The sequence below is a fragment of the Schistocerca gregaria genome, chromosome 10 (assembly GCF_023897955.1).
Source record: "Schistocerca gregaria isolate iqSchGreg1 chromosome 10, iqSchGreg1.2, whole genome shotgun sequence".
NCBI lineage: Eukaryota > Metazoa > Arthropoda > Insecta > Orthoptera > Acrididae > Schistocerca > Schistocerca gregaria.
The window spans coordinates 87,064,329-87,352,686 of NC_064929.1; the positions used below are offsets into that span (position 1 = coordinate 87,064,329).

Below are 288,358 nucleotides of genomic sequence, written 5' to 3' on the forward strand. Positions count from 1 at the left end.
ATAAATTCATAAAACTTTGTCAGCATGACAAGGAATGATTCAGAATTCACACTCATAGCAGTGGAAATTCGAAAAAATGCAAAAATATTTTTTTTTTTACATGTGAAATTTCATCATATTTTCAATTACTATTGACCGTATTCATTGCTATACGTACACTTTTCTTCTTAAGTAAGAGAGATTCTTCAATGAATTTTGCACAGCATACAAACCATACCTACAGTTGTATGAAACTCTAGAATTTTCCAAATCTATTAAACACAGTGGTAAAAATTGAGAAAATTAACTATACAATTTGAGTTTTTTCTAAAGATGAAGTTTAAAATGTAACAGCTCATTCATTTTTTCATAAATTAAATAAATTCTAGAGTTTCATAGACCTTTAAGTACGGTTTGTATGCTGAGCAGAATTCATCGAAGAATCTCTCGTATGTATGAAGAAAAGTGTACCTATAGCAACAAAAGCAGCCAATAGTAAGTGAAAAAGTGATGAAATTTCACTGCAAAAAAATTATTTTGTTATGTTTTTGAACTTCCGCTGCTACGAGTGTGAATCCTAAATCCTTCCTGGTCATGTTGACACTGTTTTACGAATTTACTTGTAAAAGTATAGACACTGGAAATTAAAATGTCCTGTGGTGCCTCTCCTGCTCCAAGTCTGCCTGTTTGACGCCTTACCCCCCTTAAAACAGAAGTTAATATTTCATAGTGTAATAACATTTACACAATGAACCTCTGAAGTAACTTTTAATCGTTTCATATGATTTCAACAAACAGTAACTCAGATGATAGGATTACACTATAGCTATTATCCCTCAAAGTTATGTATCTGTATCTATTTTATTGATATACAACATTTTTACATCCTTTTTTTTTTTGTTTATGCATACTGTTTGTCAGAACACCGTATTCTCCACATTTACACAGGAAATGAATGCAGCATCAGTACCTCATATTTCTTCATACTTGTCGATTTATTTTCTGAACTGCTTAGTACTTTGCTAGTCACTTTATTTAAATGTTGATCGCAACTGCTATTAAAAAACTGAGCCAGTTTAAAACTGGACAACCGTCTGTGTTAGCGGACATCCCAATTGAAAAGAGAAACAAAAGATGCTTCTGTTAAGATGGCACAAATAATTGTTTAAATAATATTTAGCGATAATCTGTTAATGTGAATGCACTTACACAAGGATACTGGCATATTTACATACAGACAAACCTTTATAACATTTCTTTCTTTAAGTATTGCTGTAATATACTAGTTTGGTCTGGGAAATGGTCAAGCAAGTCACAAGTCACGTCTGTAGAGCTCGAGAACAATATATTTTTGGTGGGGACGGCCTTCAGCCGACGAGTCGGACAGTGGTGGAATTCTGCCAGAGACAATTCGAGACTGGGAATTCTGGAGCGAAGAGCTCAAAGGATTTATTCTGGACATTTGGTACGGAGTGCTGGAAGAAGGTGGACTATCTATTGTAATGTGCATGATTCAGCGGTTTCGGTGATTTGAGTCTGGGTAGTGAACGGCTTTTACAATGTAACTTTGGAGGGACTAAATCACGAGAGATCCGAATGTATTCCACTTTCGTTACAACTGAGGACAGATACAGAATGGGTTACTACTCTTTGTATTTCTTAGGTTAATTTGTGAATTATCATGTTGAACTCTGAACTGTTTTGAGCTGACAATTGTTTCATAAATTGTGATCACAAAATGGTCACAGTTTCCACGAGTGTTTCATTTGGGGATTTTTCTACCATTCTCTTAATGCTCTTGACAACATTACTGCATTTGATAAGGGTATTTTCTGTCCGTATTTTAACTGAATATTGTAGGACCACATCCTGTTTATTTGAGATTTCCTTCCTCGAATAAACATTATTTGACATAATTCTCTGTCATCTACATCAATTATAGACTTTAGAACAGAACCTTTGTTATTAAATTATTTATTTAACCTTTACTTTATATTTTTGTGTATTTTATTAACTCATAATTCTATCCAATGCATAGGCTATTTGACTGCAGGATCACAGCTGCAGGTTATCAGTTGCAGGTTATCAGTTGCATGTAATTAGTTGTGGGACATGAAATCAGATGTGCACAGCTCGACCCTATAACTGCATTGAGCTATTCTTTTTAAACAGAGCCACGTGTAGCCCCAGTTCCTAAAGTACGAGTAACAGCAGGTAAAGACACACTGGTTTGCGTATGGGATACTGTTTGGAAGAGCAACTACTCGAGTAGTAACTATTTGGTACCGTTGCAGCCTTCCTCCTCCTTACGACTCTTATTTTCACCTTCATCACTAATCGATTTCTCCCACACATTAAATGAATACATAGTAACATAATTGAATGGAATAACATACAAATAAAGAACTGCGAGAAGGGGGGTGGGGTGTTTAGAGGGTGAGTGAAGGAGAGAAAGAGAAGGGACAGTTTTTGTTTTGATAAAAGAAAAACTAGTGGTAAAACTGGAACCACTAACCAAAACACACGGTATATATTTAACCAGGATACAAATAAACAGTAGTAGTGCTACATTATGTTGTGTTTAACATAAAAAAGCATGATCCTGCAAAGCAGTGTGGGATCAGGCCAGAACCAACAGTGCCACACAAAGAACTAACTCAGAAATGTGCAGGCAAGGCATTTCCTGAAGCATGTGGAAAAACCCGACATGTAACACAATAAGTCAAAATCAAAATCTTTTGTAACAAACGTTTTCAATCTGGAAATTGGGTGAAATTGTAAATATCTTTCATTACAGACCACTGATGATGTATTTCAATAACATGAAACACATTTGGTGACAAAAACACACATTTCTCTTTTAGTTGGAAATATCCTCAATAATCGTTCTCGCATGCTTGCTGCATAAAGAGTAACTAAATGCTTACCTCACACCTGAATTTCAACACTTATCTGCTCAAGTTCTTACAGATTGTTGTCTTAATATTCACACTTCTGTTAGAATAGCAAGTGCCAGTTCTTAATGTTGAAGTGCTTTATCTGTCTCTTACAAGAAAAAGACATGCGGTGGAAATTACCTCCGTATCTGTACTGGAAAATTATCACAATTTCATTTGTAACAGTAGTGTGAAAAATGAATCAGACAATAACTGCTTCACTAAATGCATAGCAAAAACTTGACTTTAGGTGAGACTAGAGACTCGGCCCACTTTCGCATACATAGCAGTGTTTATCCACAGTTTCACAATCTGTCTAGTGCAGCAGATTATATACAAAAGCCTTCCTCAAGAACTCTCAGTACTGACGAAAAACATATCAAAAAATCTCTATGGCTGACAGAAAAACGAGGCACAGGCCTATAGTAATATGTATAGATTACGTCCACAAAGGATGAAATTTGTGGACTGAACAGTTGAGCAAATCAGTCACTCAGTCGTCACATTCTGCAAATCCCATCACGATGGGGAGCCTTTGGACATGTGGAACGAGAAGTTACACGAGCAGCCACTGCAGGCTATTTCTGTTCTGTATACAGACAAATAATTACAGCTAATACTAATCTACTCACATTGTCACCTGCAGGAATTACCTCTAGGTTTCTTTATAATTTAACTGTATAGATAAAAAAAAAAATCTACTCACCAAGTGGTGGCAGGAGAAAACATGTTAAGGTTCAACAAGTGTGCAAGCTTTCAGAGACTGTGGCCCTTTCTTGTGATAGAAGGGTTGAAGAGGAAGTAAGAGGAAAAGGACTGGCAAGGTTTAGGAAATTGGGAGAGTTCGGGAAAATCACTTGGAACTCCAGGTTACGGGAGACTTAACGAGCATGATGAGAAGGAAAGACGGACTGTTGGGGACTGTATCCAACAAGATTTCAAATACTGAGAGCTCAAAGCTGGAAGATAGAGTAATGACCGTACAGAGATTGCTGACCAAACATCGTGAATGAGTTGATAAGAGTGGAAAGCTATGTCCATTGTACGTGATAGATACGGGGAGGGGGGGGGGGGGGATCGAGGCTGCTAAAAGCAGACATGTCATATAATAAAAGATTTAGAAAACTAAGAGGGAGTGAAGAAAGGAATAGTTATGTTAAGAAATGCTGAGACTGAGGAAATTAACGTAAATTAAGACCAGGTGGGTGGCGAGAACCGAGGACACGTAATGCCAGTTCCCGCCTGTGGAGTTCTGAGAATCTCGAGTCTGAGGGAAGAATCCTGCTTAGTTCGTGACTGTCACGTCGTAGAGAATGCTCTGTGACAGGATATTGTGTGTTGCCAGCGTACACTTACTGTGTATGCACAATCATCCTAAGCGATAACTTGGTGGTACTCGTATCAATGTGAAAGGCCCAACAGCATTTACAAAACAGCTGGTATACAACATGTCATTTCACAGGTGGCTCTTCCTTCGACAGTTTATGGTTTTCCAGTTACAGAGATAATGCGGTATATGTGATGCTAGAGGGTGCATAGGGCAAGTTTTACAGTGGCGTCGGTTTCAGGGATAGGAGCCACAGGATAGGGAAATGGTTGCAGAAGCACCACAGGATCCGATAAGGATATTGCGGAGATTGGGAGGGTGACGAAAAGCTACTCTAGGTGTGGTGGACCAAATGTTGGACAGAATGTTCCTCATTTCAGGGCACGATTTAAGGAAGTCACAGCCTTGCCATACTCTAGTACCTGATTAATACATTTAAGTCCAGAATAATACTACGTAATAGATGTACTTCTTAGCTGCCTTTCATAGGAATCAGATGAGACGGTGCAGCAAATCTGCTTTTGAACTAGACTAATTGTGTAACTACATCCAGTGAATGCTGAGTGGTAATGGTGGTGTACTGATGTAAAGAGAGTTTGTCTGAACAAATACATTTGCCTCAAATGCCAAGGTCGTACGGGAGAGAATGTTTGACACACAAATGATTGCAGCTATCACAGTGTAAGTACTGTTGTTAGTACATTTAACGTGAACAGAAGTTTGTATCTTACCCGTGGTGAGGGTGAGGTGGACATCAAGGAGAGTGGCATCACATTTGAAATAGGGCCGTAAGAATTTATATACATAACCAGATGGCAGTTATAAGAGTCGAGTGACATGAAAGGGAAGCAGTGGTTGGGAAGGGAGTGAGACAGGGTTGTAGCCTCTCCCCAATGTTATTCAATCTGTATATTGAGCAACCAGTGAAGGAAACAAAAGAAAAATTCAGAGTAGGTATTAAAATCCATGGAGAAGAAATAAAAACTTTGAGGTTTGCCAATGACATTGTAATTCTGTCAGAGACAGCAAAGGACTTGGAAGAGCAGTTGAACAGAATTGACAGTATCTTGAAATGAGGATATAAGATGAACATCAACAAAATCAAAACAAGGATAATGGAATGTAGTCGAATTAAGTCAGGTGATGCTGAGGGAATTAGATTAGGAAATGACACGCTTGAAGTAGTAAAGGAGTTTTGCTATTTGGGGAGCAAAATAACTGATGATGGTCAAGTAGAGAGGATATGTCTGTCTACCGGCGCTTTCCCTCTTGGTAAGTCTTGGAATCTTTGTTTTTAATATATTTTTCCCATGTGGAAGTTTCTTTCTATTTTATTTACATCATTAATTTGAACCCAACAATTACGTTTGTTATTGTCTCTGTTGCTTTTCGAAATCTTTTCTATCATCTTACTTTCTCTTTTTGTTTGTACAAGTAGTTTCACTTTGTATTCATCTTCCCTTTTTCCGTAATCTACCATACATTTTATCCTGCCTCATTATAATAATACGTAATTTACTTCCAAACCATAACCTAAAAACTTTAACGCTTTCAACATTACCGCTGCTATAAAATCCACTGTTCCAAGTTTACAAACATTTCGTGTAAACTCGTGAATACTATGTCACAGCTCAGTTCCTTTCACCCATTAAACAACCATCTCAGCTATTTCCAACAACTTTCGTTTTATTTCCATTCCCGTTTTTTCCCACATAACTGATCATTTTTTAGCAGCTTCCCACAGGTTTAAACGTTATTATTTCTTCGTCAAACAATTGTTAGCCTCATTTTCATAACCTGCCAGTACATAACCAGGCCTTTGAATACATTTACACGCATTTTTTTTTCAAAATTTTCCGTAATTTCCCCACCCTTTAACGTGTTTTGGAGACAACACCACTAGCTAACCTTTGCACCAATTGTTGTTCACCAACCTAAGTTCAGCACAGGATCAACATAGCTTATCTCAAACCAACACTTTTCCGACTTTTTTCACACCTTTGTCTCTCCCTATATATATATATATATATATATATATATATATATATATATATATATATATATATATATATATATATATATAAAACAGAATATATTAAAAACAAAGATTCCAAGACTTACCAAGCGGGAAAGCGCCGGCAGACAGGCACATGAACAAAACACACAAACACACACACAGAATTACGAGCTTTCGCAACTGGCAGTTGCTTCGTCAGGAAAGAGGGAAGGAGAGGGAAAAATGAAAGGATCCTTTCATTTTTCCCTCTCCTTCCCTCTTTCCTGACGAAGCAACTGCCAGTTGCGAAAGCTAGTAATTCTGTGTGTGTGTTTTGTTCATGTGCCTGTCTGCCGGCGCTTTCCCGCTTGGTAAGTCTTGGAATCTTTGTTTTTAATATATATATATATATATATATATATATATATATTCACTTTAACCTCATGTTACCCTTTCCACCTTCTAATACCATGTCAACCTCACAACATCCCCCCCCATTAAATTTTATTTACATTCCCTCCGCAAACATGCCTTCACCCTAGCCAGATTACACTCCCATATTTTATTTACTCAGGCTTATCTGACATTTGGCATTACCCCCAAAGGCCTCACACTTAAAAGTTCCCATCTCTGGCTGCAATCCTGCAATCCTCCTTTCCATCAGTCCTTATACCAGTTCCATACTGCACAATCCATAGCCCTCACCCGCCTAATCCTTCACCTATACATCGACTCGGCCAATGAACACACCCGTCAACTCCTATCCCAAATCAAAGTCCTCAATCTTTCCTCTCCTACATCCACACCGGCTGTTCATAGCATCCTCCCATAGGCCAACCGCAAATTAGAACAGCATGCCACCCTCCACCTCAAAAAACTATCCAATCTCCTGGTTTCCCACCTCCAGAAAGGCAACTCACTCACCCTCCACAACCTTTCCAACAAACCTCAACCTCCTCTCATTGCACACAGACCCAGTCTCTCCCATTTACTCAATCTCCCACTTCCAGCTCCACTCCCCCCAACACCTCAAAATTCTAGTCAACACAATCTGGAACCACAACACCCTAATTCAGTAGTTAACCTATCCTCCAAACCCCTCTCCCAATCCGAAACCTCTGTCCTATCCAAAGGCCTCACCTTCAGCCCCACTCCCAGGTTCAACCAAACTGCCCTTGTCAAAGATTTACTGTCCTACACTCGTAGTCTCTGCTGGAAATATCACTTTGCCACGAAGAAAAATAATCCTGATCCCACTCCTAATGATCCAACTCCCCAAGACACTATCCAAATTGAACCCTGCCTGGAACAGTTCCGTCCTCCATCACAGCGGGACCCACCTCCTCTTCCTCAAAATCACCCTCTCCAAACCTTCCAGGAATTTCTCACTTCCAGCCTTGCCTCTCAATCTTTCTTGAAAAACCTTAATCCTCACCTTCAGCCCCACTCCCAGGTTCAACCAAACTGCCCTTGTCAAAGATTTACTGTCCTACACTCGTAGTCTCTGCTGGAAATATCACTTTGCCACGAAGAAAAATAATCCTGATCCCACTCCTAATGATCCAACTCCCCAAGACACTATCCAAATTGAACCATGCCTGGAACAGTTCCGTCCTCCATCACAGCGGGACCCACCTCCTCTTCCTCAAAATCACCCTCTCCAAACCTTCCAGGAATTTCTCACTTCCAGCCTTGCCTCTCAATCTTTCTTGAAAAACCTTAATCCTACTCCCAACATCACCACAGTCGAAGCCCAGGCTATCCGTGATCTGAAAGCTGACCGATCCATCATCATTCTTCCGGTTGACAAGGGTTCCACGACCATGGTACTTGACCATCGGGAGTATGTGGCTGAGGGACTGCGTCAGCTTTCAGACAACTCTACATACAAAGTTTGCCAAGGTAATCCGATTCCTGATGTCCAGGCGGAGCTTCAAGAAATCCTCAGAACCTTAGGCCCCCTACAAAACCTTTCACCTGACTCCATCAAACTCCTGACCCCACCGACACCTCGCACTCCTACCATCTACCTACTTCCTAAAATTCACAAACCCAAACATCCTGGCCGCCCCATTGTAACTGGTTACCAAGCCCCCACAGAACGTATCTCTGCCTATGTAGCTGCAATGGAGCACTTCCTTTCACGCCAATCATCTGCCACCCTACCTAAAACCTCTTTCCTCATCACCTTAGCCAGCTTCATCCTAACCCACAACTTCTTCACTTTTGAAGGCCAGACATACCAACAATTAAAGGGAACAGCCATGGGTACCAAGATGGCCCCCTCGTATGCCAACATATTTATGGGTCGCTTAGAGGAAGCCTTCTTGGTTACCCAAGCCTGCCAACCCAAAGTTTGGTACAGATTTATTGACGACATCTTCATGATCTGGACTCACAGTGAAGAATAACTCCTGAATTTCCTCTCCAACCTCAACTCCTTTGGTTCCATCAGATTCACCTGGTCCTACTCCAAATCCCATGCCACTTTCCTTGACGTTGACCTCCATCTGTCCAATGGCCAGCTTCACACATCCGTCCACATCAAACCCACCAACAAGCAACAGTACCTCCATTATGACAGCTGCCACCCATTCCATATCAAACGGTCCCTTCCCTACAGCCTAGGCCTTCGTGGCAAACAAATCTGCTCCAGTACTGAATCCCTGGACCATTACACCAACAACCTGAAAACAGCTTTCGCATTCCCGCAACTACCCTCCCGACCTGGTACAGAAGCAAATAACCAGAGCCACTTCCTCATCCCCTCAAACCCAGAACCTCTCACAGAAGAACCCTAAAAGTGCCCCACTTGTGACAGGATACTTCCCGGGACTGGATCAGACTCTGAATGTGGCTCTCCAGCAGGGATACGACTTCCTAAAATCCTGTCCCGAAATGAGATCCATCCTGTCCATTCGCATGAACAGACACAGACAGACAGTGTTTGTTGGTAATGAGGATCACCCTGTGGCTAAACATGCCTTGGTGCACGGCCAGCACATCTTGGCACAATGTTACACCGTCTGGGTTATCTGGATACTTCCCACCAACACCAACCTATCCGAACTCCGGAGATGGGAACTTGCCCTTCAATATATCCTCTCTTCTCATTATCCACCAGGCCTCAATCTCCGCTAATTTCAAGTTGCCGCCACTCATACCTCACCTGTCATTCATCATCTCCTTTGCCTCCGCACTTCCGCCTCGACTGACATCTCTGCCCAAACTCTTTGCCTTTAAATATGTCTGCTTGTGTCTGTATATGTATGGATGGATGTGTGTGCCTTTAAATATGTCTGCTTGTGTGTGTGTGTGTGTGCGTGTGTGTGTGCGTGTGTGTGTGCGTGTGTGTGTGCGTGTGTGTGTGTGTGTGTGTGTGTGTGTGTGCGCGCGCGCGCGCGCGCTCGCGAGTATATACCTATCCTTTTTTCCCCCTAAGGTAAGTCTTTCTGCTCCCGGGATTGTAATGACTCCTTACCCTCTCTCTTAAAACCCACATCCTTTTGTCTTTATCTCTCCTTCCCTCTTTCCTGAAGAAGCAACCGTCGGTTGCGAAAGCTAGAAATTCTGTGTGTGTGTTTGTGTGATTTATTTATTGTACCTATCTACCGGCGCTTTCCCGCTTGGTAAGTCTTGGAATCTTTATTTTTAATATCCCATGTGGAAGTTTCTTTCTAAGCAACCCATCAGAAGGTTGGCATAGGAAGGAGCCATCCAGGTTCTCATAGTCAGACCCATCATCTGTTTGTATGTCTGCCCCTCAAAAGATAAAGCAGTTGGTGGCAAGTACAAAGTTGATTAAGGTGAGCAGGAAAGACTCCATAAGTTTGGAATCGTGGGGCTGATTGTATAGAGGGAGTTGGCATCAATGCTGACAAAGTTGTATTTTTTTTCTACACTGGTTTGATGTAGCTCTCCACCCTACAGTAGAGCTGCATGCTATCTGTATTACTGAGGCACATAAGCCACTCCACCACAAGGCCCTTGTCCTTTGTCCTCATGCTGGTGAACTGCTGTTTTTATTCAGTATTTCAACCTATGCATGCAAGGGACATATACAGGCTACTGGTACGTTTAAGTCTGTTTAAAGTGAACATTACTCTTAACTGGAATTTACATTCCACAGTCCAGATATTCTAGGAGTGTACTGTTTTACTTTGCTTTTGAATATCTGGAAACTTCTAATTTACTATATGAAGCAGGCCGGCAACCTATTAAAGTCTTCCATGCGAAAACATCAATCTGCATTCTGAGCCCTCAAAACGCAACTTAAATGGAATTTATTTTTACATGTAATATTTACTTCTAAATTTCTCAGTTCGTCCAAAATTCACTCTTGTTATTAATCACAAATACCATTAGAAAGTAAACATATAGGCACAAATGAACTCCAAGGCTTCTGCAGAATGTTCAGTTATTAGCTTTAGACAGTACTCTTTAACAGCACACTCCTGTACAATAAATATTTTATTGACAATAAATATTTTATTGGCAAGATGATAATGCCATAAGACAGAAATAATTGCTGGGTCCAATTTCTTTGATTGTTTATATTTATATTTTCTGTTAATTTTTTCTCTAAATTTAGTTGTTTTTTCCATCCTTGATGGGACAGCTCTGAAACAAACTTCACAAAAAGTCAAAGACACAGAATAAAAGTAAAAGATGGATACGAGAAACCAAAACACTAGTACTATGCAGCACCAAACAATTACGAGCTAATAACCGAGATCGTGGTTACGGTGATATTCACAGATAAATACCAGGTGTTTCAAAATCAATATAGGGGTTATAAGGCATTGTAGCCTTTATTACTTTCGACTTACAATTATAAATAACACATCAAATAAAAGAGCAGCTGAACTAGAAAATAGGTTTAATAGTTATATCCTCTTGTCCATTGATGCAGTGAGACATTTTGTTTGAAATGCCTAGGGATACAAATTTTGGGACTTTTAAATGAACAGTGAAATTAATAGATATATAGTGCCACAGAGCCCCAAGACAAGTACTGATGATGACAACAGGGTAACTTATCAAAAGTTCGAGTTTACGTACAAATCTAACGTGACTAATCAAATGAAAGAATTACTCAAACAGTTTTGTTTGTTTTTATGCATGTGCATGTTCTGTTTCCCTTGTCTTCTGGTAGAAACTGGTTGTAGAAAAGGAGGGAAGGAGAGGGAAAGGATCCTTTCCAGGTAATTAACAGTTTTGTCAGGTCAAAAGTATTGTTTGTGTAACTATATATGTTAATTTCACGATTTAAACAAATAATTCGGACTAACTCTGGGAGTAGAATAAACTTTTAAAAATAACATATTTTTTGACGTATTTAGTTAATCGAACGAGTTAAGTTTTAATTGTAGTTTCTGTAAATTAAACTTCGAACAGTGTGCGGTTTCAGCACCCGTTACTGGGACGATATATAAGGGCCCAGTTTTTGGTCCCGAGACAGTCAGTCCACGGCCGAGTTTCAGGCGGGGGACCCGTGTCGGTTAGAACAACAGTGCATCAACTTAACAGTGTAGTAAGTGTTACACAATTAGGCCGTGTGTTAAAACAGTGACAGTGTCTGCTCCATATGTACCTTTCTATTCTTCAAGAATTGTGAACTGTATAGTAAGGCTTTTACTGCTCGTAGATGTTCAACAGTAAACTATTGTAGCAGTATGTGGTTTTTTAGCTGTTAACTATTAATGAGGCTTACAGGAAATAGAACAATAGTGCACTGGCTGCATATAACTGTATTATTGGCAGGTTGTGAAAAGTGAAAGTAAAAGAGAGTGAAACGCAACTGCGCATCTGTCGGCTATATCATTTACAGCAAACAGTACTGTACATACACCGCCTACTTTTTAAAGTCATTATGTCGACACCGAGAACGACAGACAAAGAAAGAAAGTAGGTGAACTGCGCTACGTGCCATGCTCTTCGAGGTGTAAGCGGAGTACGGATGTAGATGTAGATGCAGGTGTAGTATATCCTACGAAAGTCCCCTCATCTCTGCATAACTACTGCAGCCTACACAGCCATTTCAAAAAGCTTACCGCATTCGAGCCTCCATCTTCCTCTTACCGAACTGCCAATTCCTCGACGTGGCCCACAAACTGACCTCCGGTTTTAGTCAGCTCGTGCCGTAAATTTCTTCTTTCCCTAATCTCATCAGCCCTTCAAACTGCCCATCTATTTTTCTGCATCCTTATCTAATTCCTCATTTTGATAGCTATTCTCTTCTCGTCCGAACTGTTTACCGTCCACATTTCAGTTCCGTACAATTCTACCCTCCAGGCAAATACCTCCAGAAAAGACTTCGACATTTAAATTTATTTTACACATAAACATATTTCCCCTTCTGAGAAATGTTCTCGCCATTGCCAGTCTCGCAATTTATTTCGACTACTATCAGCAATCTCGTTACCTGAATAACGAAACTCTTCTACTACTTTAAGTCTCTCATTTGCTAATCTAATTATCTGCTCCTGATATAATATAGCTACATTCCACTATCCCATTTTACTTTTGCTACTGTTCATCTTACAAGCTCTCTAGATACTATCCATTCTGTTCAACTGCGGTTTCAAATCCGTAGACACCTATTGTGTAATGGGTAACGAGAGGTTTTGAACATGAAGCTGCTATTGCTATTAAATGTATTTACATTCATTAATGTCTTATGACGAGCTCATCATTAACAAAGTATGCACAGATTGGCCCCCTCAAGGTTACCACTTTCTAACTGTAATTTGCAACACACTTATTTACAAACGAATGCTGAGAACAGCAGTCAATCATTAATAAATTTCTTTAAAAAATAGCATTCTGTCTGCTTGACAACTACTACAATTCCATATATTTCATAACAGCTGATGACACACTTCTTTTTCCATTTTCCTCTCTGCATTGTTCATCCAAGAATTAAGTTGATTAAGTATCATTTGTGTAGTCTGTTAGACAAGCAACAAACTATATTGTACTTTGTCTTTGAAGTTTCTTCAGTTAACTGGTTTCTTGCTTTTATACTTTTTAATGATGAACTTACTAAAGAGTCGTTGACAAACAGGGAATTGTCTCTGTCACTGTTGTCCTAACAACAATTAACAAAACATTAAGGAAAGTTATACATTATTTAAAAAATAAATGACAATCAATCTCTCTGTTTATTATGGAAATATTAAGATTTATACACAAAATAAAAGATGTAACAATGAAAGTAAATAGTCACTGTGGGGGGGAAAAATAATCCCATGAGTTCTCTAAGGATAAAACACTGAGATCTGTTGTAATGCCCACTTTGCTCTTTGTATGCACAAGCTATTCGTATCAATCTTTCATTCTTTTATCTATGTAAATCGTATCTGTGCACTGTTACAAGGCTTTGGTTCAGTTGTGATGTCATTGAAACTGCCCCCCTCCACCCTTACAGACAAAATAATCTCAAGCACAAAACCAACATGTTCAGGTGACACACACCATCAAACTAACATGAGTAAAATAATAACTGCCATGTTTCACTGTCTTATAAATTTAGAATGTGTTCAGCTTTTTTCCCCCTTCGCAGCAATGAGGGCATTGCATCTTCTCTCTCTCTCTCTCTCTCTCTCTCTCTCTCTCTCTCTCTCTCTCTCTCTCTCTCTCTCTCCCCCCCCCCCCTCTTTCTTTCTCTCCCTCTCTCTCTCTCTCTCTCTCTCTCTCTCTCTCTCTCTCTCTCTCTGTCACACACACACACACACACACACACACACACACACACTCACTCACTCACTCACTACAGTGTAATGACTTTTTCACCTCATACACAAAAGTTTGAAAATGAGGTGTGCTGAACACAGAAATAGGCAGTAAGGCAACTTTCACAATAAAACATATCAGACTTTATGGACACATTATTAAGATGTTGCAACACATTTCCTGTGCCAGAGAAAACAACACACACATAGGCATGAAATTGAAAGACATAAAAGGAGGGAGGACATACCAGATCCCCACCAACAAATAAAAATAAGTACAATTTAACACATGGAAAAGTATAACATGACAAACATTGAATTAAGTGTATTACTGTTTCACAGCTTCAAACAATTTACAATGAAACACTTGCTTCTTAAAACCACACAAAACTTTTACCTTCATAAATTTGAAAACTTGTTTCACTTTATGATACATCTGGTATTAAGATAAGCAATATTTGTTGAAACCTTTTCAGAAATAAATTTAGCACCATTGCAAACAGGTCTGTGACTTCAGTATCTGTCTATCTGTCTATCCCAGACCTCACACACAGTCTACCGAATACACCGCTTTGAGGCCCACATCACGTAGGGTTTCTACTCTCGAAAGTTCACCACAACTAGTATAAGTCACATTACGTACGCAATGCCTCGACACAGAGTTGCGCCCTCCTCCGGAAAGGAGAGACAAGTGTTCCTAAATGATAGAACACACGGTGGACTGAAAAAGAGGCAAACAGTTTTTTAATTAATTAACTTGTAAATCAAAATTTATCAAAATAAAAAATGTACACCTGACTGTAATTCTAATAAAAATTTCACAGTGTCATTCAAAGCTTTACCAACACAATAACCGCTCGAACGGTTCCCGCAAGTGTTACGTCAGATGCCGCCCCGTCATACGCCGTATCTTCACGTGCGATGGGGAGGGGGGATGAAGTGGCGATCCAATTTGTGTACTAGATCATTAGCAAGGCACTGTTGCAGGTGAAGCAGACTTCTGGTGACACAGCTGGAGAAACTGAGTACGGAGCCAGAGGTCCAGGGCACACAAGACTACCTGTGAGCCACAGTTCTCCGAGGTCTCGCTCACAGTCGTACCCGCCCGTCCCAGCTGTAATATTAGTGAGGCTCTGTCACCACATTCTTGCCAGATTCATTTCTCTGCGAGTGACAACGTCTTACTGTGGGAAGTGCTCTGGGGTGGTACTGACTTTCTGGGGTCCTGGGCATCACACCTATCAGCCATTCACCCTGGTGAGCTCTCGTTTGTGAGTCATTGTCGAAGAAGAGTTTCTGTGATTGAAAATAACAAGAAAGGTTAACATATTTAGCTGGTATGTTCGAGTCCTGACTGCTGCCATATTTTAGATATGTATCGAAATGGTTGTGCAATTGCTAAATGCAAATACGAAATAGAAAACCATTCAGGTGCTTACTGGATTACATACACACCTGTGCTTAGTGATACGATTGTGTGTGTGTGTGTGTGTGTGTGTGTGTGTGTGTGTGTGTGTGTGTGTGGTACGGATCAAACTTCTGTAATGAAAAGGCAATATTTTGTAATGTTAAAGAAGTGGTCAAAGAAGAAATGTGAGTGCAGTAAAGTAGCATTTATATTTTGTCCACTGTGCAAGAAGAAATTTAAGTTTTACATGTTAGAATGACCAATTTCATCTAAAAATGTACAACGTGTAATGAAAAATAAATGTTTTTAACCTATAACAATGAGTATAAACAGAATATCAGGAAACAAAAATGAGACCAAATAAAAATGTTAATATGACACTTAATGACATATTGAAGGTTGAGAAACGAAAAAGTACATTTAAACCAATTAACTGAATAAATGTTGTTGTCTTCAGTCCTGAGACTGGTTTGATGCAGCTCTCCATGCTACTCCATCACGTCAAGCTGCCCTCATCTCCCAGTACTTACTGCAACCTACCTTCTGAATCTGCTTAGTGTATTCATCTCTTAGTCTCCCTCTACGATTTTTACCCTTCATGCTGCCTTCCAATACTAAATTTGTGATCCCTTGTTGCCTCAGAACATGCCCTACCAACTGGTCCCTTCTTCTTGTCAAGTTGTGCCACAAACTCCTCTTCTCCCCAATTCTATTCACTGCCTCCTCATGAGTTATGTGATCCAATTTTCAGCATTCTTCTGTAGAACCACATTTTCAAAGCTTCTAGTCTCTTCTTGTCCAAACTATGTATTGTCCATGTTTCGCTTCCATACATGGCTACACTCCATACAAATACTTTCAGAAACGACTTCCTCACACTTAAATCTATACTCGATGATAACAAATTTCTCTTCTTCAGAAATGCTTTCCTTGCCATTGCCAGTCTACATTTTATATCCCCTCTAATTCAACCATCATCAGTTATTTTGCTCCCCAAATAGCAAAACTCCTTTACTACTGTAAGTGTCTCATTTCCTAATCTAATTCCCTCAGCATCACCCGACTTAATTCGACTACATTCCATTATCCACGTTTTGCTTTTGTTGATGTTCATCTTATATCCTCCTTTCAAGACCCTATCCATTCCATTCAACTGCTCTTCCCAGTCCTTTGCTGTCTCTGACAGAATTACAATGTCATCAGAGAACCTCAAAGTTTTTTATTTCTTCTCCATGGATTTTAATACCTACTCTGAATTTTTCTTTTGTTTCCTTTACTGCTTGCTCAATATACAGATTGAATAACATTGGGGACAGGCTACAACCCTGTCTCACTCCCTTTCCAACCACTGCTTCCCTTTCATGCCCCTGATTCTTATAACGGCCATGTGGTTTCTGTATTTTACCCCTGCCACCTTTAGAATTTGAAAGAGAGTATTCCAGACAACATTGTCGAAAGCTTTCTCTAAGTCTACATATGCTAAAAACGTAGATTTCCCTTTTCTTAATCTTTCTTCTAAGATAAGGTGTAAGGTCAGTATTGCCTCATGTGTTCCAGCATTTCTATGGAATCCAAACTCATCATCCCCAAGGTCGACTTCTGCCGGTTTTTCCATTTGTCTGTAGAGAATTCGCGTTAGTATTTTGCACATGTGACTTATTAGATTGATAGTTCGGTAATTTTCACATCTGTCAACACCTGCTTTCTTTGGGGTTGGAATTAATATATTCTTCTCGAAGTCTGAGAGTATTTCGCCTGTTTCATACATCTTGCTCACCAGATGGTAGAGTTTTGTCAGGACTGCCTCTCCCAAGGCCGTCAGTAGTTCCAATGGAATGTTGTCTACTCCTGGGGCCTTGTTTCCACTCAGATCTTTCAGTGCTCTGTCAAACTCTTCATGGAGTATCGTATCTCCCATTTCATCTTCATCTACATCCTCTTCCATTTCCATAATATTGTCCTCAAGTACATCACCCTTGTATAAACCCTCTATATACTGCTTCCACCTTTCTGCTTTCCCTTCTTTGCTTAGAACTGGGTTTCCATCTGAGCTCTTGATATTCATACAAGTGATTCTCTTTTCTCCAAAGGTGTCTTTAATTTCCCTGTAGGCAGTATCTATCTTACCCCCAGTGAGATAAGCCTCTACATCCTTACATTTGCCCTTTAGCCATCCCTGCTTAGCCATTTTGCACTTCCTGTCGATCTCATTTTTGAGACGATTGTATTCCTTTTTGCCCGCTTCATTTACTGCATTTTTATATTTTCTCCTTTCATCAATTAAATTCAATATTTCTTCTATTACCCAAGGATTTCTACTAGCCCTCGTCTTTTTACCTACTTGATTGTCTGCTGCCTTCACTACTTCATCCCTCAGAGCTACCCATTCTTCTTCTAATGTAATTCTTTCCCCCATTCCTGTCAATTGTTCCCTTATGCTCTCCCTGAAACTCTGAATAACCTCTGGTTTAGTCAATTTATCCAGTCCCATCTCCTTAAATTCCCACGTGTTTGCAGTTTCTTCAGTTTTAATCTACAGTTCATAACCAATAGATTGTGGTCAGAGTCCACATCTGCCCTGGAAATGTCTTACAATTTAAAACCTGGTTCCTAAATCTCTGTCTTACCATTATATAATCTCTCTGATACCTTCTAGCATTGAATAAATAATAATATATTAAAAACAAAGATTCCAAGACTTACCAAGCAGGAATGCGCCAGTAGACAGGCACAATAAAATAACACACAAACACACACACACACAAAATTTGAGCTTTCGCAACCGGCGGCTGGTTCGTCAGGAAATATGGAAGGAAAAGGAAAGATGAAGGATGTGGGTTTTAATGGAGAGGGTAAGGAGTCATTCTAATCCCGGGAGCGGAAAGACTTACCTTAGGGGGAAAAAAGGAAGGGATATATTCTCGCGCACACACACACACACACACACACACACACACACACACACACATATCCATCCATACACAGACACAAGCATGTCTGCTTTTGTCTGTAGGAGAAAGGAAAAAGAACTGGTTGGGACATTCATTGCTAGTAGATGCTTTGGAAGGACTGGTTTGTGGGAGAAGACTGAGAGGAAGAAGGAGATACAAGATGATAGACGACATAAAGGGAAGAGGAAATTATGCAGACCTGAAGAGGATGGCAGAAGACTGGACAGCCTGGAGAACTACCATGTGAAAACCTGCCTTTAGAACACTAATGATGATGATGATGATGATGATGATGACCTTTGAAACCAGTCATGTGACGTACAAGCTAAGCTGCAACCAATGTGCTGCATTCTCCAATGAACAGGCTGTCCGCGAATTGCCATCAACAAACTGTGGCCAATAAACAACTGGACCACCCCGTTATCCGACACGAAATTCCTCATTTCGATACCTGCTTCACAGCCTGTGCCATCCAGATCCTTCCCACCGACAACAGCTTTTCCAAACTGCGCAGGTGGAAACTCTCCCTGCAATATAAGCAACGTTCCCACCTCAACCTTTGTTAGTAGCAGTCCTTACCCGTCTGGCACCTTCCCTGCTCCCATTCCAGCAGTACACAGCCCTCTATTCCACCACCACACCCGCAGTCTTTTCACTAATATCTTTTTCCACTACCTAACCTCTCAACTGCCCCTCTTCACCTCATCCCTGTATGCTCACACAAGCAGCACTTTACCACCCTCTACCACCTACCCTGCTATCTCTCCCCTTTCCTACTGCAGCAGCCTCTTTACGCCCACCATCCCGTTGCCTCTCGTGCGTGTGCGCGAACGCGCGCATGTAGCTCGTCGGCCAAAAGCTCACTTTCTGGGAGTCTTTTTGCCGTGTCTATCTGTGACTCAGCTTCCCTACTAGTAGCAACTATTCTTTTCGTAACACTGTTACATTACATCCTGAATTTTCCATTGCTAAATGAATAAATAATCATTTTGACAAAGATAAAAAATATGAGACACACTTGGATTCAAACCCACCATCCCCAGCATACCAGCTTAATGGCTTAACAGCCATTTCGAAAACTGTCATAATTTTAAATGGTCCTGTGTATCATGAGAAATTTCTTTTTGCCCACTGCTCAGAAATAAGGGCTTGGCTGTAGGGTGTGATATCTGGGACCCTAACCTACACCACTGTAGAGGCAGTTTCAAAAAGCCAGTCCAATAACACAGTCTGGGGACCTACCACCATTAGCACTCTCCACAGGTTCCCACACACCGCAGGGCTAAAATCCCTCGTCTTTGTCAACTGAGACATTGTCTGTGCACATTTCTTTAATGACAGATTTCCAGGAGGTCGAGTCAAGAAGAGAATTATTTCCCCTCCAAACTTTGTGTTCCTTATCCAGGCACTGTAGCCGACTGCTGTGCCCGAGCAGTTCTAGGCGCTCCAGTCCCGAACCGCGCTGCCGCTACGGTCGCAGGTTCGAATCCTGTCTCGGGCACGGATGTGTGTGATGTCCTTAGGTTAGTTAGGTTTAAGTCTAGGGGACTGATGACCTCAGAAGCTAAGTCCCATAGTGCTCAGAGCCATTTGAACCAGATACTGTACGGTTTCTACAACAATATCCAGCATTACGACCGAGAACCGTTCGAGCAGAAATATCTGGCACTTTATACCGTCAGTGTATATGAAGTGTGATAAAAAAGTAATAGATTTTATTTTAAATTTTGCAAGCTTTATACATCCCATTTTCAAACTCTTATCTTGTTCATACACATGTTCCTGATGTATATTTGCATTTTCAACTGTTTTGAATATTTAGTTTATTGTTGACAGTCAAAGAGGTTTTGTGTGTTTTAGCATTCTCAGTGAATTTTTACTCTCAAAAATAATGGCTCAAAACAAACTGCATTTAATTTTGCTTGAAAAATGTAATAAAGTGCAGCATCACATTTGAAATATCGACTGTGGATTTAGGCAAGTCTACTACAAGTAAGACGAGGGTTCACAACTGATATAAACACTTCAAAAAGGGTCGAGAAGACATTGAAGGTGACGACTGTCCAGATGCCCCAGCACGTCAATTACTGATGACAATGTAGAAGATGTGAAGAAAATTGTTCTGGATAATCACTGTATTATCATCACAGAGGTTGCTGATGATGGCAAATCTTTTGGCTACGCCAAGCAATTTTTTCAGATGTTTTGGGCACGAAACATGGAGCACCAATGTTTGTTCCAAAATTGTTCAATTTCACCCAAAAATGACACTGCACAGCAATTGCTGAATGATTCTGACATCGATCCAGAAATTCTAAAGAAGACTATAACAGACGAAGAAACATGGGTATAATGGTATGATATCGAAAGCGAGGCCCAATCTTCCCAATGCAAACTGCCTCAAGTCTGTCTAGAAAAAAGTTTAACAAGTTTCATCACGTGTGAAGGTTCTCACTGTTTCTTCAGTTACAATGGGACAGTACATCACGACTTCCTGCCTTACAGTCGTACAGTTAATAAGGAATACTACGCGGAAGTTATGTGCCACTTGCATTAATCGGGCCAGAATTGTAACAAAACCACTCGTAAAAACTGCTCACAATAATGCTCCCCCTCACAGCTCAGTGACTGTTCATGATATTTTTGCAAACAACAAAACTGTTAAGTTGTCCGAGACACCGTATTTGTCGGGCACGGTCCCCTGCAGCTTCTTTGAATTCCAGAGGCTTAACAAAACAAATGAAAGAATGTCATTTTGCCACCATTGGTGAGATAAAAACAGAATTCCTCGAAGAGCTTAACACTGAAATGAAAAGTGAGTTCCAGAAGTGCTTCCAATATTGGTAAATGCACTAGCACAAGTTTATTGTATCTGAGGAGGATTACTTTGAAGGGTTCAAAGTAGTAGTTGATGAATAAAAAAGATGCTTCAACCCTTTCACGGGTGCATTTTTTGTAGCAACTCAGTGAAGATAACTTTTTTTCTTTTTGCTATTCTATTAGAAATGTGAACAACTGGCTGTATTTATTTTTTGATAATTTTGTGATTTAGGACCTAAAACTATGGTGATACATATATCACCACAGCACTTTTGTGAAGTATTAAAACTGGTGGTAAACGTATTTCTCACTTCCCTTTTGTGTGCCGTTCTGTGTTGCCATTACACACACACACACACACACACACACACACACACACACACACACACAAAAACAAAAAAAAACCACGGTGTTTTCTGCTTTTATTTTATGTTTTATTTTATTTTTTACCGATGTTAAAGATTACTTACCATAATGTGAAAACAATCCTTGAAACTTTATCATGCAGAAAAGGTATGAGCTGACACAGGTCACAGTAATGTATATTGCAGAAGTGAAGGAATGTGTTGAGACAACAGTAGTGATCCCACGATAAACAGAAACTGATTGTTGTAGCACTTTTCGTACACCTTGTGCTGTGTACTGTCAGAAGATGTCAGGCATAGACAGAGGCGGTAAAACATATTCCCATAAGCTTTGGGATACCCCTAAGTTGGTGGTAAGTATGCTTCCCAAGGACCACAAATGACAGATTAATTTTGTGGTAAGTACACTACCCAAGCTCCTTCCAGAAACTACAGTGCTGGTAACCGTACTTCCCAAAAACCATCAAAACATATACTTCCCACAGTTCAGAAGACTATATTTCACAACAAACAAACTGCAGCTCGTGTAGCGGACTGCCACTAGATGCCGGGAGTGTAAAGAAGTGGGACAGATATTCCCTTAAACCCTGTAAGGAAATACGTTTAGTGGAAAGTAAATCCCCCTTGGCCTGCCAATGGGTTAAGGAAAATAAAAATGGCCATTACTTTTTGATCACACTTTGTATAACAAAAACATGGTACAGAGAGATGAGAATACACAAAATGCTGTCTCAGCCTGGTGCTGTAGCGAGTTATCTACAGAATGCAACTTTTGTATCACATACTACATCATTATATCTAAAAACAAAGATGATGGGACTTACCAAACAAAAGTGCTGGCAGGTCAATAGACACACTAACAAACACATGTGTTTGTTAGTGTGTCTATCGACCTGTCAGCGCTTGGCCACAAACATGATGGGACTTACCAAACAAAAGTGCTGGCAGGTCAATAGACACACTAACAACACATGTGTTTGTTAGTGTGTCTATCGACCTGCCAGCGCTTTTGTTTGGTAAGTCCCATCATCTTTGTTTTTAGATATATTTTTCCCACGTGGAATGTTTCCCTCTATTATACTACATCATTAGTAATAAACAAGAATGTGTTCAAAAGTAGGTACACATTTTAAAGACCTCTCTGACTCTTGGCCACATTAGCTGTAAGTATACTCAATCACAGTATCAAAAAATTAATACAACATGCATTTGTAAAGTTCTGTGGACACCTATCGAACTGTGTGTTAAAAATTATAAACTCATAAATGCTTAAAGCATCCCATCATCATGAGGATAAGCTGTTGTTCAAGTAAAAACTTTCAACTACCAGTCTCGATCAAACACCTAGTTACGATCTGCATGACAAATTAGTAGGCAGTCAAAGGTATTTATTCAAACAGCAGTTTATTGAGGTGTTCTTTATACGTATAAAAAATACTCCCGTACCCACACACGGAGAAACGCAAAGAAGTGCCGTGTAGCCTAGCTGAAGCAGATTTGTCTGCTTCGAAATGTCGAGCGTTTTAAGGTTTATGTCACAATGCAATGGCACGAAAAACAAGCATTGAGGTTTATTACAAATTGCAATAAATGGGGAATACTTGCAGTGTTGCTCCAATTGTACAGAACAGAAACTGTGAACAGAGAATGCCCGACCGCTACACATATTTTTGCAACAAAAGAAACTGTCAGCAGTGTATCAAAGTCGCAGCCTCAGTTGGTTAGTTTAATGACAGGCAACCGTGAGAAACTGCAACAAATATTGGCACAAATTAGTCAGTTACTTATGTGAGAGATGTTAGGAAAACTAGGGATTAGTAAGGACAATTTTGAAAATGTCATTCACGACAACAATCCACAACTTCCAATGACGGTTATAACACGTGACAAAACACAGATATACAGCTATGACGCTGAAACTGAGGCCCAGTCGTCCCGGTGGAAACTGCCCAAAGAGCCGAGGTCGAAAAAAATTCAACAAATAAATCTCTGCTTCAAGGAAAAGCATAAACACCTCTTGGAGGTAAGTACTGACTTTCCATGCCACCCCCTTGTGTTTCAACAGTTTTCCCTACCCGTGGACAGTCTGTGCTGCACAAACTGAGGAGCAGAAGAAACCAGCCCCAGATGACAACGGCAGTGGATGTCACTCACAGACCTCACTGTGCTTCTCTTTTCTGCACAGCGAAACATTTGGAGGAGGTGGACTCACCTAGTTCTGTTCAGTACATCGACACCCTCAAAAAACCTAAAGCTTCTCACCAGATCTGACCATTAACTAATGCTCTGCAATCCAATGACGCGTGTAGACAACTGCCGGGATTGCTAAATCTGAATTGAAAGCCCTGTATCGGCCACCATACGGCGCAGACACGGTAGTGTTATCAGGCCGCTGGAGGAAGTGCACCGTGTTAGTGACTACTGCACTAGAAGACACTAACAAAAACTGCTGAAAAGAATGGATATTACAAACAATCACTAATGATGGCTGTGACTATACACAGTATAAATCTCTCTCCAAATTTTTATGTATTGAAAGATATAAATTACGAGGATTTACTTTTGACAGTCCAAACACATTCAAACTTTGTAAAAATGACATAGTTCAGACAAAATTAAGATCTGTTCAGAAAAGGATGAGAAAAGGTTGTTAGAAGCTATGACAGTCTAATCTGTGATATAGCACAGTTAATGGAATAGTACATGGCTGAGCTGTCACACTACGGTGGTGAAAGTTTGTGGTCAAGCGATTTGAGAGCACATGAAGGAATCTCCAAGACTGCCATTAACGAGACACTGCAGGATCCTCGAGGAGGAGGAATAACTCGACGATTTCCCGTGATGCGAGGAACGAGTCTTTTTTTGTTGTAGATGGTGTGGTTGCCAGTGTAGCACATTGTTATGTTCACAGACAACATTAAAAAGTCTCCTTAGGAGACGATCAGCCCACACTCCGCTGTAGAGTGAAAATTTCATTCTAGAAACTTTAAAAAATATCAAACACGGTGCTAAGATATAACCGAGAGTGAATAAGGGAAGAAGTAAGTTGTCTCACGATAAAATGTCATCCTCGAATTCAATACCTGTTCCACACGTGATATTTATTTGCAGCCTTCAGGTTTTTTAAGAGGATTTGCTATGGCATCAACATTCCCCAGGATAGTTTCACTTAGGGAAGAGAATTTATCTCGCTATCCAAATCATCACGAATCTCTTAACATGCTGAAATGTGCTCTCCTCTTCCTCCACTCGATAAGAAAATCAATGTACTGTCTGTGCAAGAACTATTCCTTGGGAGTACAGGTAGCAGTTTAAGCTGCCCATCACTAGCAGCAGTTTTCGCTGTCTGAAACGCAGTTGTTAGGTTCACGAAATGAATGGTAGCAGGCGACAGTTGCCTGTATAAATATGCAACCTTAAATGGCTGCACACTTGGTTCATTGCTAGATCATATGTTCAAAATTAACATATGGCAAAAACAGTAAACACAGTCTCGGTGGTAATCAGAAACAAATGAGTTTTATAGCTTTCCACTGAATAAAGCTGTATCTGCGCATTTACTGAGTTAATATACAGCTTGCCTCGAATAACGTTGTATTCAAAATCATAAATGCTTAGTTGGGGGAAAGGGACCACAAACATGAACAGAACAGTTTTTGTTATATGGTTTTAAAGACAAAATAAAATAAGTAATACACAAACACAGTGCATTCCACAATATTCTAATGAAATCACAACATTTTAACTTTACACCAACCACAGACAAGACTATAGCCCAAACATGTAGAGTAATTCCTAGCATAAAATATGGAGGTGTCAGTGCTTGTTTGGGTGTGTATAACAAGCTGGAGTGCAATTGGAAACCTACTTTCCACTGAAGGAATAATGGACTACTTGTCGTACTGATATAATGAAGGGAAATTTAGATTGGAAACTCTAGTAAATGACATACTTCCCAACACATATGGCAGCTGGCAGATTAAAAATCTAGGCAAGAACAATTTTATCTTCCAACAGGACAGATCTCCTAGGTGTGTACACTGTCACAAAATACTATAACATAGTTCCTGTAAAACACTTCAAAAGAGCTAGAGATAATCTCCTGCTTTAGACATGTTTGAAATTTGTGTAATGCTTTACTTAACTTGCACTAAAAGCACTCATACTGCAAAAAACTACAAATGAACTTTCAGAAACCTTAGACAAAATATCAGCAATGTAGACATTGATACCAATGCAATCAAATAATAAATGGTTCCAAAGAGTATTTAGAAAGAGGAAACAACATATATTTATGAAAGTGTCAATGTGTCTTTTAAATTTTCTGTGCCTTAGTTTCCAGATAAGAGTCACAATTTTGAACTTTCAGCCTTCTCTGTTTGTCAACACTGTCACAGTAATTCACCACCTCACGACCTTCGATGTCAAACTGTCACTGAGTCAGATTACTTTATTCATTTTTCCAGAAATGTTCATTCAATGTTACTGCAAGAATTTGACCGTAAGAACTAATAAAAGAAAAAGAGAAAACCCTAAGTGTTCCAGAACTTTTTGAGCGTGTAAAGTGGATTACTGATTAAAGTTTCATTTTTTATTTTGCATATTCTATACGTAAAGTAAACACTACAGCATCTACAGTCTGCAGAATACACAGCGATTTGTCACCTAAACAAAATCCAAAGCTGTAATATCTAGGAATTGAAACACAGTCTACAATTAATTCATGTGAAGATAGAGCACAGATAGGTCAGTACCGAAGTCATCAGATGAGACTAGAACAACAATAAAAACCCATTTTTCTCCCTGATGTACATATAGAATAAGCCCAAAAATGAGTGAGATATCATAATTATCACACCTGCAATACTAACCTACAACATTCATTGTAAAACGTGCTTTACAATCTAACATATTTGAAGAAATTTGCATTACCACCATTAACCTGCTTTCAGTGTCAACAAGTTTCAAAAGGAAGAACCATTTTCAAGTTGACATAAAAATACATCAGAATAAAAACATTTTGGTAGGACAGGCCCATACATAAAACATGGCATACAACTTAACGATTGTCTTGCTCAACAAAATTTATATCAAAACCTCAGTAGTGCTGTCATACATTCTTCTTATTAGATAACAAAACAGGTCTGCCACAGTTATACGATGTAGGTCTCACATTTGTAAATGACGATTCACACATGAAATTTTACATGTAACCCGTCCTACAAAGACATTTTTGTCATCATGTAGACCTAAAAATTAAACTTCCTACCACAACTAGTCATCATCAATCAAGCATGCTCATTACAGACAACTTATGGCAGTAATATGAATTTTTTCTACTACGAGGAAGAGCCACTAGTTGATAACTAACTGCCTCGAAATATGGGGACATTCAATATTAAAGCAGGTTGGTTTTATTCAGGATTCCAATACACCATATTATTCCCAACTCTCTCGGCTACGAAACAATTTTTCAACATAATCTCCGTTCCATGTGACAGCCTCGAACCACCAGACTGGGAGAACCTGCACATCGACACAGAATCACTCTGCCGGTCGACATGGAAGCCGACATCTTGCTGCATCGATAACCTCCCCATCGTCCGAGTACCATTTCCCAAACAGTGCATCCTTCATTGACCCAAACAGACGGAAGCCAGAAGGCACAGTGTGATCGAGGAAGATCAGTCCAGCGATTTGTGCAAGTCCGTGCGTTGTCACGGACAAGGAGAAGTTCGTTTATATTTTTGTGGCGACAAACGTGCAGAAGTCATTTCGTCAGTTTCCTGACGGTAACACAATGCACTACCGAGTTGTTCATTGCACCGTGAAGGAGAACATTAAACAGAATAAAACCAAACAAGGGAAAATCCAGGATGGAATGTAATAACATTATGAAAAGGAAAGTTGCCACTCAGCATATAGAGGGGATGCCGAGTCGCAAGTAGGCACAACAAAAAAAGCTTTCCGCCCGTAAAGCCTTTGGCAAAAATAGACAACAAGCACATGCACACGTTTGAAATGGTGAACACACATTTCATCATCCGTGACAATGTTCGACAAAAAAATGTCACAGTCTCGTAATGCACAAGAATTGCGCACAGACAGTCATTTGTTGCTATTTACGGTCTCCTGTTAGGAAGCGAGGAACTGAGTGTGCACACACCTTTGAGTGCCTCAACCAGTGGACCGGTGGGTCAGCACTGCTAACAGAGACATCCAGTTGTGCAGTGAGGTGTCCAACTGTGATCAGTGAATCATCTCGAATGAAAGTGTCTGCACGTTGCAACGCTGTCTGAGTCACAGGTCTGTGTGGCCGGATGGCACGCGGGAGCTCAGACAGGTTTGCGCGAGCTCGTCGCGACGGTGACAGATGCCTCACCCTACAACTGACCGTGCTTTTGTCCGATGCCAGGTCTCCGTAGACATTGAGCAAGCGCGTACGAATATCTGCCAGAAGAAACTCAGTGACATGTCTCTACTCAAAATGCACCTCTGTTACAGACGCCATATTGAAATCTGTGCATAGCCTGCCACCTACTGGATTTCATGAAACTACAGGGGCTGATGTGCACAATGAATTCTGCATTTTTTCAACTGAAACTGACTGAGGAAAAGATCTGTTGTATTACTTATTGAACACCCTTCATATTTTACCATTCTTCAAATGGCAAATAGTTAAGTTTACCTCAGCTCAGTACAGTCAAACGGAACAGAAAATTTACATTCATAGCTTTCGGACCAGCTCAGTACAGTCAAACGGAACAGAAAATTTACATTCATAGCTTTCGGACCTTTGTTCCTTCATCAGGGAGGAGAGAGGGGAAAAAAGGGGAAGAAGGGAAAGTGGATTCAGTTACTCACAACCCAGGTTATGAAGCAACAGGGAAAGGAAAACAGGGAGGGTAGCAAAGGTGGAGGCATGGTTGTCAGAGGGAAGCCAAAGACATTCTACTGTAAGTACTGTGCCAGCTTCAAACCAAAGAGGATGCATACAGAAGTAAAGAGGTCTATAGTATAAAGATAAACACAACTATGTAGGATGAAAAGATGCGTGAATGGCTAAAGAGGAAAGGAAAAGAGGAGAAGATGAGAGTGAGGTGGTTTAACGTAGGTTCAGTCCAGGGGGATGGCAGGATGAAAGGATGTGTCGGAGTGCAAGTTCCCATCTCCGCAGTTCCGAGGGACTGGTGTTAGGTGGGAGAAGCCAAATGGCAAGTATGTTGTAGCAGGTTCCTAGGTCCCTAGAATTATGCTGGAGGGCATGCTCCACTACTGGGTATCGGACATCTCCTAGGCGGACAGTTCGTCTGTGCCCGTTCGTGCGCTCAGCCAGTTTAGTTGTCGTCATACCGATGCTAAAGGCTGTGCAGTGCAGGCATGTCAGCTGATAAATGACATGTGTTGCTTCACACATGGACATGCCTTGAATTGTGTATGTTTTACCAGTAGCGGGGCTGGAGTAGGTGGTTGTCGGGGGATGCACGAGGCAGGTTTTGCAGCGGGGTCGGTTACAGGGGTAGGAACCACTGGGTAGAGTATGCGGTCTGGGAATATTGCAGGGTTTGACAAGGATGTTACGGAGGTTAGGGGGACGACGAAAGGCAACTCTGGGTGGTGTGGGGAGAATTTTGTCAAGGGATTGACTGGAGAAAGTCATATCCCTGACGGAGTAATTTGTTGATGTATTCGAGGCCAAACATTCAATGTTCAACATTATTATGAAGAGGGTAGATTGCTCCTCACTGTAAAGATGATACAGTGAGTTTCAGACAGGCACAGTGGACTTTTAAACATCAGCTTTTAGCCAAAGGCTTCTTCAGAAAACAAAAACATACACACATTTAAAAATGCAAGCAGACCTCACAGACACGACTGCTATCTCCAGCTTTTCTGACCCGAATGAAGCTTAAAAGTGTCAAACAGTTGCTCCCACTCGACGTGTCGCATTCCAGTCAGAACAGTCGGAGATAGTGGTCGTGTGTCTGTGAGGTGTGCTTGCTTGTGTTAATGTGTGTGCATTTTTATTTTCTGAAGAATGTTTCGGCCATGTTTTGGCCAAAAGCTCATGTGTAACAATCTTTTCACTGTGCCCATCTGAAACTCAATGTGTAACATTTACGGTGAGTAGTAATGTATCCTTTTCCTAATATTTTTGATGTTACAGCCTGGACTTTCCTTTGTTTGAAACATTTTTTTTAACTTCTGTAACCAAATAATGTATAGCAAACACCTCCCATTTTTATGTTCCTTTACTTTTAATTGCAGATCTGAAGATGGCATTTGCCAAACAGTGTTTTATGTAACGAAATATATTAAGCGCCCTATCGGCCCATTCTGCGAGACCCCGAGCCTGGCAGTGCCCTCGTACTGTCGAGAGTGCTGTGCTATCGAATGATGTCAGAAGTACGTTTACATTCCCGTTAGTGCCACATCCCACGCTTTATGAGAAGTAGGTCGAGAAGTTCTCGAGTGTCTCCAGACTTGCCATTCATTCTGGTTTTCCAGAAAATTACCTGATGAGCTTGTGAGCAAATGTGTGTCTCAGCTCAGTCTACCTTACCAACCAAAAATTTGGTTCTGGAAATGTGTGTTAGGATTTAACAAATCCATTCTCCACCACAAAATTTCTCCAGACACTGCCGTCCTGTAATGTAGGGATGCACACCTCTGTGGAATTTGACAAACAGGAATGTTTCGCTGGGCGGATGGAACTTTGCAGGAGTATCGACTGTTCAGTTACGCAGAACACCCATCCTGAGAGGCGAGAGGCTGGCCCAGAGACCTGTCGAGCCCCCAGAGTGTGACAGCTACGTTTACCAAGTTAGTTTTCTTTTCCTGTCTTTCAATAAAATGATTTTCATATTTTGAACTTAAAACATTCTTAATGGCATATTTACTAAATACAAGTCATAAATTTATAACACTTACATAGTTACTACACTTCAAACATCCGAGGCCCAGATTTCTCTGTTCCTGACGAACAATTCAAGGACATTATCGTGTTTAGATCAGTATGTCAGTTGCATAAGCACAATGCACTAATTATGTAGCATTCCTGTTAAAACAGTTACAACGCCACACAAAACTTTTGTTAAACATATCTGCTGCCACACACACAGATACTACTAGATACTACAGAATCTTTCATTTTCTTTGTCTTTATAAGATTTGAAGATCCATGCCTGGACATCAATCTCCTAAAGCAGTACAATGCACTTCCCAAAAAACACTCAAAAAATCTATTTTCAAGATCTTGTAGCTCTGCTAAGTACAAAATAAATAAAATATGAGCTAATGTTCTCCACATAGCATTTTAGTCTCTTAATTGTTTTGTCAGTTGAGTTATATCTAGATGCAACTTTTAATTACCCATTACACAAAATGTGTGATCATAATGAATTAAATTTGCTATAAAAATGAGAAGTTCCTTATCGGTAAATCTTGTTTTATAATATAACAATAATTGGAAAGGACAGGCAAGAGCACTCACTCAAAGCATACTGATAAGTGGCAAATAGAAATACCCAACAGCAATCAGTATCTACACTAGCTTTCAAGCTCTTGCTCTTTCTCTAGCAAAAGTACATACACATTCAAACACACGGACACCAAATGCTCACACTCACCGCAACAGTGAGCATTTGAGTGTCCGTATATGTATGTACTTTAGCTAGAGAAAGATGTTGGTTGGTAAATTAAAGGGACTAAATTGCAAGGTCGTCAGCTCCTTAGAGAACTTTAGCTCAAAAGCTAGTGTAAATGCTAGTTCTATGGGCCACGTATCAGTCAGCTACAAGTGAGTGGTTGTCTTTCCTTTATTTTATGTACTACTTATGTCCGTTATCTCAAGAAAGAACAAAGTATTTGATCCAGAATGAAATTTTTCACTCTCCAGCGTAGTGTGCACCGATACGAAACTTCCCGGCAAATTAAAACGGGATCGAGGTTTAGAATTTTGGCACAAATTTTAATTTGCTACAAGCACAATCATTTTCTCACTGTTCATAGCTAAAAATAAAAGAAGTTATTTTTATTAGTAAAACTACAGTTCAATATCTGTTAGTTAAAATTTTAATTTGGGAACAAATATAAAATTCAAAAAGTAAATAAATAAAACTCACATCTAGCGAGAGTTAAACCGACAATCTCAGGATTACGACTAGAACACTAGACACCTCTTTTGAGGAGCTCAACATATTTTATACTAAACGGCACTCAGATCGTTAAATGTTTTAAGCTAATTTTTGAGACTGTTTCCGAGATGAGTACCGTCTGCTTTATACACCACGATGTGCAGGACTTGACCTTAGGTGCCGAGCAGCCCACACTATCTGCTCGTAACGTTTGCAGAACTGTATCATCGAAATACACACTCCTTCCCTCAATTTAGATAGGATGTCACTAGTTTTATACGTGTCTACTGCCAGTACCAGACATTTCGCTTCCCGGAGGTACAATACTGGCAAGCAATACTGGCTCGTTAAGGATGGAGTGTACTTTTGTTGTATCACGTTCGTCTCTGGCAGAGAATGGAGCAGTGTGCAGCAATCAAATTTTGCTTCAAATATGAGAAAACTGGAATGGAAATATTATTACTATCATAACTACTGTTCACAGCATTTTATACAATGTCCCCATATTTCCTTAAGCAGAGGCAGAAAGATAGTGTCGTATCGGCCGCCGCACAGCAGCCGTCAACTCAGTGGGGCGTCCTACATCACGCACGGCACACAGCGAGTACCGCTGGCACCGCACACGATGTCTGAAGAGGGCCCAATCTGCAGATCATTACTTACTTTCAAAAACCGGTGACCGACCAATTATATTTAAATAATTGCTTTTGAAAAAGTTCTGGTGTGAGGGAGAATAATAAGATAGAAAGCTGAATAAAAGCATAAATACACCGACATCCAATTTTACCTGTCAGTCGTAGTAACTTTCTGGGCTGACTATGTACTGTGTCTTCGAGTGGCCACTTTCGTGTAGACACATCTAGAGCAGTGTCACTAGATGTCACAATTTCAGGTGTCTCGTGACCCGTCCAGTACAAGCCTTTTGCAGGAAGCCTTTCGGGCACAGCTGTAACTGAGTGCCCTCGGAGCTGACGCTCCACCCGATAGCGTCATTCTGCCACGTGCACAGGGCAGTATGTGGAACATTTGACACAAAGTGTCCTCTGTCTCCACCTGGGCAGAGATTATCGGGCTGCCGCCCTCTTACGGCCAATTTCAGTGTGAATACGCATTATACTTCAAACTGTGCAGCTGCGACTTCTCTCAGTACTGTATTTCCATCCTGTGACAGTGACCACCCTTTGCACCTGCCACTTGTTTGTTTTGTGCTTTTATTTGTAGTAGGAAACGAGACACAGAAGGCAGGTGGCTTTTACGTGTGTGTGTGTGTGTGTGTGTGTGTGTGTGTGTGTGTGTGTGTGTGTGTGTGTGTGTGTGTGTGCGCACACTGCCAGTTGACATTCTCAATTCATTCAGGCAGCAGGAACACAACTGGTAAGCAATTTATAGCATACGCCTCTATTTCGAAACCCAAAAAATTCAAACCGTTTGGATCAAGCTACATTCTAATAAAGTATAATAAGTAGCTAAGCTAACAAGCCTGAACAGTTGCCTGTCTTACATTTCAAAGTTTCATTAGTATCCTTAAGGAACACAAGCCGTACAATTCTGTACTGTGCACAAGTTTCTTTGTATTTAACTCTTCAATGCAAAGTGTTTTTGTATTGAGTATATTTTGTAGAAAACCTCGTGTGTTGTTGATGTCAGGAAGGATAAGGAAAAATCCAGTAATCTTTTACGGAAAATATTGCAATCCTCATTTATATTCACATGTGCATTACACGGAATGAATTCCCTACTCTGTTAAAAACTGAAAAATTGGAAAATAAGTGGCACATATCTTACAATTCTTATCATTTTTCCCATTTATTACGTATCCACAAATTTGGAAATAGGCACAAATTCCACTAACTACACTGTGTAGCTATTACTAATCTACAACGAGAAAAGGACTGGAGCTGAGGGCACTGAGCTGCACACGTATTTCGACTGCATCTGTAAATAGTTAAAAGAGACGTGCAAGATTTGCAACCACCTAGCTGTAATACACATAATTATCATGGACCAAAAAGCTTGAGAATCATTGGAGGCTCAAGATAGTTTTACGACATTTTTTGAAGTTATTATAACATCTCAAAATAGAAACATTAACGAGAACCTATACTTTGCCTGTAAGTGCAGCTGTACCAATCTACAAACTTTGTCACAATCTCTTATAGGGATATACTGATCTACTGATTGGAAATTTGGGTTTCTTATTCTCTCTCTTTTTTCACATTCCAAAGTTTACGTCCTCGTCTCATTATTACGTAACTCTCATTATTATGTAACTCTTAAACAGTTGGCAGCATCGGTATGTGGAAGGTATTGGCTTCTTCTGTAGCCTCTTCTATACAGCTCCAGCCTTAGCACTGAACAGCTGTGTTGTTACAGTGTAAAGTATGGAACCCTGTGCAGACGGTCGGCCAATGCGATTCAAGCAATGTGCAGTCATCGAGTTCTCGACAGCAGATGGTGTCACCCCAAAGGAGATTCATCACAGAATGAGAGCAGTTTACGGTGATTCTGTGCAGACGAGTACTGTGTGTCGTTGGGCGAGTACGTTTAAAGACATTGAGGTGGGAACACCTGACCTGCATGACAAACAAAGAGTTGGACATCCTGTGCCAGCAACCACCAAGTTCACAGCAAAATGTTGACAGATTGATTCAGGATGATCGTCGTATCATTCAGAGAGAAATTGCAAGCACAATCGCCAATTCACAAGAACGTGTGCATCACATTATTGCTTTGTTTGGCTATCGGAAGATCTGTGCACAATGGGTACCCCGGATCCCGGAAGCTGACTACTGAAATGAAAGTGCACAGACTTGAAATTTGCCAGGAACTCCTCTTGCATTATGATAATGAAGGTGACGCCTTTCTTCATTCAATTGTGACAGAAGATGAAATCTGGGTACACCATTATGGCCCAGGGATGGAATGTCAAGACTATTGAAAATTGAGACACACTCACCCCAGAAAAAAAATTCAAGACACAGCCCTCAGCTGGAAAAATCACGGCCACGGTGTTCTGAGACACAGATAGTGTTTTCCGTGTTGATTTTCTTGATCGTGGAACAACAATAAATTCAGAGCGAACTCTGAAATGACAGCTAACAAGGGTCAGAAAGGAAAACGGAAATGTTTTCCTGCAGCATGACTGCCAAACCACACACTTCACGTGCCACCACATCAGAACTTTGAATCTCACCACTATAAGGCATCCTCCATACAGTCCATATTTAGCACCGTCTGACTTCCATCTGTTCCCGATAATGAAAGACGATCTGCGGGGACGTCATTACGTTTCTGATGAAGACGTCCAGAGAACTGTGAGACTGTGGTTGCAGAAACAGAGTGTCGACTTCTTCAATGATGGCTTCGGAAAACTTGTTCATCGTTGGCAGAAATGATCCAACTGGCTGGTGATTATTTGGAAAACTGAATATTGGTAATTAAAGATCACATTCTAAGGATTATTTCTGCATTTGATTTATTAAAATATTCCCATCCAAAATCCTATTAACAAAGTTGGAGGCATTACTTTTCATTCAACCCTTGTATTTAAACCGCCAGTCCTGCAGTACCATTTGTCTGAAAATTGGTTTGAACAATACCACAATACCAGTCTAGAGCATAGTGCTTGGTTTAAAATTTTTTAAACTAGGAGGAGAGGGGTATTGTGTTAATAGTCTGCCATTTTTTTCCATCTGACAGACAATCAAATACCTTTATTCCACGTGACAATGGTGCAGTTCAACAAGTTCATGACGGTACCCCTCCAATCCCACTCCAGACAATTTCTGACCATTTTTCCCATCAAAAAAGCTCCAGCTGGCTACTTCCGAGTCAAGCACTAGGGTCCTGAATCCCGAACAATAGTTACTTCATTCACTGAAGCTACTTAACGAGATTTTTCAGAGGAGGCAGGAAGTTATTAGGTAGGAGCATAAGTTAGTAGTTGTTCTGTTTTGCTTGCTGGTATTCCAGTTGCTATGGGTTTATTTCTTAATTGGACGTTTGTGTTTGTAGTTCACTGTTGCTGTTTATAGTGTGTGAAGCTGTGGAGACTGGAAAATGGAGTGCCAAGTGGAGAGACGTCAACATTTCTGACATACTCTTCTGTCCGAGGTCAACAGAGGGGTGGTAGCAATGGAGGCAGCCATAAACATTTGCGCCACGTACGGGGATAATGCCACTGGACAGAACACGGCAAGAAAACTGTCTTTTCATTTTAAGGAAAATCAATAAAATTGTAATGACTCTCCATGTTCATAAGGACCTTTAGGGTTTGATGAAGATCGTTTAAACACATTAATCCACAATGATCATTGTCCGTGTACTTGCAAATGTGATTGTTCCACAATTGTGCAACATTTGAATCCGACGGGGAAGGTTACAAAATTGGGCGTACGGACACAGCACGCTCTATACCAAAATCACAAAAATCGGCGGGTGTCCGTATATGGATCTCTGCTGACTCCTCATCAGTTGGCTATGAACAAACCGACCATTCCTATCCTGTATTGTTATTAGTGACGACTGAGAAATGGTGTCTTTATGGTAACAGGAGGAAAAGAAAGTAATAGTTAATCCCAAACAAAGCAGCAACTCCCCATACAAAAGACCTGCGTGCATCCAAAAAATAATGTTATGCATCTAGAGTAATGACGGCGTGTGCTTCCCTGAGGTGTTAACTGTCACTGCTGACATTTATTGTCAACAACTGACACACCTTGAAGACGCAATCGGAGAAAAACAACCTGGAAGACTGTACAAAGTGATGCTGTGCCACGATAACGCCTGCCCGATTCTGCTAGACTGACAAAAAACCGCAACATACGAGTCGAGTTGGGAAGTGATTCCACACCCATCTTGTTTACCAGATATTGAGTCCTCAGATTTTCGCCTTTTCTGCTCTCTATTGAATAACCTTCAAGAAACCTCCTCTCCGGATGAAAATGCGAGTTCTTTGCCTCAATACCACGTGATTCTTACAGCCGCAGAATCAAAAAGTTACCCCAGCCTCGGCAGACTGTTTTAAATTGTGAAAGAGGATATATTATTGACGACTACGGTCTCTTTGTATCTCTGTTGAATTTATTAAACTTGGGGAAAAATGCTTCGAACTGTTACACTGGCCCAATACACTTCAGTATAAACAGGTATTCTATTACTCACACAGTAGAAATTTAATACTGATAATTTAAGACCACCATAATAATTTCATCTTTACCACCACATATCTTACAGAAGGTACAGTATTAATTACACTCTCCACACTGCTACAGCGTATACACACATGCAAAAGCTGAAGTGGCCACTCCGGCCGACAGTGGGCTAGAGGAGCACGTAGTTGGAAGTCACCTCTCCGTCTTCATCATTTTCTGGGAAGTGGTCCATAACGTGCTCTTGGAACTCCTCAAACGAATATTCCGGCCCGTACACCTTCGAGCAGAGGGGGCACAGTTTCTCGCACAGCTCCGACTCTCCTTCGGGTAACTCGTGTCGTATCGGCTGCACCGCAAAATCCTCTCGTGGGCACTGCGTGTACCTCGAAACGGTGGACGTGCCGGCCGATACTATGTCGCCAGTCGCTCCTGTAGTGGCAGAATCTGGAGGCGGTCGTACTTCAGATACGTTGTGCGATTCGGTCATCTGAAACAAGTTCAACAAAAATTATTTGTGAGACTATACAAATGCAAAGCTTAATGCAATGTAAGAATTGTCAGTGGTGTGCCTACGAATTCGTAAAAGGTATGTGTAGGGATACATAACAATACAACCAAATAGCTTCAGTTGCAGGTAACGAAAAATGGCAGGTTTTAACTTTCAGAAGAATTCTGGTGGCCTACAATTTCTCTTATGTTGTTGTTATTTTCCTCTGCTTCTTCTTCGTCTTCAGTCTGAAGATAATTTGATGCAGCTGTCCACACTAGTCTATCCTGCACAAATCTACACATATCTGGATAATTACTACAATGTCTCCCTCTACAATTCTAACGTTTTCTTAGAGAGCACACCACATGTAAAGATGGAACCCGATTATGGCAGTGTGCAAATATTGATCAACTTTTATTTTACTCATCACCACAGTAATAATGCTGCTTCAGGCAGCTGTAAATAATTTTATGACAACTTGAAGATAATCAGATGATTGAAATCCGTAGTTAATTAAGAATCACTTTAAGAGCAGCTCTTTTTCTCCAAGTTATATTTCAATGTAAACTCAAAATAGCACATGTCATTTCCTCGTTGCAACCTGATGTACCTTCAAAAAAGTGGAACAAACCAACGCACTGAAGCCTGTGTAATTCAAAACTTTCCGAGCTTAGAGATTGTTTCATTAATTTTCGAGTGAACTGCCAATGTCAGTAAATCACTGTCACGATTTTTCGGCACAGAGCCTTCTGTCCACATTCAGATGCATACTGATAAAACTCTATTGAGCTCCCCAGTTTAACAAAGCAATCACGTTTGGTGTACTCAGCCGTCACTGTGCACAAATCACCAGAGTGCACTTGCTTTTGCTGGAAGTATGCATGTTGCTCCGAGAGAGTGCCCCCTCGATGTCAGATCGATTACCTGCACATGGTAAATCTGTAGAATACACAGTGTGAAGTTTTTCTGTACAGGATTCTGTGCAGCATCTAACTGAAAATTGCTATCCTGATCGACAAGAGCTTCAATGAAATTACAAATGGACAAATCACACACTTCGTAAAGTGAACTGTAAGTGCAACCACAGCAGAGGAGTATCTGTTGAGAAGCCAGACAAACGTGTGGTTCCTGAAGAAGGGCAGCAGTCTTTTCAATAGCTTGCAGCGGCAACAGTCCGGACGACTGATTGATCTGGCCTCATAACATCAGCCAAAATGGCGTAGCTGCGCAATTTTTCCCTAGCACATGCAGCTCAACTGTGTGGTTAAATGATGATGGCTCTTCTCTTGGATAAAATATTCTATTGATAAAACGTCTCCCATTCTGATCTCCGGGTGGGGACTACTCGTGAGGATGTTGTAATCAGAAGAAACAAAACTGGTGTTCTACTGAGTGAAATGTAGAATGTTTGGTCCCTTAAACAGGCAGGTAGGTTAGAAGATATAAATAGGAAAATGGATATGCTGAAGTTAGATATAGTGGGAATTAGTGAAGTTCAGAGGCAGGAGGAAAAGGACTTCTGGTCAGATGAATATGGTCTTATAAACACAAAGTCAAATAAGGGTATTGCAGGAGTGGGTTTGATAATGAATAAGGAAATAGGAATGTGGGTAAGCTACTATGAACAGCATAGTGAACGCATTATTTTAGCCAAGAAAGACATGAAGCCCACATCTACCACAGTAGCACAAATTTATATGCCAACTAGCTCCACAGATGATGAAGAGATTGAAGAAATTATCCAGATGTTTAATGAAGATAAAAATTTAATCATAATGGGAGACTGGAATTCGATAGCAGAAAAAGGAAAAGAAGGAAAAATAGTAGTCGAATATGGTAGAGGGGGGTGGGTGGGAGGAGGAACCCGCCTGGTAGAATTTTGCACACAGCATACTTTGATCATCATTAACACTTGGTTTAAGAATCATGTAACAAGATTCTATACATGGAAGAGACCTGGAGACACTGGAAGGTTTCAGACTGATTATACAATGGTAATACAAATTTCAGAACCAGATTTCATATTCAGGATGTATATGCAGGGAAGTAACAAAAATTCCCAGATTTTCCAGTTAAAAATACACTTTTTCAGTGTTAAGTGACTGTATACTTTCCCTCAGAACTATAAAACTCATTAATACTTTGAAAATCTGTTTGGCAAGTGCAGATGTAGCAGACACCTTTAGCTGGATAGCATTACGGTCCCAGATGACATGGGTAAGCACATCTGACACAAGTGCTCGAATGCTCACCAAAACGCATGCTGTGTCCCCATTAGCTTTCGCGTCCTGAATGAAAATATTTTACTGAAAAGTAAAGGCCTCTAGTGGTGGATTTGACTTTGTTTCAAAAAGTGGTGTAGGTTAAGCTCCAAGAAATCACACCCGCAGCCATTCACCTCGATGGAACCTAATTCGTGAGTAACTGACTAAAAAAAAAAAAAAATAATTCAGAATTTCATGTGATGTTCTATAACTTCAGAAAAATTGTAGCAGGTCACAGACCAATTGCATAGTGTAATGGTGAAGGTACTGACCTCACACACAGAAGGTTATAGGTTCAAGTCTTGAGAGGCACTTTAAATTTTTTAAACCTTTATCAAAATTATGCTAATCATTATTTTTATTCAATTAATTGATTAAAAACTATTTTGTTTCTATTCCTCTGTCACGTCATATTAGCTGTCATATGAAATCATCATTTGCTCCTTTTTTTCTTCCCAGTCTTTTTCCACTTGGAATCCTTGCTCATGTGATTTTGATTATTGCTTTGATGTAATTGCTTTCATTTTATTGTCTTACTTTTGTCCACGTTATTGTATTTATTATTTATATTTTTCATTTTGCTTAAATCTCATTTTATTTATAATTCCTGCTTTTGTTAAATCATCAGCATCATCCACATTATTTTGTCCACAGTGGAATACAAATTTATAATTTAAATGTTTGTATGATGATGTTGTTGTTGTTGTTGTTGTTGTTGTGGTCTTCAGTCCTGAGACTGGTTTGATGCAGCTCTCCACGCTACTCTATCCTGTGCAAGTTCCTTCATCGCCCAGTACCTACTGCAGCCTACATCCTTCTGAGTCTGTTTAGTGTATTCATCTCTTGGTCTCCCTATACGATTTTTACCCTCCACGCTGCCCTCCAATACTAAATTGGTGATCCCTTGATACCTCAGAACATGACCTACCAACCAATTCCTTCTTCTAGTCAACTTGTGCCACAAACTTCTCTTCTCCCCAATCCTATTCAGTACTTCCTCATTAGTAATGTGGTCTACCCATCTAATCTTCAGTATTCTTCTGTAGCACCACATTTCGAAAGCTTCCATTCTCTTCTTGTCCAAACTATTTATCGTCCATGTTTCACTTCCATACATGGCTACACTCCATACAAATACTTTCAGAAACGACTTCCTGACACTTAAATCTCTACTCGATGTTAACAAATTTCTCTTCTTCAGAAACACTTTCCTTGCCATTGCCAGTCAACATTTTATATCCTCTCTACTTCGACTATCATCAGTTATTTTCCTCCCCAAATAGCAAAACTCATTTACTATTTTAAGTGTCTCATTTTCTAATCTAATTCCCTCAGCATCACCCGACCTAATTCAACTACATTCCATTATCCTTGTTTTGCTTTTGTTGGTGTTCATCTTATATCCCCCTTTCAAGACACTGTCCATTCCGTTCAACTGCTCTTCCAAGTCCTTTGCTGTCTCTGATAGAGTTACAATCTCATCGGCAAACCTCAAAGTTTTTATTTCTTCTCCATGGATTTTAATACCTACTCCGAACTTTTATTTTGATTCCTTTACTGCTTGGTCAATATAGAGATTGGTTAACATCGGGGAGAGGCTACAACCCTGTCTCACTCCCTTCCCAACCACTGCTTCCCTTTGATGCCCCTCGACTCTTATAACTGCCATCTGGTTTCTGTTCAAATTGTAAATAGCCTTTCGCTCCCTGTATTTTACCTCTGCCACCTTTATAATTAGAAAGACAGTATTCCAGTAAACATTGTCAAAAGCTTTCTCTAAGTCTACAAATGCTAGAACGTAGGTTTGCCTTTTCTTAATCTAGCTTCTAAAATAAGTCGCAGGGTCATTATTGCCTCACGTATTCCCATATTTCTACAGAATGCAAACTGATCTTCCTCGATGTCGGCTTCTACCAGTTTTTCCATTCGTCTGTAAAGAATTCGCGATAAGTGTTTTTCAGCACAGACTTATTAAACTGATAGTTCGATAATTTTCACATTTGTCAACGCCTGCGTTCTTTTGGATTAGAATTATTATATTCTTCTTGAAGTCTGAGGGTATTTCGCCTGTCTCGTACATTTTGCTCACCAGATGGTAGAGTTTTGTCAGGACTGGCTCTCCCGAGGCGGTCAGTAGTTCTGATGGAATGTTGTCTACTGCCAGGGCCTTGTTTCAACTTAGGTCTTTCAGTGCTCTATCAAAGTCTTCACGCAGTATCATATCTCCCTTTTCATCTTCATCTACATCCACTTCCATTTCTATAACATTGCCCTCAAGTACATCACCCTTGTATAGACCCTCTATATACTCCTTCCACCTTTCTGCTTTCCCTTCTTTGCTTAGAACTGGGTTCCCATTTGAGCTCTTGATATTCATACACGTGGTTCTCTTTTCTCCAAAGGTCTGTTTAATTTTCCTGTAGGCAGTATCTATCTTACCTGTAGGAGATAAGCCTCTACATCCTTACTTACATTTGTCCTCTATCCATGCCTGCTTAGCCATTTTGCACTCCCTGTCGATCTCATTTTTGAGAGGTTTGTATTCCTTTTTGCCTGCTTCATTTACTGCATTTTTATTTTTTCTCCTTTCGTCAATTAAATTCAATATTTCTTCTGTCACCCAAGGATTTCTACTAGCCCTTGTCTTTTTACCTACTTGATCCTCTGCTGCCTTCACTACTTCATTCCTCAAAGCTACCCATGATGATAGCCATCCAAAAAGATGTACATCTTGAAAGGAAAAAACATATTCCTGACACAATTGCACCACCAATGTAAGAATATTATTTCATCCTTTGTTTTTTTAACTGACTGATCAACACTTTCAAATGTTTAGATATTATGGTAGATAAATAAAAATAATTAAATTCTCATGTAAAGTTTACTCGTGGAAAAATAACGAACAATTGAGGAAGTTAAAATGTTCATTAAAATGACATGACAAAGGAATACAAATAAAGGAAACTGCATGGAAACGAATTAATTGAATAAAAATAGCGACTGGAGTCATTTCGATAAAGATTTAAAACCAAAAATTTTCAGTGCACTTGATGAGAATCAAACCAACAACCTTTTGGATGTAATATCACTATGTTAACCATTATGCTATTTAAGTGGTCTCTAAATTGTTACTTTTTTTTTAAACCTATCATGCAAAATTCCAAATTTATTTATTTTTATTGATTACTCACAAATGAGCGACCACCAGGGTGAATGGCTGCAGAATGTGATTGCCCAAACTTTGAACTACATCGCCATATAGATATTTTCTGGAAAGTTGATCCCACTGCTGGGGACCTCTCCCTGTGAATATTACAAAGCCTGGACACAGGAGTACATGTATTGCTCTTACTTTTATTTCATCGCACAATATAAGTGGTGTCCTGGAATGGCTGACCTGCTGCGAGTGGACATCTGTGCCGTCAGCGGAGGACGCGCGTTCATCTCCGCTGCCCCAGAGTTTCAAGCTATCCAGCTGGCTTTGTTCTTGTCGCCGCTCCTCACATTCCTTGCACCACGCTACAACAGGTCAGACAATGAATGGCTCAGTTTGATCATCAAGGTATAATATTTCCAACCTAACACAAATATCATATTTCAGTAAAACTACCACGTCCTCTGTGCAATACCAAATCGACGCGAGATGTGAAATTTAATGTGTGCTTCACATTCGACAGATGAAATGGCATATACAGAATGCAAATTTAAATTTATCTAAAGTAGTGTAATCAGATTAAAATTATTTAAGTTTAGAATGAAGTCCATAGCACAAAGGAGAGCAACTGGCACCTTTATGTAATTGTTCACTTGAGCACGATTCAAATGTTTTAATGAGATACGGAACAGGAAAAGCAGAAGATCCGATAAATACTCTAAGCTACAAATGTGCACAAAATCGAGCAACTGGCATTAATAGGAAATTCTCTTTATTTCCAAATTAAAACCCTAATGGAGCCTTTAGGTGCACACTATACCACGTTACCAGTTACCTGACTGACTGAATTTTTTGCACAACTTACGAAATCACAGAAGCGTGTCAAAATTAAACACATCTGTGATAAGACAGCAGTGTATTTATCGCAAATAACCGAAACAGAGCCTATTTTGTGTTCGTCAAAGGTAATGGGAATAAAAAGATAAAAAATTCTACTTGACATCTTATTTGTATTTTATTTTATTTCTAATATTCTTTTAGCAACAATTTTATTAGATTCATGTTGACTCCTCTGCAAATGTGGAATTAAAAAGTGTTCTAAATATGTACCATTTTGTGTCAACAGCATTTGTTTTCCTCAACTGCGATGAAAAAATTTACGTAGTTACAACATAAAGTCTCATTAACTGCCAATTAAATAATTTCTTAATTCTAAGGTAATTTTGAGGGTATGTACGTACTTTATTAATTTTGCTAATGTTCACTACTAAAAAAACTGTATTGTAATGATGAAGAACTACTGTAAAACTTTGTGGTAGAGACACTGACAAATTCAGGAATGGCAATAATATTGCAAGATGCAAGTGCCTGCAAGACAGAGAGGTGGAATAGTTGCAAGTTATCCACAGTGAAGTATGGACGCACAGTGTCAATACTCGGGTACTTAATGAAGTGCGTACTGTCGATATGGTGTTTCGAGTACACTAAGGGATCATAAATGGATGAGCGATCACACGTCTGGTCACAGTACAAAACGTGCAATAAAAATTGGCAATTGAAGTACTGGAAGAAGAATACTGTGTGGCCAAAGGTATAAAAAGTTGTTAATTGAAAAGAAGAGCCTGTAGCCAATAAAATATTGCCACCGAAGGCATTACTATGTCGCACCATCTGCAATTCGGCACAAAGTAAGGTCGAGCCCTGTAACTGATTATGCTACTTCACTAACCTTTGGAATGATCCTATCTTTTCAAACTGAGAGAAATTAAATTGTACTTGCCAGTTCAGTTGGCTTAAAATCAATCAGTTCATAAAACTAGGTGCAGTAATAATTAACTAAAGCTCATTGTGCACTGTGGTGTTCGTACTGGAATTTTTCAGCAACGGAGTAAAGCTGTGCAAACTGAAAGTATCTTCAAAAAAACTGAAAGTATCTTCAAGCTGATACTAAAGAAAATTTTTACTAAAGTGACTACTATCATTTTGTTGCATGTTTGCAAATATTAAAGCTATTTTAGTAATATTGATGTTGCCAAAGTTATTGCTGTTACTTAATAAAGTCATTATAATATTATTTATTACAAAAAAGTGCTTAGTTGAGGCTATTTGCTTCACAAAACCTGACAACAAATAGCATTACAATGAGTAGTGTTGCTAAGTCCATTCATATCTTATGCAGTCATTGATGAGCTCTATTAATTATAAGGAATTTCCATACTTTAGTAACTGACTTTAATGTACTTTTTCATAAGTACTGCCTACCTTAACATTTGAGATTATTTACAAAATTTCAGTTTCAATTTCATAATTAACAATTTTAAGTGTTTCCTCGCTTTTGGGCTGGGAGCCAGAATTTATTATTCTCTAATCAAAATTACATTCAACATCAGCTATCTATTCAAAATTAAAACTAACTATAGAGTCACGTATTTCCTTACAAAATTCCTTTCTGATCATTGACAAACATGACAAGTATCTGTGCAACAGCAATCAAGTTTTAATCTCGGTTTTATTCTTTTGGTTAGCATTATTTTTCAGAATCGATGCTTTTTCTCTAAAATATGGAACACGAGCGGAGGTGCTTAGTCGCAATAGGCACAATAAAAAGATCAAAACAATTACAGCTTCCGGCCATTAAGGCCTTTGTCAGGAACACACACACACACACACACACACACACACACACACACACACACACACACACACTGTAGTAACCAAAACCAACTGCAGGAGCGCCTTCGGCTGCAGATTGGAGCCGCCAGGTGGGGAAGCCGACGGCGGTGGAGTACGCACCACCGGGTAAACACAAGGATGAGTCGGACGACAGACCAACGACAACCGACAACAACCGACTATGACCGACACAACAAGGAAGAGATAAACAACAGAGGCTTGTAGAAACCACAACACCAAACACCAACAGCAAATCCACTCGGAACCAGAGCCAGGAAATCCACTCGGAACCAGAGCCAGGTAAATGTCAGCAACGACCAGAACGCAGTACCGCCGAGATAGACACAAAATCCAGAGCGAGTACCAGACTGACTGGACTAAGGCAGAGCGGGTTCCTATATATGAAACCGGAAGGAGCGGCTATTGGCCACAGTCTGCTCATGGTGTTGCGGTGGCGCCCTCGCTGCGCGAGAGCCGCTGCGAGGAAGAACCACCACGGATGTCGAGCCCTCTATGGGCTGGCCACGTCCATTTGTTCTGGCGCGTGTTAGACTTCCGCGGCGGGATATACTAGACACACACACACACACACACACACACACACACACACACACACACACACACACACACACACACACGACCATGGTCTCTGACTGCTGAAGTCAGACTACGAGCAGCAGCGCATGATGGGAGAGGTGGTGGGGGTAAGGAGGAGGCAGGGGTCAGGAGGGGAGGAATAGCAGGGTATAGGGTGGGGAATGTTCAAGTGGTGCTATATGGTGAGTAGCAACTATCCTTTTCATTATTTAAATAAAATATGGCATTTCAGTCTTCGATCGCTATTCTTTATTATCAATCGATTACCAGTTTCGGGCTAGCTGCCCATCTTCAGATCATATGTTGTCGTTACAGAGTAACTTGTCCGTACAGAATACACGGTTAACTGTCATAAGAAAAGTCATTATTAACAATAATTCTGGCACAGTACAAAACACTCCTTTGTCACAGATATTCTTCAACTCCAACAACGACGGTACTCTGAGGATATACACAGAACGTGAGAAACATTTGAAACTATTCTCGTTAGGGTTTTGTGCCTCATCTGTAAAAACAGAACCCTCATAGGTTCGCTTTGGTATCTGTCTATCTGAATGTCAAGAACTGTTTTTCTCAGGAATGGGTAGATGTATCAAGTTCAAATATACAGAGTGGCGCACATAAAACCGGCCCAAACCGGAATGCGAACGCCCGTGAGTAGCATTACTAAATTGTCAGTTTCTTTGGCACTTTCAAGAAGCAGTAGCGTGTGAGTAGTTGACAAGGAGAGTAGTTATTTTAAACCACGTACTTCATTGGCGTGTGGACGAGGGTAAGCGTACACATTACTGTAACTGGTTGCTGTAAAATATCGCAGGGGGATATCTTGATCCGTTTCTCCCTTTTTCGACTGGTGAAGCTCGATTTCCTCTCTCGTGTTACGTTAATTCACAAAATGCAAGACACTGGGCTACAGAGAATCCCAATGGCATACTGCAAAAGCGATTACACAATTTAAAAATTGGTGTATAGTGTGCCATGTCTGGTAACAGAATTATCGGGCCACTGTTCTTCAACGAAACTGTCAACATACATGTTTAATTGCAACTCTACAATGAATTTTCGGCTCTGTTAACTCCAAACGAAAAATGTTGTGCATATTTACAGCAAGGTGGGGCAACTTGTCATACGTCGGATTTGCCCTTGTTGTTGTTGTTGTTGTTGTTGTTGTTGTTGTTGTTGTGATATTCAGTCCTGAGACTGGTTTGATGCAGCTCTCCATGCTATTATATCCTGAGCATGCTTCTTCATCTCCCAGTACCTATTGCAACCTACATCCTCCTGAATCTGCCTAGTGTATTCTTCTCTCGGTCTCTCTCTATGAATTTTACCCTCCTCACTGCCCTCCAATACTAAAATGGTTTTCCCTTGATGCCTCAGAACATGTCCTACCAACCAATCCCTTCTTCTAGTCGAGTTGTGCCACAAGCTCCGTTTCTCCCCAATTCTATTCAATACCTCCTCATTAGTTATGTGATCCACCTACCTAATCTTCAGCACTCCTCTGTGGCACCACATTTCGAAAGCTTCTATTCTCTTCTTGTCTAAACTAGTTATCAACCACGTTTCACTTCCATACATGGCTACACTCCGTACAAATACTTTCAGAAACGACTTCCTGACACTTAAATCTATATTCGACTACATTCCATTATCCTCATTTTGCTTTTGTTGATGTTCATCTTATATCCTCCTTTCAAGACACTATCCATTCCGTTCAGAAGCTCTTCCAAGGGGAACCTCAATGTTTTTATTTTACCCCTGCCACCTTCAGAATTTGAAAGAGAGTATTCCAGTCAACACTGTCAAAAGCTTTCTCTAAGTCTACAAACGGTAGAAATGTAGGTTTCCCTTTCCATAATCTATCTTCTAAGATAAGTCGTAGGGTCAGTACTGCCTCATGTGTTCCAATATTTCTACAGGATCCAAATTGATCTTCCCCGAGGTCTTACTCACCAGATGGTAGAGTTTTGTCAGGACTCGCTCTCCCAAGGCTGTCAGTAAATCTAATGGAATGTTGTCTACTCCCGGGGCCTTGTTTCGACTTAGGCCACCCCGCTCTCCCGACTTGTCACAATGTGACTTTTACGTCTGGGGATTTCTAAAGGCTAGAATCTACAGCAACGATCTCAGAACACTTGACAAATTAAAAAACAACATATGTGAAGAAATTTCGAACCTTCCAGAAAAAGTACTGAAAAGTGTTTTCCTTAACATGCTTCAACGTGCACAACTTTGCTTCGATGTTGGTGGAGATCACGTTGAACACAGATTTTAAATTCCTATCTAAAATATGCTTATTAAACTAATGAAAGTAAATCTGTTACTTAAACCATTAATTACATACTTAATAATGAAACTGTGCAATAAAAATTTAAGAAAGCAATGATGTTCGTTGATTTTCTTCATACATATTCCTTTCAGCACAGGGGCCGGTTTTACATGCGCCACTCTGTGTATCATATTTTAAGGTCTGTGCTCCCTTGGAGGAGTAAAAATTTTAAGCTTTTAAGATGATACAATTAAAAGATACAGCTATTTATGTATCATACTCGAAAACTCACTCACAAACAATAGGGTGCTTCCCATTAACCTTGATTCATGAAATTTGTCAAGAAGCAAGGTTTCACAGTATGCGTAAAGGGAAAAAATCAAAAAATTGTTAATTTGAAACTGTACCACGAGAAAAGAAATTTTTGTTCATTTGTTATCCACCCATCTGCCTGTCTGTCTTGTAAGACCCCTTTTTCTCTTATACAAGTTGGCTTGTCAAATTCAAATTTACGTCACAACTTAAGTCTATGCTCCAACGGCCATGTACAGACTTTACGCTTGTAAGTCAGCAGAATCAAGCAAATCGGTCATTTATGTCACAAATCTTGAGACTCGCAAACTCAATCACTCTTCCCATTGACCTGGAAACATGACATTTGGCAAGAAGCAAGGTTTCACATTACAAGCAAAGTAAAAAGATCTAGTTGAATTTTAATTATACCAGAGATGGAAAGTTGCTACTCACCATATAGCGGAGATGCTGAGTCACGATAGACACAATAAAAAACTTCACACAATTAAAGCTTTCGGCCATTAAGGCCTTTGTCAGCAGTAGACACACACACACACACACACACACACACACACACACACACACACACAGACAGACATAAACGCAACTTGCACACACATCTGCAGTCTCAGAGCTGAGACCACACATCAAACAGCAGCACCAGTGCATGTTGGGGGTGGTGACTGGGTGTGGGTAAGGAGGAGGCTGTGGCAGGGGCAGGGAGGGGGAGGGGAAGGGGAGGGGGAGGGGTAGCATGGTGGGAGTGGCGGACAGTGAAGTGTTGCAGTTTAGACGGAGGGCAGGAGAGAAGGTGAGGAGGGGGGCAGGGGTAAGTAGCAGAAAGGAGGGAAATAAAACAAAATTACAAGACTGGGTGTGGTGGTGAAATGATGGCTGTGTAGTGCTGGAATGGGAACAGGGAGGGGGCTGGATGTGTGAGGACAGTGACTAATGAAGGTTGAGGCCAGGAGGGTTACGGGAACGTAAGACGTATTGCAGGGAAAGTCCCCACCAGCGCAATTCGGAAAAGCTGGTGTCGGTGGGAAGGATCCGTATGGCACAGGCTGTGAATCAGTCACTGAGATGAGGGATATCATGTTTGGCAGCGTGTTCAGCAACAGTGTGATCCACTTGTTTTTTGGCCACACTTTGTCGGTGGCCATTCCTGCAGACATACAACTTGCTGGTTGCACAGTGATTGCAGCTTAGCTTGTAGATCACATAGCCCTGCCCTTGATGGTATAGGTGATGATGGTGACCGGAATGGAGTAGGTGGTGGTAGGAGGGTGTATGGGACAGGTCTCGCATCTAGGTCTATTACAGGGGTATGAGCCTTGAGGTAAGGAATTGGGGGTTGTGTAAGGACGGACGAGTATATTGTGTAGGTTTGGTGGACGGCGGAATACCATGGCAGGAGGGGTGGGAACAATAGTGGGCAGGACATTTCTCATTTCATGGCACAACGAGAGGTAATCGAAACCCTGGCAGAGAATGCAATTCAGTTGCTCCAGTCCCGGTTGGTACTGAGTTACAAGCGGAATGCTCCTCTGTGGTTGGACTGTGGGACTTTGCTGAAGTTTTCAAAAAAAATGTATGAGATGTGAGAACCAAAACCACTTACAAATCAATACAAACCCAAGAGGATGGCATTTTAACAGCAATTTTTTGAAAGTGAACAATCCTGTGACTCTACTGTGACTGTTGCCTAAATTTGGGTGACACACATCATCTCCGAGATGAAAAGACAATCAGTGCAGTGATAGCATCCCCCCCCCCCCCCCCCCCCAACTGCTGCTAGGAAAAAAGAATCATGGCTTCTGTCTCTACGAATTGTAAAGGAATTCTTATTGAATTTTTACCCCAGAGGATGTGGTATTATGAAAATTACGGAGGATGATACAGAACAAAACTGTGGCAATATAACAAATGGAGTGAGCTAACTGCACGTTCCCACATAGCCGTGCAACTAACTGACACACCGATTTATTTTGTTGGGACCCTCCCAACATCCTTGATCTGGCACCTTCCCATTTTAATCTTTTCATCCCTCTGAAGTTGTTTGTGGGCAGGAAAAGGCTTTTTTTACCAGTGACGAGGTACAGAATGCTGTCGAGCAGTGAGCCAAAGAGGCAGCGGGAGACTTTTTTTGATGATTGTATCAGAGAGCTTGATCCTTAACTCACAGAGTTCATCGAGAACAGAGGTGACTACGTCAAAAAGCAGTGTGATGTATATCTGTGAAAAATCTAAATTTTTAAAATATACTACCTTTTTTCCTTTTTTAAATAATGGAAACTACAGGTGAGAGTATCAAAAATGTAGGAAAAGGCAGACGGCTACTTACCACAAAGGAGACGTGTTAGGTTGCAGACAATTAAAAGACACTTACATAGAGCTTGCAGTCACAGACTTCGTCAGCAAAAGAGAAAAACATACCGTGCATACACAAAAGCGAGCACATACGATCACCGACTCCTGCAGCTTGGGCCGGAATGTTGGCAGTCACATGCTGAAAGCTTTATGCAAGTGTCTTAATTGGCGCGTCTCCAACTTAATGTGTCTTCTTTACGGTAAGAAGCAATACATCTTTTCCTACATTGTTTACATTACCTTTTTGATTTTTAAGTAATTGGGTGTTAATTTCTGTAGATGCTTTTTATACCAATATGCAAATGGTCAGTATCCAGCTACATCTAATGCTGAGTAGCCAATCTATAAATTTTGTATTCCATCTCACTGACACAATGCATGTATATCATCTGCTATTTGTACAGACATGTTGAAACAGGGTGTATATGCGGCCAAGAAAAAAAATCCCTGATTTTTCTAAGTTGTTGTTGTTGTTGTTGTTGTTGTTGTTCTCAGTCCTGAGACTGGTTTGATGCAGCTCTCCATGCTACACCATCCTATGCAAGCTTCTCCATCTCCCAGTACTTAACTGCAACCTACATCCTTCTGAATCTGCTTAGTGTATTCATCTCTTGATCTCCCTCTAGGATTTTTACCCTCCACGCTGCCCTCCAATGTTAACTTTGTGATCCCTTGATGCCTCAGAACATGTCCAGCCAACCGGCCCCTCCTTCTTGTCAAGTTGTGCCACAAACTCCTCTTCTCCCCAATTCTATTTAATACCTCATCATAAGTTATATGACCTACCCATTCTTCTGTAGCACCACATTTCGAAAGCTTCTATTCTCTTCTTGTCCAAACTATTTATCGTACATGTTTCACTTCCATACATGGCTACACTCCATACAAATACATTCAGAAACGACTTCCTGACACTTAAATCTGTAATCGATGTTAACAAATGTCACTTCTTCAGAAACTCTTTCCTTGCCATTGCCATTCTACATTTTATAACCTCTCTACTTTGACCATCATCAGTTATTTTGCTCCCCAAATAGCAAAACTCCTTTACTACTTTAAGCGTGTCATTTCCTAATCTAATTCCCTCAGCATCACCTGACTTAATTATCCTTGTTTTGATTTTGTTGATGTTCATCTTATATCCTCCTTTCAAGATACTGTCAATTCCGTTCAACTGCTCTTCCAAGTCTTTTGCTGTCTCTGACAGAATTACAATGTCATCAGCGAACCTCAACATTTTTATTTCTTCTCCATGTATTTTAATACCTACTCCGAACTTTTCTTTTGTTTCCTTTACTGCTTGCTCAATACACAGATTGAATAGCATCGGGGAGAGGCTACAATCCTGTCTCACTCCCTTCCCAACCACTGCTTCTCTTTCATGCCTCTCAACTCTTATAACTGCCATCTGGTTTCTGTACAAACTGCAAATAGCCTTTCGCCCTGTATTTTACCCCTGCCACCTTTAGAATTTGAAAGAGAGTATTCCAGTCAACATTGTCAAAAGCTTTCTCTAAGTCCACAAATGCTAGAAATGTAGGTTTGCCTTTCCTTAATCTATTTTCTAAGATAAGTCGTAGGGTCAGTATTGCCTGACGTGTTCCAACATTTCTGCGGAATCCAAACTGATCTTCGCTGAGGTTGGCTACCACCAGTTTCTCCATTCGTCTGTAAAGAATTCGCGATAAGTGTTTTGCAGCCGTGACTTATTAAACTGATAGTTCGGTAATTCGCACATCTGTCAACACCTGCTTTCTTTGGTATTGGAATTATTATATTCTTCTTGAAGTCTGAGGTTATTTATCCTGTCTCATACATCTTGCTCACCAGATGGTAGAGTTTTGTCAGGACTGCCTCTCCCAAGGCCGTCAGTAGTTCCAATGGAATGTTGTCTACTCCTGGGGCCTTGTTTCGACTCAGGTCTTTCAGTGCTCAGATCTCCCAGTTAAAAATGCACTTTATCTCCCCCCCCCCCCCCCCCCCCCCCCATGAAAATACACTTCTTCCAAGGTGAAAATACACTTTTTCCACAATAAGCGACAGTGTGCTTTCCCTCGGAGCTATAAAAACATCAATCCTTTGAATGGTAAAGGCATTATACACCAGCGAGAACTTCCCTGCTATTTAGAAAACACGACAAGGGGAAAGAAAAAGAAACGCATTTTGGCAAGATCTTTGAGGTAAAACATTTACGGTACATACTGTCATATTAGGAATTTGAATTCTGTCAAACACAGCATGTTAGTTTCTGAAGTGTTGAAACAGAAATTGCAGTGCGCTGTTGTAAGCCAATCGTAGATCATGTTACATGATGTCTTCAGCCAATTACAGCAGATAATCAGAGCACAGGACACATGATGTAGTAAGCAAATGGCAACATCACTGTTAAGTAGTGTGAACACGCAAATGGTAAAAGTTAATGGTTTAAATTAAACACAGTATTGCTACAAGAAAAGCTACACTTTCACGTGTAACACTGATCTTGAAGAATAATAAGCCGCAGGAAAATGTAAGCTATCACATATAACATTGGTCATTTTCGCAGGTGTTACACACAAATGTGCCAGTACAATTTTAAACAATGACATTAATGTCTAGTCTTCTGGGCTCAAAATTATTCTAAGTGGCTCGTCCTGAAAGTTTTAAGTTTTAAATGAGAGTCAAACACTCTGTATTTAAGAAATTCATTGCAGATTCTCACACGTAACACAGTTCACCTTGTGTAAAAGAAAATTTCCATCAAAAACAACGTTTTTCGAAGAACTATTCACAGTATTTTTCCACGATCTCTTAAGACGTGGGTTCGTTTTAGCAGCTGCCAGAGAGAACCAGGAAACAGGTGTTACCGCGCACGGGCAGTTACGATGACACAGGAAGTCCGTATATTCGTACACATAATAGCATTAAGAAATCTTACATGACGTCATAAAAAAAATAGGACATCAGAGGTTACTCCAAAAGCATCGGAATAGAATAAACCGTATTAAAATGCATAATTCGGCTTAAAGCACTAATACATATCTCCAGATTCACAATGAAGTAAACCCCCAACCTGATATTCTCAGTGTGCTTTTCAGGATTCAAATTTCTTGGAGTACCAGTACAGTATTGTCTCATGTCTGATTCATTTTTTTGGCATGACAACTTGTGTGCCTGAAGAAGAAAATGTGCACTTGAAATTCAGTGAACAATTGAAACTAGCAGATACTGTGGAATGAAACACTTTGTTTCTTATAAACTGACTGCATCTCCACAAAATATTAATAAAAGCCACATTTATTTATAGTCAAGGGGAATGAAAGGGAAGCAGCGGTTGGGAAGGGAGTGAGACAGGGTTGTAGCCTGTCCCCGATATTATTCAATCTGTATATTGAGCAAGTAGTAAAGGGAAAAAAAGAAAAATTCTGAGTAGGTATTAGAGTCCATGGAGAAGAAATAAAAACGTTGAGATTCGCCAATGACATAGTAATTCTGTCAGAGACAGCAAAGGACTTGGAAGAGCAGTTGAATGGAATGGACAGTGTCTTGAAAGGAGGATATAAAATGCTCATCAACAAAAGCAAAACGAGGTTAATGGAATGTAGTCGAATTAAGTCGGGTGATGTTGAGGGAATTAGATTAGAAAATGAGACACTTAAAGTAGTAAAGGAGTTTTGCTATTTGGGGAGCAAAATAACTGATGATGGTGGAAGTAGAGAGGATATAAAATGTAGTCTGGCAATGGCAAGGAAAGTGTTTCTGAAGAAGACAAATTTGTTAACATCAAGTATAGATTTAAATGTCAGGAAGCCGTTTGTGAAAGTATTTGTATGGACTTCAGCTATGTATGGAAGTGAAACATGGACGATAAATAGTTTGGACAAGAAGAGAATAGAAGCTTTTGAAATGTGGTGCTACAGAAGAATGCTGAAGATTAGATGGGTAGACCACATAACTAATGAAGAGGTATTGGGTAGAATGGTGGAGAAGAGAAGTTTGTGGCACAACTTGACTAGAAGAAGGGATCGGTTGGTAGGACATGTTCTGAGGCATCAAGGGATCACAAATTTAGCATTGGAGGGCAGCGTGGAGGGTAAAAATCATAGAGGGATACACTAAGCAGATTCAGAAGGATGTAGGCTGCAGTAGGTACTGGGAGATGAAGAAACTTGCACAGGATACAGTAGCATGGAGAGCTGCATCAAACCAGTCTCAGGATTGAAGATGACGACGACGACAACAACAACAAAAACAACATCACATTTGTTCAACAAACCGACAAAGAAAACTTTCATTGCTGTGCCAGGCGATTAATGCTTAACTGCCAAAAATGTGGAAATAAAATAAAATCAGCAAACTGAAACTAATAACAGCCTTCCGTATCTATGCGCACATATTTTAATTGACTCGAAAGCTCCACGCCACAGAAATCCGTTTGGTTTTCATTTGATGTGTGGACTGTAAATGAAGAGGAAATAGGACATCAGGAAACAGCAAAATGACTAAACGAAAACACGGGTCACTATCCCCTTCCCCACTAAAACAAAGACCGGTCTGCGCACGCACGAATCTGGCACCTTGGGCTCACCACAAAAATGTTTCTGTGTAGCACAACTGCTTCTGCCACACTTCAAGTAGCAACAAGCGGGAGAGGGCACTGCTCGTATGCAACTCAACTGCACACGCACCCGCTGGCAACTGCTCAAAATGAACTTGATGTAAACAGTTGTGACACCACGCTCATTGGAAGCAGTTTGCTGTTACAAAGTATTCCATAGTCTTTGTCCTAAAGCCCTTGACACATTTTGCTGTTTATCAGTTCTTACCAGTCAAAATTGCAAAAAATTAACTGAAGACTAAAACAATAAAAAATACCCAGATTTCTAGAAAGTTCCTGGGTTTTTCCTGGATTTTCCGGTTGACCTCAAGTGTATACACTCTGCATAACTTGTGGGATATGTTTTGGTGTAAATCACATGTACAGCTGAGAACTAGCTCCAAAACACAACCACGTTTCTGCTTTTTAGTAGGCATATGTTGCATCAGCTTTTGCTAGAGATGCACTCACTGACTGTGACCACCATAACAATTACATCAAAATGGTAGCAGCACTTCCATATGCTTCATATATCTGAACCACACTTTTACTTGTTTCAATCAGTACCAAAGCAACAATTATTGAAATACGAATAATTATATGGAGTATCAAAACAATTTCGTGAGTGTACGGAAGATTTCTCAGTCGGAGGACACAGTACATCGTATCGAGACGGAAAGTCTTCGACAGATGTAGAAGCAGCTTCAGGTGTGACCCAGGGTAGTGTCTTCGAGGCCTTGTCGGTAATGTCATGTATTGATGACTTGGGGGGGGGGGGGGGGGGGGGGGGAATAGTACACTTAGAATTATTGTAGATGATGCTGTTATGTATGCCAAAGTATTACTAGAAGGGAAAAAAAAAATTAAAAAACAATAAATTAAAAAACAGCCACTCGAAATTAGAACACGCTATCATTTCAAAGTGGCACATAGATAGACTCCTCCTTTTTAGTGTTCAGAAATGTAGAATTGTGCACAACATAAAAAGTAGTATCATATGACTATGTCAATAAGTCACAGTTGGAATGAGTCAACTCTTTCAAATACCTGTGTCAAACAATTTGCAAAGATATGAAATACAGTGTCATTATAACTAAAGTTTCACTACTTGAGCCACTATAAATGAAAAACTATTTTCTGTACGCCTATCTAACTTTACAGGAATGATGTTCAGACTGTGTGCTGCCAGATCTGTCGGCAGGAGCGTCAGTGTCACAACTTGCTGCTAGGTGCCACTGCCGGTACGGTGACCTGGGGCCGAAACACGAGTGTGCATTACAGTTGCATTCTTGTTTAAGGTCCTTACTCTGTCCATTCTTGTTTTCCCCTTAACTGCTCTGAGAAATTTAGCTTCCCTTGCTTGCTGTCAGCTACAGTCCCTGTCTGTCATTATCCAAGTTCCTCCTCCATAGGTGACAACAGGGAAGTAATAATTCTTATACATAAGCAGTTTTGCTTTTTCTGAAACTTTCTTATTCCAAAGCAAGGTGTTTCATTGTTTGGTAGAAATTGCCTCCCTTCTGTAACCTCCTATCAATTTCATTGGTTATTCTTCCATCACTAGATATTTCACTCACTAAATAAGTGAAACTGTTTGCCACTTTCAGGACTTCTCCATTCAAAGTAATATTTCTGTTGATCCCTTTGTCTCTTCCAAATACCATTACTTCACTCTTATCTTTATTAATTTTTAATCCATACCTTTTCATTATTTCCTTCCACACATCAAGTTGTTACAGTACATCTACCTCTTTACGTTCCATATTACTATATCATCTGCAAAAATCATCTTTTTGTCTTTTTCTTTTACTATATCTCTAACTGCCCTATTCATTCCTAAGTCCTCGTCTTATTTCGAAGTATTCAGAGTTCCACAACGGTGTTCTAATTCTACAATGGTGTCCTCTGTACATTGTCTTTATAACAATAATGTATCCATCTTCTATATCTACCTTCTTCATTTCTTCCCAGAGTCTTTCCGTGTCAACTGAGTCATATGCCTTTTCTATGTTTATAAAAACCATTATCACCCTTTTGTTATACTCCCAACTTTTTTCCATCAATTGGCGGATAGAAAATATCAGGTCGACCATGCTTCTTCCTTTCCTAAACCCATGCTGTTCTTCCCTCAGTTCCTCTTCTATCTTTTCACTTATTCGATTTAGTAAAATCCTTTCAAAAATCTTGCCTGTATGACTCATAAGGGTTATTCCTCTGTAGTTTTTACAAAGTCGTTTATTGCCTTTTTTGAAGATGGGAACAAAGTCTCTTCTTCTCCAATCGTCAAGTATTGTATTATTTCTCCACACACTTGATAGTACTCTATACAGCCACTGCATTCCCACTGGACCCGCTGCTCTTATCATGTCCACCGATACTTCTTCAGGTCCTGGGGCTTTAACCCCCTTTCATCTTCTCCACAGCTATTTCCATTTCTTCCCATGTAATTTGTCTTAATTCTGCTTCCCAACTTCTCTCAATTTCTCCATTATTTTTTGTTTCCTCATGAACCTGCTCCTCAGTGTTTAACAGCTTCTTAAAATGTTCTTTCCAGAGATCTTTTATATTCCCTGGATCTTCAATCACAGTATCATCCTCTGTTTCCATCTTTACTGGTACTTCAGAAGCCTTCCTTTTATTTTTCATCATTTTATAGAACATTTTCTTATTGCTCTTCACATCTTCAAGTTTTTTTTGTAAACTCTTCCCATGCCTTTTTCTTTGCTGTTTCCACTATTTCTTTGCACTTCTTCTTTTACTCTATATACCTTTTATGGTCCTCATCATTTTTAGTCTTCCACCACTTTCTCCATGCTCCATTTTTTATTCTAACTGCTTGGATTGTGGTATCATCCCACCAACTTGTCTGTCTTACTTTCTCCTTTCCAGATGTTCTACCACATACTTTTTGTGCTGTTTCGACTAAAGTGTCTTTAAATGAACTCCGTTGTTTTTCTACATTGCAGACAACTACTTTTGGAAATTCTTGTGTGATTAATCCTCTATACTTCTCAGCACTTTCACTCTCCTTCAGTTTCCAATCCCATATCCTCATCACTTACTTCTTTTTCTATTTTTCAAGCACGGATTCATTTTCCGCTGTCCCACCAGTAATCTATGGTCTCCACCTGCACTCACAATTGGGATTACCTTCACATTTGTTACTTTCTCTCCCCATTCTCTATCTATTAGGATATAATCAATTACACTTTTGGTTCTTCCATCCCAACTCTATCTGGTGATAACATGACTTTCTCTCCCCCATGAACCATGGACCTTGCCGTTGGTGGGGAGGCTTGCGTGCCTCAGTGCTACAGATGGCTGTACTGTAGGTGCAACCACAATGGAGGTGTATTTGTTGAGAAGCCAGACAAATGTGTGGTTTCTGAAGAGGGGCAGCAGCCTTTTAAGTAGTTGCAGGGGCAACAGTCTGGATGATTGACTGATCTGGCCTTGTAACGCTAAACAAAATGGCCTTGCTGTGCTGGTACTGCGAATGGCTGAAAGCAAGGGGAAACTACAGCCGTAATTTTAAACCGAGGGCATGAAGCTTTAAATGATGATGGCGTCCTCTTGGCTAAAATATTCCAGAGGTAAAATAGTGCCCCATTCGGATCTCCGGGTGGAGAGTACTCAGAAGGACGTCATTATCAGGAGAAAGAAAACTGGCGTCCTATGGATCGGAGTGTGGAATGTCAGATCCCTTAAATCTGTCTCGGTGTGTGAAAATTTAAAAAGGGGAAACGGATAGATTAAAGTTAGATATAGTGGGAATTAGTGAAGTTCGGTGGCAGGAGGAACAAGACTTCTGGTCAGGTGACTACAGCGTTATAAACACAAAATCAAATAGGGGTAATGCAGGAGTAGGTTTAATAATGAACAAAAAAATAGGAGTGCGAGTAAGGTACTACAGACAGCATGGTGAACACAGTTCTGTGGCCAAGATAGACATGAAGCCCATGCCTACTACAGTTATACAAGTTTATATGCCAACTATCTCTGCAGATGAAGAAGAAATTGATGAAATGCCTGATGAGATAATAGAAATTATTCAGGTAGCGAAGGGAGACGAAAATTTAATAGTAATGGGTGACTGGAATTCGAGAGTAGGAAAAGGGAGAGAAGGAAACATAGTAGGTGAATATGGATTGGGGGTAAGAAATCAAAGAGGAAGCCGTCTTGGAGAATATTGCGCAGAGCATTACTTAATCATAGCTAACACTTGGTTTAAGAATCATAAAAGAAGGCTGTATACATGGAAGAATCCTGCAGATACTAGAAGGTATCAGATAGATAATATAATGGTAAGATGGTTTTTAAATTGTAAGACATTTCCAGGGGCAGATGTGGACTTTGACGACAATCTATTGGTTATGAACTGTAGATTAAAACTGAAGAAACTGCAAAAAGGTGGAAATTTGAGGAGATGAGACCTGGATAAACTGACTGAACCAGAGGTTGTACAGAGTTTCAGGGAGAGCATAAGGGAACAACTGACAGGAATGGGGGAAAGAAATACAGTAGAAGAAGAATGGGTAGCTTTGAGGGATGAAGTAGTGAAGGCAGCAGAGGATCAAGTAGGTAAAAAGACGAGGGCTAGTAGAAATCCTTGGGAAACAGAAGAAATATTGAATTTAATTGATGAAAGGAGAAAATATAAAAATGCAGTAAATGAAGCAGGCCATAAAGGAATACAAACGTCTCAAAAATGAAATCGACAGGAAGTGCAAAATGGCTAAGCTGGGATGGCTAGAGGACAAATGTAAGGATGTAGAGGCTTATCTCACTAGGGGTAAGATAGATACTGCCTACAGAAAAATTAAAGAGACCTTTGGAGAAAAGATAACAACTTGTATGAATATCAAGAGCTCAGATGGAATCCCAGTTCTAAGCAAAGAAGGGAAAGCAGAAAGGTGGAAGGAGTATATAGAGGGTCTATAAAAGGGCGATGTACTTGAGGACAATATTATGGAATTGGAAGAGGATGTAGATGAAGATGAAATGGGAGATACGATACTCCATGAAGAGTTTGACAGAGCACTGAAAGATCTGAGTGGAAACAAGGCCCCAGGAGTAGACAACATTCCATTGGAACTACTGACGGCCTCGGGAGAGCCAGTCCTGACAAAACTCTACCATCTGCTGAGCAATATGTATGAGACAGGCAAAATACCCTAATACTTCAAGAAGAATATAATAATTCCATTCCCATAAAAAGCAGGTGTTGACAGCTGTCAAAAATAACCTAACTATGAGTTTAATAAGTCACAGCTGCAAAATACTACCGCAAATTCTTTACAGACGAATGGAAAAATTGGTTGAAGCAGACCTCGGGGAAGATCAGTTTGGATTCCATATAAATATTGGAACATGTGAGGCAATACTGACCTTATGACTTATCTTAGAAGAAAGATTAAGGAAAGGCAAACCTACATTTCTAGCATTTGTAGACTTAGATAAAGCTTTTGACAATGTTGACTGGAATACTCTCTTTCAAATTCTAAAGGTGGCAGGGGTAAAATACAGGGAGCGAAAGGCTATTTACAAACTGTACAGAAACCAGATGGCAGTTGTAAGAGTTGAGGGGCATGAATGGAAAGCAGTGGTTGGGAAGGAAGTGAGACGGGGTTGTAGACTCTCCCCGATGTTATTCAATCTGTATATTGAGCAAGCAGTGAAGGAAACAAAAGAAAAGTTTGGAGTAGGTATTAAAATCCATGGAGAAGAAATAAAAACTTCGAGGTTCACCGATGACATTGTAACTCTGTCAGAGACAGCAAAGGACTTGGAAGACCAGTTGAACTGAATGGAGAGTGTCTTGAAAGGAGGATATGAGATGAACATCAACAAAAGCAAAACGAGGATTATGGAATGTAGTCGAATTAAGTCGGGTGATGCTGAGGGAATTAGATTAGGAAATGAGATGCTTAAAGTAGTAAAGGAGTTTTGCTATTTGGGGAGCAAAAAAACTGATGATGATAGAAATAGAGAGGATGTAAAATGTAGACTGGCAATGCCAAGGAAAGCATTTCTGAAGAAGAGAAATTTGTTAACATCGAGTAGAGATTTAAGTGTCTGGAAGTCATTTCTGAAAGTATTTGTATGGAGTGTAGCCATGGAAGTGAAACATGGACGATAAATAGTTTGGACAAGAAGAGAATAGAAACGTTCGAAATGTGGTGCTACAGAATAATGCTGAAGATTAGATGGGTAGACCACATAACTAATGAAGAGGTATTGGATAGAATTGTGGAGAAGAGAAGCTTGTGGCACAACTTGACTAGAAGAAGGGACCGGTTGGTGGGACTTGTTCTGAGGCATCAAGGGATCACAAATTTAGCATTGTAGGGCAGCATGGAGGGTAAAAATTGTAGAGGGAGACCAAGATATGAATACACTAAGCAGATTCAGAAGGATGTAGGTTGCAGTAGGTACTGGGAGATGAAGAAGCTTGCACAATATAGAGTAGCATGGAGAGCTGCATCAAACCATTCTCAGGACTGAAGATAGCAACAACAACAACAACAACAACAACAACAACAACATCTCCTCATTAGTTATGTTGTCTACCCATATAATCTTTTTCTTTCTTTTGTAGCACCACATTTCAAAAGCTTCTATTCTTTTATTACTTAAACTGCTTATTGTCCATGTTTAACTTCCACACATGACAATACCCCACACAAATACTATCAGAAAAGAATTCCTGACACTTAAATCTATACATGATGTTAACAAATTTCTTTTCTTCAGGATCACTTTTCTTGCCATTGCCCTCTACATTTTATATCCTCTCTACTTTGACCAGCATCCGTTATTTTGCTCCCCAAATAGCAAAACTCCTGTACTACTTTAAGTGTCTCATTTCCTAATCTAATTCCCTTAGCATCACCCAACTTAATTCGACTACATTCCATTACCCTTGTTTTGCTTTTGTTGATGTTCATTTTATATCCTCCTTTCAAGACACTATCCATTCCATTCAACTGCTCTTCCAAGTCCTCTGCTGTCTCTGACAGAATTTCAATGTCATAGGCAAACCTCAAAGTTTTTATTTCTTCTCCATGGATTTTAATACCTACTCCAAACTTTTCTTTTGTTTCCTTTACTGTTTGCTCAATATACAGATTGAATAACATCGGGGATAGGCTACAACCCTGTCTCACTCCCTTCCTGACCACTGCTTCCCTTTCATGCCCCTGACTCTTATAACTGCCATCTGGTTTCTGTACAAATTGTATATAGCCTTTCGCTCCCTGTATTTTACCCCTGGCACCTTCAGAATTTGAAAGAGAGTATTCCAGTCAACATTGTCAAAAGCTTTCTCTAAGTCTACAAATGCTAGAAACGTAGGTTTGCCCTTCCTTAATCTAGCTTCTAATATAAGTCGTAGGGTCAGTATTGCCTCACGTGTTCCAAGATTTCTACGGAATCCAAACTGATCTTCCCCGAGGTCGGCTTCAACTAGTTTTTCCATTCGTCTGTAAAGAATTCGTGTTAGTATTTTGCAGCTGTGACTTATTAAACTGATAGTTCGGTAATTTTCACATCTGTCAACACCTGCTTACTTTGGGATTGGAATTATATTCTTCTTGAAATCTGAGGGTATTTCGCCTGTCTCATACATCTTGCTCACCAGATGGTAGAGTTTTGTGATGACTGGCTCTCCCAAGGCCATCAGTAGTTCTAATGGAATGTTGTCTACTCCCGGGGCCTTGTTTTGACTCAGGTCTCTCAGTGCTCTGTCAAACTCTACACGCAGTATCGTATCTCCCTTTTGATCTTCATCTACATCCTCTTCCAATTCCATAATATTGTCCTCAAGTACATCGCCCTTGTATAGACCCTCTATATACTCCTTCCACCTTTCTGCTTTCTCTTCTTTGCTTTGATTAGACAAGAATTAACTGGTGAAACTGTAAATGATGTTTTTCAGAAAATCATTAAGTGGTTCTCTGCAAATAGGTTCTCATTAAACTTTGACAAAACACAGTATATACAGGTCCACACAGCAAATGGAATGACCCCATTAATAGATATAGACTTCGATCAGAAATCGGTAGCTAAGATAGAATATTGTAAATTTCTAGGTTTATGCATTGATGAGGGGTTGAACTGGAAAAAACACATTGAGGATCTACTGAAACGTTTGAGTTCAGCTACTTATGCTGTTAGGGTCATTGCAAACTTTGGCGATATACATCTGAGTAAATTAGCTTACCACGCCTATTTTCATTCTCTGCTTTCGTATGCCATCATATTGCGGGGTAACTCATCATTGAGTAAAAGAGTGTTCATTGCACAAAGGCGTGTAATCAGAATAATTGCTGGAGCTCATCCAAGATCATCCTGTAGACACTTATTTAAAGAGCTAGGGATCTTCACTGTAGCCTCACAATACATATATTCACTTATGAAATTTGTTATTAACAATCCGAACGAATTCAAAAGTAATAGCAGTGTACATGGCTACAACACTAGGCGAAAGGATGATCTCCACTACTCAAAGTTAAATCTAACGTTGGCTCAGAAGGGGGTAAATTATGCTGCCACAGAAATCTTTGGTCACTTACCTAATATCATCAAAAGTCTGACAGATAGCCATATAGCATTTGAAAGGATATTAAAAGAATTTCTTAATGGCAAGTCCTCCTACTCATTAGATTAATTCTTGGATATAGTAAGTGGGTGTTGTTGTTGTTGTTGTTGTTGTCTTCAGTCCTGGGACTGGTTTGATGCAGCTCTCCATGCTACTCTATCCTGTGCAAGCTGCTTCATCTCCCAGTACCTACTGCAACCTACATCCTTTTGAATCTGCTTAGTGTACTCATCTCTCGGTCTCCCTCTACGATTTTTACCCTCCACGCTGCCCTCCAACGCTAAATTTGTGATCCCTTGATGCCTCAAAACATGTCCTACCAACCGATCCCTTCTTCTAGTCAAGTTGTGCCACAAACTTCTCTTCTCCCCAATCCTATTCAATACCTCCTCATTAGTTACGTGATCTATCCATCTTATCTTCAGTATTCTTCTGTAGCACCACATTTCGAAAGCTTCTATTCTCTTCTTGTCCAAACTAGTAATCGTCCATGTTTCACTTCCATACATGGCTACACTCCAAACAAATACTTTCAGAAACGACTTCCTGATACATAAATCTATATTCGATGTTAACAAATTTCTCTTCTTGAGAAACGCTTTCCTTGCCATTGCCAGTCTACATTTTATATCCTCTCTACTTCGACCGTCATCAGTTATTTTACTTCCTAAATAGCAAAACTCCTTTACTACTTTAAGTGTCTCATTTCCTAATCTAATTCCCTCAGCATCACCCGATTTAATTTGACTACATTCCATTACCCTTGTTTTGCTTTTGTTGATGTTCATCTCATATCCTCCTTTCAAGACACTGTCCATTCCGTTCAACTGCTCTTCCAAGTCCTTTGCCGTCTCTGACAGAATTACAATGTCATCGGCGAACCTCAAAGTTTTTACTTCGTCTCCATGAATTTTAATACCTACTCCAAATTTTTCTTTTGTTTCCTTTACTGCTTGCTCAATATACAGATTGAATAACATCGGGGAGAGTCTACAACCCCGTCTCACTTCCTTCCCAACCACTGCTTTCCATTCATGCCCCTCAACTCTTACAACTGCCATCTGGTTTCTGTACAGTTTGTAAATAGCCTTTCGCTCCCTGTATTTTACCCCTGCCACCTTTAGAATTTGAAAAAGAGTATTCCAGTCAACATTGTCAAAAGCTTTCTCTAAGTCTACAAATGCTAGAAACGTAGGTTTGCCTTTTCTTAATCTTTCTTCTAAGATAAGTCGTAAGGTCAGTATTGCCTCACATGTTCCAACATTTCGACGGAATCCAAACTGATCCTCCCCGAGGTCCGCATCTACCAGTTTTTCCATTCGTCTGTAAAGAATACGCGTTAGTATTTTGCAGCTGTGACTTATTAAACTGATAGTTCGGCAATTTTCACATCTGTCAGCACCTGCTTTCTTTGGGATTGGAATTATTATATTCTTCTTGAAGTCTGAGGGTATTTCGCCTGTCTCATACATCTTGCTCACCAGCTGGTAGAGTTTTGTCATGACTGGCTCTCGCAAGGCCGTCAGTAGTTCTAATGGAATGTTGTCTACTCCGGGGGCCTTGTTTCGACTCAGGTCTTTCAGTGCTCTGTCAAACTCTTCACGCAGTATCGTATCTCCCATTTCGTCTTCATCTACATCCTCTTCCATTTCCATAATATTGTCCTCAAGTACATCACCCTTGTATAAACCTTCTATATACTCCTTCCACCTTTCTGCCTTCCCTTCTTTGCTTAGAACTGGGTTGCCATCTGAGCTCTTGATATTCATACACGTGGTTCTCTTCTCTCCAAAGGTCTCTTTGGTTTTCCTGTAGGCAGTATCTATCTTACCCCTAGTGAGATAAGCTTCTACATCCTTACATTTGTCCTCTAGCCATCCCTGTTTAGCCATTTTGCACTTCCTGTCGATCTCATTTTTGAGACGTCTGTATTCCTTTTTGCCTGCTTCATTTACTGCATTTTTATATTTTCTCCTTTCATCAATTAAATTCAATATTTCTTCTGTTACCCAAGGATTTCTAGCAGCCCTCGTCTTTTTACCTACTTTATCCTCTGCTGCCTTCACTACTTCATCCCTCACAGCTACCCATTCTTCTTCTACTGTATTTCTTTCCCCTATTCCTGTCAATTGTCCCCTTATGCTCTCCCTGAAACTCTGTACAACCTCTGGTTCTTTCAGTTTATCCAGGTCCCATCTCCTTAATTTCCCACATTTTTGCAGTTTCTTCAGTTTTAATCTACAGGTCATAACCAATAGATTGTGGTCCGAGTCCACATCTGCCCCTGGAAATGTCTTACAACTTAAAACCTGGTTCCTAAATCTCTGTCTTACCATTATATAATCTATTTGATACCTTTTAGTATCTCCAGGGTTCTTCCACGTATACAACCTTCTTTCATGATTCTGAAACCAAGTGTTAGCTATGATTAAGTTGTGCTCTGTGCAAAATTCTACTAGGCGGCTTCCTCTTTCATTTCTTAGCCCCAATCCATATTCACCTACTATGTTTCCTTCTCTCCCTTTTCCTACACTCGAATTCCAGTCACCCATTACTATTAAATTTTCGTCTCCCTTCACTATCTGAACAATTTCTTTTATTTCATCGTACTTTTCTTCAATTTCTTCATCATCTGCAGAGCTAGTTGGCATATAAACTTGTACTACTGTAGTAGGTGTGGGCTTCGTATCTATCTTGGCCACAATAATGCGTTCACTATGCTGTTTGTAGTAGCTTACCCGCATTCCTATTTTCCTATTCATTATTAAACCTACTCCTGCATTACCCCTATTTGATTTCGTGTTTATAACCCTGTAGTCACCTGACCAGAAGTCTTGTTCCTCCTGCCACCGAACTTCACTAATTCCCACTATATCTAACTTTAACCTATCCATTTCCCTTTTTAAATTTTCTAACCTACCTGCCCGATTAAGGGATCTGACATTCCACGCTCCGATCCGTAGAACGCCAGTTTTCTTTCTCCTGATAACGACATCCTCCTGAGTAGTCCCCGCCCGGAGATCCGAATGGGGGACTATTTTACCTCCGGAATATTTTACCCAAGAGGATGCCATCATCATTTAATCATACAGTAAAGCTGCATGTCCTCGGGAAAAATTACGGCTGTAGTTTCCCCTTGCTTTCAGCCGTTCGCAGTACCAGCACAGCAAGGCCGTTTTGGTTAATGTTGCAAGGCCAGATCAGTCAATCATCCAGACTGTTGCCCCTGCAACTACTGAAAAGGCTGCTGCCCCTCTTCAGGAACCACACGTTTGTCTGGCCTCTCAACAGATACCCCTCCGTTGTGGTTGCACCTACGGTACGGCCATCTGTATCGCTGAGGCACGCAAGCCTCCCCACCAACGGCAAGGTCTATGGTTCATGGGGGGCGGGGAGTAACTGGGTATATTAAAAAAAAAAAAAAAAAAACTGAGTGTCATGTAATATTTTGTCTAATGTAATATCTTGTATAGACACCTTTTATTAACCGGACACGTTCCACATCATTATGAAGTGTCGTATTCATGATCTATGGAACAAGTACTAATCTAATCTAACCTGGCTCAATGAAGAACCTCCTACGGTGCCACCGAATCACTCTACTAAGGTCATACAATGTGGGGAGTGACGACTAAACTGTGAGGGAGACTGCAAATGCTCACTCACCACTGAGAACATCAGAAAGGACACCTTACCTTTTCGCGAATTGAAAGCGGCGAAGAGGGCGCATATTTGGACCTGCTGGCGGCGCAGCGCGTCCCGCGCCGTCGCCAGCTTCTCCGACAGCACCCGGACCTCCTCCTCCGCTTCCTCCAACGCGTCTTCGCCGGCCGCCTCGTGCGCCCGGTACGAGAAGCCGAGGTTGCGGACCGCAGCCTGAGAAGCGGCCCCGTCGCACGCCGGACCCTCGTCGCTGTGGTCGCTCTGCAGCTCCACCATCTGGAGGGAACACGGCACACTTCTCTTGTCACCAGATCGAGCAGGTTACCGAGCGAGCTATGTATTCCATAAAATTGAATGGCCCACAAACCTATTGTCTGGCACAAAACTGTACTGAATCCAGACAACAGACATTGTTATAACTTTTGTGAATATAAAACAGGTGGCAAAGCTAGAACTGTAACAGTCTAAACTAAATACTGGAATTTACAACTATAGTTTTTATCAGAGGCTCGTCTGTGTTTTGAAAGCAATATATGAAAACTGGAAAACTAAAAATGACGAAGACCATAAAAGGTATATAGAGTAAAAGAAGAAGTGCAAAGAAATAGTGGAAACAGCAAAGAAAAAGGCATGGGAAGAGTTTACAAAAAAAACTTGAAGATGTGAAGAGCAATAAGAAAATGTTCTATAAAATGATGAAAAATAAAAGGAAGGCTTCTGAAGTACCAGTAAAGATGGAAACAGAGGATGATACTGTGATTGAAGATCCAGGGAATATAAAAGATCTCTGGAAAGAACATTTTAAGAAGCTGTTAAACACTGAGGAGCAGGTTCATGAGGAAACAAAAAATAATGGAGAAATTGAGAGAAGTTGGGAAGCAGAATTAAGACAAATTACATGGGAAGAAATGGAAATAGCTGTGGAGAAGATGAAAGGGGGTTAAAGCCCCAGGACCTGAAGAAGTATCGGTGGACATGATAAGAGCAGCGGGTCCAGTGGGAATGCAGTGGCTGTATAGAGTACTATCAAGTGTGTGGAGAAATAATACAATACTTGACGATTGGAGAAGAAGAGACTTTGTTCCCATCTTCAAAAAAGGCAATAAACGACTTTGTAAAAACTACAGAGGAATAACCCTTATGAGTCATACAGGCAAGATTTTTGAAAGGATTTTACTAAATCGAATAAGTGAAAAGATAGAAGAGGAACTGAGGGAAGAACAGCATGGGTTTAGGAAAGGAAGAAGCATGGTCGACCTGATATTTTCTATCCGCCAATTGATGGAAAAAAGTTGGGAGTATAACAAAAGGGTGATAATGGTTTTTATAAACATAGAAAAGGCATATGACTCAGTTGACACGGAAAGACTCTGGGAAGAAATGAAGAAGGTAGATATAGAAGATGGATACATTATTGTTATAAAGACAATGTACAGAGGACACCATTGTAGAATTAGAACACCGTTGTGGAACTCTGAATACTTCGAAATAAGACGAGGACTTAGGAATGAATAGGGCAGTTAGAGATATAGTAAAAGAAAAAGACAAAAAGATGATTTTTGCAGATGATATAGTAATATGGAACGTAAAGAGGTAGATGTACTGTAACAACTTGATGTGTGGAAGGAAATAATGAAAAGGTATGGATTAAAAATTAATAAAGATAAGAGTGAAGTAATGGTATTTGGAAGAGACAAAGGGATCAACAGAAATATTACTTTGAATGGAGAAGTCCTGAAAGTGGCAAACAGTTTCACTTATTTAGTGAGTGAAATATCTAGTGATGGAAGAATAACCAATGAAATTGATAGGAGGTTACAGAAGGGAGGCAATTTCTACCAAACAATGAAACACCTTGCTTTGGAATAAGAAAGTTTCAGAAAAAGCAAAACTGCTTATGTATAAGAATTATTACTTCCCTGTTGTCACCTATGGAGGAGGAACTTGGATAATGACAGACAGGGACTGTAGCTGACAGCAAGCAAGGGAAGCTAAATTTCTCAGAGCAGTTAAGGGGAAAACAAGAATGGACAGAGTAAGGACCTTACCAAGAATGTATGAGAGAAGAAATTGAAAAAAAGAGATTAAGATGGTATGGGCATGTTAAGAGGATCCCCAAAATTATGGAAGAACTAAAGATGGATGGAAAAAGACCTAGAGGGCACCCAAGAACACAGTGGAAAATGAGAGTGAGAATATCTGTAGAAAGGAGAGGTGTGACCTGGCAGCAAGTGGAGGAAGAAAAGTGGTGGGAGAACCGAGCCAAGTGGAGAGGACTCGTCAGCACCCAGACCCGGCAGTAGCTGGAGTGGGATTCAGAGAGAGATAGATAGTTTTTATAAGAATACGGCATTTTTAACTGCGGTGACAGTTTACTGTATTTATGATAAATATAATTAGACATAATTGGGCATACAAATTTTCCTTTGCTTCGTTAGACATTAAAAGGTATCGTGACAATGCGACATAGTCTTTTTCTCTGGTGGCACATCTTTCGAGTACGGACACAATCTTTCGACCCAGAGCTCGCAACCGCGAGGAAATGGCAGCTATTTTATACATCGACAACTTAGCTGAACACCTAGTGGTACACCATTAGTCAATCATACTGAGAAAACCTCAGAGGTACAATATCAGACAGACAGTCATGCTTTCCTATGCTCTTTATCGTGCAAATGAAATACAACATGTTTATTATAAATGAACTCTGTAAATGTTTCGATAATGAAGCTTTCATTCTACCGCGGAGTGTGCGCTGATATGAAATTTCCTGACAGATTAAAACTGTGTGCCGGACCGAGACTCGAACTCGGGACCTTTGCCTTTCGCGGGCAAGGTTCGAAGGAGAGCGTCTGTAAAGTTTGGAAGGTAGGAGACGAGGTACTGGAAGAAGTAAAGCTGTGAGGACGGGGCGCGAGTCGTGTTTGGGTAGCTCAGTCGGTAGAGCACTTACCTGTGAAAGGAAAAGGTCCCGAGTTTGCGTCACGGTCCGGCACACAGTTTTAATGTGCCAGGAAGTTTCTGTAAATGTTAATACTTACAACTTCCTGGCATATTTAAACTGTGCGCCAGATGGAGACTCAAACTCGGGACCTTTGCCTTTCACAGGCAAGTGCTCTACCAACTGAGCTATCCAAGCACAACTTGCCACCGTGGTCCGTCAAACCACTCCGTCACACTCCTGGCCTCCCGACATGGTGCGTTACCTCGTCAAAGATGCACCGGCATCAGGTGCGCATTTCAGTCCCAGTTGCCGAGGTGGCGGTGTTAACATTGGTGATTGCACGGGTTGTCGGCTGGGGAGGCCCGACGTTAGGTGTGTTTGGACACGTTTGCACTCTGCCACACATTAAGAAGACTTCTACACTAATAACTGTCAAAAAATTGATTTTTTAATTTTTGTCTTAAAAAAGTTCTCTGTAGTTTTCTGCATGAGAAAAAGTTTGCTTCCAGGAAAATGGACCACAAAAAACACCAAAATAAGAGGAATTTAAAAATAGCTGCACGCACCATGACATCCTCGAGACACCAACTCAGCTCTGTTTAAAAATGAAGTTTTCCTCTCTTTTGTTTCATTTTTATGACTTTTTTGTTCCGTAAGTTGGCTAACCTGCAAAAACTTTCCAGTTGCTTATCTCTCTCTCTCTCTCTCTCTCTCTCTCTCTCTCTCTCTCTCACACACACACACACACACACACACACACACACACACACAACACAACACAACACAACACAACACAACACACACACACACACACACACACACACACACACACACACACACACACACATGGTATAAACATCATAAATAGAGGTTAGCAATGAACATATACTTCGTTAGGTTGGCAACAAATATGTAAACATACCAAAGATGATGAAACACGTAATGGAGTCGCAATATTTACACTGTGAAAAGAAGTGTATGACGAAATAGTTGTATCGAGTGACAGAAGAACGATAATCCACCACAAAAAATAGTAAGAAACATGGTGAACAGCGTGTGGATGGCAAAAACACAGAGATGTCAAAATAGAACAGTGATAAAAGTGCTAGTGCAACCTCCGGACCAGATGTGAAAAAACGCAGATCGGCAAATCTTAAGTAACTTCATTTTTACAAAAAATCGCGAAGTGAACTGTTTAATAATCTATAACTAACAAAACTTTATCGTTATAGATCCCACTGATGATTGCTTAAAACAGGACAAGGCGTAACGCAAATGGGATAAATAAAATAACTAGCAGCAGAAAAAGGCAGTTTGATTTGCAAAACAAGGATACAACAGCTTTATGAAAACGTTCCCGATCGAATCAGTGAATGCCTGTGGGGCTTTCGAATGAGACAAGCTGTACATTAACGTACAGAGTCAAACTCCGCCAGCTGCCTTTAAAGCGTACTGGTTGCAGATTACGACTAGTGCTAATTTACTTGAACTGGTTGATATGGTAAGTATTTAAAGATTATGACTGATTATTGGGTTCACAGTGCCACAATCTTTGTAAATTTCCTCCGGTAATGCAATCCACAAAACGACACGGAGTACCCAGTCGACCTGTGACGTTTCCTCCTCTCTTTGTAGGTGTTTCACTTTTTTTGTCAGGCAACGAATTTTAAACTAATTCTGTTGCTTTCATGATGTTCATTTTCAATTTTGTCATACGATAACATGCTCCTTTCTGAAACTTCCTGGCAGATTAAACTGTGTGCCGGACTGAGACTCGAACTCGGGACCTTCGGTAGAGCACTTGCTCATGAAAAGCAAAGGTCCCAAGTTCGAGTCTCGGTCCGGCACACAGTTTTAATCTGCCAGGAAGTTTCAAAATCGGCACACACTCTGCTGCAGAGTGAAAATTTCATTATGCACCTCTTTAGTCAAATTTATCGCAATAAGCGAAAGTAAAATAATTCGAATTACAGCACCAGTACTCAATATATCTTCTTTCCCGGCACAAATGAAAATGAAAGAAACAGTGGGATTTTCAGGAACCGTATAATGATGTAATTCATTTTCACAAATATTTTCAACAGTTCAGACCACATAACAATTATTTCTAGGGAAGAAAAAGTACAATGAAATACTCACTTGTTCGTACTGGCTCTGTAGATCAGCTTTCGCCTGCAAAATACTTTGGATCAATTTTGAAGAAATTTCTTCAAGGCTTTCTTCTTTAGCACCTGTAAAAAACAAACAAGGATCTTTAATTCCACCAGAAATACAGGTAACAGTCACAGGAGACATCTGCGAGATTTTTTGTTCACTGCTACAATGGTAGGGATCACTTTCGGCTGGCTCTCTTCTGACACGTGAAACAGTTGCACAAATGCGAGACCTCATTAATTGTATTGTATAATATTGTAGATTAGATCACACAGAACTGAGAAGTATATCTTAACCATTCAGAAGTTAAAACTGTGAGACGCACAATTTATATCAAATGAGGCTCTTCAACAGTACATCAATAAATAATTTTTATTTGTGAACATACAAAAAGCAGTACCAGAGAACATTTGTCCCAACAGTATTCTCAAAATTTACTACACTGCAGAAGCCCAGTTCTGTCGGTCATCAGAATGCCGGAAGTGCTGCTACGACCAACCTCCAGAATCCGTCTATTTTAGCTCGAAGTTAATTACTATCAAAATCTTGTCTAAAACTTTTGTGTGGCTACGTGGGTATTGACTAATCACTCATTTTGAATAGGTCACAGAAGAAGCCTCGCACCTACTGTGACGCTCGCTATATATTGTGGCAGTCTTAGACTGAGATTCAGTCTGTGAGCTACTGAAAATAAGTCAAAATTGACATAGCTGTACCGAGTAAAACACTTCAATGAAAAAGATGTACCCACTGCTGCTCTCTGGTAGTAATTAATTCATTAATTAATTCAAACACTGTGCTTCATAAATCCCACTGAGGGCAGCCTTTAGCACTTTTAAACAAGTAACATGATGAAGCAAACTCTGCCAGCTCCCTAAGAATACTAACAGGTTACAACTAGCACTAATTTACTCAAACCGATTATTATGAGAATTACTACTACAGTATTTTAAATATGTATCGCACAATGTCAAACTTTTCTGTGCAAGGGGGTAAGTAGCGGAAAGGAGAGAAATGAAACAAAATTAAAACACTGGGTGTGGTGGTGAAATGATGGTTGTGTAGTGCTGGAATGGAAACAGGGAGGGGGCCAGATGTGTGAGGACAGTGACTAACGGAGGTTGGGGCCAGGAGGGTTACGGGAACGTAGGACGTATTGCAGGGAAAGTCCACCCCCCCCTCCCCCCTGCACAATTCAAAAAAGCTGGTGTTGGTGGAAGTATCCATATGGCACAGGCTGTGAAGCAGTCACTGAGATGAGGGATATCATGTTTGGCAGCATGTTCAGCAACAGGGTGGTCCACTTGTTTTTTGGCCACACTTTGTCAGTGGTCGTTCATACGGACAGACAGCTTGTTGGTTGTCATGCTTACATAGACTGCAGAACAGTGGTTGCAGCTTAGCTTGTAAATCACATGACTGGTTTCACAGGAGGCCCTGCCTTTGATAGGATATGTGATGTTAATGACCGGACTGGAGTAGGTGGTGGTAGGAGGATGTGTGGGACAGGTCTTGCATCTACGTCTACTATAGGGGTATGAGCCATGAGGTAAGGGATTGTGGGTTGTGTAAGGATGGACGAGTATATTGTGTAAGTTCGGTGGCTAACCACCAGCAACACCTCCAGTTCGACAGCTGCCACACATTCCATACCAAGAAGTCCCTTCCGTACAGCCTAGCCACCCGTGGTTGTCACCTCAGCAGTGACGAGCAGTCTCTCTCAAATTATACCGAAGGTCTCACTGAAGCCTTCACTGACCGTAATTATCCTCCCTTCCTTGCATCAAAACAAATCTCCCATGCCTTATTTTTCCAGTCTCCCACGACCTCCCACAGTCCGGCCACAGAGGAGCATTCTCCTTGTAACTCAGTACCATTCGGGACTGGAGCAACCGAATTGCATTCTCCGCAAGGGTTTTGATTACCTCTCGTTGTGCCCTGATATGATAAATGTCCTACCCACTACCCCTTCCCACCCCTCCTACTGTGGTATTCCGCCGTCCACCGAATCTACACAATATACGCGTCCATCCTTACACAACACCTGCTCCCCAATCCCTTACAGCATGGCTCATACCCCTGTAATAGATCTAGATGCAAGACCTGTCCCATACATCCTCCTACCACCACCTACTCCAGTCCAGTCATTAACATCACATATCCTATCAAAGGCAGCGCCTCCTGTAAAACCAGTCATGTGATTTACAAGCTAAGTTGCAACCACTGTGATGCATTCTATGTAGGCAGGACAACCGACAAGCTGTCTTTCCGCACGAATGACCACCGACAAGCTGTGCCGAGAAATGAATGGACCACCCTGTTGCTGAACGCGCTGCCAAACATGATACCCCTCATCTCAGTGACTGCTTCACAGCCTGTACCGTATGGATCCTTCCCACCGACACCAGCTTTTCCGAATTGCGCAGGTGGGGACTTTCCCTGCAATATGTCCTATGTTCCCATAACCCCCCTGGCCTCAACCTCCGTTAGTCACTGTCCTCACACATCCAGCCCCATCCCTGTTCCCATTCCAGCACTACACAGCCATCATTTCACCGCAACACCCAGTCTTTTAATTTATTTTTATTTTTACTTCTCTCCTTTCCGCTACTTACCCCGACCCCCTCTGCAGCTTCTCTCCTGCCCTCCGTCTAAACTGCAACACTTGACTGTCCGCCACTCCCATCACACTACCCCTCCCCCTCCCCTTCCCTGCCACAGCCTCCTCATTACCCCCACCCAGTCGCCATCCCCGTCATGCACCGGTGCTGCTGCTCGTAGTGTGGTTTCAGTTCTCTGAGACTGCAGACGTGTGTGCAAGTTGTGTTTCCACGAGTGTGTTTGTGCGTGTGTGGATGTATGTCTACTGCTGACAAAGGCCTTTATGGCCGAAAGCTAAAATTGAGTGAATCTTTTGTTGTGCCTATCGCGACTCGGCATCTCCACTATATGGTGAATAGCAACTTTCCTTCTCTGGTTTTGTTACATTTCATCCCAGATTTTCCATGGTTTGGTTTATTTCGTTTGTTGGGGTCACCAAGGTAGAACAGAGGAAACAAGTGTGGTACACTTCCTCTGTTACGGTTCTGATTTGTGCCACCTCAAAGCCAGCCCACAGGACAAGATGCCGCTCAAATTGTCTGTGTTGCTGATAATTACTGTACATTAGTCAAGGAACAGTAAATGTAGTGATTGGTTGGAATGTTTTGAGATACTGCCAAACTGTAAAGTTAAAAGTAATAGATTTTATTATGTCAAAAAGTTTATGTTCATTGTGTGTGATTAGTTGTGAAGAATGTAAGAATATAACTGGATAGATAAAAAATCTAGTAGCCAAGCGGCGGCATAACACACGTGTAAAAGACGGTTGTAATTGGTAAGCTTCTGGAGACAGTGGCTTCTCCATCAGGCAGAAGCATTGAAGCGGAAGGAACAGGGGTGAAGGAAAAGGACTGGAGAGTCCCCTTCAACCCTTCTGCCTGAAGACGGAGCCACTGCCTCCAGAAGCTTGCCAATTACAACCGTCTTTTACGTGTGTGTTCTGCCGACGCTTGGTGAGTAGATTTTTTTTCTATCCAGTTATATTATTTTGTCAATAATTGATTGTTTTTGAAGAATATAATAAATTTGATTCACAAGATGTGTTTGAAAGTTTAAGAATTTATCAAAAAAAAAAAAGGACTGGAAGATAATTAATGAACATATCTGCAGAAATGATTTTACATCAACTCATGTAACTAGTGAAATAATTTTGCAGTCATTAAATGTTAACTAAATATAGAAACTGAATTATCTGAGTAATAGATTTTTACCTATTTAATTTTATGAAGCTAGAGGTAGACCCATAATCAATTAATAAAATTTAAGATCTTGTTGTTCTGGTGGTGGTGGTTGTTGTGCACACCAGTGCTAATTAACTCAAGAATGATCACTCTGCTGAATTTTTTCCTTAAGAATTATTTCTCAGCACAACCTACCCTGCAACACCCTTATGAGGTTTCCAGGGTATTTCTGATAACCACTTTTGTTGTTGTTGTTGTTGATGTAGTCTTCAGTCCAGAGACTAGTTTGATGCAACTGGCCATGCTACTCTATCCTGTGCAAGTTTCTTCATCTCCCAGTACCTACAGCATCCTACATCCTTCTGAATCTGTTAAGTGTATTCATCACTTGGTCTCCCTCTACGATTATTACACTCCGCACTGCCCGCCAATAATAAATTGGTGATCCCTTGATGCCTCAGAACATATCCTACCAAGCGATCCTTCCCCTATAAAAGTTGTGCCAATCTACCCATCTAATCTTCAGCATTCTTCTGTAGCACCACATTTCGAAAGCTTCTATTCTCTTCTTATCTAAACTATTTATCGTCCACGTTTCACTTCCCTACATGGCCACACTCCATACAAATACTTTCAGAAACGACTTCCTCACACTTAAATCTATACTTGATGTTAACAAATTTCTCTTCTTCAGAAACGCTTTCCTTGCCATTGCCAGTCTACATTTTATATCCTATCTACTTCGACCATCATCAGTTATTTTGCTCCCCAAATATCAAAACTCCTTTACTACTTTAAGTGTCTCATTTCCTAATCTAATTCCCACAGCATCACCCGATTTAATTCAACTACATTCTATTATCCTCGATTTGCTTTTCTTGACATTCATCTTATATCCTCCTTTCAAGACACTGCCCATTCCGTTCAGCTGCTCTTCCAGGTCCTTTGCTGTCTCTGACAGAATTTCAATGACACTGGTGAACCTCAAAGTTTTTATTTCTTCTCCATTGATTTTAATACCTTTTAACACCATAGCTCTAATACTCCAATGATTTATTTTGGCTTTTGTTTCATTTAATAGTACATCGTTGAGCTCCTGTAAATATGTTTGATTGAATAGATGTCACAAAATTGTATACTCTTTTCTTTGTTTAATTTGATGTCATGATTTGATTATATGTCATGTAGTGTATCTGTCATTTAAATTCTTTGTCCCATTTGGAGGGAACAAAACTTACTGGTTATAATTGTAATTTTGTGTGAATAATTTTTGGTAGAAATGTCAATTTGTGCAAATATTCTGTTTTATTGATTGTATTTGTTTGCTGTTATGTAAACTGCTGATCCTCACTTAAGGTTCTTAGTTAGTTTGTATGTAAAAGGAGTAGTGGTTCCCCTCAGGAACGGAACTGTGTAGCACGCGCAAATTGTGGTTGGCCTAGGTAGAAAAGGTGGGACTAAGAGTCAGTCGGGGACGAGCCACCAGTCGGGGACGAGCTACCAAATTGTGCACTATCATGTAATAGTTGAATATTGTGCTGGTTCCGAGAGAGGTTTTTTTCTGCCACTTTCCAATGCCTCGGATGGATGGATAAATAGCTGGAACTATTCCGGAATTTGTATCTATCATCGCCACCAAGAAATGACTGAGTCCAGCAATTCTACCTGTAATTCCACCTACTGACATGCAATCGCCACCACATTGCGCAATCACTGTAATGGAGCACTATAGCAATGTACAGTGAAGGATCAGCTAAATGGATGTGTTAGTGTGCTCAAATATAAGGTAATTTATAACTGAGTTTATGTACCTACCTTGATTTTTCTCCTTATCATAACACCTCTCAGGTTCCTCTCCGTTTGAACTAAAGTGATTTCCGAGTGTCCCTACTGAAAGAACATTAAAGACCAGTGTTTTTGCTAATTAATGCCTCTTGAACAAAAAAAAAAAAAAAAAAAAAGAAAGTTAATGAAAGTAATTTTCCTAATAAAACTGCTTATTAATGTATTGTTGCAACTTCAAATTAAGAGTTCGTAAGACTGAGGCTTATAAAGTTTTGTTTCGTAAATGATCTCATTACTGCCTGTTGTAAATCACAGAAAGTGAGTCAGTATCTTACATATATGTTAATTTTGTCTCTCAATGTAGTAAGAGTGGAAAACTGCAGTATAAAATGTTATATACTCATGTTTGCTAAGTGTTTGTCTCTCTTGTGTATTAGAAATGCATATGAATAGTATACCAGGACCACAGTTTGTTTATTGTGTTAATGCTCGGTAACAAGTAACGGAAAGACCATTAATTATGAAAACCATAATTTCTTTATTGAAATGACAGTGAGAAGCAACCTGTTGTTGGATTCCAATTAACTTTCAATTTAAATAGTAAAGTATTTAACTGAGAGAGACTTAACCTATATCCAATTAATGATTCTGCAGTGAATAGTAATAAAAACGTTATAAAGACCATTCAGTTGGTGTAAAGTAATAGTGTGTTCCGGTATCTGTTACAATTTTGCAAATAGTTTGTGCTGCTCCAGTTGTTAGTTTCAATCTTAAAACATACGTATGTGTCAAGAGTTCACTGCACTCACATGTGACAAAGCATAGGTTGTGTTTATCCATTAAAGTTACTAATAACTATTTTCTTGAACGAGAATGTTAATCATTCTCTTGCCTAGTTAGGCTGGCGACCGTTTTCTTTAGCCGTTAAACAGTACAGATAGGCAAAATTTTGTTTGTTACTGTTCAAATATTTCCGTAATTCTGACTTTCACTTCCGATAAGCCACCTCCGTTAGGTACAACACGGTCAACACTACAAAATTCTTCTCAGAGAGTAACACTGGTCAGTTGCGTTTTACCATAATTGCTTTAATAAGATTGTTTTATTTCACAACCTGCTTTAAGGTTATGGTACAGCAGTGACAGACGGTAATGTTATAACCTACTCTGAATCTTTCTTTTGTTTCATTTACTGCTTGCTCAATATACAGATTGAATAACATCGGGGAGAGTCTACAACCATGACTCACTCCCTTCCCAACCACTGCTTTCCTTTCATGCTCCTCGAATCTTACAACTGTCATCTGGTTTCTGTACAAATTGTAAATAGCTTTTCGCTCCCTGTATTTTACCCCTGTCACCTTCAGAATTTGAAAGAGAGTATTCCAGTCAACATTGTCAAAAGCTTTCTCCAAGTCTACAAATGCTAGAAACGTAGGTTTGCCTTTCCTTAATCTAGCTTCTAAGATAAGTCGTAGTGTCCATACTACCTCACGTGTTCCAATATTTCTACTGAATCCAAACTGATATTCCCGAGGTCGGCTTCTACCAGGTTTTCCAATCGTCTGTAAAGAATTCGTGATAAAGTGTTTTGCAGCCGTGGCTTATTAAACTGATAGTTTGGTGTTTTTCACGTCTGTCAACACCTGCTTTCTTTGGGATTGGAATTATTTTATTCTTCTTGAAGTCTTAGGGTATTTTGCCTGTCTCATACATATTGCTCAGCAGATGGTAGAGTTTTGTCAGGACTGGCTCTCCCAAGGCCATCAGTAGTTCTAATGGAATGTTGTCTACTCCCAGGGCCTTGTTTCGACTTGGGTCTTTCAGTGCTCTGTCAAACTCTTCACACAGAGTCGTATTTCCCATTTCATCTTGATCTACATCCTCTTCCATTACCATAATATTGTCCTCAAGAACATTGCCCTTGTACAGACCCTCTAAATACTCCTTCCACCTTTCTGCTTTCCCTTCTTTGCTTAGAACTGGGTTTCCATCTGAGCTCTTGATATTCATGCAAGTGGTTCTCTTTTCTCCAAAGGTCTCTTTAATGTTCCTGTAGGAAGTGTCTACCCCACGCCCAGTGATATATGCCTCTACATCCTTACATTTGTCCTCTAGCCATCCCTGCTTAGCCATTTTGCACTTTCTGACAATCTCATTTGTGAGTCGTTTGTATTACTTTCTGCCTGCTTCATTTACAGCCTTTTTTTAATTTTCTCCTTTCATTAATTAAATTCAATATCTCTTCCATTACCCAAGGATTTCTACTAGCCCTCGTCTTTTTACCTATTTGATCCTCTGCTGCCTACACTACTTCATCCCTCTCAGAGCTACCCATTCCTCCTCTTCTCTATTTCTTTCACCCATACCTGTCAATTGTTCCCTTATGCTCTCCCTGAAACACTGTACAACCTCTGGTGTAGTCAGTTTATCCAGCTCCCATCTCCTTAAATTCCCACCTTTTTGCAGTTTCTTCCATTTTAATCTACAGTTCATAACCAATAGATTGTGGTCAGAGTCCACATCTGCCCCTGGAAATGTCTTACAATTTGAAACCTCGTTACTAAATCTCTGTCTTACCATTATATAATCTATCTGAAACCTTCCAGTATCTCCAGGCTTCTTCCATGCACACAACCTTCTTTTATGATTCTTAAAACAAGTGTTAGCTAAGATTAAGTTATTCTCTGGGCTAAATTCTACCAGATGGCTTCCTGTTTCATTTCTTACCCCCAATCCATATTCACCTACTATATTTGCTTCTCTCCGTTTTCCTACTCTCGAATTCCAGTCACCCATGACTATTAAATTTGTGTCTCCCTTCACTACCTGAATAATTTCTATTATCTCATCATACATTTCGTCAATTTCTTCATCATCTGCAGAGCTAGTTGGCATATAAACTTGTACTACTGTAGTAGGCATGGGCTTCGTGTCTATCTTGGCCACAGAAATGCGTTCACCATGCTGTTTGTGGTAGCTTACCCGCACTCCTATTTTTTTATTCATTATTAAACCTACTCCTGCATTACCTCTATCTGATTTTGTACTTATAACCCTGTATTCATATGACCAGAAGTCTTGTTCCTCCTGCCACTGAACTTCACTAATTCCCACTATATCTAGCTTTAACCTATCCATTTCCCCTTATTATATTTTCTAACCTACCCGCCTGATTAAGGGATCTGACATTCCATGCTCCGATCCATAGAACGGCAGTTTTCTTTCTCCTGGTAACGGCATCCTCTCGAGTAGTCCCCGCCCGGAGATCCGAATGGGGGACTATTTTACCTCCGGAATGTTTTACCCAGAGGACGCCATCATCACTTAACCATACAGTAAAGCTGCATGCCCTCGGGAAAAATTACGGCTGTAGCTTCCCCTTGCTTTCAGCAATTTGCAGTACCAGCACAGCAAGGCCGTTTTGGTTAATGTTGCAAGGCCAGATCAGTCAATCATCCAGACTGTTACCACAATGCTGCAGTACCAATGAGGCCAAGGTCACCACTGACATGTTTTGTTGAGTTTTGCTATTTGGGAAGAAGAAAACTGATGGTAGGGAAAGTAGGGAGGATATGAAACAAAGATTGGAAATCGCAATAAAAGCTTTTTTCCAGGCATATGTCTCAAGTGTAACCTTGTGTAAAACTGAAACACAGGATGAACAGTTTAGACAAAAAAGAATAGAAGCTTTTGAAATATGGTGCTACAGAAGAATGCTGAAGCTTGGTGGCTGGATCACGTAACTAATGAGGAGGTACTGAATACGATTGGTGAGAAATGAAATTTGTGGCACAATCTGACTGGAAGAAGGGATTGGTTGGTAGGACACATTCTGAGACATCCAGGGATTGTCAGTGTAGTACTAGAGTGATGTGGGTTGGGGGAGGGGGGGGGGGGGGGGAGGACGCAAAAATCATAGAGGGAGAACAAGAGATAAATACAGTAAGAAGATTCAGAAAGATGTGGCCTGCATAGCTATTTGGATATGAAGATGCCTGCACAGGATAGAGAAGTGTGGAGAGCTGCATCAAACCAGTCTTCAGACTGAAGACCACCACCTCTACAACAACAACAACAACAACAACAACAACAACAACAATGAAATAGCTTATTAATGATATCAACAAAAACTATACTAGTAGTCACTGCATGATCCACAGGCAAGAACTTACTGGGAAAAAACCAGTGATGTCATAAAAATCATTAACTTCATAAAAATGGTCATTAAATAACCATTTTTCAAAATACTGTGTAAGGTCATCTCTTCTTTTACGTACCGAGGTCAGACAGTTATCTCAAGGAAAGTATAACCTTTATTTTTAGATCAGAGATGAGGTATATGCTTTCTTTTTAGAACAAAATTTCTATTATTTTAGGCAATGAGCACCTGAAATGACAACGGTGATTGGTTTGTGGGGCGCTCAACTGCACGGTACCACCACCCGTACAAATTCCCAAACATTACTCAGTCCAATCTCGCCACTTTAACAAATGATTACGAAATGATGAGGACGACACAGGCATTCAGTCCCCGCATGGAGAAAATCCCTATCCCAACCGGGAATCGAACTCGGGACCCCGTGATCCAGAGGCAGCAACCCAAGCCCCTCAACCACGAGCTGTGGACGTGAGCGCCAGAAATCCAACACTGCAGGAAGAGTAAAAATCTAGGGCCAAACCACACAGTGCTTTACCAATAATACATGGGGGGGTTCAATAAGGAATACAATTTTTTTTTTCCTGAAAGCAGATCGGTTTTGTTCAAGATTCTGACACACCTTGTTATTCCCCAATCTTTCAGCTACAAAACCCTATTTTTCATCATAATCACCATTCGATGCAACGGCCTTATGCCACAATATTGGGAGGGTCCGTATGCTGACACTGTACCACACTACTGGTCAACATCAAAGCAAATGTCTTGCCGCATCAATCATCTTCCCATCGTCCAGTACTGCTCCCCACAGAATGCGTCCTACATCGGGCGATACAGGTGGAAGTCAGAAGCCACTACATACGGGCCATACAGTGGACGAAGAAGAACATCCAATGAAGTTTTGTGAGCACCTCTCAGGTGCGTGGTCTTACGTGAGGCCTCGCACAGTCACAGAGAAGGAAAAGTTAGTTCACATTTTTGTGCAGACGGGTATGCCGAAATTGTTTTGTCAATTTCCTGAAGGTAGCACAAGAGACTTCAGAGCCGATCATTGCACCATGAGGAAGGACATCTAACACCATTACCCCTTCAGAGTCCCACAAGACGGTCACTGTGACGTTAACAGCCGAGGGTGCGACTTTGAACTTTTCCTTGTGGAAGCAAGGTGGTGTGGCAAAACTCTGGGGCACAACTCACAAGGAAACCTCCCCATCACAACCCCCTCAGATTTAATTATAAGTTGGCACAGTGGCTAGGCCTTGAAAAACTGAACACAGATCAATCGAGAAAACAGGAAAAAGTTGTGTGCAACTATGAAAAACATTAGTAAAATATTCAAACTGAGTAGTCCATGTGAACATAGGCAACATCAAGGACAGTGTGAGTTAAGGAGTGCCGTGGTCCCGTGGTTAGCGAGAGCAGCTACGAAATGAGAGGTCCTAGGTTCAAGTCTTCCCTCGAGTGAAAAGTTTAATTTTTTATTTTCAGTTTATGTGACAAACTCTTTATGTTTTCATCACTTTTTTGGGAGTGATTATCACATCCACAAGAAAACCTAAATCGGGCAAGGTAGAAGAATCTTTTTACCCATTCGCCAACTGTACAAGTTAAGTGGGTCGACAACATATTCCTGTCATGTGACGCACATGCCGTCACCAGTGTTTTCCTGTGGAGGAATCGGTTGACCTATGACCTTGTGATCAAATGTTTTCGGTTCCAATTGGAGAGGCACGTCCTTTCGTCTACTAATTGCACGGTTTTGCGGTGTGGTCGCAAAACACAAACAAACACATACATCCAAAGGCTTTTCTTAGTTTAAAATCAACAAAACATGAAGTTTATTTTGCGTATACAGAGGGGTCCAAAAAAATGTATACACTGTTTTAAAGTCCATAACTTGCAAACTAATTGATGGAGTTGTCTCATTTTTGGTGAAAGTGAACTCCAACTTAAAGATATCGCTGTAGGTGTTCGAAATGGTCACCACTAACATCCACACACAAACGATGCCACCAAACTGCAGCACTATTTACTGCAACTAGTCAAGTTGGATATTTGCACATGAATCTACGACGGATTCTCGAAGGTCATCCAATGTGCGTGGCTTTTGTCGATAAATGACATCCTTTAGTGTTCCCCAAGGTAAAAGTCCAGAGGAGTTAGGTCTGGGGAACATGGCGGATACTCCAAAGCACCTCTACGGCCTATCCATCTTCCTGGTACATTTCCATCGAGATACGACCCGACACGATTTTGGTAGTGGACTAGGGCACCATCTTGTTGAAAGTAAACTCTTCCGTCTCCATACAAGTCTCGGATGGCAGGTAAAATGGATGTCTGAAGCTTCTGAAAGTACACCTCACCGGTAACTGTGCCGTCGAAGAAGAATGGCCCAATAAAGTAAGAATGGCCCCCTAGTAAGACAACCCACACCACACATTTAATCCTGGAAAATTCATGGGTTTGTCTACATGGACGCTCGAATTTTCGGTGGGCCAGTAGATGCAATTGTGGCGATTTACTGTACCATTCAGTTTGAACTGTGCTTCACCATACCACACAATCATCTCTGCAAACTCTTTATTGTTGCGCACCATGTTCGTAAACCACTCGCAGTGCTCCATTCTACAATCTGGGTCGTCCTTGTTCATTGCGTGTAGCAATCGTGAGATGTAGCATTTCCACTTTGCTGTCTTCAAAATTCGCCAAACACTTGTACGACTCACTCTAGTTTCAAGAGCACACTGTCTCACAGGCTTCTGTGGTGAAAGAGTGAATCGTTGTAACACACAACACGAGTTAGCTGGACTTGTTACGGTCACAGGTCGTCCAGATTGTTGTTTGTGTACATCTTTAATGCAGCCTTTGGCTTCAAATTTGTCTCGAATGTGATGAATCGTTAAACGTGGTGGTGGCTCTGTTTGATACTCATTTCGCCATTGCCGTTGAACCTCATCAATGTTTTCGTACTTAAAATAGCACTTCAAAACTGACTTCCTTCATCGAATGTAAGCCTTGCGCCAGCCATGTTTACTCGAGTAAATAGGTGCAACTAAGAACAAAACACTGACTATCTGGCGACTGTCACCTGGCAAAACAAAACTATGCAATGCAACGCTAGTGTGGTGATTGCCAAACTACAAAGTATTACACTACCAAAGATGTGACAACTCTGTCAATTAGTTTGCCAGTTATGGACTTTTAAACAGTGGCTACATTTTTTTGGACCTCTCTGTATAATAATTTTCAATTCATATTGCAAGCTAACCATCATGTATTTTTTATCTGAGATCCTCACAAATAATGTTGATCCTGAGGTATTTTTACCTTCATTTTCAGACAGCTGTAATTTTTTAATATAATTCTTTTTTTTGGGATGGTGAAAAGGCAATATTTTTAGCAACTTGTATGATTTTTAACTGCGTGCTTTTTTGTTTTAGCTTGACACATTTTTTTAGTGTTATAGATGCGGAGTCAAAACCTCATCAAATCCGTATTCATCAGTGGATATCCCTTGTCCGTGGTAGAACATACACTCTGGATAATTTTTTTTTTTTTTTTTCAAAAGAATCAGACCTAGCTTCCAGTTACCTCCAAGAAGATATCTACTATCCTCTACCTACTTAGATGCACAGTACACAGGAATGAAAGGTCATATAAATAAGCAAAAATCTTCGTCTGCAGTGTGATGGCTCAAGCAATCTCAAAAATTAATCTATTACTAATTTCATAGTTTCAAAGCCTGAATCACTTTTTTCTTTTGAGTTTGTACTGACTAAAAGCACCAGCCACAATGTTGAGCACCTTGCTCAGCTCATCATAAATGTTTTGGAGAAGTATGGACCAGAAAAGTTTCTGGTGGTGATAGGTGACAATGCTACAAAAATGCAAGCTGTACTAGACATGGTAAAGAATAAATTCCATCACATTGTTAAAGTTGGGTGCCTAGCTCATCTATTCATCTTGTTGCGCTCAGGTATTTTAGGCTGTCAAACAATCAAAACTTCATAGTAAATGCAGTAAAGGTTGTCAAAACAGTAAAACACACCTACATTTGATGAGCAGTGTTCAAATGAAATATCAGCCGGGAAAAAAAAATTCAAAGATAGGAGTTCACTGAAATTTTCAAGAAAGACAAGATGGGGGTGTGCTGGCATACGCCTTCAACAGCACACCAGTCGGCACTCGCAAATATTGCGCCACTGCAGACCGACCTTTCTCACTCTCTCAATCTCGCTATCTTCCGTCAATCTCGCTATCTTCCGTACCACAGCACGTCGCATCGGGACTCGGTTTGCATCGCACATCGATACGTCACACTGTGCTCTAGTCTACCACAGTGACAGTCGTCACCTCGCACCTTAGCTAACTGTGAGGAAATGTTATGTCACCGTATACAGTTGTGATACAGACACTGACAAGATTCGAGACTTAGTACATGTTAATCGATTTCTGTTAACCACAGAACTTTGGACTGGGCATTGTCAAAGTTAAGTACTCAATTGATTTCTGTAATAAAGTGTATTTTAACCGTGTGTGTGCATTTTGTGTTGTAGTGAGAGGAAACCAGCCTCCCACCTATTATACCAGCCGCCCCTCACCCAGCCAGGTACCGTAAAATATCACACGAGGACACAGTCACAAAAAGTGTTTGTGAGTCTGAGACAAGTTTTGTTCGCTTTTCACGTGTTCAAGATTGCCGCAGAGGAGCTGTCGTTAGAGTGATTCTCTTTGCTCATTTGTTCTTTTTGTTGCATGTATTACAGGAGGGGAGCTGCAGAAATAAACGATTTCTCTTTTCAGAGGCTTGGCTAATTGCTTCTCTATTTGTCTTTTCATATTTTGCTGTAATTTGTTATTGTTAGAATAGCTACGCCCGTGGTTTGCTCAATTCAAAAACTCTTCCCTACGTCGTCTCCCGACACACTCTCCTGCGACGAAGCAGCAGGTACATTAAGTCAGTATTACAAACAGCAGATTCAGATCGTAGCAGCCAGATTTCAGTTCTTTCGCATTAAAACACAGCTGGAACAGACATACCATCAGTAGTATACCGACTTATATGGTATCACTGGGAAATGTAAATTCGAGTGTAGTCTTGCCAACTTTTATAGTGATACGATACGTGATGCGATCACTTACAATGTCCCTGATAGCAGAATTAGAAGTACTCAGATCCTTTGCTCCACCAAGTGTTCCAAATATTAGAATAATTCGATTCTGGCGCCACAGCCGCAAATAAATTTGATCAGGTCCCGGATCAAGTCGCCTCCCGCCCATGTCTGCCCCACTCTGCAGCCACAGTGAGCATGCACACAGATGCACAGACAGCCTAGTAAACAAGTAGCCAGGCCTGTAAATCTAGTGAAGTGTTGCCCTCGCTGTTTTGCTCGCAATAAGTGGCAAGAATGCCCACTGTGCAACACGTCGCGTTAATCGTGTGGAGAGTCGAGCCGTGTCCAGGCAGTTTGCTCGCAATGACAGAAGAGTGCCAATTCTGCTCGCTCTCGCAACAACAGCTCTTGTGCACATTACGTGACTGCAGTGTTTTCAAAACCGGCTACAAGTTCTAGCAGTAATGCAGCTAAGGTTGTGCCCTCATCTATTTATTTATTTATTTAATTTATTCATCCGTTGACAATAAATATTGTATGGATGTTGTCAGGGGTACATGTAAGCCATTTCAAAGAAATGGGACACAAACAATATATATGTAAAAAAGTACAAAACAAAATAATACAATGAAGTTAATATAGCCTACATACACCCTGCTTGTTATTTTAAATGAATAGTCTATTTTTCATAAGGCTTTAGTTTTGTCCTCCCTAAACGGCAAGTCCTTAGATACACAACACTGCTTAAGTATATATTTACATCACACAACAGCTGTCCTATAAGTATGTAAATGTATTGAATGATTAGGCACAGATAGAGTATTTTCCATTTTGCCTTTATAAATATCATTAGAAAAAATTTATTGACCTACATAGTCATTTACAGAATAAAAACAGTGTTCTACTAGAAATGTTTTAAATTCCATTTTAAATTTGTCATCATCTTCTAACTGCCTGATGTTGACTGGCAGTGCGTTGTACAGTTTTGCACCGATATGGCTCACACGCCTTTGTGTATTCATTCTTTTTGTTTGCTGAGTATGGAGTGCTGCACTATTATAGGTATTGTAGTTATGAAAGTTGGCATTTGTCTGAAAATCTGCAACGTGGGTCCTGACGTACAATACACATTTGTATATGTATAATGATGGTACAGTAAGTATTCTAAGTGTTTTGAATATGGGTTTGCAGTGTGTCTGTGGATGACTGAGTTATTATTCGGATGGCCCTCATCTGCAACAAAAAAATTTTGTTTTAGGCACCCTGTTGTGGAACCCCAAAATATTATTCCGTATGTGGCAAGAGATTGAAAATAGTCGAAATATGCCATTCTGGCACCCTCTGAGGTACAAACATTTGCAATAATTCTGAGGGCATAACAGGCTGTATTAAGTTTCTGTGCAAGTTTTATTACGTGGTCATTAAAATGTAAGTTTTCATCTACGTGAATCCCCAGCAATTTTGTGGATGTCACTCTGTCTAAGGCTTAGTCACCCCACACCAGATCGAGATTTACATTTTGACATCTTTTCCCAAACTGCATATAATTTGTTTTATTCACATTCAATGTCAACCTGTTTGCATCGGCACGTAAAGCACCTATTACTTCATTGTAGGAGAGTATGTCGGGAGACAAAGTAGGGAAGGGTTTTTTAACTGAGCCAAACACTGGGGTTCCCACGATGGGCGGGGAATAATGAGATTTCACATTATCTCGAATTTGATGAACTTGACAGTAGGCCTGGAACTGGGTGAGATACCTGAGCCATTCCTCCTCTTTTTCGTCGAAGTGCCAAAAGGGTGGAATGTTGTCTGGTGGTACTTGTCAGATTGGTTGGTCGGTTAATGCAGCTTGCGTGGCAAGCAATTGCCATACAGTAGACAGCAATATGTGACATCGTATCGACAAACTATTTGTAGCACTGCAAATTGTTGGCTGTTGTGTTGACTTTCAATTGGACACACGTGCTTTTGTAAGCTCGTTTAATCATGCCACGTACGAGCAGTTAGGCTCACCACACCTGTCAAAGTCTAGCATGTACCTCACTGCACATTACAGACAGGAAAGACCAGTACTTTGACAGTGTAGTTTGCCTGCCACTTACAAATCCCACACTTGGGCAGTTAAATTTACTGTGTTGCAATCAAAAGACAGTGGAAATATTTTTGGCTTACATTCGTTTGACTTGTGCGGCCTCAGCATCCGAGACAATGTACTTTTAGTGACTGCTTTTAGTTCAAAAGACAGTGGAGTTAGGTTGCTTAACAGTTGTGTGCATGACCTATATTTTTTGCACATTTACATACCCTGGGTCCAATGAATCTATTACGTCTAATTCGAGAATTTAAATTAAAAAAAAGAATTTTTGTGGATATTAACACGCACAAATATTTTGTTTTAAGGTTTATCACAATATGAGACAGCTGTGATTATTTTTAGCACTTTTATTAAATTAAAATGAGTACATTTTTAATCCTGAATAATTTTCATTAAATATATTATAAAAACTGAAACAGAAGCCACCAGTATTATCACAAACTGTTCTCAGATTTGGGGTTATGTATTCACAATGAACAAAACATTAAGCAAACATGCATGACATTAATGTTTACAATGGTTACACACCACACTGCTATGGTGCTGACACACATTTTGTGCACTTACAGCACACTGTCCGCTTTTCTGTCCTTTGAAGCAAGACATGACTCACTGTGCTGTTGTTGTTACCACTGCTGTTTTGTGTTTTAGGAATAGTAATGAACTTTTCTATATCCAAGTATATGGATTTCTGTAAAAAGGGAATAGACGATTTTCTGATCATAAACAGTTGCATCATCTCTACTGAAAGGTTCTTGACGAAAAGTCTCCTCCCGTGCAAAACCCCCTCATAATATGTGAAAGGTTGTGTTTTGTAAAGAATAAAGACATTTAGGGTGCACACATACATTATGTTGCAGAAGAGAGCCATTCGCCACTGATTAGTTTGTCTCTTTGCACGCATAATTAAGCGCTAGTTGATCCTAACATCCACACGACCCTTCATTTGGTTATAAAATTTCACAATCTCAAGCTTCCATTTGAATGTTGTTCAGCTATAGATGTATCATGATGTATGGTACTTAGGATGATTGCACACTTGTTTTTCCTTGGGTGAAAAACTAATCATCACCATTTCTTTTGTAAATGCAAATAGACTTGAATTTACTGCTCTGCTCCTATTTGGATTCATCTCTTTTGGAATTTCTCTTTTATTCATCCTCATTGTTCCAACAACAGTTAGGTTTTTGCTCAACAGCTGTTCTGCCAATGGTGCACTTGTAAAATAACTATCTACAGTAAGATTTCTGGTTGTACCAGCAATATAGCCTACAAGGGTCTTTATTGTGGTAAGGGCCAAATTTTTCTCAGGTGGCTCACCTGGTTTTCTTCCCGTATATACAATGCCGTCAGTGGCATAACCAGTTTCAGCTTCGCACATCCAGAATATTTTCATTCCATACTTTCCAGGCTTGTTTGGCATACACTGCAAAAACCCACAATGGACTATAAATGGAAATAGCAGTTCATCCACTGCTTTTAGGTATCATCATTTTCTTACACAGCCCTATAAATATTTTCCATACATAGGATATACAGGGTGTTACAAAATGGTACAGCCAAACTTTCAGGAAACATTCCTCACACACAAATAAAGCAAAGATGTTATGTGGACATATGTCCGGAAATGCTTAATTTCCAAGTTAGAGCTCATTTTAGTTTCGTTAGTATGTACTGTGCTTCCTCGATTCTCCGCCAGTTGGCCCAATTAAAGGAAGGTAATGTTGACTTTGGTGCTTGTGTTGACATGCGACTCATTGCTCTACAGTACTAGCATCAAGCACATCAGTACGTAGCATCAACAGGTTAGTGTTCATCACGAACGTGGTTTTGCAGTCAGTGCAATGTTTACAAATGCGGAGTTGGCAGATGCCCATTTGATGTACGGATTAGCACAGGGCAATAGCCGTGGCGCGGTACGTTTGTATTGAGACAGATTTCCAGAACGAAGGTGTCCCGACAGAAAGACGTTCGAAGCACTTGATCGGCGTCTTAGGGAGCACGAAACATTCCAGCGTATGACTCGCGACTGGGGAAGACCTAGAACGACGAGGACACCTGCAATGGACGAGGCAATTCTTCGTGCAGTTGACGATAACCCTAATGTCAGTGTCAGAGAAGTTGCTGCTGTACAAGGTAACGTTGACCACGTCACTGTATAAAGAGTGCTACAATGAACCAGTTGTTTACATACTGTCTACAGACACTATCAGCAGCTAATTGGCCTCCACGGGTATACTTCTGCGAATGATTCATCCGACAATATGTCAATCCTCATTTCAGTGCAAATGTTATGTTTACGGACGAGGCTTCATTCCAACGTGATCAAATAGTAAGTTGTCATAATCAACATGTGTGGGCTGACGAGAATCCGCATGCAATTGTGCAATCACGTCATCGACACATATTTTCTGTGAACATTTGTGCAGGCATTGTTGGTGATGTCTCGATTGGGCCCCACGTTCTTCCACCTACGCTCGATGGAGCACGTTAACACGATTTCATACGGGATACTCTACCTGTGCTGCTAGAACATGTGCCTTTACAAGTACGACACAACATTTGGTTCGTGCACGATGGAGCTCCTGCACATTTCAGTCGAAGTGTTCAAACACTTCTCAACAACAGATTCGGTGACCGATGGGTTGGTAGACGCGGACCAATACCGTGGCCTCCACGCTCTCCTGACCTCAACCCTCTTGACTTTCATTTATGGGGCATTTGAAAGCTCTCGTCTATGCTACCCCGGTACGAAATGTAGAGACTCTTCGTGCTCGTATTGTGGACAGCTGTGATACAATACGCCATTCTCCAGGGCTGCATCAGCGCATCAGGGATCAGGGATTCCGTGCGACGGAGGGTGGATGCATGTATCCTCGCTAACGGAGGACATTTTGAACATTTCCTGTAACAAAGTGTTTGAAGTCACGCTGCTACGTTCTGTTGCTGTGTTTCCATTCCATGATTAATGTGATTTGAAGAGAAGTAATGAAATGAGCTCTAACATGGAAATTAAGCGTTTCCGGACACATGTCCACATAACATATTTTCTTTCTTTGTGTGTGAGGAATGTTTCCTGAAAGTTTGGCCGTTTCTTTTTGTAACACCCTGTAGTAGCAAGGTTATCAGTTTGTCATCAAATCTAATTAATCTTCTTATTGCCTCAGACATTGTAGCTCTACGTAATGGATTGGAAAACTTTCCCACAAAATGTTCCCTGACTGGAACATCCCAACCCTTATCCGCTCCAATATGAAGTAAAATTCCCCAGAAGGGAAACATTTTGTCTCTAGCTACATCATTCCAGGTTATTTTTCTTGGTACACCAACTCTACTTGCTTTTAGTTTTTTGCATCTCACAATTTCATCCACAATGGCTTGATGATTAAATAAATCCCAAGCCTCTTTGGGGAATTAAGAGATTATGCCCCCTTGCTGTTACTGGAATAAATTTCACCAAATTGTGTGCAGGCATTTTGTTTTGCACTGGGAGGCACCTACTGGAGCAATATATATGGTGCCATTTCCACTGATTATTTGTCCAGAGGCATTATTACCCGCGACTGTGGCACTGTCATCACCATCACCATTCAATTCACTACCCCATTCTTCACTCAAAGCAATGCATGCCGCTGCCTGAGGAACTACTACAAGGTTTTCATCTGAAGCAGTATTTATAGCTGGAAGGAAATCGTCATCTTCAGCTACCCATTGACTAACAACTGCTTCAAAATTTGGGCTGCATATTTGTATGCCATCTTCTTTCCTGCTCTTTTTTTTTTTTAGATGTAGATTCTGACATTCTATCTGAAAAAAATAATGTAAAGAAATAATCTCGTTCCTCTCTTCTTCTGTTGACTATAGGAATGTAACTGCCCCTCATTTTATTGTTTAGTGTTACAAATGACACTTACCTTTCCTCAGAGTTCGTATCGAATATCAAACAACACTGCTGTGCAGCAAACTCCTACAACATTACTATATTGCGTTACACACTCGTAATAATCCAATACAATATTTCGCGCTGTTACACAATCTACGAGTATGCTATCTGACTGTTGAATAGAGTTGTGAGTTGTAAAAATACATTTTCTTCAATGACAACAATGTTTAGGTTTACCAATCATGCAGTCTGTGAATTCCAACAAAATGTAATCAATTACAACCCAATCTAATTTGATAACATTACAACATTAAGTGCAGGGGCCATTGGCCCCAGATTATGTAAATGTGTGGTATAAAGAGAAAAATCAAAGTGACACTTAAAACTAATGCCACACATTTCTAATGGTACCTTTAATGCATTGCTGAATACTATAAGAGAGCATGCCTGATGAATTGGGCCACAAGTTTAAGTCTTTCATACAGCAATTAAAAGTTAAATGTCTCTGCGGGTTTATTGGACCCAGGGTATGCATACTAGGGTTAAGGAATTTCCTGAATTCTTTTCTGATGGACTTGGAGAAGCTAATAACTTTGTAGCACACATTACCCTGAAAGACAATGCATAGCCTAAGTTTTTTCGGGTCCGCCCTGTTCCAATTGCTTTACGAGACAAAATAGCCAGCGAATTGCAAGAGCTGTAATTGCTCTCATTTGAGATAGTCAGTGGGTACATCCGTTCATATTGTCTTCTGGTTGCATTTATGTTGACTTGAGAGTCTGTTGTTGTTGTGGTCTTCAGTCCTGAGACTGGTTTAATGCAGCTCTCCATGCTACTCTATCCTGTGCAAGCCTCTTCATCTCCCAGTACCTACTGCAGCCTACATCCTTCTGAATCTGCTTAGTGTATTCATCTCTTGGTCTCCCTCTACAACTTTTACCCTCCACGCTGCCCTCCAGAACTAAAATTGTGATCCCTTGATGCCTCAGAACATGCCCTACCAACCGGACCCCTCTTCTTGTCAAGTTGTGCCACAAACTCCTCTTCTCCCCAATTCTATTCAATGCCTCCTCATGACTTATGTGATCTAATTTTCAGCATTCTTCTGTAGCACCACATTTTGAAAGCTTCTATTCTGTTCTTGTCCAAACTATTTATCGTCCATGTTTCACTTCCATACATGGCTACACTACATACAAATACTTTCAGAAACGACTTCCTGACACTTAAAACTATACTCAATGTTAACAAATTTCTCTTCTTCAGAAACGCTTTCCTTGCCATTGCCAGTCTACATTTTACATCCTCTCTACTTCGACCATCATCAGTTATTTTGATCTCCAAATAGCAAAACTCATTTACTACTTTCAGTGTCTCATTTCCTAATCTCATTCCCTCAGCATCACCCGACTTAATTCGACTACATTCCATTATCCTCGTTTTGCTTTTGATGATGTTCATCTTATATCCTCCTTTCAAGACACTGTCCATTCCGTTCAACTGCTCTTCCAAGTCCTTTGCTGTCTCTGACAGAATTACAATGTTATCGGCGAACCTCAAAGTTTTTATTTCTTCTCCATGGGTTTTTATACCTACTCCGAATTTTTCTTTTGTTTCCTTCACTGCTTTCTCAATATACAGATTGAATAATGTCCGTGTAACTCCCTTCCCCATCACTGCTTCCCTTTCATGTCCCTCGTCTCTTATAAGTGCCTTCTGGTTTCTGTACAAATTGTAAATAGCCTTTCGCTCCCTGTATTTTACTAAAAACGTAGGTTTGCATTTCCTTAATCTTTCTTCTACGATAAGTCGTAGTGTCAGTATTACCTCACGTGTATTCTACGGAATCCAAACAGATCTTCGCCGAGGTCGGTTTCTACTAGTTTTTCCATTTGTCTGTAAAGAATTCGTGTTAGTATTTTGCAGCTGTGACTTATTAAACTGATAGTTCGGTAATTTTCACATCTGTCCCCACCTGCTTTCTTTGGGATTGGAATTATTATATTCTTCTTGAAGTCTGAGGGTAGTTTGCCTGTTTCATACATCTTGCTCACCAGATGGTAGAGTTTTGTCAGGACTGGCTCTCCCAAGGCCGTCAGTAGTTCCAATGGAATGTTGTCTACTCCGGGGGCCTGGTTTCGACTTAGGTCTTTCAGTGCTCTGTCAAACTCTTCACGCAGTATCGTATCTCCCATTTCATCCTCATCTACATCCTCTTCCAATTCCATAATATTGTCCTTAATTACATCGCCGTGTATAGACCCTCTATATACTCCTTCCACCTTTCTGCTTTCCCTTCTTTGCTTAGAACTGGGTTTCCATCTGAGCTCTTGATATTCATACAAGTGGTTCTCTTTTCTCCAAAGGTCTCTTTAATTTTCCTGTAGGCAGTATCTTTCTTACCCCTCGTGAGATAAGCCCCTACATCCTTACATTTGTCCTCTAACCATCCCTGCTTAGCAATTTTGCACTCCCTGTCGATCTCATTTTTGAGACGTTTGTATTCCTTTTTGCCTGCTTCATTTACTGCATTTTTATATTTTCTCCTTTCATCTATTAAATTCAATATTTCTTCTGTTACCCAAGGATTTCTACTAGCCTCCGTCCTTTTACCTACTTGATCCTCTGCTGCCTTCACTATTTCATCCCTCAGAGCTACCCATCCTCCTTCTACTGCATTTCTTTCCCCCATTCCTGTCAATTGTTCCCTTGTGCTCTCCCTGAAACTCTGTACAACCTCTGGTTCTTTCAGTTTATCCAGGTCCCATCTCCTTCAATTCCCACCTTTTTGCAGTTCCTTCAGTTTTAATCTACACTTCAAGTCTATAGTCAACCAACAGCCAGTAGCTGACACTTACCCCTTACCTTGCCCTGAGGAACTCGTGAACGGGCTCGGAGCAGGACGTTACTTTTCTAAGATAGATTTCCGTAAGGCCTACTAGCAAATTCCACTCGATGAAGGATCACAGAAAGTGTTTCTTGTAAACACACACTTAGGACTGTTCAAGTATTTGAGTTTGCCCTTCAGTAGCGCTTCCACACCCACCATTTTCCAATGTACTTGGAACAGATGACTGCAAAAGTGCCATTTGTGTTCAAACTACCTTGACAATATTGTCGTCACAGGTAATACACCACAGGAACACACCGCCAATTTGTGTACTCTTTTTTTGAATGTTATAGGAAGCAGGACTCGAGTGTCGTGTCAAATAGTGTGTCAAGTTTTTCAAACAGTCAGTGTGTATAGGGTGTTAGAAAAAGCTATGGCCAAACTTTCAGGAAACATTCCTCACACACAAATAAAGAAAAGATGTTATGTGGACATGTGTCCGGAAACGATTAATTTCCATGTTAGAGCTCATTTTAGTTGCGTCAGTATGTACTGTACTTCCTCAATTCACCGCCAGTTGACCCAATTGAAGGAAGGTCATGTTGACTTTGGTGCTTGTGTTGACATGCGACTCATTGCTCTACAGTACTAGCATCAAGCACATCAGTACGTAGCATCAACAGGTTAGTGTTCATCACGAACGTGGTTTTGCAGTCAGTGCAATGTTTACAAATGCGGAGTTGGCAGATGCCCATTTGATGTACGGATTAGCACAGGGCAATAGCCGTGGCGCGGTACGTTTGTATTGAGACAGATTTCCAGAACGAAGGTGTCCCGACAGAAAGACGTTCGAAGCACTTGATCGGCGTCGTAGGGAGCACGGAACATTCCAGCGTACGACTCGCGACTGGGGAAGACCTAGAACGACGAGGACACCTGCAATGGACGAGGCAATTCTTCCTGCACTTGACGGTAACCCTAATGTCAGCGACAGAGAAGTTGCTGCTGTACAAGGTAACGTTGACCACGTCGCTGTATGGAGAGTGCTACGGGAGAACCAGTTGTTTCCGTACCATGTACATCGTGTGCAGGCACTATCAGCAGCTGATTGGCCTCCACGGGTACACTACTGCGAACGGTTCATCCGACAACGTGTCAATCCTCATTGCAGTGCAAATGTTCTCTTTACAGATGAGGCTTCATTTTGACATGATCAAATCGTAAATTTTCACAATCAAATATGTGTGGGCTGACGAGAATCCGCACGCAATTGTGCAATCACATCATCGACACATATTTTCTGTGAACATTTGTGCAGGCATTGTTGGTGATGTCTCGATTGGGACCCATGTTCTTCCACCTACGCTCAATGGAGCACGTTTCATGATTTCATACGGGATACTCTACCTGTGCTGCTAGAACATGTGCCTTTACAAGTACGACACAATACGTGGTTCGTGCACGATGGAGCTCCTGCAAATTTCAGTCCAAATGTACGTACGCTTCTCAACAACAGATTCGGTGACCGATGGATTGGTAGAGGCGGACCAATTCCGTGGCCTCCACGCTCTCCTGACCTCAACCCTCTTGGCTTTCATTTATGGGGCACTTAAAGCTCTCGTCTATGCAACCCCGGTACCAAATGTAGAGACTCTTCGTGCTCATATTGTGGAAGGCTGTGATACAATACACCATTCTCCAGGGCTGCATCAGCGCATCAGGGATCAGGGATTCCGTGCGACGGAGGGTGGATGCGTGTATCCTCTCTAACGGAGGACATTTTGAACATTTCCTGCAACAAAGTGTTTGAAGTCACGCTGGTACGTTCTGTTACTGTGTGTTTCCATTCCATGATTAATGTGATTTGAAGAGAAGTAATAAAATGAGCTGTAACATGGAAAGTAAGCATTTTTGAACACATGTCCACATAACATATTTTCTTTCTTTGTGTGTGAGGAATGTTTTCCTGAAAGTTTGGCCGTACCTTTTTGTAACACCCTGTACACCCCCTCCAATCTTATTTGCTTGCAGTCTGTGACCTGCCTGTGCCTGTGTTCTTTGTAATGTATTGAACTGCAGTTAGTGCTAAGCATGTCGACATACTGCATTCATTTCATTCCGAACACTTCACAGATTGTAGATCCATTGCAACACTTGCAATGGAAAAATATGCCTTTCATTTGGGCCAAAGAGTGTCACGAGGCATTTCAGAAACTCAAAAATCCTTGCTCAGTGACAGATGTTTAGTACATTTTGATCCTGTCAAACCAGTGCTTTTGCAAGTAGATGCTTCTTCTTACGGAATCGGCACTTGGCTTTTGCACACAATCGGCACACAAGACAGACCTAATGCTTTTGCCTTGAAGTTGTTAACTAAAACACGGTGCAATTATTTACAAATTGACAATGAAGCTCTCAATTAGTGCGTATGGTGTGACAAAATCCCATCACTACCTGTTTAGTCACAAGTTCTATTCAGTGACAGATCACAAGCATCAATAGTCCTTGTTTCATTTGTCAAAGCTGGTTCCTACACGTACTGCTCAAAAATAGCAATGTTTGGTTTTACTTATATCCCTGTATCAGTACAAAATTGTGTACAGACCTGTGGCAAAGCACAGCAATGCTGACATCTGATCGGCCCCGACTCTTATTTTGATTCCTCTGACACATCTTGTTTCCGGGTTGGAGTGCTCGACTATTAATCGATGCAATTTTTCATTTAATTACAGAAAAATTGCACAGGCCACAGCAGCAGACCCCGGTTAGAAGATTTTCTCGCATACTTTCACACATCTCGACCTCGCTCACCGAACAGTATTCAGAACTCGGTAGCGTGTGGATACTTTGCTTGGCACCGTAACCTTTCGGTACGGCAAGGTGTGATCTTAGAACAATCTGACAGTGGACAATCGCTTTTACTCATTCCCACTATGTTGCAAAAGGATGTGTCGCAACTGCTTCACGAAGGAGACTGAGGAATTGTTTGCAGTAAACAGTTAGCACGCTGGCACTGTACTCGGCAGGGCACAGACGCCCACATCGAACAGTGTCGCGCCTGCACGGGAAACCAATCTGCTCCACCACAGATGCTCTCAGCTCAGCCTAAGACTCAATCCTCACATTGACTTTGCAGGACCATTTTGGAATGCTCGTTGGGTCAATGTGGTAGACTCTTTTAGCAAGTTCCCATTTGCAGGAATCTACAAACTCTACCACGTCACGTAGCATCGTTCAAGTGTTGTCCTCAATTTTTTGTGTCGAAGTCATTGTTACGGACAATGGAAATAAGTTCACGTCACATGACTTTGAACAATTATGTGAACAAAATGGCATTTGTCATCTAACAAGTATTTCGTTTCACCTGCACTCCAACAGAGAAGCGGAATGCTTTGTTCACACCTTAAGACAACAAATACCGTATTTACTCAAATCTAAGCTGCAGTTTTTTTCTGGTTTTTGTAATCCAAAAAACTGCCTGCGGCTTAGAATTGAGTGCAAAGTAACCGGAAGTTGTGTAAAATGTTGGTAGGGGACGCCACAATTAACTTCTGCCGTCGAATATATGTAGCGCTGCACTGACATGCTTTGCTGGGACACAGGTAAATACTGGCGCTAAAACCTCTGTGTCAGTAAATAAATAAAAAAAAATAAATAAATAAAAAAGTGGCAGACGAGCTTTTTTCCTCTGTCCCGAGTTTCGACCACCGCATTTTAATTTTCATACATTATCCAACGAAGTAAATACAAATTCCGTATTGTTCATCTTCGAATGTAGCAGAATTTCAATGTACTACGAAAATCCGACTGGCAAGACTGTTTGGGATGTGTATCAATATGGCCAATTCTACGTTCTGAATTTTTTCCTACCTGTGAGAAGAGATGGTTACTAACAGAAACTAGATGAATTGTGAATCACATGCCGTATTCTCTTCACAATAAGAATAATACAAATATGAACATTTTGCCATGTATTCTTTCATGTTTGCTGCTATCTCATTTAAATCCTGTTTGCCTAATAAACTACGAAACTAGAGTGAGACAACAGCAAATGCGAACAATATACATATCATGTCATGTTTATATACATATTATTCTTATGCCTAATAGTGATACAGTCAGAAATGAGGCACAGCAATAGACTAGATTTTTAAATCTAAGATGACTATAATTTCTGTGCAGAACATAATGTACAAAAGAGGAGTATGCAAAGATTTTCAAACGGAGAAAAATTTCAGCTAAACTCTCGTTCAGAACATCTTCTATCATTCGCAGTCTATTATCTGGTTCTTGTTGATCATTATCAAAGAAAGCAGTAGTGTAAGTAACAACAAATAGCAGTCTCTTGCCATTGTTTCACTAATGAGACAAAGTTTTTTTTTTAAGCGGCAGTAGCACGCACAAAAGCAAGCCATGCCGCGAGCAGTGACAGGTCATAAACATGCACTATCAGAATGCGACAAACAATGCATGACACAGTACATTAATGCATTTTCAGCTTACAGTGACAAAAACACCTATAACAAAGAGAACGGCAAATATCAGATCAAAGAAAAATAAGCAATTCATTCAAACCAGACAAAGCACGTCAAAAAGGAATGGTGGTGGTTGTTGTTGCGGTCTTCAGTCCTGAGACTGGTTTGATGCAGCTCTCCATGCTACTCTATCCTGTACAAGCTTCTTTATCTCCCAGTACCTACTGCAGCCTACATCCTTGTGAATCTGCTTAGTGTATTCATCTCTTGATCTCCCTCTACGATTCTTACCCTCCACGCTGCCCTCCAATGCTAAATTTGTGATCCCTTGATGCCTGAGATCATGCCCTACCAACCGGTCCCTTCTTCTAGTCAAGTTGTGCCACAAACTCCTCTTCTCTCCCCCCAATTCTATTCAATACCTCCTCATTAGTTATGTGATCTACCCATTTAATCTTCACCATTCTTCTGTAGCACCACATTTCAAAAGCTTCTATTCTCTTCCTGTCCCAACTACTTATCGTCCATGTTTCACTTCCATACATGGCTACACTCCATACAAATACTTTCAGAAACGACTTCCTGACATTTAAATCTATACTCGATGTTAACAAATTTCTCTTCTTCAGAAACGCTTTCCTTGCCATTGCCAGTCTACATTTTATATCCTCTCTACTTCGACCATCATCAGTTATTTTGCTCCCCAAATAGCAAAACTCCTTTACTACTTTCAGTGTCTCATTTCCTAATCTAATTCCCACAGCATCACCAGACCTAATTCGACTACATTCCATGATCCTCATTTTGCTTTTGTTGATTTTCATCTTATATCCTCCTTTCAAGACACTATCCATTCCGTTCAACTGCTCTTCCAAGTCCTTTGCAGTCTCTGACAGAATTACAATGTCATCGGCAAACCTCAAAATTTTTGTGATTCTTGAGTTTCTCCCGGTGTATTTGATAATCAAAATATCCACAGGTGTACTGCCGGTCTATAGTGTCAAACGGGCACAATATTTCGGCGATCAAACATGTCGCCATCATCAGGTGAACTGACGGACTGAGCTCCTGTGAACGCGCCGGCACGGAGATCCGTACGCTATGGCTGCTCAGGATTTTAATACGTACTCCGAATTTTTCTTTTGTTTCTTTTACTGGAAGCCTAATTGGAAATCGGCAGCAATGGGAGCGAAACTCAAAAAGTGGGGAACTAAAAAACAGAATTAAAGCTTAGGTAGTAAACCACTATTGAACCGGAGAGGAGAGTTCCCCAAAAAGAGCTTCAAATGACCGACGTCATATCACTGACACTAATAAAACTCAAGGACGTGATCGGCTGAGCACGTGTCATCTGCTAAAATGGAAGATATATCATGCGACAGCTGTGGACAGGCGCGTAGTGGAGTAAAATAGGGGCACTCAAGTAAAAGGTGTCTCACCGTCCACACTTGAGAGCAGCGAGGACAAAGCGAAGAGGATCGCCACTTAAAAGAGTCGATGGCTAAAAAGACAGTGCCCCATCCGGAGTCTAGTTAAAATTACCTTCTCCCGATGATGAGTTCAGGAGGAAGAGGTCCGAGCACAGGGAAGAGCTCTCACGTCCCGCAATTTATTATTGGGAAGTGTAGACCAATGTGAGTGCCATAAAAGAGCAACACGACAATATAAGTCACTCTGTAGTCAGTGAAGGGAACCAAGCGAATAGCGGGCTGATGAGAGACTGTAGCCTTGGCCGCTATATTGGCCGCCTCATTTCCACGGATAGCAACATGTCCTGGGATCCAGAGGAATGCCACGGAGACGCCCCCCGAGTGGAGCAAGTGGAGGCAGTCCTGAATCCGGTGGACCAGAGGGTGGACAGGGTACAGAGCTTGGAGACTGAGCGAATCTGAGCATATAATATACTCTATCTGCTGATGGCGACTGATGTATTGGACAGCCTGGAGAACAGCGTAAAGCTCCGCAGTAAAAACCGAACACTGGTCAGGAAGCCGAAATCGATTAGGGGTGTCGCCAACAATACAGGCACTCCCAACACCAAATTATGTTTTTGAGCCATCAGTGTAAATAAATGTGGCATCCTTCATTTGTGCGAATAGAGCAGCAAATGCCCGACAATAAACGAGAGAAGGGGTATCATCCTTGGGAAGCTGACAAAGGTCATGGAGCAGGCAGGTCCAGGGGCGGAGCTGTACCCCTAGTTGCCAAGAAAGTGTTAGGAAGGTGGAAGGAAAGAGAATGTAGCAGTTGACGGAAGTGGACTCCCAGTGGTAGTAGAGAGGAAGGGCCGCCTGCATACCCTAAATCCAAGGAGGTGTCGAAAGAGAGGTCATGGGCTGGATAAGCAGGCATGGAAGACAGATAGCTAGCACAACGACTCAGGATTACAGCTCACCGATTGGACAGCAGAGGGTCAGCAGTCTCAGGATAAAGGCTTTTCCCAGGGCTGGTGTAAAAAACTCCAGCTGCTAGACACAATCCACGGTGGTGGACAGAGTCAAGACACTGAAGAACAGACGGCCGAGCAGAGGAGTAAACTATGCTTCCATAGTCCAATTTCGAGCGCACTAAGGCGCGATCGAGCCGGAGAAGGACCACTCGGTCCGCTCCCCATGAGGTGCCGTTCAGGACACGGAGGTTGTTGAGGGATCACAGACAGCGAGCCAAAAGATATGAAATGTAGGAAGACCAGCACAGTTTTCTGTCAAACACAAGACCCAAGAATTTAGCGACGTCCATGAACAGAAGGTTGACAGGGCCTAGATGTAGGGAAGGTGGAAGAAACTCTGTATGACACCAAAAATTGACACAAATGGTCTTACTGGGAGAAAAGCGGAAGCCGGTTTCGATGCTCCAAGAGTGGAGGCGATCGAGACATTCTTGAAGATGTCATTCAAGAAGGTTGGTCCGTTGAGAGCTGTAGTAGATCGCAAAATCGTCCCCAAAGGGGGAGCCCGAGACATCGGGAAGGAGACAATCCATAATTGGATTTATGGTGATGGCAAGCAGTACAACACTTAGCACAGGGCCCTGGGGTACCTCATTTCCTTGGGAAAAAGTACGGGAGAGAGTATTGTTCACCCACACTTTAAATGTGTGCTCTGCGATAAATTCACGGAGAAAAAGGGGCAGCCGACCACGAAAGCCGCAAGAGAACAGTGTGCGGAGGATGCCTGTCCTCCAACAGGTATCGTATGTTCTCTCCAGATCAAAAAATATTGCTACCGTTTGGAGTTTCCTGAAAAAATTGTTCATAGAGAGAGCAACAAGATGGTCAACTGCAGAAGGATGCTTTCAGAAACCGAATTGGGCAGGTGTTAAAAAGCTTTGGGACTCCAGCCACCAGGCTAAATGGCAGTTCACCGTACGCTCCAAAACCTTATATACACTACTGGTGAGAGAAATGGAGCGATAGCTAGAGAGGAGATGTTTGTCCTTTCCAGGTTTCAGAACAGGGACGACGAAAACTTCCTGCCACCTTCTGGCAAAAGTACTGTCAGTCAAAATTCGATTATAAAGGTGAAGGAGGTAACACAGACTATGGTATGATAAATGCAGCAACATTTGGATGTGGATACTATCTGGTCCTGGGGTGGAAGAGCGAGAAGAAGAGAGCGTGTCGGAGTTCGCGTATGGAGAAAACAGTATTATAGCTTTCGCTATTTTGAGAGGAGAACGCAAGAGTTCACACTTCTACTGCAAGTTTCTTAGGAGAAAGGCTGGCGGGTAATTTGAAGAACTTGAAATCTCAGAAAAGTGTTGATCCAATGAGTTACAAACTGCGACAGGGTCCACTAAGTTATCATACACTACAGTGAGCCCAGAGATCTGGGAGAAACTAGGCACGTCAGATAACCGTCAAATTCGACTCCAAACTTCTCAGGAGGGAGTGAAGGTGCTGAAAGAGCTAGTACAGAAGTCCCAGCTTGCCTTCTTGGTATTGCGGATGAGGCAGTGGCATCGCGCACGTAACTGCTTATAGTGGATACAGTTGGCCAAAGTAGGATGGTGGCGGAAAACGCGAAGAGCATGTCGCCATTCACGTATTGAGTCACGGCACGCCTCGTTCCACCCAGGAACTTGGAGGAGCCGGGACAAATTGAGGTGCAGGGTATTAAACGTTCCGCAGCTGTAAGAATAACTTCTGTAACACGAGTGACCTGATCGTCGACACTAGGAAAGTTATGGTCATCGAATGTCACTAGAGACGAAGAAAGTGTCCAATCGGCTCGGGCAAACTTCCAGCGTCTCGGATACATAGACGGCAGTAGTGGCTCCAATTGAAGGACATATGGAAAATTGGCACTCAAGTGTCTGTCAACAAGAGCAAACCATTCAAAGTGCCGAACTACCTGAATGGACTGAAAGGTCCAAATGAGAGAAATTTGTATTGAAAGCAGACAAAAATGTAGGTTCCCCAGTGTTGAGGCAAACAAGATCTGCTCGGTGGAAGACGACAATCAATCGGGAGCCTCGCGGACAAGGACGCGGAGATCCCCAAAGTGGGTGGAGTGCATTAAAGTCCACAACCGTCCCCAACCGGCAAATAGGGGGGCGGAAGCTGACCAAGGAGATGAAGGAGATCAGCTCTCGCCATAGGTGTGGACAATGGAATGTATATGATACAAAGAGAGAAGGTGTATCCAGAAAGGGAAAGACGGACAGCAATGGCTTGGAAGGCACTGTTTAAGGTGATAGGTGATAATGGACAGTATCATGGAGAAGAATCATTAAGTCCCCTGTGTGCTAGAGTGCCATTAACAGAGGGGAGATCAAACTGGACTGACTGAAAATGAGGGAAAGGAAAACAAAGCAATTGTGGGGACACAGATTTGTTTCCTGAAGACAGAAGATGACCAGTGAGTAGGATCGTAAGAGGATCGACAATTCATTCTGATTGGCTCTAATGCTGCGGATATTGCAATGGATAATTGACAAAAGGTGGACAGAAAAGGGAAGAATCATACCGTGGTTGCTCTCAACTCAACAACTGCCGAGAGTCGGCAACAGACAGTTCCACAACGACATTCAGCCAAAGGCAGAAGATCCCGATCCATAGGTTGATCGGGGGTAGCTCTTGCCACCAGCGATCAGCCAGTCAACCAGCCACCGGCAGTGCGCCTCGGCGACACAGAAGACGGCCGAGGGCAGCTACCGCCAGGTGGTGCTGTAGATGACACACGCCGTAGCGAAGAAGGAGAGGAACTGGGTTTCCCATTAGCCTTCTTGGAAACACGACTTTGAGATGAGGGAGGAATCGACGGTTATGAAGTCGGGGTACATAAAAAATCTTTGTGAGTAGGCTCTTTCTTGTAAGTCCAGGTGTCTGATTTTGGGGCTCACGATTTAGCAGAAGCCGATGAAGGGTGAGCCATAGAGTGAGTAGGCGAAAGTGGGGAGGTTGAACGGACGATCTTTGTGCTGGCCGATCTGACGACCGTGGCACTGAAGGTGAGATCGCAAGTCTGCGAGGCTACCTCCTTAGTAGGTCGAGGAGATGCAAGGACAGTGCGATATTTACCTGCTAGATGCACAGTGGGCATTCGACTGGCGAATAACTTATGAGCAGCAAATGTAGATACCTTTTCCTTCACTCTGATTTCCTGAATAAGCCCTTCATCTTTGAAAATGGGGCAATCTCTAGAGGAAGCAGCGTGGTCATCCATACAGTTGATGCAACGAGGGGATGGAGGTCGACAAGCATCCTCGTGTGCATCCTTGCCACACGTAATGCATCTGGCCAGATTGACTGGTATGATTAAACCACTGACACCTATAGCAACACATAGGGTTGGGGATGTAAGGGCGAACTGAAATTCTCTCATAGACCACTTTAATGTTTGATGGAAGTCGAAAGACGATAGTACGGGTTGGAACCAAATCCTCGTCAACCAATTTCGTGACTATGTACAGCCATAACGCCCTGGTCAGACAGGTAGTTCTGAATTTCCTCGTCGGACAATCCATCGAGTGAGCGTGTATAAACCACCCCGCGTGACAAATTTAAAGCGCGGTACGCTTCCGCCCGGACAGGGAAGGTGTGTAAAAGTGAAATTTTGGAGCAATTTTTGTGCCTAGAGGGCACTGTTTCTAACAACAAGGTGCCATTTCGTAACCGGGAAACAGACTTTACAGGACCTGCAATTGCGTCGACACCTTTCTGAATAATGAAAGGGTTGACTGTGGAAAAGTCTTGACCTTCGTCCGACCGAGAAACAACAAGGAGCTGTGGCACTGATGGAAGAATTGTCCGTGACTGAGACTCATTTAACTTTTGCTTGTGAGCAGAAATTGTAGACGTAGAGGAAACCATTGCAGAAGTATCCCCACGATTACCGGCGTCTCCGTTGGCACGCTCCTCCCTTGTGGGGGGCCTCTCTGAGGACATTTCCACCTTAGGTGATTGTTCACACCTGCTGAGAAACGAACAGAGGAACGAATCTGCACATTCGGAAGGTACCAGCTCGGGTAACCACCCCTCCCTGGGCTTGGCCATTGCCAGGGGGTACATACACGTCCTAACTGTCTACCCGGGGTGGGGTATTACGCGTTACCCCATCACCGGCTACGCGTGGGAATGCGTGGGTCAGCCTTCAGACACGCACAGGGAGGAAAGAAAGAGAAAGGGAGGAACAAAGAAAAGGAAAAAAGAGAGGTCTCAAATGCTGCGGCAGAGAAGAGGGGTAAAGACAGAGAAGAGGGGAAAAGACAGAGAAGAGGGGAAAAGACAGAGAAGAGGGGAAAAGACAGAGAAGAGGGGAAAAGACAGAGAAGAGGGGAAAAGACAGAGAAGAGGGGAAAAGACAGAGAAGAGGGGAAAAGACAGAGAAGAGGGGAAAAGACAGAGAAGAGGGGAAAAGACAGAGAAGAGGGGAAAAGACAGAGAAGAGGGGAAAAGACAGAGAAGAGGGGAAAAGACAGAGAAGAGGGGAAAAGACAGAGAAGAGGGGAAAAGACAGAGAAGAGGGGAAAAGACAGAGAAGAGGGGAAAAGACAGAGAAGAGGGGAAAAGACAGAGAAGAGGGGAAAAGACAGAGAAGAGGGGAAAAGACAGAGAAGAGGGGAAAAGACAGAGAAGAGGGGAAAAGACAGAGAAGAGGGGAAAAGACAGAGAAGAGGGGAAAAGACAGAGAAGAGGGGAAAAGACAGAGAAGAGGGGAAAAGACAGAGAAGAGGGGAAAAGACAGAGAAGAGGGGAAAAGACAGAGAAGAGGGGAAAAGACAGAGAAGAGGGGAAAAGACAGAGAAGAGGGGAAAAGACAGAGAAGAGGGGAAAAGACAGAGAAGAGGGGAAAAGACAGAGAAGAGGGGAAAAGACAGAGAAGAGGGGAAAAGACAGAGAAGAGGGGAAAAGACAGAGAAGAGGGGAAAAGACAGAGAAGAGGGGAAAAGACAGAGAAGAGGGGAAAAGACAGAGAAGAGGGGAAAAGACAGAGAAGAGGGGAAAAGACAGAGAAGAGGGGAAAAGACAGAGAAGAGGGGAAAAGACAGAGAAGAGGGGAAAAGACAGAGAAGAGGGGAAAAGACAGAGAAGAGGGGAAAAGACAGAGAAGAGGGGAAAAGACAGAGAAGAGGGGAAAAGACAGAGAAGAGGGGAAAAGACAGAGAAGAGGGGAAAAGACAGAGAAGAGGGGAAAAGACAGAGAAGAGGGGAAAAGACAGAGAAGAGGGGAAAAGACAGAGAAGAGGGGAAAAGACAGAGAAGAGGGGAAAAGACAGAGAAGAGGGGAAAAGACAGAGAAGAGGGGAAAAGACAGAGAAGAGGGGAAAAGACAGAGAAGAGGGGAAAAGACAGAGAAGAGGGGAAAAGACAGAGAAGAGGGGAAAAGACAGAGAAGAGGGGAAAAGACAGAGAAGAGGGGAAAAGACAGAGAAGAGGGGAAAAGACAGAGAAGAGGGGAAAAGACAGAGAAGAGGGGAAAAGACAGAGAAGAGGGGAAAAGACAGAGAAGAGGGGAAAAGACAGAGAAGAGGGGAAAAGACAGAGAAGAGGGGAAAAGACAGAGAAGAGGGGAAAAGACAGAGAAGAGGGGAAAAGACAGAGAAGAGGGGAAAAGACAGAGAAGAGGGGAAAAGACAGAGAAGAGGGGAAAAGACAGAGAAGAGGGGAAAAGACAGAGAAGAGGGGAAAAGACAGAGAAGAGGGGAAAAGACAGAGAAGAGGGGAAAAGACAGAGAAGAGGGGAAAAGACAGAGAAGAGGGGAAAAGACAGAGAAGAGGGGAAAAGACAGAGAAGAGGGGAAAAGACAGAGAAGAGGGGAAAAGACAGAGAAGAGGGGAAAAGACAGAGAAGAGGGGAAAAGACAGAGAAGAGGGGAAAAGACAGAGAAGAGGGGAAAAGACAGAGAAGAGGGGAAAAGACAGAGAAGAGGGGTAAAGACAGAGAAGAGGGGTAAAGACAGAGAAGAGGGGTAAAGACAGAGAAGAGGGGTAAAGACAGAGAAGAGGGGTAAAGACAGAGAAGAGGGGTAAAGACAGAGAAGAGGGGTAAAGACAGAGAAGAGGGGTAAAGACAGAGAAGAGGGGTAAAGACAGAGAAGAGGGGTAAAGACAGAGAAGAGGGGTAAAGACAGAGAAGAGGGGTAAAGACAGAGAAGAGGGGTAAAGACAGAGAAGAGGGGTAAAGACAGAGAAGAGGGGTAAAGACAGAGAAGAGGGGTAAAGACAGAGAAGAGGGGTAAAGACAGAGAAGAGGGGTAAAGACAGAGAAGAGGGGTAAAGACAGAGAAGAGGGGTAAAGACAGAGAAGAGGGGTAAAGACAGAGAAGAGGGGTAAAGACAGAGAAGAGGGGTAAAGACAGAGAAGAGGGGTAAAGACAGAGAAGAGGGGTAAAGACAGAGAAGAGGGGTAAAGACAGAGAAGAGGCAAGGAAAAGAGAAGGACAAAGGGAGGTCCGAGACTTTCCAGCATTGAAAGCAAAGAAGAGAGACTGTCTTACAGTTAACAAGCATCCGTCTCCGGACATAGGCACGACACATACTCCCATAGGGGGAGAAGGGGAAGGGAAAAGGTGGAGGTGGGGGGTCGGGGAGGATTGGGGATGGGAAGGATGTGGAAAAGGAAAGTATGCAGCACAGAAAGGAAAGATAGCGGCACTAGCTTGGGTACCGTGCTCGCCACACACGTGTCCACAAGAGAGTTGTGGACCCTCTGGGGGGGGGGGGGGGGGGGGGGTTTTGGAGGATGTCGATCATCCTGTGAGAAAAGCTAGATTTCTGATCAGGTAGCTGCACACCTGGAACCATTTGCTTAAGGTGCATTTATTAAAGAATACCTTGTAATAGCAGCAGAAGAGCTGCGCCCACAACTGCTTCCGCAGCTACAGCCCGTGTCGCTTTCTCGAGCCACCGTAATGTGCTGAACTGAAGAATTGGCAGAAGATTTTGAGGCTCAGCTGACACTGATTATTAAAGACAGTGTCGCTGTTTGTTTGTCTTTAGATGACTCTCTCGACTTTGCAGGCACAGCACAGCTGCTAATTTCCATCAGAACAATAAACAAAATGCTGGAAGTTTGTGAGGAAATGTTAGAGCTCATCCCACTGGAGGACAAAACGAGACACGTTCGACGCATTCGGAGCAGTTACGGAGAAGTTCAGTCTGTCGTAGGAATTACTAACTTCCGCAGCAGCAGACAGTTCTCCAGCTGTGACTGGTGAAATCTGTTCCTTAGTAGAACATGTCCAGAAAAAAATTAAAGATCACAATCTTCTGGTTATCGCCATACATCGTCTGATTCACATCGCCATTTGCATTCTGAAAGCGTGAAATTGAGTAAAATAATGAGCTCGGTTGTGAAAATCACCGATTCTATTCGAGCAAAAGGATTCGATCGTTGCATGTTCAAAGCATTTCTGGACAATGTCTGTTGTATTACCTTAACCTTGTGAGGTTTGCTGGCTCAATTGTGCTAAAGTTATGGAGCACTTCATGGACCTGCTACAAGAAATATCGTTATTCACGTAACTGATGGGAGAAAGTGTTCCTGAACTGCTGGACAACAGATTTGTGATTCAGCTTTAACAGATGCGAGAGGGCATCTTCGAGACTTGTGTGTATTACTTTGAGGGAAGGCAGTTTCATCACTCATTTCTGCAACAAAATGAAGGCATTTGAGATGAAACTGTTGCTCTGGAAAGGGCAGCTGGAGGCTAGAAACATCTCTTAATTTGCAAAACTGTCAGCATTCGCAAACATTGCCATTGGTGCAGATTTTGGACAGTATACAGATCTTTCAAGAAAATTGCCTACTGAATTTTAAACAAGATTCACTGATATTTCAAACTTGGAAACAGATTTAGTAGTTTCTGCTACCCCATACTCTACGGATATTGATTCTGTAAGCCACCCCTCCAAACAGAAATTGTATATCTTCAGTGTGATTCAGAATTTGAAGATAGCCATCAGAGTAGAAAGATGTCAAGTGAGTTTTACAAACATCTGTCACAGAAGCATTACCCGAAACTTCATAGACATGCGGCGCAGTTGCTCAGTCTGTTTCGATCAGTCTGCTTCGATCAGTCTGCTGTAAAAAGCTCTTATGTAAAGAAAAGTAAAACAATGTAGAAAGCAGTAACAGAAAATTGAGATGGATTAATTTCATATATCTTCTTTTTTATAAAAATTTCCTGGTTTTGCCTTCCAGTTTGCCACCGTCTATTAATTTCCACATTTGATGTGTATTTACATTCATTTTGTTCTCCTTTATTTACTGGCAATGTTTCCTTGAATTCGAAAATTGTTTGACATTAAGACTATTGTAATAAGTGTCTTCATTAAATGTTAAACACATTTAATTGAACTGTAGTTCCTCTTTATGGTTCCTATAGTATGCATATCCCAAACTACTTACCACAGTATTAATTTACTTGTGACTAAACAGTACACTGTCTTCTATTTACAACACCATAGTCTTCCATAAAAGGAGAATAAGCCAGCATTGCACAGCATCACTCGGCAAACAGTCGCGTGGTTTGTGCTCCGGCTCACACAGCTCCAACAGAGCCGGAGCAAAGAGCAGTATCGTGCTACTCTGTAGAGCAGCATGGACGGTCCTGTCCTAAACTCTCATTCTGAGGCTCTGACTAATAAAGATTTGCACGTAAGGTAATCTGTTATGGCAACTGAATTGACAATGGCACCATCAGATTCTTCAGAGGTACACAATCCAGAGGATATTTAGGTTGTAGATGGTTTTAGCGTATTACTGTGTGTTTTGGCATTATATTTTTCAGTGTATCAGTTCTGCATTAAAATGCAGTTCAGAAAGGTGACAATGGTAATTCTTGGTGGAAGTATTAAGAAATTCTGTTGTTTCATACTTAATATATGAGGAAGTGAGAATCTGACCCCATTATACATGTAAAATTACTCTCGATTTATGTGAATTTAGTACACTTGGCAATTCCACGGAACATAATTATTGTGTGTAACGAGATTCACCTGTAGTTGTAAAGTGTTCACTTTAAAACAGTAGCTGCTTCCAAAATCAGTTCCAATTTTGCTGCAAAAGCCACATCTTATCACTTCCTTTCACTAATACTGTAACTGAGCTGTTAATTGTTATGAGTAAGTGACAAGTTTTAGTAGTTTGTGTAATTAGAGTCCCGGTAATGCCAGAAGTAGCCACAGTCATCTGCTTTGCGAATATCACGTTACGTCACCAACAATGCAAGTGTGTCTCCGATCGAATTCGAAGAAACTGTCTTGCAACAAGAATCTGTATCCCATTCATCATCTCTATAGCAAACGAGATGGGATAACGGAAATAGTGAGCTAGCTTGTTAGTATGCATTGCCTACGAAAGAGCTGCAGGGTGAAAAATGCAAGAAAGTGCCCAACTCCACATCTGCCTACGTCTTCTGGTTAGCTTCTGGTTCAACAGGCATACATCCAATTTTTTCCTGTGAATCCACAATCTGATTTACTACTCTGCAGTATCAATGTATTAGTCTATTATCCATAATATCTCCACATTTTGTTGGCATTCCTGATATTCTAGTTGTGTGTGACACTAGAGTGGATAGAGATAGAGTCTGTCTGAGGTCAAAGTTTACTTACTGTTTATTAATTTTTGGACAATTTCATTTCGCACACATTTTCTATTTTATTAAAATAAGCTTTCACCACAAGCCGAACAGGGCAAGTGTGCAACTAATTTGTATTTTTCTATAGTGTAATCTGCTGTCGGTTCGAAGCTGTCCCTCAGGTGGACATCTGATAGTGCAGCTCCACTGAGGGCTGGCTGGAGCAGGCTGGGGACAGCAGTGAGGACACAGTGAGCTGTTTGTGAAGTTCTCCATATTGCTAGCACAGCTGAGGCTCGGTAAAATTGCTGACGATGTTTAGCACCTCGTGCTCGTTCACTCATTTATGAGATCAGTACCGAGTGGTCCTGCAAACTTATCGCAATAGTCTCTTATCCGACTGAGTGAGTAATCCGACGAGTCATCGCTTTACACGACATTGAGATCGTAAATTTAGATTTTCCACTCTACGAAGAAGATCCTGCGTTTAATTTTAAACTGGTTTTGTTTTTCGTGTTCCAAATGTCTGCATAAACCACCACCAGGCTAGACGAAACACTGTCAAGTTGGTTCCATGGCACCGTGGTCGTCTTGTAAGCTAGGGTAAGGACAATTGCTGCTTCAGGTTTCTGACCACCACTATGTATCATTTCAGGTTTCTTTTTTCTTTTTTTTTCCCCCAGCAAATCGGCAGAATGGAATTCAGCAACAAAAGTTAACAAAAACTTTGCATTATGCCAACTGAAAGGTCAGCCTACTTTCAGTTATTTACAATCCTCAACCTCCTCCTCTGATCTACATCTACGTCTACATACATACTCCGCACTCCCCCATACAGTGCATGGCGGAGGGTACCTCGTACCACAACTAGCATCTTCTCTCCCTGTTTCACTCCCAAACAGAACGAGGGAAAAACAACTGCCTATATGCCTCTGTACGAGCCCTAATCTCTCTTATCTTGTCTCTGTGGTCTTTCCACGAAATGTAAGTTGGTGGCAGTAAAATTGTACTGCAGTCAGCCTCAAATGCTGGTTCTCTAAATTTCCTCAGTAGCGATTCATGAAAGGAACGCCTCCTTTCTAGAGACACCCACCCGAGTTCCTGAAGCATTTCCGTAACACACGCGTAATGATCAAACCTACCAGCAGCAAATCTAGCAGCCCGCCTCTGAATTGCTTCTACGTCGTCCCTCAATCCGACCTGATAGGGATCCCAAACGTTCGAGCAGTACTCAAGAATAGGTCGTATTACTGTTTTATAGGCGGTCTCCTTCACAGATGAACCACATCTTCCCAAAATTCTATCAATGAACAGAAGATGACTATCCGCCTTCCCCACAACTGCCCTTACATGCTTGTCCCACTTCATATCACTTTGCAATGTTATGCACAAATATTTAATCGACGTGACTGTGTCAAGCGCTACACTACTAATGGAGTATTCAAAAATTACAGGATTGTTTTTCCTATTCATCTGCATTAATCTACATGTATGTGTATTTAGAGTTAGCTGCCATTCTTTACACCAAACGCAAATCCTGTCCAGTCACTCAACGACGACACCTTCCCGTACACCACAGCATCATCAGCAAACAGCCGCACATTGCTATTCACCCTATCCAAGAGATCATTTATGTAGATAGAAAACAACAGCGGACCTACCACATTTCCCTGGGGCACTCCAGATGATACCATCACCTCCGATGAACACTCACCACTGAGGACAATGTACTGGGTTCTATAAAATAAACTTCATTCATTCATCCATTCATTCATTATTAGTTTGTTATACACTGTTCCTATTATTGTTGTTATTCATTCACTGGCAAGAGATTTTCTATCCCAATTTGGTACCAATGTACACCAGAACATCTGAGATATATATATATATATATATTAAAAACAAAGATTCCAAGACTTACCAAGAGGGAAAGCGCCGGAAGACAGGCACAATTTCGAGCTTTCGCAACCGGTGGGCACTTCGTCAGGAAAGAGGGAAGGAAAAGGAAAGATGAAAGGATGTGGGTTTTAAGGGAGAGGGTAAGGAGTCATTCCAATCCAGGGAGCGGAAAGATTTACCTTAGGGGGAAAAAAAGGATAGGTATATACTCGCACACGCGCACACACACGCATATCCATCCATACATACACAGACACAAGCTTGTGTGTGTATGTATGGATGGATGTGCGCACACGCGAGTATATACCTATATATATCCTATCCTTTTTTCCCCCTAAGGTAAGTCTTTCCGCTCCCGGGATTGGAATGACTCCTTACCCTCTGCCTTAAAACCCACATCCTTGCATCTTTCCTTCTCCTTCCCTCTTTCCTGACGAAGCAACCGCCGGTTGCGAAAGATCGAAATTTTGTGTGTGTGTGTGTGTGTGTGTGTGTGTGTGTGTGTGTGTGTGTGTGTGTGTGTGTGTGTTATTGTGCCTGTCTACCGGCGCTTTCCCGCTTAATAAGTCTTGGAATCTTTGTTTTTAATATATATATCTCGGCATCTCATTTTCAGTGCAACAGGAAAAGATCAAGAAGAAAAAGACAGCAATGGGAGACCGGTGACACAGGGAGAACTCTTCAATAATTTCTGCCGATTTAACACCGTGAAGACAGATAAATTCATGTTGCAGTACAAAATTCCGTAATCAAATATGTAGTATGGAATCTGCCACTGCTACAGACAGCTACGAATTGGTGTTCGAGCATAGTTTACCATTGCCTCCACTGCTGGTCATAGTGTTGCAATTGTAAATGAAAGACTAAGTTTGGTAATTTTGTTCTGCTGCTGGTCTAGCGAGTTATGCCACTGTATAAATTCTCGCGTATTGCACAAGTATTTGGGATCTGTATAAGGTCTGATTAGAGGAAGACATGTAAGCAATTTTGAGGCCAGCTGCTAGATTTGTTACTGGTAAGCTCGAACAACACACAAATGTTATAGAGATGGGAATCCCTGCAAGGGAGGTGACTTTCTTTTTGAGGAACGCTATTCAGAAAATTTAGAGAACCTGCATTCGAAGCTGCCTGCTGAACGATTCCGTTCCCTCACAAATATAACAACTGCACGTAAGGACCACACAGATAAGGTACGAGGGATTAGGGCTGCTATCGAGGTTTTATTTTTCCCTCGTCGTATTTGCTGGTGGCACAGGTGAAATGGCTACTTTTGGCCGATTTTACAAAAATTCTCCTGCGAACGCTTTTACACTGAATTCTTTAGAAACACTGTGTCCTAAACCAACTAAAAACTAGGTTTGGTTTGCAGTACAAGCATATAAAAACCTAAAAAATAACTAGTTGCAGGTGCATTGAAAACGGGCCATATTTCACTGGTACTCAAATTAAACCTGACATCTTTTATTACATTCTAGAATTGTTTGGTACTCTCTGAGGAAGACAATATCAGAAGTCTCGAGAGCTAGGAAGTGAGAAAGTCCGACCAACTCAAAAAACTTCAAACTTAGTCACAACTCACTGTGACATATTTCAGTCTGTTTCTGGTAAACTACAAAATCTAATTGATTATAAACTATACAAGGCAGTGAAAAATCACGGTAGTAAAATTGTTGCACAACAGCTGCAGTGCACATCATATAAGTAACCTTCAGGCTGTACACCGTCACATTGCGTAAATTTGGTAAAGTTCGCATCAGTTTCCCCGATATTTTTTGGTATAGATTCAATGTTATAGAGAATTATTAGTAAGTCGTCTTATTGCGTAATGCTACTGACATGCTAGTTTACCTCCGATTTGAGGTATAGTGCACTGAATATTAATGTAGGTTCCTACGGTCCACGGTGGCCTAACCACTGCTCGTCCTTTTACAGTGAGAAAATCGGCATCCCCATCACCGTAGGGGCCACGTCTGACAGCTGATAAGCACTTCTTTACACAGGATCCCAAGCCTGATACAATTCTAGACCAAAGCGAGAAGAGATCAAAGTGATACTAAGCTTGTGATTAATTCAAGCTACTTCAGTTTACTGTAGAATTTCATGAGGAAAATTATACTGTCAGTCATATAATGTCACTTACGGGACTGTTTGGGAAAAAATTTTGATTAGACACACTGCAAAAGATTGCACTTTTGTGTGATTGCCTCAAGTCATTAAAGTCAAAAAAAGACAAAACTATACTTTTTAGTGGATTTCTTATTTCATCTTTTTAGAGGACTCCTTATTCCATTTCATTTTTGTAAAAAGGAATTTTGTAGAGCCGAATGCTGTAGTTGGGAAAAAATTTTGATTAGACACACTGCAAAAGATTGCACTTTTGTGTGATTGCCTCAAGTCATTAAAGTCAAAAAAAGACAAAACTATACTTTTTAGTGGATTTCTTATTTCATCTTTTTAGAGGACTCCTTATTCCATTTCATTTTTGTAAAAAGGAATTTTGTAGAGCCGAATGCTGTAGAGATGGAGACTAGCGGAAACTGGTTTATTTTCAACACACTTCCACCTTGTCATTATTTATTTTTTAGGGCCTTATATGCTCGCATTGCAAATCCGAATATAGGTTTTTGGTGGTTTAGAACAAGGCCTTTCTAACAAAAGATGTCGGAACAGGCCTCGGAAGGTCCATCGGTACTGACTGACCGCCGTGACATCCTCTACTGGATGTGGATACGGAGGGGCATAGCGCACCACTCTCCCGGCCGTTGTCAGTTTTCGTGACCGGAGCCACTACTTCTCGATTGAGTCGCTCCTCAATTTGCCTCACGAGGGACAAGTGGACCCTGCTCACCTACAGCACTCGGCAGACTGAACAGTCACCCGTCCGAGTGATAGAAAGGCCGACAGTGCTTAACTTCGGTGATCTGACGAGAACCGGTGTTATCGCTGTGGCGAGGTTGTTGGCCTTTTTTGTAAGTTGGCCAAACGTAGCCATTTGGAGTTTTTAGAACAATCGTCAACTTTACCCCCAATTTGTGAACTATTGGGAAGCTCCAGGGGAATGAAATTTTAGATTTTGATACCCTGTAATGGTAAGTTATTACGTGCAAAGCTTCAGGTTTATCCCACAATTAGTTCTGGAGCTATCTTTAAACTTTACATTTTTTTCAGGCATTTTTTTTTCAGCTGAACTTGTTTCAAATTATCCATATGAAAATTGCTCAAGAAATATTTATTATTATTATTATTAGTATTACTATTATTTCTTTTCTTTCTCACACGTTATGTATGGTTAAAATGGAAAGGGATGCGGATCTCGATCGAGCGTACGGTATTTGTTACATTGCATTTAGGAACTTTCGGGTAATTGAGCAACTATCAATAATTACAGATTTCTGTAGTTGTATATATACATTTGGATGTAGCTATATATCGTTTATGTACTGGTGGATATTGTGTGGTATGACCCCTATAGTGGACAGTATAATTGGTATAATGTCAGCTTTATCCTGGTGCCACATGTCCTTGACTTCCTCAGCCAGTTGGATGTATTTTTCAATTTTTTCTCCTGTTTTCTTCTGTACATTTGTTGTATTGGGCATGCATATTTCGATTAGTTGTGTTAATTTCTTCTTTTTATTGGTGAGTATGATGCCAGGTTTGTTATGTGGTGGTGTTTTATCTGTTATAATGGTTCTGTTCCAGTATAATTTGTACTCATCATTCTCCAGTACATTTTGTGGTGCATACTTGTATGTGGGAATGTGTTTTATTAGTTTATGTTGTAAGGCAAGCTGTTGATGTATTATTTTTGCTACATTGTCATGTCTTCTGGGGTATTCTGTATTTGCTAGTATTGTACATCTGCTTGCGATGTGATCTACTGTTTCTATTTGTTGTTTGCAAAGTCTGCATTTATCTGTTGTGGTATTGGGATCTTTAATAATGTGCTTGCTGTAATATCTGGTGTTTATTGTTTGATCCTGTATTGCAATCATGAATCCTTCCGTATCACTGTATATATTGCCTTTTCTTAGTCATCTGTTGCATGCGTCTTGATTTATATGTGGCTGCGTTCTATGATACGGGTGCTTGCCATGTGGTGTTTTCTTTTTCCAATTTACTTTCTACATATCTGTTGATGGTATGTGATCTAAAGGGTTGTAGAGGTGGTTATGAAATTGTAGTGGTGTAGCCGATGTATTTATATGAGTGATTGCTTTGTGTATTTTGCTAGTTTCTGCTCGTTCTTTAAAGAATTTTCTTAAAGTGTCTACCTGTCCGTAATGTAGGTTTTTTATGTCGATAAATCCACTTCCTCCTTCCTTTCTGCTTAATGTGAATCTTTCTGTTGCTGAATGTATGTGATGTATTCTATATTTGTGGCATTGTGATCGTGTAAGTGTATTGAGTGCTTCTAGGTCTGTGTTACTCCATTTCACTACTCCAAATGAATAGGTCAATATTGGTATAGCATAAGTATTTATAGCTTTTGTCTTGTTTCTTGCTGTCAATTTTGTTTTCAGTATCTTTGTTAGTCTTTGTCTATATGTCTCATTTAGTTCTTTAATATTTGTATTATCTATTCCTATTTCTTGCCCGTATCCTAGATATTTATAGGCATCTGTTTTTTCCATTGCTTCTATGCAGTCGCTGTGGTTATCCAATATGTAATCTTCTTGTTTAGTGTGTTTTCCATTGACTATGCTATTTTTCTTACATTTGTCTGTTCCAAAAGCCATATTTATATCATTGCTGAATACTTCTGTTATCTTTAGTAATTGGTTGAGTTGTTAATTTGTTGCTGCCAGTAGTTTTAGATCATCCATGTATAGCAAATGTGTGATTTTGTGTTGGTATGTTCCAGTAATATTGTATCCATAATTTAAATAAAATAGAAAGAAACTTCCACATGGGAAAAATATATTAAAAACAAAGATTCCAAGACTTACCAAGCGGGAAGGCGTCGGCAGACAGGCACAATGAACAAAACACACACACACACACACACACACACACACACACACACACACAGATATATATATCCATCCGCACATACGCAGACACAAGCAGACATATTTAAAGGCCTTTAAATATGTCTGCTTGTGTTCTACAATCTGCCACAAGTGCTGGTTCTCTAAACTTTCTCCATAGCATTTTGCTGAAAGATCTTCTCCTCTCCCAAGATTCCCATTTCATTTCATTTCATTTCCATAGTACTCACGTTTTAATCGAACCTACTGGTAACAAATCTGAGCTGCTTCAATATATTCCCCTCATGTGCCCTGCAGAGGATCTCAAATACTTAACCAGTACTCGAGGAGGTGTCACACAAGTGTTACGTACCTCCTTTAAAGATGAGCTACACTTTCCTGTAAGTCTCTCAGTAACCAAAGTCATCATTCACATTCCCTATAACTGACTTAACATGCTTGCTCCATTTAATGCCATGTTGAGGCCTGACACCCAGATATTTGAAACTTCCTGGCAGATTAAAACTGTGCGCCGGACCGAGACTCGAACTCGGGACCTTTGCCTTTCGTGGGCAAGTACTCTAGCAACTGAGCTAACCAAGCACGACTCGCACCCCGTCCTTACAGCTTTACTTCTGCCAGTATCTCGTCTCCTACCTTCCAAACTTACTTTCTTTCAGGAGTGCTAGTTCTGCAGGGTTTGCAGGAGAGCTTCTGTAAAGTTTGGAAGGTAGGAGATGAGGTACTGGCAGAAGAAAAGCTGTGAGGACGATAGTGAGTTGTGCTTGGTTAGCTCAGTTGGTAGAGCACTTGCCTGCATAAGGCAAAGGTCCCGAGGTTGAGTCTCAGTCTGGCACACAGTTTTAATCTGCCAGGAAGTTTCATACCAGCGCACACTCCGCTGCAGAGTGAAAATCTCATTCTGGACCCAGATATTTAATTGCCTTGACTATTTGAAGAAGCACACTACTAACACTGTATTTGTACACTACAGACTTTTTTCCTGCTCATCCGCATAAACACTCATTTTTCTACATCTAGCATAAACAGCCATTCATCACACCAAATAACAGTTCTGTCCAAGACATCCCGTATCCTCCTACGATTAAAGACTACACTTTCCTAAACGCTGTGCATCACCTGTACACGGTTGCAGATAACTACTTGTCCCGTGCATCGAGTTCGTTTACGTATACAGACAACGAGAGCCATTTCGCCACATTTCCTGCAGCACTGTCAACAATACCCTCGCCTCTGAGAAACACTCGTCGTCGGAACGACACACTGCATTTTTTAGCCTAAATAGTCTTTGAGTCACTAACGTATCTGAAAACATACTCCACACCTTACCAGTGTAAACTCTACTAACCTCGTTCTCCAGTGGTTCTGGCACCTTCGGGCTCCGGATGCAGGCTGACACTGCTGAGGTCCGACGGAGACAGCGACCGCGACACGGCGTTCGCCACCGTTTCCGTCGGCAATTTCTCCCCAGGCACGGACACCGAGTCGCTGAAATCTACGGACACGGACGTGTCGTGCCTGTTCAGCGTGTTCGAGATACGGGACAGGTGACTGCCGAGGGAGCGGTTGGCCTCCGTCAGGCGCGACAGTCTGTCGAACAGCTTCTTGTTCTCAGACGCCACGATGAAGATCTGGTGAGTCAGGTGGGACTTCTGGCTCTGTAGGTGCACCACCTGTGCACAGATTGAAGACACCTTTAGAGATCAGGAATTGTTATTGAGGCACACGGCACACGAAACACCGGGAAACGGCATCGTATTATTTTAGTACTTTGTCAAAGTAATGGAACACACTTTTCCAGTTGCTACACATTTTAGGCTAGAGGACAGGGATGGCTAGAGGACAAATGTAAGGATGTAGAGGCTTATCTCACTAGGGGTAAGATAGATACTGCCTACAGGAAAATTAAAGAGACCTTTGGAGGGAACCACTTGTATAAATATCAAGAGCTCAGATAGAAACCCAGTTCTAAGCAAAGAAGGGAAAGCAGAAAGGTGGCAGAAGTATAAGAGGGTCTATACAAGGGCAATGTACTTGAGGACAATATTATGGAAATGGAAGAAGATGTAGATGAAGATGAAATGGGAGAGATGATACTGCATGAACAGTTTGGCAGAGCACTGAAAGACCTGAGTCGAAACAAGGCCCCCGGAGTAGACAACATTCCACTAGAACTACTGACGGCCTTGGGAGAGCCAGTCCTGACAAAACTCTACCATCTGGTGAGCAAGATGTATGAGACAGGCGAAATACCCTTACACTTCAAGATTAATATAATAATTCCAATCCCAAAGAAAGCAGGTGTTGACAGATGTGAAAATTACCGAACTATCAGTTTAATAAGTCACAGCTGCAAAATACTAACGCGAATTCTTTACAGACGAAAACTAGTAGAATCAGATCTCGGGGAAGAGGATTCCGTAAAAATATTGGAACACATGAGGCAATACTGACCCTATGACTTATCTTGGAAGTTAGATTAAGGAAAGGCAAACCTACGCTTCTAGCATTTGTAGACTTAGAGAAAGCTTTTGACAATGTTAACTGGAATACTCTCTTTCAAATTCTAAAGGTGGCAGGGGTAAAATACAGGGAGTGAAAGGCTATTCACCAGTGGCAGGGGTAAAATACAGGGAGTGAAAGGCTATTCACCATTTGTACAGAAACCGGATTGCAGTTATAAGAGTCGAGGGGCATGAAAGGAAAGCAGTGGTTGGGAAGGGAGTGAGACAGGGTTGTAGCCTCTCCCCCATGATATTCAATCTGTATATTGAGCAAGCAGTAAAGGAAACAAGAAAAATTCAGTGTAGGTATTAAAATCCATGGAGAAGAAATAAAAACTTTGAGGTTTGCCTATGACATTGAAATTCTGTCAGAGACAGCAAAGGACCTGGAACAGCAGCTGAATGGAATGAACAGTGTCTTGAAAGGAGGATATAAGAAAAACGTCAACAAAGGCAAAATGAGGATAATAGAATGTACTTTAATTAAATCGGGTGATGCTGAGGGAATAGATTAGGAAATGAGATGCTTATAGTAGTAAAGGAGTTTTGCTATTTGGGGAGCAAAATAACTGATGGTCAAAGTAGATAGGATATAATGTGTAGACTGGCAATGGCAAGGAAAGCGTTTCTGAAGAAGAGAAATTTGTTAACATCGAGTATAGATTTAAATGTCAGGAAGTCGTTTCTGAAAGTAATTGCATGGAGTGTAGCCATGTATGGAAGTGAAACATGGACAATAAGTAGTTGGGACAGGAAGAGAATAGAAGCTTTTGAAATGTGGTGCTACAGAAGAATGCTGAAGATTAGATGGGTAGATCACATAACTAATGAGGAGGTGTTGAATAGAATTGGGGAGAAGAGGAGTTTGTGGCACAACTTGACTAAAAGAAGAGATCTGTTGGTACGACATGTTTAGAGGCATCAAGAGATAACCAGTTTAGTATTGGAGGACAGTGTGGAAGGTAAAAATCATAGAGGGAGACCAAGAGATGAATACATTAAGCAGATTCAGAAGGATGTAGGTTGCAGTAGGTATTGGGAGATGAAGAAGCTTGCACAGGATAGAGTAGGATGGAGAGCTGCATCAAATCAATCTCTGGACTGAAGACCACAAGACCAAACAATACTGTGAACAACATAATGTCAAACCTTCAACATATTTTAGTGACCTTATCATCATCAATAATATTCTCATTATTTTCAGCTGGCGATACGATTTCATGAAGTTGATATGTCGAAACAGGAGAAAGCCTGTGTCATAATTATATTAGCATTGGCTAGCAAAAACAAACACCAAAAACAATTAAATACAGGAAATTGGTTCTTGAGTACTTAAAGGAAAGGAATGACTTTTCACAAACGAATCTGTTGATGGAAATCCAAACTATTTATCTGAAAAGCTTCTTACACTATATCATAAATTACTTACTATGATATTGGTAAAAATCGAAAACCCAGCACTTTCGTGTGACACTCCAGCACCTGAGCATTTGTTATCCTGCACTTTTTTCAGTGCCCTGAGGAAATTTGTAATCAGTGTGTTAATTTTATATTTTATATATTCTATTTTTGCTTCTTTTTCATATATTCTATTTTTGATTCTAGACACTGCGAGCAGTAAATGTCTAGTAATTGTTGATACCCATCAAGGTTTTTGCTCCTGTACCATTAATATGGTGACGTTTAATTCAAAGACGAGAACTAGTCCTGTAGCACTCAATAACCTGCAAATTAATTGTATAGATTTCTCTATCTAATTTACTATGTGGATTTAAGACCAATCGAAAGTGGAAAGCAAACAGCAGTTCTGTGATACACACTAGCACTCTACGGCTGTTTCGAGAAACACTAAACAGCTGAACGGCAAATACTGTCAAACCAGAAAATATTTTTGGGCTGATCAATACAATATTTCTGGTATTGACAGTACATCAATGCTCACCATCAGATGGTCAGTATATTGGCACACTGTCAAACAAAAGTACTGAACATGTGAGGGCACCTTAAAAATTACGTAACCACTGCTGAAAACAGTAAGTAATTCTCTTTTCTGCCTTCGTTTTATGTACATTATAGAACACAGAACTACCCTTGCAATACACAGTGTGTCTACATGGACAAGGAAAAATAATTCCCGGATTTTTCCCGGGTGAAAATACACTTTCTCCATGTTATGTGACAGTGTACTTTTTCTCGGCATTTATCAATCCTTTTATAGTTTATAGTTTTATACACCAGCATAGAATTTCCCGACACTTTAGAAAATGAAACTCAGGGGAAAAAAAAACATGTTTCGGAAAGATCTTTGATGTACAGCAACATATACACTGCATATATCCGTTTTACGAAGGTATAAATTTGAATTCCTCCAAACACCGCATGTTACTTTCCGAAGCATTAAAATCGAGATTGCGACCCGCTTTTCTAAGCCAGTCACAGCTCATGTCACCTGATCTCGCCAGCTGATGACAGCATTTGACACGTGATGTAGTCAGTCACTAGCAAGATCACTCTTGAGAAGTGCGAACACACAAATAAGAAAAAATAATGGCTTAAATTAATGTACAATTGTTGCTGCAAGAGAAGCAAAGCTATCACATGTAATATTGATCTCTAAGATTAATAAGCTGCAAGAGAAGCTAAGCTTCCACATATATTGTTCATCTTTTTGCGCGCCATACATCATATAAATGTGCCAGTAAAATTTTCTAATAACGACGTAAATGCCTGATTTTCTGGGCTCAAAATTCTTCATACGGTCGTCCCAAAGAGTTGATTTTTAAATGAGAGTCAAACGCCCAGTGATTTAAGAAATTCGTCGTACACTCTCTCACATAGTTTATCTTAAATAAAAGGAAATTTACTCTGAATGTAACACCTTTCAAAGCAATATTCGCAATATTTTTCCGTGACCTATTAGAAAGGTACGTTTGCGCAGCTACGACTACGCAGGAAGCACGCACGTTCGTATGTGTGAAACATTAAAAGAACTTGCATTAAAACGAATATAATGTAAAAAACTGTCATGTCACGCTCATTTGAGGCAACTGCTTATTAAGAAGCACTGCACAGTCTTCCTAAAGCCTTTGACACACTTTGCTGTTGGCAGACACTTGTACGAGCACTCTGTTTTGTTGTTGTATATGGCACATTTTCTTTGCGATTTAAGTTTTATTTTCGTTTTTTCTCTCGTTCATGTTTTGCCGCTGAAGTATTATTCTACAGAAGCAGGATACACTACATTTTTTTGTTAGAGTATTGGTTCTTACCAGTCAAAATCAAAAAATTTAACTGAAAACTTAAACAATGAAAAATTCCCAGAACTCAAAAAGATTCCCGGGTCTTTCGCAATTTTCTCCCAGATAAAAAAATTCCCAGGTTTTTCCCGGATCTCCCGGTTGTCCCGGGTCGTAGACACCCTGAATACAGCAATGTACATTAAACAGTACCAATGGTAAACTCTCTTAAAAAATTTATATACAGGGTGTTACAAAAAGGTACAGCCACACTTTCAGGAAATGTTCCTCACACACAAAGAGAGAAAATATGTTAGGTGGACATGCGTCCGGAAACGCTTACTTTCCATGTTAGAGCTCATTTTATTACTTCTCTTCAAGTCACATTAATCATGGAATGGAAACACACAGCAACCGAACGTACCAGCGTGACTTCAAACACTTTGTTACAGGAAATGTTCAAAATGTCCTCCGTTAGCAAGGATACACGCATCCACCCTCTGTCGCACGGAATCCCTGATGCACTGATGCAGCCCTGGAGAATGGTGTATTTTATCACAGCCGTCCACAATACGAGCACTAAGAGTCTCTACATTTGGTACCAGGGTTGCGTAGACAAGAGCTTTCAAATGCCCCCATAAAAGAAAGTCAAGAGGGTTGAGGTCAGGAGAGCGTGGAAGCCACGGAATTGGTCCGCGTCTACCAATCCGTCGGTCACCGAATCTCTTGTTGAGAAGCGTACGAACACTTGGACTGAAATGTGCAGGAGCTTGATGCTAGTACTGTAGGGCAATGAATCGCATGTCAACAAGCATCGATGTCAACATTACCTTCCTTCAATTTGGCCAGCTGGCGGTTAATCAAGGAAGTACAGTACATACTGACGAAACTAAACCGAGGTCTAACATGGAAATTAAGCATTTCCGGACACATGTCCACATAACATCTTTTCTTTATTTGTGTGTGAGGAATATTTCCTGAAAGTTTGGCCGTACCTTTTTGTAGCATCCTGTAGATTGGTCAAACTCCAGGAGATGAGCTACCACAGCTCAAAATGTACTGTGCAGGAAAATTAGGGGTCAAAAGCAATTTCTTTCACAAATTTAATTAATTTCCAAACTTCAAAAGTAGCAACTACACTCATCTCCACACACCTTTTCTCGAAGCTTCGCCTCCACGGCAGACGCCGGGGTGCCACTGCCGTCACTCCGCCCACCGTCGGCGACAGCGGACGAGGCCCTCAGCGTGGCGTTCTCCTTCTCGAGTGAGATGAGGCGCTCCTGCAGCTTCTGGCAGCGCTCCTTCATCGTGACGAGCGCCACCTGCACGGCGTACTGCTGCGGGCACTGAACCTCCGCACCGGGAGTCCCGGGGCGCTCGGCGCAGCCGCCAGCGCGAGCCGTGCCTGCCTCCGCACTCATTTTCTCCAGCACGGCCGGAGCGCCTGCCTACCACCCAGTCTGGGACACGGTGACAGCTGCTACCTGGGACACTGAATGGGTGCACCAAATAGTGTAGGCAACAGTGGATCACTGTAAGGAATAAGGAGGAAACGGTGGTTTGATGAGGAATGCAAGAAATTGGTAGAGGAAAAGGAGAAAAGAGCGATTAGATTGGGATAGAATAGGAGACAGAAAACGAGAGGAGTTCTTGAACTTGAGAAGGGAAGTTGGTCGTAGGCTACGGGCAAAGAAGAGGGATTGTTTGAACAATCAAATTACAAAAATGGAAACAAACAGTAAAACAAAAAACATTAGGGGACTCTACCTAGACATAAATGGGTATAGGAAGGGCTTCAAGGCTAGGGCAAATGCACTTCGAGGGGATGCTGGGGGAATACTGACAGACCCCAGTGCTATATTAAGTAAATGGAGGGCGTATTTTGAGCATCTATTAAATGTACACCAGGAAGCAGGAAATGAGCAGGCGTACGAAATACGTACAGCAGAACCCCAGATACCTGAGCCAATGCAATCCACAAATTGAAAAACCAGAAAGCACCAGCATCAGATTGCATAACTGCAGAATTAGTTTAAAATGGAGGATAAAAATTGGTGGAAGTAGTTCACAAAGTGATAAGTAAAGTATGGAACTCAGAGATCATACCTGAAGAGTGGCACGAATCTATTCTGATCCAAATTTTTAAGAAGGGCGACAAAATGGATTGTAGTAAATATAGAGGGATATCACTATTACCAGTATTTTCCAAAATTTTCTCGAATATTCTGCTAAGCAGGCTTACACCATATGCAGATGAAATTGTGGAGGATTACCAAGCAAGCTTTCGGAGGAACAGATCAACTGTGGACCAAATATTCATCCTGCGTCAAATTTTGGAAAAGAAATGGGAATTCAATAAACCAGTTCATAATCTTTTCATAGATTTTACAAAAGCATATGATTCAGTATTGCAATCAAAATTGTACAGAATTCTTTTGGAACTTGGAATACCAAAGAAGTATGTTATACTTACAGAAGTGAGTTTGAAAAACACAAAAGGTACAGTACACGTGGGGAAATTGGAGTCAAAAGAATTTGTAATAAAGAACAGACTTAAGCAGGGAGATGCCCTGTCTCAGCTACTTTTTAATTTAGTCCTAGAATATATTGTACGAATGGCAGCAGATAATACAGAGGGTGTGGAGTTAAATGTAAATATTAAGATATTAGGATATGCAGATGATCTAAACATCATTAGCGATAAGAAAGAACCTGTAACAGCAAATGCGAATGCGTTAATCAAGGCTAGTGAAGATGTAGGTCTAAGGATAAGTGAAGACAAAACTAAATACCTGGTTACTACTAGAATGCCAAAAGCAGTAGATCAGGAAATGTTAAGAGTTGGAGACACGCAGTTTGAAAAAGTGAACACATTTAAGTATCTAGGCGTGGACATCACTTCGAGAAATGAGATTGAATCCGAACTGAAGAAGAGATTACGGGCAGGAAATGCGTGCTACTTCTCACTGAATAGATTACTTTCATGACGGATATTGTCTAGGAATTTAAAGATTAGAATATACAAAACTGTTATTGTACCAGTTATGCTGTGTGGGTATGAGACTTGGTCTCTCACTGTGCAAAATGAAAAGCCATTTCCAGTATTTGAAACCAAAATTTTGAGGAAAATTTTCAGACCAAAAAGGGGTGAAATTAGCGGAGAGTGGCGAAAACTGCATAACGAAGAGGTTCACGAACTCTATTCAAGCCCTGACATAATCAGTATTATTAAATCACGTAGGCTGCAATGGGCAGGTCACGTGGCTCGAATGGATGAGGGCAGGGCAGCGTGCAGAGTACTGGTAGGGCACCTAGAAGGAAAACGTCCTGTGGGGAGATCGAGGCGTAGATGGGAGGACAATGTGAAGGCTGATCTGAGGAGCTTAGGTATTGAAGGGGAATGGAAGGAAATAGCCCAAGACAGGGACAGATGGCGAAAATACATTGCTGTGGTAATGGACTCTCGAGTCCGGTATGACCAGTGAGTAAGTAAGTAAGTTTCACAGCCAGCATCTTCTTCAGTTACAATTTCCAAACCGAGAGGTCGTGGTCGACGTTCGTGGAGAGTCAAACGGACTTTACACCTTTGGAATGAATCAGAAATATTTTGAGATAACTTACAGAATCAGTAGATGAGTTATTCTGTAGCAAACAACATCAAGTCTGATTCACATAGTGCATCGGTACTCCATTCTGCCACCAGGAGCGCCAGCATAGTGCACGATTAAAATGGCCACTTCGACTGGTGCAGAGCACACTCTCTTTGTGTTTCAGTTAGACGGAGCGAACTCTGCGACAATTGTTAGCGTGTTAATTTGCACTGAATATGCTAAAGAACCTCCGAACACACCTGACATTTACTCTCTGCACAAGAACTTTGTTCAGGCGGGTTGTTCACTGTGACACAATAAATAGCCAGGTCACACGAATGTCGTCGATTATGTCGAATGGGTTAGGGAGAGCTTTGCCCGCAGTCCACAAGAATTGACACAACACGTGTCTCACAAAAGACTATTCGGCAACTAATGCGTGGACACCTACACTTGAAACTGTACAGATTCACAATGGCACAGCTCGTCAGTGACGCAGATAAGGTTGCTCGTGGGGAACTGTGTGTGAAAATGTTACGTCGGATACAGGAAGACGAGACATTCCCGAACACGATAATATTCCGTGACAAGTCACCACTACGTACCAGTGACACGGTGAACATCCACAAAATATGCAGCAGCGAAAATTCACACGCAATCCTGGAGCACGTTCCTTACAGCCCATAAGTTAATGTATTTTGTGCCCTTAGCAAACACAAAGTGTATGGCCCTTCCTTCTTTGTGGGAAAAACTGTCACTGGTATTGTGTATTTGAATATGCTTGAAAACTTTTTAATCCACAGATCAATGAAGATGACCAAACTGGGATGGTTGCCACCAGCAAGACAGTGCACCACCTCATTTCCTCACAGATGTTTGAGGTTTCCTCGATAATTGCTCCCCCTGTTGACTCACTGTCGACGAAGGACCGATCGCATGGTCATCTCACTCCCCAGACTTGACACCACTGGATTTCTTTCTTTGGGGTTTCAGTAAAGACCATGTATATCTTCTCCTTTACCAAACAATTTAGCCGATATGAAAATTGGAATCTGGGCTGCCACGTTATGCCAGATTAGCTATGATGTGTTTGGGAAGAAACTGATTACCAATGGGATGTCTGTCATATCAAAACTGGTTGTCACACTGAACCAGAAAGACACTCGACGCTTTTAAGTGAAATGAGGTTGTTTGCTACAAAATGACATGTCTAACAATTCTGTGAGATATCTAAATAAAATTCTGTATCACTTCAAAGCCCTCTATGCACTCTATAAATGCAAGAGCCCCTCAAATCTTAGTAGTAGAAGCCATTTTACCTCAGAACATGTCTCCTGCAGTCTGAGACGAAACTGCCAGGAAGCAGTTTTATCCGTGGACCACGAACTCTCAGTCCGCAAGTTTTAACTGGAGAGATGCACGAAATTTTTGCAATGTCACTTTGAAAACATTCCCGATGTGACGAGTACAAACATTCAGTACGAGCATGTCTGACAATTACCTTATCGGCACCTCTTCTAAAATGATCGCAGACGAGTGTCTGTGACCCGTCCTTAAAATAATCTCCATTAGCTATCACCAAAATACCGGAACAGTTAAAGCAAGTTCATTGCCCAGAGAAAGAGTTGGGAGTAGGTTTAAAATACCTTTGGGAGTGGTGTGACCCATTCACGATTGGAGCCTACATACAGGTACAGTTGTTTTTCCACAACAATGGAGAAGTACCACACTAGTCTCAGCCTGGCACTGGCTGGATACAGGACATCAGAATGGAGTATTCTCCCCTTAACCTCTGACTACCTTCCATTTAAAAAAATGGTCAGAAGCATCACCTTCGTCAATCCATACCATCCAGCCCTCGAATGCCACAATACCTTATTCACCAAGAGCTTCTGATGCGTCAAGGCTACAATCAGTGTATTACCCCTTTTTTATTCCTCATTGCTTGATTGAGGGAGGGTGGATGCTTTCTTTTCAAAAGCCTGAAGTCATGTCCATTCCAATGTGCTCTCAGTAGGGAAGATTCGCATTACAACAAAAAGTTGGGAACATCATAAAAGCACTGAAGTATGCCTTTAGACTTACATTAAAGCAAAGCAGATAGTACTGAGAGTACTAAAAAGCTGCTGTCTAACTGCAAAACTGTGTGCATTGGATATGTCTTTGGATGAAGAAATATTACTGACTGACTTTGATAGGTAGCGTATTTCCCACTGTTAAGAAAAACAACATGATAAAGAACACAAATAAAATTACATTTAGTAACAGTATTGCAATGTATTGCAGTCTGATCCCACCCCCTACGACATCACCACCACGGCAGTCACTGGTGTTTCGAGCCTCTTCCAGGTGGCAACCACAAGACAGGTCACGTGCCCACAAACAAATACAAAATATTTCAGTTGGTCAATAAACTACTGGGACAACTACAGGACTTGGGGTGTTTTAGGTGGAGACAAACTAAAAATACAAAAAATAACAACAAAGTTATCATTCCAAACAAATACAAAAAAGGGCCAAAGGGAGATGAAATCCCTGAGCATAAACTGAACAAAAAATATAAAAAACACACAAATGGAATCTAACATTTCATTTGACCTATACAGCTCAAATGAAGACACCAATACCAGGATCCCACACAGCTCAAAAACCGTATACCACAAATATCATTTCACCTGTCGTTGTTGTTGTTGTGGTCTCCTGTCCAGCAACTGGTTTGGTGCAGCTCTCCATGCTACTCTATCCTGTGCAAGCTGCTTCATCTCCCAGTACCTACTGCACCTACATCCTCCTGAATCTGCTTAGCGTATTCATCTCTGTCTCCTTCTACAATTTTTACCCTCCACGCTGCCCTCCAATGCTAAATTGGTGATCCCTTGATGCCTCAGAACATGTCCTACCAACCGGTCCCCCCTTCTTATCAAGTTGTGCCACAAACGTCTCTTCTCCCCGATTCTAGTCAATACCTCCTCATTAGTTATGTGATCTACCCATCTAATCTTCAGCATTCTTCTGTAACACCACATTTCGAAAGCTTCTATTCTCTTCTTGTCTAAACCATTTATCATCCATGTTTCACTTCCAAACATGGCTAAACTCCATACAAATACTTTCAAAAACAACTTCTTGACACTTAAATCTATACTCGATGTTAAATTTCTCTTCTTCAGAAACACTTTCCTTGCCATTGCCAGTCTACATTTTATATCCTCTCTACTTCGACCATCATCAGTTATTTTACTCTACAAATAGCAAAACTCCTTTACTACGTCAAGCATCTCATTTCCTAATCTAATTCCCTTAGCATCAGCCAATTTAATTCAAGTACATTCTATTATCCTCGTTTTGCTTTTGTTGATGTTCATCTTATATCCTCCTTTAAAGACACTGTTCATTCCATTCAGCAGCTCTTCCAGGTCCTTTGCTGTTTCTGACAGAATTACAATGTCATCAGCGAACATTAAAGTTTTTATTTCTTCTCCATGGATTTTAATTCCTACTCCAAATATTTCTTTTGTTTCCTTTACTCCTTGCTCAATATACAGATTGAATAACATCGGAGAGAGGCTACAACCCTGTCTCACTCCCTTCCCAACCACTGCTTCCCTTTCATGCCCCTCGACTCTTAACTACCTCGACTCTTTTTAACTACCTTCTGGTTTCTGTACAAGTTGTAATATTGTCCTCAAGTACATTGCCCTTGCATAGACCCTCTATATACTGCTTCCACCTTTCTGCTTTCCCTTCTTTGCTTAGAACTGGGTTTCCATCTGAGCTATTCATGCAAATGGTTCTCCTTTCTCCAAAGGTCTCTTTAATGTTCCTGTAGGAAGTATCTAGCTTATCCCTGGTGATATGCGCTTCTACATCCTAACATTTGTCCTCTAGCCATCCCTGCTTAGCAATTTTGCACTTCCTGTCAATCTCATTTTTCAGATGTATTAAAAACAAAGATTCCAAGACTTACCAAGCGGGAAAGCGCCGATAGATAGGCACAATAAACAAAATGCACAAACACACACACAGAATTTCGAGCTTTCACAACCAGCAGCTGCTTTGTCAGGAAAGAGGGAAGGAAAAGGAAAGTTTTGCCTTCTTCATTTACTGCATTTTTGTATTTTCTGCATGTTCTTTTGGACATGTCTGAAAGAACAGATGTCATCGGTGACCATGCAGCTCGTTAGAATGAAATTACAATGAAAGGAACACTCTTAGCCGCTTACAGGTGTTGACATACGTCAACGGGGACAGATGAAAATGTGTGCCCCAGCCGGGACTCAAACCCGGCATCTCCTGCTTACATGGCAGATGCTCTATCCATCTGAGCCACCGAGGACACAGAGGATAGCGCGACAGCAGGGATTTATCTGTGGCACTATGAATGTAATGCAGGACAACACGTTGAGAATGTAGGTTTCGCGGGAGACGTGTCAGAGATAAATCCCTGCAGTTGTACTATCCTCTGTGTCCTCGGTGGCTCAGATGGATAGAGCGTCTGCCATGTAAGCAGAAGATCCCGGGTTCGAGTCCCAGTTGGGGCACACATTTGGATCTGTCCCCATTGACGTATGTCAATGTCTGTAAGCAGCTACGGGTGTTGATTTCATTGTAATTTCAGTATCTCTTCTGTTACCCAAGGTTTTCTATTAGACCTCATATTTTTACCTTCTTAATCCTCTGCTACTTTCACTATTTCATTTTTAAAAGCTACCCATTCTTCTTCTACTGTATTTCTTTCTCCCACTCTTGTCAATTGTTCCCTAATGCTCTCCCTGAAGCCCTCTACAACCTCTGTTTCTTTCAGTTTATCCAGGCCCCATCTCCTCAAATTCCCACCTTTTTGCAGTTTCTTCAGTTTTAATCTACAGTTCATAACCAATAGATTGTGGTCAGAGTCCACATCTGCCCCTGGAAATGTTTACAATTTAAACCTGGTTCCTGATTCTCTGTCTCACCATTATATAATCTATATGATACCTTCTAGTATCTCCAAGCTTCTTCCATGTATACAACCTTCTTTCAAGATTCTTGAACCTAGTGTTAGCTATGATTAAGTTATGCTCTGTGCAAAATTCTACCAGGCGGCTTCCTCTTTCATTTCTTGGACCCAATCCATATTCACAGACAATGTTTCTTTATCTCCCTTTTCCTACTATCAATTCCAGTCACCCATGACTATCAAATTTTCGTCTCCCTTCACTATCATTTCACCTGTACAACTCAAAGTGTAAGATACCAATAACCCACAACTAGCAAAACTAACTATTATCTAAACCTATTGACACTAAAATAACTAAAACACATTCCACAATATCCATCTTTGTAAAGTACTAAATATGAACTCCCAACTACCAATGTAAACCATAAAGTCATAACAACCACTCCAACATAAATTTCAATACACACACCTTAAATAAAATTATGAACACGCACAACATAACAGAGTCACGTCACAAGTCGAATCGAAGCAAACGGTTGACTCGTAGTACTGGTAGGCCTAATTCTCAGTAGTTTATTTAGCCATTAATCAAACAATGCAATGATACTAGATATGTCATGTTCCTACAGAAACACCAAATGAACACTATTATTGGAAACAGTTCCACACATGCAACTTAAAACAGATAAATACAAGTTTGAAATCATCACAGTACATGGTACAAAGGAAACCAATATGTAACCAACAATGTTTAATCTCTGCCTAATACAAGTGGTGAATTTGAAGGTCTACTAAATAGGGGAGAATGGGGATATTTGAGCCACATTTTCGTTTCTTAATTATTTTAATTTTTTGCTATATGCCTAAACAAAAGTAATCCTGTTACAATAAACCTTGTATTTTGTCATTAAATTATGTATTTCAAAAACACGAATAGAAAAATATGTAACCATGAATAAATTGTTAAAAAGAAATGCTTCACATTATGGCTCAGGGATCCCAATGATAGAGACAGCTGAGTTGAAAAATAAGATACTTAAATCACCTTTCGATTCCCAAAACAGTTTTTTTAGTATTTAAAATGTCATGGTAACAACACTATGATGTTAAGAATTTAAACTCCAAGAAACAAAGTCCTTAAAAATTAGAGAATCTAGTTACACAATGATTTTTGGTATTGATGATGGCAGGCTGAAGAATCATTTTTATTTCACCAACAACAGTGGTGTCTCCATTTGGAATCCTCCAATTTAAGCATAGTCTGCAGTTTTTGCACACTTAACATTCATTCATTCATTCCTCACCTATATTAATAACTTTTCCAACACACTGGTTAATATTATTTCCCCCTCCAATTTTACCAACACCCAATCATTAATGCTTGGCTTCCTGTCCACAATTGCATCTTCACTGTCACTCTGAACATTCTCTGTCATGGATGAGCTCATGCTTTTGGTTGAATAATTGTCAGATTTTGTATCAGCTATCTTCATTTTGGTTATCTGTGGGAGATTCTGTGCCTTGAACATTCATCGTTTTTGTGCAGGTCAATGTTTGTTGACTTTTCCTGTTTGTTTTTAGTTTTTTCTGCTCTTTCCAGAAGGGATTTCTCAATTTGTAGCTTTTTTGGAGTAGACTTCAAAATTGATGATTTAGCTCTTTCCCTATCACCTTTAACCAAATGAGACAAGGCTTTAGGGTTTCTGTCAAAACAACACCTTCACTTGTTAAGGTCTCTGGACAGATCTGCAACGTAGAACTTAAAGCAACAGCAGGCATAACCCCACTCTCACCAGTGTCAATCTGCTCAATATCTTTTTGGTTATTTAAAGAAGCACCAGTACAGGCTGCGGCAGCATTCACAGCATAAATTTACTAGCGTAGTACAATGATTTACTGCAGGAATGTGCACCAGCTTGTGCCATATTCGTGTATTAATGAGCTGCCATTTTGAGTGTGACAATGATATGGAGCAGTGCGAGTGCACAGCATCGTGGCTTTGCAGTTGAAAGTTATTTTGAGAACAACGACTCTGTTATTGCTACCCAGTGTCTACTTAGACAACACTTCAACTTGGGACGTCACCGGAAAGTTCCCGATGGATGGACCATCGTGAGGTGCATTCGAATAACAGGTTCTGTTTGCAATGACAAACCGGGAAGAAGTGAAAGAACTGCGCAGACACCAGAAGCTGTGGAAAATGTTCGTGCTCCACTATTGCGTAGCCCAAAAAGATCTGCTCATTGTTGTCCACAAACTGTGTGTACATTCGATCGCTCGTTCGGGAGTATATTGCACGGAGATATCCATTTTCACCCATATAACCTCCAGATTGTTCAGGAAATTAGGCCTCAGGATTGGGTTTCACGCGAAACGTCCTGCTTAACCGTTCACAATCTCCTTCACCAAAATCCACAAATGTTGCGCACCGCCCTGAAGTCAGATGAAACTCATTTCAAGTTACGTGGTTCAGTGAACAAACAGAGTATGCGTTATTAGAGTGATGTAAACCCACACAAACTGTACATCAAGCCCTTGCACAGTTCTCGTGTCGCAGTGTTGTGTGGAGTTGCTTCTTTGGGATTATTGGCCCTTACTTCTTTGTGGATGACAGTGATGTGGCTGTAACTGTCACCATTGAATGCTACCTTAAGATACTGCAAGACTTCGTTCTTCCTCAATTAGGTATGGCTGATGTGGATGTGGAACCTCACATATAGCCACAATTTGCACAGATTTCTTGTGACAGACATTTCCAGGTAGAGTAATTTTCCGTCTCAGTGACATTTCCTGACCGCCTCTCTCACCTGACCTTTCGTGTGGCGACTTTTTCTTTTGGGGCTACCTGAAGCAAGACAAGAATGTTTCAAAGGTTGTGCCACCATTCCCTAGTTGAAGGATCGCATCAGAACTGCCGCCGGCAATGTTCCAGGGAATACATTACGCCGAGTTGTCGAAAGCTTCCGACGCGACCTAGATGAATGTCTTGTGCAGAGGAGCATCATTTGACAGGAGTCACACTCAAAAAGTAATCCACGCAATGGACACTGACTTACACATGCCATTAACTATCAATTGACATAAGAGGTAATAAATAAATTACAGTTACTGCCTGATGGTGTGCTTTTAATATCCTTCAAAGAAGGCTTTCACACCATAAACTTTCCACAGGGACATGTGACTGTCAGTGCCCTATCAGTTACATATAAACTCAGAAATTGATCAGTAAAAGTATTTGCACGCAGCAAATACGTACAGTTGTGAAAGACAAGGGGCAAGTCTTATATAGTAGCAAATTGTCCTTTTAAATGGTATGTAACTGCCTAAAAGCTTTTACAGACATATTTTTGTAATAACAGTTCTATAAAACTGCTTATAAGAAAAAATATATTCCCTACAAAATGTACCTACAAACATAATTTTAGTACACGGATTGTTGTGCCATGACTCAACTATCCCTAACCTGCGTATCATTAGTATCCCTATCTTCACAATTTTTCTTCAAGTGGCTATTTCCACATAATGTATTCAACTAATCAAACTGTTATGGAACAAAAATAAGGTTCAAACTGCAATCATTTCATCATTAAGTTTATTTTGGTTAAACTAAGTGATGTGACACTGTTGTTTGAACGTCAGACTCATATTCAGGAGAATGATGGTTCAAATCCACTTCTGGCCATCCAGATTTAGGTTTTCCACAATTCCCCTAAATTGCTCCAGGCAAATGCTGGGATGGCTCCTTCAAAAGGGCACAGCAGATTTCCTTCCCCATCCTTGACGCTGTACGAGCTTGTGCTCAGTCTCTAATGACCTCGGTCTCAACGGGATGTTAAACACGGTCTTCCTTCCTTTTCTTTTGGTTAAATATAAAAAATTGCACCAAACAAAAATTGGAAACCAGTTGTCTAATTATTTAGTGCAGATTATTTCCTGCAGAGACATCAAAAACCACAGACAGCCCAACTTCTACCTTGCTCCAAGACAACTGATGGTTTTTCCTTTGTAAAATGCTAATGAAAACAAACCAGTGATTCCACTTGGGGAAAAATAAATTGACTTATAGATGAGAAAACACGAGTGGCTCAAGTAGCCCCACTCTCCCCTGCTAATGCACATGGTATAAAAACATCACCAAAATACTTATCCGACTCCGTTTTCCCTTCAGGCTCTTTTCCTGATGCTTCAAAAAGACAAAAAATCATTCCCATGTACAAGAAAGCGAGAGGGGTGGAGATGGAGGGGAGGGGGAGTTGAGATTGACATGAACAACTACAGGCCAATTATGTTATTTAGTGTGTCGAGAATTATTTTTAGATATCTAAAAGGCAGTGATCAAAAGTGCAAAGCAACCAGTGAAGTTCTGGTACTGTCAAATGTGGGTACAATCAAATTTGGTGCCCTCACCCTGGCTCCATTATGAAGCCCCTTCTTTTTCTACTCTACATTCATGTTGTCAGTACATATTAAGATGCCAACAACACTTGAGTTCTACTAAAATTTGAAAACAGTAATGAAGTGCAAGCGCCTGTAAACTGTGTAATGAAGCAATTCAGCTGCTAGGCATACCATAGTCAATTAATTATAAATAATAAGAGTGTTGCAACGAATTTTCATATCCAACAAAATAAGAATCCACACAAACTGTTATCATTAACGAATGTCGTGCAAAGTTGCCCCAGTACCAACATTCCTGTGTGTGGCTTTAAGACAACCTATACTCTGATAAAATTACTTGATGATTGACAGTCTGCAGTGGCAGGGGCAGTGTTGCCGTACTGAAGTCACTAATTCTTCACGAAATGCTTCATGTACTACAAAACTCAGCACGCACATGGCATTTTGAAAAAGAACTCCAAATGCATGGCAGATGGCAGCTTGACTTGCTGAAACGTCAAGAACAAAGCAATTTCACTCTAAGTATATAGCATTTAGGTAAATTATTCACATGTACCATAATCTGCATATGTAGGCATTGTTTAGTTTCGCATATTAACACAACTGCTGTGTGCTTTGGCATTTTTATGTTTCATAACCACTGACAATGTTGACAGACTGAGTAAGGAATGGTTTATGTTTATTTTCATTTATTAGCTGTTTTATCTTGAACATCCTTTTATGTTGCAAATAATAAAAATTTTATGTTGTTGGAAGTGCCTTACATTCATAGAAAAAATAAAATATAAGGTTACTGGGCTTTAATAGATCAAACACATTACCTTATTACTACGAGTATTGTGAAATACAAGTTCTCCTGGAGGAAATTTACACTTCATCTCCGAAAAACATTAAAATGTTATTTAAAGGGGCATCTTTCGCCAAGTGGTGGTGGTGGTGGTGGAGGAAGGCTGAATGCAAAATCTCGGCGTTAAAGTCTGTTATTTCTAATTATTTATTTCAATTTGTAAAATCATGATTTAGGGTGTGAATTATTTACGTTCTGATAAACATTACCAGCCCAACAATATAGGAAGGGCAGGGGGCCGGCACAAGTCTTTCAACATAGGCCTTCTGTAAATTTCCTACTCGTGATTACTAAATAACGAGAACAATAGAGCAGCATGTATTCAATGAAAAATCGGAACTTACAGTTTGACAGTCAACACAACGGGGCTGTAAAATAGCCGTTTATTGTGTCTATTACCACTGCATAAATTTCTTTAATCATAAGATTGTAACCTAAATACACGTGCTCTGATAATGACATCCAGTGTATGTCTTATCTCTTTACCATATCATGGTACTTCTTAACACTCTGCATGTCACTCTTACAAAAAGTTTCCAACGGACAAATCTAATCAACTGTCATAGAGCGTTGTCAACAGTGCGCTATCTCCGCCGTCTGCTTTTATTGTTGTTGCAGCTCTGAATGCCATATTTTTCTCGGACCTGGTGATATTTACAGAATGACGAGAGGCAAATTTAGTTTATCTTTAAATACAAAATTTATAATAACTTATAGGCTCGCTTCTAAGAAAGAAATTAATAAAAATTCCTTAGTGTTTTCTATAGCCCTCGACTACAGAACTGTCAAAATTTCACAATCAGCACACAAAATCTAACAATAACTGTCAAACTTGATCAAAGAAAACACTAACCTATAACAATAACTGTAAAACTGTTCAAAGAAAACACTAACCTAAAAAACACTGATCTCTAAGTACCACTTCCGTCTACTGATAGCCTATCAGCTGATAGTTGACCATACTGTCACACAACATCGGTTGTTTATCTCGCTTCCAAAAAGATGATGAAATTTTGCACGGGAAGCACTAGAATGATGGTATTAATTTTCGGGCACAGCATTATGCCATAAGCTGCCAGATATTCCCCTGTCACTGCTAACAACATGAAATCACGCACTTCATATTTGCTCTTCCCGTATCTCCTGCTACAATAACATCACGGATCGCACAATCACACCAGTGATTATATAAGTTGCCACTGTGGCCAACTGTTTCCACAGAAGCGATACTTCATTAGCTACTAGTATCTTCTAAAATCTTTGACACTCTTTAGCATTGTTACTATCTTTATAGTCTTCATCTTGGCGTGGCCATTGAACTTAATGTTTTTAAAAGCAACGATATTTCTTTTTTTTCTCTATGTTTCAAAATTTCAATTTGTGGTCGTTCTGAACCGTGTTAAACGAATAGTTTAAAAGTAAACAACACTCTTATGCACAGAAAAGAGCTATTTTATTCACAGAATTGTTGTTAATTGTTTCGTAAAAGAACATTTCAGTTTCTATGTTGAAACCGCTGAGAGTCAGATGTTACGCAGTCGAGGTTAGTCTTGCGCATAATAGTTCGCGACTGGCAGCGTTGCCAACCCCAGAAGATAAAATTAAGGCATTTTGTATATAAAATTATCGTTTTTATCTAAAATTAACGTGTATTGATAATCTTAAAAAAACAATAATGCTGGTAATATGACGTACACAATATTTGTTTTCAATCGCTAATGGCAAATTTTAAAATTTTTATCCATAAAACCTCCTAATTACGAACCAAAACGTCTCTAATCGCGATGCTAAGTACTAAAAATACATTCAGAACCAGATAAACTCGGAAATTTCCGAAGCATCACAGATTTTATGCAAGGAAAATTCGCTAACCCCGATCGAAAAGTAGCACCGTGTACGTAATATAATTAAAAATAATAATATAATTAAACTAACCCCAATAAGCATCGTTGTCGAACTCCACATCGGCGAAATCGCCGTCACTATCCCGATGAGATTCGTTCTTCTTAGCATAAATGTTCGACGTGTTCATTGGTGCAATCATTGCACTGGTTGGTTCGAACTGTACACAGTTCTTCACACTCTGGGAAGTGAGCATTACTGCGCTGACTGTACCCCAATGTAACTTATTTCTCAATGGTGTCTTCACTAGATTCATTTTTGAAAAGACCCGCTCACAATCAGCACTAGAATGTGGTAAAACTAATATATCTAGCACAAAGATTCCTATTTGGAGGAACTCTTGGTTACCATGAAGATCCCTAGCGTTCTTTATGAAATTCGTCCACCTCTTTGGACCGTAGATTTTCGGGAAATTCTCCACTGATCATCAATCATTTGCATAAGCCTTTTGTCTTTTGGAGAAATCCTCTGAACCGACTTTATAAGTGGAACAAGCGTTGACGACCTTGCAGCACTTTTTGACAATGCTATTTCTGGTGTTAACCAACTCAACATTTTTAGAACAGAATTGTTGAAATCATACCGCTTTTTTTGTCTCACAACAAAATACTATAAGAAACTGTTGGGCTCTGTAGTAGAAATCAGTCACTTTAGATTTTTGTGAGATGTTTTCAGATTGGCTCATCAAATCAATCACACCTAAATACTTTTGCATATAAGGCACAAGTTGCGCTGGGTTTACTGGATCTATGTCTGTCAAATCACTTTTATTGATATAATCAGGAGACATACAGCAGAGAAGGATTTCTTTGTACATTGCATCATGCAAAGAGCAAATTACTGATTTCTCGCTTTGAAAATATTGATTCAGAGACATGAATTTCGGTAGAATCCACTCGAGAAATATAAAAAATACACGTATAAAGCTGTCTCTGAATGCCTTTCCTACCTGTTCAGCTGCATACAGTCTTTCTTCTTCCCACTTGCAAGTGAAAAATAATTGCAATGCGTTCCATTGTTCTAGAATTCGTGAAAAAACGGTTAACAAAGATAGCTGTCTTGTTTGAGACGGATGCAGTATCTTGTGAGGTTCGACATTACAAAACTGTTGGAATTCCCCAAACTGGGCTATTCTTTTTGAACTATGCTTAAAGAATGAATATGTATCCCTTGCTGTGTCTTCGCTTAGTCTTAGTAACTGTTTGCAAGCTCATTTGCACATAGATGCAATGAATGACACATACATTTCCGTATAAAAATACCAGGAAAATCTCTAATTATTCGACTAACAACAGAATTATCTTTCCCCGTCATTGTGTTGCACCCATCGGAAGCAGATCCTACTAAATTTTCAGGAGGAATATTATGTTCTGACAAGGCTTTACGTACGAGATCGTACAAACGATTAGCAGCGGCACCTTCATGAGCGGCCTCTGCACTTTTCTCGTCAAACAGCTGTAACAACTGCCAAAATGTAGTATGTATTTTGGAGCTATCTTCATCAGAATACCGCACACAAATTTTCGTAGCGGAAATGTCGGTAGATTCATCAATTATGAAACTGAACTTTTGTCTCCGTAAAACTTCATACAGTTCATCCAAATGACATTTACCTATGACATTCTTTATCACCCCTGTGGCTTTTGTTCTGCCCAACTGCAAGTTGTCAACTACTTTAGAATCGGGAAAGGCACTTTTAATTACATCTGTTAAGTGATTGGCTGTATTAATAGAGATGTTATGTTCTGCCAAAAATCCACATAGGAATATTTCAGCCCTCTTGCCCTGCTTATCAAATGTATCAGACGATTTTGATTGTGATGATAAGTCAAGTTTCTTTTGTAGAAGCCCGACACATTTTACGGCACTTAAGTGTTTTTTTCCCTTTAGCATGATTTTTCACTACAGTCAACTCAGCACTGAATTCACGTCAACAAACTTTACACCGACCTTTATATGCATCATCACTAACAGGTTGTAACCAATCCTTGAATGATAAATCAGTAAACCATTCCTTTCTGAACTTTTGTTTCAAACATTTTAATTTCAACTCACCACGCAGCCTCAATTTCTTCTGAGGGGTCCGCGGAGAATCTACACCTCTGTTGTCACTTTCCATTATTTATATCTGAATACACTACTACAGTATTTATTTAAAGAACACCACACTCTAATTTCCCTTAAGAAAAAAAATTAATATTCTTTTAAGGGCACAAAGATAACTGCCCGTGCATTCAAGTCCCAATTTCACCAGCAACTGACGACGATGGCCTAGCCCTAATTGCCCATATTGTTGTGAAACGATATTTGTTAGGCGGTAAGGGTATTCCCTGGAAGTGAATATACAGTGTTAAGAGTCGTTGGACTGTTGCAGGGAGTGGACGAGAGAAAAAGAGGAAATTACTTATATTGAATGGAGTATGGACTTAAATATATGAAAACAGATTATTAACGTATGAAACTACTACGAGTATCAATTTATTTTCATTTTAAATATTCACAAAAATAATCGTAGATTCCGCAATTATCACCAATGTACTATCGTATACCGTGTTCACGTTATAATTATCGTATATCGTGATAATTTATCGTATGGTTGACAACGCTGGCGACTGGGAACTTTCAGTTTAGTTCGAGGTTCCGTCGCGAACTAGGTCGCTCATTTAGTTCGTTAGCTCCCATCTCGATTTCCATAAAGACAGTTCGCTCACTTTGCTACCGCTACAGGACACGTTATTTTATTCGTGATGCTAGTCTTTTAAATAATGACCAGTGTTGCCAATGCCTGTATTATTACAGTTTAATGTCGAGTAATTAGACTTCGAAAGGGTAAATAAACAAGTTATTTACAAAAATGGGTAAAATGGGGTAGTCAACTACTTTACTTTACACACAGTGCACTCGTAGTATTTTAATTTTAAAATATATTTATTTATTAATTCATTATAGGAATATTACTTACAGAATATGCTAAATGCTTTTTTTTGTGAATAAAAAAAAACACTTTCATAAATAATCGACTTTTTTTAAGTTTTGGAAATAACAAACAAAGTAATATTTTTGCTTTAGGTACAGGTTAAGTACTATAGCACAAACAATAATACCTTTATCAATAACAGAAGAAACACTAACACTTATAATTTGTTACCAAACAATTAGATATAGAAAAAATAACTATGACCCCTGAGTATGATCGTAGCCTAAGCATACTTTTTGTGCTTTGCATTATCATTCTTTAAATAATCAGTCTTCTAATTTTCACGTGAAATATTGCAAAAATTTACATTTTATTATATTAAAACATTAATTTGGAAACTTTGTTCGTTGATAACAGTGTTCTTCGTTAATTAAGGATTTGTCCCGTCGCCGAAAAAATGCGTTCGCAAGGCACTGATTTCGCTACTATGCAAAATCTCTTAAACACATATGCATATACATGAAGATATAACTGACAACGCTCGTACCACCACTCAAACGGATCTTTTTTCAATCTAAACACTCTTCATTGAGGTATTTATCGAGTTCGCGAATACCAGCAGCAAGATGGTTATCTGATCTAGTGATTTTTCTTATTTCTTGGTCATACCTTGTGGATGACATCGGAAGTACACTGAGGCTTTTTGCAGATGATGCTGTGGTGTGTCGAGAGGTTGTAACAATGGAAAATTGTACTGAAATGCAGGAGGATCTGCAGTGAATTGACGCATGGTGCAGGGAATGGCAATTGAATCTCAATGTAGACAAGTGTAATGTGCTGCAAATACATAGAAAGATAGATCCCTTATCATTTAGCTACAAAATAGCAGGTCAGCAACTGGAAGCAGTTAATTCCATAAATTATCTGGGAGTACGCATTAGGAGTGATTTAAAATGGAATGATCATAAAGAGTTGATCGTCGGTGAAGCAGATGACAGACAGATTCGTTGGAAGAATCCTAAAAAATGCAATCCGAAAACAAAGGAAGTAGGTTACAGTACGCTTGTTCGCCCACTGCTTGAATACTGCGCAGCAGTGTGGGATCCGTACCAGATAGTGTCGATAGAAGAGATAGGGAAGATCCGACGGAGAGCAGCGCGCTTCTTTACAGGATCATTTAGTAATCTCGAAAGCGTTACGGAGGTAGATAAACTCCAGTGGAAGGCTCTGCAGGAGAGACGCTCAGTAGCTCGGTACGAGGAGTCAAGCAGTATATTGCTCCCTCCTATGTACACTCCTGGAAATTGAAATAAGAACACCGTGAATTCATTGTCCCAGGAAGGGGAAACTTTATTGACACATCCCTGGGGTCAGATACATCACATGATCACACTGACAGAACCACAGGCATATAGACACAGGCAACAGAGCATGCACAATGTCGGCACTAGTACAGTGTATATCCACCTTTCGCAGCAATGCCGGCTGCTATTCTCCCATAGAGACGATCGTAGAGATGCTGGATGTAGTCCTGTGTAACGGCTTGCCATGCCATTTCCACCTGGCGCCTCAGTTGGACCAGCGTTCGTGCTGGACGTGCAGACCGCGTGAGACGACGCTTCATCCAGTCCCAAACATGCTCAATGGGGGACAGATCCGGCGATCTTGCTGGCCAGGGTAGTTGACTTACACCTTCTACAGCACGTTGGGTGGCACGGGATACATGCGGACGTGCATTGTCCTTGCCGGTCTAGGAATGGTAGAACGATGGGTTCGATGACGGTTTGGATGTACCGTGCACTATTCAGTGTCCCCTCGACGATCACCAGAGGTGTACGGCCAGTGTAGGAGATCGCTCTCCACACCATGATGCCGTGTGTTGGCCCTGTGTGCCTCGGTCGTATGCAGTCCTGATTGTGGCGCTCACCTGCACGGCGCCAAACACGCATACGACCATCATTGGCACCAAGGCGGAAGCGACTCTCATCGCTGAAGACGACACGTCCCTCCATTCACGCCTGTCACGACACCACTGGAGGCGGGCTGCACGATGTTGGGGCGTGAGCGGAAGACGGCCTAACGGTGTGCGGGACCGTAGCCCAGCTTCATGGAGACGGTTGCGAATGGTCCTCGCCGATACCCCAGGAGCAACAGTGTCCCTAATTTGCTGGGAAGTGGCGGTGCGGTCCCCTACGGCACTGCGTAGGATCCTACGGTCTTGGCGTGCATCCGTGCGTCGCTGCGGTCCGGTCCCAGGTCGACGGGCACGTGCACCTTCCGCCGACCACTGGCGACAACATCGATGTACTGTGGAGACCTCACGCCCCACGTGTTGAGCAATTCGGCGGTACGTCCACCCGGCCTCCCGCATGCCCACTATACGCCCTCGCTCAAAGTCCGTCAACTGCACATACGGTTCACGTCCACGCTGTCGCGGCATGCTACCAGTGTTAAAGACTGCGATGGAGCTCCGTATGCCACGGCAAACTGGCTGACACTGACGGCGGCGGTGCACAAATGCTGTTCAGCTAGCGCCATTCGACGGCCAACACCGCGGTTCCTGGTGTGTCCGCTGTGCCGTGCGTGTGATCATTACTTGTACAGCCCTCTCGCAGTGTCCGGAGCAAGTATGGTGGGTCTGACACACCGATGTCAATGTGTTCTTTTTTCCATTTCCAGGAGTGTATATCTCGCGAAGAGACCATGAGGATAAAATCAGAGAGATTAGAGCCCACATAGAAGCATACCGACAATCCTTCTTTCCACGAACAATACTAGACTGGAATAGAAGGGAGAACCGATAGAGGTACTCACGGTACCCTCCGCCACGCATTGTCAGGTGGCTTGCGGAGTATGGATGTAGATGTAGATACTCGTTCCATTCAGAGTTTTTTTTATTTTCATTCCTGCTGCTACTAGAACAAGACGCCGAAAGGTCGCTAGCACTAGGATCAACCACTAAAATATCTCGATTCTCCCTCTGAAGTGACTGCACTCTGCCAACTTCAGTTTTGAGGCGTTGTATTGCAACTTCACAAGCTTTTTGATTTCTAAATCCTCCCTGTCTAAATCGGGGGTCCAGAATAGTACACTCAGCGCATAGAATGTTATTCTCTAAATCTTTAAAACGGTCGTCCATGCCTTTCTTGAGCACTGATTGCACAGCGACAATTTTTATTGTTGTTAGATTCATGCTTCTGCAGAAAACTGTTGAGCAGGTTGCAAAACACAATAACTTTTGACAAAGTGACATTCTTTCGGCACTTATTTCTACCGTAATTTCATAGACTGGACTAAGTAAGGGCAAAACTTTTGTTATTTGCCGGCCACTTTCTTTCATTGTTAGATCAGGGCGCAGAAGTGCTAACGTACCGATTTTTGCATCCTTTATCTTCATTATTCGCTGAAGCATGTCAAAAGTGGAATTCCAGCGGGTCTGACGTCATGTTTGAGCTTGAGGACAGACAGATTCATTTGCTGTTGTGTAGCAATCAGGGTTTTTTTTTCTTTCTTTCTGTACTACGATTGAAAAACTCGACAATATTTGTAACTTGCGCCAAAAGTCAGATATTTCTGTAGTAGCTTCTTGTACAACCAGATTTAGAGAGTGGGCGAAACATGAGACTGATCACCACTCACTAAGTCTGACAGCAGATAAGATATTTGCAACATTATCGCTAACAATTGCAGCAACTTTGTGGGAAATATGCAAGTCTGTCATAATGTCTTCCATGAAATTCCACAAGTTTTGGCTGGTATGCCGCTCTTTATAATTAATACAACCAAGTAATGCCGACTGAAGTTTAGTCTCTTCATCTATAAAGTGGACTACAATGGCTATATAGCTTCCATTATTCCTCGACATCCAACCATCAGTACTGAGAGATAACGCAGATACAGCTTGCACCTTCTTTTGTACTTCATCCATTATGTCATTGTGAACCCTTGATATTAAATTCTCCGATAACGTGTTTCTTGATGGAAGTTTGGGAGAAGCACGTGATTTTTTTTAAAAGCCTACTGCGGGCTCTCGCTCCGTCTAGCTATTGTCCGTCGGTCTTCGGAAAAGGACGAACTAGTAGCGAAGTTATCCGTCAACTAGTAGCCTGGGGGAGAGCTCTTCTGAACTAGTTCGTTCGCGAACTGCACAAGACTAGTCGTATAATCAGACACGCCAGCTTCAGATCGCAAAGGAACAATTGCTAAGAAAAGACTTGTCAAGAATTACGCTATAAACATACTTCGCCCTCATTAAATAGGGGAGGAGGAAGTAACACTGGCACAAGGAGTGGTATTTAGCTTTAAATATCCATGTTCCGTTAACCCAATCAAATTTTAAGTGAGCGGATTCTGCTAGCGCTTAAAGTACAAAAATTATCATGATCTGTCTAGGCTATAGCTGGATTGTAATTTAGAAGCTAATTACTGTTTTTATAACGGAAAAAAAGAAATTGTGACTACATCAAGTTGAAGCAGATGTACAAAAAAAAAGAAGCTAATTCAGGAATTTCTAAGGTTTTTTTTTTTCTTTGTACGTCCTTTCCCGCCTTCTTAGTAGCTGGAAAATTTCCCTGCCGAAGTGCCAAGCAAGTTGTGAAATTTAGTCTAATTAATCCAGACATGTATATCAGTCACTTCTCGTTTAAGCCGACGTGTAATGCAGAAGCACTCAACTGTTGATTTTTTTTTAAATTTATTTATTTATTTATTTATTTTTGTACTGCCATCTGTAATACAATCGATAATAATGAAAAACCGTTTGGTTCAGAAAGTGTTCAAATTTGTGTGAAATCTTGTGGGACTTAACTGCTAAGGTCATCAGTCCCTAAGCTTACAGACGACTTAACCTAAATTATCCTAAGGACAAACACCCACACCCATGCCCGAGGGAGGACTCAATAACTCGAACCTCCGCCGGGACCAGCTGCAAGGTCCATGACTGCAGCACCTTAGACCGCTCAGAACCGTTTGGTGAGCGGCTGCACATCTTTGTGTATACGATACCAATATGTAGTAAATAAACAATGTCATTGAGAATGTGTTAACGTAGACATGTAGTATTGATAACTCCGGCTTTAATTGCAGTACAGCAATTAGTACTGTCATTAGAGAAATATTTAATTTCTGTACAGCATGAGACAAGTAACGTAGAACAGGATGACTCTAAGACTGTGACGATGACTCGGCACATTTTGACAGTGTTTTGTTTTGTATTATGTTTGTCACAGTTGCTGGCTACGATTAATTGTTGGTATGGTTGTGGTTGGATAATGTCGTCAAATAGAAGGAACAACGTAGTATTAGTATTAGTGTAAAATAACCTGCTGGTTGTAGGTTAATAGCAGAAACATGGTTAATGTTTAAATCAATACCCAACTTTCAACCCTAATGATAATCACAAAAACAAATAATTAGACCCATATGTTGAACTGAATATTTAGCTCTTTAAATGACAGTAATCTTAGGGTGACTTGCAACATGTTGACTGTGCAGAAACATTACATTAGGCTTACTAAAAGATTGGTGTATACATAAAAATGCAGTACAATGAATTTTTTTATCACACCTTAAGAGTCATTGTTACTATCTGCTTATTGTTTTCTGGTCAGATTATGTGATTAGTTTACTCTGTGATAATGCTATACTAATTGTTGTGCAATGTTGATGTAATACTATATTTGAAGAAAATATTACATCAATTATCTACAAGAAAAAATTTTCGTAAAATTATTCTTCTCCTTAGGCGTGGTCTCATTACTGTAATGTGAAAAAAAACATCATACATTTTATTTTTGTGTTTTTATATGTGGAACACTATTTTACGACAATAAATATCATAAAACTACTTGGGATTCTTTTTTAACTTTGAAAATTTGTTTTTATTTTATGATACCAAAATTTGGGTATCCCATCATAAGGAGCACTAATATTTGTGTAAAATATTCCAGTTTCCCTAGTGATATCTTGGGCAGCTTCCCCCATGAACCATGGACCTTGCCATTCGTGGGGAGACTTGCATGCCTCAGCGATACAGATAGCCGTACCATAGGTACAACCACAACGGAGGGGTATCTGTTGAGAGGCCAGACAAACGTGTGGTTCCTGAATAGAGGCAGCAGCCTTTTCAGTAGTTGCAAGGCCAACAGTCTGGATGATTGACTCATCTGGCTTTGTAACACTAATCAAAACGGCCTTGCTGTGCTGGTACTGCAAACGGCTGAAAGCATTTTTCCCGAGGGCATGCAGCTTTACTGTATGGTTAATGATGATGGCGTCCTCTTGGGTAAAATATTCCAGAGGTAAAATAGTCCCCCATTCGGATCTCCCGGCGGGGACTACTCAGGAGGACGTTGTTATCAGGAGAAAGAAAACTGGCGTTCTACGGATCGGAGCGTGGAATGTCAGATCCCTTAATCAGGCAGGTAGATTAGAAAATTTAAAAGGGGAAAAGGATAGGTTAAAGTCAGATACAGTGGGAAATAGTGAACTCCGGTGGCAGGAGGAACAAAACTTTTGGTCTCAAATAAGTGTAATGCAGGAGTAGGTTTAATAATGAATAAAAAATTAGGAATGCGGGTAAGCTACTAGAAACAGCATAGTGAACGCATTATTGTGGCCAAGATAGACACGAAGCCCACGCCTACTACAGTAGTACAAGTTTATATGCCAACTAGCTCTGCAGATGACGAAGAAATAAAAGAAATTATTCAGATAGTGAAGGGAGACTAAAATGTAATAGTCATGGGTGACTAGAATTCGGTAGTAGGAAAAGGGAGAGAAGGAAACGTAGTAGGTGAATATGGATTGGGGGTAAGAAATGAAAGAGGAAGCTGCCTGGTAGAATTATGCACAGAGCACAACTTAATCATAGCTAACACTTGGTTCAAGAATCATAAAAGAAGGTTGTATACATGGAAGAAGCCTGGAGATACTGACAGGTTTCAGATTATATAATGGTAAGACAGAAATTTAGGAACCAGGTATTAAATTGTAAGATATTTCCAGGGGCAGATGTGGACTGTGACCACAATCAATTGGTTATGAACTGTAGATTAAAACTGAAGAAACTGCAAAAAGGTGGGAATTTGAGATGGGACCTGGATAAATTGAAAGAGCCAGACGTTGTACACAGCTTCAGGGAGAGCATAAGGGAACAATTGACAGGAATGGGGGAAAGAAATACAGTAAAAAAGAATGGGTAGCTTTGAGAGATGAAGTAGTGAAGGCAGCAGAGGATCAAGTAGGTAAAAAGACGGGGGCTAGTAGAAATCCTTGGGTAACAGAAGAAATACTGAATTTAATTGATGAAAGGAGAAAATATAAAAATGCAGTAAATGAAGCAAGCAAAAAGGAATACAAATGTCTCAAAAATGAGATCGACAGGAAGTGCAAAATTGCTAAGCAGGGATGGCTAGAGGACAAATGTAAGGATGTAGAGGCTTATCTCACTAGGGGTAAGATAGATACTGCCTACAGAAAAATTAAAGAGACCTTTGGAGAAAAGAGAACAAGTTGTATGAATATCAAGAGCTCATATAGAATCCCAGTTCTAAGCAAAGAAGGGAAAGCAGAAAGGTGGAAGGAGTATATAGAGGGTCTATACAAGGGCAATGTACTTGAGGACAGTATTATGGAAATGGAAGAAGATGTAGATGAAGATGAAATGGGAGATATGTTACTTCGTGAAGAGTTTGACAGAGCACTGAAAGACCTGAGTCAAAACAAGGCCCCGGGAGTAGACAACATTCCATTAGAACTACTGACGGCCTTGGGAGAGCCAGTCCTGACAAAACTCTACCATCTGGTGAGCAAGATGTATGAGACAGGTGAAATACCCTCAGACTTCAAGAAGAATATAATAATTCCAATCCCAAAGAAAGCAGGTGTTGACAGATGTGAAAATTACCGAACTATCAGTTTAATATGTGACAGCTGCAAAATACTAACACGAATTCTTTACAGGCGAATGGAAAAACTGGTAGAAGTCGACCTCGGCGAAGATCAGTTTGGATTCCGCAGAAATGTTGGAACACGTGAGGCAATACTGACCCTACGACTTGTCTTAGAAAAATGATTAAGGAAAGGCAAACCTACGTTTCTGGCGTTTGTAGACTTAAAGAAAGATTTGACAACATTGACTGGAATACTCTCTTTCAAATTCTAAAGGTGGCAGGGGTAAAATACAGGGAGCGAAAGGCTATTTACAATTTGTACAGCAACCAAATGGCAGATATAAGAGTTGAGGGGCATGAAAGGAAAGCAATGGTTGGGAAGGGAGTAAGACAGGGTTGTAGCCTCTCCCCATGTTATTCAATCTGTATATTGAGCAAGCAGTGAAGGAAACAAAATAAAAATTTTGAGTAGGAAGTAAAATCCATGGGGAAGAAATAAAAACTTTGAGGTTCGCCGATGACATTATAATTCTGTCAGAGACAGCAAAGGACTTGGAAGAGCAGTTGAATGGAATGGATAGCATCTTGAAAGGAGTATATAAGATGAACATCAACAAAAGCAAAACGAGGATAATGGAATGTAGTCGAATTAAGTCGGGAGATGCTGAGGGTATTAGATTAGGAAATGAGACACTTAAAGTAGCAAGGGAGTTTTGCTATTTGGGGAGCAAAATAACTGATGATGGTCGAAGTAGAGAAGATATAAAATGTAGACGCAATGGCAAGGAAAGCGTTTCTGAAGAAGAGAAATTTGTTAACATCGAGTATAGATTTAAGTGTCAGGAAGCCATTTCTGAAAGTATTTGTATGGAGTGTAGCCATGTATGGAAGTGAAACATGGATGATAAATAGTTTGGACAAGAAGAGAATAGAAGCTTTTGAAATGTGGTGCTACAGAAGAATGCTGAAGGTTAGATGGGTAGATCACATAACTAATGAGGAGGTATTGAATGGGGTTGGGGAGAAGAGAAGTTTGTGGCACAACTTGACCAGAAGAAGGGATCGGTTGGTGGGACATGTTCTGAGGCATCAAGGCATCACCAATTTAGTATTGGAGGGCAGCATGGAGGGTAAAAATCATAGAGGGAGACAAAGAGATTAATGCACCAAGCAGATTCAGAAGGATGTAGGTTGAAGTAGGTACTGGGAGATGAAGAAGCTTGTACAGGATAGGGTAATGTGGAGAGTTGCATCAGACCAGTCTCAGGACTGAAGACCATAACAACAACAACAACAACATCTTGGGTAGCTGAATGCGAATTTGTGGAAAAAATTTGTAGGTGTCACAAGTCATCCCACAGTGAGGGTGATGTGGGACACGAACAGATAAAGTTATAAAATTCAAATGACAAAATTTAATATAATATGAGATACATAAATGTAATCTAATGATCCAGATTTAAATTTTCATATACATGATCTTTTCATACATTGCAAGAGTCCTTCTAAGCCAAAGAAACATGAAGGGTGCCTCAAACCACCTTGTTTTACAGTAATGATATGTATAATTTCTTGTAAGCCCGACAAATAAGAAATAACTGATATCGAATTGACAGTAGCAACTACACTTAACAAACCTTTTAACATATTATGTAGGCCTACCAGCAGAATAACGACACACAAATACCAGTAGAGAAAGCCATGTATGGGTTAACATACCATATAAACAACAGATACACAGAATTATACATTACATACAGATTGTAATTACGTATCACTTATTGTAGCATTGCCCATGAAAAGTAAGGATCCAGGTTCAATTCGGATCTCAGTTATGGTTTTATTCTGCAGGAAGTTTCAAACTCTTGCCTCGAAATGAAAGACTTTTTCTGAAGACTGCAGCTCTCTGGCGTTTATGTTGATTGTTAAAGAGTTGCAATCACATACTTTTGTCGTAATAAGTGTCTAGGTATCTATGCTGTTTTACCAGACAATAGAAGAGAGTAGCACCCAGTGAAACATGGTATGGAGTGAAACATTCCATTTCCGTTGTTTCTGGTAATACTATTCCTTCATGCTGGTATCACTATATGTTGACCTATATCAAAGATATCTTTGAGTGTAATGGTCAAAGATCTGGTGAGCCATATTCTTCATATCTACATCTACACTCTGCAAACCATCATGAGCTGCATGATAGAGGGTACGTCCCACTGTTCCAGTTATTGGAGTTTTTCCTGTTCCATTCACATATGGAGAGGAGGAAGAATAACTGTTTGAATACCTCTGGGCATAAAGAAATTATTCTGATCTTACCCTCCAGATCCCCATGTAAGCAATACATAGGGGATTGTAGTATATTCCTAGAGTCATCATTTAAAACTGCTTCTTGAAACTTTGCTAGTAGACTTTGTTGGGGTAGTTTACACTTATCTTCAAGAGTCTTCCACTTCAGTTCCTTCAGTATCTCTCTCTGACACTTTCTTAAGGATTCAACAAACTTGTGACCATTTGGGCTTCCGTTTTCATTAAACATTTAGTATCCATTAGTCCCATCTGGTAGGGCTTAAAAAATGGTTCAAATGGCTCTGAGCACTATGGGACTTAACATCTATGGTCATCAGTCCCCTAGAACTTAGAACTACTTAAACCTAACTGACCTAAGGACATCACACAACACCCAGCCATCACGAGGTAGAGAAAATCCCTGACCCCGCCGGTAATCAAACCTGGGCGTGGGAAGTGAGAACGCTACCACACGACCACGAGCTGTGCGCGGTAGGGCTTAGATTAGATTAGATTTGGTTAGATTCAGTTTTTATTCCATGGGTGTGGAACATGTCAGAAAGTATAACATAAAAAACCTAAATCATGTGAATATAATACTCATTACCTTGATCATTTGTCAGGAGATTGTCAATATAGGTGAATACATTACAGTAAACTGGAACTGCTAATATTAACAGAATTAATATACTGCCAGAATGAAACATAGTTATGCACTCTTAATAAAGATATCATACACAAAATACCTCATCTTGCCTGTTGTGACCAAGTGCCGTCAAAACTGAAATCTAGCACATATTTTTACTTCAACTGGTCTGAGAGTCCCTGTTAAGATATTCATCTATAGAGTAAAAGGAGTTGTCTATCAAAAGTTCTTTCAGACTCTTTTTAAACTGTGGTTTATCTGAAACCAAGTTTTTAATGGTTGCTGGCAATTTATTGAAAATCTTTGTTCCTAAATATTGGACCCCTTTTTGCACCAAGGTAAGTGATTTTTGGTCTTTATGTAGATTCTTCTTATTCCTAAAACTGATATTACATATTGACTTTTGGTTGCAAATAGGGATATACACTCCTGGAAGTGAAAAAAAGAACACATTGACACCGGTGTGTCAGACCCACCATACTTGCTCCGGACACTGCGAGAGGGCTCTACAAGCAATTATCACACGCACGGCACAGCGGACACACCAGGAACCGCGGTGTTGCCCGTCGAATGACGCTAGCTGAACAGCATTTGTGCACTGCCGCCGTCAGTGTCAGCCAGTTTGCCGTGGCATACGGAGCTCCATCGCAGTCTTTAACACTGGTAGAATGCCGCGACAGCGTGGATGTGAACCGTATGTGCAGTTTACGGACTTTGAGCGAGGGCGTATAGTGGGCATGCGGGAGGCCGGGTGGACGTACCGCCGAATTGCTCAACACGTGGGGCATGAGGTCTCCACAGTACATCGATGTTGTCGTCAGTGGTCGGTGGAAGGTGCACGTGCCCGTCGACATGGGACCGGACCGCAGCGACGCATGGATGCACGCCAAGACCGTAGGATCCTACGCAGTGCCGTAGGGGACCGCACCGCCACTTCCCAGGAAATTAGGGACACTGTTGCTCCTGGGGTATCGGCGAGGACCATTCGCAACCGTCTCCATGAAGCTGGGCTACGGTCCCCCACACCGTTAGGCCGTCTTCCGCTCACGCCCCAACATCGTGCAGCCCGCCTCCAGTGGTGTCGCGACAGGCGTGAATGGAGGGACGAATGGAGACGTGTCGTCTTCAGCGATGAGAGTCGCTTCTGCCTTGGTGCCAATGATGGTCGTATGCGTGTTTGGTGCCGTGCAGGTGAGCGCTACAATCAGGACTGCATACGACCGAGGCACACAGGGCGAACACCCGGCATTATGGTGTGGGGAGCGATCTCCTACACTGGCCGTACACCTCTGGTGATCATCGAGGGGACATTGAATAGAGCACGGTACATCCAAACCGTCATCGAACCCATCGTTCTACCATTCCTAGACCGGCAAGGGAACTTGCTGTTCCAACAGGACAATGCACGTCCGCATGTTTCCCGTGCCACCCAACGTGCTCTAGAAGGTGTAAGTCAACTACCCTGGCCAGCAAGATCGCCGGATCTGTCCCCCATTGAGCATGTTTGGGACTGGATGAAGCGTTGTCTCACGCTGTCTGCACGTCCAGCACGAACGCTGGTCCAACTGAGGAGCCAGGTGGAAATGGCATGGCAAGCTGTTCCACAGGACTACATCCAGCATCTCTACGATCGTCTCCATGGGAGAATAGTGGCCCTCATTGCTGCGAAAGGTGGATATACACTGTACTAGTACCGACATTGTGCATGCTCTGTTGCCTGTGTCTATGTGCCTGTGGTTCTGTCAGTGTGATCATGTGATGTATCTGACCCCAGGAATGTGTCAATAAAGTTTCCCCTTCCTGGTACAATGAATTTACGGTGTTCTTATTTCAATTTCCAGGAGTGTATTACTTGCAACTAATTTCATTTAGGAATAAATATAATGAAACACAGTGGCTAGAATACAGATTTCCTTGAACAGGTTTCTACACAACGTCTTCGAATTTACACGACAAATGAGGCTTATTACACACGTACTTGCCAGTACTACTACAGTGGTACTCACCTGAAGATGGCCAGAAGACTTTGTGCCGAAATATCGTGGCAGGACATTACCGATATCCGGCAGTTCTCCCATGTTTTTATGGAACAATCAGTATGCCGGGAAAGCTTTAAACATCACTGCATGTTAGCTTATTACACTTATGACAAAGTTGGTGTTTCCAAGTCAGTTTATTATCAATATTTATGTCGTTCATCATTCACATTTTTGTCTTCCGATTCGCAAGGCTAAAAGTAAATTACTGATATGTTAGCCTTTAAATTTTCACTTTCAAAATGATTTTGTGTTTTCTCTATAGAATTGTAAAGGAACATTTGAAAACCTAGTTAAGGATTCCAGCTTTGCTACCCTCAATTTCAGTTCCTGTCTAATTTGCTAGGGAATGGACACTAACTCTGGTCCCACTAACAGCCTTTACATACAGCCAGAATTTGTTTGGATTTTGTGAAGTGTCATGTGATAATACTGTGCTTCGGTAGTCACTGAAGGCATCACGCATTGCTTTCGTTACAGTCAAATGTACTTCATTTGGCATCTCTTTACCTGTAGCCCTATGCTTTGTTTTACAACTATTATTCAGTAATATCTGTTTCTTTAGAAGTTTCTTTACAATGACTGTATACTATGGAGGTTTCCTCCAACTAGGAACTGTTCTACTGTGTACATATCTACCCAGTGCACGGTGAACTATTCTTTTAAACTTGAGCCAGAGTTACATGCTCCTGTCCTCTGCTGAAAGTTTAAAGTTCCCCACTGAGATATGGCACTACTGATATTTTATCTAGTTTACTGAACATATATGTCTTTCTGCTTGTTTTAGTTGTCCTTTGTACTTTGGTAACCAATCCACTGTGGTCACAGATGAGGATGTCAGATTTGTTTGTTGCCATTAGATCCAGCATATTTCTGTCACTAGTGAGATCCCCCTATCTATCTGTTGAAGGTAGTTTTCAGAGAAGGTATTTAGTAATGTTTCACAGGATGCCTTATCACGTCCACCACTAATGTAACTGTAATTTTCCCAATTAATTGTCGGACGATTAATGTCTCCGTCAACAATTAAAGTACGATTGGGGCACTTATGTCTGACTAAACTGAGATTTTCTGTGAAGTATTTGGTTACATCAGGAGCTGAGTCTGGTGGGTGATAGAAGGATCCAATTGTCATTTTATGCCACCCCTGATACTGAGTCTTGCCCAAAATCTCGGTGGATTTGAGTTTTTCATCTACTGCAATAAATAGATCACCTGCATTTCTCATTTGCCTATCCTTACAATATACAGGGTGTTACAAAAAGGTACGGCCAAACTTTCAGGAAACATTCCTCACACACAACGACAGAAAATATGTTAAGTGGACATGTCTCCGTAAACACTTACTTTCCATGTTAGAGCTCATTTTATTACCTCTCTTCAAATCACATTAATAATTGAATGGAAACACACAGCAACAGAATGTATCAGCATGACTTCAAACACTTTGTTCCAGGAAATGTTCAAAATGTCCTCCGTTAGCGAGGATACATGCATCCACCCTTCATCGCATGGAATCCCTGATGCACTGATGCAGCCCTGGAGAATGGCGTATTGTATCACAGCCGTCCACAATACGAGCACAAAGAGTCTATACATTTGGCACCGGGGTTGCGTAGACAAGAGCTTTCAAATGCCCCCATAAATGAAAGTCAAGAGGGTTGAGGTCAGGAGAGTGTGGAGGCCACAAAATTGGTCCACCTCTACCAATCCATCGGTCACCAAATCTGTTGTTGAGAAGCGTACGAACACTTCGACTGAAATGTGCAGGAGCTCCATCGTGCACGAACCACATGTTGTGTCGTACTTGTAAAGGCACATGTTCTAGCAGCACAGGTAGAGGATCCTGTATGAAATCATGAAACATGCTCCATTGAGCGTAGGTGGAAGAACATGGGTCCCAATCGAGACATCACCAACAATGCATGCCCAAAAGTTCACAGAAAATCTGTGTCGATGATGTGATTGCACAATTGCGTGTGGATTCTCGTCAGCCCACACATATTTGATTGTGAAAATTTACAATTTGATCACTTTGGAATGAAGCCTCATCGTAAAGAGAACATTTGCACTGAGATGAGGATTGACACATTGTCGGATGAACCATTTGCAGAAGTGTACCCGTGGAGGCCAATCAGCTGCCGATAGTGCCTGCACACACTGTACACGGTACGGAAACAACTGGTTCTCCCATAGCACTCTAAATACAGTGACGTGGTCAACGTTACCTTGTACAACAGCAACTACTCTGACGCTGACATTAGGGTTATCGTCAACTGCACGAAGAATTGCCTTGTCCGTTGCAGGTGTCCTCGTCATTCTAGGTCTTCCCCAGTCGCGAGTCATAGGCTGGAATGTTCTGTGCTCCCTAAGACACCGATCAATTGCTTCGAATGTCTTCCTGTCGGGACACCTTCGTTCTGGAAATCTGTCTCGATACAAATGAACCGCGCCCCTGCTATTGCCCCGTGCTAATCCGTACATCAAATGGGCATCTGCCAACTCCGCATTTGTAAACATTGCACTGACTGCAAAACCACGTTCGTGATGAACACTAACCTGTTGATGCTACGTACTGATGTGCTTGATGCTAGTACTGTAGAGCAATGAGTCGCATGTCAACACAAGCCCCGAAGTCAACATTACCTTCCTTCAATTGGGCCAAATATTTAGTTGACATAGACTTAACATAGGGAGAAATGATCACCGTGATAAAATAAGGGAACTCAGAGCTCGTACAGAAAGATATAGGTGTTCGTTTGTTCAATGTGCTATACAAGATTGGAATAATAGAGAATTGTGAAGGTGGTTTGACAAACCCTCTGTTTGGCACTCAAACTGTCAGATGCTGATAACGCTGCCTCACACGAGTATGCGGCATCTCCGTGTCCATCGTAGTGATCACTCGATGTTGGACACTGTACACCCCTTATGTACCCTGCCAGACAGTGCAATGACACTAAAGACAAACAACACTTATGTAGTCTAGTGGCCATTCCACCTGTCACAGAGAATTTAAACTCTAATCACATACGAGGGCTATCCACAAAGTACATTATGTTTTCGTTCGTGTCCGTTAGGGCCGGGGCTAGCGCGGCCATCTTGGTGTCGTGGCATTCCGCCGCTCAGTTGGCATCCTGCCGTGCTAGTGAAAGGTTCGTGCTGTACTCCGCTGAGTTACTGTGACGCTTTGAAATGTCAGCATTAATTGAAAATGCTGTGAAGTGTGAAGTGCGTGCTGTAATAAGGTTTCTGACTGCAAAAAACTGTACACCGATACAAATCTATTGGCAGCTTTGTGAAGTGTATGGGGACAACGTAATCACTGGAGGTGGAGTGCGTCAATGGGTCATAAAATTTAAAAATGGCCGAACTGACGTTGACGACGAAGAGCGAAGTGGAAGACCCAGCATAGTGACTGCTGAACTTGTCGAAAAAGTCGATGCCGCGTTCCGTAAGAACCATAATTTCACAATAACGGAACTCTCTATGCGTTTTCCACAAATTTCACGAAGGTTGTTGCACGAAATCATTACCGAAAAGCTCTGTTACCACGAGTTTTGTGCAATAAGGGTACCAAAAATCTTGACAGAGTTTCACAAAAATCAGCGAATGGCTGCAGCTTTAACGTTTTTGGACGCTTACGAGAAAGATGGCGACTCATTACTAGATCGCATCGTTACTGGTGACGAAACATGGGTTAAGCGTGTGAACTGCCAGACAGAATTGCAGTCAATGCAGTGGGGGCACACAAATTCCCCCCCAAAACCCAAGAAATGCGTGCAGACAATGTCGGCAAGGAAGGTGATGGCGACTGTCTTTTGGGACAGAAAAGGTGTGATTTTTGTGGATTTCCTGGAAAGAGGCACTACAATAAACTCTAAAAGGTATTGCCAAACGCTGCACAACCTCAGAAGAGCAATACAAAACAAGCGAAGGGGAAAGTTGGGCTCAAAGGTCTTGCCGATTCACGACAACGCCCGGGCCCACACGGCAAATGCCACTCGTGAAGTTCTCGAATCTTTTAAGTGGGAGTTGTTTCCTCGTCCGCCGCACAGTCCCGACCTGGCACCGAGCGACTTCCACTTATTCCCAGCAATGGAGAAGTGGTTGGCTATGTAGCGATTTGATGACGACGCACAGCTTCAAGAAGAGGTAACGACGTGGTTGAAGGTGCAGGCAGCCGAATTTTATGATGAAGGAATTTCCAAGCTTGTCCTTCGCTACAATAAGTGCCGTAATTTAAATGGCAACTATGTAGAAAAGTAGTATTTAAGTGTGGCTGTCATCTGTATATAATAATAAAATTTTCCAAAACGTAATGTACTTTGTGGATAGCCCTCGTACATACCTACTGATGTAGTGTAGGTGTGAAAAGTTACATCATCATCCGATTGTGTTTCCTGTGTGCTTCACTTCTTTCCGTCAGCCACTGTATTTGCCAGTACATCAATACATTAACAATTTTCACAAAAGTGAGATGTTGTTGCCTCAAATTATAAAAGCTTTCTTTCACACAAATATCCCTCCAGCTTTTTTATCTGCACACTGGTATTGTTTTGACACATTTTCTTGGGAAGTCTGTGCACCTCCATGGCGGAATTGTGGTCCACGGAATACTTATTGCTATGTCTGAGCAGGTATTTGATCTTGCTAAATTGCTGCAACCATGTCCCACATCGAATATGCACACTGTCCCTTACTATAGATTTTCATATGTACAATAAAATAAAACAACACCCAATGTCTGGGTATTTGTATTAGATATATTAGTTTAAGTTATTATTTTATTAATATGTTGTGAGTATTATTAGTTTGGAAGAAGAGGTAAGTGTACACTCCTGGGTTCATGTGTGTTTTACACACATTATCCCGAAGTACCCTATCTGTTCTCCCAACACTGTTTTCAGCTTATCTCTTGAGAACCTGACCCCTGCAGAAATGTCAGTTCTCTCAAAAGGTCTCATCCTTGGCCCCAAATGCAAGTTTAATCGTGATTGACTGGTAAAACCCAGCTTTTCTTTCATCGTTCCCTTAAGCAGAAACCCAAATTCTGACCTTCCACAATCCGTGGTACTCGATTGCAACAATCCAGCCACTCCCTCCTACCCTTGTAGGAATTCAACACCTCCAATCTGGTTTTAGCTTTCTTAGCCAGTAAGTGCAACATTAGAGCTGTGGAATAATCTCTTTAAAAACAGTCTTGGGTGTATCAGTATTGTCACAAACAGTGGCTCTCTACCCATGTTTGTATTTCCTTATTGGTCCCATAAACTGTGATTTGATACATAGTTTGCACATACCGTATAGGACAAGTCAGGTTCGAGACAATAAATACAGTTCATACCTGTTGTTGTTGTTGTTGTTGTTGTTGTTGTGGTCTTCAGTCCTGAGACTGGTTTGATTCAGCTCTCCATGCTACTCTATCCTGTGCAAGCTTCTTCATCTCCCAGTACTTACTGCAACCTACATCCTTCTGAATCTGCTTAGTATATTCATCTCTTGGTCTCCCTCTACGGTTTTTACCCTCCACGCTGCCCTCCAGTACTAAATTGGTGATCCCTTGATGCCTCAGAACATGTCCTACCAACCGATCCCTTCTTCTAGTCAAGTTGTGCCACAAACTTCTCTTCTCCCCAATCCTATTCAATATCTCCTCATTAGTTATGTGATCTACCCATCTAATCTTCAGCATTCTTCTATAGCACCATATTTCAAAAGCTTCTATTCTCTTCTTGTCTTTATTGTCCATGTTTCACTTCCATACATGGCTACACAAATACTTTCAGAAACCTAGTACGATTTTTAAATCATAATCAAATATAAGTTGCATACTGGTAATATTATTATAAAGGAAATAAAATAAGTGCAAGAAGTAAGCACAGTTAAGAATGTGTGACTACTTAAATTACTGTTTATGGTGTTCCAAAAGTCAGAATCAGAACAGAAGCAGTAGCATTTCACTTTCACTTTAAAAACACACAAATGTGATAACTTATATTAAAAACAAAGATTCCAAGACTTACCAAGCGGGAAAGCGCCGGTAGATAGGCACAATGAATAAAACACACCAACACACACACAGAATTTCGAGCTTTCGCAACCGGCGGCTGCTTCGTCAGGAAAGAGGGAAGGAAAAGGAAAGATGAAAGGATGTGGGTTTTATGGGAGAGGGTAAGGAGTCATTCCAATCCCGGGAGCGGAAAGACTTACCTTAGGGGGAAGTTTCTTTCTATTTTATTTACAAATTTGATAACTGTCTCAAATGGGATGGCATGTGATTGTACAGCTTAATGACAGTATGGTACACTCCTTCTTTGCAAATTATTTAAAATTATTACAAATGTGCTAACTCCCCCAATGCCAATTTCCTAGTATAGTTCGCCGGATATAGTGGTAAGAGACAGAGATAATGGGAATTATTCAGAGCTGACGTAGTTATGCTAATGCGCACCAGAAATTGTAAGTCCAGAAATGCATCAGTTACAGGTGCACGTGGATTAAGAAACATTGTGGCCGTTCTGGAACATGGATCGAAGATTGATTTCTTTGAATAGAGGCATGCAGCGTGACATTTACCTCACCTACCCAATGGTGACAACACTGCTGTGTCGGCTGTTCTCTCTTCGTGTTGACTTCTTGTCCAGAAAGATCCATTTAAATATGCAAGTCCTCGTCACATCGGGGTGTGGAGATTAGGACGTAGCTCAGTAGGAGAATGAAAACTTGTGCCTTCCGCATATGTTAACTTTTGACTAACACAATACTGGGTGCAAGTACGTATGCCTTTATCACACCAGCTCAAAAAACAGACAGGCACCAAGGTCGGTGAAAAAAAGAAACAGTTGAAGTACATAAAAAAATTCAACTTTCTGTCTGCTTACTCAGATATAGTGACAGTCATAGTACGATATCTTTGCCGCACAGGGGCGGTGTGAATAAGATTCATTACAAATATTTTGCTGCGCTAGGACGGTGTGAATGAGATTCATTACAAATATTTTGCTGCGCTATTATTAGTCTTAGTCGTAGGAAAGTCGATGAACGAGTGGCTGGATTGTTGAGACTGGGGCTGCAGGCAGAGTGTTTAAGCAGTTGATAGTCAGTAGGCCAGAAAATGCAAACACGGCACTCACGAGCACGGTGCTGTGATGGCACTATTGCACATACGAACTGCTTTGTGTGAGGCAACAATGAGGCAGCAAACCGCAGCGTCGCTTAAAGTTATTGCGATACGAAGTGAGGAAATATGGCAGAGCCGAGTCGAGACTTGTAGGTGGCTGACGTTTGGGAATTTATCTGTGCCACAGTTTCTGTCTCTCTCTGACACGGCGTCAGAAGCGAGGGGAAAGGCAGTTTAAATAGTGAGGTAATTTTACCTCGGGAGATTGCATGTGGCTGGTCAGTCGAGAGTCGGGTCGGGCCTCAGCTGGTGTACGTTTATAGGGGTCAGTCTGGCAGCAATGTTGTAAATATTATGTGTAGATCTGTACATTGTTTCCGTGTACTTGTTTGGGCTGTATTCTGCCTCCGGGGACACAACACTGGGGCGGGACGGAACGGCAGCCGGCTACTTGGAGACTGCACGGTTTGCCTGAAGGATGGCAGTGACAGCTGTCTTCAGTGGGTCTCGGACGGGCCACGTTTGCTTCCCATCTGGCATACCGGGGTCTGGGCAAGGCGTACGCTGCGGGAGGCGTAGCTGCACTGGAGCAGTGCCAGAGACAGCAGCGGGTGTTGCCGTACGGCGGGCACCTCTAGCGGCAAGTTGCGGCACGGCATCCGGGTGGGTGCGGGTTCGAGTCCGGTCCTGTCCCGGGAGCAGCAGCGGCCGAGGGCCACGGGTGACCGTCAGACAGAGCGGGCCAAACGGGGTGGAGGGCGATGAGGACAGGAGACTGCAGCAGTCTCCGAAATAGCGACTTCGGCTTCGGCTCCGTCATCTGGAGTCCCGGGGTCGACCGTCGCGACACTCCGCGACAATTTATTTACTTGTGTAGGCCATTTAAAGAACCTAAACACACCTGGCTACCCTCACCCTACCAAATCGATCCTTCCAGCCACTCCAAGGCAGTGAGTGTTGCTGCCGCTGCAGGTGGGTGTGTTTCTACGTCTACAACCGTACTCTGCAAACCGCTGTGAAGTGCATGACAGAGTATGTCCCTTTGTATGAGTTATTAGGGTTTCCTCCCATTCCATTCACGTATGGAGCGTGGGAAGAAAGATCCTTTGAATGCCTCTGTACGTGCTGTAATTATTCTAATCTCGGATCCCTATATGAGCAATGTGTAGCAGGTTTTAGTATATTTCTAGATTCATCATTTGAAGCCAGTTTTTTAAACTTTTGTATTAGACTTTCTCGTGATAGTTTAGTCTATCTTCAAGGGCCTGCCAGTTCAATTTCTTCTGCATCTCTGTTATACTTTCCTGTGGGTTAAGCAGATCTGTGAGCACTCGTTCTTCCCTTTTCTGTATACGATCAATATCCACTGTTAGTTCAATTTTGTATGGGTTCCACATGCCTCAACAGTATTCTAGAATAGTGATTTGTAAGCAATCTTTTGGTGTGTGTACTATGTTGTGTGTGTGTGTGTGTGTGTGTGTGTGTGAGAGAGAGAGAGAGAGAGAGAGAGAGAGAGAGAGAGAGAGAGAGAGAGAGAGAGAGAGGGGGGGGGGGGGGGGGGGGGAACCACTGAAACTATAACATAGGTAATCAAGTCTGTGTACAGTCATTTGTGCCTGTTTATTATGTGGCGGCCAACTACAAGTGAGTGATTGCCTTCCATTATGTTGCAGCATATATACATTTACTTATTTATTCACTTATCATTAATTGACCTTAAACTCCACTGACTGTGCAATACCTGTTTTGTCCTTTATACACATCTGCCCAAGTTGGTATTTCATTTCTTCACTTCTTGAAAGCCTTATATACAGTTTTTAGACCAACAATGTAAACATCATAGGCAGAAAAAAGTCCACACTCAGAATAGTAAAATTTAGTGTCCCACAGCTCACAACATTGCAACGACTTGTTCTCAGAAAATATCGCACCCTGGCAATAAAAGTGACACGAGTAAAAAAATGGCATATTTAGTTAACATCTAGTTCTCCCTTAAGAGGATTAGCCCTATATATTATCTGCATTTATGATAAATTAACTCGGCTGTCGAGTTTGCTAATAACTACAATGAACATCAAAACATTTTAGGAAACTAGTAATTTTTACCACAGATTTTTGTGTTGCCATAATATAAATCTCGCATTGTGTATCTGCTTCAATTCTTATAGGGAATTAGCAACATTTTGGGTCTACAAATTAAAAGATAATCAGCAGTTATAATTTGAAGTCCTCTGTTCACTGCCTCCAAATATATTGCACCGGGCAAAATGCAGCCCCACTGTGAATGCTGTTCTCAAACACAGGATTAATTTGTTGATCTAAATGATTAATGGAAAATCTCATATAAAGATGTGAAACAAAAACTTGCAGCGGGCTCAGTTACAGGGGTAGGAACCGCTCGGTAAAAAGGTAGTCTGGGAATATTGTAGAGTTTGACAAGGATGTTACGGAGGTTAGGGGGGCGACGAAAGGCAACTCTGGGTGGTGTGGGGAGACATCTTTGTCAAACCCTACAATATTCCCAGACTACCTTCTCTACCCAGCGGTTCCTACCCCTGTAACCGACCCCGCTGCAAAACCTGCCCCATGCATCCCCCCACAACCACCTACTCAAGCCACGCTACTGGTAAAACATACAAAATTCAAGGCAGGGCCACATGTGAAACAACACATGTCATTTATCAGCTGACATGCCTGCACTGCACAGCCTTTTACATCGGTATGATGACAACTAAACTGGCTGAGCGCACAAATGGACACAGACGAACTGTCCGCCTAGGAGATGTCCAATACCCAGTAGCAGAGCATGCCCTCCAGCATAATTCTAGGGACCTAGGAACCTGCTACACCGTATGTGCCATTTGGCTTCTCCCACCCGACACCAGTCCCTCTGAACTGCGGAGATGGGAATTTGCACTCTGACACATCCTTTCATCCCGCCATCACCCTGGACTGAACCTTTCGTTTCTGTTTTTTGTGTATCTATCGGCTGTACTGAGCTGAAGTAAGTATTGGCCAGCCCCTCTATCTCTTTGTTAGTATTTGATTAATTGGTTGACATTTTTAAGCAGCTGGAAATCACTCTGTCAGACGACACACAGCTGCTGGGAATCGGTGTGTTGGAAGAGTTCCAGAGAGTTGTGTACCTGTGGTACCTATACCAGAGGTACTCTCTTGTGGATTCTGTCTCCTCAATAAACTGTCGAGGTATTTGCACGAGGTGTCAATGAGTTTGAAGCACTTGTGAAAAGCAGTGAAGCTCACATAATACTAGGTACAGAAAGCGAGTTGAAACCTGAACTTGATAGCAGTGAGGTTTTTGGGAAAAATTTAAGTATGCAGGGTGTTACAAAAAGGTACAGCCAAACTTTCAGGAAACATTCCTCACACACAAATCAAGAAAATATGTTATGTGGAGATGTGTCCGGAAACGTTTAATTTCCATGTTAGAGCTCATTTTAGTTTCGTCAGTATGTACTGTACTATATATATATATATATATATATATATATATATATATATATATATATATATATATATATATATATATATATATATATATATATCACTTATAAGCTCACATGTGAAGTATTTTATTTTATTTTTGTAACTATAATATTTTTACATGCATTACTTCAAGATCTAATAAAATCAGTAATTTTTTATACAGAAGGCTGTGGATTGCTGTGTTATAAAGGTTAAATTACATTTTTGTATTGATAGGACTGTCAAAAACAGTATTGTATTGTTTCATAGTAGAAACATGTGTTGTATGTTGAAGTGCTAACATTTTTCTGAGACAAATAGATTGGCGAATCTCTCAAAAAGTAAAGTATGACGCCAGAATGAAGTGTTTTTAAGAAATGTGGGTTTCAAGGTAATAGATTTTCGAATAAAGGGAAACATCATAACAACACAATAAACTACAGGCAAATTCATCACTATCTAGAGAAACAACCATTAGTGCTTCAAAGATTAAAATAAAACATCGTGATACACAATTTTCTCAAAACGAAAGTGATGTAAATGGTAGGTTAGGTTAGGTTATATTCTAATAGATTTACACATCCTAACAAGGGTGTTAGGTGAATGTGTATATTGCAAAATATGTGAAGGGCCAGTTTCCATGAAGACAGTGTGGTAGCAAATGGACTATCCAGGAAACTTATCATTAATTTTGCCAGTTGTAAATATACTCATTCATTTTAGAATTCTGATAAGTGTAAAGATAATTGTTTTGAAGTAAATGATAGGTGGTTGTATGGATTGAGAGCTATTGGCAAAGGACACAATGCAGCAGAAACAATGTGTGTCGTGATGAATATACCACACCTACCTCGTAAAATCGACAAGTATGCAGGATTTATTGGAGCTGCTGTGGAATCTGTTGCATGTCAGTCAGTGAAGGGTGCTGCAAATGAAGCTGTTGAAATAAATGATGGTATGACTGACATACCAGCAGCTTTTGATCGCCCTTGTCAGGAGTGCTACAGTTCTAAGAATTCTGTTGCTACAGTGACATGTGTGGATACTGGAAAGGTAATTTCCAGATTTTAACCAAACATTGTTATAAGAGTAAATCAGGGAGTGAAGAAGGGCATTTCTGTGATAGAAATTATGAAGGAACAAGTGGTGGTATGGAGGCCTCTGCAGCTATTGGAAATTTTAGTCAATCTATAAACAAAAGGGGAGTGTATTACACTAAGTTCTTAGGTGATCGAGACTCAAATGCATATAACAGTGTAGTAGCCACTCAGCCTTATGGTGAGAAGATGATCACAAAACTGGACGTGCTGATCATGTCCAGAAGAGGATAGCCACCAGGTCGAGGAAGCTAAAACAAAGTTTGAGAGATAAGAAACTTTCTGATGGTAAAACCATAAGAGGCAGGCTGACAGATAAAATGATTGATGAACTACTCCAGTATTATGGGATAGCCATTAGAAATAACACTGGAAATTTGTCAAAAATGAAGCAGGCAGTATGGGCTACCTCATTCCACAGACCGTCAACTAATGAAAAACCAGTACACCACCTTTGTCCTCCTGGTCCTGATTCATGGTGCAATTACCGCACTCAAACAGTTCGTACAGCCATAAACATTCCATCATAGCGGCAGTCACAGATATCATAAAACCTACTTACAGAGACCTGGCAAATCCTAAATCACTGAAGAAGTGTCTGCATGGTCAGACTCAAAATCCCAATGACTCATTCAATAATCTTACATGGATCCACTTACCAAAATGCTTTTGTTGGAATGAAGACACTAAAGTTGGGGGTTAGTGATACTATTGTTGCTTTTAATAATGGCAACATTGGTAGGCTGAAAGTGCTACAGCATAAGGGAATTATTCCTGGAGCAAACTGCATCAGAGAGCTTGAATGGATGGACAAGGTTTGCATTGATAAAGTAGAGTATGCAGTCCAGAAAGAAGAAAAAACGTGGAAAAAGATCACAAGGATGATATACAGTATGGTGCAGGGTGCTTCTAAGTGACTAAAAATAAAAAATTAAGCATATATTAAGTGAGTTACAGTCTTTAGAAGTTGTTCCGGAAAATACCGTATTTACTTGAATCTAAGCCACACTTTCTTTCTGGTTTTTGTAATCCAAAAAACCGCCTGCGGCTTAGAATCAAGCACAAAGTAAGCGGAAGTTCTAAAAAATGTTAGTAGGTTCCGCCAAAACTAACTTCTGTCGTCAAAGATATGTAGTGCTACGCAGGCGTGCTTTGCAGGCACAAAGATACTGGCGCCAAAACCTATGCGTCAGTAAATAAATTAAAACAAAAGGTGGAAGACGAGCTTTTTTCTCAACCCCGAGTTTCGATCATTCCATTTTCATACATTATTCAAAGAAGTAAATACAAATTCCGTATCGTTCATCTTCGAATGTAGCAGCATTTCAACGTACTACGAAAATCCGACTGGCAAGACGGTTTGGGATGTTTGTCAATATGGCCAACTCTACGTTCTCAAAGTTTTCCTACCTGTGAGAAAACGCCGTTGTAAATAGGAACTTTTATGAGTTGTGAATCACATGCAGTATTCTCTTCACCACAAGAATAATAAGAATATAAACATTTTGCCATGTATTCTTTTGTGTTTGCTGCTATCTCGTTTAAATCTTGTCTGCCTAATAAACTACGAAACAAGAGTGAGACAACAGCAAACGTGGAAGAATGTACATATCATGTCATGTTTATATTCGTATTATTCTTATGCCTAATAGTGTTACAGTCAGAAATGAAGCACGGCAATGAAATGAAGCACGGCAATCGACTAGATTTTTAAATCTAAGATGGCTAACTTCTGTGCAGAATGCACAGAGTGTGCAGAATGTAAAGAGGCGTCTGCTAAGATTTTCAAATGGATAAAACTTTTTGCCAAACTTTCGTTCAGAACATCTTCTATCATATGCAGTCTATTATTTGGTTCTTGTTGATCATTATCAAAGAGAGCAGCAGCGTAAGTGACAACAAAATACCAGTCTCTTGCCATTGTTCGCTAATGAGACGATTACTCTTTTTTTTTAAGTGCGGTAGTGTGCACAAAAGCAAGCCATGCCACGAGCAGCGACAGCCGTAAACACTCATTATCAGAATGCGACAAACAAAGCATGACACACTACAGTAATGCATTTTCATCTCAGAGTGACGTAAACACCTATAACAAAGAGAACGGCACTTATCAGATCAAAGAATAATAAGCAATCAATTCAAACCAGACGAAGCACATGAAAAAGGAAGGGTATCCGTATAAATAAGGATGGAGCGTCTAACACATAGCAATGGCTAACTGGTAAAGCATAACTGCTAAGCTTACGACTCGAACCAACCTACTATAGCTGTATCGTCATTCATTCGACCTGAATTGTGTTTCATATTACAATGGACCAACTTTGTTTCAATTTGGAGGTGCGGCCTAAAACTTTTCTCTCCCCTTGAATTTCGAGTCCCAAATTTCAGGTGTGGCTTAGACTCGGGAAAATTTTTTTTCTTTGATTTCGAGTCTCATTTTTCAGGTGCAGCTTAGATTTGAGTAAATACGGTATACATTTTATGTTGTATTTTTCCCTAAATCTCAGAAACCACTTTGAGTAGAGTATTCAAATTTTCAGAGAGTAATAACATAAATATCCTGAGTCTACTGAACTAAAATGTATGTTATGTATAATTAAAATTATTTAGGATAACATACAATAAAAGTACTCAAAATTTTAACCGTGTAATTAAAATATTCTATTTCCAAAAGCAGTGGCTGAAATGCAATTATTGTAGTTCAGTTGACTCAGGACATACAGTTTAATGTCCTTTAAAAGTTCCTGAAATACAGGGAAGCCAAGTCACTAAATTTAACATGTCAGGATGGGGCATTCCAACTCCCGTTAAAAAAGGAGAGCAGTGTGGAGAGGCAGGCAGTGAACGAGGTCCCGAATCACAACCCGATGCAGGAAGTCGGAAATGTGCAGTGAAGAAAAATAACAAGAAAACAGATGAAGCGAGCATGCAAAATGCTATAAGAATGGGTTAGAGATCCTGTCAGAATGTGTGCACTTCAGAAGTTGCAAATACGACCGTACACAAAGGTACGAAATCGAGAAGCTGAGGTTGGCAGCATGGGCTCACGGTTCTTGTCAATACCAGAAAGTGAAAATAAAGAGCAGGCAAAAGGGCATCTGGGACAGATTTCAGTGCAGTAGAAGAGGTAGCAGCGGCAGGTTTGCCAGGCATCCAACTTCTCAATACTGGATGATCGGTATACGTGTGGGGAGCATCTACAGTAGGGGAGAGGAATTACAGAATTTCAGTTCTGGAATTTATGTTATTGGAAATGTATAAATTTTATACATAAAATATGGTTTGTCAAGAGTATAACAAACTATTATATTTCAAATGTAATGTTCAGTAAAATTTTCCATGTTTATTGTTGACGGGGTTTGAGCTTGACACAAACAATGTGGTTTTTTGTTTTCTTTATTGAATTACAATATTAACATGCTAACATTTTATTTTACACACAATTAATGTTAACAGTAACACAAAAGACATTTAGGGACAGATGGCCATAACAGTAGCTCTCGTTTCTAGAAATGTGAAAGATGATGACACAGAAACTGAACTGTGACTGTAGCATTAGCTGCCTCAACATTTCAAATCTCCTGAGATTCTTTAGTAACAGTATCTTGGCTCTAATTTGTCTGGCTGATTAAACATTTGTAATGTAAAATAATTTCAGTATAAAAGAATAGGATGTTGAGCAAGTCCACTAATTTTTAAAGTATTAACATTTCTGTACACATAGCACAATGAATATCCAGCAGGTAAGAAATTTTGTTCACTAGCTGCTTTATACTGTTTTACACTTGTTAATAGCTACACAAAGATTGGCTACATACGTCTCTGAAATAAATGAGAAACTTGGCACAATAATACTGTATTGACACGATTATCTCAGCCAGACTTAATGACTAGCACCTGACAATGTATTTGATAAATACAGAGGGTGTTTTCTACCAGCTGTTTGGAGGCACTCGGGTCGGACTAGTATACCGCTGTGACCACTCTTCTCGAATTCACTTCGGCAACTACGTAATGACGGTCACAGCTTTCGGCACCATAGTGACAGTCGGGCCACGATCTACCTCGCAGCGCCGTACAGAGTCTCGACGACCGTCAGGATCTGGTCAAAATGTGGCCGCTTCTCGGGCTTGTACTCCCAGCAGCTCAGCATCAGGCGGTACATCTCGTCTGGCGTCCCATCGGGCTTCGGCATCCGGTATCCTGTAGAGGATGTCGCAAGTGATATTTTAGTGTCACGAGAAAACAGCTGCTATTAAAAGAGAAGCTTCAAGTTTAAGTTTTGATATCATATACTTTGTAGGGCTACTAATTCTTTCCCATGATAGTTATCAATCCGTTGAAAAGACAATACTTCCTGACTGAGTTTTCATCAGTGCACCAGACACCGCAGTACATTCCAATAATAATTCACACAGTGCTCCCACCAGAATGCTCAAAGTCGCTCATCCTACCACAACCATCCCTCCCCCTCCAAAGCTGTGCATATATGCACTCCGCCCACCCCCACCCCTGCAACACACACAGTTTCCATCGCATTTGCCACAACTACAAAGTATTTTATTTTACTGTCATTTCTTTTGTTGTATCTGTTTGCATTAACTTAAATAATAAATTAGTGATTACCTCATAACATCTATAAATGTTCAGTATGAGTTTGCTCATTCACTCATTTAACAATTTCAGTAGATGCCAGCACAAGCCAGAGTAAATCAAGGTATACAGGGTGTAAATTTTAAGTTGACAGACCAGAATAACTCAAGAAATAAGCTTCACATGAAAAAAATGTGTATAATCCAAAGTTGATCATTTTTCAGGGGGACATCTGCTGGTGCTAAAATTAGTCTGCCACCCCAGCCCCCTGTGGGTGGGGCAAGAGACAACTTCAAAATTTCAAATGGGAACCCCTATTTTCATTGCAGAATCAGATTCTGCATAAAAACTATGTACATTTTGCCTTAAACATTTCTTTTGATTCTTGGTAGTTGGCACTGTAATTCAAGAAAATCCATGTTCTCATTTTTGCACAGAAAATGGTTACGGATAAATAAAAAATACTATTTACTTCGTAAATTTTGATTCCCTAAAACTAAAACTCTCCCTCTCTCCCCATTGTGAGAGAGGAAGTAGAGTTTTACAAATGTTGACCCAAATACATTCATCTTTAGTTAGCAAGTGGTTTAGTCTTTTCCCCAGTTACTCTTTTACTTTATTAGTTAATGAGTTCACTCATTAGTAAGTAGGATGTTTGGGTAGTTAGTTAGCTAGTCAGGTGATCTGGTCGATAATTAAAAGTTGTGTGGCTTCGTGACCACGAAACAAACAAAACTTATCTGAATCTGTAAAATAAATTAATATTTGGGTCAACATTTTTAAAACTGTAATTCCTGTCTCTCAAACGCCACCCTATGGGGAAAGAGGGAGAGTTTTAGCAAATCAAAATTTACAAAGTAAATAAATATTTTTTATTTCTCTGTAACCATTTCCCACGCAAAAATGAGAGCATGGATTTTCTTGAATTACAGTGCCAACTACCAAGAATCAAAACAAATGTTTATGACAAAATGTACGTAGTTTTTTATGTAGAACCTGATTCTGCAATAAAAATAGGGGCTCCCATTTGAAATTTTAAAGTTGCCTACCACATCATGCGCAGGAGGCTGTGGTGATCGGCTAATTTTAGCACCAGCAAATGTTCCCCTAAAAAATAATCAACTTTGGATTCTACACATTTTTTCATGTGAAGCTTATTTTTCGAGTTATTCTGGTTTGTCAACACCCTGTACATTAAAAAATGAATGGGAAAATAAGCTATGACTCTACTTTAATGTTACTCGTGCTTCTGCCATCTAAATATAATAGAGTAAATTAGAAAGAAAGCACCTACTTTGTAGAAATCAGCTATGATTTGGAACCGCTCTTTATATGCTATTATTAGCTTCATATTTACTCATGTACAATAGTACTTTTCAAAGACAATATATGTGTACATTGGTAATTACTAACAACCATTATTAAACGGACAGATTGCTACCGTAAAGATGACACGTCAATTTGCAGACGAAAAAGACTCTCACACGTAGAGTTTCGGCCAAAGCCCTCTTCAGGAAAGAAAGGACAACTCACACACATTCAGACAAGTGGGCCCACCTCACACACCGTTCGCTCTGGCCACTCTGGGAAAACTGCAACTGTCGTGTCGAAAAAAAGTAGCCGTTGTGAGTGAAGCGAGGAAGGGGGAGGGGTAGCGGGGTACAGATCCGGCAGAGTGTGCGGGGACCGACGCTACCACTTTCCCACGCAGCTGGACTTCTGACGGAACGGGGTAGGCCTACGACGGGACCGGAACGGAACGTGCTGAGCGGACAGATCGGACAGGTGTCGCACCCGGGTCTCCCGCAGGGACGGGAAGCCCGTGCGAGGTGCCGGGTCGAGGAGGGGCACAGGGGCGGGCTAGAAAGCTGTGGAGCTCCGCCAGGGCTCTGATTATCTACCGTCGTGCCCGAAACAAGACAAACCCTACTCGAGATTCTTCCCACCCTTCCTAAAGCAGTGTCCCATCGCCCACGCGACCTCCACAGTATGCCAGTCCGCCCCTACGCCATTCCCGGCCCCGGCCCCTCGCCACAGGGACCGTGTCCCAGAGGAAGACGCGAGAGACCTGCCCGAGCTGCCCACCTGGCACTCCCTATCACAGTCCTGCCACAGACTGGTCCTCTGCCATCAGAGGCCGGACCACTTACGAAACCAGCTATGTCGTACACCATCTCTACATCTACATCTACATCCGTACTCTGCGAGCCACCTGACAGTGTGTGGCAGAGGGTACCTCGAGTACCTCTATATCTTCTCCCTTCTATTCCAGTCTCGTCTTGTTCGTGAAAAGAGGGATTGTCGGTCTGCCTTTGTGTGGGCTCTAATCTCTCTGATTTTATCCTCACAGTCTCTTTGCGAGATATACGTAGGAGGGAGCAATATACCGAGCTACTGAGTGTCTCTCCTGCAGAGTCATGTTTAGGTGTAGCATCCCCATACTACGGCGCAGTTACCTCGCATCTGACGGGCAGACAAACAGATAATAATTGTCTGAAAATAAAAAATTAAACTTTTCACTCGATGGAAGACTTGAACCAACGATCTCTCATTCTGCAGCTGCTCGTGCTAACCACGGGACCACGGCACTCCGGAGCTTACACTATCCTTGATGTTATATGTTAGGCATGAATTACTCTGTTTGTATATTTTGCTTACTTTTTTCATAGTTCCACACAACTTCTTCCTGTTCTCTCGATTTATCTGTGTTCAGTTTTTCACTGCCTATCCACTGTGCCAACTTATAACTAAATCTGAGAGGGGTGCGATGGGGAGGTTCCATTGTAAGAAAGAGTATAGTTAGCAGTGATCAATAATTCTAGATTATGGAATACAAGGAATAGCTCACAACTGGTTCACCTCTTACTTTAACAACAGACAGCAACAGGTCATTATTCACAGTGTTGAGAATTGCTGTGATGCGGGGTCTGAGTGGGGCACGGTCAACTAGGAGGTGCCCCAGGGATCGGCGTTGGGGCCATTCGTGTTCTTTATTTATATAAAGGATATACCCTCCAGTATTACAAGGTAATTTTAAAATATTTCTGTTTGCTGATGACACTAGCTTGGTAGTAAAGGACGTTGTATGCAACATTGGCTCTGTTTCAAATAGTGCAGTTTACGACACGAGTTCATGGTTTGTAGAAAATAAACTAACACTAAATCACAGTAAGACTCAGTTTTTACAGTTTCTAACACACAATTCAACAAAACCTGACATTTTAATCTCACAGAACGGGCATATGATTAGTGAAACTGAACAGTTCAAATTCCTAGGTGTTCAGGTAGATAGTAAGCTGTCGTGGAAAGCCCACGTTCAGGATTTTGTTCAAAGACTTAATACTGCCATTTTCACTATTCGAACAGTATCGAAAGTGAGTGATATTTCGATACGTAAATTAGTCTACCTTGCTTATTTTGATTGACCTATGGTACTTGGTATTATATTCTGGGGTAACTCATCCCATTCTCAAAGGATATTTTTGGCTCAGAAGCAGGTAGTTCAGGCAATAAGTGGTGTAAGTTCACGAACCTCTTGTTGCCCTTTACTCTCTAGTCTGGGGTACTCTGACATTGGCCACTCAATATATATATTCTTTACTGTCATTTCTTATTAACAATATCGGCTTATTCCTAAGAATTAGCAGCTTTCACTCAGTTAATACTAGGCAGAAATCCAATCTTCATTTGGATTGCTTCCTTAACTCTCTTACAGAAATATGTGCAGTGTACTGCTGCATCCAATTTCAATAAGCTACCACAAGAATTCAAAAATCTTACCAGTAATCCACGTGCTTTCAAATCGAAACTGAAAAGGTTCCTCATGGAGTTCCTTGAAAAATTAAGCTGATTCCTTGTTATATTGCTGCTTACATTTACTTAAAATAATGGCTTTACTTTTTTGGGTTCTTAAGAATTTTATTTTATCTGTTATTACTTTTGTGTTGTAAATTCATGTGCTGACACATTCCATGAGACGAGATACTGACAGAAGCAAAGCTGTGAGGATGGGGTGTAGTCGTGCTTGGGTAGCTCAGTTCGTAGAGCACTTACCCGCGAAAGGCAAAGGTCCCATGTTTGAGTCTCGGTCAGGCACACAGTTTTAATGTGGCAGGAAGTTTCACATTCCGTGACCTCAGAGATCTGCTCCTCAATTTGGCCTTACAAAATTAGATGTGTAAATAAAAAAATTAAAAATTAAAAAAACATTTTATTCGTCACTTCACTCACCATTGTCAATTTTCTCGCGTGCCTGTGAATTACTCATACCATTGTACGGCACTCCTCCACGAGAAAATATTTCCCAAATGAGAATGCCATAACTCCACACATCACACAGTGACGTGTATTTACCTGAAATTTATGAGAATCATGTATAAGAACTTACAAACCAATTATAAAAGCACAGACATAACTGGAGATGATATTCTGGCATTAAATAAAAATGATATTTGACAAACCTCTAAATAAAAATATGTAGTTGTTTCACTGTGAACCTTGTTCTTAATTGAATTCTTCCTCAAATCTGATACAGTGTCACCAGTAGTACCAGAAATGCCAAGAGAAGGAAGGAAGTATAAAGTTCTGTACTTTTGTCACAAATGAATACCTTATAGTTTGTAAGCTATTTTAACAATGAATGATAAGTAGTTCTGTGACAACAGACACATCACAATCTGTACTAAAACTCACATCTTGATAATGTGCCTCAATTCAATACATATGATTATTAATGCAGGCCATTAAAGAAAATGATGCAATAAAAAGCCAGATGTTAAGTCTTCGAATAGCCTGTAAAGTGCTCTTTAGAAAAAAATCTGTGTTTTTTTTCAAACTGTTATACAATGTATATTTTCGTTCACATTCTTTGTCATATCCAATATTAATTCATGTCCAAAAATGATAGAAAGTAATATCACAGTGCCATTGGAATAAACAATGACTACATAAGCTTTTCAAGGGTCTGTGACAATTTCTATGCATAAAACTGTTGTGTATGTTATCTAAGACAGCTCCCAGGAAATTCTATACTTAGTACCCAATTAAAGATAGTTGAATGAGACTACAAACAGTCATATATGCCTTTCCAAAGATTTTATTTTATCATCATTATTGATAATGGTCATTTGTTCCTATACTCAAGTGGGTAAGTTTTTCACATATTTACATCTCCAGTGACATGTCGTTCACTACTGTGTTAGGCAAGAAATGTTTATGCTGTTACATTGTAACATAACTTCACTAAGTACTTCTAGAGTATGTACACTACTGGAAATGGAAAAAAGAACACATTGACACCGGTGTGTCAGACCCACCATACTTGCTCCGGACACTGCGAGAGGGCTGTACAAGCAATGATCACACGCACGGCACAGCGGACACACCAGGAACCGCGGTGTTGGCCGTCGAATGGCGCTAGCTGCGCAGCATTTGTGCACCGCCGCCGTCAGTGTCAGCCAGTTTGCCGTGGCATACGGAGCTCCATCGCAGTCTTTAACACTGGTAGCATGCCGCGACAGCGTGGACGTGAACCGTATGTGCAGTTGACGGACTTTGAGCGAGGGCGTATAGTGGGCATCCGGGAGGCTGGGTGGACGTACCGCCGAATTGCTCAACACGTGGGGCGTGAGGTCTCCACAGTACATCAGTGTTGTCGCCAGTGGTCGGCGGAAGGTGCACGTGCCCGTCGACCTGGGACCGGACCGCAGCGACGCACGGATGCACGCCAAGACCGTAGGATCCTACGCAGTGCCGTAGGGGACCGCACCGCCACTTCCCAGCAAATTAGGGACACTGTTGCTCCTGGGGTATCGGTGAGGACCATTCGCAACCGTCTCCATGAAGCTGGGCTACGGTCCCGCACACCGTTAGGCCATCTTCCGCTCACGCCCCAACATCGTGCAGCCCGCCTTCAGTGGTGTCGCGACAGGCGTGAATGGAGGGACGAATGGAGACGTGTCATCTTCAGCGATGAGAGTCGCTTCTGCCTTGGTGCCAATGATGGTCGTATGCGTGTTTGGCGACGTGCAGGTGAGCGCCACAATCAGGACTGCATACGACCAAGGCACACAGGGCCAACACCCGGCATCATGATGTGGGGAGCGATCTCCTACACTGGCCGTACACCTCTGGTGATCGTCGAGGGGACACTGAATAGTGCACGGTACATCCAAACCGTCATCGAACCCATTGTTCTACCATTCCTAGACCGGCAAGGGAACTTGCTGTTCCAACAGGACAATGCACGTCCGCATGTATCCTGTGCCACCCAACGTGCTCTAGAAGGTGTAAGTCAACTACCGTGGCCAGCAAGATCTTCGGATCTGTCCCCCATTGAGCATGTTTGGGACTGGATGAAGCGTCGTCTCACGCGGTCTGCATGTCCAGCACGAACGCTGGTCCAACTGAGGCGCCAGGTGGAAATGGAATGGCAAGCCGTTCCACAGGACTACATCCAGAATCTCTACGATTGTCTCCATGGGAGAATAGTAGCCTGCATTGCTGCGAAAGGTGGATATACACTGTACTAGTGCCGACAATGTGCATGCTCTGTTGCCTGTGTCTATGTGCCTGTGGTTCTGTCAGTGTGATCATGTGATGTATCTGAGCCCAGGAATGTGTCAATAACGTTTCCCCTTCCTGGGACAATGAATTCACAGTGTTCTTATTTCAATTTCCAGGAGTTTATTTTAACATCATCAGTCATCTGACATGTTCCACGTTTACACCCACATCTTTGTGTGCAGATGACTACTCTGAAATTCACATTTAACTGATTGGCAGAGGGCACTTAAGTGCCCAATGGACAGTCTGTCAAACCACCTTCAGATTATCTCTCTACAGTTCCACTCTCGAACAGCATGTGGACAAAATACTTAAATCTTTATGTGCAAAATCTGATTTCTCTCTCTCTCTCTCTCTTTTTACTCTATAATAATTTCTCTCTGTGTAGGTGGACATTTATTATAAATAACTGAATTGATTTCACAGGTTTTCTGAAACTATATTATTTGACACACTGTCACAGGGCTTGCACACTAAGAAAAACTCTATTCCAAAATTTGAGAATGAGTTAGCCACTCTTTCAACCATAAGCTACACCAGACCCCTCAAAAAAAAAGCTGTGCCTGCATACAAGAAGGGTGGCAAAAGTTATCCAAAAAACTACTGTCCAATATCCACTATGTCTACTTGTCGTGGAATCTTAGAACATAGTATGAACTGAGACATAATGAGGTATCCAGAACAGAATGAACACTTCAACAGCAAGTAGCACAGATTCTGAAAACATTTCTCCCATGAAAGCCAATTCACGCTTTTCTGCCACGGATCAATGCAGTCAGATACGTGCGGCATTTCTCTGTACCTTCATTGCTAAGTTGTAGTATTTTCTTTTTGTACATTATTTCACTTTTATTATAAGTGCTTTTCAAATGTTCTCTATTCAGCAGATACACTGACAATGCAAGGCATTGTAAGCACTGCCCACTACGGTGCTGGCTGCCATCTCGTGATGCGGTAAGGGAAGTACGAGGGCTATCCACAAAGGACATTACGTTTTGGAATTAAAAATAAATAAAGTATTGGAAATTTATTTATTATATACAGATGAAAGCCACACTTAAATACTACTTTTCTACATACTTGCCATTTAAATTAAGGCACTTATCGTAGCGATGGACGAGCTTGGAAATTCCTTCGTCGTAAAATTTGGCCGCCTGTGCCTTCAACCACGCCGTTACCTCTTCTTGAAGCTGTGTGTCATCATCAAAACGCTGCGTAGCCAACCACTTCTTCATTGCAGGGAATAAGTGTAAGTCGCTCGGTGCCAGGTCGGGACTGTACGGCGGATGAGGGAACAACTTTCCCCTGTGCTTGTTTTGTATTGCTCTTCTGAGGTTGTGCAGAGTTTGGCAATACCTTTGAGAGTTTATTGTAGTGCCTCTTTCCAGAAAATCCACAAAAATCACACCTTTTCTGTCCCAAAAGACAGTCGCCATGTGGTTGAAGGCACAGGCGGCCGAATTTTACGACGAAGGAATTTCGCAGCTCGTCCATCGCAACGATAAGTGCCTTAATTTAAATGGCAACTATGTAGAAAAGTAGTATTTAAGTGTGGCTTTCATCTGTATATAATTAAAAAATCCAGTAGATTATTTATTTTTAATTCCAAAACGTAATGTACTTTGTGGATAGCCCTCTTATATTACCTGCTGGATAAATTGACACGAAAGACTCTGACAAAGCGCAGATTTTTGTGGCCTAGCCCCTGGGAACAAGTGTATCGGAAATAGTTAGCGTAAGCCGGTCGGCTATTCAAATGTTACTGTCGTGAACGCGGTCGAAGGACGGCGAAACTGCGAGCAGGCGACGATACGTCGGACGTCCACGCACCATCGCAGAATGTCGAGGTCCGAGGCTTACGTACTCTGTGAAGGAGGACAAGTGGCGCCGTGTGGCGGGTCTGGTGACACACTACAGTGCCGGTGCAGGCACGAGCATTTCGGAGCACACCATTCGGTGTACACTGCTGAGCGTGGAGCTTCACAGCAGACAACCCCTCCATTTTCCCACGCTGCCCCAACTGCAATGCAATCTACATCTACATTGTACTCCACAAGCCACTCCACACTGTATCTCGGAAGGCAGCTTTACTATCACTAACTGATCCTCCCTTTGCTGTCCCAATGTGTTCTTCTGTAATGGTCAATCCAAGGATTGGTTTGCAACAGCTACAATGGCAGCTTGTATCCATTCTTAGCTTTTCTCTTCATTCCTTTATAGGTGTCACATCCCACATCTTTCACGATTTGATCCGTGTTCCTCAGTTGTGGTCTTCGTCTCGGTCTTTTTCCCTCGACATATCCCTCTATGAATGTGTTCTGGAGTCCTTTATGTCTTAATCAATGGCCTGTAAATTGCACTCAGCTTTTAACAATGAAACTCCAGAAGCTTCTCTTCTCACCTGCTCTTTCCAGAACCACTTCGTCTGTGACCTTGTCGATACATTTTATATTGAGCATGCGTCTATAGCACCGCATTTCAAAAGAATTTAGCTTCTGGCCTTCCTCTGTCCCGAGAGTCCATGTTTCACACCCATAGCGTGCCACACTCCACAAATATGATTTCAAAAATCTTTTCCTGATTTTGAGGCTGATGCTCTTAGATGTTAAGATGTTTTTCTTCTTGTTAAAAGCAGCCTTCGCTTGAGCAATTCTACTCCTCACTTCTGTCTTGCTCCTTCCATCCCTGGTAATATTACTGCCCAGATTAGTAAATTTATCAACTTGTTCGCGCAGTTCATTGCCTACATGAACTTGGACTTTCACTTGATCTTTTTTGTCATGTGCCATTACTTTTGTTTCTGCTTTATTAATTCTCATATTATATTCTTCCCCCACAACTTTATCCATTCTATTCAGTACGACTACAACATCTTCTTCACTTTCAGCCAGGAGAGCTATATTATCAGCATATCTTATCGTATCTATTCGTTGGCCACAGATTACTACACCTGTCTGTGAATTTTCCCTTACTTTTTTCAGTGCCTCTTCAATGTATAGGTTAAAGATAACAGGGTATAGTTCGCAACCTTGTCGGACACCTTTCCGTATCTGCACCTCTTCTCGTTTTGTCCGTCCACGGATAACTGCTGTCTCGTTTTTGTACAGGTTCCGTATCATTTTTCTATCTTTATGGTCTATTCCTACTTCTTTGAGTACCTCAAACATCTTATCCCATTTAACATTATCAAAGGCTTTCTCTACATCTACAAAAGCTATGTATGTTGTCAGGTTCTTATCTAGTCGTTTCTCTATTATTAGTTTTAGAGCTAATATTGCTTCTCTGGTTCCTCTATCTTTCCAGAATCCAAGCTGGTTTTCAGAGAGTGTAGCTTCGACTTTTTGTTCTATGCATTTTAGGATAACTGAGGTTACTATTTTAGAGGTGTGAGTAACTAGGCTGAGTGTCCTATAATTTTCACATCTTGTAGCATTTGCCTTCTTTGGAATGGGGATCATAATATTTTTCTCAAAGTCTGTAGGAATTTTACCCTGCTCGTACATGTTGTAAACAAGATTATACGACTCCTGATTCAGTTTTGCTCCTCCAGATTTCAGACGTTCAGTTGGGATATTGTCTATACCAGGCGATTTGTTGTTTTTCAATGTGATGTGGGAAGAATGGTGGTCAGTAAGCCTCTGTACTAGCTCCAATTTCTCAAATGTTCTCACTGTGGTCATTTCACGAGATGTATGTGGGAGGAAGTAATATGTTATCCGACTCTTCCTCAAATGTGCTCTCTCTAAATGTCAACCGTACACCTCTCTGTGATGCACGATGCCTCTCTTGTAACATCCACCACCGGAGACGGTTGAACATCTCGGTAACACTCTCATGCCAACTGAATGACCCCGTCACAAAATGAACCACTTTTCATTCGATCTTATCCAACTCTTCTATCGGTCCTACCTGGTAAGGGTCCCAGATTAATGAACAGACACTCACGAATTGGTCAGACAATCATCTTACAAGCCACCTCCTTCATAGGTGAGTCACATTTCCTTAAAGAGTCTTTCTGTGAATCTCAGTTTGGCATCTGCTTCTCATATTGTTTATTTAACGTTGTCATTTCACTCGAGATTGGTCCGGAAAGTTACTACCAGATTTTTTACGGTAGCTACTGTTTCCGGCAGTTTGTCATCAGTAGTGTAGTTGTACAGTAGTGACTTTCTTCTCCTACGTGTCTGCAATATGTTACATTTATTTACATTCAGGGTCAACTGCCAGAGCCTGCACTACTCGTCAGTTCTCTGCAGGTCATTCTGCAAATCGATGCTGTCTTCTGGCATTGCTATTTCTTACAGACAACCATACCATCTGCGAGCAGTCTTAAAGAGCATCCAATACTTTCTCCTAGATCATATACATATAGAGGGAAACATTCCACATGGGAAAAATATATCTAAAAACAGAGATGATATAACTTACAAAACGAAAGCATTGGTATGTTGATAGAGACACTAACAAACACAAACTCACACACAAACTTCAAGCTTTGCAACCCACGGTTGCTTCATCAGGAAACAGGGAAGGAGAGGGAAAGATGAAAGGATGTGGGTTTTAAGGGAGAGGGTAAGGAGTCATTCCAGTCTCGGGAGGGAAAAAGGACAGGTATACACTCGCAAACACACACATATCAATCCGCACGTATACAAACTAGGAAGACATATGTAAAGACAAGAGGTTGGGCAGAGATGTCAGTCGAGACGGAAGTACAGAGGCAAGATGTTGTCGAATGACAGGTGAGGTACGAGCGGCAGCAACTTGAAATTAGCAGAGGTTGAGGCCTGGCGGGTAACGGGAAGAGAGGATATACTGAAGGGCAAGTTCCCATCTCCGGAGTTCTGACAGGTTGGTGTCAGTGGGAAGTATTCAGATAACCCGGACGGTGTAACACTGTGCCAAAATGTGCTTGCCGTGCACCGAGGCACGTTTAGCCACAGGGTGATCCTCATTACCGACAAACACTGTCTGCCTGTATCCGTTCATGCGAATGGACAGTTTGTTGCTGGCCATTCCCACATAGAAGGCTTCACAGTGTAGGCAGGTCAGTTGGCAAATCACGTGGGTGCTTTCACACGTGGATCTGCCTTTGATCGTGTACACCTTCCGGGTTACAGGACTGGAGTAGGTAGTGGTGGGAGGGTGCACGGGACAGGCTTTACACCGGGGGCAGTTACAAGGGTAGGAGCCAGAGGGTAGGGAAGGTGGTTTGGGGATTTCATAGGGATGAACCGAGAGGTTATGAAGGTTAGGTGGACGGCGGAAACACACTCTTGGTGGAGTGGGGAGGATTTTGTGAAGGATGGATCTCATTTCGGGGCAGGATTTGTGGAAGTCATATCCCTGCTGGAGAGCCACACTCAGAGTATGATCCAGTCCCGGAAAGTATCTTGATTCCTACAGAGTAGATTTGTAGTCTCCAGAAAAGTCATTATACTCAAACATAATTCTACAAGTGATCAACGTTAGAGATATAGGTCTATAGTGCTGCACATCTGTTCGACGTCCCTTCTTGAAAATGGGTCTGACCTGTGCCCTTTTCCAATCCTTTGGAATGCTACGCTCTTCTATAGACCTACAGTACACCGCTGCAAGAAGGGGACCAAGTTCCTTCGCGTACTGTGTGTAAAATCGAACTGGCATCCCATCAGGTCCAGTGGCCTTTACTCTTTTGAGCAATTTTAATTGTTTCTCTATCTCTCTGTCGTCTATTTTGATATCTACCATTTTGTCATCTGTGCGTCAATCTAGAGAAGGAACTACAGTACAGTCTTCCTCTGTGAAACAGCTTTGGAAGAAGACATTTAGTATTTCGGCCTTTAGTCTGTCATCCCCTGTGTCAGTACCATTTTGGTCACAGAGTGTCTGGACATTTTGTTTTGATCGACCTACCGCTTTAACATAAGACCAAAATTTCTTAGGATTTTCTGCCGAGTCAGTACATGGAACTTAACTCACCACTTGGAAGGCAACAATCTGTCCCCTTTCAAACTCACTCACTGGGCTGTATAAGCCACGAGTGTGTCTCTGTCACACATTTGCCTGCTCGCTTCACACGTTTGCACCACTCTGAGCCTTCTGGCTGTGAACATTCTCTATTAAATGGTAGAGACAGATGGCGCTGCGGTAGCCATGCCAGTCTGCTATCTGTCGGCGGACGACACCGAAACCACCATCGGCACATCTACTATCCCCCACGTGGCCCACGCTGCCGTCAGATCGAAACTAATGTCATCGTTCCAGGTTTACTAATTATTTTTTTCCAGCAGTGTGCATCAGGAATATGAGTGGACTCAAAATTGAACCCTGTCAGAGTCCATTTGGTAGGTATACATTTTACCAAAGCTTTGGACATACATTTTCTGTACCCAAGAACTTGCACTGCTTATCTCCTGTAGGTCTGCCTTTTGTCATTAAAGGCTGATATTTCCAGTATGGAGCTATTTCTGTTGGTACATACCTGCATGTACATTGGAATTGTTCCATTTTAAAACAGATACTTACTATTGGATCATTACGTAGCATATCAAAGTGTGATCTGCAAGAGCCACGTAATGAGAAAATGAGGGAACTCTTGCAACAGTGAGAAAATACTTACCAAAGTTTAGGGCCTCTGGTGCTGTCCACTTGATAGGTATCTGCTTCATTCCATCAGAAACAATGTACTCCTCTTCTTCTCGAGACATGCCAAAGTCCGAAATCTTGACTATGTTGTTCTGGCCTACAAAGAGAACGACACACACTCTTTGCATAAAAGTATTCGAGAATTACAGTAATGTGATCTTAAATTCCAATTAAATATGAAACTTGACAAATTTTGTTCAGGAAAGTTTCACATTTAAAAACAAGGACTACTTAACATATTTTATTTCTTTAGGCAGAATATGTTCTCGTATTTATAACTTTGTGAATAATTGACATTTCATTGTAAAGCAGTATATGTAAAAAATAGTAATAACGAATAACTTACTCATTTGTATAAGGACCAACACTGGGCTAGTAATGGAAATTTTATATCGACTGAGGGCAGCAGATGGTCGTAGCATACTTTATGCCAGATTTTGAGGCAAAAATGTACTATTTTTCAAGCAATATTTTTGTATAATTTTGACACTTCATTTGATGATGAGACAGTAAAAGTTTACATGACACAAAAAATGATGTTTCATTCCACAGTTTCAATTAGACACGAGCTCTCACTGATTTAAGACAGGTGACTGTTTTAACAGCTAAGTATTTAATAAGTTCTATATATTCCTCCTGTCCTAACATTACACACTAATTCGGCTGTCTCAAATTAACGGCACTATTGCAGCTGCACTGTTAGCTACAAATGGGAGAGTATATCAGAGTTAACGGGATGTCACAAAATTTTAAGCTCAAAATTATGCTGATATAGAGCATCCGAGACTGATTATTTCGAGATAAGGAGCCAGTTCTTCTTAATGAATATTTAGGCAATACGAGGTCTCACCTGCAGTACACAGGAGGCACATATTTGTACACTGCTTATACGTTTCGTGACAAACAACTATCGGCCACAGCAATTTTGGTGGCCCTACCAAATAAAACGGTACAGAGTTGTCAGTGGTGCGCCACCCCGGGGCTCACCATTACTCTGCAGTCGGCGACTCGGTGCTGAACGAGGAGCACTGCTCAGTAAAGTACACGGTGCTGCAGAATTTAGCACTCAAAGTACAGAAATAGCCCCACATCAGATATCACCACAATACAGGAAATTTATTGCCACGGGTAGAAACTTACGGTCACACCGAGATGTTCGAGATAGAGAGACATGGCCGAGATGCTCCACACTCTAAAATTTGAGAAGACAGTTTCGCATTCGTCAGTAGCCATTAGTCGACTTGCCTGAGAAACACACTCTTTGAGCAATAGTGCAGAGGACAGTAGTGAAGAAGCAACTGTACCATAAACAACACATACTCACAACAACAAAAATGTTTACGAATACAGAGTTCGGCACAGAACTGCAGCGCTGAACGTCTGACAGATTGCAAAGTGAACATCACTTTCACTTGTAACAATGTTGTAGTAGTGGCACACTGAGTCATCAAAATGAGTATGCCACACTCCTCTCGGAGCACTGGCAACGGTTCTGTACTGATCCTATTTGGTACAATCTCATTCAAATGGTGCACATCAGGTGGTGGTCTCTGCCACAGCTGTTGGAAGATGGTACATCTCATTGTCCACAAGGCAATGCGGTTTCAATAAGATGGTGCACCGTCCCATTTTGAGATAACATCCATAAACACCCAGACTACAGACACCCTCGCAATCGGATCAAGAAGAATATAATAATTCCAATCCCAAAGAAAGCAGGTGTTGACAGATGTGAAAATTACTGAACTATCAGTTTAATAACTGCAAAATACTAACGCGAATTCTTTACAGACGAATGGAAAAACTAGTAGAAGCCGACCTCAGGGAAGATCAGTTTGGATTCCGCAGAAATATTGGGGCACGTGAGGCAATACTGACCCTATGACTTATCTTGGAAGCTAGATTAAGGAAAGGCAAACCTACATTTCTAGCATTTGTAGACTTAGAGAAAGCTTTTGACAATGTTGACTGGAATACTCTCTTTCAAATTCTGAAGGTGGCAGGGGTAAAATACAGGAAACGAAAGGCAATTTACAATTTGTACAGAAACCAAATGGCAATTATAAGAACCGAGGGGCATGAAAGGGAAGCAATGGTTGGGAAGGGAGTGAGACGGGGTTGTAGCCTTGCCCCGATGTTGTTCAAACTGTATATTGAGCCAGCAGTGAAGGAAACAAAAGATAAATTCGGAGTAGGTATTAAAATCCAAAGAGAAGAACTAAAAACCTTGAGGTTTGCCTATGACATTGTAATTCTGTCAGAAACAGCAAAGGACTTGGAAGAGCAGTTGAACAGAATGGATATCGTATTGAAAGGAGGATATAAGATGAACATCAACAAAAGCAAAATGAGGATAATGGAATGTAGTCAAATTAAGTCAGGTGATGCTGAGGGAATTAGATTAGGAAGTGAGACACTTAAAGTAGTAAAGGAGTTTTGCTATTTGGGGAGTAAAATAACTGATGATGGTCAAAATAGAGAAGATATAAAATGTAGACTGGCAATGGCAAGGAAAGCGTTTCTGAAGAAGAGAAATTTGTTAACATCGAGTATAGATTTAAGTGTCAGGAAGTCATTTCTGAAAGTATTTGTATGGAGTGGATGTGAAACATGGACGATAAATAGTTTGGACAAGAAGAGAATAGAAGCTTTCAAAATGTGGTGCTACAGAAGAATGCTGAAGATTAGATGGGTAGATCACATAACTAAGGAGGAGGTACTGAGTGGGATTGGGGAGAAGAGAAATTTGTGGCACAACTTGGCCAGAAGAAGGGATCGGTTGGCATACACATGTTCTGAGGCATCAAGGGATCACCTATTTAGTACTGGTAAAAATCGTAGAGAGAGACCAAGAGATGAATACACTAAGCAGATTCAGAAGGATGTAGGCTGCAGTAGGTACTGGGAGATGAAGAAGCTTGCACAGGATAGAGTAGCATGGAGAGCTGCATCGAACCAGTCTCAGGACTGAAGACGACATCAACAACAGCAGAGGTGCCTCCATGCTAGCAACCAAACTGCCATTTGGCGACAGTGACTGTCACTGTTCTGTCTGCTTACTGGAACTCTCATACAACATATAAGACTTGTAGAGCACTCCAGCTCAGTACTGCATCGGTGCATAAGTTCGCAACGTTTTTACATAAGTTTGATAAACACGACAGATACACGTAACAGGGACTTTAGTCATCAATAATATGTTCTCCTTCACTATTTACAACAGTCTGCCAATCCCACGGTAACTTTTTGATCCTGCAACGGTAAAAAACGCTCAGTTTTGAGGCGAAGAACCCATCGAGCCACATTTGGAATGCATTTTCATCCACAAAGGGAGTTATTTGAAGGTTGTTCGACAGAGAGAACAAAAGATGAAAATCTGAAGGTGCGAGCTTCAGGTGAATTAGGTGGGTGCAGAATGACTTCCGTAATCAACTCCTGCATAAAGTTTTTTTGTCAGAGCAGCAGAATGCAGACTGGCATTATCACATAGTAGCCTCGCTTCACGCAGACTTCCCGGTTCTCGGATCATATCCGCGAGACATCTCAAACGGTTACACCTCAGGGAAGAAATTCGTGGTACACCACACCGTTGCTGTACTACCAGAAGCATAACACTGACTTTTGTGGATGCACGTAGATCATTGCACTGGAAGTTGCTGCTTTGTTTGGGTTCAAACATTCCTTTGTTTTCCTTATGTTAGCATAAAGACACCATTAGTCATCACCAGTAATAATACGAGATAGGAATGGTCAGTGTTGTTCATGAGCCAATTGATGATGAGCAAGCACAGATGCACATACAACCACTTCCTGATTTCTGTGATTTTGGCTCAGAGTGTGCAGTACCGATGCACCGTCCCCACTGCATCCTAATGTCACACGATGGTGAAATGGTCGGATTTCATCACATTTGCTAGTTTTGAGTACAATGACATGGATAATTATGGATTACTGTGGTTAAACAATCTTCATCAAACCTCAAATGTCTTCCTGAATGTGGAGAGTCACTAACATCAAAATGATCCTCCTTAAAATGAGAAAACCATTTTCTTGCCGTGTTCCGTCCAATGGCATTATCCCTATATATACACAATGCAAATGTTTCTGGCTGCCTCTGCTGCTGTCAATCCTCTATTGAACTCAAACAGAAGAATATGTTGAAGATGTTCCAACTTTACCACTTGGCCTCCATTGTTTAGCATCCACAGCTCCACCCACTATCTCCAGAAGACAAGATTACAATATGTAAAGTCAAACAGCAACAGTGAATTACAAATAAAAAATGACAATTGATAAATAAACCTTTAGCAACAGGAATACTTTGAAGCTACACACCAATCTAATTAATTCTATCCAGTGACTCCAACCTCTAACTGCAACAAAATCTGTCCACAGCTGCTTCTCACTGACTCCGACTTCTATACTCACTTCTAACTTCTTATAACCCTCTCTGGACACCTGCTCCTAGAATCCTATCCCATTTCCCCATTCAGCCCCATCTGTGCCTGACACGGCATAATCTTAAAGAGCTTCTTATCAATGTATTGGCTACCCTCGTGTGTTGCTCTTCAGTCGTCCTTCAGAGGATGGGTGGAGGGGATAGGGAGCCTTTCCATACATCCTTACAAACTGTCCTAAGCACTTAATTGGTTTCCAACTGCAAAATCTGTCTTTCTCTTTCACAGTTCATGTTCCTTCTTGTTTCTTATTAACTTATGGCCTGAGGAAATTTCTTCATTAATCTTGTTTCATCATTTACTTGTTTATTTCCTCAGGATCTTGCCATAATAAATCTGTCAGCCCACTTACACCTTCATTGCCTAATGAGCTTCCTTCATTCATTCCATTACCTTACTCACTCCTTTACCATCTACGGATCTTCCCTCATTAATTCAGTCAACTTACTTTTTTCACATGACCCTCATATACACGCACCTCTGACATAGCTGTGTGATGCTCTATGGCTGCTATATATGAGCTTTGACTTTACTTTAATTCATTGATATTTATTTTCAGGGTTCCAATTTTTATTTTGGCAATCAATGCAGTGGTTCTCTTCATGTTGTTGTTGTTGTGGTCTTCAGTCCTGAGACTGGCTTGATGCAGCTCTCCATGCTACTCTATCCTGTGCAAGCTTCTTCATCTCCCAGTACCTACTGCAACCTACATCCTCCTGAATCTGCTTAGTGTAGTCATCTCTTGGTCTCCCTCTGTGATTTTTAACCTCCATGCTGCCCTACAATACTAAATTGATGATCTCCTGATGCCTCAGAACATGTCCTACCAAACGACCCCTTCTTCTACTCAAGCTGTGCCACAAAATCCTCTTCTCCCCAATCCTATTCAATACCTCTTCATTAGTTATGTGATCTACCCCTCTAATCTTCAGCATTCTTCTGTAGCACCACATTTTGAATGCTTATGTTGCCTGCTTGTCCAAACTGTTTACTGTCCATGTTTCACTTCCAAACATTGCTAGACTCCATACAAATACTTTCAGAAATGGCTTCCTGACACTTAAATCTATACTCGATGTTAACAAATTTCTCTTCTTCAGAAATGCTTTCCTTGCCATTGCCAGTCTACATTTTATATCCTCTCTATTTCGACCATCATCAGTTATTTTGCTCCCTAAATAGCAAAAATCATTTACTACTTTAAGTGTCTCATTTCCTAATCTAATTCCCTCAGCATCACCAAACTTAATTTGGCTACATTCCATTAGCCTCATTTTGCTTTTGTTGATGTTCATCTTATATCCTCCTTTCAAGACATTGTCCATTGTGTTCAGCTGCTCATCCAGGTCCTTTGCTGTCTCTGACAGAATTACAGTGTTATTGGCGAACCTCAAAGTTTTTATTTCTTCTCCATGGATTTTAATTCCTATTCCAAATTTTTCTTATGTTTCCTTTACTTCTTGCTCAATGTACAGATTGAATAACATCAGGGATTGGCTACAACCCTGTCTCACTCCTATTTCAGCCACTGCTTCCTTTTCGTATCTCTCTGCTCATACTACTCCCATCTGGTTTCTCTACAAATTTTAAATAGCCTTTCGCTCCCTGTATTTTACCCCTGCCACCTTCAGAATTTGAAAGAGAGTATTCCAGTCAATGTTGTCAAATCTTTCTCTAAGTCTACAAATGCTAGAAATGTAGGTTTGCCTTTCCTTAATCTATCTTCTAAGATAAGTCATAGGGTCAGTATTGCCTCACGTATTGCAACATTTCTACGCAATCCAAACTGATCTTCCCGAAGTTTCTCTTCATATGGGGTACGAAAGTCCTGTAACTGGTGATCAGTCCTCAGTAGAAATTGAAGAGAAATGGTCTGTTAAGAGTCCTAGTTGGCTGTCTAATTGTATGACAGGCACAGGAATATTTGAGAGTACCCAGCAACATTTTCTGTGCCACTGCATTGAATACATTCAGTCATCTTCTCGAACAGTTACTGTGAGCTTAAATTGTTACTATTAGGTGTCAGTTGTATTTTTTCTTTTTTTTTTTGCCAATAAAAAGCAAAGTACTAAGTTTAGGACGTTCTACTAGCTGTGCAATTTTCACCATAAATATTTAAGATCACTGTGCAAATGTTTTGTCGAGAATAATGTTATCGGGGGCATCAGCCTATTCTTTAAAAGATTTTGAGGCATAGAGATCACTATGATGGAAAAACTGTCACATCTGTGAGCGACACAAAATTTTTAGGTATACATATTCAGCAAAACCTAAAATGGGAGACACATCTTAACCATGTAAATAAAAAGCTAAACACACTTATGTATGCAGTAAGAATCCTCACACAAAATACAAGCCGTGTGTGTGTGATCACAATGTACCATGGCAGTATTCAGTCACTGCTGATGTACGGCATTATCTTTTGGGGGAACTCCGTAGGTACAAACAAAACATTTAGGCTACAGAAAAAGATTGTTAGAATAATAAACCATGCTAAGTACAGAGACTCCTGTAAACCAATATTTAAAAATTTAAGTATACTGCCTATTCCTTGCTTATATATGTACGAAATATTAAATTTCACAAAAGGAAGTACTTTAAAAGATGGAGATATCTTCAAGTATAACTGTGATTACCACCCTCATGATACTAGACAGAAGCATTACTGACATGTCAATACAGCAAGTACAAACATTTGTAAGAGAGGAGTGTATTATACTGGCATAATGCTGTACAATCACTTGCCACCCTATGTGAAACAGATGCAAAATTTACAAAAGTTTAAAGTGAAACTGAAGGAGTACTTGCTTGACCACTGCTTCTAATCTGTTTCTGAGTTTTTTTTAGAGTACCCAAAAAGTGTAGTGTAACTGCTCAAATACTCTTAATAAGTCTATCATTTTATTTCATTATATTAAATTTGTCATCAATATTCAACGTGTACTGAATAATTTTTAATTACTTATCCTTTCAAAATAACAATATGTATGATGTTGTATATATTGCACCAACCTGACTTGTCCTACATTGTGTGTGGAAAATATGTACCTAAACACGATTTACAGGACCAATAAAGAAATACAAATATGTCCATGTTTAATTTTTGTGATGACATGTCACTCCATTCATTTTGTGATTTTCAGAACACGTTTTAACAATCATTTAATTTTATGAACATGGAATAAATTTTCAACTGTCAAGATTGCTAAAATCATTTATTTGAATTAATTACTGCTTTTTGGCAGTTCTCTGTTGCCATCTTAGGATCCAAAATTACCAATGACATTGTATAGAGCCACTTACTGCAATGAAGGAGAAAATGCTGTAATGATGTAAACATAAATCCAAAGATGACAGCAGAGAATTGTTGAAAATCATTAATCTATATGAACAAATGATTTAAATGACCTCGGCACCTCACAGTTCGTAATGCTTATGAAGTCAGAACATGTGGGGTGTTGAGAATTTCTGCGTAAATTCTAAAACCACTCGGCCTTCTACCGTCTTGAACACACGATATTTTAGATGTGAGAGTGGGATGCTAGAATGCTACCTACTGCGCGTCATACGTTTGTGTGTGCAGGTGTGAAATCAGTCACGAGCAGACAAATGGCACCAACAAGTACTTATTGGGCGATCCACGGAAGTTCTACTGAAAGCATACGCAAGAACTGTGGAACTTCCATGTTATTCTGTGGTAATAGTATCAGTGACCATTGTTATAAATAACAAGAACAATTGAGATCCTGAAGCCTGAAAAAAAACTCTTATCTTGGGCTTGCTTGAGGCAAAATGTATTTTATGATTTGTTGGTAATATACTTATGGTTGTTAAGCCAACTCTTTGCTAAATGTACTTAAATCTGTTTCTAATGTGAGACGATATGAGTGATGTACAATAAGTCTAATGTTTATATTGAAAGTGTGAATTTGTTAATGTGCACAGAGTCCAAATATACCAACGGTGTTGCCGTAAGAACACAGTTTTAAAAAGGAAAGCCTATTAAAATAGTTGTCAAATCATTAGAAGATGGCAACTGCTGTGAAAGGACAGGAGAAAACAGGAATTTTGAGACAAAAATCAAATAAGAAGATTTCACGTGTTGCCATAGCAACCGAGCATAATGAGACAAAAGAATCATTCCAAGAAATTGAATTAAGCCCGAAGTATCAGATGGAGACAATTTGTGAATGTAAAATAGGAGAAGACGCACAAAAGTCACAACATTAAAAACCAGAGAGATACGCCTAGAACGATTTGACCGAGAAGATCCAAAGCGGGGAGTATACAGGTCACATACACATTGTGGGGACGCAGACGCGGTAGCCAACCTGCACCCACCGCCGTCAGCACCTGTGGTGACCTGCCGCCACATCCGCCCACCTATGCAGTGAGAATTCTACGCCAGCTGATCGTGAAATAAAAACTTTATTACTCTAGTAAGAAGTGTTAAAAAATATTGTGGGGTGGACTTTTACTGTGTAATTTGTATAATTGAAATTAGTATTAAATGCTCACACGAGCTAATGCCTATAGAAGCATGGACAGTATACAATAAGTTGGGGGAACTTCAGAACCAGCCAGGGCTATGAAAATTAGTAAAGAAGGGCCAGACTGGTCTGAATTAGTGAATCTATGGAAAAATCATTACGATTCAAGAAACACGATTTACTGACAAAACGATATAGCGGAGATGCTGAGTGTAGTGTAGTTTCAGCTCTCTGAATTGCAGATGTGTGTGCCAGTTGCGCTTGCGTGTGTGTGTGTGTGTGTGTGTGTGTGTGTGTGTGTGTGTGTGTGTGTGTGTGTGTGCGTGTGCGTGTGTGTGTGTGTGTGTGTGTGTGTGTGTGTGTGTGTGTCTACAGCTGACAAAGGCATTAATGGCTGAAAGCTATGATTGTGTGAATCTTTTTATTGGGCCTACCACAGCTCAGAATCCTTCTCTGGTATTGTTACATTCCATCCTGGATTTTCCATTGTTTGATTTACTGACAAAAATCATTTTGATTCAGGAGACTTCAGAATCTACAAAGGAAAACCTGCAGTCCAGCTGAACAAGGGACCCAAACAATTTGTCACAGCTTTTGTCATGCACAAATCAATTATAGACTACATAAAAAATTTCCATTCAACATCAGAAAGAATCTTGACAATCTCAGTAAAATCTGGAAACAAGGCACACACACTGATAAATGCACATGCTCCCACAAATGATTACAATAGAAAAGGTCCGCAGGCAATAGATGACTTCTGGGAAATACTGGAGGAAACCTCAAATAAAATCCCTCCTCATCACGTGAAAATTATGTTAGGAGATTTCAATGGACAACTTGGCAAAGAGAAAAAATTCAAGAAAACAATGGGAATTCATACTGCTAACAAGAGAACAAATAAAAATGGGGAGAGACTGATAAACTTCTGAGAAAACTTTGATCTTAAAATCATGTCTACACAATTCCTTAAACCTGTAAACAAACTTACAACATTGAAATCACCAAATTCAGCTTTTGGTGAATTTCAGTAGACCATGTTGCCATATCTAATAAGAATACAAAATAAATACTCAATGTACGAACAAGAAAGAGATTTTTTACGTCAGACCACCATCTGCTGCAAATAAAGATTAGATTTCAACCTAACAGAAAGTAACGACCAGGGAACAAAACAGTTAGAATTGATCCAGAATACCTTAAACTTAACAAGAGGGAAATTCTCCAAGAAATTGGGCAATCAAATGCAACGAACTGGAATCAACTTGCAGAAGTACTGAAAACCACTATGAAATTTGGCTAACCCCCAAGAAGAGAAAACACAGATAGTGAAACAGTGCATGTGATCAAGCAATAGAAGAAAGAATAAGGCTTGGAAAACTTTCAGTAGCAACAAAACTACATGAAAATGATAGGAATTCTTGAGAATACAGAAGAGTTCATCCAAGGCAATACGAAGAGAAAAACATAGATATGATAAAAGCCACCTTAAAGAAATTGAACAAGAATTTATCAAGAACAACACCAGAAATTTTTACAAATTTTTCAAAGAAAACCTAACAGGGTGCCAACTACCTAATGTGTGTTTTTGCCAGTCCGATGGATCACTGAAAATCAACACCAAATAAAACTGTCAAATTTTAGCTAAATATTTTCACTCACTTCTCAACTGCGAGCCTCTGACAGAACACCTCGATTTTGAAAAGCCCACATCCAATCCCGATTCAAATCCACCATCACTTAAAGAGGTAAAGGAAATAATCAATTCTCTGAAGAACAACAAGTTTCCAGGGGAAGATGGAATCACAGCAGAAGTATGGAAATTAAATGATAATAATCTCACACAAGCAACCCACAGAATTATATCAAATATTTGGGAAAGTGAACCCTGCAGAGTGGAAATGTGCATTAATTCACCCGCTCCACAAAAAAGGTGCAAAAACTGATCCAAATAATTACAGGGGAATTTCACTTCTCCCCATAATATACAAAATTCTTAAAAAGAATTTTGCAAATAAGATGTAGAAATACTGTGGTAACTTTTGTTGATTTTAAAAAGGCTTACGATTCAATAGATAGACAAACATTATTTCACACCTTAGAGGAGTCCAGTACTGACAGGAGAACAAGGTCAATTATTCAACAGGCATTAACAGATTCAACCACCAAAGTTAAATTCACGGGAGAAACATCAGAAGCATTTCATATCCATGCTGGTGTTTGCCAGGGAGATGGAATGTCCCCCATTCTGTTTAACAAGGTTCTGGAAAAAATTGTGAGGACATGGGAAAAGGAAACAAAAGGAATTCAATTTGGGATTAAAAAAGAGCAGAGTGTGTCTGGCTTTCGTGGAAGATCTTGCCATTCTAATGAACAATAGAGAGGAAGCCAAACTTGCATTGGAAAAACTACATGAAATCTCACAGAAAACTGGGCTACAAATCTCCTTTCAGAAAACACAGTATATGGAAAACAAACCTGTAGATAATCTCCCCATTACTACTCATTACGGGAAAATGGCACAAGTTGACCACTTCAGACATCTGGGAGAGATAATCCAACCATCACGACTGAGATCAGTAGCCAATAAACATAAAATCTCCAGTTTACAAAAAGCATATAAGCTCACTTGGAATCACTATAATAAGAAATCTATTTCTGTCAATGCAAAACAAAGGCATTACAACAACAGTAGTCCAACCAGAAGCACTTTATGCTGTGGAAACTACAGTGATTCATGGACATACTAAGACCAGTGTGATTGAAAAGCAGGAAAGAAAAATTCTGAGGAAAATATGTGGACCAGTGTTTCGGGAAGGAATTGGATGAAGAGGCCAACGAGAGAGATTTACAAAGACATAGAAACAGTAACAGACACCATTAGAAAGAGAAGGATGAAATTTTATAGACATACCAGCAGGATGAATAAAAGCAGGGCTCACGAGACAAATCTTTGAGATAGTACACAAGAGCAAAAACAAGACAAAGTTGATCACTGAAGCAGAAGAAGATATTAAAGAACCAGGGATCACACAAGACACATAAACAATATAGAACAGAACATCATACAGAAACACTCACTTAAACAAGAAAATACGGGGAACAGAACGGGAAAAAAAAGGTGGGAAGAACGCAAGAGAGAACACAGTGAACATATGAAGAGAATTTGGGAAGAATTGAGAAAGAAGAAGGAATCGTGACTACTCAAGTTCAATCACTCTTTCAAAAGGGAATAATCAAAAATAATAATACAGGGTGATTCAAAAAGAATACCACAAATTTAAAAATGTATATTTCATGAAAGAAACATAATATAACCTTCTGTTATACATCATTACAAAGAGTATTTAAAAAAGTTTTTTTTTACTCAAAAACAAGTTCAGAGATGTTCAATATGGCCCCCTCCAGACACTCGAGCAATATCAACCCGATACTCCAACTCGTTCCACACTCTCTGTAGCGTATCAGGTGTAACAGTTTGGATAGTTGCTGTTATTTCTCGTTTCAAATCATCAATGGTGGCTGGGAGAGGTGGCCGAAACACCATATCCTTAACATACCCCCATAAGAAAAAATCGCAGGGGGTAAGATCAGGGCTTCTTGGAGGCCAGTGATGAAGTGCTCTGTTACGGGCTGCCTGGCGGCCGATCCATCACCTCGGGTAGTTGACATTCAGGTAGTTACAGACAGGTAAGTGCCAATGTGGTGGCGCTCCATCCTGCTGAAATATGAACTGTTGTGCTTCTTGTTCGAGCTGAGGGAACAGCCAATTCTCTAACATCTCCAGATACTGTAGTCCAGTTACAGTAGCACCTTCGAAGAAAAAGGGACCAAAAACTTTATTGGCTGAAATGGCACAGAAAACGTTCACCTTAGGCGAGTCACGTTCATACTGAGTTGTTTCCCGCAGATTGATTGTGGAACTTGCAGCTCTCTGCTAGCTGCAAACAAATGCTTGCTGGATGCGTGCTACATTTTCATCACTCATTCTAGGCTGTCCAGAACTTTTCCCTTTGCACAAACACCCATTCTCTGTAAACTGTTTATACCAATGTTTAATACACCACCTATCAGGAGGTTTAACACCATACTTCGTTCGAAATGCACACTGTACAACTGTCGTCGATTCACTTCTGCCGTACTCAATAACACAAAAAGCTTTCTGTTGAGCGGTCGCCATCTTAGCATCAACTGACGCTGACGCCTAGTCAACAGCGCCTCAAGCGGACAAATGTACAACTAAATGAAACTTTATAGCTCCCTTAATTTGCCGACAGATAGTGCTTAGCTCTGCCTTTTGTCGTTGCAGAGTTTTAAATTCCTAAAGTTGTGGTATTCTTTTTGAATCACCCTGTATAATACAGTATATAAAACTATCATACATATACATAAGTATATAAAAAACTAGGACAATTCTACATCGAGTATACATAAGAAGGAGGTGTGAGCAAAGAAAAAGAATGCAGACAAGAGGGGAATTGATTGCGATAGTCATTTCAGAAAAGTCAGTATAATAAATGCTCTGAAAATTGATGAATAGTAGGGTAGTAGGACTTGAATTATAGGTAGACATAATATCTACTAAGAGTACAGCAGTTGGGAAGTAGACGAGGACTCTAGGGATTAAATGGTATATTAAGAAGTGAACATAAAGTGTAGAGTAAATCTGTAGCTTTGCTAGAAAATACTTAATTATAGCATACATAGAAACATATACTAGGGTAATGAACTGTGAGGACTAGTCAGAGAGGATAAGGGGGAGGGGGGGGGGGGCCTTACCTGGCATACACTAAATATAAAGGACAGGTGTACCTACGTGGAGATAGGACGACCTGTGGCCTAAAAAATAGGAATATTTTCTAAAGGGGCGTACCTACCACAATGGAAACAGGAAATGCTCTCATAAGGTCAATCCACAAGCAAGGTATACGTACTGATCCTAGGGGAAAGGGACAGTATCATGACAAAAGTCACAAAAAAATTTGTGGTGATTACTCTGGAAAGTTTGAATTCTATGAACAACGAGCATTAATATGTACCATAGATGTTTATGAGTGTCTAGAAAACACTTTTATTTAGTTTCTCCAAACTATGAAGAATAGTAGAAATAGTACATACTAAAGAAAAGTAGTACAATAGATGAGAACAGAAAGTAGATTACTCACGTGTCATGAACACCTGGAGTTTACAGTTGGAGAAAGGGAGTCCTCATAAATCCTAAATATTAGAAAAGTTGAGTAAAACCTCACACAAATGTCCAAGCAAAGTAGAGTAAGAAAACAGTAAAATGACTGTAAGCAGAAGCCTGCTTAAGAGAGTACAAAGAATTGTAGTTGAAAAATTTATGTATATAAACGTGTAGAAGAAAAGTATATGGTTATGATAGGTAACATTGTTATGGGTGATGTATACTGTTAAAATGTGAAGTGTTATTATGTGTGGTATTAATGTATATAATGATTATATATAAAAAATCACGTGTTCAATCTGAGGGGGGAGGATATGTACTGCTCAAATTCTAGAACCACTCGGCCTTCTACTGTCTCGAACACTTGATATTGTACATGTGAGAGTGGGATTCTAGAATCCTATCTACTGCGCATCACATGTCTGAGTGTTCAGGTGCGAAATCAGTCACGAGCTGAAGGTAGACGCGGCGGACAAACGGCACCGACAAGTACTTGTCGGGTGATACACGGAAGTTCTACTGAAAGTATACGGAAGAACCGTGGAACTTCTATGTTATTCTGTGCTAATCATATCAGTGACCATTGTTATAAATAAAAAGAACAATTGAGATCCTGATGTCTGCAAATAACAACTGTTATCTCGGGCTTGATGCAGGCAAGACGTATTTTATGATTTGTTTGTAATAGAGTTATGGTTGTTAAGCCAACTCTTTGCTAAATGTACTTAAATCTGTTTCTAATGTGAGACAATACAAGTGACTTACATTAAGTCTAATGTTTATGTGCGAAGTTTGAACTTTGTTCTTTATGAAGCTCAAATATACCGATAGTTATTTTCTTCGAGTACCTAATTATTTTGCAGGTAGAGAGGGAGTCTTTAAGGTTCTTGTACTAGCATCATTGTTTGGTGAAGAAGGTTACAGAGATTACAGAAGCCAGCTATCCAGAAAAGAAGATTGGCTGTGAACACCGAGTAAGTCGACTTGTATAAGAGAAGTGGGAAGTTTGTTGCACATATACTTCACACACTCTTAGTCGTCAAATTTTTAGAAACTGTATTTCATTTAGTAATTTTTAAGATCTGAGTGTGGTTCTATCAATTCAGGTTTGTTTTGTAATAGCATACCCTTAATCAAATTTAACTTTTACTCACCAACTGGAGGAAAAAAAAACGTCGTATAAAATCAAATACTTAACTGAAATGATAGTAATTGCTATATAAAAATTCATAATATATTCTGTAGATTTTTAGTTACATCAATTATCTTTGTTCTCACAGCAACTTTGCCTAACATGTGGAGGCACATGTAATCCAGAGATGTTAAATATTCATAAATAAAAAGGGATTGTTCATTTATCGAGATCCCGCTGACCGGTGACTAAATTTAAAAGTGTACACCGTGAACCTGGGCTCAATTCGTAATGGGACTCAAAACAATAGATACCACAATGGCTAACTGAAAAAGATAGTTCCAACATCTCGTCGGGGAAGGACGAGCTACTTAGGTTTGAGAGTTCTTTATTAAAATTTCCAGCAAAGTTGTGTGTAATGTATACTGGGACTATTTTCAAATGTAGCCATTCATTTACAAACCAGACCTGCACTAAAAGTGATTATCAAAGAAAATTCCACAGACATACTCAGATAATGTCCACGTAATACACTGCCACACGACAGGTCCGGAGTGATCTTATTACACGTACGATGCGTTCGGCAGATGGAACTGCACCAAACGCACAGGCGACACACAAGTTTACAGGAAGTCAACAAGTTTCCCTCCCCTTATCTGCGAGCACAGATATTACGGAGGCACTGCTTGCAAATTGCCGTCAGCCATCCACGGTGAGGCTGCCGAACAAACCTGGGGACCGAGCCCAGCCACCCATCACTCAATTACACACCAGCTGTTCAGAGATCGAGGTCCACGTAAAGCTTCACAATAACTGACAAATACCCTTCGAGTGCCCCGTCTGGAGTGAGAACAGAAACGATCCGAAGCAAGGACAGAATTTCGGAAACCGCAACCTATAAGTGACCGACACTGGCCTCGGCCATCTGAAATTCATGGCCTCGTCTCAGTTGGTTATGCTGTGGTGTAAAAAGACCCGACTGTAATCTCCAGAGATGGAGATTTCCAATGTCACTGCCGCGAGCAACTGCCGTGTAGTGAAAATTGTGGACCACTTACTCTGCTATCGAAATTGTATCACATCTACAAGGAGAAAGATCTACTTCCAGTAAGTCCAATTGCCCTCGAAGGTGGCTACCTGGTGTAATATTCCACACACTTACACCTGTTTTAATATACAGGGTGTTACAAAAAGGTACGGCCAAACTTTCAGGAAACATTCCTCCCACACAAATAAAGAAATGATGTTATGTGGACATGTGTCCGGAAACGCTTAATTTTCATGTTAGAACTTATTTTAGTTTCACCAGTATCTACTGTACTTTCTCGATTCACTGCCAGTTGGCCCAATTGAAGGAAGAGTAATGTTGACTTCGGTGACTGTGTTGACATGCGACTCATTGTTCTACAGTACTAGCATCAAGCACATCAGTACGTAGCATCAACAGGTTAGTGTTCATCACGAACGTGGTTTTGCAGTCAGTGCAATGTTTACAAATGCACAGTTGGCAGATGCCAATTTGATGTATGGATTAGCACGGGGCAATAGCTGTGGCGCGGTACGTTTGTATCGAGACAGATTTCCAGAATGAAGGTGTCCCGACAGGAAGACGTTCAAAGTAATTGTTCGGCATCTTAGGGAGCACGGAACATTCCAGCCTACGACTCGCGACTGGGGAAGACCTAGAACGAGGAGGACACCTGCAATGGACAAGGCAACTCTTCGTGCAGTTCCTCATTTCAGTGCAAATGTTCTCTTTACGGATGAGGCTTCATTCCAACGTGATGAAATTGTGAATTTTCACAATCAACATGTGTGGGCTGACGAGAATCCGCACGCAATTGTGCAATCACGTCATCAACACAGATTTTCTGTGAACGTTTGGGCAGGAATTGTTGGTGATGTCTCAATTGGGCCCCATCTTCTTCCACCTACTCCCAATGGACCACGTTTCATACGATTTCATACGGGATACTCTACCTGTGCTGCTAGAACATGTGTCTTTACAAGTACGACAAAACATGTGGTTCGTGCACGATGGAGCTCCTGCACATTTCAGTCGAAGTGTTCGTACGCTTCTCAACAACAGATTCGGTGACCGATGGATTGGTAGAGGCGGACCAATTCCGTGGCCTCCACCTCTCCTGACCTCAACCCTCTTGACTTTCATTAATGGGTGCATTTGAAAGCTCTTGTCTACGCAACCCCAGTACCAAATGTAGAAACTCTTAGTGCTCGTATTGTGGACGGCTGTGGTACAATCCGCCATTCTCCAGGGCTGAAGCAGCGCGTCACAGGTTCCATGCGATGGAAGGTTGATGCATGTATCCTCGCTAAAGGAGGACATTTTGATTTCCTGTAACAAAGTGTTTGAAGTCATGCTGGCATGTTCTTTTGCCGTGTGTTTCCATTCCATGATTAATGTGATTTGAAGAGAAGTAATAAAATGAGCTGTAACATGGAAAGTAAGTGTTTCCAGACTCATGTCCACATAACATCTTTTCTTTATTTGTGTGTGAAGAATGTTTCCTGAAAGTTTGGCCGAACCTTTTTGTAACACCCTGTATTTAAGGTTGGGAGATAGTTCCATCAGCCAGCGGTCTCTTCATTCTAAGTTGTAGCACGATATCGACCCATTTGACTTACTGTTTTTTAACATAAAATTCAGGAAAATCATTACAGATTTACTTTTTACCAGGAGATTATATAAATAAGAATTATGTTTGATCTGTCGAATCAAAAAGCAGGCTATTTGTAATTTTATTTTCTATTTTTTTAAATGTAAATACAGTATAAAATTACAGTGACTCAATACTAAATACATTTCATAAAATCAAGTTTTATGAATTCAAGATATTATGAAAGTCTTTATATTTGAGTATCTCTGCATGTAGAATATCTAAAGTTTTGGCAGGAGTTGTAACATAGTTGTGGCTGAGCAAGTGAAGCAGAAATGTGTGCTAGCATGCAGTTATACAATATCTGATGTTACGTGACCGAGAAGATACGAATGAATGAAAATATTATTTAAATTAAATAAAAGGTGACCAGTGTCACACACACTATACAAATACACTCCTGGAAATGGAAAAAAGAACACATTGACACCGGTGTGTCAGACCCACCATACTTGCTCCGGACACTGCGAGAGGGCTGTACAAGCAATGATCACACGCACGGCACAGCGGACACACCAGGAACCGCGGTGTTGGCTGTCGAATGGCGCTAGCTGCGCAGCATTTGTGCACCGCCCCCGTCAGTGTCAGCCAGTTTACCGTGGCATACGGAGCTCCATCGCAGTCTTTAACACTGGTAGCATGCCGCGACAGTGTGGACGTGAACCTTATGTGCAGTTGACGGACTTTGAGCGAGGGCGTATAGTGGGCATGCGGGAGGCCGGGTGGACGTACCGCCGAATTGCTCAACACGTGGGGCGTGAGGTCTCCACAGTACATCGATGTTGTCGCCAGTGGTCGGCGGAAGGTGCACGTGCCCGTCGACCTGGGACCGGACCGCAGCGACGCACGGATGCACGCCAAGACCGTAGGATCCTACGCAGTGCCGTAGGGGACCGCACCGCCACTTCCCATCAAATTAGGGACACTGTTGCTCCTGGGGTATCGGCGAGGACCATTCGCAACCGTCTCCATTAAGCTGGGCTACGGTCCCGCACATCGTTAGGCCGTCTTCCGCTCACGCCCCAACATCGTGCAGCTCGCCTCCAGTGGTGTCGCGACAGGCGTGAATGGAGGGACGAATGGAGACGTGTCGTCTTCAGCGATGAGAGTCGCTTCTGCCTTGGTGCCAATGATGGTCGTATGCGTGTTTGGCGCCGTGCAGGTGAGCGCCACAATCAGGACTGCATACGACCGAGGCACACAGGGCCAACACCCGGCATCATGGTGTGTTGAACGATCTCCTACACTGGCCGTACACCTCTGGTGATCGTCGAGGGGACACTGAATAGTGCACGGTACATCCAAACCGTCATCGAACCCATCGTTCTACCATTCCTAGACCGGCAAGGGAACTTGCTGTTCCAACAGGACAATGCACGTCCGCATGTATCCCGTGCCACCCAACGTGCTCTAGAAGGTGTAAGTCAACTACCCTGGCCAGCAAGATCTCCGGATGTGTCCCACATTGAGCATGTTTGGGACTGGATGAAGCGTCGTCTCACGCGGTCTGGACGTCCAGCACGAACGCTGGTCCAACTGAGGCGCCAGGTGGAAATGGCATGGCAAGCCATTCCACAGGACTACATCCAGCATCTCTACGATCGTCTCCATGGGAGAATAGCAGCCTCCATTGCTGCGAAAGGTGGATATACACTGTACTAGTACCGACATTGTGCATGCTCTGTTGCCTGTGTCTATGTGCCTGTGGTTCTGTCAGTGTGATCATGTGATGTATCTGACCCCAGGAATGTGTCAATAAAGTTTCCCCTTCCTGGAACAATGAATTCACAGTGTTCTTATTTCAATTTCCAGGAGTGTATTTAAAAAAACGTACGCATCTGACGGAACAAATACGAGCGACAATTGTCGAGACTGTCGACCCGTAAATATAATTTCCTTACATGTTTCACTTCCTGCTATAGACCAATTTAAATATATTTCACAAAAACTGTTATTTTACTGTGAACTGCAATGACAGTTCAAATATGTATTAAAACAGCAGTCAAGAATGAGAGCACGAGCATTACAATGCACATCTTTACTTTAACTAACTCGTTTTACATATTTTGTAATTTCTTTTTATGTCTCCTCTTATCGACATTTCTGACATGATTAAATAAGAAGTGCAAGCTGGGCATTGACAGTACCTATGAGACAGTTCCTGGCAGCGAGGTCACGGTGGATGCAGTTGTGGGACTCGAGGTAGCTCATGCCCGCGGCGGTGTCGCGACACATCCCCAGCAGCTGCCGCTGCGTCAGACCGTCCTCGTGGCTGCGCAGGAACTTGAGCAACGAGCCACCTGCAAGGCCGGGTACACGAGTCTTACATTCAGAGTTGACATTTCCATATTTTGCACCCTTTTTACCAAATCTAGGTGCTTACAATAAAGAGTGTCGAAACAGAATAAGACATTTGTATGTCGTGTGGGTGACACCCGTTTCACCCACTGGAGGGGTACACTGTATAAATAAACTGAAAATGATTGACCTTTCACTATTGAGAATTTAGCAGGTTGTCTTGTTTCTTCTGTTTTATTTAACGTAACTTTTTTTTTTCAATGATAATGTATACAGTTTTTCTCCTTTTCATAAACTGTCCGTCGTGAGATGCGTATAGATTTATCCCGGAATTGACCGCCCTGTAGGTGTACTCAATTTAATGACCACACTTCGCTATCCACAATTTCGTGTAACTAAATGTCCTTCTGTTACTCTGATTATATGCCGTAGTTGTTTAAAACTCGCCCCTATATTTTTTCACTACGCACAATTAGCACTTCTTTACTTGTTTATTTCTAAGAGTAAACGGAAAAAAAGACGCAGTATCATCGGCTTCGTCGATATAAAGCATAACACCTTAATATGCCCAATTTTACCTCTTCTTATAGGATTGGCTACCTTACTCATTAATTTAAACAAAATAGAAAGAAACTTCCACATGGGAAAAATATATTAAAAACAAAGATTCCAAGACTTACCAAGCGGGAAAGCGCCGGCAGACAGGCACATGAACAAAACACACAAACACACACACAGAATTACTAGCTTTCGCAACCGATGGTTGCTTCTTCAAGAAGGAGAGGGAAAGACGAAAGGATGTGGGTTTTAAGGGAGAGGGTAAGGAGTCATTCCAATCCCGGGAGCGGAGAGACTTCCCTTAGGGGAAAAAAAGGACAGTGTACACTCGTGCACACACACACACACACACACACATCCATCCGCACATACACAGACACAAGCAGACATATTTAAAGGCAAAGAGTAAGGGCAGAGATGTCAGTCGAGGCGGAAGTACAGAGGCAAAGAAGTTGTTGAAAGACAGGTGAGGTATGAGCGGCGGCAACTTCACCCTGTGGCTAAACATGCCTTGATGCACAGCCAGCACATCTTGGCACAGTGTTACACCATCCGAGTTATCTGGATACTTCCCACCAACACCAACCTATCCGAACTCCGGAGATGGGAACTCGCCCTTCAGTATATCCTCTCTTCTCGATATCCGCCAGGCCTCAACCTCCGCTAATTTCAAGTTGCCGCCGCTCATACCTCACCTGTCTTTCAACAACTTCTTTGCCTCTGTACTTCCGCCTCGACTGACATCTCTGCCCTTACTCTTTGCCTAAATATGTCTGCTTCTGTCTGTGTATGTGCGGATGGATATGTGTGCGTGTGTGTGTGTGTGTGCGAGTGTACACCTGTCCTTTTTTTCCCCCTAAGGGAAGTCTTTCCGCTCCCGGGATTGGAATGACTCCTTACCCTCTCTCTTAAAACCCACATCCTTTCGTCTTTCCCTCTCCTTCCTGAAGAAGCAACCATCGGTTGCAAAAGCTAGTAATTCTGTGTGTGTGTTTGTGTGTTTTGTTCATGTGCCTGTCTGCCGGCGCTTTCCCGCTTGGTAAGTCTTGGAATCTTTGTTTTTACTCATTAATTTACTACATATGATTTCCATTAACACTAAACAGGTATCGCCGTTATGTTTTAATTGTATTCAAAAACATGTTATTATTATTATGACCGACCAAATCGTAACAAATCGCATGGCGTGCGATTTTAACGATAGCTTTACACTCGCCCAGCCTTTATTCAGGCAATATTATATATAAATATACAGACAGGACCGAAAGATCGATCTCTCTACCGTAACCAATAGAGGCAAATACACTATTCAAGTTCCGTTACATCTATGTTGACTCATAATGTTACAATATCACTCAGTATTAAACACATCCCGAATTTTTAATTATTGGAATGACGATACATGATGACGGCACAAAATCGTTTTACAAGCATTACATTGTTAATGCACATAGGTGGTTGTACTCCAGGAAGATGTCATACCGGCAGTGTGAGATATCGTTGCACTCTCTCCTCCTATGTCCTCTTCTTCGTCACTTTCATCAATACTTTCCTGCACAGTTAGGATTATTTCTTCATCTGGTTAAAGTTTGGTCTGCCTCACAGTCTTCCTCAGGCAGCCGCTCAGCAACACCTTCATCGTCAATTTCTCTTGGAATTTGTCAGTGTACAAAGTATCAGCAGTCGACCGGCTCGTCGCTGTCACTCGGTAGATCCGTATCGACGGATGCCCCCCTTTTCTCTAGCTCTTCATTATGGTAGCACTCTCTACTTTACCTCATTCTTCGGCTGCACAGAAAACTACATCACGTAAGTGGATCGCTTTCCACACATCTCCGTAGAGACGAGAAATGCGTATCGATAATGACGATTTTTTGATACCGAAATTCCCTGGTCTGTGGGCTGTCACACTGGGTGGAGGAAGGAGTGCTCGAATACCACCAGGCTCGAGTCACATTGGAAGTATGATTGGAAGCATTTTCAACAATAAGGATAGTTTTCAGTGGAATATTTTTCTTCTTCAGCTCTTTTCTCATTGCTGGTACAAATGTTTCACAGAACCACTGAGAGAATGTTTATCTGCCCATTCTTCTGAAAGTAATATTGCACCGGTAGTGTATTTATGTCACCGTGTCCAAAACAATGTGCATGTTGGGGTTTCCCAATAACCATTAGTGTAGTGTACAACTCACATTTGCATTACAACCCACCTTTAATATTTCCGTCAGTTGTACTCGCCAGCTTTCTCTCCTGTCTCGGCAGCTAACAGTTTTGAAGGAAGCGTCTTGCAAAAAGAGTTGTTTCATCAGCACTGTACAAGGCATCGGCAGTTCAATCTTCTTCCTAGATTATCTTCTGTACTTCATTTACAGTTATCTGCATTTTTCTTATCAGCAGAGTGACTTTCTGCAGCGACTGTCAACTGCTGCACGCCAAGATGTTTGTCGTTTCTTCCAATTTGGTAGCTGACCCCCACTTGCTGCAGACCAGTTACTGCCACCAAACTGTTTATTAAATGCAGCTGCTTTTTCTTTTATTACTAGGCCACTGACTGGAGCTTCTTTATTGCGTTGTTGTACGAGCCACTTATAAACAGCTATGTCCAGTTCTTCACTTTTTCTCTTTTGCGTAACCTTCTGTTTTTCCCATCTCACTTTCCCTTTGAGTTACTTACTGTCAAATAACATCCTCTCAGCACTATACTCCACAGCAGTGGCTTCCTGTGAAGAACCTCAGTTCAATTAGACTAAAATTTCAATTTTTTGCTTGAGGTCTAGAGTATTGTGTTTCCTTTTTGAAGACATTATACTGAACTGTAAAGAATGCCACAGTTTTCAAATATGTACAGCACTGAAACTTTCCTGGCAGATTAAAACTGTGTGCCGGACCGAGACTCAAACTCGGGACCTTTGCCTTTCACGGGCAAGTGCTCTACCAATGGAGCTACCAAAGCACAGCTCATGCCCCGTCCTCACAGATTTACTTCTGCCAGTACCTCATCTCCTACCTTCCAAACTTTACAGAAGCTCTCCTGCGAAACACTCCCCAGGCTGTGGGTAAGCCATGTCTCCGCATATCCTTTCTTTCAGGACTGCTAGTTCTGCAGGGTTTGCAGGAGAGCTTCTGTAAAGTTTGGAAGGTAGGAGGCGAGGTACTGGCAGAAGTAAAGCTGTGAGGACGGGGCGTGAGTCGTGCTTGGGTAGCTCAGTTGGTAGAGCACTTGCCCGCGAAAGGCAAGGGTCGTGAGTTCGAGTCTTGGTCCGGCACACAGTTTTAATCTGACAGGAACTTTCATATCAGCACACACTCCGCTGCAGAGTGAAAATCTCATTCTGGATGTACAGCACTGTTTTACACTGCAATTCACTAACAACACTGTCATGCACGATAATTCACTGTTCAGATGTGGGTCAGATTTCTGAGGGACTGGACTACTGGGACGGTGTGGGGGGGGGGGGTTTGGACTAATGCGAGTTTAGTGTAATTATACATCCCTTGTAATTCTTCCTCAAGTGGGAGCAGCAAAACATAAGGAAATGAACTGGCTCAGAGAGAAAGCAGCTACAATTCAGATTTACTGAGCTGATTCCACTCTGATTGTCACAGGAAGTTGGTATCAATTTGCAATCTTTCTTTATACATGACACGTAGCTTTCATATTTTATCACTCCAAAAAAATATAAAATAGCATCCTCCACAATGCATTACAATGTGGGTGCAGATACCCCATTTTAAACGCTGACAAACACTAGCTACACACAAGCTGTGTGGCTACTTATTACAGACAACACGTACGTATTCACAAAGATACAACTCTTTAGAAACTTCTCGTGCAGTAATTTAAGAGACTGTATACGTATCAGGACTTCATCTCACCTGGAACGAGCTCCATCACTATCATGATGGGCTGCTTCTGCACGCAGATTCCGATCAGCCTGACAATATTCGGGTGGTTATACTGCTTCAGGATGCGCCCCTCTTGGAGGAATTTGCGTCGGTGCTCTTCGGGGACCGTCATTCGGCAGGTTTTTACGGCGACCTCCATCCCAGTTTTTCGCAGTTTACCTCTGTGCACGTCCCCGAAGTTACCCTGCAAAAGAGAATGTCGCAATAAAGTTGATGTTAAATCTTTCACTCCGTTCGTAAAAGTTATCTTTCCTTTGCTTCCACACTTGTAATTACATTACCTCATCACGATTAATCAGTCAGGTATATAATATGCCTAATTTTGATTGACAGAAAGGAGAGCAAAGGTAGTTTATTTCTCTAAGACACAAAAAATTGTCCATAAATTGGGGAAAAATATCGTAATCAGTTTTGTCTTTCGCCAACCTTTAAGTACGCCACCAGCACCTCATAATATCTTATTAAATGAGTAAACAATAGTTCTTTAATTTTAAAAACTTGAATCTGTATTGCTCTTGGACCAAACAAAATCTGTTCCAACCCTCCCCCCCCCCCCCCCCCCCTAGGAACCTGAAAAAAAAACTAATACAAGTAATAGGTGTTAAACGTTAATGATAAGAAGTTCCTAGTGCTTCTCCTTCTGATGAACTGTATATAGCACCTGTAACTGTTCCAATATAGACTAACTAGTGAAACCTGTGACTGATGCTGCCAAATACTTCTTGACAAGCTTCATGACGTATTTACATGTCTCAGCCTTAACTGGCAGAGGCACTTATAAAGTTTTTCCTCGGGAAACGTCAATGTAGTTGAGGGTTTCCAAATGATGAAATCACGGTAGGTAAGTTTTGATAACGTTGCACTACAGCAAACTTGTACTTTTATTCAGTGGAGTATTCAAAGTACATGTACTTTGAAACAGCAAATTTCCCATTATCAGCATTTTTAATGTTACCCCGAATGGCTTTATTAGGTAGGATGAGAAGTGTAAACATACATATCCTGTAATGTCAACCACAGTGAATTTCTTGGATTCTTTCACAAGCCAAAATCTAACTAATGACAAGGCAAACCCTGGACATGTCTGGCTCTTGCCCCAGACATCTTAAATTCACAGGTTCATTCCCTATTTTATTCGGAACTGGTCCCACAGACAAGTACGATTCTTGCAGCATACAATTGAGCAATTTTTAATCCGTGCAGTAGAAGTAAAATCTTATTTTCAGCCAAAAGTGGATGTACCCAATTATTGCACCAATGCCTTCAATTACTACCACAGGTCCCACGGAAACTGAGGTGATTACCCCCATAGCACAATGCTTATGCCCACATTTGAGTTTTTGAGCAGCCATTACCAGTGACAGTGTATCTGGACATGACCGTTGACCTCGTGTAATAAGAAACACGATTATTCTGACTAGATGAAACACTTCCACTGATCCACAGTTGAATCTCAGCTATCCCCTGCCCACATTATCCTGTCTTAGTGACAATGTCATTCCTTTGACAGGGGAACAGTTAAGAGTCGTACAATATAGAGGCTGTGCTGTGCAACACTGCCCGAACTTCTGCTGGCCTCTATCACCAGGTCTGCCACAGACCGCCACCTACACCGATTTCACAGACTGTGCGAGCCCGCGATTTCCACATTCTGTGGCGAGGCGTAGACGTCTGACACTTTGTCGCCCAGTCATGGTTTCACCGTACGTCGACCACTTTCCGTAACAGCTCACGACAGTAGCAAAGCTGCTTATGTCAGTACATTTCCCATTTGCTGACCACATCATTGTTAGAATGATTCCCCATTTGTTTCTGTTTCACCTATGCACTTTTCTTGCCATATCACACGTCCAACCGGGCAACATCAAACCTCACAGTGGGTGGTGGTCATAATGTTTTGGCTCATCAGTGAAGGTTCTTTTTATTGTAAGCCCTAGACGCCAGTTTTGTAGATGCCTCGATGCTGCTGTAGTTGCTACAGTAGACTGAGATTGTGGATTCGTGGAATTGCTTCTGGTTCAGTACACCAATAAGACAATTTCTCCCTGCCATTATTACACAGCTATGACCCCCACAAGATAAGAGAACAGAGGTTCTACAACAATCCAACAAATTACTGTATTCAAAATTATGAATCACCTCGAAGGGAACGATCTATGAATACGTAATCAGCACGGTTTCAGAAACCATCGTTCTTGTGCAACGCAGCCAGCTCTTTATTCGCACGAAGTAATGGCAATTATCGACAGAGGATCACAAGTTGATTCCGTATTTCTAGATTTCCGGAATGCTTTTGACAACATTCCTCACAAGCGACTTCTAATCGAGCTGCGGGCCTACGGGGTATCGTCTCAGTTGTGCGACTGGATTCGTGATTTCCTGTTGGGAAGGTCGCAGTTCGTAGTAATAGCAAATCATGGAGTAAAACTGAAGTGATATCAGGTGTTCCCCAGGGAAGCGTCCTGGTACCTCTGCTGTTCCTGATCTATATAAATGACCTGTGTGACAATCTGAGCATTTCTCTTAGGTTGTTCGCAGATGATTCTGTAATTTACTGTCTAGTAAGGTCATCCGAAGACCAGTATCAGTTGCAAAGCGATTTAGAAAAGATTGCTGTACGGTGTGGCAGGTGGCACTTGACGCTAAATAACGAAAAGTGTGAGGTGATCCACACGAGTTCCAAAATAAGTCCGTTGGAATTCGATTACTCGATAAATAGTACAATTCTCGAGGCTGTCAATTCAACTAAGTACCTGGGTGTAAAAATTACGAACAATTTCAGATGGAAAGACCACAGAGATAATATTGTGGGGAAGTTGAGCCAAAGGTTGCGTTTCATTGGCAGGACACTTAGAAGATGCGACAAGTCCACTAAAGAGACAGCTTACACTACAGTCTTTCATCCTCTGTTAGAATATTGCTGCGCGGTGTGGGATCCTTACCAGGTGGGATTTACGCAGGACATTGAAAGGGTGCAAAAAAGGCCAGCTCGTTTTGTATTATCAGGTAATAGGGGAGAGAGTGTGGCAGATACGATACGTGAGTTGGGATGGAAGTCATTAAAGCGAAGACGTTTTTCGTCACGGCGAGATCTATCTATGAAATGTCAGTCACCAACTTTCTCTTCCGAATGCGAAAATATTTGGTTGAACCCAACCTACATAGGTAGGAATGATCATCAAAATAAAATAAGAGAAATCAGAGCTCGAACAGAAAGGTTTAGGTGGTCGTTTTTCCCGCGCGCTGTTCGGGAGTGGAATGGTAGAGAGATAGTATGACTGTGGTTCGATGAACCCTCTGCCAAGCACTTAAATGTGAATTGCAGAGTAATCATGTAGATGTAGATGTAGTAACAAAGTCACACAAGAGATTTACTTACGTTTGTGAGAATGTAATAATGACGTCCACAACACTGTTTGTAACACAACAAAAAAGGTCCTCAATGGCTAAGTGCAAATAATTGCAAGTAAACTTCACAGTACATTGCGAATGTGATTTTACAACAACTGTCTGTTCACTTCTAAGAGTTCATTTAGTGACCCCGGGCGAGGATCTACAACCGAGTGGGCGAGACCTGCTCTCCTATCCTCCGAATAGTCTGCTATGAGTCGTCGTCCGGTCATTGGCGGATTGTACAGACCTGGCAACTGGCCGGGGTGAAGTCGATAACTGCGTCCTCAGTGCCGCCTGTGGAGCCAGTGGAAGTCGCGCAACTGGCGAGTCTCTACGCCACTGGAACCAGCTCGCATCTTTGCGCCAGTGGTGTTTCTGCCCTGGCTGTGTCTAGTTTCAGACAACAGCGCACTTTTTCTGTCTCGGTAAGTAGGCCTCACAATTAATTTATTAGCTATATTTTCTGTAATTATTGCTATACTATCAGCTTTAGTATCTACATCTACATCCATACTCCGCAAGCCATCTGCCGGTGTGTGTCGGAGGGTACCCTGAGTACCTCTATCGGTTCTCCCTTCTATTCCAGTCTCGTATTGTTCGTGGAAAGAAGGATTGTCGGTATGCTTCTATGTGGGCTCTAATCTCTCTGATTTTATCCTCACGGTCTCTTCGCGAGATATACGTAGGAGGGAGCAATATACTGCTTGACTCCTCAGTGAAGGTATGTTCTCGAAACTTTAACAAAAGCCCATACCGAGCTACTGAGCGTCTCTCCTGCAGAGCCTTGCACTGGAGTTTATCTATCTCCGTAATGCTTTCGAGATTACTAAATGATCCTGTAACGAAGCGCGCTGCTCTCCATCGGATCTTCCCTATCTCTTCTATCGACACTATCTGGTACGGATCCAACACTGCTGAGCAGTATTCAAGCAGTGGGCGAACAAGCGTACTGTAACCTACTTCCTTTGTTTTCGGATTGCATTTCCTTATGATTCTTCCAATGAATCTCAGTCTGGCATCTGCTTTACCGACGATCAACTTTATATGATCATTCAATTTTAAATCACTCCTAATGCGTACTCCCAGATAATTTATGGAATTAACTGCTTCCAGTTGCTGACCTGCTGTGTTGTAGCTAAATGATAAGGCATCTATCTTCCTATGTATTCGCAACACATTACACTTGTCTACATTGAGATTCAATTGCCATTCCCTGCACCGTGCGTCAATTCGCTGCAGATCCTCCTGCATTTCAGTACAATTTTCCATTGTTACAACCTCTCGATACATCACAGCACCATCTGCAAAAAGCCTCAGTGAACTTCCGATGTCATCCACAAGGTCATTTATGTATATTGTGAATAGCAACGGTCCTACGACACTCCCCTGCGGCACATCTGAAATCACTCTTACTTCGGACGACTTCTCTCCATTGAGAATGACATGCTGCGTTCTGAATGGTGTATTTTGTAACTGGCACATGACGTACCATTACATTACCAATAAATACAGAAATGGAAAATGTAGTGAATTTACAAACATACTAAGGGGATGCAATCTCTTGCTGGCATCGGTAAAACAGCACTTGGACAGTTGTATTGCCCCGCCTTCATTTGCATTTACTCTCGTTCTCTCTCTTCTTTCTTTCTGAACCAAAGATGGCACGAGTGCCGGCACACTATACATGTGTGTTATGGTGGACAGTGTGTGTGAAGCACTGTAATGTGCTGCAACTACAGTGTGGTGACGACGCTCGTCATTTCACAGTCAGGCAGTTTGCTAACTCATTATTCCATAAACCATCTGCTATCTCTATCTGTCTACATCCGTACTCTGAACACCATATACAGGGTACAGCCGAACTTTCAGGAAACATTCCTCACACACAAATAAAGAAAAGTTTCGTCAGTATGTACTGTAGTTCCTCGATTCACCGCCAGTGGCCCAATTGAAGGAAGGTAATGTTGACTTCGGTGCTTGTGTTGACATGCGACTCATTGCTCTACAGTACTAGCATCGAGCACATCAGTACGTAGCATCAACAGGTTAGTGTTCATCACGAACGTGGTTTTGCAGTCAGTGCAATGTTTACAAATGCGGAGTTTGCAGATGCCCATTTGATGTACGGATTAGCACGGGGCAATAGCCGTGGCGCGGTACGTATGTATCGAGACAGATTTCCAGAACGAAGGTGTCCCGACAGGAAGACGTTCGAAGCAATTGATCAGCGTCTTATGGAGCACGGAACATTCCAACCTATGACTCGTGACTGGGGAAGACCTAGAACGACGAGGACACCTGAACGGCCGAGGTAGTTCTTCGTGCAGTTGACGATAACCCTAATGTCAGCGTCAGAGAAGTTGCTGCTGTACAAGGTAACGTTGACCACGTCACTGTATGGAGAGTGCTACGGGAGAACCAGTTGTTTCCGTACCGTGTACATCGTGTGCAGGCACTATCAACAGCTGTTTGGCCTCCACGGGTACACTTCTGCGAATGGTTCATCCGACAATGTGTCAATCTACATTTCAGTGCAAATGTTCTCTTTACGGATGAGGCTTCATTCCAACGTGATCAAATTGTAAATTTTCACAATCGATATGTGTGGGCTGACGAGCATCCGCACGCAATTGTGCAATCACGTTATCAACACAGATTTTCTGTGAACGTATGGCCAGGTATTGTTGGTGATGTCTCGATTGGGCCCCATCTTCTTCTACCTACGCTCAATGGAGCACGTTTTCACGATTTCACTGCTGCTAGAACATGTGCCTTTACAAGTACAACACAACATGTGGTTCATGCACGATGGAATTCCTGCGCATTTCAGTCCAAGTGTTCGTACGCTACTCAGCAACAGATTCGGTGACCGATGGATTGGTAGAGGCAGACCAATTCCGTGGCCTCCACGCTCTCCTCACCTCAACCCTCTTCACTTTCATTTATGAGGGCATTTGAAAGCTCTGGTCTACGCAACCCCAGTACCAAATGTAGAGACTCTTCGTGCTCGTATTGTGGACGGCTGTGATACAATACGCCATTCGCCAGGGCTGCATCAGCGCATCAGTTATTACATGAAACGGAGGGTGGATGCATGTATCCTCGCTAACGGAGGACATTTTGAACATTTCCTGTAACAAAGTGTTTGAAGTCACGCTGGTACGTTGTGTTGCTGTGTGTTTCCATCCCATGATTATTGTGATTTGAAGAGAAGTAATTAAATGAGCTCTAATATGGAAAGTAAGTGTTTCCGGACACATGTCCAAATGACATATTTTCTTTATTTGTGCGTGAGGAATGTTTCCTGAAAGTTTGGCCGTACCTTTTTATAACACCCTGCATAAAGTGTGGGAAGGATGTCTGCTTAATGGTGCCTCTGTGTGTGCTGTAATTAATCTAATCTCGTCTTCACGCATTGAAATGTAGAGGGCTGTTGTACGTCACTAAATTTGACACCCAACTATCAATCTCAGAACTTCGCAAGTAGTTTTTCACGGAATAGTTGACATCTTGCTTTAAGCGCATGCCAGTTCAGTTTTTTTTACATCTCTCCGACACTCCCCTGTAAGTCAAACGAGCCTGTGACCATCCGTGCTGCTCTTCTTTGTGTACCTCGCCATCCCCCGGTTGTCCTATTTTGTTAGTGCCCCACATATGGCAGGCTAACGAGAAGGATGTCTGCGAACATAGAGGGGGAGGTGGGGGATGAGGAAACAGTCTTTCCCTTCACTCTGAAATATATTGTCCTACCAAGAGAACTCACTGTTTGCCTCACTGTGTTATGTTTTGTTGTTTCTCATGCACACTCTCCAGTTTTGTTTCTGTAATTTTGTAGTTAATTATATCTTTGTTGTTCTGTTTTGTAGTTGTCTCTTATTTGTGAAGAAAGTGCTCAATCCAGAGACAGCCAAATTCTTGGTCTTCCTCCAGAACAGAGTTTTGCAAGCTGTGCTCTGCAGAGCAGCAGGGTTCCATAGGAAGTGAATAAGTGCCTTTTGGATTGGGGGCCCCGTCCTGATAATAGAGCATATACAGACTGGTTCTACACAAAACTGGAGCAGCACCGTACCAACCTAGTCTAGCACTGGCTGCATAGTGGCAGCAGAATGGATGGACGAACACTAAAATTAGTCAACGAGCTTTTCTATTTAGACGTCAAAATAACTGGCAGAGGTCAAATTATCACGGAAAGTGTATAGCACGTAAAGTGTATCTGGAAAGGATAAATGTGTTAACATCGAGTATAAATTTTTTATATATTAACGTGTCCTTTCTGAAGGTATTTGTGTGGCCTGCAGCCCTGTACCTAAGTAGAACATGAACAACGAGCAGTTGAGACAAGAAGGCAACAAAAGCTTTTCAAATGTGGTGCTACAGAAGGACGTTGAAAAGTTGACGGATAGATTGAATAAGTAAGGAGGACATACTGAATCAAATTATGGGGGAAAAGATATTTGAGGCACAAGTCTGAGACTGTCTCCGAACGGTTAAGCGTCACTGCCTTCGGTGCAGAACGACCGCGGTCATTCCCGGTACCCCGGTACCTCCTCAGATTTTTTTTGAGATAGGGAGGTCCGGAACGGGGTGCAGTCAGCCTCACGGGGCCAAGTGACGAACTGACAGAATAAAGAAGCAGCGACATCGTCAGAAACCGTCTACTGGCAACGACTGGCAATGCCGATCGCACGATCTGCAACCACAGATTGTTACACGTACTGTCTCGTAGGCACCATTCTATCACATCAAACAGGCCTAAGGACTAACCCTCGAGTGGTGTTTACATTCTACATCTACATCTATATTTATACTCCGCAAGCCACCCAACGGTGTGTGGCGGAGGGCACTTTACGTGCCACTGTCATTACCTCCCTTTTCTGTTGCAGTCGCGTACGGTTCGCGGGAAGAACGACTGTCTGAAAGCCTCCGTGCGCGCTCGAATCTCTCTAATTTTACATTCGTGATCTCCTCGGGAGGTATAAGTAGGGGGAAGCAATATATTCGAAACCTCATCCAGAAACGCACCCTCTTGAAACCTGAACAGCAAGCTACAGCGCGATGCAGAGCGCCTCTCTTGCAGAGTCTGCCACTCGAGTTTGCTAAACATCTCCATAACGCTATCACGGTTACCAAATAACCCTGTGACGAAACGCGCTGCTCTTCTTTGGATCTTCTCTATCTTCTCCGTCAACCCTATCTGATACGGATCCCACACTGATGAGCAGTACTCAAGTATAGGTCGAACGCGTGTCTTGTAAGCCACCTCCTTTGTTGATGGACTACATTTTCTAAGGACTCTCCCAATGAATCAACCTGGTACGCACCTTACCAACAATTAATTTTATATGATCATACCACTTCAAATCGTTCCGCACGCACACTCCCAGATTTTTTCAGAAGTAACTGCTACCAGTGTTTATTCCGCTATCATATAATAATACAGTAAAGGATCCTTCTTTCTATGTATTTGCAATACATTACATTTTTCTATGTTAAGAGTCAGTTGCCACTCCCTGCACCAAGAGCCTATCAGCTACAGATCTTCCTGCATTTCGCTACAATTTTCTAACGCTGCAACTTCTCTGTATACTACAGCATCATCCGCGAAAAGCCGCACGGAACTTCCGACACTATCTACTAGGTCATTTATATATATTGTGAAAAACAATGGTCCCATAACACTCCCCTGTGGCACGCCGGAGGTTATTTTAACGTCTGTAGACGTCTCTCCACTGAGAACAACGTGCTGTGTTCTGTTTGCTAAAAACTCTTCAATCCAGGCACAGAGCTGGTCTGATCTTCCGTAGGCTCTTACTTTGTTTATCAGGCGACAGTGCGGAACTGTATCGAATGCCTTCCGGAAGTCGAGGAAAATGGGACCTACCTGGGAGCCTGTATCTAATATTTTCTGGGTGTCATGAACAAATAAAGCGAGTTGGGTCTCACAGGATCGCTGTTTCCGGAATCCATGTTGATTCCTACAAAGTAGATTCTGGGTTTGCAAAAACGACATGATACCCGAGCACAAAACATGTTCTAAAATTCTACAACAGATGGACGTCAGAGATATACGTCTATAGTTTTGTGCATCTGCTCGACGACCCTTCTTGAAGACTGGGACTACCTGTGCTCTTTTCCAATCATTTGTAACCTTCCGTTCCTCTAGAGACTTGCGGTACACGGCTGTCAGAAGGGGGGCAAGTTCTTTCTGGTACTCTGTGTAGAATCGAATTGGTATCCCGTCAGGTCCAGTGGACTTTCCTCTGTTGTGTGATTTCAGTTGCTTTTCTATTCCTTGGACACTTATTTCGATGTCAGCCATTTTTTCGTCTGTGCGAGGATTTAGAGAAGGAACTGCAGTGCAGTCTTCCTCTGTGAATCAACTTTGGAAAAGAAGGTGTTTAGTATTTCAGCTTTAGGCGTGTCATCCTCTGTTTCAATGCCATCATCATCCCGGAGTGTCTGGATATGCTGTTTCGAGCCACTTACTGATTTAACGTAAGACCAGAACTTCCTAGGATTTTCTGTCAAGTAGGTACATAGAATTTTACTTTCGAATTCACTGAACGCTTCACGCATAGCCCTCCTTACGCTAACTTTGACATCGTTTAGCTTATGTTCGTCTGAGAGATTTTGGCTGCGTTTAAACTTGGGAGTGAAGCACTCTTTGCTTTCGCAGTACATTTGTTCGAAAGGAGACATCCCGAGGCATCGAGTAATCGTAATGTTAACGGGAAGGGCTTGCCGCGGTGGTGACACAGGTTCCCATTAGGGCACCGAAGTTGAGTGTCGGGTTGAGCTGACGGTGAGACAGGTGACCGTTCCCCAGTGTTGTCGGCGAGTGAGGCCGATTGGGGAGTAGTGGCGAAACTGACGACGGACAGGAGAGACGTGTGTCGACCACACGCCCCTCCGTATCTGCTAACAAGGGAACCTCCCCATCGCACCCCCCTCAGATTTAGTTATAAGTTAGCACAGTGGATAGGCCTTGAAAAACTGAACACAGATCAATCGAGAAAACAGGAAGAAGTTGTGTGGAACTATGAAAAAAATAAGCGAAATATACAAACTGAGTAGTCCATGCGTAACGTAGGCAACATCAAGGATAGAGTGAACTCAGGAGCGCCGTGGTCCCGTAGTTAGCGTGAGCATCTGTGGAATGAGACATCCTCGGTTCAAGTCTTCCATCCAGCGAAAAGTTTCCTTTCTTTATTTTCGCAAAGTTATGATCTGTCCGTTCGTTCATTGACGTCTCTGTTCACTGTAATAAGTTTAGTGTCTGTGTTTTGCGACCTCACCGCAAAACCGTGCGATTAGTAGACGAAAGGACGTGCCTCTCCAAAGGGAACCGAAAACATATTATCGCAAGGCCATATGTCAACCGATTCCTCCACAGGAAAACACGTCTGATATATTCTATACGACACTGGTGGCGGCATGTGCGTCACATGACAGGAATATGTTGTCGACCCACATAACTTGTACACTTGGCGAATGGGTAAATGGATTCTCCTACCTTGCCCGATATAGGTTTTCTTGTGGATGTGATAATCACTCCCAAAAAAGTGATCAAAACATAAGAGATTGTGAAATAAACTGAAAATAAAAAATTAAGCTTTTCACTCGAGTCACGCTAACCGTGGGACCACGGTGCTCCTGAGCTCGGGACCTCCTTGATGTTAGATTAAAAATTCCTCCACGATCCCCTATTCAGTGCTAACATTGGTGCCTCTTCTGATGTTAAGCCTATTACTTCAAAATCATTCTTAACCGAATCCAGGTACCTTCTCCTCGGTCTGCCGCGACTCCTCCTACCCTCTGCTGCTGAACCCACGAGTCTCTTGGGTAACCTTGCTTCTCCCGTGCGTGTAACATGACCCCACCATCTAAGCCTGTTCGCCCTGACTGCTGCATCTATAGAGTTCATTCCCAGTTTTTCTTTGATTTCCTCATAATGGACACCCTCCTGCCATTGTTCCCATGTACTAGTACCTGCAATCATCCTATCTACTTTCATATCCGTAACCTCAACCTTGTTGATAAGGTAACCTGAATCCACCCAGCTTTCGCTCCCATACAACAAAGTTGGTCGAAAGATTGGACGGTGCACAGATAACTTAGTCTCGGTACTGACTTCCTTCTTACAGAAGAGAGTAGATCGTAGCTGAGCGCTCACTGCATTAGCTTTGCTACACCTCGCTTCCAGTTCTTTCACTATATTGCCATCCTGTGAGAATATGCATCCCAAGTACTTGAAACCGTCCACCTGTTCTAACTTTGTTCCTCCTATTTTGCACTCAGTCCGTTTATATTTCTTTCCTAATGACATTACTTTCGTTTTGGCGATGTCAATCTTCATACCAAAGTCCTTACATTTCTGATCTAACTCTGAAATATTACCTTGCAAATTTTCAATCGAATCTGCCATCACAACTAAGTCATCCGCATATGCAAGACTGCTTATTTTGTGTTCACATATCTTAATCTCACCCAGCCAGTCTATTCTTTTCAACATATGATCCATAAATAATATGAACAACAGTGGAGACAGGTTGCAGCCTTGTCTTACCCCTGAAACTACTCTGAACCATGAACTCAATTTACCGTCAACTCTAACTGCTGCCTGACTATCCATGTAAAGACCTTTAATTGCTAGCAAAAGTTTGCCTCCTATTCCATAATCTCGTAGCACAGACAATAACTTCCTCCTAGGAACCCGGTCATATGCCTTTTCTAGATCTATAAAGCATAGATACAATTACCTGTTCCACTCATAACACTTCTCCATTATTTGCCGTAAGCTAAAGATCTGGTCCTGACAACCTCTAAGAGGCCTAAAATCACACTGATTTTCATCCAATTGGTCCTCAACTAATACTCGCACTTTCCATTCAACAATACCTGAGAAGATTTTACCCACAACGCTGATTAAAGAGATACCTCTGTAGTTGTTACAATCTTTTCTGTTTCCATGTTGTGATTACTGCTTTTGTCCAATCTGATGGAACCTGTCCCGACTCCCACGCCATTTCAATTATCCTGTGTAGCCATTTAAGACCTGACATTCCACTGTATTTGATGAGTTCCGTCTTAATTTCATCCACCCCAGCTGCTTTATTGCACTGCAATCTATTGACCATTTTCTCCACTTCCTCAAATGTGATTTTATTTCCATCCTCATTCCTATCCCATTCTACCTCGAAATCTGAAACATTGCTGGTCGTATTTTCACCTACATTGAGCAACTCTTCAAAACATTCCCTCCATCTGCCCAAGGCATCCACAGGATTCACCAGCAGTTTTCCTGATCCGTCCAAAATACTTGTCATTTCATTCTTACCTCCCTTTAGAAGACTGCTAATTACACTCCAGAATGGTTTTCCAGCAGCTTGAACCATAGTCTCCAACCTGTTTCCAAAGTCTTCCCAAGATTTCTTCTTGGCTTTGTTTCTTTCTTCAACATAACTTTCTCTGTCTACCTGAGTTCTAGTATGCAGCCATTTTTGATACGCCTCTTTTCCTTTTAACAGGCTGCCTTGACTGTGTCATTCCACCAAGCTGTTTGCTTCATCCTACTTTTACACACTACTGTTCCAAGGCATTCTTTAGCCGCTTCTAGTACTGTGTCCCTGTACCTTGTCCATTCATTTTCCAATGTCTGTAATTCACTACATCCAACTAACTGGTACCTTTCTGAGATCACTGTTATGTACTTGTGCCTGATTTCCTTATCCTGAAGTTTCTCCACTCTTATCCTCCTACATATCGACTTGACCTCCTGCTCTTTCGGCCTCACAATCCCAATTTCACTGCAGATTAAATAGTGATCAGTGTCATCAAAGAATCCCCTGAATACACGTGTGTCCCTTACAGCCTTCCTGAATTCCTGATCTGTTATTATATAGTCAGTGACAGATCTGGTTCCCCTGCCTTCCCAAGTATACCGTTGAATGTTCTTATGTTTAAAAAAGGAGTTTGTGACTACTAAGTCCATACTGGCACAGAAATCCAAGAGTTTTTTCCCGTTTCTGTTGGCCTCCATATCCTCTCCAAATTTACCCATAACCTTTTCTTCTGTTCGGTTTCCAATCCTGGCATTAAAATCCCCCATGGGCAGAACACTGTCCTTGTCCTTTACTCTAACAACTACATCACTGAGTGCCTCATAAAAACTATCCATCTTATCTTGATCTGTCCCTTCACAATGCGAATATACTGACAAGTAAGATGGGGTTGGACGTTTTAGCTGTTGGTGACATTCGGGCAAGGGGCGAGAAAGAAGAGGAAGTGGGAGAATACAAGGTCTACCTGTCAGGAGTCAAAGCAGGAATAGCACAATGGGGTGTAGGGCTTTACATCAGAAAAGAAATGGAACCCAGCGTAGTTGCAGTAAGGTATGTAAACGAACGACTGATGTGGGTAGATTTGACAGTGTCTAGCAAGAAAATTAGGATTTTACTGAGTTATATAATTTATAAAAAAATTGTGAGAATATCGCGCAGAGACCTACCCGGCCGATCTGCTCCACGAGGATGACGTCATCGTTGTTGAGCTCCCAGCGCTCGCGGTAGACGGCGCGGCTCAGCACGGCGCCAGAGCGCGCCGTCACCGGCAGCTGGCTCTGCTGCTGGTACTGGATCAGCTCCTGCACCGTCGGGAAGGCCCGACCCTCGAACCTGAAGCTGCCCTGCCACCACAAACCACATCCGCTCTGTCATCGTACTTCGTACTTGCTGTCGAGGTGTACAGAGACGTCACAGAAAGATAGTCTATATACTATACTAACAATAAACTGATTTTCACTTTCTCAAGTTTAAAAAAGCTCAGCTTACTTTGTAGTAGGGGTTTGGAGCATGTACTGTATTCAAACATTATGAATCACCTCGAAGGGAACGATCTATTCACACGTAGTCAGCACAGTTTCAGGAAACATTGTTCTTGTGCAACGCAGCTAGCTCTCTATTCGCACGAAGTATTCGCCGCTATCAACAGGAGATCTCAAGTTGATTCCCTATTTCTAGATTTCCAGAAAGCTTTTGACACTGTTCCTCACAAGCGACTTCTAATCAAGCTATGGGGTATCGTCTCAGTTGTGCAACTTGATTCGTGATTTCCTGTCAGGAAGGTCGCAGTTCGCAGTAATAGACGGCAAATCGTCGAGTAAAACTGAACTGATATCAGGTGTTCCCCAGGGAAGCATCCTGGGACCTCTGCTGTTCCTGATCTATATAAATGACCTGGGTGACGATCTCAGCAGGTCTCTTAGGTTGTTAGCAGATGACGCTGTAATTTACTGTCTAGTAAGGTCATCCGAAGACCAGTATATCAGTTGCAAAGCGATTTAGAAAAGATTGCTGTATGGTGCGGCAGGTGGCAGTTGACACTAAATAACGTAACGTGTGAGATGATCCACACGAGTTCCAAAAGAAATCCGTCGGAATTCGATTACTCGATAAATAGTCCAATTCTCGAGGCTGTCAATTCAGCTAAGTACCTGGGTGTTGAAATTACGAACAACTTCAGTTGGAAAGACCACATAGACAATATTTTGGGGAAGCCGAGCCAAAGGTTGCGTTTCATTGGCAGGACAATTAGAAGATGCAACAAGTCCACTAAAGAGACAGCTTACGCTACACTCGTTCGTCCTCTGTTAGAATATTGCTGCGAGATGTGGGATCCTTAGCAGGTAGGATTGACGGAGGACTTCGAAAGGGTGCAAAAAAGGGCAGCTCGTTTTGTATTATCACGTAATAGGGGAGAGGGTGTGGCAGATATGATACTCGAGTTGGGATGGAAGTCATTGAAGCAAAGACGTTTTCCGTCGCGGTGAGATCTATTTACGAAATGTCAGTCACCAACTTTCTCTTCCGAATGCGAAAATATTTTGTCGAGCCCAACCTACATAGGTAGGAATGATCATCAAAATAAAATAAGAGATATCAGAGCTCGAACAGAAAGATTTAGGTGTTCGTTTTTCCCGCGCGCTGTTCGGGAGTGGAATGGTAGGGAGATACACTCCTGGAAATGGAAAAAAGAACACATTGACACCGTTGTGTCAGACCCCCATACTTGCTCCGGACACTGCGAGAGGGCTGTACAAGCAATGATCACACGCAAGGCACAGCGGACACACCAGGAACCGCGGTGTTGCCCGTCGAATGGCGCTAGCTGCGCAGCATTTGTGTACCGCCGCCGTCAGTGTCAGCCAGTTTGCCGTGGCATACGGAGCTCCATCGCAGTCTTTCACACTGGTAGCATCCCGCGACAGCGTGGACGTGAACCGTATGTGCAGTTGACGGACTTTGAGCGAGGGCGTATAGTGGGCATGCGGGAGGCCGGGTGGACGTACCGCCGAATTGCTCAACACGTGGGGCGTGAGGTCTCCACAGTACATCGATGTTGTCGCCAGTGGTCGGCGGAAGGTGCACGCCCCGTCGACCTGGGACCGGACCGCAGCGATGCACGGATGCACGCCAAGACCGTAGGATCCTACGCAGTGCCGTAGGGGACCACACCGCCACTTCCCAGCAAATTAGGGACACTGTTGCTCCTGGGGTATCGGCGAGGACCATTCGCAACCGTCTCCATGAAGCTGGGCTACGGTCCCGCACACCGTTAGGCCGTCTTCCGCTCACGCCCCAACATCGTGCAGCCCGCCACCAGTGGTTTCGCGACAGGCGTGAATGGAGGGACGAATGGAGACGTGTCGTCTTCAGCGATGAGAGTCGCTTCTGCCTTGGTGCCAATGATGGTCGTATGCGTGTTTGGCGCCGTGCAGGTGAGCGCCACAATCAGGACTGCATACGACCAAGGCACACAGGGCCAACACCCGGCATCATGGTGTGGGGAGCGATCTCCTACACTGGCCATACACCTCTGGTGATCGTCGAGGGGACACTGAATAGTGCACGGTACATCCAAACCGTCATCGAACCCATCGTTCTACCATTCCTAGACCGGCAAGGGAAGTTGCTGTTCCAACAGGACAATACACGTCCGCATGTATCCCGTGCCACCCAACGTGCTCTAGAAGGTGTAAGTCAACTACCCTGGCCAGCAAGATCTCCGGATCTGTCCCCCATTGAGCATGTTTGGGACTGGATGAAGCGTCGTCTCACGCGGTCTGCACGTCCAGCACGAACGCTGGTCCAACTGAGGCGCCAGGTGGAAATAACATGGCAAGCCGTTCCACAGGACTACATCCAGCATCTCTACGATCGTCTCCATGGGAGAATAGCAGCCTGCATAAGTGACTAACATCACCGACGAATCAGAATGGACGATTTTGAACTGAGGGAAGATTATCGTGTGAAGAAATTTAGGTACCTAGGGAAAGTAATCCAACAAAATGGCTTAGAATAGAAAGTGATCAAACTGTATAGAGCGTATCCCCTGACAAAAAGCTTCTACGACAAGAAGTCAATGAGAATTGGAGCTGATTTAAGATATTACAGTACAACTGTCAGATCAGAGACTTTAGATGCTACAGAGACATTGACTATCAATGGATGGGGTAGGTACCTCCACAGAGGATAGTGAATATTCAGGAAGAATTTAGCCAACAGATAATGTGCACATATCTTTGAGATCAAATGAGGAATTTACAGAAGGATAGAAGCAGCACACCATTTATTAAAAACGAAAGGTGATTGTTGTACGAGATAATTATCTAACAAGAAAATCTGGAATTTTATAAGGCGAAAGACAAAAAGATTGGCGCGGTTCCGAGGATGTGATATCTTCAAGAAATTAGTATCGCAGAGGACAAAATTATGTATAGGAATGAATTCACACAAATGTGAAAAACTACTGGAGTTTTAAGCTGGCAGATGAACTCAGAAGATGAAGAGGGCCTCCGCCAGAAAACAAGAAGGAGGTGCTGAGTGACGACGGGCTCAAGTGATACTGGAAGAACATCAAAGCTAGAAGACAAAGAGGAGCTAAAAATGAGAAACAGTATTGATTGTTAATTCTTGGTCCACAGTCCATACATCTGAAAGAGAGAAAGAGAGAGAGAGAGAGGAAAAAGTCGCTACACAGTATAACTATTCTGCTCAATGCTACTCACACTGTTGCATCCAAGTTAAAAAGAAACCTGCTGCTTTGAAAAAAAGCTGCTACCAGCTCAGTTTTACTATACAGAGTACAATGAAAAGGTGTGGTCAAACTTTCAGGAAATATTTTCACACATAGAGAAAGAAAATACACACATCAACAAAAGTTTTGCATCACTCTGGTTCCCCGAACTCCTGGATATAGACGTTGACTATGGATTTTGTGTCACAGACAAAGTCTCTTTGACTGTTCAGAGATGTCTCTAAACTTGCCCAAAGATGTTAACAACCATGCACGAGCAGCGTCTATTAGACGGAGGGAGTCCGAAGTTGATCATTCCAGTCATTCCACCAGGAAGGAGGTACACAGCTTGTGTTGTCTGTAGTTCAACCACGCCTAAACAGTCAATACCACAGTTCGATCAGGTCTGCATTGTTGCTTTGTTCCAGGAAGAGCTCTCAACAAGGGAAGTGTCCAGGCCTCTCGGAGTGAACCAAAGCGATGTTGTTCGGACATGGAGGAGATTCAGAGAGACATGAACTGTCGATGACATGCATCGCTCAGGCTGCCCGAGGGCTACTACTGCAGAGGGTGACAGCTACCTATGGATTATGGCTCAGAGAACCCTGACAGCAATGGCACCATATTGAATAATGCTTTTCGTGCAGCCACAGGACATCGTGTTACGACTCAAGCTGTGCGCAATACGCTGCACGATGCGCAACTTCACTCCCAATGTCCATGGCGATGCCCACCTTTGCAACCATGACACCGTGCAACACAGCACAGATGGCCACAACATGCCGAATGGACCACTCAGGATTGGCATCACGTTCCCTTCACAAAAAACAAGTGTCGCATATGCCTTCAGTCAGACAATTGTCGGAGACGTGTTTGGAGACAACCTGGTCAGGCTGAACGCCTCAGACACACTGTCCAGCGAGTGCAGCAAGGTGGAGGTTCCCTGCTGTTTTGGGGTGGCATTATGGGGGGCCAGCATATGCTGCTGGTGGTCACGGTAGGCGTCATAACGGCTGTACGATATGTGAATGCCATCCTCCGACCAATAGTGCAACCGTATCGGCAGCATATTGGCGATGCATTTGTCTTCGTGGATGACAATTTGTATCCCCATCGTGTACATCTTGTGAATGACTTCCTTCAGGATAACAACATCACTCAACTAGAGTGTCTAGTATGTTCTCAAGACATGAACCTTATCAAACAAGCCTGGGATGGATTGAAAAGGGCTGTTTATGGATGACGTGACCCACCAAACAGTCTGAGGGATCTACGCCGAATCGCCGTTGAGGAGTGGGACAATCTGGACCGACAGTGCCTTGATGAACTCGTGGACAGTATGCCACAATGAATACAGGCGTATATCAATTTGAGAGGACATGCTCCTGGGTTTTAGAGGTACCGGTGTGTACAGCAATGTGGTAGGTCTCGCTGTATGGTGGTACAACTGGTTTTCATTAGCAATAAAAAGAGTGGAATGATGTTTATGTTGATCTCTATTCCAATTTTCTGTATAGGTTCTGGAATTCTTGAAACTGAGGTGATGCAAAACTTTTTTTGACGTGTGTATGTTACATGGATGCAGATGCAGAAATGCTTTATTTCCATGTTAGAGTTCAGTTTCTACAAATCTTCAAAATCACATTAATTATGGGAAATACACAGAAACAGAGTGTACCAGCATTACATGAAACATTTTTTACACGAAATGTTCAAAATACCCTCTTTATTACAGTATGAAACCCTTCCCTGAATGAAATGCTCAAAATGCCCTCTATTAGCAAGGATACACACATCAAATCACTGTCATACAGGATCCCTGACATGCTGAAGTAACCTGGAAGATCACGTCATCAACAAAGATTTTCTGTCAACGTTTGGGCTGGCATTGTTGGTCACTCTTTGTTAGGGCCTCACGTTCTTCAGCGTGGACCAAAAGAAAAACTTCTTACAGAATATTCTATCTTTTCTGTTTTTGTGAGTTTCCCATCATTAACATGATTATTGAGACAAGTAGAAAATGAACTCTAACATGGAAATAGGGCATTTGCAGACCCATGTCTCATTAATATATTTTCTTCCTCTACCGTGTGAGGAATGTTTCCTGAAAGCTTGACCATGCCTTTTCATTACCCCATGTGCAACTGCTGTTTATCTTGTAGTAGTAGCAGCTAACGATTTACTAAATTGCAATGATATTTTTCATAGAAAACATTTTGTACGTCTATAAATATTGAGTCTTATTTATAGAATATTATTACTCATCATGCCGGCCGCGGTGGTCGCGCGGTTAAGGCGCTCAGTCAGGAACCGCGCGACTACTACGGTCGCAGGTTCGAATCCTGCCTCGGGCATGGATGTGTGTGATGTCCTTAGGTTAGTTAGGTTTAAGTAGTTCTAAGTTCTAGGGGACTGATGACCACAGATGTTAAGTCCTATAGTGCTCAGAGCCATTTTTTATTACTCATCATACAGTTTTATATCAAACACTGTTATTTGCCATGCAGCTAATGAAACTTTACAGTTCCAAATGCAAATATTCAAATAATCTGTAGAAGGAGCCGCTAGTGTGGCTCACTTTTTAATTTCCTTATGAACTGGCTAGGGGTCACAATTTCTTCATTTACGCTAAGACTTGCCTGTTGAAGATCTTTCCATCAGAGTACATACCTCCCCTGTGAAGTCTACATTAAAATTATTTTTCTTCTTGTATTGTGACTTTGCAAATCACAGTTCATCTGGAACTAATTTTACTGACAGCGACGAAAAACATTAAAGAGTAAATTTACTGAAAAGTGAGTGTAAGAATTCCAAGATCCTTAAAAATGTGTATGCAAGTGCGTCCCCCTTGTCCTAGAATCCCAGGGACCTGCCCTCCTCTTCCAACCTTCCCCAACCTACCCCTGTCTCCTTGCCAAGGAAGGAACTAACTGTGCCAAAAGCTAGGAAAGTTTCTTATACTTTTGAATGGGACTTCAGCTATACTGCTACCACCAAACAAATTCACACACACTAAGCTGTTTGAGAATCACAGTTTCATTATACTACAAAGTTAAAACATGTCCAAAGAACAATCTCATTTCCACCAGTCTAATACTTTAAGTAAGTGTTTTAGTATGCACTAGTGCCCAGTTTCGAATGTGTGCACATTTTCAAGAACACACACACACACACACACACACCACTGTCACAAACAGACAAAAACAAAAGAAATGAAAAATGTGTCCTGTGCAAATATAAATGGATCCAGAAAATGTAGACACTTTTTGGTAGTCAATATTAATGGAACAAAATGACATATTGTTGCAATTCTTGCACAGGAGGAAGGTTATTTTGTGTGTTCAAAATGGTCCCCATGAGCAGCTAAACAAAGCCGACGCTGCTGAACTGCTACCGAACTACAACTGTCAGTCCTGTTAGTGTAACAGTAGCACAGGATGCCTCAATGGTCTCTCGTAGTTTGTTCAGTGTAACTGGCTTCTGCTGATAAACTTTATTTTTCAAGGTCCCCCATAAATGGAAGTCAAGGGCAGTAATGTCTGAAGACCGTGGTGGGTACTAAACAGAACCTGTTTGAACTATCCATCATCCAGGTAGATTTTCACTCAACTAGGCTCCGATGCACCTGTGATCCATGGGTAGTGTCTCTGATTAGTAATCAAAACATCTACAGTCCCAGGTTCGAAACCAGTCACTGCTAAAATTTTGATTAATAATCAGCGTTTGCAGCCAAAGACTTCAGGCATTAGAAGTGAACCTCATACTGCCAGCAGTCTTGTCATCGAGGGTGGAGGAGTGGAGAGAGGTTCACGGCAGTCTTTGTCCTCGGGATGGGAAACTGCTCCTAAAGGCAGAAGAATCGGCAGCGATCACCGGCATTACGATGCAGAGGGCAATGGAAGCGACCGCATTAAAGACACGTAACATGTAACAGGACATGTGGCCTGTAATGGAAAAAGTGCCATTGGCAAAAGATTCCAGAATAGTCCACCACTCGGGGGGACTGGCGAGGTGGAGGTGACCGTGAGAAAAACATGGAACAACCGACAAATGTAAAATGTCCTACATGTTGGGATGTGGAATGTCAGAAGCTCAGACATGGTAGGGAAGCTAGAAAATCAGAAAAGAGAAATACAAAGACTCAATCTAAATATGGTAGGGGGCAGTGAAGTGAAACGGAAAGAAGACAAGGACTTCTGTCAAATGAGTTTAGGGTAATATCAACAGCAGTAGAAAATGGTATAATGGGAGTAGGATTCATTATGAATAGGAACGGAGGGGAGAGAGTGTGTTACTCTGAACAATTCAGTGATAGGGTTGTTCTTATCAGAATTGACAGCAAATGAAAACCAGGTGTACATGCCGATGTCACAGGCTGAAGATGAAGAGATTGAGATAATATATGAGGATATTGGAGGAATAATACAGTACGTAAATGAAGATGAAAGTCTAATAGTTGTGGGGGACTGGAATGCAGGAGTTGAAGAAAAGGTTACAGGAGAATGTAGGCTTGGGACAAGGAATGAGAGAGGAGAAAGACTAATTGAGTTTTGTATTAAATTTTAGCTAGTAATAGCGAGTACTCTGTTCAATAATCCCTTATACTTGGAAAGGGCCAGGTGATATGTGAAGATTTCAGTTAGACTACATCATGGTCAGACAGAGATTCCAAAATCAGATACTGGATTGTAAGGCGTACCCAGGACCAGATATAGACTCAGATTACAATTCATTAGTGATGGAGAGTATGCTGAAGTTTAAGAGATTAGTCGGGAAGAATCAATATGCAAAGAAGTGGGATGCAGAAGTATTGAGAAATGATGAGATACGTTTGAAGTTCTATAAGCCTATAGATACAGTAATTAGGATCTCTAAAAAGGTCAATCTCAGAAGTTGGAAAGAAAAACATAGGTGCAAAGAAGGTAACTGTAAGAAACCATGGGTAACAGAATAAATACTTCAGTTGATCAATGAAGAAACCGAACTACAAAAATGTTCAGGGAAATTCAGGAATGCAGAAATACAAGTCACTGGGGAATGAAATAAATAGGAAGTGCAGGGAAGATAAGCTGAAATGCTGCATGAAAAATGTGAAGAAATTGGAAAAGAAATGAATATCGGAAGGACTGACTCGGCGTACAGGAAAGTCAAAGCAACTTTCGGTGAAATTAAAAGCAGATAGGTGGAAAGAGTACACCGAAGGCCTCTATGAGGGGGAAGTTTTGTCTGATGTGATAGAAGAAGAAACAAAAGTCTATTTAGAAGAGACAGGGTATCCAGTATTAGAAACAGAGTTTAAAAGTGCTTTGGAGGACTCAAGATCAAATAAGGCAGGAGGGATGGATAACATTCCGTCAGAACTTCTAAAATGACTAATCATGTCGGTGTGTAGAATGTATAAGCCTGACGACATACCGCCTGACTTTCAGGCAAATATCATTCATACAATTCCAAAGACAGCAAGAGCTGAGAAGTGAGAGAATTATTGCACAATCAGTTCAACAGTTAATGAAGCCAAATTGATGAAGATGAATAATATAAAGAAGAGTGGAAAAGAAAACTGAGGAGGTGTTACAAGAAGATCAGTTTGGCTTTAGGAAAGGTAAAGGCACCAGAGAGGAATTCTGATATTGCGGTTGAAATGGAAGCAATGCTAAAGAAAAATCGAGATGCTTTCATACAATTTGGTGACCCGGAAAAAGTGATCGACAATGTAAAATGGTGCAAGATGTTCAAAATTCTGAGAAAAATAGAGGTAAGTTACAGGGAGAGGTGGGTATAAAAAAATATGTACAAGAGCCAAGATGGAACAATCACAGTGGACAGCCAAGAACAAAGTATTCATATCAAAAAGTTACATCGAAGAAACAATGGTGGAAATATCAGAAAGGCTCGGGAGTGGGGTTAAAATTCAAGGTGAAAGGATGCCAGTGATAAGATTCGCTGACAACATTGCTATCCTGAGTAAAAATGAAGAAGAATTACATGACCTGCTGAATGGAATGAACAGTCTTAGGAGTACACAATATGGGCCGAGAGTGAATTGGAGAAAGACGAAAGTAATTAGAAGTAACAGAAATGTGAACAGCGAGAAACTTAACATCAGGATTGATGGTCACGAATAGATGAAGTTAAGAAATTCTGCCACCTAGGCAGCAAAATAACCAGTGACAGACGGAAGCAAGGAGGACAACAAAAGCAGACTAGCAATAGACTAGCAATGGCAAAAAGGGCATTCCTGGCCAAGAGAAGTCTTCCTTGATTTGAGAAAGAAATTTCTGAGAATATACATTTTGAGCAAAGCAATGTACGGTAGTGAAACATGGACTGTGGGAAAACCGGAATAGAAGAGACTTGAAGCATTTGAGATTTGGTGCTACAGATGAATACTGAAAATTAGGTGGACTGATGAGGTAAGGAATGAGGAAGTTCTGTACAGAATCATAATTATCTGGAAAACACTAAGAAGCTGGAGGGACATGTTGATAGGACATCTGTTAAGACATTAGGGACTGACTTCCACGGTACTAGAAAGAGCTGTAGAGGGCAAAAACTGTAGACGAAGACAGCAATTGTAATTCATCCGGCAAATAATTGAGGACATGTGTTGCAAGTGCTACTCTGAGATGAAGAGGTTGACACAGGAGAGGAATTCATGGCAGGGCACATCCAACCGGTCAGGAAACTGATGACTCAAAAAAAAAAAAAAAAAAAAACAAAAAGTGTGGTGTGCGTACTGTAACACACACACCATCAGATTATTTGACTTGTCGCTCTAACAAAGTAGGCGAGTGTCACCAATATGTCTCGTGGTCTTATCGTGGCGTGTTTATCTTCTGCCGTTACGTCAGACGATAGAAATGCCACTTGCACACTTAGAGTAGCAGATTGACGGTGACCAACTTGAAGCAGAACTTGATTAATTTTCACACACATTTATTAAAATGATAACAAGCATAAACATTACGTAACTTGTTTCTGGATTCTATTTACGATAGGCAATCTGAAGTTCCTTTGGTCTTGGCACGTTAATCTTATTCAAACATATCTCTGATACTTGACAAAGTGTCTATTCATTTATCTTCATGGCTATGTACAGGAATATGGTAATCTTATTAGGTGCAGACTGAAACTTGACTATAGACTCATACAGACTAATGCAAACTGACTAATCGAAGGTCTGTACACCCCATTATAATACCTCGCGCATTCTGGTATTGCTGCGTGAGTGTGATCCACGAGGAGAAAAGGTTCTACGTTAGCACCAATCTCATTGGCTACGTTACATATTAATACACGGATCGGCGGAAGCTGAATTTGGTCTGTCTCTAAGGCAGCGCCATCTCGTAGTGCGGAGACGGACGAGCGCTGCGCCTGCGCTGTTGTGCTTAGCAGGGCGCGCTCTAGTGGGAAAGTTGTGTGCGCACTGACCACGCGGAACTATGTACACAACAAAAAGGCTCTGACGTTCTGTAGTAGTAAGGCAGAGCACCGTCGTTTCGTAGGTACAACGTTGCATTTCCAAACACCTCTCAGATGGCAGCATGTTTGCAGCATATGAAGATACACCTGACCAGTTACAGTACATTCAAAGAAAAATGGGCCAATCAAACCGTGCAGTGACACCCGGTAGATTAACACGTTTGTCCAGACGAACGTACGGATTTTCAGGACCCCAGTACAACCAGTTGCGACAGTTTAGAATAGTGTTAAGTCTGAATTGTGCCCCATCGGGCCAGGTACCCGTCCCTGCAATCCGTTCGTCCTCACGAAGCACATTTTCAAACCGTTCACAGTACTCCATCCACCAATCTGGGTCGTCTTCATTCGTAGCGTGCAGTGATCTCGGAATGTAAATGTCCCTCTTTGCAGAATCATAATTCGTTGTACACTTGATCAGCTTATCCTGCTTTCGTGTGCAACACCCTGTTTCACAGATCTTTGAAGTGACTCAGCAAATGTTGCAACACAGCAATGCTGGAAGATGGAATTGTTGATGTATTTTATCAGCCAGACTTTTCCTTATGCGTGGCTGAGTTCTGCACTCATTCGGGGTTGCCACAAGTTTCCCAAAGTGAAACTCCCTGATATTTCCCTGATTTCCAGACAAGTTTTATCATGTTTCCCTGACAAATTTTGAGATCTCAACAGTAAGTAAAGACATAAATTCACAAAAATGTTAGGACTTCTATATTTTCCACCCCATGTGAGCAAAAATCTAACATTAACATCTTTTGTAATGAACCGCTTTTAAATGGAGAAAGCAAGCCAAATGTTATATATGTTTCATTAAGACCACTGTTGTTATTTTGTTACAACAAAACAAAACAGAATTGGTGACAAAAACACACATTTCTTTGAAGTTGCAAGACAGATTTGAAATACCTCCTTCACTGATTTGTGAAATAACCTCTCGAAAGAAGTGTATTAGGCGGGGAAGAATTGTGTAATCCAACACTGCGCGTGACTGTCAATAAAATTTCGGTTCTACTGTGTTCGTTATTGTCGGTTATTACCCACTGTGTTACCTCTATTACTTTACAGATATTGTGTGAATTTTCATTTGAGAGATATATGAGTACATAGTGAACAAACTGCCACCGACTGCCACAATTTTCTTCTTTTTATCATCTGTACTTTCTAATACATAAACTATTTTTTAGTACCAAAATGTACTACAATAAATAAAATGCCGCACTGTACAATGTATTTGTGGTGAGACAGTTGCAATTCCTGAAATCCATCGTCTGTGGCCTCTGGCCTACCAAAGAGCACACCTGTCCCGAGTCGATGGGTAAACCACGAAAATCTGTCGCACACAAACAGACCGGGCCTGTGGGAAGATCGGTGAGACTAGATCCGACGGCACGGCCTGCACATTAGTGGGAAGCAGTGGGCTTCAGAACAGCACGCCCGATCCGTTACAGATATCCGCAGAAAGCGCCTGCAGTTTTGGCCCGTCACAGAAATCCACTCGTGTGGCCCGCTATTGGTGTGTACGAGGCCGTGTTGACGAAATGAGACCACGGTGATCAAGTTTGTGCTGAGCCACAGACGGGCACATATAAAAGACAATCGCCTTTCAAACATTATGAATCACCTCGAAGGGAACGATCTATTGATACATAATCAGCACGGTTTCAGAAAACATCGTTCTTGTGCAACGCAGCTAGCTCTTTATTCGCACGAACTAATGACCGCTATCGACGAGGCATCTCAAGTTGATTCCGTATTTTTAGATTTCCGGAAAGCTTTTGACACCGTTCCTCACAAGCGACTTCTAATCAAGCTGCGGACCTATGGGGTATCGTCTCAGTTGTGTGACTGGATTCGTGATTTCCTGTCAGGAAGGTCGCAGTTCGTAGTAATAGACGGCAAATCATCGAGTAAAACTGAAGTGATATCAGGTGTTCCCCAGGGAAGCGTCCTGGGACCTCTACTGTTCCTGATCTATATAAATGACCTGGGTGACAATCTGAGCAGTTCTCTTAGACTGTTCGCAGATGATGCTGTAATTTACCGTCTAGTAAGGTCATCCGAAGACCAGTATCAGTTGCAAAGCGATTTAGAAAAGATTGCTGTACAGCGTGGCAGGTGGCAGTTGACGCTAAATAACGTAACGTGTGAGGTGATCCACACGAGTTCCAAAAGAAATCCGTCGGAATTCGATTACTCGATAAACAGTCCAATTCTCGAGGCTGTCAATTCAACCAACTACCTGGGTGTTAAAATTACGAACAACTTCAGTTGGAAAGACCACATAGACAATATTGTGTGGAAGGCAAGCCAAAGGTTGCGTTACATTGGCAGGACAATTAGAAGATCCAACAAGTCCACTAAAGAGACCGCTGACACTACACTCGTTCGTCCTCTGTTAGAATATTGCTGCGCGGTGTGGGATTTTTAGCGGGTGGGATTTACGGAGGACATCGAAAGGGTGCAAAAAAGGCCAGCTCGTTTTGTATTATCACGTAATAGCTGAGAGAGTGTGGCAGACATGATACGCGAGTTGGGATGGAAGTCATTGAAGCAAAGACGTTTTCCGTCGCGGTGAGATCTATTTACGAAATTTCAGTCACCAGCTTTCTCCTCCGAATGCGAAAATATTTTGTTGAGCCCAACCTACATAGGTAGGAATGATCATCAAAATAAAATAAGAGAAATCAGAGCTCGAAGAGAAAGGTTTAGGTGTTCGTTTTTCCCGCACGCTGTTCGGGAGTGGAATGGTAGAGAGATAGTATGATTGTGGTTCGATGAACCCTCTGCCAAGCATTTAAATGTGAATTGCAGAGTGGGCATGTAGATGTAGACACCAGTCGTTCGGAACTGCGGAGATGGGAACTCGCACTCAGACACATCGTTTCATCCCGCCATCCCCCTGCACTGAACCTACGTTAACCGACCTCACTCCCATTTACTCTTCAGTCTTCTTCTTTTTCCCTCTCCTCTTTAGCCATTCACGCATATTTTCATCCTACACAGTTGTGTTTATCTTTATACTATATACCTCTTTACTTCTGTATGCATTCTCTTTGGTTTAAAGCTGGCACTGTACTTAACAGTAGAATATCTTTGGCTTCCCTCTGACAAGGGTAGCATTCCTTTTCACGCTAGGCGAGGACCCCCTACGTCAACATGATGTAGGCACGCGTCATCACGAGTTTCACCAGTTGTCCTATGGACTGTCGTGTGCATTCTGTATACATCGACTGTTGTGTGCGTCTCGAATCTGCATTGTTCATTGTTCTTAGTTGATTTACAACATGAAGGCAAAATTAAATCGAACTGGATGGTTTAATATTTCCAGCAACATTCGGAATTACTTCGAACTTCAGTTTCTCAATTTAACGTTTCTGCCCATATGAATTATGTACAATTCATTGGCTTTTATAAAAATACGAAATACTTTTTTTCTCCCATTTCACGTTTTTACCCACATGATTCATGCACGATTAATCGGACTAAAAAATGCCTAGACACTTTTGTTATGGTTATGATTCCTTCATTCAGATATTCGTTATGTTCATGAAACACACAATAACATCTCATAGTCTTTGCATTGCAGCTAAATAATTAATTATTTCATGTTTCTATCCACAGGATTTAGACACGATTCATCGGATTCTTAAAAAAAAATGGGGTAGCATTCATTTCAGGCTAGAAAAATAACAAGACACTTTCGTTATGGTTATGATTCCTTCATTCAGATATTCGTTATGTACATGAAACACACAATAATATCCTACATTCTTTGGATTGCAGCTTAATGATTAATTATTTCACGTTTCTATCCGCAAGATTTATGCAAGATTCATCGGATTAAAAAAAAAGCTAAAAGCTTTTTTTGTTACTTTCGTTATGGTTCCTTCGTTCAGACAGTCATTATGTTCCTTAAAGACATAATACCATCCCAAGTTGTTGGGATTACAGCTTAATAATTAATTCAACTGGGATGAGCGTAACAGATAACTTCGTTTGTACACATGTATTTACATTTAGCTTTGACGTTATCGGTACAACCGCAAAGATCGATTTACGCACTCATGTAGTCGATTTAGGTTATTTACGTCATGATGACGTAATGTTACGTCACTATGACGTAGGTTCTCCTCACCTAGCGTGAGATGAATGCTACCCCTCTGACAACCGTGCCTCCATCCTTGCTACCCTCCCTGTTTAACTTTTCCTGTTGCTTCATAACCTGGGTTGTGAGTAACTAAATCCAGCTTCCCTTTTTCCCCCTCTCTCCTCCCCGATGAAGGAAAGCTAGGAATGCAAATTTTCTGTTCTGTTTTGTGTCATCTATCGGCTGTTCTGACCTAAGTACTGGCGAGCCCCTTTATCTCCTTGTTACAGGGTGCGATTCGTGCTTTTACCAGTGGGGGGGGGGGGGGGGGATGTCTTAGGGGGTTAGTATAATTATGTATGTTACTTGCTTGGACCGTGGCGTTACCCATGGTTAATCAGTTATTTATGAATAGATGTTAATGCCGAAACTCACTATTCACGCGTATGCACTATCAGAAAAGCCATCCCTTGTTATATCTTTAAAAGTACATTATAGGTAAAGCTTATTTACAAAGCCATCTACATACAGGTATACGAGGGGAATTCAAAAAGTAAAGGCACATTTGTGAAAAGCTGTACTTATTCTAATGATAGAAAACTTCAACATGCGTTATTTTTCTACGTAACCTCCCTAGGCTTCACTGCAGTTTTCCCGACGTTTTACGAGTTTTTTTTTATTTAATCAGAAAATACGTTTATCGGTTGCATCTGTAACCAATTTTGCACCGCAGCAGTGACGTCTTCATCACTTTCACATCTTCTTCCCTGTAGTGCTTCCGTTCAGGGTCCAAACATATGAAAATCGCTTGGAGCCAGGCCTGGACTGTATACTGGATGTTCCAGAACCTAGAATCTCAACTCCTTTATTGCGTTGGCTGTCCGTTTGGCAGAATGTGGGCGAGCGTAATCTTGTTGCACGATGACACCTCTTCCAGTTTTCCACGACGTTTGGATCTGATTGCAGGTTTTAGTTTCGTACGCAACACATCACATCCACCATACAATACAGACCTGGCTCTAAAGCCTCGTTTTACGCTGGGGTGACGTCTTGCAACATTGTGGCACGCTACAGAAATGTGGCGTGCGTCGTCTTGTCATTTAGTTCTAAATGTTTTGAAATGCTTAACTACTGCATAACACTTTTTCAAAATTAATAAGCAAACATATTAATAGTATTAATAGTGTTGTGTACACACTTCCGCGTAGTTAGCGTGTACACAACTTTCCCACTAGAGCGCGCCCCACTAAGCACAACAGCGCAGGCGCAGCGCTCGTCCGTCTCCGCACTACGAGATGGCGCTGCCTTAGAGACGGACCAAATTCTGCTTCCGCCGATCTGCGTATTAATATGTAACACAGCCAATGAGATTGCTCCTAACGTAGAACCTTTTCTCTTCGTGGATCACACTTGTACAGTGATACCTGAACGCTCGAGGTATTATAAGTAGTGTACAGACCTCCGATTAATCAGTCTGCATTAGACTATAGTCAACTTTCAGTCTGCACCTAATAAGATTATAATATTCCCGTACATAGCCATGAAGAGAAATGTATGGACACTTTGTCAAGTATCAGAGATATGTGAGAATAAGATTAACGTACCAAGACCAAAGCAACTTCAGATTGTCAGTTGTAAATAGCATGCAGAATCAAGTTAAGTAATGTTTATGCTGGTTATTATTTTAATAAATGTGTGTGAAAATTATTGAAGTTCTGTTTAAAGTTGGTCACCGTCAATCTGCTACTCTAAGCGTGCAAGTGGCATTTCTATCGTCTGACCTAACGGCAGAAGATAAACACTCCACGATAAGACCACGAGACATATTGCTGAGACTCGCCTACTTCGTCAGAGCGACAAGTCAAATAATCTGATGGTGTGTGTACCGAAGGTCTTACAGTACGCACACCACAAATAGTAAGACTGTATTAATAACTTTCAGTGTTCAGTTCCACAAATTTAAATTATATCTAAAGTTTTACTCCAGTGCTCTGGAAATAAACATCCCAGGTTGGGATGCACAAACTAAAACCAGAGGAGGGGCTGGTCTGATGGAGAGGGGAGGGGGGGGAAATCCCCCCCTTCTCCCCACCCCGGCAAATCGCACACTGCTTTGGTAGTATTTGTTTCACATCTTTATACTGAATAATTTGTCACATGAAAACTGCTATAGCAAAAAAATTGGTTCAAATGGCGCTGAACACTATGAGACTTAACATCTGTGGTCATCAGTCCCCTAGAACTTAGAACCACTTAAACCTAACTAACCTAAGGACATCACACACATCCATGCCCGAGGCAGGATTCGAACCTGCGACCGTAGCAGTCGCACGGTTCCGGACTGAGCGCCTAGAACCGCGAGACCACCGCGGCCGGCTGTTATAACATCATTAGTTAATAATAAAATGAGCTGTGAGTGGCAGGGGTACGCACGTCGGCGGTGGTCTGCACGATGAAGTGCTTGTGGTGGCCGGCCCAGCACACGGAGAGCACCACCTGGCTCTCCTCGTGGCGCACCGTCTCGCGCACCAGGAAGTCGCCCTCGTGCGTCAGCAGGCGCACCACCTCGTCGCGCGGCAGCACGCCGTGAAACCACTCCTCCTCCTGCAGCGGCCGGCCGCCGGGCAGCGCGCTCTGCACCAGCTGCAAGCCAAGCCCGAGGGCGCGCCACCTGTAGTCTGCAGTCAGCCGCCGCGGAGCCTCCCCACCGCACCCCCTCACATTTAGTTGTAAGTTGGCGCAGTGGATAGGCCTTGAAAAGCTGAACACAGATCAGTCGAGAACACGGGAAGAAGTTGTGTGGAACTATGAAAAAAAATAAGCAAAATATACAAACTGAGTAGTCCATGTGCAAGTTACGTAACAAAAAAACATTTAAAAAACCTTGGCTAACTAAAGGAATAAGAATATCTAGCAACCGTAAAAGAGAACTACACTCCTGGAAATTGAAATAAGAACACCTGTGAATTCATTGTAGCAGGAAGTGGAAACTTTATTGACACATTCCTGGGGTCAGATACATCACATGATCACACTGACAGAACCACAGGCACATAGACACAGGCGACAGAGCATGCACAATGTCGGCACTAGTACAGTGTATATCCACCTTTCGCAGCAATGCAGGCTGCTATTCTCCCATGGAGACGATCGTAGAGATGCTGGATGTAGTCCTGTGGAACGGCTTGCCATGCCATTTCCACCTGGCGCCTCAGTTGGACCAGCGTTCGTGCTGGACGTGCAGACCGCGTGAGACGACGCTTCATCCAGTCCCAAACATGCTCAATGGGGGACAGATCCGGAGATCTTGCTGGCCAGGGTAGTTGACTTACACCTTCTAGAGCACGTTGGGTGGCACGGGATACATGCGGACGTGCATTGTCCTGTTGGAACAGCAAGTTCCCTTGCCGGTCTGGGAATGGTAGAACGATGGGTTCGATTACGGTTTGGATGTACCGTGCACTATTCAGTGTCCCCTCGACGATCGCCAGAGGTGTACGGCCAGTGTAGGAGATCGCTCACCACACCATGATGCCGGGTGTTGGCCCTGTGTGCCTCGGTCGTATGCAGTCCTGATTGTGGCGCTCACCTGCACGGCGCCAAACACGCATACGACCATCATTGGCACCAAGGCGGAAGCGACTCTCATCGCTGAAGACGACAAGTCTCCATTCCTCCCTCCATTCACGCCTGTCGCGACACCACAATGTTGGGGCGTGAGCGGAAGACGGCCTAACGGTGTGCGGGACCGTAGCCCAGCTTCATGGAGACGGTTGCGAATGGTCCTCGCCGATACCCCAGGAGCAACAGTGTCCCTAATTTGCTGGGAAGTGGCGGTGCGGTCCCCTACGGCACTGCGTAGGATCCTACGGTCTTGGCGTGCATCCGTGCGTCGCTGCGGTCCGGTCCCAGGTCGACGGGCACGTGCACCTTCCGCCGACCACTGGCGACAACATCGATGTACTGTGGAGACCTCACGCCCCACGTGTTGAACAATTCGGCGGTACGTCCACCCGGCCTCCCGCATGCCCACTATACGCCCTCGCTCAAAGTCCGTCAACTGCACATACGGTTCACGTCCACGCTGTCGCGTCATGCTACCAGTGTTAAAGACTGGGATGGAGCTCCGTATGCCACGGCAAACTGGCTGACACTGACGGCGGCGGTGCACAAATGCTGCGCATCTAGCGCCATTCGACGGCCAACACCGCGGTTCCTGGTGTGTCCGCTGTGCCGTGCGTGTGATCATTGCTTGTACAGCCCTCTCGCAGTGTCCGGAGCAAGTATGGTGGGTCTGACACACTGGTGTCAATGTGTTCTTTTTTCCATTTCCAGCAGTGTATATCTAACAGCAAGAGGGAGTAATGACCCCGAAATTGTTCTATATTATAAAAACTTCAGGATAAGGAGATCAGGCACAAGTACATAACAGCGATCTCAGAAAGGTACCAGTTAGTTGAATGTAGTCAATTACAGTCATTGGAAAAGGAATGGACAAGGTACAGGGACACAGTACTAGAACTGGCTAAAGAATGCCTTGGAACAGTAGTGTGTAAAGGTAGGATGATGCAAACAGCTTGGTGGAATGACACAGTCAAGGCACCCTGTAAAAAGAAAAAAAAGGCGGATCAAAAATGGCTACATACTAGAACTCAGGTAGACAGATAAAGTTATGTTAAAGAAAGAAACAAAGCCAAACAGATAATTGCAGCATCCAAGAAGAAATCTTGTGAAGACTTTGCAAACAGGTTGGAGACTTTGGGTCAAGCTGATGGGAAACCATTCTGGAGTGTAATTAGCAGTCTTCGAAAGGGAGGTAAGAAAGAAATGACAAGTATTTTGGACAGGTCAGGAAAACTGCTGGTGAATCTTGTGGATGCCTTGGGCAGATGGGGGGAATATTTTGAAGAGTTGCACAATGTAGGTGAAAATACGATCAGTAATGTTTCAGATTTCGAGGTACAATGGGATAGGAATGATGATGGAAATAGGATCACATTTGAGGAAGTGGAGAAAATGGTCAATAGATTGTAGTGGAATGAAGCAGCTGGGGTGGATGAAATTAAGTCGGAACTCATCAAATACAGTGGAATGTCAGGTCTTAAATGGCTACACAGGATAATTGAAATGGCGTGGGAGTCGGGACAGGTTCCATCAGATTGGACAAAAGCAGTAATGACAACATGGAAACAGAAAAGATTGTAACAACTACAGAGGTATCTCTTTAATCAGTGTTGTGGGTAAAATCTTCTAAGGTATTGTTGAAAGGAAAGTGCGAGTATTAGTTCAGGACCAATTGGATGAAAATCAGTGTGAGTTTAGGCGTCTTAGAGGTTGTCAGGACCAGATCTTTAGCTTGCGGCAAATAATGGAGAAGTGTTACGAGTGGAACAGGGAATTGTATCTATGCTTTATAGATCTAGAAAAGGCATATGACCGGGTTCCTAGGAGGAAGTTATTGTCTGTGCTACGAGATTATGGAATAGGAGGCAAACTTTTGCAAGCAATTAAAGGTCTTTACATGGATAGTCAGGCAGCACTTAGAGCCGACGGTAAATTGAGTTCATGGTTCAGAGTAGTTTCAGGGTTAAGACAAGGCTGCAACCTGTCTCCGCTGTTGTTCATATTATTTATAGATCATATGTTGAAAACAATAGACTGGCTGGGTGAGATTAAGATATGTGAACACAAAATAAGCAGTCTTGCATATGCGGATGACTTAGTTGTGATGGCAGATTCGATTGAAAGTTTGCAAAGTAATATTTCAGAGCTAGACCTGAAAAGTAAGGACTATGGTATGAAGATTGGCATCACCAAAACGAAAGTAATGTCAGCGGGAAAGAAATATAAACGGATGGAGTGCCAAATAGGAGGAACAAAGTTAGACCAGGTGGACGGTTTCAAGTACTTGGGATGCATATTCTCACAGGATGGCAACATAGTGAAAGAACTGGAAGCGAGGTGTAGCAAAGCTAATGCAGTGAGCGCTCAGCTACGATCTACTCTCTTCTGCAAGAAGGAAGTCAGTACCGAGACTAAGTTATCTGTGCACCGTTCAATCTTTCGACCAACTTTGTTGTATGGGAGCGAAAGCTGGGTGGATTCAGGTTACCTTATCAACAAGGTTGAGGTTACGGGTATGAAAGTAGCTAGGATGATTGCAGGTACTAGTACATGGGAACAATGGCAGGAGGGTGTCCACAATGAGGAAATCAGAGAAAAACTGGGAATGAACTCTGTAGATGCAGCAGTCAGTGCGTACAGGCTTAGATGGTGGAGTTATGTTACACTCATGGGAGAAGCGAGGTTACCCAAGAGAATCATGGGTTCAGCAGTAGAGGGTAGAAGGAGTCGGGGCAGACCGAGGAGAAGGTTAAGAATGATTTTTAAGTAATAGGTTTAACATCAGAAGAGGCACCAATGTTAGCACTGAATAGGGGATCATGGAGGAATTTTTAATCTAACATCAAGGAGGTCCCGAGCTCAGGAGCACCGTGGTCCCATGGTTGGCGTGACACGAGTGAAAAGTTTAATTTTTATTTTCAGTTTATGTCACAAACTCTTATGTTTTGATCACTTTTTTGGGAGTGATTATCACATCCACAAGAAAACCTGAATCGGGCAATGTAGGACAATCCATTTACCCATTCGCCAAGTGTACAAGTTAGGTGGGTCGACAACATATTCCTGTCATGTGACGCACATGCCGCCACCAGTGTAGTATAGAATATATCAGACGTGTTTTCCTGTGGAGGAATCGGTTGACCTATGACCTTGCGATAAAATGTTTTCGGTTCCCTTTGGAGAGGCACATCCTTTCGTTTACTAATCGCACGGTTTTGCGGTGCGGTCACAAAACACAGACACTAAACTTATTACAGTGAACAGAGACGTGAATGAACGAACGGACAGATCATAACTTAGCGAAAGTAAACTTTCCACTTTTTTTATCTCATTTTTCTCTGTATTGTCCGTTGCAGTTGTTCGTCGCGGACGTCCCACGACGCCCATTGAAGTTCGATATTGATCCATTCACTCAGTTATTATTATTATTATTATTATTATTATTACAGAGGGCAGCTAACCCTCTGACCGAACACGCTAAGCTACCGTGCCGGCTTTTCACTCGAGGGAAGACTTGAACCAAGGACCTCTCGTTCCGCAGCTGCTCACGCTAACCACGGGACCAAGGCGCTTCTGAGCTCAGTTTATCCTTGATGTTGCTTATCTTGCGCATGGACTACTCATTTTGTATATTTTACTTCTTTTTTTTCAAGGTTCCACACAACTTCTTCCTATTTTCTCGACTGATCTATGTTCAGTTTTTTAAGGCCTATCCACAATGCCAACGTATAACCAAATCTGAGGGGGGTGCCATGGGGAGGTTCCCTTGTGAGCAAAATGGGCTTACCCTCTCTCTTCTTATACTACTTCTGACACAAACATTATTTTTTATGATCTCTTCTCTTTAGTAGCAAAAATGTGACAATGAGATGAGATATAAAGGACGACTAAAAGGTTCGCAGCCCACCTAAGAAATAGTTTGTCCTAGCTGAATGTCAATTTAGCAACTAATGTTCATTCCTCGGATAGGTCACGTACAAAGTTATTCATTAACATCCTTTTTTGTTTCAGATATTGGAGTCTGAAGTGTCTGAGGCTGTGGTGTGCGTACTGTAAGACCTTCGGTACACAAACCATCAGATTATTTGACTTCTCGCTCTAGCGAAGTAGGCGAGTGTCAGCAATAAGTCTCGTGGTCTTATTGTGGCGTGTTTATCTTCTGCCGTTAGGTCAGACGATAGAAATGCCACTTGCACGCTTAGAGTACCAGATTGACGGTGACCAGCTTTAAACACAACTTTATAATTTTCACACACATTTATTATAATAATAAAAAGCATAGACAGTACGTAACTTGATTCTGGATGCTGTTTACAACTGACATTCTGAAGTTCCTTTGGTCTTGGTACGTTAATCTTATCCAAACATATCTCTGATACTTGACAAAGTGTCTATTCATTTATCTTCATGGCTCGCTTTAATGAGAAGAAAAGCAGAATATGTATCTCACACAAGGGAACCTCCCCATCGCACCCTCCCTTCAGATTTAGTTATAAGTTGGCACAGTGGATAGGCCTTGAAAAACTGACGACAGATCAATCGAGAAAACAGGAAGAAGTTGCGTGTAACTATGAAAAAATAAGCAAAATATACGAACTGAGTAGTCCGTGGGCAAGATAGGCAACATCAGGGTTAATGTGAGTTCAGGAGCGCCGTGGTCCCGTGGTTAGCGTGAGCAGCTGCGGAACGAGAGGTCGTTGGTTCAAGTCTTCCCTCGACTGAAAAGTTTACATTTTCCTATAGTCACGTTTCAGTCTAAAACCTAATAAGATTACCATATTCCTGTACATAGCCATGAAGATAAATGAATAGACACTTTGTCAAGTATCAGAGATATGTTTGAATAAGATTAACGTGCCAAGACCAAAGGAACTTCAGATTGCCTATCGTAAATAGAATCCAGAATCAAGTTACGTAATGTTAATGCTTGTTATCATTTTAATAAATGTGTGTGAAACTTAATCAAATTCTGTTTAAAGTTGGTCACCGTCAATCTGCTACTCTAAGCGTGCAAGTGGTATTTCTATCGTCTGACCTAACGGCAGAAGATAAACACGCCACGATAAGACCACGAGAGATATTGCTGACACTCGCATACTTCATTAGAGCGACGAGTCAAATAATCTGATGGTGTGTGTACCGAAGGTCTCACAGTACGCTCACCACACATACCTTCAGGAATGTGTCGGAGACGTTGTAAGAGTTGTTCCTTACGCGCACCACGTCTCGAGTCGATAGGTCCTGAGAATGTTGACGGCAGAAAATGAACTTCAGAAATGAGTCGAGTACACCAAAAACTTGACCCTTTTTGAGGCAGACATTGTGACATTTCCCAAACGTTTTGTGACAGTGTGCGAAGCACGGGTTCACCACTTTCAGCCTGAATCTGAGGTCCAATCGAAACTGGGGAAACACCCCTCCCCACCCACCCCCAGATGTTTAAGTCAGTCACATCACCGGTGAGGTGATAAGTCTCGAGATTCGAGGGGTGTTATCCGGGCTGAATACCTCAAAAAGGGTCGTACAGTGTATGCTGCTCGACGGACGCATTTGAGGGAGGCCAGCGAAGTGAAATGCGTCGGGATTTTGACAAAATAAGTGCTGTTTCACGAGAAGATGGACGATTTGCCCACGCACATCTGTCACTGCGATGTCTGCCACTGAGTCCTGCCGGTCTGAACTGCTTCGGCACCCACCTTATTCGTTAGACCTGATCCCCTCTGACTTTTTTTCCTTCCCTAACCTCAAAAAACATCTAGCTGGAACCGATTCTCAATCAAACGATTATGTCACTGCTGCAATAGATGCCTTTTTTGCCACGCATGAAGAAGCATTCTACAAGGAGGATATAACGCGTCTGTAGTGTCGATGGCAAAAGTGTGTGGCCCTAAAAGGGACTACATTGAAAAATAGCCATAAATATTTAGACTACTGACAATGTTTTCAGGTGGCCTAAGAACTTTAAGTAGCTAATTCATTAACCATGTAATATTTCTTTGAACTTTATACTTCACTGTATAGTTTAACAACTCCTGCCGGCAATAGTACACTTGGTTATTATGAAAACATTTTATTCGAGGAAATTCTTGTGATTTACTATACCTGCAAACTTCGTGCAAATCTAATTTCAATACCGCAAAAAATTGTTTGTTTGTTCGGCGAATTACGTACGCCCCATTGAAAGCTCTCATTTTCCTCTTTTCAACAAACACCATCCTTCCTTGAAAAGATAATATTTAGAAACTTATTCCTACTCAGAATTATCACATTCTAGAATGACTGACGTTTAAAATACAGTTATTTCCAAAATTCATTGCTGCAGTTCTACAGCCTTCGTTTTTGTGTTTCCAAAAACGTATAAGTTCACTAAAATACATTCGTAGTTTGTTAATTATGCAGATTAGGAGAATTCACTTTCGACAAATTTTCCGGTGAACTTTGGCTATCCCCACTCACAATAAACTGCTTTCCCGTAAACAGTACCAATAATGCTGCGACATTACGATTGCGCGGGTGCTAGTTAAGCAAACTTACTTCAGTGCTTATTGTATGTTTGTCCCTTCTGATTTTCCAGTCTTTTACGTCAGTATGTAAAATGGAATAGGTTATTACTTTACTGCTTTGTAATTTTCTGTAATACGTGTATCTACAAATAGGCATCTCAGACAGAGCCTCAGGCGGCCCACGTATGCTACTCAAAAGATAAACGTTTATGTAAAGTTTATATTAAACCGTATAATTACGGTGTGTCAGTCTGGCGAATTTTGCAATGAGTCTCCAGTAAGCACAGTTATTGCTAACCTGTGCAAAGATACAGATGTTCTTCAGTTTGCAAAGGTCGCTGTCAAACTAAAAAGTGTGGACATAAATGTAAAGAGAACCGAAAACCATATTCTACAATGTTGTGTAAATTAATTAAAAACAATTCACCAAACGCACAAGGAAATTAAATTAGACACTCTATAGGGCTTACGAGGCACAAGTATATCAACCAGGTCGGTAAGTTACTAATGACGGTCTACCGTATCTTCCTTCGTCGTCGGCGTTGTCATTGTTGCCGTGAGGCGCCGTTATACCAAGTGGAAAGGCGCGTCGATCTTAGAGCATGAGATATGATGACCTAAAGCCATTGACAACACACGACGGTCACGGTAGCACCTGATTCCAGAGTAGCTGAAGTGGTTAGGATCTACGAACTACCCCCTCTTGACCAGGTCCCCAAAACTTAACTCGGAACGAGATCCCTTCGAAACAAATTTTCATAACGATCGTCTATAAAGGCTTCGAACAACGATAAGAAATGTTACAGTTTATGGAATAATAACAGATACGACCAAACTGTCTGGTCTCTTCTGTTTTATTTAACGTAACTTTGTTCACAGTTTTATTTCACATTCACCACTCATTCACGGAAACCCTTTGATGAACAGTTTTGGTTACTTGACACCAATAGTCAATGAGAATGATACAGTTTTTTCTCCTTTTCATAAATTGAAGCCCGCTCTCCGCGATATAATTAAAAAAACCGGTCTCAATACCGCGTCCCTCGTGAGATGCAAATAGATTTATCCCAGAATTGACCACCCTGTAGGTGTACTCAATTTAATGACCACACTTACCTATCCAGGATTTCGTGTAACTAAAAGTCCATTTGTTAGTCTGATTGTATACCGTAGATATTTAAAACTCGCCCCCAATATTTTTTCACAACGCACAATTAGCACTTCTTTACTTGTTTATTTCTAAGAGTAAACCCAAAAAAAAGACGCCGTATCATCAGCTTCCTCGATATAAAGCAAAACACCTCAATATGCCCAATTTTCCCTTTTCTTATAGGATCGGCTACCTTATTCATTAATTTACCACATATTATTTCGAATAACACTAAACAGGTATCTCCGTTATATTTTAATTGTATTCAAAAGCATGTTATTATTATTATTATGACCGACCAAATCGTAACAAATCGCGCGGCGTGCGTTTTTAACGATAGCTTTACACTCGCCCAGCCTTTATTCAGGCAATGTTGTGGTGGTCTTCAGTCCTGAGACTGGTTTGATGCAGCTCTCCATGCTACTCTATCCCGTGCAACCTTCTTCATCTCCCAGTACCTACTGAAGCCTACATCCTTCTGAATCTGCTTAGGGTATTCATCTCTTGGTCTCCCTCTACGATTTTTACCCTCCACGCTGCCTTCCAATGCTAAATTTGTGATCCCTTGATGCCTCAGAACATGTCCTACCAACCGATCCCTTCTTCTTGTCAAGCTGTGCCACAAACTCCTCTTCTCCCCATTGCTATTCAATACCTCCTCATTATTTATGTCATCTACCCATCTAATCTTCAGCATTCTTCTGTAGCACCACATTTTGAAAGCTCCTATTCTCTTGTTATCTAAACTATTTACCGTGCACGTTTCTTTTTCCATACATGGCTACACTCTATACAAATACTTCCAGAAACGACTTCCTAACCCTTAAATCTATACTCGATGTTAACAAATTTCTCTTCTTCAGAAACGATTTCCTTGCCATTGCCAGTCTACATTTTATATCCTCTCTACTTCGACCATCATCAGCTATTTTGCTCCCCAAATAGCAAAACTCCTTTACCACTTTAAGTGTCTCATTTCCTAATCTAATTCCCTCAGCATCACCCGAGTTAATTCGACTACACTACATTATCCTAGTTTTGCTTTTGTTGATGTTCATCTTATACCCTCCTTTCAAGACACTGTCCATTCCGTTCAACTGCTCTTCCAAGTCCTTTGCTGTCTCTGACAGAATTACAATTTCATGGGCGAACCTCAACATTTTTATTTCTTCTCCTTGGATTTTAATACCTACTCTGAATTTTTCTTTTGTTTCCTTTACTGCTTGCTCAATATACAGATTGAATAGCATCGGGGAGAGGCTACAACCCTGTCTTACCTCCTTCCCAACCACTGCTTCCCTTTCGTGTCCCTCGACTCTTATAACTAACATCTGGTTTCTGTACAAATTGTAAATAGCCTTTCGCTCCCTGTATTTTACCCCTGCCACCTTCAGAATTTGAAAGAGAGTATTCCAGTAAACATTGTCAAACGCATTCTCGAAGTCTACAAATGCTAGTAAGGTAGGTTTGCCTTTCCTTAATCTAGCTTCTAAGACAAGTCATAGGGTCAGTATTGCCTCACGTGTTCCAATATTTCTGCGGAATCAAAACTGAACTTCGCCGAGGTCGGCTTCTACTAGTTTTTCCATTCGCCTGTAAAGAATTCGTGTTAGTATTTTGCAGCTGTGACTTATTAAACTGATAGTTCGGTAATTTTCACATCTGTCAACACCTGCTTTCATTGGGATTGGAATTATTATATTCTTGTTGAAGTCTGAGGGTATTTCGCCTATCTCATACATCTTGCTCACCAGATGGTAGTGTTTTGTCAGGACTGGCTCTCCCAAGGCCGTCAGTAGTTCTAATGGCATGTTGTCTACTCCCGGGGCCTTGTTTCGACTCAGGTCTTTCAGTGCTCTGTCAAACTCTTCACGAAGTAACATATCTCCCATTTCATCTTCATCTACATCCTCTTCCATTTCCATAATATTGTACTCAAGAACATCGCCCCTGTATATACACTCAAAACGTCTTCGGTCCCGTGGTCGATCCCCGCCACTGCCTAAATTTTGATAAATAATCAGCATTGGCGGCCGAAGACTTCCGGCATGAGAAGTCAGCCTCATTCTGCCAACGGCCTTGTCAAAGAGAGCGGAGGAGCGGATAGAGTTCAGGGAACTCTCTTGTCCTAGGGGTGGCAAATTGCCCCTAAAGGCGGAAGAATCAGCAATGATCAACGACATGAGGGTGCAGAAGGCAATGGAAACCACTGCATTAAAGACACGTAACGTGTGTCCACAGGACATGTGGCCTGTAGTTGAAGAAGTGTCATGTTGATCTCTCCATTGGCAAAAGATTCCGGAACAGTCCCCCATTCGGATCTCCGGGAGGGGACTGCCAAGGGGGAGGTTACCATGAGAAAAAGATTGAATAATCAACGAACGGATAATGTTCTACGAGTCGGGGCGTGGAATGTCAGAAGCTTGAACGTGGTAGGGAAACTAGAAAATCTCAAAAGGGAAATGCAAAGGCTCAATCTAGATATAGTAGGGGTCAGTGAAGTGAAGTGGAAGGAAGACAAGGATTTCTGGTCAGATGAGTATCGGGTAATATCAACAGCAGCAGAAAATGGTATAACAGGTGTAGGATTCGTTATGAATAGGAAGGTAGGGCAGAGGGTCTGTTACTGTGAACAGTTCAGTGACCGGGTTGTTCTAATCAGAATCGACAGCAGACCAACACCGACAACGATAGTTCAGGTATACATGCCGACGTCGCAAGCTGAAGATGAACAGATAGAGAAAGTGTATGAGGATATTCAAAGGGTAATGCAGTATGTAAAGGGGGACGAAAATCTAATAGTCATGGGCGACTGGAATGCAGTTGTAGGGGAAGGAGTAGAAGAAAAGGTTACAGGAGAATATGGGCTTGGGACAAGGAATGAAAGAGGAGAAAGACTAATAGAGTTCTGTAACAAGATTCAGCTAGTAATAGCGAATACCCTGTTCAAGAATCACAAGAGGAGGAATTATACTTGGAAAAGGCCGGGAGATACGGGAAGATTTCAATTAGATAACATCATGGTCAGACAGAGATTCCGAAATCAGAGACTGGATGTAAGGCGTATCCAGGAGCAGATATAGACTCAGATCACAACATAGTAGTGATGAAGAGTAGGCTGAAGTTCAAGACATTAGTCAGGAAGAATCAATACACTAAGAAGTGGGATACGGAAGTTCTAAGAAATGACGAGATACGTTTGAAGTTCTCTAACGCTATAGATACAGCAATAAGAAATAGTGCAGTAGGCAACACAGTTGAAGAGGAATGGGCGTCTCTAAAAAGGGCCATCACAGAAGTTGAGAAGGAAAACATAGGTACAAAGAAGGTAGCTGCGAATAAACCATGGGTAACAGAAGAAATACTTCAGTTGATTGATGAAAGGAGGAAGTACAAACATGTTCCTGGAAAATCAGGAATACAGAAATACAAGTGCTGGGAAGCTAAGACGAAATGGCTGCAGGAAAAATGTGAAGACATCGAAAAAGATATGATTGTCGGAAGGACAGACTCAGCATACAGGAAAGTCAAAACAACGTTTGGGGACATTAAAAGCAACGGTGGTAACATTAAGAGCGCAACGGGAATTCCACTGTTAAATGCAGAGGAGAGAGCAGATAGGTGGAAAGAATACATTGAAAGCCTCTATGAGGGTGAAGATTTATTTGTCTGATGTGATAGAAGAAGAAACAGGAGTCGATTTAGAAGAGATAGGGGATCCAGTATTAGAATCGGAATTTAAAAGAACTTTGGAGGACTTACGGTCAAATAAGGCAGAAGGGATAGATAACATTCCATCAGAATTTCTAAAATCATTAGGGGAAGTGGCAACAAAACGACTATTCACGTTGGTGGGTAGAATATATGAGTCTGGCGACATACCATCTGACTTTCGGAAAAGCATCATCCACACAATTCCGAAGACGGCAAGAGCTGACAAGTGCGAGAATTATCGCGCAATCAGCTTAACAGCTCATGCATCGAAGCTGCTTACAAGTATACTATATAGAAGAATGGAAAAGAAAATTGAGAATGCGCTAGGTGACGATCAGTTTGGCTTTAGGAAAAGTAAAGGCACGAGAGAGGCAATTCTGACGTTACGGCTAAATAATGGAAGCAAGGCTAAAGAAAAATCAAGACACGTTCATAGCATTTGTCGACCTGGAAAAAGCGTTCGACAATACAAAATGATGCAAGCTCTTCAAGATTCTGAATAAAGTAGGGGTAAGCTATAGGGAGAGACGGGTCATATGCAATATGTACAACTAAGAGGGAATAATAAGAGTGGACGATCAAGAACGAAGTGCTCGTATTAAGAAGGGAGTAAGACAAGGCTGTAGCCTTTCGCCCATACTCTTCAATCTGTACATCGAGGAAGCAATGATGGAAATAAACGAAAGGTTCGGGAGTGGAATTAAAATACAAGGTGAAAGGATATCAATGATACGATTCGCTGATGACATTGCTACCCTGAGTGAAAGTGAACAAGAATTAAATGATCTGCTGAACGGAATGAACAGTCTAATGAGTACACAGTATGGTTTGAGAGTAAATCGGAGAAAGACGAAGGTAATGAGAAGTAGTAGAAATGAGAACAGCGAGAAACTTAACATCAGGATTGATGGTCACGAAGTCAATGAAGTTAAGGAATTCTGCTACCTAGGCAGTAAAATAACCAATAACGGACGGAGCAAGGAGGACATCAAAAGCAGACTCGCTATGACAAAAAAGGCATTTCTGGCCAAGAGAAGTCTACTACTATCAAATACCGGCCTTAATTTGAGGAAGAAATTTCTGAGGATGTACGTCTGGAGTACAGCATTGTATGGTAGTGTAACACGGACAGTGGGAAAACCGGAACAGAAGAGAAGCATTTAAGATGTGGCGCTATAGACGAATGTTGAAAATTAGGTGGACTGATAAGGTAAGGAATGAGGAGGTTCTACGCAGAATCGGAGACGAAAGGAATGTGTGGAAAACACTGATAAGGAGAAGGGACAGGATGATAGGACATCTGCTAAGACATGAGGGAATGACTTTCATGGTACTAGAGGGAGCTGTAGAGGGCAAAAACTGTAGAGGAAGACAGAGATAGGAATACGTCAAGCAAATAATTGAGGACGTAGGTTGCAAGTGCTACTCTGAGATCAAGAGGTAATCATTATTGGCCCTCAATACGTCAAAAAAAAGTATCAATATATTTGCACAAGAAATATCGACGTGCAGACCCATAAAAATATTAGCTATACATTGTAAATATACTGCCAGTTTTAGAGCTGTACATTTAAGAAATGGTTTATTATTAGATATTAAGTACATCAACAAGCTAGCACCCTGCCTATCCCCTACAGAGGGAGAATTGAAAGGAAAATGACGCACACTCCTGATTGGCGATAATCACTTTGCAACAGAGGTAACGGCATGTAAGTGGCACAGTAAAAGGGGTCCGACGGGTCCGTCGCTCACGCGTCAGATTTGTCCAGAACACTTTGTGTCGAATTTCCTGTATTTCCATTTCTGTCAGTGCTAGTGAGCTAGCAGCTGTAGTGTCAGAACTGCGTAACGAAGCTGAAGACTGCAGTTTCTGTCAGTAGCGCCGAGGCCAATTACGTCAGCATTTCTCCCAACACGTCCCCGCCCACGACAGAGACCGATATTGTCAATTAGTTTGTCAATCTGAGCAGTTCTCTTAGGTTGTTCGCAGATGATGCTGTACTTTACCGTTTAGTAAGGTCATCCGAAGACCAGTATCAGTTGCAAAGCAGGTTAGAAAAGATTGCTGTACGCTGTGGTACGTGGCAGTTGACGCTAAATAACGAAAAGTGTGAGGTGATCCACACAAGTTCCAAAAGAAACCCGTTGGAATTCGATTACTCGATAAATAGTCCAATTCTCGAGGCTGTCAGTTCGACTAAGTACCTGGGTGTTAAAATTACGAACAACTTCAGTTGGAAAGACCACATAGATAATATTGTTGGGAAGGCGAGCCAGAGTATGCATTTCATTGGCAGGACACTTAGAAGATCCAACAAGTCCACTAAAGAGAGAGCTTACAGTACACTCGTTCGTCCTCTGTTAGAATATTGCTGCACGGTGTGGGATCCTTACCAGGTGGGATTGACGGAGGACATCGAAAGGGTGCAAAAAAGGGCAGCTCGTTCTGTATTATCACGTAATAGGGGAGAGAGTGTGGCAGATATGATACGCGAGTTGGGATGGAAGTCATTAAAGCGAAGACGTTTTTCGTCGCCGCGAGATCTATTTACGAAATTTCAGTCACCAACTTTGTCTTCCGAATGCGAAAATATTTTGTTGAGCCCAACCTACATAGGTAGGAATGATGATCAAAATAAAATAAGAGAAATCAGAGCTCGAACAGAAAGGTTTAGGTGTTTTTCCCGCGCGCTGTTCGGGAGTGGAGCGATAGAGAGATAGTATGATTGGTGTTCGATGAACCGTCTGCCAAGCACTTAAATGTGAATTGCAGAATATATATGTAGATGAAGATGTGGATTTTTATTTGTCATTTGCAGCAACTGTTTTTGAAGAATGCCAATGTTAAAAGTAGCACACTAGTTGCATTACAAATTGTTTTCTAATGCAATTGGTGCGCAATTTTTTCACACAGGAAATCTTGTAATTTCATGCACCCCAGCCCACTCTCTGTCCCCCCTCAGTGCATTGGGAGTAGTACTTTTGTGCCACCTATACTTGCTTCACACAGTCAAACAGATAGACTGGATGTGATTGACGCTCAAAAAGTAGCAAGACTCCATCACACAGTGAAAGCAAAATCATGTTCTATTACAACTCTACCGTATCTTCCTTCGTCGTCGGCGTTGTCGTTGTTGCCGTGAGGCACCGTTATGCCAAGTGGAAAGGCGCGTCGATCTTAGAGCATCAGATATGGTAACCTTAAGTCACTGCCAATACACAACGGTCACGGTAGCACCTGATTCCAGAAAACGCAGTAGTTAGGATCTACGAACTACCCCCTCTTGACCCCAAAAAACCTAAATCGTAATGAGATCAAATTTCTCAAATGGCTCTGAACACTATTAGACTTAACATCTATGGTCATCAGTCCCCTAGAACTTAGAACTGCTTAAACCTAACTAACCTAAGGACATCACACAACACCCAATCATCAGGAGACAGAGAAAATCCCTGACACTGCGTAACGAGATCCAATCGAAGCAAATTGCCATAACGAACGTCTATAAAGGCTTCGTACAACGAGAAGAAATGTTACAGTTTATGGAATAATAACAGATACGACCAAACTGTCTTGTTTCTTCTTTTTTATTTAACATAACTTTGTTCACAGTTTTATTTCGCATTCACCACTCATTCACCGAAACCCTTTGATGAACAGTTTTGGTTGCTTGACACAAACAGTCAGTGATAATGATACAGTTTTTCTCCTTTACATAAATTGAAGCCCGCTTCCCGCGATATAATTTTAAAAAAAAAACGGTCTCAATACTGCGTCGCTCGTGAGATGCGAATAAAAAGGAGGTGGAGGAACGGAATGAGGTCGTACAGGATCCGCGTGGGGGAGGGGAGACATGTGGAGGGCGAGGCGGAGAGCATGGGGTGGCGCTCCAGTGCTCGCTTCGTCGCTTCATACTGTTTTACCGCGCGACTGCGACTGCGCCTGCCGCCACAGATGCTAGTGCGCCAGAGACGTTGGTCGGCGGCAGAGACGCGCATAATGCGCGAGTTGTATCTCTGACTCCGCAGTCGATCTGTGTTGGCATATCGATGTATCACTCTGAGCTGCACTGTGACGACGTCTTTGCGAGTTTATTGCAGCAAGTGCCGGATTCCAGGATTTATCAAGATTGAAACCACTATCTCTATTTATTAAATTCGTCGTCGAGCGAATTTCGATTGCCTCCTTCACTATCGAGTCCCAAAAGGATGATGTAGTTGCCAAAATTTCGACGTTGTCATACAACATACCGTGACCATTATCAATACAGTGCTCTGCCACTGCCGACTTGTTAGGTTGTAAAAGCCGTGTGTACCTCCGGTGTTCTGAACATCTTTCTTGGACAGTGCGAGTTGTTTGTCCGATGTAAGAGAGGCCACATTCACATGGAATTTTATGAACTCCCAGTAGCAAATCATCTTTGATGGAGCCCACGAGAGCAGCTGTTTTGGGTGGAGGACGAAAAATCAATTTCTCTTTGTGTCTGCCGAGAATGCGTCTTATTCATTGATGACAGGCTACCCCCATATGGCAGGAAGGTCATCGATTTAAAGGTTTCTTCATCTTCTTCTGATTTCTTTGTGGCCTCTTTCGGTTTCATTTTTAGTGCTCTCTGTATTTGTTGTGGAGTGTACCAATTGTCTTCAAACACTCTTTGTAAGTGGGAAAGTTCATCTTGCAGACTGCTTTCGTCAGAAATAATATGCGCTCTGTGAGTCAAAGTTCGGAGAACACTCATTGTCTGGGCAGGATGGTAGCAGCTATCAGCACGTAAATACAGATCGGTGTGCGTCGGCTTCCTAAAAATAGGACGCATTCTTGGCAGACACAAAGTGAAAGTCATTTTTCGTCCTCCACCCAAAACAGCTGCTCTCGTGGGCTCCATCAAAGATGATTTGCTACCTCAAAAATCTGGAGTTCATAAAATTCCATGTGAATGTGGCCTCTCTTACATCGGACAAACAACTCGCACTGTCCAAGAAAGATGTTCAGAACACCGGAGGTACACACGACTTTTACAACCTAACAAGTCGGCAGTGGCAGAGCACTGTATTGATAATGGTCACGGTATGTTGTATGACAACGTCGAAATTTTGGCAACTACATCATCCTTTTGGGACTCGATAGTGAAGGAGGCAATCGAAATTCGCTCGACGACGAATTTAATTAATAGAGATAGTGGTTTCAATCTTGATAAATCCTGGAATCCGGCACTTGCTGCAATAAACTCGCAAAGACGTCGTCACAGTGCAGCTCACAATGATACATCGATATGCCGACACAGATCGACTGCGGAGTCAGAGATACAACTCGCGCATTATGCGCGTCTCTGCCGCCGACCAACGTCTCTGGCGCACTAGCATCTGTGGCGGCAGGCGCAGTCGCAGTCGCGCGGTAAAACAGTATGAAGCGACGAAGCGAGCACTGGAGCGCCACCCCATGCTCTCCGCCTCGCCCTCCACATGTCTCCCCTCCCCCACGCGGATCCTGTACGACCTCATTCCTTTCCTCCACCTTTTCCTCGAAAGGATACGGATCCTGTACCCCTCCCGCAAACGCGACCCTCCTCACCTGGTCTCCCCCATCCTCTCCCATCCCCACCCCCCTGCCGCGCCTGTATTCCCACGTCCCACCCGATCTCTCCACCCTCCTTACCCTCTCCCAAGGTGGCTTCCGCCAGCTCCCCCTCCCTGATGACATCCTCCTGCCCTCCATCTACCCCTCCTATCAACTTTGATCCTCCCCTCCCACATCCTGTGCCTTTTCCTTTGGCCACCCTCCCTCCCTTCTCTTTCCTTTTCCCCTGTGCCCTTCCTCCGCACCTCTTCCCCCGGGCTTCCCTCCCCCTTCCTCCCTTCCACCTCTCTCCTCTGCCCATGGCAAATGCTCTCCCCTCTCCCTCTCCCACCCCCCTCCTCCTCTCTTGGCAGGTCCTCGGACTCATACGGTTAGTGAACATTCGCGCGCCGGAGATCGACGCCTCGTGTTTCTATGTGTGCCATCGTTTTGTGCTTAAGTGGTTCAGTGTTATTCGTTTTGTGCACCTACGTTCGCGTGTGACAATTTTCGTCTATGTATGTGTCCAAGTGTCTGCACAAATTTTATCTTGGACTCTACGCCCGTGACCGGCTCCATGTATTTTAAAAAGTGTTTGTCTCCGTTTATATGTCCACCATCTTTTTATCTCACATTGTCTTCATTTGTATCTTTTGTGTTTCTCTGAGGCCAAAGAGCGGCGTAGTATGCTGCTGCTGGCCTGCCTGTGAACAGGTTTGAAAATAACAATAAAGAAAAAAAACTGGAGCGGCAGTCTTGCGGCTCACTCTGAAGATGGCATAACGTTAGATGGCCAAAATATTAGAAAAAGAAGAAGAAGAAGAAGTAGATTTCTTGCGGTTGCACACCCGAAACTTAATGGAACACTTTTAGACTTGTACACATCAATCCACATAATTGATACGACATTATAAAAATGAGATACCGATGAACACTCTCATATGAGCCCAAGATTATGAGGTGAACCCCACCAGAGCCAGTACGTGGAGCCTGTAAAGTTTGGTACCAGTAAGCTTAGTACTGGAAACACAACTTCATTTCGGAAAAGGCACCAGTAGTGCACAAGCAGTTCAACTTAGCCATGCTGGTGTTAGAGAAGGAAGCAAAAAAAATTAAACTCGGCTGCCAGTGTGAGACAATCTACACAGGAAGAAGAATGTCACTTTCAAAAAGTTATTGGCTACAGAAGAGTTACGAAGAAGAGGAGAAGAATTATTATTTTGCTCCATTACAAATAAAATGGTCACAGAATATCGATTAATATCTAGGTGACACAGCCTATACTCTGCGATAGGTCGTCACGGTGTTAATGGGAGGTTCCCATGCGACGGTATTAATCCAGTGCGGCAGAGGGTGGGAACTACAGAGCACGTAAACAGTTGCCGCCTGCACGGGGAAACCTACTTTGTCGTCAGCCGGCTCACTGTGTCCCCTGTCCCCGCGCAAACCACCACCACCACCACCACCACCACCACCACCAGAGGGGGGCAGGCCCCGCACCGACACCGCGGGGGAGGACGGCACGGATTTCCTGCGGAACGGTTTGCGCAGCAGAGTCGCGAAGTGGTGCCGCACCTGCTGTCTCACCAGCGCGAACGTCGACTCGGACGTGCGGCGCTCTCCTCCCTGAAACCCATCACACAGCCTCAGCTTCCGGCGGGTACAGGGGAGGGACGGGGAGCCGTGGCGCAGCGTGGAGCGCCGTTCGCGAAAGGCGAGGATGTGGGGAGGATTGGAGCTGAAGTGCAGTAGCAGACAGACAACTCACAGAAGTGACACACACTGGACAGTAGTCACTACAGGTTTATTAGCAGCTACTTTTGGGGTTTCAGAAGACAACTGCGTGAAAACTACGAGACTTTCAGAAAAATGGACACAGCACGTTTGACTGAGCGTATCTCCAAACTTCTATACCAAATTACAGGTTCAATACGGGCAGTGTCTGTGGCACACACATGTGAGTACTGTCGTCCAGATCTCGCCCTGCACGATCCGACATTACATTTGGGACTGCATTAACTATCCCTCCCTGCAACTCTTTCCTAGTGACTAAATCACACAGAATTAACCCTAGGACGCCTAAGGAGGGGTTCGTTGAATCCACAACTTTTTTATGTCCTCTGCTTTTGCCCAAAAAACTTTCATACCACATTTTCCCTCTGAGTTATTGTTTGTTGGCTATTTTATGAAACGTTAGTGTCAATATATTTTATAGAAAATTCCTGCTTTGAAAGAAAAAATAAATAAACTTATTATGGGTCTAACAAATCCCCCCCCCCCCCCTTTGGCTTCCATGCTATAGAAAATTTCCCTTAGTAGGATTTCGTATTTCTCATCTCCACAACAATGTACGTTAGTTTCTTGTTGGTTGGTATTCTTGATATTCACAACAATCAGTTTACTTTCAGAGGAAGTGATTGTTGCTCTCAGGCAGCTGTTATTTATCTTGTAAACTTGCAGTGAGTTAGTGCATTTCCCAACAGGTAGGCCTCCAGTAACTTTGGTGTCCTACACAGCAAAAACGAAACCAAGTAAAAACTTACTGATGTTGTCAACAATGCACCAAGATAAAGGCACTGTTGGAGGAGAGAAGAATAATACTGAGATAAATGCGTATTATAATTCCACTAAAGGTGTAACTGATACCATTGATCAAATGGCGCGTATGTACACCTGCAAGAGGGGAACAAAGAGATGGCCTCTATCTGTATTTTACTCTCTCATCGACATTTGTGATATCAATGCAACCACCATATTCATCCAGCAACATCTGTGATGGAATGAAAAGAAACGCAACAAACAGAAACTTTATCTACTGGAAACTGGGATGGAACTAGTGAAATTGCAGGTAGAAGAAAGAAGTGAGACTGCTAGAGGGTTATCTAACCAAATTGTTCAATCAATGGAGACTATTCTGCAAAAGAAAATCAAAGAAGTGACAACGGAAGCAAGTCAGCCTCCTGCAGCGAAAAGTCCGTGCCACATTTGTGTAAGAGAAGCTAAAACAAAGAAGCAGTAGTACAGCAGTCTCAGTAAACCAAAACAGTATTGTGGACAGTGTCATAAACATGTGTGTAACACACACTCAGAACAAATTGTGAAGTGTGTCACACAGTTTTAATCTACCAGGAAGTTTCATATCAGCGCACACTCCGCTGTAGAGTGAAAATTTCATTCTATCCCAGGCATATTGGATAGGGTTCATGTCTGAAGAACATGCTGGCCACTCTCTTCCAGCGGTGTCGTTATCCTGAAGGAAGTCATTCACGAGATGTGCACGATGGGGGTGCAAACTGTCATCCACGAAGACGAATGCCTCGCTGATATGCTGCCGATACGGTTGCAATGTCAGGCGGACGATGACATTCACATACCGTACAGCCGTTACGATGCCTTCCGTTACCACCGGCAGCGTATGTTGGCGCCACCCCAAAACAGCGGGGAGCTCCAACTAGCTGCACTTGCTGGACAGTGCGTCTAAGGCGTTCGGCCTGACCGGATTGCCTCCAAACGACTGTCTGGTTGAAGGCATATGTGACATTCGTCAATGAAGGGAATGTGATGCCAATCGGGACTGTGTCGGTGATACAATGTCCACAGTTAACTTCTGTCTTCAGGAGTTCTGGGAACCAGGCTGATGCAAAACTTTTATAATGGATGTAGTTACAGTTTTCTCCACAAAGAAAAAGAGTCTGTAAACTTTTGAAAAGGACACGGTACAAAACGTGTTTACTTTATGCAAATAACAAACGTGTTCCACAATCTCATGTGGATCTCCTATGCCCCAAACATGCACATTATGGTAATTCACTCTTTCAGGGGCTCTGTAACTGAAAACCGTCTTCCTCTAGTAGCCACAGCAAGTCATTGCAAAAGTCATAACGAAGTGCACTGTCACAAGTAATCGGCACATCTAACAACTTCCGCTGGTATGTGTTTGCATAGAGCAAGCCAGACAGTCGACTGTGCTATCTGCAGATCTCTGCTCACAGGTCGTTTATTTCTTCGGGCTTCTGTTGGATGATTCCTGCACCTGATCCACCTTTTCTGTTGATGGTTCCTGTCAATCTTTTGCCTTCACACTACATGTATAGAAAATCTCACACAATGTATTGTACCACCCTCGATTACTTTGTGTGTTGGATCTTTTACCAGGTAACTGGTATGAAATCACTGAACTGTCACAACTGACTTTCATTTAGCACAATCAAAGTCTTAAAATGCATGCATCGCTCCATTAAACACCATTTGGATCACCTCAACACTAGTAGTTTGCTCATCAACTACGCCACACCACATATTACGAATTGAAACTTGGAGAACTGCTCTATCCACCGATATGTGTCATTTTTCTGTATGGCCGGGCCACAGTCATCTCTTCGAACCCCAGAGGTACCCTGTAGTGTATCAGCACGTCTGTCGCGTGTGAGACGATGTGTTGTTCACACGTGACTGGAGAAACAAACACAAACTTAAAGAAAATATGCAGCCATTGACATCAGTCGATCATGTCAGAGCAATGGGATACAACAGATACAGAAAGGTTTATGGAGTACTGAGAAAGTATTCATCACCACTTCTGCTGCATATCAATACACAGAAAGATTTTGGGGACACACAGACAGAATTTGTGAGAACTGTGCCACATACGAACAGGAAAATCTGAAGTAGACGAACAAAGGACAAAGCACAATACAGATACCGCAACGATTCCAACATAAAAGTGCTTTCTGTTGTTTATTTTGTTACTAGTAGGTGACAGAAATAAAAGTTGTACAAATGCGCTGTGTCTGCCCGAAAGGACAGACACCACGCAGAATCTGCAGCTGTGAAATATTATACGTAACTCACTGCTGTCAGCTGTAACGGGACATTTAGTGGAACCGGCGGCGATGAGGAAAAATGTGTACCGGACCGGGATTCAACCTGGGACCTCCCACTCAGAGGCAAGTGCAGTAACCGCTGCACCGTATGGGACACGGCACTATCCTGGCAGTACACACTACCTCGGTACGCACAATCCCATTGAGCCCCACCTATCTGCAGTCCCCGTGCATTATACTCCCATTCACTACTCAGAAACTCCCACAGGAGGTAGGACATTGTGGTGTGCGTACTGTAAGACCTTCGGTACACACACCATCAGATTATTTGACTTGTCGCTCTACGAAGTAGGCGAATGTCAGCAATATGTCTCGTGGTCTTATCGTGGCGTGTTTATCTTCTGCTGTTAGTTCAGACGATAGAAATGCCACTTGCACGCTTAGAGTAGCAGATTGGCGGTGACCAACTTTAATAGAACTTGATTAATTTTCACACACATCTATTGAAATAATAACAACATAAAGTTACTGAACTTGATTCTGGATGCTATTTACATTTGACAATCTGAAGTTCCTTTGGTCTTAGTACGTTAACCTCATTCTCACGTATCTCTGATACTTGACAAAATGTCTATTCATTTATCTTCACGGCTATGTACAAGAATATGGTAATCTTATTAGGCGCAGACTGAAACTTGAATATAGACTGGTACATATAAATGCAGACTGATGCAGACAAATGCAGATTGACTAATCGGAGGTCTGTACACTCGTTATAATACCTTTCGCGTTCATGTATCACTGCGCGAGTGTGATCTGCGAGGAGAAAAGGTTCTACGTTACCAGCAATCTCACTGGCTGCATTACATATTAATACGCAGATGGGCGGAAGCAGAATTTGGTCCGTCTCTAAGGCAGCGCCATCTCGTAGTACGGAGACAGATGAGCGCTGCGCCTGCGCTGTTGTGCTTAGCGGGGCGCACTCTATTGGGAAAGGTGTGTAAGCGCTGACTATGCGGAACTATGTACACAACAGACATATTTGTGCTTTCGCACTGAAAAAAAAGGGATCCACTGCCCAGCTAGGCTTACCAATTGTACAAATGCATCCGAAAGATACAGCCATGTCCCAGATGGCACGACAGTTACTGCATTGGCCTACTGAGCTGGAGATCCCGGGTTCAAATCCCAGTCCGGGAGGCCTACACATTTTCGCTCGTCACTGCCGATTCTGCTTAATGTCCCGCTACAGCTGACAGCAGTACCCCTTCTTCAATTTACGTATAAGAAATAAAAATGTTTAATAAATGAAATGACTTCAAGTTAGCACATATCCAGAAGGGTAGATACGGACATAGATGGGATTCACTGTTTCAACTTTAGGAAAAATAACAAGTTTCATTGTCGGTGGAAATACACGTTAGGTAGGCAAAGTTGGAGGTAACACAAACGTCTATATATTTAAAAAACCACATAGTAATGCATTAATCTGTATTATAAATTATTTCTAAGAGATGAAATTATAGACGTCCCAATCATCTGTTCATTTATATTTAATTATTTATGTCCTGTGACAGGTCCAGGGCAAGTCAAATGTTAGACATTACTATTAATGTTCTGTTCTTATCTGTTATCTAATTAGCAGATGTATTTTTTATCATATCATTTCAAGCATAAGAATTTTACATAATTTATCAAGATAAATAGACATTTGTCTTAAGTGTATTTTCTAATCTGCAAATACATATAAATACATCACGAGTTTACTCTAGAGTCGTCAAGGGATTCATTTGACGAATGAACACTTTGATCTGTAACAAACAACTTCAGTCTGTCGTTTAACGGGTAGCTTAGCTTTCTCTTCCAGTTTGATGCAGCCCGGTAGGCTGTTGCACCATTTTACTTCACTCAGTAGGTCCGTCCGTCGACAGGAAACCGTTGGGGTTCAGGAGTCGCAAATGTCAGGATAGCTCCCCGTTTCACAATACACGCAGAGTCGTTCGGTCGATAATTGTGCGAAGTTTCTAGATATTCTCACACAAAATAAAAAGTATTATTTGTACGGACTCGGAAGTTTCTGGAGTTCTAAAGTAGAGAATAATGGATGACACGTGGCTCGTTCCTTTTTGTTTCAGATTATTCTGCTAGCATATTCCCAATTTTGAATATATTTTCACTGCATATCGAATTACCCTCGAATGACCGGAAACGGGAAACACGTATTACGCACCTGTTACACTTAGGCATCAGGGAACCACAAGTTTGTTAACGGAAGGAAGTGGGGAGGTAAAAATCGTAGAGATGAATACAGTAAACAGATTCAAGTGGATGTAGGTTGCAGTAGTTATTTGGAGATGAAGAAACTTGCTCAGGACAGAGTAGCACAGAGAGCTGCATCGAACCACTGTGTGGATGGAGGACCACAGCAACAACAGCAACGTACTGTCTGTCCGTTACAGCTCACGTAGCACGTAACCCACACTTTAGCCGCTAAAGTTTAGCGGTAACAACCTGCGTCTGAACGTTCCGCTTTAGATTGTTCTGCAAATACTTACGAAAACATTTTACACTGTCAACAAATTGAAAGCAAGGTTGGCAATTCGCAATGAAACCACAAAACAATATCCTCACTAGACTTGGCCACTGTTTCTATGTTTCGATACAGTGTATCGATACATGGAACTGTTTCAGTGTTTCGGAACGGCTGTGGTTCACTGTTTCGAAACAGTGGTGTTTCTACCGCCCCTGTCTCGGATAACCGGACCAGATTCGATCTCGGCCCAGACACAGAAACTGTATCGTCGTTTCAAAATAAGGCTGTTTCAGTCCACCTGTGCTCGGAGCGGACTAATTGTATCGAAACAGTGGTGTTTCATTCCGCCCCTGTCTCGGATAACCGGAGCAGATTTGATCTCGGCCCAGACACAGAAACTGTATCGTCGTTTTAAAATAAGGCTGTTTCAGTCCACCTGTGCTCGGAGCGGACTAATTGTATCGAAACAGTGGTGTTTCATTCCGCCCCTGTCTCGGATAACCGGAGCAGATTCGATCTCGGCCAAGACACAGAAACTGTATCGTCGTTTCAAAATAAGGCTGTTTCAGTCCACCTGTGCTCGGAGCGGACTAATTGTATCGAAACAGTGGTGTTTCATTCCGCCCCTGTCTCGGATAACCGGAGCAGATTCGATCTCGGCCAAGACACAGAAACTGTATCGTCGTTTCAAAATAAGGCTGTTTCAGTCCACCTGTGCTCGGAGCGGACTAATTGTATCGAAACAGTGGTGTTTCATTCCGCCCCTGTCTCGGATAACCGGAGCAGATTCGATCTCGGCCAAGACACAGAAACTGTATCGTCGTTTCAAAATAAGGCTGTTTCAGTCCACCTGTGCTCGGAGCGGACTAATTGTATCGAAACAGTGGTGTTTCATTCCGCCCCTGTCTCGGATAACCGGAGCAGATTCGATCTCGGCCCAGACACAGAAACTGTATCGTCGTTTCAAAATAAGGCTGTTTCAGTCCACCTGTGCTCGGAGCGGACTAATTGTATCGAAACAGTGGTGTTTCATTCCGCCCCTGTCTCGGATAACCGGAGCAGATTTGATCTCGGCCCAGACACAGAAACTGTATCGTCGTTTCAAAATAAGGCTGTTTCAGTCCACCTGTGCTCGGAGCGGACTAATTGTATCGAAACAGTGGTGTTTCATTCCGCCCCTGTCTCGGATAACCGGAGCAGATTCGATCTCGGCCAAGACACAGAAACTGTATCGTCGTTTCAAAATAAGGCTGTTTCAGTCCACCTGTGCTCGGAGCGGACTAATTGTATCGAAACAGTGGTGTTTCATTCCGCCCCTGTCTCGGATAACCGGAGCAGATTTGATCTCGGCCCAGACACAGAAACGGTATCGTCGTTTTAAAATAAGGCTGTTTCAGTCCACCTGTGCTTGGAACGGACTAATTGTATCGAAACAGTGGTGTTTCATTCCGCTCTGTGTCGGACGAGATTCGGGCTCGACACAACATACCACTCCGTGAAACACTTTCAAGAGTGTCGAAATCTTTTTGACAGGCAATAGCATGAAGCTGAAGATATTCGAAAATAAAGCTTCCTTTCTAACTGACTGTCCTATTCCGAAATGGCGTAACATCTGCTTTATAAACACTAACCAAACAATAAAACAAGGCATACTATTCACATTCAAAATAATAAATACGTGAAAATCATTGAGTTAAATTACACTTTTAGATAACATACGCTTCTCTGTTCATGTACAGTAATCATATTAAGGAACGCAAGTAAGCCTACAACATTTTGAATAAGAAAAGGCGTAGAGTGACAGTTATTAGACATATACATAAATTTGATGTAGGTGTAATTGCAAGCAATCTGTTTGACATATCACTGATAGTGTAATGGTGAACGGGAAGGGCTGGGAAGCACGGTGAATTTATAGTCAGTTCGAAACACCTTGAAAGACAAAATTGTTATTTATTCGAATTATTTGACGTTATTTGTGAGTCTATAGTCACTGTGGCTATTATCCACAATGATTTCCTTTGTGTATAAGGGAATTAGCAGGATGGGTATATTACCCATACTAACGGAATGTGGGGATCCCAGTAGCATATCCGTTGTTTCTGCAGTTTGCTCCCACCTCCAGTTCCGTTCGTGATGGTTCTTCTGTCTTCAGCTATGGCTGTCCTCAGCCAATTGAAAAGAATGAAACTAACACGACGCGAAAGCAGCGCGTTTGCTGCATGAAATACGAAACTGCCAAGACGCCTAAGTGATAGTTTCATACTTTCTGCGATATGATTAGCGCTCTCGCACCTCATTCGTGTTTATATGGACATAATTATACAGTAGACATTCAAGATGATAAAATTTGTAGGTTTATTAGATTACAAAGCACATGTTTCGAAACAGCGTATCGAAACATTACATTGTAGTGTTTCATTTGTTTCGAAACACTTAGGTGTTTCAGTTTGCCCATCTCTAATCCTCACTACATGCTGAACTGACAAATGACAAACTCCGGGGTAGCCACGCCTTCTAGAACTTCACTGTGCTGCCACGATCGACGGTCTACTTACGGCCGAGCAGAGGAACACATTCGACGATCGAGATGGCGGCGTCGTCTCAGATAGGCCACCGACGTATTAAATATCTCGGGTAGAATTAATGTGAATGTTACGGCAGGTATTCGTCGAGTGAAGTGTCTCGTAAGCTTATCTGCACCGAGTGGTACTTTAATAGTCGGAGACAGTTGTAAATACTGACAAGGGAACCTCCCCTTCGCACCACCCTCTGATTTAGTTATAAGTTGGCACAGAGGTTAGGCCTTGAAAAACTGAACACAGATCAATCGAGAAAACAGGAAGAAGTTGTGTGGAACTATGAAAAAAGTAAGCAAAATATACAGACTGAGTAGTACATGTGAAAGATAGGCAACATCAAGGATAGAGTGAGCTCAGGAGCGCCGTGGTCCCGTGGTTAGCGTGAGCAGCTGCGGAACGAGAGGTCCTCGGTCCAAGTCTTCCCTCGAGTGAATAGTGTAATTTTTTATTTTCAGACAATTATCAAATTTCAGGCACTCACACATAATCAACTTCGCTCTCCAAAATTCCAGGAGTTATATGCTTGGACATATGCGGGATTTGACAGTGTACACACGGAATAATTTCAAAACGTTAAAAACATATGTTTTGACAGCACACAGGGAAAACTGTGCGACTGTGAATCTGTTGCATTCATTTGTTGCACTTTGTGTGTCAAACTCTCATGTTTTCATCACTTTTTTGGGAGTGATTATCACATCCACAAGAAAACCTAAATCGGGCAAGGTAGAAGAATCTTTTTGCCCAATTACCAAGTGTACAAGTTAGGTGGGTCGACAACATATTCCTGTCATGTGACGCACATGCCATCACCAGTGTCGTATAGAATATATCAGACGTGTTTTCCTGTGGAGGAATCGGTTGTCTTATGGCCTTGCGATCAAATGTTTTCGGTTCGCATTGGAGGGGCACGTTCTTTCGTCTACTAATCGCACGATTTCGCGGTGCGGTCGCAAAACACAGACACTAAACTTATTACCGTGAACAGAAACGTCAATGAACGAACGGACAGTTCACAACTTTGCGAAAATAAGGAATGTAAACTTTTCACTCGACGGAAGACTTGGACCGAGGACCTCTCGTTCCGCAGCTGCTCACGCTAACCACGGGACCACGGCGCTCCTGAGCTCACACTCTCCTTGATGTTGCCTATCTTACGCATGGACTACTCAGTTTGTGTATTTTGCTTATTTTTTGCATAGTTCCACACAAGTTCTTCCTGTTTTCTCGATTGATCTGTGATCAGTTTTTCAAGGCCTATCCACTGTGCCAACTTATAACTAAATCTGAGGGGGGGTGCGATGGGGAGGTTCCCTTGTGAGAACATTCCTACGGAAATGGATTGTACGAATTACCTAAATATTCGTATCCATATTGTAATAAAGTGAAATAATATTTTACACGTTAGACTTCCACCCAGTCTCCTCCTGGATTGCACGGTTGTGCTGGCAGAATATACGTAATTTAGGGAAAAAGCTAAAGAATCGACAATCAGTGGAGATATCGGGTCGTCGACAGAAACAGAAACTGGACTGAAAACTGTGCCCGCTTCTGGACGGGTCCTTTTTCAAATGGTTCAAATGGCTCTGAGCACTATGGGACTCAACTGCTGTGGTCATCAGTCCCCTAGAACTTAGAACTACTTAAACCTAACTAATCTAAGGACATCACACACATCCATGCCCGAGGCAGGATTCGAACCTGCGGTTCTGGACTGCGCGCCTAGAACCGCGAGACCACCGCGGCCGGCTGTCCTTTTTCTGAGCCACACTGCACAGGTACACTGTGCTGAGTGCACACATTGTAGTCCGGCAGCCCGGTGTGAGGAGGGCTCAGCGAACAGGTGCATAAAACATCACCGGTGTCGGTCTGTTGCACAATTTTGGTACTCGTTTTACGCTTTTGTATTAATAATGTTTCTAAAAGCGAGAAGATTAGTGTTTGACGTCCCGTCGACAGTGTGGTCGTTAGAGATGGAAAATACGGGGGCACCAAACATTTACAAAGAGGGGCAGGATGTAGTTTTAATCCGTGTAAGACTACACAGAAGTGCTGAAACCTTGAACAAGTAGATGCTCGAATGTGGATGCCGACTACCCCACAAGAGCCTACTGACAAAAGTTCGAAAACCAGTGTCGAGATAAGAGCCTGGAGATACACGACAGCCCCTTATGTACCACTCCTACGGGACTGGGAAAACAGATTATATTACTTACAGTGGACACAGAGACATCTAATAGTCATTCTTCCCGACACTCAATACGCGTGGAGCCGAAAAAATTCTAAGGTGCGTTCAAAGCTAAGTACCCCTTGACGAGCACTTCACAGTGCAGTTGTAGACACAGATTAATATACAAGACGAACAGCAAGAGTCCCGACACGGTTCCTGTGGAACATTATTCAGTGTCTCTCCATTCGAGATGACGTGGCGCATCCTTCCTACCCAGAAACTCTCAACCGAGTTACACATTTCCTTTAATGCCAGACGACTGAACCCTAATTAACGAGTGTCAGTGCGGTTCTGGAGTGAAATGTGTAACAAGACAAAGTGAGAATACCTCCTCCCGGCGCATTCGGGTGGACGACGGTTCAATCCCGCGTCCGGCCATCCTGATTTAGGTTTCCCGTGATTTCCCTAAATCGCTCCAGGCAAATGCCGGGGTGGTGCCTTTGAAAGGGCACGGCCGATTTCCTTCCCCGTCCTCCCCTAATCCAATGAGACCGATGACCTCGCTGTCTGGTCTCCTACCCCCAAAAAACAATCCAAACAATCCCCCCTCCCGAACCGGCCGCGTGTAGGAACGCAAATGTCTACACTGCCACGAGGCTTCCGAAAAGAGAAAGATACTTAAAAACTAACAATGCCGCATTCTGTCTCTAGCATGTCAACATCTGGTCACGCATTCTTCCCCGAGCCCACTATTAGAGCAGGTTCGGTTTAAACAACTTCGTAGGCTTTTATGCGGATACTATCACTTTATCGCACAGATTATCGTCGGTGTACTCCGTGTTCCTGCGTTTGTTGTAACGTCGGTGAAGGCTCAGCTCGTTTTTCCACTCTCTGTTATTAGAACATACCTCATAGTTAATATTTGACCAGGTTTTTAAATCTAAGGATCCCCCGCATGTAAGTACCGGGTGATCAAAAAGTCAGTATAAATTTGAAAACTGAATAAATCACGGAATAATGTAGATAGAGATGTACAAATTGACACACATGCTTGGAATGACATGGAATTTTATTAGAACCAAAAAAATACAAAAGTTCAAAAATGTCCGACAGATGGCGCTTCATCTGATCAGAATAGCAATAATTAGCATAACAAAGTAAGACAAAGCAAAGATGATGTTCCTTACAGTAAATGCTCAATATGTCCACCATCATTCCTCAACAATAGCTGTAGTCGAGGAATAATGTTGTGAAGACCACTGTGAAGCATGTCTGGAGTTATGTTGAGGCATTGGCGTCGGATGTTGTCTTTCAGCTTCCCTAGAGATGTCGGTCGATCACGATACACTTGCGACTTCAGGTAACCCCAAAGCCAATAATCGCACGGACTGAGGTCTGGGGACCTGGGAGGCCAAGCATGACGAAACTGGTGGCTGAGCACACGATCATCACCAAACGACGGGCGCAAGAGATCTTTCACGAGTCTAGCAATATGGGGTGGAGCGCCATCCTGCATAAACATCGTACGTTCCATCAGGTGTTTATCAGCCAGGCTGGGGATGATGCGATTCTGTAACATATCGGCGTACCTCTCACCCGTCACGGTAGCAGTTACTGACGTTTTGCTGTCCAGCGCCATCTGTCGGACATTTTGTGGACTTTCTTTTTGTTCTAATTAAACCCCATGTCATTCCAAGCATGTGTATCAATTTTTCATGTCCATTATAATTATCCGGGCTGTTATGCCGTGGTCGGTTGATGAATTTTGTCTCACTTTCCAGCGTTTCGTCCCCGTCTGCGAGAGACATCTTCAAGGGGTCCGTAGCTCCATGCAAGTTCCAACACACCCGCTGCTCGCTACTGACTGCCGCTAAATTCCGTGTCCGCGCCGCGGCGTGACGTCACGTGTTTTGAAGACGTCAGTGCAATTGGCCGCTGTCCGCTGCCGTCGATCGCCGTTGCCATCACCCAGTAGTGGACGGGTGGTGCACATCTTCTTTAACACCGGCATACACATACAGTAATTTCACGCCTTCTTCCTATCGGTTGAAATTATTCGGGTGTTTAGTGATTTCGATTGCCTGCCTGTAGAGCCTTTCGTAATATCCGCTTGTGGTCGCTACTACCTGCGTCTCCTCGAAACGAATATGGTGGTTCCCTGGCTGGAAAGCATGCTCCGCAACAGCTGATCGTTCCGTTTCTCCTCTTCTACAATTGCCCTTGTGCTCTTCCAAACGTTTTCAAACCGCTCTTTTAGTGGTATCCGCAGAAACATCTCCACAGCTGCATGGGGGATCCTATACACTCCAGCTTTTTCCACTGGTTTGCGAGCGTCCTTGGCAGGCTTAAGGTATTTCTGTATCTTCCTGGTGGGCTTGTAAATTACGGTAATACTCCGCTTCGTCAAGATCCTCCCTATTCTTTGTGTTACATTTTTAACAAACGGCAGGGAAACCTTAGATTTTGCAGTAGCCTGTACGCCACTACGATTTCTGCGTGGCTGTCTCAACGCACGTGAAGCTGTGTACCACCCGTCCACTACTGGGTGATGGCAACGGCGATCGCCGGCAGCGGACAGCGGCCAATCGCACTGACGTCTTCAAAACACGTGACGTCACGCCGCGGCGCGGACACGGAATTTAGCGGCAGTCAGTAGCGAGCAGCGGGTGTGTTGGAACTTGCATGGAGCTACGGACCCCCTTGAAGATGTCTCCCGCAGTCGGAGACGAAACGTTGGGAACTGACACAGGATTCATCAACCGACCACGGTATAACAGCCCGGATAATTATAATGGATATGATATTTCCGGCCGTGAAAGTCTACATTTTAGTGTCAATTTTTACCTCTCTATCTATATTATTCCGCGGTTTATTAAGTTTTCAAATTTATACTTTTGATCATCCTGAAGGTACAAAGTCAACGCTTTTCACAGGACTGAGCAGGAAGTTAATTTAAAGCCCCAGCAGCATATTAATCTTGGTGTAGTGTAGCGGGACTTTGAATTTCGCCGCGCCACACTCGTTCCCTCAGATATAAATTATACCGTCGCTGTGGTATGAGCGCTCGACGGAAGAGAAAATAGTAAAATTGTAACTCTTTTTTTGTTTTCTATCCGTCTATTGTCTCTCTTTAGAGCCGAAGCTTAATTCAGACGTAAAAAACTTATTAGCTAGTCTCGGTCGGATTAAGACAAAAAAACTTTTTAATGTGTAGACGTATTGTGGAAGTTGTTATGAAATTCGTAGGATGGAAGTGGTAACGTAAAATAAAGTGCATTCAGGATCAAGACGATTTTAATCGCTTGAGTACCACTCCTTCGCTGTTCGATCGTGTGTATCGTAGAGCACCGAATTACGTAGGGATCCAAAGGGAACGGTGGTGGACCTTAGGTACAGAAGAGACTGGAACAGCACAGTACGTCCACATGCTAACACCTTTGTAGTGGTATTTTTCACTGACGCACATGTACATTACCATGAGGGGTGAGGTACACGTTCGACGGGCGTTTCATAGGACGTGGAGGACGCATAACTTCGCCAGCCCGTTCTCCTGATCTTACACCTCTGGACTTCTCTCTGTGGGGTACGTTAAAGGAGAACGTGTACCGTGATGTGCCTACAACCCCAGAGGATATGAAACAACGTATTGTGGCAGCCTGCGGCGACATTACACCAGATGTACTGCGGCGTGTACGACATTCATTACGCCAGAGATGGCCACCACATTGAACATCTATTGGCCTGACATGTCGGGCCACACTCTATTCCACTCCGTAATTGAAAACGGAAACCACGTGTGTACGTGTACCTCACGTCACGTGCGTCAGTGAAAAAGACAAATAAAAAGGTGTTAGCATGTGGACGTAATGTACTGTTCCAGTCTCTTCTGTACCTAAGGTCCATCACCGTTCCCTTTGGATCCCTACGTAATTCTGTGGTCTCCGATACACACGATCGAACAGCGAAGGAATGGTACTCAAGCGTCAACTTTAGGTTACAATATCTTCGGATGTAATCAACATTTTAAAATGCAACAAACGGCACTGATTACGTATTTGTTTATATGTTCAGATGTGCTAACAAAACTACCGGGGTTCCATTTAAAAAACGTAGGTTTGTGTTTAAAAAACATACTTCCGTGCATTTTTGTATGGTTTGTATTAACCATTTACACTAGCCCCTCTCCTCACGTTCGGTCTGTGAAATCGATTCGTCAGTATTTGATGTGGTTTACGAAATATATCCAGTGGTAATGTTAGGTGACTCACCCTGTATATAACTTTCCCTTTTTCACGGTCATTAACGATTTTTAAAACCCACTTTTTATTCACCATTTCTTCCCGCATTTACAACCTTTTCTTCTCTTCTTTTTCTTTTTTTATTAACCCCTACAACTGGCGACCGTGACAGGACACGAACCTGCAGTAAACAATCACTCACTTTTGCACAATTGAAAAGAAACAGGAACTGCCTTGTCTCATTTTTGAACTGAGCAGGAAGTTAATTTAAAGCACCGGCAGCATATTAACTTCGCTGTAGACTGGCACGAGCTGTTTGTAAACTACCACCCGGGGTGGCTGCTAACTGCAGGTCGGCGACACACACAGGTGAGGAGAAGCTCCGAGTGAGAGGCAGCAGAGGGGGAGGAGACGTGAGGCGGCGCGCCTCCGGTACCTGCGTGGGCGTCGAAGGCGCCTCTGGCGGCGTGAGCGCGCCGCCGTCGGCGTCTGCGGCGGTGGCGACGGCGCCGTTGGTGGCGGGCGGCGGTCGGAAGGCGGCCTCCACGGAGAGCGAGAGGTCGCAGCCCGACGGCACCTCCTCGCAGCCCAGCTCGCTCAGCGCGCCACGGATCATCTCCAGCTGGCGCTGCAGCCGCCGCTCCACGCACTGCACCTCCACCAGCTCCCTGTGCAGTGTGCGCAACACTCTCACATCCGACTCCAGCTTCATTTTGCGATGTAACCAAATCAAAGTGACGTTGTCGGTCAACTGAAAAGTTGGAGTTTGAGGTTTCGCTTACTGACCATTGTCATAAAAAATTGCACTATGAAATGTGGGGTCTAGTTTAGCAGGGGATACAATTTTCTTAAGTAAGACGGACGCAGATTTGTGGCAGTCTGATCTAATTTTTACTAAATGTATAAAAACGTGTTATGTCTAAGTTTGAGTGAAGTGTAAAAAGAAGAACTGTTATAACTTATCGTGACGACGCACGGGTGACTCAAAAGGAGAATGGCTGTATGAAAGAGCTCTCAACGGACATGAAACGGACATAAAAATCTACAGTCTTTGTAGTACTAAGCTTAAGGTACGATACGTGTTTTACTTATAATAAATATTAGTTCTGGGAACACTGAAATCATTTAGCAGTGCTCATTTCTGTCATCTCCTCAGTACTATTTTCATTCCAATGATGCATTTTACAGACACCAAGATCAGCAGTCCAATGTGCGTGTTACATTGACAAAAGGAAAACTGTTTGATCGTCTTCTTGCATCACCTTTAATATTGAATGCCCCCTTTGTGTGACGTTACAGTTGTTTTTCCGCCCTTTATAACTTTCTGGTCCCTTAGGAAATTGTTTTTTCATAACAACTTTACGACCGGGTATGATCGAATCTACGATCATGAAGTAATTAGAAAGAGGATAACGCAATTTCTTAATCAACAGCACGCTAGCTGTGACTGCCTCAAGCCACGCGAAACTGCAAGTAAAAACTACTGGCCCTTGCAAATGTGACATACAGTTTTTCTCTCTCGCAAACCTTTGTTTCTGAACATTATTCTCAACTCTTTCATCTTTGTAATACATGCTCTCTGGGACTTCTGACGTCATTGGTCAAAGCCGACGGGTTGTATCCCCTGCTAAACCAGACCTAATGATTCTTACGCCAATTGCAATTGATAAAACAGTAAACAGGTCTAGTGAAGCAGGGGATACAACCCGTCGGATTTCACCAATGACGTCATACATTAGTCATAGATAGTATTGTCTTCACTTCGAGGCATACAACAGTTCTGTGTTCCGGATAATCTCTATCATCGTACGTTAAAATAATTATTCGTAATTATATTGAGGTAATTTGGAGTATTACTTTGTTATTGTAGAACAATGTTTAGTGTCTTATTTTCGTTTATAGGAATGGATTTGTCTGTTTGTGGGTATGTAATTTTTGTTAGTGTCTGTCTATGTGGCCTTCGGTTATTCCTCGATATTTCTGTGTGGCAAGTTCTCTTTTCCATTAGCTTCTTTCACTGTATTTCACTGTTTTGACATATTTCACTGTTTTTTCCTACCAATGTGTGTATTTTCGTGTTGTGAAGTATGTAATAGCAATTTCTCGGCTGCCGATCTTCTTTCGTTTCCAAGCACTAGCATCAGTACATTTTCGAATGTGTACTTGCTACGTTACAGGCGAAACCCCTGACACAACTACATCTTGTATCCCGCCCTTCACTTCTCCTTCACACTGACACTATATATGTCAAAAGATACAAATGTTGCATATAGGTATATAGCTCAAGTAAGGAATGGGATACTAGTAGCGTCCAAGGCAACAAGAAAACTGTGCCCCATAGTGAAGATCAAATCGTTCAAATGGCTCTGAGCACTATCGAACTTAACTTCTAAGGTCATCAGTCCCCTAGAACTTAGAACTACTTAAACCTAACTAACCTAAGGACATCACACACATCCATGCCAGAGGCAGGATTCGAACCTGCGACCGTAGCGGTCGCGCGGTTCCAGACTGTAGCGCCACCCCGACCGGCTGAGTCGAGTTTCATTTTGTGTGTGAGTGTGTGTGATTTGAGGTTTTCGGGCGCTAAACAGGGTGGTCATCAGCGCCCAAACGCATAGAAACAGGAACACGTGCGGTGACGGGACGAAGACGGGCAGCGAACACGGAGAACGGCTAAAAGACACAGACCTGACGCAGCTACAAATCCTCACAAACAGAGGCAAAACAAGAGGAGAAGAAACGCACTAAAAAAAGGAAAGGAAACACAAGGAAAAGAGAACAGAAATCGAAGTGAAACAATCGTGACTGGCGGACCTCTTACCTAAAACCTGGCTGAGCCAGTCACCCAGCAGCACGTTAAAATCCTCTCCCTAAAATCCGAGGCAACAAACTGGACAGGACACAAAACCGTAAGGCCTTAACCAGAGTCGTTGCGTTGTCTTGCAAAATCCGGTGGTAAGGAAACCACCGCCCTCTGGTCAGAGAATAAAGGACAGCCAAGTAAAATGTGGCGGACAGTGATCTGGACACCACAAGCACTGCAGATTGGGAGGTCCTTCCGCCGGAGTAAAAAACCATGCGTTAAGGGACTGTGTCCAATGCGGAGGCGAGTGAGGAGAACCTCATCCCGCCTGTATGACTGGTAGGACGTACGCCATGGTCGCGTAGTGGCCTTTACCAGACGCAGCTTATTGTCACCGACTGCCAGCGACTCCTCTTCCCATTGACGCATAACACGAAAACGCAAAACGGAGGAGGTAACAGCACGGAGGAGGACAGCACATTCGACAACGTGAGGGAGGGAACCTGCATCTTTGGCAGCCACACCCGCCAGTTCGTTTCCCCTAATACCCACGTGCCCCGGCACCCAGCAGAAGGAAACCTCCTCCCCCTGCCGTTGCAGGTGGAGTAGGTCATCGTGGATGTTCTGGACGACCGTATACGCTGGTACAGGTGTTGCACGGTCTGAAGGGCACTCAGCGAGTCAGAACAGATGAGAAACTTGAGACTGGGAACACATCTCATCTGCTACAATGCCCGCAAGATCGCAAAGAATTCGGCATCAAAGATGGTAAACGCCGCAGGAAGCCGTAACTTGACGACTCGATCAGGGAAAACAACAGCACAACCAACAGAGTCCCCCTGTTTAGAGCCATCCGTGAATACAGGTACATGGTCGGGATGCTGGTTCAAAATATCGTAAAATAAGGAGGTAAAAACAAACGCAGGAATGCAGCTCCTCCGGTACTCTGACAAGTCTAAAAGGATGCTGGGCCTCTGCAGCAACCAGGGAGGCAGGCGAGTAAAACCTTGTCGTTGGGGGGCCACACGCTCCACACCAAGGGACTCAAGCAAATGCTTGGCACGAATCCCAAATGGTCTCGTTGCCCTGGGACGACTGGAAAAGAGACGTTCCATAGGCGGTCGGGAAACGGTAGCGTACGCAGGGGAGGTAAGACAGGTAAGGAAATGACACACCCGTCGCACCATGAGGAGTTTCCGCCGGATGGCGAGCGGCGGTTCCTCTGCCTCAGCACACAGGCTGGGGATGGGACTGGTACGGAAGGCACCAGTGGCCAGCCTGATACCCTCATGGTGTACTGCGTCAAGGATCTTCAGATACGAAGGCCTCGCTGACCCGTACACGGTGCATCCGTAGTCAAGACGCGACCGGACAAAGGCCGTATAAAACAGCAGCAGACGCGCCCGATCTGCTCCCCAGGACCGATGGCTCAGACACTTCAAAATATTCAGCGCCTTCAGGGCCCGCACCTTGAGGTATTTAAGGTGTGGCAACCATGACAACTTGGAATCAAAAGTGAGGCCCAGGAACCTCACAGTGTCGCTAAAAGGGAGAATGGCGTCCCTCAGACGCAATTCAGGGGAGGTAAAAGCACGTCGGGAAACATTTTGTGATGGAACAAAATAAAAGTGATGTTGTTATTCAATAGAAAAGCTGGAGTATGAGATTTCGCTTACTGGGTCTAGTTTAGCAGGGGATACAACCCGTCGGCTTTGACCAATGGCTTCAGAATTGACCAGATAATTATACAGATAAAAGAGCTGAGAAGAATGTTCGGAAACAAAGGAATGCAAGACAGAAAAACTGTACTTCACATATACAGGGTGTTACAAAAAGGTACGGCCAAACTTTCAGGACGCCGATCAATTGCTTCGAACGTCTTCCTGTCGGACACCTCTGTTCTGGAAATCTGTCTCGATACAAACGTACCGCGACACGCCTATTGCCCCGTGCTAATCCGTACATCAAATGGGCATCTGCCAACTCCGCATTTGTAAACACTGCACTGACTGCAAAACCACGTTCGTGATGAACACTAACCTGTTGATGCTACGTACTGATGTGCTCGATGCTAGTACTGTAGAGCAATGAGTCGCATGTCAACACAAGCACCGAAGTCAACATTACCTTCCTTCAATTGGGCCAACTGGCGATGAATCGAGGAAGTACAGTGCATACTGACGAAACTAAAATAAGTTCTAACATGGAAATTAAGCGTTTCTGGGCACATGTCCACATAACATCTTTTCTTTATTTTTGTGCGAGGTATGTTTCCTGAAAGCTTGGCCGTACCTTTTTGTAACACCCTGTATAAGGGCCAGTAGTATTTTCACGTTAATGACATCGCGTGTTTGTATCTTACAAGGGTACGTCCCCATGGCACCCCTCTCAGATTTAGCTATAAGTTGGCACAGTGAATAGGCCTTGAAAAACTGAAGACAGAGAAAACAGGAAGAAGTTGTGTGGAACTATGAAAAAAATAAGCAAAATATACAAACTGAGTAGTCCATGGCAAGGCATGCTACATCAAGGACAGCAGGAGCTCAGGAGCGCCGTGGTCCCGTGGTTAGCGTGAGCAGCTGCGGAACGATCCGGCTTCAAATCCCGGACGAGCCCTAGGGTATAAGCCGGCACGGTAGCTCAGCGTGTTCGGTCAGAGGGTTACGTGCCCTCTGTAACAAAAAATCTGAGTTAATCGATCAACAACGAACTTCAATGGATGTCTTACGACGTCCGCCCCGAGCAGATGCAACGAACAAAAGCGAACAAAATGAGATTAAAAAAAAAAAAAGAGGCCTTTGGTTCAAGTCTTCCCTCGAGTGAAACATTTAAATTTTTATTTTCAGACAATTATTATCTGACAAACTCTAATGTTTTCATCACTTTTTTGGGAGTGATTATCACATCCACAAGAAAACCTAAAACGGTCAAAGAATCTTTTTACCTATTCGCCAAGTGTACAACTTAGGTAGGTCGACAACATATTCCTGTCATGTGACGCACATGACGTCACCAGTGTCGTATAGAACATATCAGACGTGTTTTCCTGTTGAGAAATCGGTTCACCTATGACCTTGCGATCAAATGTTTTCGGTTCCCATTGGAGAGGCACGACCTTTCGCCTACTAATCGCACGGTTTTGCGGTGCGGTCGCAAAACACAGACACTAAACTTATTACAGTGAATAGAGACGTCAATGAACGAACGGACAGATCATAACATCGCGAAAATAAAAAAAGTAAACTTTTCACTCGAGGGAAGACTCGAACCAAGAACCTCTCGTTCAGCAGCTGCTCACGCTAACGACGGAACCACGGCGCTCCTGAGCTCATACTGTCTTGATGTTGCGTATCTTCCACATGGACTACTAAGTTTGTATATTTTGCTTATATTTTTCATAGTTCCACACAACTTCCTGTTTTCTCGATTGATTTGTGTTCAGTTTTTCAAGGCCTATCCAGTGTGCCAACTTATAACTAAATATGGTGGCGGGGGGGGGGGGGGGGGGGTGAGTGAATTATATATGGAAAGAGCGAGTATTCAGTATACCAGACGAACCACTGTACGCAGTGGCACGTACTACATACTTAAGTTCACGCACCACGGTGCTGCACGGTTTCTTAGAAGCAGATACCTTGGGGGTTGCGAAGCAACTCAAATCGCTTGATACGGGCAAGTCTTCTGGTCCAGATTGTATACCGATTAGATTCCTTTCAGATTACGCTGATACAATAGCTCCCTACTTAGCAATCATATACAACAGCTTGTTCACCGATAGATCTGTACCTACAGATTGGAAAATTGCGCAGGTCGCACCAGTGTTTAAGAAGGGTAGTAGGAGTAATCCATCGAACTACAGACCTATATCATTGAGGTCGGTTTGCAGTAAGGTTTCAAATATTATGAATCACCTCGAAGGGAACGATCTATCGATACGTGATCAGCACGGTTTCAAAAAACATCGTTCTTGTGAAACGCAGCTAGCTCTTTATTCGCACGAAGTAATGGCCGCTATCGAAAGGGGATCTCAAGTTGATTCCGTATTTCTAGATATCCGGAAAGCTTTTGACACCGTTCCTCACAAGCGACTTCTAATCGAGATGCGGGCCTACGGGGTATCGTCTCAGTTGTACGACTGGATTCGTGATTTCCTGTCAGGAAGGTCGCAGTTCGTAGTAATAGACGGCAATTCATCGAGTAAAACTGAAGGGATATCAGGTGTTCCCCAGGGAAGCGTTCTGGCACCTCTGTTGTTGCTGATCTATATAAATGACTTGGGTGACAATCTGAGCAGTTCTCTTAGGTTGTTTACATATGATGCTGTAATTTACCGTCTAGTAAGGTCATCCGAAGACCAGTATCAGTTGCAAAGCGATTTAGAAAAGATTGCTGTATGGTGTGGCAGGTGGCAGTTGACGCTAAATAACGAAAAGTGTGAGGTGAACCACACGAGTTCCAAAAGAAATCCGTTGGAATTCGATTACTCGATAAATAGTCTAATTCTCGAGGCTGTCAGTTTGACTAAGTACCTGGGTATTAAAATTACGAACAACTTCAGTTGGAAAGACCGCATAGATAATATTGTGGGGAAGGCGAGCCAAAGTATGCGTTTCATTGGCAGGACACTTAGAAGATCCAACAACTCCACTAAAGAGACAGCTGACACTACACTCGTTCGTCCTCTGTTAGAATATTGCTGCGCGGTTTGGGATCCTTACCAGGTGGGATTGACGGAGGACATCGAAAGGGTGCAAAAAAGAGCAGCTCGTTTTGTATTATCACGTAATAGGGGAGAGAGTGTGACAGACATGATACGCGAGTTGGGATGGAAGTCATTAAAGCAAAGACGTTTTTCGTCGCGGCGAGATCTATTTACGAAATTTCAGTCACCAACTTTCTCTTCCGAATGCGAAAACATTTTGTTGAGCCCAACCTACATAGGTAGGAATGATCATCAAAATAAAATAAGAGAAATCAGAGCTTTTCGGGAGTGGGATGGTAGTGAGATAGTATGATTGTGGTTCGATGAACCCTCTGCCAAGCAATTAAATGTGAATTAAAGAGTAATCATGTAGATGTAGATGTAGATGTAGATGTAGAGGGACTGGTCGGTTTGTCGGGCCACCACCCCGTGAGGTACGGCTGTCGTGGTGGGTGACGTCATGACGGTGTGGACTTTACGAGTCGTATCGGGTTCATCTGAGCCTCGGTGTCGGACGTGTGAAGTCGCTGGCAGTGTTTATAGTTCGGGACGTACGGTTTGGAGGCATTTTCAGTGAGTTACCAATTTCTTTTGTTAATGTGTTTGGCGTTTTCGCTAAGTCTTATTGGTTTGCTGTTTGTGGTGTGTTAAGATGTTTAATTCATTGTGTGGCTTCTGTTGTTAGGTACGGATATGACGATGAAATATAACAGTGCTACGTTACGGTCGGAGATGGGGGAGGGCACGATGTCCTTTACAAATATTAAAAATTCCTTCAATTCCGTCGTCTAGGACCAGGGACGGGTACATGTGGTGGCGTCGGCGCGCACTCGTGTGTGTGTGTGTGTGTGTGTGTGTGTGTGTGTGTGTGACCTAGTTTGCAGTGCAGTAATGTGTTGGTGGTAAGTAATTGTTTTTACTCTTCTCGAGTTGTGATGTTTTGTGTATTTATAGTGTATTGAATGTGTTTTAATTAATGTACGGATTTTTGATTTTCGGATTTTTGAGGTGTTGTGGTTTTGGTTTTATTTTTCATAGCTGTAGGTTGTTGTTTTTGGCGTCAATAGTTTTGGTTGATCTATTTAGGTCAAGGAAATGACCGATTCCAATTTTCGTAGTCTTAGATGCAGGTATTGGTGTTTCAGTATCGTCAGCTGTAGTTGACCTATAGAGGTCAAGAGAAGTGTCCGATTCCTGTAGATTCTGTCGGTGCAGCGGAATATTGTAAACTTTTTTGTTTGTTATTTTATGTGTTTTGGGATCGCGGTGTGGTCTCTTTCACTGTCATATATACCGTGTGACCCACCCTAAAACAACTAATTTCCCGCGGTTGTCCCATTAGTTTGATTGTATTTTTGGAGGGAGATGTTATTGTCTTATTTACGTGTACAGGGGGTCCGAAAAGTCTTTCCCTGATTACATAAATTGATAACTTAGGCTAGAAGAAAGATACAAATATGAAACTTGTGTCGAATTGTTTACAACTATCAAAGTCTTTTTCTGTTTTAGGTTCGCAGTAAGTAAGTAGTGGACGAGGTGCAGTGCCCAAGGAGCCGTGTTAACCAATCAGGAAAAGACACAGTGTGTCCTGTGGTACCATGTGACACGATCACCAACCAAAGTGCAGAGACACTTCCAGACAACATTTGGAAGGAATCCACCTGATGCGAAGAGCATTAAAGCCTGGTATGAGAGGTTCAAGAACACAGGATCTGTTGCTGACCTTCCGAGGTCTGGTCGACCGAGAACCTCAGCAGACAGGGGGGAAGCTGTAAGGCAGTCTTTTCTGTCAAGTCCGAAGAAATCAGTGCACAGGGCCTCACCTGAATTACAGATGCCAAAAAGCTCTCTACGTGACACTTTACACAAACGTTTATTGTTTCGTGCATACAAAGTGCAAATCGTTCAGGCTTTGTTGCCCAGTGACAGCACACGTCGATATGACTCTGCGGACGAAATGCTGTCACGTATAAAGGACGATGTTCGTTATCTCAGACGAATTGCCTTTTCCGACGAAGCGACCTTTTTTGTCAGTGGAGTAGTGAATCGCCATAATGTGCGCATTTGGGGTTCACAGCCCCGGGGCGAGGTCACAGAGTGCACCAGAGGCAGTCCAAAGGTGAATGTTTGGTGCGCGCTATTGCACGATCGAATTATCGGGCCATTCTATTTCGCTGAGGCTACCGTCACATCTGCAGAGTATCTGTACATGTTGCAACTGTGTGCTGTTCCTCAGCTGCTTCAGTATCGCTCCGATGTCTCGTTTCAGCAAGACGGTGCACCGCCTCGATATGACCTTTCCTGGGCGACGGATTGGTCGTGATGGGCCAAAGGTTTGGCCTCCACGCTCTCCTCACATAACCACCATTAGACTTCTTGTTATGGCGATATGTAGAGGAAGAGGTCTACCGAACACGTGTATCAGATATTGAAACCCTGCTGCAATGGATAACCACAGTCGTTGAATCGATCCCTCAGGAGATGTTGGCTAATGTGTGGGCGGAAATTGAGTATCACCTAGATGTGCTACGTGCTACCGAGGGTGCTAATGTGGAAGAAGTTTACCGATGTGTGAAAAAAACTTTGGTAGTGTTGTGTACATAATTCCGCGTAGTCAGCGTGTACACAACTTTCCCACTAGAGCGCGCCCCGCTAAGCTCAACAGCACAGGCGCAGCGCTCGTCCATCTCCGCACTACGAGATGGCGCTGCCGTAGAGACGGACCAAATTCTGTTTCTGCCGATCCACGTGTTAATATGTAACGCAGCCAATGAGACTGCTGCTAACGTGGAACCTTTTCTCCTCGCGGATCACACTCGCGCAGTGATACCCGAACGCATGAGGTATTATAACAAGTGTACTGACCTACGATTAGTTAGTCTGCATTAGTCTGCATCAGTCTGTTCCAGTCTATAGTGAAGTTTCAGTCTGCGCCTAATAAGATTATCATATTGCTGTACATAGCCATGAAGAGCAATGTATAGACACTTTGTCAAGTATCAGAGACATGTGAGAATAAGATTAACGTACCAAGACCAACGGAACTTCAGATTGTCAGTTGTAAACAGCATCCAGAATCAAGTTACGTGATGTCTATGCTTTTTATTATTATAATAAGTGTGTGTGAAAATTATCAAGTTGTGTTTAAAGTTGGTCACCGTCAATCTGCTATTCTAAGCGTGCAAGTGGCATTTCTATCGTGTGACCTAACGGCAGAAGATAAACACGCCACGATAAGACCACGAGACATCTTGCTGACACTCGCCTACTTCGTTAGAGCTACAAGTCAAATAATCTGATGGTGTGTGTACCGAAGGTCTTACAGTACGCACACCACATATAGTTTGTAAACAGACACAAGTTTCATATTTGTATCTTATTTCTATCCTGAGTTATCAATTTATGTAATCAGGGAAAGAGTTTTCAGACACGTTGTATTTTCGTGCTTCTTGCCGTGTGTATGTAGTTACGTAACAGGTGAGACACTGAAGACGCTCAGAACGGCCGTTTCCGCGGGTGAAAGCAGACTGTGTGATCCCGGCGGCAGCAGCAGCCGGCCAGGCCGAGGTACCTGGCGGCCGGCTCGGAGGGCAGCTGCGCGGTGAGGTGGTGCTGCAGCTCCTGGTTGTCGCGCACGC

General features: G+C 41.9%; 2 protein-coding genes across 9 annotated transcripts in view; both read right to left on the reverse strand.

Annotated features, from left to right (window-relative positions):
* Positions 1 to 13,382: 13,382 nt before the first annotated feature.
* Positions 13,383 to 140,646, reverse strand: LOC126293707 (protein spindle-F). Of its 6 annotated transcripts, none has more exons than XM_049987019.1 (8): positions 140,305 to 140,637; positions 126,791 to 127,128; positions 121,245 to 121,569; positions 72,840 to 72,931; positions 67,789 to 68,032; positions 42,956 to 43,077; positions 37,001 to 37,291; positions 13,383 to 14,692 (listed from the first exon to the last, which is right to left on the reverse strand). In XM_049987019.1, the coding sequence occupies exons 2-8, from the start codon at positions 127,055 to 127,057 to the stop codon at positions 14,669 to 14,671; spliced, it is 1,365 nt and encodes a 454-aa protein (XP_049842976.1). In that variant the 5' UTR covers positions 127,058 to 127,128; positions 140,305 to 140,637; the 3' UTR covers positions 13,383 to 14,668. The 6 variants fall into 6 exon arrangements, with proteins under 6 accessions (XP_049842976.1, XP_049842977.1, XP_049842975.1 ...); XM_049987020.1 differs by having other exon boundaries at positions 140,264 to 140,637; XM_049987018.1 differs by having other exon boundaries at positions 36,936 to 37,291; positions 140,305 to 140,635.
* Positions 140,647 to 172,175: 31,529 nt separating this feature from the next.
* Positions 172,176 to 288,358, reverse strand: part of LOC126293706 (tyrosine-protein kinase Fer) — a 539,925-nt gene continuing 423,742 nt past the window's right edge. The window contains exons 5-14 of one of the 3 annotated variants that reach the window (XM_049987014.1): positions 288,292 to 288,358; positions 277,649 to 277,880; positions 262,442 to 262,492; positions 242,752 to 242,961; positions 225,187 to 225,363; positions 211,257 to 211,470; positions 206,672 to 206,824; positions 186,554 to 186,676; positions 177,619 to 177,741; positions 172,176 to 172,998 (exon numbers count right to left, since the gene is read on the reverse strand). The exon at positions 288,292 to 288,358 is cut by the window's right edge and continues 149 nt beyond it. In XM_049987014.1, the coding sequence (XP_049842971.1) occupies positions 172,856 to 172,998; positions 177,619 to 177,741; positions 186,554 to 186,676; positions 206,672 to 206,824; positions 211,257 to 211,470; positions 225,187 to 225,363; positions 242,752 to 242,961; positions 262,442 to 262,492; positions 277,649 to 277,880; positions 288,292 to 288,358 (1,493 nt within the window). In that variant the 3' untranslated portion in view covers positions 172,176 to 172,855. Of the gene's footprint in view, positions 172,999 to 177,618; positions 177,742 to 186,553; positions 186,677 to 206,671; positions 206,825 to 211,256; positions 211,471 to 225,186; positions 225,364 to 242,751; positions 242,962 to 262,270; positions 262,493 to 277,648; positions 277,881 to 288,291 lie in introns of all 3 variants that reach the window. The other 2 variants (XM_049987013.1, XM_049987015.1) reach the window with 2 other exon arrangements.

Excerpts from the sequence above, each read along its gene's own strand:
- LOC126293707 (XM_049987018.1), bottom strand. The coding sequence starts at position 127,057 with ATGAGTGCGGAGGCAGGCACGGCTCGCGCTGGCGGCTGCGCCGAGCGC. Across the intron at positions 68,033-72,839 it reads TACAGAGCCAGTACGAACAA|ATGGTGGAGCTGCAGAGCGA; the intron begins GTGAGTATTTCA and ends TGTTCCCTCCAG. Across the intron at positions 43,078-67,788 it reads CGCTTTCAATTCGCGAAAAG|CGTGGTGCAAGGAATGTGAG; the intron begins GTAAGGTGTCCT and ends GACCTGTTGTAG.